General features: G+C 41.3%; 6 protein-coding genes and 1 long non-coding RNA gene across 36 annotated transcripts; 6 read left to right on the top strand and 1 right to left on the bottom strand.

The window, feature by feature from the left end:
• Positions 1–26,789: 26,789 nt before the first annotated feature.
• On the top strand, positions 26,790–28,255 carry LOC131737854 (uncharacterized). Its single transcript, XR_009329437.1, has 3 exons — positions 26,790–26,999; positions 27,573–27,719; positions 28,122–28,255. It is a non-coding gene; the product is annotated as an uncharacterized LOC131737854 (long non-coding RNA).
• A 17,713-nt stretch (positions 28,256–45,968) lies between these two features.
• Positions 45,969–103,905, top strand: LOC117971026 (ribosomal protein S6 kinase alpha-3). Of its 6 annotated transcripts, none has more exons than XM_059028060.1 (23): positions 45,969–46,323; positions 48,873–48,929; positions 69,946–69,990; positions 81,478–81,594; positions 85,069–85,150; positions 86,616–86,696; positions 87,251–87,330; positions 88,422–88,528; positions 89,030–89,067; positions 89,662–89,804; positions 91,179–91,249; positions 91,668–91,756; positions 92,608–92,672; positions 93,151–93,253; positions 94,418–94,542; positions 95,943–96,065; positions 96,558–96,647; positions 98,000–98,158; positions 99,145–99,306; positions 99,509–99,585; positions 100,275–100,392; positions 100,769–100,909; positions 101,981–103,905. In XM_059028060.1, exons 1-23 carry the CDS (start codon positions 46,258–46,260, stop codon positions 102,104–102,106), a joined length of 2,265 nt encoding a protein of 754 aa, XP_058884043.1. In that variant the 5' UTR covers positions 45,969–46,257; the 3' UTR covers positions 102,107–103,905. The 6 variants fall into 6 exon arrangements, with proteins under 6 accessions (XP_058884043.1, XP_058884042.1, XP_058884044.1 ...); XM_059028059.1 differs by having other exon boundaries at positions 45,970–46,323; positions 95,940–96,065; XM_059028061.1 differs by lacking the exon at positions 69,946–69,990 and having other exon boundaries at positions 45,970–46,323; positions 95,940–96,065.
• Positions 103,906–106,461: 2,556 nt separating this feature from the next.
• On the top strand, positions 106,462–111,836 carry LOC117406562 (eukaryotic translation initiation factor 1A, X-chromosomal). The gene is made up of 7 exons (XM_034923943.2): positions 106,462–106,693; positions 108,507–108,590; positions 108,693–108,796; positions 109,486–109,536; positions 110,019–110,100; positions 110,804–110,895; positions 111,282–111,836. The coding sequence occupies exons 1-7, from the start codon at positions 106,678–106,680 to the stop codon at positions 111,285–111,287; spliced, it is 435 nt and encodes a 144-aa protein (XP_034779834.1). The 5' UTR covers positions 106,462–106,677; the 3' UTR covers positions 111,288–111,836.
• Positions 111,837–117,630: 5,794 nt separating this feature from the next.
• On the top strand, positions 117,631–153,365 carry LOC117405718 (MAP7 domain-containing protein 2-like). Of its 13 annotated transcripts, none has more exons than XM_059028044.1 (19): positions 117,631–117,932; positions 125,873–125,998; positions 127,392–127,469; positions 130,904–131,067; positions 137,027–137,132; positions 138,167–138,268; positions 140,526–140,636; positions 142,145–142,264; positions 143,325–143,446; positions 144,001–144,116; positions 144,492–144,724; positions 145,501–145,651; positions 147,029–147,209; positions 147,783–147,887; positions 148,491–148,544; positions 149,103–149,172; positions 149,607–149,790; positions 150,847–151,112; positions 151,265–153,365. In XM_059028044.1, the coding sequence occupies exons 1-18, from the start codon at positions 117,890–117,892 to the stop codon at positions 151,106–151,108; spliced, it is 2,328 nt and encodes a 775-aa protein (XP_058884027.1). In that variant the 5' UTR covers positions 117,631–117,889; the 3' UTR covers positions 151,109–151,112; positions 151,265–153,365. The 13 variants fall into 13 exon arrangements, with proteins under 13 accessions (XP_058884027.1, XP_058884026.1, XP_058884025.1 ...); XM_059028043.1 differs by having other exon boundaries at positions 143,301–143,446; positions 149,106–149,172; XM_059028042.1 differs by having other exon boundaries at positions 143,301–143,446.
• A 595-nt stretch (positions 153,366–153,960) lies between these two features.
• On the bottom strand, positions 153,961–168,656 carry LOC131696545 (BCLAF1 and THRAP3 family member 3-like). 4 transcript variants are annotated; one of them, XM_059028039.1, is made up of 12 exons: positions 168,553–168,656; positions 167,224–167,282; positions 165,425–166,105; positions 164,319–165,077; positions 160,725–160,900; positions 160,076–160,193; positions 159,391–159,457; positions 159,171–159,289; positions 158,258–158,369; positions 157,626–157,730; positions 156,624–156,767; positions 153,961–155,949 (listed from the first exon to the last, which is right to left on the bottom strand). In XM_059028039.1, exons 1-12 carry the CDS (start codon positions 168,592–168,594, stop codon positions 155,935–155,937), a joined length of 2,397 nt encoding a protein of 798 aa, XP_058884022.1. In that variant the 5' UTR covers positions 168,595–168,656; the 3' UTR covers positions 153,961–155,934. The 4 variants fall into 4 exon arrangements, 3 of the variants coding, with proteins under 3 accessions (XP_058884022.1, XP_058884023.1, XP_058884024.1); XM_059028040.1 differs by lacking the exon at positions 168,553–168,656 and adding an exon at positions 168,271–168,403; XM_059028041.1 differs by lacking the exon at positions 168,553–168,656 and adding an exon at positions 167,448–167,501.
• On the top strand, positions 168,602–181,146 carry LOC117407320 (BCLAF1 and THRAP3 family member 3-like). Of its 4 annotated transcripts, none has more exons than XM_059028056.1 (10): positions 168,602–168,669; positions 170,853–170,913; positions 172,017–172,829; positions 173,152–173,832; positions 177,106–177,272; positions 178,572–178,686; positions 179,301–179,367; positions 179,649–179,756; positions 180,241–180,371; positions 180,580–181,146. In XM_059028056.1, coding segments are annotated over exons 2-10 (2,124 nt in total). In that variant the 5' UTR covers positions 168,602–168,669; positions 170,853–170,872; the 3' UTR covers positions 180,581–181,146. The 4 variants fall into 4 exon arrangements, with proteins under 4 accessions (XP_058884039.1, XP_058884040.1, XP_058884038.1 ...); XM_059028057.1 differs by lacking the exon at positions 168,602–168,669 and adding an exon at positions 168,896–169,165 and having other exon boundaries at positions 179,652–179,756; XM_059028055.1 differs by lacking the exon at positions 168,602–168,669 and adding an exon at positions 168,897–169,165.
• A 3,899-nt stretch (positions 181,147–185,045) lies between these two features.
• On the top strand, positions 185,046–259,968 carry LOC117406442 (SH3 domain-containing kinase-binding protein 1-like). Of its 7 annotated transcripts, none has more exons than XM_059028033.1 (18): positions 185,046–185,467; positions 195,810–195,967; positions 226,586–226,709; positions 232,142–232,248; positions 233,819–233,948; positions 235,334–235,539; positions 242,833–242,914; positions 244,269–244,363; positions 246,029–246,130; positions 246,733–246,784; positions 248,857–248,928; positions 250,432–250,588; positions 251,687–251,772; positions 255,187–255,296; positions 256,629–256,769; positions 257,290–257,549; positions 258,552–258,615; positions 259,229–259,968. In XM_059028033.1, the coding sequence occupies exons 1-18, from the start codon at positions 185,464–185,466 to the stop codon at positions 259,268–259,270; spliced, it is 1,992 nt and encodes a 663-aa protein (XP_058884016.1). In that variant the 5' UTR covers positions 185,046–185,463; the 3' UTR covers positions 259,271–259,968. The 7 variants fall into 7 exon arrangements, with proteins under 7 accessions (XP_058884016.1, XP_058884015.1, XP_058884019.1 ...); XM_059028032.1 differs by having other exon boundaries at positions 250,429–250,588; XM_059028036.1 differs by lacking the exon at positions 246,029–246,130 and having other exon boundaries at positions 250,429–250,588.
• The last annotated feature ends 3,927 nt before the right edge of the window (positions 259,969–263,895 follow it).

The following is a 263,895-nucleotide window of genomic DNA, read 5'->3' as shown; positions in this document are numbered from 1 at the left end:
AAAAAGAATGGTGATATTAAGATCCTTGAGATATAAAAGACCATCTACTGTTCTCTCTCCCATTGTCATCACAATGTATCCCGTTACCGTGCATCATGTGATGATGAAAGTATAGTTTTACTTTAGTGCATATGTATTTTTTACATTGCAAAAGTAGTTCTACTGTCTATCAAATCAGATCACTAATTAGAGCTCTAAACTTTTATTAACTGCAAAAAGAATATTAAATGCCAATTCAAGGATACAGTGTTTGAATATACTGGGACGCTGTTTTATTTTGATTTGTGTTCCTATGAGGCCAATTACTGCTATGAAATATAATCAAAACAACTGTGACAGAATAAGACAGTTTCAGGCTGCAAGTATCTTAAATTAACAACTGTGTCAGAATTCTGGAAATAGTGAAAGAAGTCACACTCCTAAATCCATATAGTATAATAAATATCAACATGCACTTACAATTGTATTGACAGCCAGTTTAGTTTTAGTCATTAGAAAAAACTCCCTGTGAACTAACCCGCCCTCCCGTCTCCCCATACATGCACACACACACACACACAGGCACACACACACTCAATACAGTAGGTTTGTAATTAAATAAAAACAATCCTATCAAGAAAATGCAGCTGCGGGGAAGGGATGCTGCACTATACATGTGAAACCTCCTGAGCATAAGGGGTGTATAAGTTAATAAACACAGCCAGGGAGACAATGAAACAGAAATTAAAACATAGGGACCCTAAAACAAAAGAGAACTGTGCACAATAAGAAAGCACAAACCAGTCAGCCAGTGTGCTGAGTCTACTTGAGTTTCCTGGAAGCACAACAGGAGACAACCAGTATCCATTCTCATCAACAAATATTGGTATTGCTTTTATATATATATATTTTAATTGATAGCGGTTTATTACAAACGAGTGACTGTAACACCTGGTTCCCTGTGAGATTCTTCAATTCACATTGAAGTCATTCAAGCTTCTTCCCTACTATTGACCCAAACAAACAGATTGGCAAAGTCTAACATGCTGCTTACTTGGGCACTGTTCCATTGGAGTGCTGAGCGAGTGGTGCTGCACTAGCAAGTGTCTTTCACAGGCGCTCTCCATGGTGCTGAACACGTGACACATACTGTACAGGGTACAGGACTCTCTGGAGCACAGACTACAATGGCCTTTATTTTAGAAGACCTGTGTTGGACCGTTTGATTTTGATTACTGAAAATCTCTTCTACTCGTGCCTGCTTGAGGATATTTATTAATTATTGAATTCTGTAAACTGCCATTGTAAAGCTCTTTCAAATTCTACTGTATGAAAGGCGCTGTACAAATGTAACTGCTTTATCCTTACTGCTTCTAGACAGACAAGCTTTAGACACAAATTATTTGAAGCTTTTTTTATGGGACGGTGCCACTGGGAGCTGCAGGTCAAGTGCAGTGTCGGTAGAGTCTGAGATTTAACCTGCAGTATGAATCCTGACTGCAGTGCAGCGCCAGGGTATTGCCTGCAGAAATTGACACCCTTCAATATTACGGGCATATATTTAAACCAACGTTATTTTTAATTGATTAGTTAGGAGTGCATAGTATTGATTTCACAAATGCACAGAATAATGTTGCATTCCAAGTGCTTTTGGTCTACTGTAAGTGACACTGTTTGCGTCATGGTCACTGAATCAGGAAATCCTGCTGTTTCTACCATTGCTCAGTCAGTGGATACTTTACAATGCCTAAATACATGTTAGAAAGAGCCCTCCAACACAAGCCCTAACAGCTCTTCCAGTCAGGATCCGTGCAGGTAAAGAGCAGGATCCGGCTCACTGGCACTTCTCAAGATCCATGCAGATAAAGAGCAGGATCCGGCATGAATCCGCACTGATAGAATGGGGCATGACGTGAGGAAAGTGCATGAATCCGCACTGATAGAAGGGGCATGACATGAGGAAAGTGCATGAATCAGCACTGATAGAAGGGGCATTATGTGAGGAAAGTGAATGAATCCGCACTAATAGGAGAGGCATGACGTGAGGAAAGTACATGAATCCACACTGATTGGCCTGCCAAACTGATCGAACTGATAAATTGTAAGACACAGGGTCCAAACGATAGCAGCTTTCTGGACTGAGGTGTTTTAGCTGCTGTGGTTTTCACTGTCTTGGAAACTGGGAATGTTTAGCAGAAAATCTAATGGGACAATCTGGTAAGCTACTGGTGTTAACAATGGGGCTGATTGTCAACGCATTCTACTCAAAAGTATAAATTACTGTTTTGTTAAAAGTAAAAAAAAAATATCTAAAATAAACAACCAAACTTACTGAAACTGCCTTTAATAAATACTGGTTGTGTTTATTTCTAGTTTTGTACCTTTATAAGTATTTTGTATACTTTTTAATAAAAGGCTTTGTGAATCAACCCCAGTAGAGGTAACATGCACAGCCCAGTACAGACAGCACCTTTGAACATTAACCCCATTGGTTCTGCTCGTTATAAGTGCTTTTTACACCAATCTGAGTCTACAGAGAGATCAATGTGAAGTGTGCCAGCTAACAGTTCACACTGAAGCAGAAAAAACAAGAATAAAAGATCATTCATCAGTCTTTCCAGGTGGAACATAATACATTACCTTGCTGCGTTAATTAGAGGCAAATATTGTTTCGTTTTGTGTTCTGTAGTGTTGCTTGGCACAAATAAACGAAAATAAATCATTTTCAAACTAACGAGAGACTGGTCCTAGTTGTGTAATGGTTATGAATTCAGGGAAATATGGAATGAATTACTTTGTTATGCTATAAGGACGAGGCCAGGCCATGCTTTAAAATGGTAAGAATATTTACCATTGATTTGTTCCAAATACCACCCACATTGCATTCTACATTGAACGCTATTGTTTAGATACAATGCGTGCCACTAGTATTAACAGAGATAGGCAACTGATGAGATGACCTCCCCTGGAGCCCTCAGACTGATTCACCGATGGTTCATGATGATCTCTGTCAGTGTCGCCTCTATGCCTGGTATTTATATTCTAGTGGGTTCAGATATTATGTGACTACAGTTTGTTTCTGTTATCTTACTAACACAATTAACAGCAGTCAGTAATCTAGATGTGCATTTTAAGCATGTGGACTGAATGTTGAAAAATGTTGCAGATCTAGATGTGCATTTTAAGCATGTGGACTGCATGTTGAAAAATGTTGCAGCTGTAGCTTAGTAAATCAGAAATGACGTTTTTATATAACCAAGCACAAAAATAGAAAACCCTGCATTGCAGTAAAACATTGACAAAGAATTAACAAACATTGTGATTGCTTTTTAATCTTTGCAGGTACAGTACAGCGAACGTTACAGGTACTTCCCTAAAACAGTCCACAGAGAGCAGGAGACAGAGGTTTTGCTGATCTGCAGAACAGCTTGTTAAAAAGTTTAAAAGAAAAATGTCTTTGGAAATGCACCACTCCAGTAAAGTCTATCCCGGCGCTTACCACTTAAAGAGCTGCGGTTTCCCTTTGAGGCACTGCTCAGACATGGAATTCAAAAAAGCAATAACAAGCTTCCCTCTGCATCTTTCTTTCCAGTGACCATCTTTCATTTGTATCGTTTGGTTTTATGTTGAAGCTGTTAAAACCATAACTATAATAAACAGACAGCACCAAAGAGAAGCCTCTAATTAATGGTTTTCTGTCCCAGGAATAGACACATATTTTTACGGTAACACTTTACATGAAGGGTCTCTAATTACTGTGTATTTACAAACTAGTTACTTAGTAAATACATGTGTACTTATACTTAATTACAATGTTATGTACACATGTATTTACCAATTATGTAAATACACAGTAATTAGAGACACAATGTAAAATGATGGTGTGGCCCTTGACTTCCCAACTGCAGTCAGAGTTTTGACTGCTTTAACCAGATAGGCACCCAATAGCATGTCCTTCAGAAACATTGATAAGAGCTTCAATCCATTGCTGGAGGTCTTGCCTACTCCGGGCATGTTACTGTGTCTTTAACTGTATGTATGTTGCAGTGCAGGTACAATGAAGATGTCTGGGTGCTTGTTCATGTCCAATGGTCTACTTCAGAGGGTAATCCAGATGTTAGTGAGTGAGTGCTTCATGGGGAATCGAAACAAAGCTTTGACAGAGAAGTTGACAGCTTTTGACCTGAGGCTGATTCTAATCCAGACGCACAAAGGAATTGCTGGGTAAAGAGGGCATGTCAGCATCCTTAAAATAATAACCAGGTAGTAGCTTCAGCACTCATGGATTACCGTACACACGGCTGGGTGATTTACTAATATCTGAGATTGGAGAGCAGACGTCGGAGAAGAATGCGCTGCCTAACTGCACAATTCAATTTGTTTCCCTTTGATGAGCTCAGGTGTTAATATTATTCAAATGCTTTATGCAAAGCAGTGGCAGGGATTCTGTTTGGTTTTTTTAACGAGGCACGTACAATGACATGCATGCTTTTTGTCCATTTTCAAGTGTATCGATTCATTAAGGAGAGCAGCCGTGTTTGCACAAGTGGTTACAGAGCTGAAGTGTCGCTTTCCTTTCATCTGCCAAAGCCTTGTATTGATTCTGACTGCTTCCCTAACTTACTTGAACACAGCTTATTTAAACAAATTTAACATGGAAGAGTGTTTTGCCTTACAAGACTCGCTTGCAAATGATTCTGCTAACGGGTCTATTTAGCTGGTTGTTTTTGTCTGGGTGGGGAGGGGTTGTGGAAATAGTTCTTTACAAAAATCTATAAGTGTACCTGTTTTGCTCCCCCATCATTGTGAACCTGTAATACATATTTTTAGATCAATCCAGCAAGGCGATTAGAAGTTATCACAAACCTTATAAACTTTCATAGAAACAAACTAACATTGAGCAAGAAAACATACAGGCCACGTACATACATACTCACAGAAGTAATTTCCAAGTTAACTGATAGATATATCATTCCAGGGATCTATTCTTTATTACCTGATAGTATTGTGGATAGTCTGGAATTCCCTTATAAAGTCAACGCTGATTAGGTTTCACTGTAGCAGAAAGAGAGGCAGCTACGAGGGCTAAACTTGCTAAGCATTTAGAAACAGGAACAGAAAGTGATTATTTTGCTCTGGTAGATGGAGAATTGTCATTCTCAGCTCCTCCAGACAATTTAATGAAACCTCTGGAGACTTTGGATGCATCCGAAGTGATTGATCCAGCTTAGGACTGGAGAAGAAATTATACAAAGGTTAGAAAAAAAGGTTTAAATGTTAAACAATGAGGGAAAACTCATATTTTCTTTTCTTACCACCTAAAATAACCCAGGTATGAAGGCGTCTTCAATGCACGGTGTGACTAACCCAAGTACCCAAGGGCAATTGACATAAGAGAGAAGCTGTAGTTCATGTCAGGTGGAGTCACAGAAGTGTCTCCAAGCCCTCTGCTGGACTTGCCTATTAACAGGACAGAGAGATGATGGATACGTTTAGTAGGTTATGGTATTCGATTTGCATCACTGACTGTTTTATTGTAAAATGCTGCTTGTATGTGTGAATGTTTGTTTTCAGTCATTTTCACCTACTCCCTGGCCACTATACCAGCCCTTGCCAGTCACTGTGAAGTCCTAACCTGTTAAATGAAAAGATCCATGGCTTCATGAATTGCTTTAGTAGAACAGCAGGCTTTATTTTATTCTAATACACTTTACAGTTTCCAAGGCCTTGGATAATAAATTCTGAAAAAGGTCTATCGATTTCCCCCTATCGCTTACCTTAATAACAGCCCCAGAGACCGGTGGACCCTGAGTACGCCAGTTAAAAGCATGTGCTTCCAGCTTGCACGCCTTGGGCGCTCCTTAATGAACAATTTAAAATTAGGGTATTGGATTTTTTTTAGATGTGCGCAAATGTTGTTTTATTCATTTTTAAAATTATATGTATTTACCTTAATATATGCATTTAAAATGCCACTTTGTTCGAGATTCATGAGATTCACAATCCAATGCATCCATCGTCTTTTCCATAACAGTCACCAAGCGCTCTTGGCTTGACACTGTTTATTACAAGTAAAAACCTCTATAAGCATTTTTATCAGAGCAAACAAACAAACAAGTGTTTGACATTGATGCAAGAGGTTTTTTTTAATGTGAGTGGCAGGATGCTGATGGGTTGAAACATTCAGTCCGTAAAGGCTTTCGCGAAAGAGTTCACAAAAAACACACTGCTTGACTGAATTACTCGAATTACATTATTTATTTATTTTTTAAACCTCTTTGTCACAAAATAGCCAGAACTGACTGTTGGTGAAGTGCTTTGATCAATAATTTATAAAAAAAAAAAAACAAAAACATATTTCTATTGAATTTATTTCCCACAGGGCTGCATAAAAAACAGTCAGGTCACCTTCAGTATGTGTTGGGACAGCGTGAATGCAGTATATTATAGCATCTGCAGTGTGTGTGACTGACTCATGTCTTTCTGTCTGGGTTGCCGAGCTTCAGGTTTAATAAAAACGTAAATGGCTACTTGCTTGCTTGAATAAGTCCCAAAGCCTTCATCTGTGTGGAAGCAGTGTTACTAAATAACAGCTTCCAAAGTAAAAAAAAAAAAGGTGTGACTAATCTTCAATACTGGGGATCTTTATTATCCACCTCTTACCGCTTTCACAGTTGAGGAAATGTTTTTTCTAAGATACTCTTTACTAGGGACCCAGTGTAACCGGCGACCCTGCGCACCGCAAGCGAGCATCTTAACCGCAAAGCAAAAGAGCCGGACTCGTCTGCATTCGTGGTGTTAGAGCTTTTAACCTCCTCTCATCTCACCGACAGGAGAGAGAATCTGTAATGGCACTGCATCACACAGCACTGCCCCTTACAACAGAGATCATGAGAAAATATTCGGGACCCGTCAGCAGCATCCATTCAGGCCTGCACTGTCCCCTGCACCATGGATCCGAGTGGTAGAGAGCTCCAGGTAAATACTATCAAAGAATGTGAGGATCCATTGGCAGCAGGGAAGGGAGTGGGGAGGCTGCCAGCGCAGCGCTGTCATCTTCTTTGCTGCGGTAAGGCCAGCTAGCCTGATTCGCCTCTGCTGGGGTGTTAAGTCAAGGGATGAATCATCATCTAGTATTAACAATAAGAAAGAGGAATTTCTTTCTCAAGAATGGTGGACAAGGCTGAAGATACCTGCTCCCAAAATGCAGCTATCAACAGACACTCCACTTCTGTTTATTTGAACATTTTATTTAGCACTTCCTGCCCTTCATTGCGCGGCTATGACTAAGCACAGCGACACTGACTGGATTGACATGAGCCGAGCCGTTGCTGTAGCAACAGTGAGCACCAAGCAAGGCTGGAGGCAGGTTGAGGATGATTATCCTGGCATCTTCTGCTACATGTAAAGAATCAGAGATCACCTCTTCAGTATGAATAAAGAGTGTAAGGAAATTCACTAGCCTGCACCTACTGCAAATGGTGATGTGGAGCTGATTGGTACATATTCTGGGCATCCAATATCAAACCCTAGGAATCATTCTGTCATTCTCAGTAACCCTTGTTTTATGTGGGATTGTGGCAGTGTGGCAGGGTGAACGCCCTACCGGTGCACAGGTTTGTGTGTGTGTGTGTGTGTGTGTGTGTGTGTTTGTGTGTGTGTGTGTGTGTGTGTGTGTGTGGGGGGGGGTGTGTTTGTGTGGGTGTGTGTGTATGTGGGTTTGTGTGTGGGTGTGTGGGTGGGTGTGGGTGGGTGTGGGTGGGTGTGTGGGTGTGGGTGAGTGTGTGTGGGTGTGTGGCAAGGTGAAATTTAACTTGCAGCGTTCTATGTCTGAGTCTCTGTTCCTGCAATACCATGTGGGCTAGGAGACAATCGCACCACAGGGATCCTATAAAGAACCAGTCTTATAATAAGACAGGTCTATAGTGCAAATGGGAATTAACAAAAAGGTCAAGCAGACTAAACATGTTCGCTTGTGCCTTCATCAGTTTACTGATTATCAAGTGTACATGGTGGTACCCATTTATTCTACCTTACTAGAAGAGTGTGTTACTGTATGCACTGCTTTGTAGTGTATGTGAAGTACTATGTAATGCCAAATTGTAATGTGTTTGTAATGTCTTCTCATTGCTATCAACAACAATTAATGGAAATACCTTCGAAAACTAATCTGTACGATAATGAATTACCAGCTCTGGCAAAATGTCTGAATTGTCAAAATAGGCAAATTATTGATTGTCTAATTTAATTGATGAATTTAATAAGACGCACAATAATTTTAAATAGTTAGAGAAAATGAACACGTAGCCACAAATGCATGAGACTTCGTAGAAATTGGTTAAGATGCGTAATTAAAGCACAAAGTGGTCCGACAGTGCCTATTGTTTAAATTCTCACACCCAGAGGTTTTTGTGCAGGTAGGTATTTAAAGGATATAATGACAAATCTTGAGGTGTTCTAATACAATTCCACAGTACTGTATAGAGCCATTTTTATAAAAAACGTTGTAATGATTTCTGCTCCAATATGACATCTCACTGTGCTCAGTGAGTCCTGCAACCCAAAGTCAAAAGAAATGCAACCCAAAGTCAAAAGAAATGCAACCCAAAGTCAAAAGAAATCAAGTCGTCTCTGTGGAAACATGTGCTGGCGATGTTCAGTCAAGGGCTATCTCTGAACATTAGCCCGCAGTGCTGATCTCTCAGTTACATAACCCAGCAGTGGGGAGGACATGTCTGCCTCTGGAACCCTGGGACAGCCCTGAATTCCACCCAGCGGAGACAGCGCTCCGGCTTCGTTCCGAGCTGCTGAGAGGCGGGGGAGCAGGTGCACCCTGGGATAGCCCTGAATTCCACCCAGCGGAGACAGCGCTCCAGCTTCGCTCCGAGCTGCTGAGAGGCAGGGGAGCAGGTGCACCCTGGGATAGCCCTGAATTCCACCCAGCGGAGACAGCGCTCCGGCTTCACTCCGAGCTGCTGAGAGGCAGGGGAGCAGGCATAGGGGTTTTCTTCTTAGAAATGTTGTGATCAGTGAGGTTTGATGTGGGATGCCCCTATGAAATACAGAAATATACTTGTGATATTCTATTGTCACTTCTTTTCCACCCTGTATACATGCAGCAGTTATAAACTGAGTTCATTTAATCAGTGTCACAGAAGGCTGAGTTCCCCATCCTCACAAGCAGTCACGCTGGAGTTGGTCTTGTGTGTCAGCTTGGTGATTAGAGAAGAAGGTTGTGTTGTGGCCACACTCCAAGATGGATCTGATGCTTTTAAGCACAGGACATGTACTTAGAAACAAATGTCTTAAAGTCTGTTTGTAACGCTAACATCAATGTCAGAAGCCATATATTGCTATATTAAAAATAAATTCTGCAGGTCACTCTTCAAAGCACACTACATACAGTACAGCATATTCAGAAGCAGATGGGGTACTAGGTACACATTCAGACAGTAAACTAAAGGTGCATTCACACTTGTTTAGTTTGGGCTGATTTTTCTCGAACATGGAAGCATATGTGAATGCTCCAAAAGTCCTTTTCAGAGTTCATTTTAATCAAACCAAACTGTGTCCTTCTCAAGATGGGGTCTCAGTCCGTTTGGGCAAAAGGACTGAGTTTGGTTTGTGTGTTTCAGTGCAATGTGAAAGCACAGGAATGGCGTTCTTTGGAAGTGAACCAAGATATTTTGCACTGAAGTGTGTACAGTATGTGAATACAAAAGGAACTGAGTTATTTTCCTCCAGAGTTTATTTAGTGAACTCAGTTTGATTTGTTTAGAAACTAACCATATGTGAAAAGGCCTTAAACCAGGATTGGAAATAACAAGACTCCCATTGCATAGCAGTTTCACCCATTACAGATTTTAGCCACAGTGAATAGGTAACAAGCTCAGGTGTGTCTTATTAAACTCGTAGTAAAACCAGGCATGGATCAAACTGCTATGCAATAGGAGTCTTATTTCCGTCCCTGCCTAAGCCAATTAATAGAACAAGGGAGGCCTTGGGTTAAAACTACCTTAGTTATGTCAACTACATCTGCCAAGGATATATCCTGCGTGGATATGCTGTACTTTATCTTCTATGTTATGAATTAAACAATCATAAGATCATTTTCTGAATCTTGGGGCCACTCGGTAGGATTGTGCTGCAATTGATTAAAACAAAAATACCACTGCACATGCTGGGGCCCCTGTGCTGAGCTGGAAGGAAAGCACTTTGGCTAATCAGACTTCAGTAAGAAGTGAAATCGCTTTCTAAATGAGTCCATTTGCATGCTAATTGCAGACAGGGGAGTGAAACATCTCATTAGATGCAATGGGATAATGTTGTTTAATGTGCGTTTTCAAATAGTTTTCTTACCAGCTGTGCAATGGAAAGCACCAGATCTGTTTACCCTTGTAAAGTTGCTGCTGCCTATGCAGTTTATGTGTTGGGCATGTTGTAACAGCCCCTATGATATATTGCCATTACTTTCCGGTTTAATTGAAGGAGTGCTATTATTATTATTATTATTATTATTATTATTATTATTATTATTATTATTATTATTAATTTCTTAGCAGACGCCCTTATCCAGGGCGACTTACAATTGTTACAAGATATCACATTATTTTTACATACAATTACCCATTTATACAGTTGGGTTTTACTGGAGCAATCTAGGTAAAGTACCTTGCTCAAGGGTACAACAGCAGTGTCCCCCACCTGAGAGTCCAGAGCCCTAACCACTACTCCACACGGCTGCCCCAAGCATTACAATGCTGTAGGTAATCGAACCGCACTTCATGGCACAGTATGTGTGGTTTTCAGCTTGCCATGCAATCGCTGTGTCTCCCAAGAGTCACTTGATTATGTGAGGTCTGCGATTCCTAGCAAGCAGCGGCTCTTTCATGGTTAAGAATCTGAGCAGAATGTAATGAACAGCACTGCACTGGTAAAGATTTACACTGAATTCATTTATGAGCTTTGAGTCCTTTAATTTGTTAGAAATACGTTTGGTAGTCTCAATTTAGCCCCCGGGGAAATGTGGTCTACTTACTGTACTCTAATTATGCACAAATTGCTCTGGCCAAGAAAAGGATTGGAGTAGCTGCCCCCTCACCCCCTGAAGGCAGGCTGGAGGTATGCCTGTGGGGCGATGTGGGCAAGCGCACGCTGCCCCAGCTTGTGCAAGCCCTACTTAGGGGACCCACAAAGAAGACCTCACTCTCTCTGTGGGCTGCCACTCCAGCATGCTAATGGGCACCAAGGCCTGTCGGAAAAAATATGAAAAATTCTAATCAATAAAATTAAAAGGAGAGAGAAGCACAGGGTGAAGGATGTATGCATTTCAGGAGCTCAATGTAAAAACGGGGTCTCCTGTTGAGCTGGCTTGCTGGTTTCCATAATGGCCTCTGCAGGATGAGGAAGCGAGGACTGCAGAAGGGAGGGGTTGCCAGGGTTGGTGCTGAAGCACTTCCTTCACAAGGGCCTTGAGATCTTTTAATATCCGCAAAACAGATGGCTAATCCGAAGTTATGTACCTGGAGCAGCATGCTGGCACGTTGTTAGATGGAGAGGGTCCATGTTCCATGCCCTCGGGGCAGGAGCAAAACCTGCCTCATGCTTTCCTGGAGGCTGCCGCTGCACCGACACATTCTACAGGGTCTTATCACTCGGCTGGTGTTTGCAGAAAATGAGCAGGAATGTAATAGAGAGAAAATCAGCAAGCAGTTTCTGAATGGAACATTGGACAGGTACCAACTGACAATGAGCAGTTTATCCATTTATTTATGTATGTATGTATGTATTTATTTAAATAATGCATCATTTACAAGGGGGTCCCGGAAAACAATATAAAAAGACAGTGTATAAAAAACAATGACAATGTACAGACCTGTGCAAGTTTATTAGAACACCTCAAGATGTGTAATGTATACCCTTTATATACTTACCTGTGTGAGAATTCCCGTTCTCAGTGAGTAATCAGGGATCTAGAAACAATAGGCACTCGTGTGAAAATGTTGGACCACTTTGTGCTTTAATTAGGCATCTTAAACAACTTCCTAAGTCTCATGCATTTTATCATTTCTGGCTATGTGTTCCTTTCTCTTATTATTTTTAAGTCATTAATTAAATGAGATAATCACTAATTTGGCTATTTTGACAATTTTCCAAGATTTTCAGTCCCAGTGGTTTGATTTCATATGCGCACCAAATCAAAACTACAGAAGCGATGGGGTGTTCTTCTAATAAATGTGCACAGTACTGTACAAGCAACACAATAAAAACATGTGGGGTTCAGTCTTAATGAGCAGCACGCAGAGATCTAAGAATAGTATAAATAAGACATGTATCTCTTTGTTAGCGTGGGCTGGAGGAGCAGCATGGCAGGAGGTTCTAAGCAATTCCAAATACAAGCTTTAAAACCAGAGAAAGAAAGATTCAGTGATCCATGCACGAGAACACTTTTATTTGTCAAAAGCAAGAAGCAAAAAAATAAAAGTTTGGGCACTCCATAAAACTTTATACCAATTGGTCCACTGTTCTTTTGTCATGCAAACATTTGAAAACACCCAGTTGTAAACAGAGTAAAACTTAACTTTTATCATGTGAAATATCAGCAAGAAAAAATAAACAGACCTGACAAGACCTTGAAGCAAACTATCGGTTCTTCTCAGGAATGCTAACCAGACTATGAGAGTTTTCAGCTGGGCAAGACTCTCACTTCCTGGTCTGTGACATCATCACACACGCCCCTCAAGCCTACCCTGTCACAGCAAGACTCTTACTTCCTGGTCTGTGACATCACCGCACACACCACTCAAGCCTACCCTGTCACAGCAAGACTCTTACTTCTTTGAGAAATAAAGTGCATTCTACAGTGATTACATTTAGAAAGTATTTAATACATGTAGATGAATAGAAAGTGGATTTAATAAAAAAAAAATACATTGAAAATAACAAGAAAAAAGGCCTGAGGTCATGAATAAAAGAACAAAGACATAGCAAGTCAGAGAGAAGAAATGACTCGAGTTCAGTATTCAAACAGGCATCTGAGCGATCAGCAGCAGCCCATTTACTCATTCTTTTCACTCTCCTCTCTCTGCAACTCTCTCTAATCCAGATTTGCACAGACTGTAGGAGCTGGTATTTTGGTTGCATTTTCAATTGATGCAACCACTCATTGGGTGGATGCTAACTACATATAACATATAAGAGGTGTTTGTCAGATTCTGTTAGAAACCATTTCTTGTTATGAGCCATTCATTCTAGAAACTGATGTGAGCAGATGTGTGGAGTCCTCTCCAGATGCTAGCCCAGTCCCAGGGGCCTTCAGTCTGCCGCATTAGACTGGATTAACTGCTTATCATAATATCGATTTACAAGACACAGGCAGAGAGCGTCCGCATGGCCCGGAAACATCGGCTCTTTAAGGTGTGATTGGGTTGCTTCCTGTGGGAGTATTAATGAACACACAAGGATATATGTAATCTGTAGAACAAGAGGCTTCTCAGAGGGGAGGCTTCAATCCACAGCAAAGCAACTCGCTTCACATTTTCACTCTTTCCAGTGGTTGAAAAAGAGACCTCTTGCTAGTTGGAAATAAGATTCTGCATATTCTTTTACAGGCTTCAACAGAAATTCTGTACTGGTCCAAACAACAGCAAAGTAACATGGAATTGCCTATCGACTGCACTCCATGGCCGTACTGCCCACCCACGGCCATTGTAACCAATGGCTCTCCCTAAAGCTCTCTAGATTTAAAATTGCATGCAGACCTTGACCTTCTGCTGTGAGTTCTGCTGATGCACAGCTGACTCTGCTCCTGATCAGTCGCTTGATGTAAATACAGTATAATCCTCCTATTGTAAAGGTCTTTGAGGTGATGAAGAGGGATGCTAGGTCAACATCTCTCCGTTACTTCACATCTTGGCAGGTGCTTTTTGAATTGAATACATGCTGTAATAACTGGAATAATAGGGGGGAATATTAGTCGCTTACTAAATATCACGGAATCCTTGTATCAGTGGTGTAGAGGTTAAAAAGAGAAGTGGGTAAAGAAACTTTTTCGGTGCTCATGGTCGGCACAAAGAGATGCAGAGATGCCCTTAGTGGATTACGCGCATGTCAGTTGAGGTGGTCGTGCAGGATTGGAGGGATTAATTGGAAGAGAGTCCGCTCATCATGCAAGGCACCCCGAGTCGCTTTCTATAATAAATATGAGCTGGCTTTAACTCTTGATAAAACCAGGATTTACTTATCACAGGAGAGTAGGAGTGAGTAAACACTGTATTCCTTAAATGAGAAGTAGGTGAATGCCATATTCCCTAAATGAGAAGTGGTTTAGTTTACCCTGTTTACCCTCAACAACGCTGCTGCCTTGTAGGTAGCTGTCCCCTCTTCCCAAAAAATGTTTGCTTGTTAATCTCACAATGGACTAAAAACCTTCTATTATTATTATTATTATTATTATTATTATTATTATTATTATTATTATGATGTAAATAACAAATAAAAAACAAGAAGAAAAAGCACATATACTGTTTTGATGCGTTTCTTATTTTTTGTTTCCTTCTTAGTGTGAAAATGCAACAGTGACTCAGATTTACCATATTAACGATCCCGGGGCTCTCAGGAATAACACGACTCTTTCGGTGCTCTTTGTAATCTTTGTGACGGCAACTGGGAAAAACAATAACAGAAATGTGACTGCGCTGAGAAGAGAGCTGGATGCGACACGGTGGGGGTGCAGCTGGCTAGCGTCAGTCCCCGGGGCGCTGTCAGCGAGTCCTGCGCTCAGAGAAACGAGGTCCTGTCACGCTGCAGACTAGCCAGCTGCAAGCCAGACTCTGAACACAGACGTCAACAACAACGAAACAACAACATCATCATCGATACAACAACAACAACAAAACAACAACAAAACAACGACAACGACAACATCAACAACAGCACCATGTTGTACATGCAGTAGTGTATTTATAGTACATGCCATTGCTTCTGTAGTTTTGATTTGTTGTGCATATGAACGCAAACCACTAGGCCAATTTGTGATTGTCTAATTTCATTGATGACTTTAATAGGCCAGTGGCAGGGTGACAGTCCTGCCGGTGCACAGGTGTGTGTGTGTGTGTGTGTGCGTGTGCGTGTGCGTGTGGGTGCGTGTGGGTGTGTGTGTGGGGGGAATATTGGGTTGGCAGGGAGGGGGTTAAATTCCTCCCTGCAGAAACACGTGGGAAAGTGGCTGGAGCCATAAATTTAATAAGTGAGGATTAATCAGGCTCCAGTCACAGAGTTATATAAAGGGTGTTAAATGGTGTTGGCTTAGAAAGGTGAGAGAGAGTTGATGCTGGATAAGGTTAGTGTGTTAGAGAGGGTGAGGTTAGTGTATGCTGGTGTTAGTGAAGGTGAGGTTAGTGTATGCTGGTGTTAGTGAAGGTGAGGTTAGTGTATGCTGGTGTTAGAGAGGGTGAGGTTAGTGTATGCTGGTGTTAGTGAAGGTGAGGTTAGTGTATGCTGGTGTTAGAGAGGGTGAGGTTAGTGTATGCTGGTGTTAGTGAAGGTGAGGTTAGTGTATGCTGGTGTTAGAGAAGGTGAGGTTGGTGTATGCTGGTGTTAGAGAGGGTGAGGTTAGTGTATGCTGGTGTTAGAGAGGGTGAGGTTAGTGTATGCTGGTGTTAGTGAAGGTGAGGTTAGTGTATGCTGGTGTTAGAGAGGGTGAGGTTAGTGTATGCTGGTGTTAGAGAAGGTGAGGTTAGTGTATGCTGGTGTTAGAGAAGTTGAGGTTAGTGTATGCTGGTGTTAGTGAAGGTGAGGTTAGTGTATGCTGGTGTTAGAGAAGTTGAGGTTAGTGTATGCTGGTGTTAGTGAAGGTGAGGTTAGTGTATGCTGGTGTTAGAGAGGGTGAGGTTAGTGTATGCTGGTGTTAGTGAAGGTGAGGTTAGTGTATGCTGGTGTTAGTGAAGGTGAGGTTAGTGTATGCTGGTGTTAGTGAAGGTGAGGTTAGTGTATGCTGGTGTTAGAGAGGGTGAGGTTAGTGTATGCTGGTGTTAGTGAAGGTGAGGTTAGTGTATGCTGGTGTTAGAGAGGGTGAGGTTAGTGTATGCTGGTGTTAGAGAGGGTGAGGTTAGTGTATGCTGGTGTTAGACAGGGTGAGGTTAGTGTATGCTGGTGTTAGTGAAGGTGAGGTTAGTGTATGTTGGTGTTAGAGAGGGTGAGGTTAGTGTATGCTGGTGTTAGTGAGGGTGAGGTTAGTGTATGCTGGTGTTAGTGAAGGTGAGGTTAGTGTATGCTGGTGTTAGAGAGGGTGAGGTTAGTGTATGCTGGTGTTAGTGAAGGTGAGGTTAGTGTATGCTGGTGTTAGAGAGGGTGAGGTTAGTGTATGCTGGTGTTAGAGAGGATGAGGTTAGTGTATGCTGGTGTTAGTGAAGGTGAGGTTAGTGTATGCTGGTGTTAGTGAAGGTGAGGTTAGTGTATGCTGGTGTTAGAGAGGGTGAGGTTAGTGTATGCTGGTGTTAGTGAAGGTGAGGTTAGTGTATGCTGGTGTTAGAGAAGGTGAGGTTAGTGTATGCTGGTGTTAGAGAGGGTGAGGTTAGTGTATGCTGGTGTTAGAGAAGGTGAGGTTGGTGTATGCTGGTGTTAGAGAGGGTGAGGTTAGTGTATGCTGGTGTTAGAGAGGGTGAGGTTAGTGTATGCTGGTGTTAGTGAAGGTGAGGTTAGTGTATGCTGGTGTTAGTGAAGGTGAGGTTAGTGTATGCTGGTGTTAGTGAAGGTGAGGTTAGTGTATGCTGGTGTTAGAGAGGGTGAGGTTAGTGTATGCTGGTGTTAGAGAGGATGAGGTTAGTGTATGCTGGTGTTAGTGAAGGTGAGGTTAGTGTATGCTGGTGTTAGAGAGGGTGAGGTTAGTGTATGCTGGTGTTAGAGAGGGTGAGGTTAGTGTATGCTGGTGTTAGAGAGGGTGAGGTTAGTGTATGCTGGTGTTAGTGAAGGTGAGGTTAGTGTATGCTGGTGTTAGAGAGGGTGAGGTTAGTGTATGCTGGTGTTAGAGAGGGTGAGGTTAGTGTATGCTGGTGTTAGAGAGGGTGAGGTTAGTGTATGCTGGTGTTAGTGAAGGTGAGGTTAGTGTATGCTGATGTTAGTGAAGGTGAGGTTAGTGTATGCTGGTGTTAGAGAGGGTGAGGTTAGTGTATGCTGGTGTTAGAGAGGATGAGGTTAGTGTATGCTGGTGTTAGTGAAGGTGAGGTTAGTGTATGCTGGTGTTAGAGAGGGTGAGGTTAGTGTATGCTGGTGTTAGACAGGGTGAGGTTAGTGTATGCTGGTGTTAGAGAGGGTGAGGTTAGTGTATGCTGGTGTTAGTGAAGGTGAGGTTAGTGTATGCTGGTGTTAGTGAAGGTGAGGTTAGTGTATGCTGGTGTTAGTGAAGGTGAGGTTAGTGTATGCTGGTGTTAGTGAAGGTGAGGTTAGTGTATGCTGGTGTTAGAGAGGATGAGGTTAGTGTATGCTGGTGTTAGAGAAGGTGAGGTTAGTGTATGCTGGTGTTAGTGAAGGTGAGGTTAGTGTATGCTGGTGTTAGAGAGGGTGAGGTTAGTGTATGCTGGTGTTAGTGAAGGTGAGGTTAGTGTATGCTGGTGTTAGAGAGGGTGAGGTTAGTGTATGCTGGTGTTAGTGAAGGTGAGGTTAGTGTATGCTGGTGTTAGAGAGGATGAGGTTAGTGTATGCTGGTGTTAGTGAAGGTGAGGTTAGTGTATGCTGGTGTTAGAGAGGGTGAGGTTAGTGTATGCTGGTGTTAGAGAGGATGAGGTTAGTGTATGCTGGTGTTAGTGAAGGTGAGGTTAGTGTATGCTGGTGTTAGTGAAGGTGAGGTTAGTGTATGCTGGTGTTAGAGAGGGTGAGGTTAGTGTATGCTGGTGTTAGAGAAGGTGAGGTTAGTGTATGCTGGTGTTAGTGAAGGTGAGGTTAGTGTATGCTGGTGTTAGAGAGGGTGAGGTTAGTGTATGCTGGTGTTAGAGAGGGTGAGGTTAGTGTATGCTGGTGTTAGTGAAGGTGAGGTTAGTGTATGCTGGTGTTAGAGAGGGTGAGGTTAGTGTATGCTGGTGTTAGAGAAGGTGAGGTTAGTGTATGCTGGTGTTAGTGAAGGTGAGGTTAGTGTATGCTGGTGTTAGAGAGGGTGAGGTTAGTGTATGCTGGTGTTAGAGAAGGTGAGGTTAGTGTATGCTGGTGTTAGTGAAGGTGAGGTTAGTGTATGCTGGTGTTAGAGAGGGTGAGGTTAGTGTATGCTGGTGTTAGAGAGGGTGAGGTTAGTGTATGCTGGTGTTAGAGAGGATGAGGTTAGTGTATGCTGGTGTTAGTGAAGGTGAGGTTAGTGTATGCTGGTGTTAGAGAGGGTGAGGTTAGTGTATGCTGGTGTTAGTGAAGGTGAGGTTAGTGTATGCTGGTGTTAGTGAAGGTGAGGTTAGTGTATGCTGGTGTTAGTGAAGGTGAGGTTAGTGTATGCTGGTGTTAGAGAGGGTGAGGTTAGTGTATGCTGGTGTTAGTGAAGGTGAGGTTAGTGTATGCTGGTGTTAGAGAGGGTGAGGTTAGTGTATGCTGGTGTTAGTGAAGGTGAGGTTAGTGTATGCTGGTGTTAGAGAGGGTGAGGTTAGTGTATGCTGGTGTTAGTGAAGGTGAGGTTAGTGTATGCTGGTGTTAGAGAGGGTGAGGTTAGTGTATGCTGGTGTTAGTGAAGGTGAGGTTAGTGTATGCTGGTGTTAGACAGGGTGATGTTAGTGTATGCTGGTGTTAGTGAAGGTGAGGTTAGTGTATGTTGGTGTTAGAGAGGGTGAGGTTAGTGTATGCTGGTGTTAGACAGGGTGATGTTAGTGTATGCTGGTGTTAGTGAAGGTGAGGTTAGTGTATGTTGGTGTTAGAGAGGGTGAGGTTAGTGTATGCTGGTGTTAGACAGGGTGATGTTAGTGTATGCTGGTGTTAGTGAAGGTGAGGTTAGTGTATGTTGGTGTTAGAGAGGGTGAGGTTAGTGTATGCTGGTGTTAGACAGGGTGAGGTTAGTGTATGGTGGTTACTTTGCAGTTTCCCATGCTTTTCCAATGGTTATACTATAGTTTGCCATGTTTTGCTGTGGTTTTTTTTTTTAACATGGTTTACCATACTTCCAGCATGCTTCATTGCACTTGGCTATGCTTTTACTGTGGGAAACCTTTAAAAGGGTAGTAACTCTGACTGTACAAGTGAGCTCATTAAGTGTTTCTGTTCAAAACTTTCTTTTATTGATTTGAATGTTGGTGGTAGTGAGATCCATCACTTTTTAGGTCAAATGAAAAGTCCCCTGTGTGTTATCAAGGCTATGTAGAGACACTGTGGGTTTATACATCCAACTCCTTTACTTGTTTACAGTATATCTCCAACAATCAATACATAAAAACAAAAGTCACTTAAAATTCCATCTCATAAAGAAAGTCTTACAATCCAGCACCTCTTCTAACCTCTGAGACAGAGAGTTCAGTAGCACTTGGAAGCCTTTATACATTGACGAGTGTTCTTTTACAGCAGACAGCAGGCACAGTGCTGTTCTTTTACAGCAGACAGCAGGCACAGTGCTGTTCTTTTACAGCAGGCACAGTGCTGTTCTTTTACAGCAGGCACAGTGCTGTTCTTTTACAGCAGACAGCAGGCACAGTGCTGTTCTTTTACAGCAGGCACAGTGCTGTTCTTTTACAGCAGGCACAGTGCTGTTCTTTTACAGCAGACAGCAGGCACAGTGCTGTTCTTTTACAGCAGGCACAGTGCTGTTCTTTTACAGCAGGCACAGTGCTGTTCTTTTACAGCAGACAGCAGGCACAGTGCTGTTCTTTTACAGCAGACAGCAGGCACAGTGCTGTTCTTTTACAGCAGACAGCAGGCACAGTGCTGTTCTTTTACAGCAGACACAGTGCTGTTCTTTTACAGCAGACAGCAGGCACAGTGCTGTTCTTTTACAGCAGACAGCAGGCACAGTGCAGCACCCAGGTGCATGAGAAACAAAACCCAGAAAGGTCCAGCTTGTTACACATTGGAACAGACTGCTCCATGAAATGTGCACAAGCTCACTCATTTGTGGTATTTTTGTGTCGTTTTCAGCAAAGTTGACTATTTTCTCTTATTGAAATGAGATTCATTGAACTGCACACATCTAGATTCCCTGCTCTGCTATGTTCAGCCCTGTGATTGGTGGAGCAGCCGACATAGAGCATCAGACTGTAAATAACGGCCTGAGTGAAGGGAGTGCTGCTGCAGCTTGATGATGCAACAGCACTCCCTTCACTCAGTCCATTATTTACAATCTGATGCTCTATGAGTGAGTGCGTCCTCAAGCTGAAGATCAAGTCGACCCCACTACACGATCTCATTATTATTCGCTGCTGTTTCTGAGCAGAGATGGCAGGCTGGGAGGAGTAGGCGGACTGCGAATCAAAGCTCGCTGGTGATAAATCACCTCGCCCAGCAGCTCACACCTTTTCTCCTTCATTACATCACATACCAGAATGCATGGGAAGCATTGTTTTCATGTGTGCTGTACTGTGCGGGAGGTCAGTTTGCATCTAGTTGCTAGCAGATAATAAACTAAAACTGCTTAAAATGAAGCCTGACCAAAATACAAGTTAACTCCTATTAGCTTCCATGTTGAGATGTGACACAGTATTAGCCAAATGTTTTCAATTAGACGCTTGTCTTGTGCATCCCTGGGGAAGTAGCAGGGTTACTTATTAAATCCAGAAGACTTATTCAGCTGATGTACTATAAAGCAATTCAGTTAATGATATTCAGAATGATTTGAAAGCTGTTGGGTTAAATTGTATACCTGTAGCGACAATGAAGCTGTATACAATGCATCAAAAACCATGCCTGACCCACGAGGTAGGCTAACTCAGTGTCGACATAACACTGTATTTTGAGTGGCATAAATAAGTAATTAATTAATATGCAATGAACCATTTGCTGAAGTTTAGTTCCATGTTAATAAACAGTCAATAGACATGCCATGCATGTGTGTATCTGTCATTAGACTGTCATTGGAGCTCATATTTCATAGGCATGTTGAGTAGGTTTCTGGAGACTTGGCAGTACCCTGCTTCAGCAAAAAAAGACACTGCTCAAAGATTTCGTTACATCATGCTCTTACTGTAGCTTGGAGACGATGGCAGAAAAATGCAGACTTGGCTGGGTCCTCTATTGTATAGAATTACAGTAGCAGTTATAAAGTGACCTTTTACTTCAAAACAAAGACAAAAATAAAGAAAATACAAAGCAAAAGTCTCTTTCTAAGAGGATAAGTAAGCTATGAGAGGCCATCTGCAAGGTCCTCTCCCCACGAGTTCCTCACTAAGCTGACTGATTTCAGTCAGCCCTGTACTTTTACACAGGATAAATTGCCAGCCAATTACCCAATTTCACCTGGCCACATTCTACACATGTTTTTTGAAGCCTCTCCAATTAGCTCCGTCCTCCCATTCAAGCACACACACATTTCCATGTGTTTGGTTTCCTGCCTGACTATTCGAAGGGAATTACACAGCAGTGTACCTTGAAGGGATGGGTTTTAACCCTATCCTGCCAAAACCACTCACAATATATATACGTGCGTGGATCTTGCCTTGTCACAGCCCTATTTTAATGAGATACTAGCTAGAAACAGCGCAGTACAGCAGTTACATTGTCTATTTGTATTTTATAGTGATAGATTTAGCATTCCAGGGAGCTTCCTCTACCAGTGAGTAAGAGGTGGCTGCACTGAACTGATGGAACCCAGAGCACACGGCATCTTGGGAGATCCCCAGTATATCCTGTTCCTCTTAAACATGAATATAAAATGTACGAAGGGCCAAAGCCTAGCTGGAGAACACAGTGCTGCCTTGATTTGTCACAATTTGTTTGATTGACAGTTAATCCATATTGACAGTAAACTGTCACGTACTGTCCTGTACAGTATAAGGGCCCCTCACTAATACACTGTCTTCAATAGTTGAAGATTTCTTGATGTGTTAGTCAGACTGTGAAGCAAAGTGGGAGCTCTTATGCAATAATCACCTTGTGCTGAAAGAATGGAAGGCAGCCTTCTTATAAGTAAAGGTTGCAAAATGTTTGACCACAGCAGCTCCTGTTTGTAATAAATAGAAGGCTGTGTATGTAGAGTTCTGTTTTTCCTCCTGTTTGTAATATATAAAAGGCTGTGTCTGTAGAGTTCTGGTTTTCCCTGCAGCTGTTTTTCTACAATAATCCCAGCAAGGTGTTATGCAAGCTGCACTATTAATATGCCACTTCGACGTGATGACTTATTTTTTAAAAGCACCGCTGCCCTCACTCACGCTGGCAGAGACAGTTTGACAGTTACAATTTCAATTAGCTATTCAAATGGAAATGGTAATGAAGCAAATCAGATCAACTCCATCGCCGGCTGTGGATATCGAAATAAACAGCAAGTGAACTCTTTGCATCCCAATGGTTCTCAATGGGTTACGGAAATAGTATTAGGACGCTCTGATGGGGGGGGGGGGTCACACTAAGGGATCATCTGTAAAATTGTAATGGAAACTCTTAAAGTTCTATTCATAGAACGCGTAGAGTAATTACGTTTGAACTGACACGTGATTTATTTGTACAATGCACAATCTTGGATTCGTTAAATTTATATTATGAACGAAGCAGTTATTATTAATGATACATTAATTAGCAAATAGGCATGTATTTATATTAATAATCCTGTGTTCATTATAACACGATGGGTTAGATTCTAAAACCAATTTAGTCTAAATCGTCATTTACGTGTAATTTTTATCAAGATATACAAGGAAAAATAAAACACCAATTGCAACGTCAGACTACCCACAAGACCCTAAATGATCTGAATTATTTATTTCCTGTTTCGAAACATTATTGAGGATATTTATACTGTCAGAAACAAAACTGGTGCTAATGATGATTGAATTGAGCCTAAGACCTATTAAGGATGTATTTGTGTTTCGAGTAAGTGATACAGAAGTCCCACACTGCACGTGTTCAGCGCTTTCTTCCTCCTCTGAGAAGCTCGTGCTCTAAATGTGTCTTTAAGGGCAGCAGTACTCTTCAGTGCAGGGTCACGATGGGTTCAGCACGCTCCCTTATTAAGAAGAAAAGTGGAGCAAAATGAAGCTGTTAAAGTAACTCCAGAGCCCGTGAAACCCCTGGAGGTCTATTATTCTGGCAGCGCTTTGAAGTGGAGATTTTTTTTGCAGAAAAGGTTTTATTTTTCCTGCACAGTCTGGGGAGGGTGCTGAGGTAGCAGGTGAAGATCCAAATTCCATCTGCGGTCTATTTTACATTGGAAGTATGTAATTATTATGGAATTTTGTAAAGTTTCTATGAGCGTTAGTACGTATTTAGAACCCAGTGCAGCAGACTCTCAGTCATTATCCAATGATAAAGTCTCTCAGTCTTCCCGAAGTTAAAGTTTGTATTGACAAGTACTGGACAGCTTTAAATGAATTCTATATACGTCTGATTTGATCATTTTAGTGCAACTGTTTTCGGAATTGGACTGTTTGGAGTACAGTGCTGACTCATTCCTTAGAGTATAATACAACCTGTGTAGAAAACGTTTGCTTGAAGCTCTGTCATGTAGTCAGAGATTACAATCATGTTTCCTTCAAGGAGGGGATTGGGTGCGGAAGAAACGAAAGGCACATTTAGAAACATCTGCTCTGACACATCTGTCATTGAAATAACGGCCCTCAAGCAAACTTTCAAGACAGCTGCTGACACGTAAATCAATTGACCATTGTTCTGTGATCAGCTGAAAACCCTTGACCCAGATCTGACACGAACTGCTTTGGTCTCATTAATCACAAGCAGCAAACAAAACAGAACAAAACAAAACAAATTTGAGGTTGATGTTGCAAACAATGGGCACCACGATCCCAGAACTATCACCGCTAGCTGTCGGCTACATGAGTCGTGACATTAGCTGCTTAGAGAGTAAGTAGATTCAAATGTCAATTTAATTCTTTTTCTTTGTGTTTTCAATCATGCAGCGTGATTCTGCGTTACCACCTACTCTCTCTGCCTATGTAAATTTGGCGGACCAATCTGATGCAGACAATCTTGCTGCACACTTGGGTGCTGTTCCAGTACGACATCCAGCGAGTGGTGCTGAAACTGCACTCAATCACAGGCGCTCTCCATGGTGCTGAACAAGCCAAGTGACATCCAATCCAGTCCAGGTTTTTACTCCCATCAGGTTCTAAAATAGTTCATTGAACCTGCTAAGAGGCAAGTAACTAATATGGGACATGGTTGGAATAAAGAGTAGAACAGATCTTGTGGGACAGAACTGATTCTGAGTACCACTGGCATACAGGGCATGCTAGGATCTGCAGGGTGGTAAGCTGATTCTCTGGAGAAGTGGTTCACAACTCTGGCCCTCGAGATCTATTTCATTGGTTGTGATTTATGTGTTGCTTTCCAAATCCACTTTTGTCCATTATTGAAGCGCCTGTGCTGTGTTAATTTAATAGAGCGTTGACAAATGTATCCAGCTGTGCCCAATCATTTCCTAAAATGAAGCATGATTAAATATTTACAACATGGGCCCCCGCGAATGAGACAAGACTGTGAAATAAAAGGAGGTCTGCATTTAGCACGCTGACAAATAGCTTTCCTGAATTGCCATTTGAATGTGGAGCATTACTAATGAACTGTACATGATTAGTCAATGTATTACCATTATATAGATTCATCATGTATTGAGTAACGTGAATAGTTAGGACACAATTCCGTGTAACCAAGGTTAATTGCAGACGCACAGTTTTTATACAGAATTATAGCGCCCTCTTTTGGTAGAATTGGGTCCTAACATTCTACAAGATCTGATTGAAAGCACTTTTTGATTTCTAGATTCTGATACTGATTTATAAAAATAAAATTAAAAAATCCTCAGAAGCATGCATTAATTCATTGGTTGCAATAAAAAAAAATACTAAAAAGAATGCATGAATTCATTGGTTGCAATAAAAAAAATACTAAGAAGAATGCATGAATTCATTGGTTGCTATAAATTCAACAACTAAAAATATTCTTGAGTTTTCAAGTATATACAATACTTGGTAAAGTGGCAAAATACGAGTCTTACTTTGCAGAAAATGCTGTTCTGGTACCAGGTTTGTTTTATTGTTCTAAATGTATAGAAATGTTTAAACTGTTTAAACTGGTATCTGCATTCATTAAAACAGACGTGTCAGTGTACAACATTCTGAATGTGGATTACAAAGCTGCAGGGTGCAGTGGTGTTATTTACATGGTGTTTTCTGATGGTGGCTCGCGATGTTTTAAATTCTTCTCCACTTGAAAGCCTGTGGTTTATTTAAAGGGGTGGTAAAGTTTCCAACACTGGCAGAGACCCCCCCTCCACTCCCTTCCGTACTGCAAGACTACCAAGAGCTATTCTATTATCACGACGTAGTTCTAAAGAGGAAGAAAAACAAGGCTCCACACTCTGCAGTGAATCAGCAGCCACTGGTGAGGGTGAGTACCAGTGAAATGACAATGCATTAACCTACAGCACTCCCACTTCCCACGCTGGTATGTTCAGATGCACTGATTATTTATATATATATTTATCGGTACCATTTCTGTACGTGGATGGAATAAAAAAAATGGTCTGATATTTCATTTATTATCCTATTAAACTGAAAACTAGGGAGTCAACATTTGGTGCTGCCACCTCATTGTAAATTAAACAGATTTCTTTTGTCCCCTTGAATACATTTCTAATGAGTAATACGCTAAGAAAGTAGTGATGTCATTTCCTGTTTTACAGACCCATTGCCAACATTATCTTCATGGCGCCCTTTCTAGATAGGCCCAGTTTTTCTTGTGTCTTTGTCTTTGGGGAATGGAAAATAAGATTCACGCGTGTTATTGTGATTGCAGTCTGTGGTGAAACGCTGTATCATTTTGTGATGCTATTTATGTTTCATGAAACCAGCCTGTCAAAAATCCAGCTGAAAGTTAATGGCTGAACGTCACCATGGGCACGACACTGTGATGTAGAGTCAGTGACATCACATCCTCTATGACATCACTGGCTGGTTAATAGGCTATTTATGATCTCACTCCCTACCCGAGTGCCCTGTGGATTTATCCAGTGTGTTGAGCGGAGTGAACACTGGTCTGTGTTTCACTGGTCTGTGTTTCACTGGTTTGGTTTGTTCCGATTCTCATATGGGAGAGACTTGCAGCAGCGCCAAGCCTGGCAGAGTCCGAAAGACCGCCTGGGGTCCAGAGGGAGAGGAACCAGCCTCTGAAGAAACACCATTATGTTTGCAATTGTTTTGCTACAGGAGAAAGACATGGGTCAAAGAGTTTAACCCACCACAGGACAAAGAATGGACCAAAGTAAAAAATACTAGTTTTACTAGTAAGTGCAGACCCACTACTGTATTATTCAAAAAACAAATTATGTCCATGTGTCTGTCCATCCGTCTGTGTGTCCGTCTGTGTGTCTGTCCGTCCATGTGTCTATCCGTCCTTGTGTCTGTCCGTTCGTCTGTCCATCTCTCTGTCTGTGTGTCTGTCTGTGGCAAGAAATAAATATTTATCTGTAAGATATTGTATATTCTAGTCCTATTTTGTGTGATTAGTAGATACAAGGCGTTCAGTTTATTGGCTGTTGATCATTTACCATTTAAAATCTGTCATAGCAAAAGGCATGATCACCTAGCTGCCAATCACAAAAAAATATGAGGCTACAGTTGTGTTATTGCAAGGCAATACAACTGACAGTGTGCAGGGCTGCTGCTTTGGGAGTTGCAGTATTATGCTCTTGTGATGAATTTATTTCAGGGTCATCGAAGGTGGGACCTCTCAATCCACTGCATGTCCATAAGAACAGGGAGTCGGCCGGGCCAGACCCCATCATAGACTCACAGCTTGCTGATATCCTTCAGTATCAAAAACAATCCTTCAGCTGGGCGATCGCCAGAGAAGAGATCAGTCCGAATGAGCATGAAGAAAGCAACCAGAAACCCAGAGAGGTACAGCAGCCGAGACAAAGGGAGATTCAAAACCTAACAGGACCTGCACAGGTTCTGAAACCCTTTCAAAAAAGAGCCACTCTTATTATGACTAATAATATTACAATGGAGAAATATTGATGATGCAAGTATGCATCTGTAATGGGCAAGTCTCAGTTCACAGGTATGTTCATAGAATAGGATAAGCCCCAGGTGTTCTTTATATAGGTGATGCACTAGAAAGGGTCTTTTAGGATACTTTTAAAAAGGATCAATATCCTACTAAACATGCATCTAAAAATAATTGATTTTTAAAGATACGGTAGATAGATAGATGGATATTTGATGAGCCCAACTGAGCTGTCACATTCCAAATCTGTACAATTTGAAAGACGATAAAAAAAAAAGAAATATCTTTCTAATTGCATATAAAAAGTGAAATCCTGCAGCTGGCAGAATGGCACAAGCTTTCCTACAATAGTTATGTTCAGCACTGACTCTGTCCTGTCATCACCCTGTGATTTTCCCCCGTTGTTCAGTAATGTGAAAAGCGTCTCTGTTTTTTTTTTTTTTTTTTTTTTAATCCACTAACAGGTAAGGAAATCAATCAGGAGAAGGCAAAGGGAAATGAAAAAATGCCCTGTGAAACTACCAGAGAGGCAACAAAGTAACTGTGAAGTGGAGGCTATTCCCTGCAGTGTGGAACGGATCGAGACCCAGTTTCTACGACTACCAGCAAACGTAAACCCTTTATCTTGCTTCGTGTTGCTTCTTACCCTAATATTGACAGGGATGCCTTTCTATTGAAATCATCTGAGCCAAATGACATGCATTATAAATCACGTACTGTATGAGAAATCACTTAAGAATTTGTCTAAATTCCACTTGTGATGTCATCCTGCGCATAGAACCAAAGACAGAATTCTAAAGTAAAAAAAAATAAATCAACAACACCACTTTTAGTAGGATATCTCTTATTATAAAAAAAATCATTTTGCACGCCCCTTATAAAGGTTTACCACAGTAAAAGCAAAGCAAAATGAAATAAAGCATAGGTAAGCATTGTAAAGAATAGAGAGGTATGGTAAAGCGTAATAACCATGGCAAACCACCACCTCCAACCTCTTCTACACCCCCACCCAGCGGGACTGGCAGCCCCCCGGCGCGGTGGTGCCGACGGGCCCCGAGGAGGAGGAGGAGGAGGAGCTCCAGAGCACAGCACCCATCCCGAGGTACAAGGCTGCGGGGGACAGCATCAAGTGTGACAGGCAGAGTCGTCCCGGCAAGCAGAACTAACATATACATTTAAACCATTATGTTTATATTCCTCACTCCGAGCCAAATAAACTTCTGTCTATGCAAAAATATAGATTTTCTAAAGCTTTGTTTTATCAGGGGAGGGTTATGTTAGGGTTATTTACAGATTTATATATATATATATATATATATATATATATATATATATATATATATATATATATATATATATATATACTGTATATATATGGCCTAGGGTCCTAATCTATTGTCCGTGTTTGTTTTGCAAAGGTTACTGCCCAATATCACACGGTATTCTGCAAACCATAAGCCACAAATGTGTCCTGAAATATTTTAGGCCTGGTACAGAGAGCCACACCAAAACAGCAATGCGACCTCCAAGGGAAACCCTTAAACTGTTGTGTCGGGCCTGGTATAGTCTACACTACTATACCTGTCTCAATCACATATACATCATCACGCTGTGGGGATGGGAGACAGGGTCTGGTATAGTCACACTACTATACCTGTCTCAATCAGATATACATCATCACGCTGTGGGGATGGGAGACAGAGTCTGGTATAGTCTACACTACTATACCTGTCTCAATCAGATATACATCATCACACTGTGGGGATGGGAGACAGGGTCTGGTATAGTCACACTACTATACCTGTCTCAATCAGATATACATCATCACGCTGTGGGGATGGGAGACAGAGTCTGGTATAGTCTACACTACTATACCTGTCTCAATCAGATATACATCATCACACTGTGGGGATGGGAGACAGGGTCTGGTATAGTCTACACTACTATACCTGTCTCAATCAGATATACATCATCACACTGTGGGGATGGGAGACAGAGTCTGGTATAGTCTACACTACTATACCTGTCTCAATCAGATATACATCATCACGCTGTGGGGATGGGAGACAGGGTCTGGTATAGTCTACACTACTATACCTGTCTCAATCACATATACATCATCACACTGTGGGGATGGGAGACAGGGTCTGGTATAGTCTACACTACTATACCTGTCTCAATCAGATATACATCATCACACTGTGGGGATGGGAGACAGGGTCTGGTATAGTCTACACTACTATACCTGTCTCAATCACATATACATCATCACGCTGTGGGGATGGGAGACAGGGTCTGGTATAGTCTACACTACTATACCTGTCTCAATCAGATATACATCATCACGCTGTGGGGATGGGAGACAGGGTCTGGTATAGTCTACACTACTATACCTGTCTCAATCACATATACATCATCACGCTGTGGGGATGGGAGACAGGGTCTGGTATAGTCTACACTACTATACCTGTCTCAATCAGATATACATCATCACGCTGTGGGGATGGGAGACAGGGTCTGGTATAGTCTACACTACTATACCTGTCTCAATCACATATACATCATCACGCTGTGGGGATGGGAGACAGGGTCTGGTATAGTCTACACCACTATACCTGTCTCAATCAGATATACATCATCACGCTGTGGGGATGGGAGACAGGGTCTGGTATAGTCTACACTACTATACCTGTCTCAATCAGATATACATCATCACGCTGTGGGGATGGGAGACAGGGTCTGGTATAGTCTACACTACTATACCTGTCTCAATCAGATATACATCATCACGCTGTGGGGATGTGAGACAGAGTCTGGTATAGTCTACACTACTATACCTGTCTCAATCAGATATACATCATCACACTGTGGGGATGGGAGACAGGGTCTGGTATAGTCTACACTACTATACCTGTCTCAATCAGATATACATCATCACGCTGTGGGGATGGGAGACAGGGTCTGGTATAGTCTACACTACTATACCTGTCTCAATCAGATATACATCATCACGCTGTGGGGATGGGAGACAGGGTCTGGTATAGTCTACACTACTATACCTGTCTCAATCAGATATACATCATCACGCTGTGGGGATGGGAGACAGGGTCTGGTATAGTCTACACTACTATACCTGTCTCAATCAGATATACATCATCACGCTGTGGGGATGGGAGACAGGGTCTGGTATAGTCTACACTACTATACCTGTCTCAATCAGATATACATCATCACACTGTGGGGATGGGAGACAGGGTCTGGTATAGTCTACACTACTATACCTGTCTCAATCAGATACACATCATCACGCTGTGGGGATGGGAGACAGGGTCTGGTATAGTCTACACCACTATACCTGTCTCAATCAGATATACATCATCACGCTGTGGGGATGGGAGACAGGGTCTGGTATAGTCTACACTACTATACCTGTCTCAATCAGATATACATCATCACGCTGTGGGGATGGGAGACAGGGTCTGGTATAGTCTACACTACTATACCTGTCTCAATCACATATACATCATCACGCTGTGGGGATGGGAGACAGGGTCTGGTATAGTCTACACTACTATACCTGTCTCAATCAGATATACATCATCACGCTGTGGGGATGGGAGACAGGGTCTGGTATAGTCTACACTACTATACCTGTCTCAATCACATATACATCATCACGCTGTGGGGATGTGAGACAGGGTCTGGTATAGTCTACACTACTATACCTGTCTCAATCAGATATACATCATCACACTGTGGGGATGTGAGACAGAGTCTGGTATAGTCTACACTACTATACCTGTCTCAATCACATATACATCATCACGCTGTGGGGATGGGAGACAGAGTCTGGTATAGTCTACACTACTATACCTGTCTCAATCAGATATACATCATCACACTGTGGGGATGTGAGACAGAGTCTGGTATAGTCTACACTACTATACCTGTCTCAATCAGATATACATCATCACACTGTGGGGATGTGAGACAGAGTCTGGTATAGTCTACACTACTATACCTGTCTCAATCAGATATACATCATCACGCTGTGGGGATGGGAGACAGGGTCTGGTATAGTCTACACTACTATACCTGTCTCAATCACATATACATCATCACGCTGTGGGGATGTGAGACAGGGTCTGGTATAGTCTACACTACTATACCTGTCTCAATCAGATACACATCATCACGCTGTGGGGATGGGAGACAGGGTCTGGTATAGTCTACACTACTATACCTGTCTCAATCACATATACATCATCACGCTGTGGGGATGGGAGACAGGGTCTGGTATATCTGTTGAACCGGGAGTGAAATGGACCTCCAGGCCAACGAATTGCTGGAATTCCTGTAGTGTTTAAAACTGCCACTAGAGGGCGAGGGTAGCTCACAGATTCAGGAGATGCAGCCACAGCAAAAAACCCTCTGTGGAATGTGAAACTCTGAATTTAATCTGTACATGTCATCTTATACAACAAAACAAAACACCCTAAAGAAAACCTACAATAAAAACAATTTATTTGTATCATTTATTTAAATAAATAAATAAATAAATAAATAAATAAATAAATATAACGACTTCCATCATGACTCGATTTCAATTAGACTTCTCTAAAACATTGGCGTCAAACACTAGTGATAAACCAAGCAAGGGTGGAGATAAAACGTAAAGCCCTCGGGCGAACAGAAAACATGCACAGTGGACAGGTTTACCAGGGGCTGGCGGTTTAAAAACAGGAACGCACGGTCTCGGTGCAGAAAGACGGGCCACGCTGGTGCAGAATCTGTTGTTCTTTCGAACACCTGAAACGTTCTTTCTGACCCGTTGCTTGTTCTCGAAATCCTAACCCTAATTAATAAATGTTTCAATTTTAAGCTCAGCATTCAAATGATCTCAACTGGCCCTTGGCTGAAAATCCTGGCCTGTCTTTCTATGCCGAAACCACATGGGTCGTATGTTGGGTCAACAGAAAATGTTGGCTCAATATACTGGGCTAATGTTGATACACAGTGAGAAAACGATGCTGAACGACGGTTCTGACGGAGTGGAGCTGAGCACTGTCGCTGCACACTGGAGTAAGATATGTGGGTTAATTTGGAGTTTCTTTTCTAATTCTGTGATTGCTTTTGGCTGTCTGGTTGATTGCTTTAGTGAATATCTTGTTTGTTACAAATACTAAGTGTATATGAAAAAAGGAATTGTTTATCACAAGACCTAACTAATGGGATTGTCTGCCCCCGTTTGAACTGGAGAGGGAATGGGTTTGCATTATACACGATCCGCCTAACCATTGAAACACAGTTTTTTTTGTTTGTTTTTTTTTTTTTTTTTGGGGGGGGGGGGGGGGGGGGTATTTTGAAGCATAAATAAGTTGTGGATTGATTGTCCACTCACTTTCTCCCAGAGGAGGAGTCGAGAATACTTCCCGTTCGCCCCGGGCCTTGCTGTTGATTGATGTATGTCTCCTTGCTCACAAACGATCAAAGGCAGTTAGAGCTTGGAGCCGGGTCAACACGCACAGGGCGGTCAGTAAGTTTCCCTTTTCCCTTCACCACCAGACACATTTCCACTTGGAAATAGAACATTCTATTTTTAACTTCTATCACTGGCATTTAATATTGGAGCGCTTGCACAGAAACCAATAGATTTTACAGTTGTGACAGCAGCTGGAGGCTCAACAGCAAACACTAAGGCTTGCCAGTAATTTATTGAAAATATACCCCTAGCCTACCAACAGACAACCGTAAAAACATTTATGTGGTTTATAACAGCATTTATATCCTCTGCAGCAAGATAAGTGATCGCAGTGACAGGTGAAGGGATGAAAGACTAGGTTAGGTAATGACCGCTGCAAGGGGTCTGACTGCTGATATAAGCCAAACACACGTTTTTGTGTATAAAGTCATTTTTAAAATGTGTTGATGGGTGTTTCTTTTGACTGGGTGCTTATGTTGCCTGTTTTATCCCTAATGTACTAAATAATGTTTCTGTCCCCTGAACGGGTTTAATATTTCATGCACCAGAATAAACCACACTGAAAATGGGATAAAGCACCACGTTTTCAGAAAGGTAAGACTCGTGGTTCTCCAGCGTTACCAGTCACATTTCAACATTAGTAATTCACTTTGATTACATTATGCTACTCACTATCATCATGTATTACTTTGTATCAGAGGTAATTGCAGGTACTTATCTCATAAATGTCCCACTATATACAGATAATTGTTGCCTGGTTAATCTAAAAAGCATGACCACAGTGTCTTAGAACAAAAAAGACTTTTGATCAAAACATCTGTCTGATTTACATTTTTTCAAAGCATTTACTCAAAGCATTTACTCCAGTCTTTAATTAAAAAAACAAAAAAAACATGTCTATTTGTTTTTACAAAACTGACCCCAAACACACCTGTGTAATATAATTCAGGGTTTCATTGGAACAGTTACGTTGCTTGTTACCCATTTTGTAACACCTTCGTCTTTCAGAAAACAAGAACAGGATTTCTAACTATGGAGTTCCTTATCACCCCTGCTTGCTGTTGTGTGTGTTGCTCACTGGACCTGCGCTACACATAGCACAAGACATCACACACTTGGAAAAGGTATTTTAGGCTGTTTGTGTTACAGCAATCTATTCAGGGTAATAGTACAAGCGCTGGCCTTATACTCCGGGGAAAGAAACCTATTCATCTTATTAAGCGCTTGGTTTCTGAGAAATGACTTCCACACACAGGCACATTGGCACTTGTAAAAACACTGCAGGCGTGTGAAAGCAGAAAGCGTCTGTAGTCTTCTTTACAGTATGAGCTCATTTAGAAGTTTACTTGTTTGCCCTTGTCCTTTCCAACTGGATTAGCTGGGTAAGGCTTGATTCCTGGTAGTATTAGTGTAAAGGAATGGGGTTCAATTGATGACACCTGGCTACCTCTGAAGGACATATTTCAAATCTTGTTCTATTACATTTTATGGTTAACACTTATAAAAGGGATAAAGGCATGGCAAAGTGTATTAAAACATAGTAAAAGCCTGGTAACGCATAGGTATGCATTATAAAGCATACTTAAAAAAGCATGGCAAATCATGGTAAACTATGCTAAATGCATAGTCTAACCATGGGAGAAGCATGGGAAACATGCTCAATGATGTGCTAATTTACTGTGGTAAACCTGTATATGGGACCAGGGTTTCCCCTGGGTTCTAGATTTTTGTAGTCACTAGTGACTAATACTTTCTAAAAACATTAGTCACTCCAGATATTCAGTAGTCACTACTGGTGCACAGCTCAAGTTTTCAAGGGTGTTATGAATCCTGTTTTTATTTTATACCTTAAATCACTGTATTGACCAAAACAATTATTTAATTAAACCATTTTAATAATGCTCTACAGTTTAAATACATTGGTAATTTACAGCTGTAAAGTTTTAGAACATTAAAACTCAAGAACCAGATTTATTTGCCCTGAAAAGCTACATACAGACACAGAATGCATTATGAATTACTTATACCATGTATGTGTTTTTACAATAAAAAGAAAAAAAAAACAGTGTTAGAATATTATATACAACCCATGGAAACAGAGTTTTGCAATAAGGCTGAAACTTTGCTGCTTGTTTTCTTTTTCTGTTATCTGATGCTTGTGAGCTTAGTTTGTTCTTTTTTTTCTGGTGTTCCGAATCCAAGTCTTCATTTTCTACAACGTGTTGTTCTGGTTGTTCTGTTTGTCATTTAAATAAATAAATATCGACTTGCAGGCATGAACGCACACAGGAAATAAAATAAGTTAAAGACTAGGCGTTTAGTTTTTAAAATGTCTTTTTTTGTATCCCAGACAGACTGCAGTAACCGCCCAACTGTTTATATTACATTTGAACAACATGGCTTATTTAAAATGTACATATTTAATATGTAAATTAGCCGTGTGTGCACTGAACGCTCTGTCACAGCACATCAGTCTGGTGTTAGCGATTAAACATTGATTACATGACAAAAGTTTGCAATAGATTGGCAAGTGGTACTAAATAAAATGCGTTGTCTGCCATTTCAGAATTTTTCTCGAGTACCCCCAGGGGTACGTGTACCCCAGTTTGAAAACTGCTAGAAGAAACCACATTACCAACAGATACAGTTTAATAGTAGTAGTATTTAAATGCCGTTGTCCTGACTGGTAAATTCTTCCAGCTTCCCCTTTTATTTTTACAATTTCCATATAAAAACGGCATTTTTATCTTGACATTTTTCATTCTTAGCCACCAAGTAAATATTTTGGACAGTTTTCAAAACAATTGTTGCTTTATTTTTACAACACACGTTAGTGTTGTTGATAATATCCTGATGTAACTATCACTATTTAATCATATCCTGATGTAACTATCACTATTATCTGCTGTATTATTGAATTGTGGCTTGTCACACTTGAACAAAAATTATTGTATTTCTTGCTCTTATTGTATTACTTGTATTGTAACACTTGAATGTATTTGTATTTGCTTGCGATTGTAAGTCGCCCTGGATAAGGGCATCTGCTAAGAAATAAATAATAATAATAATAATAATAATAATAATAATAATAATAATAATAATAATAATAATAATAATAATAATATGATAAACGCGTATATCAGCTTCAGGTTAAACGATGGCCCGTGTTACAGAACACTACAAATAAAATGTCAAATATACACTGTGTATTTCGTTGGTTTTGTGGATTTGCTATGTTTTTAACTTATTTTAATACTGCACATAAAGATATGGTTTTGAAAATGCTACTTACCAAAACCATGCTGCACGTGAACTGTATTACATAAGAATTTCCTTTATTCCGATTCCAGTGGTGTTTTCTCAATGCAAGATGTATTGTAGGCATATATACAGTGCCGTATAAAACCACATACACTGTATATATATATAATTTTATGATGCTCGTTATAGGCCTACTGGCGAAATGATCAAGAGACAATTGGTGCTTAACACATATGGAATAATTTCGGCCCTGAATTTTAGCATTTTTGGTCATAGAAAAGACACATTTCACATATTTTATAACGTTACCGTAGGCTTTTTTTTTTTAGTTTTCGTTTCACAAATCTTCTGCACACAGTATTTTTAAGCACAACTATAATAACCTACATTTCAACAGTCAGTGCCGAAGCTGATTACTTATTCTTCCAGAAGTAATGGTCGGGTGTAACAGGGATACGAGGTTATATTTGCGCAATATGAACCTGAGGCGCTGATTGGCTGTCTGCATTTACGTCACCTACCACGGGATGAGAACGTTGCAGAGTCAATGAATCGCTGAGGCCGAGGCGCTGATCTGATCAGCAGCAGTGACTCTATGGTTTAGCGATTCCTTCTTTTCAAGAAAGAGACATTGTGTGTGACTTTAACAAAAGGGATTTTTTTTATAGTACAAATAGAAACGATTCCACATTTTTGTTTTGTCGTCACTTTCAAAAAACATTCGCAAATTACGAGAGTGACAAGCGACAGCGAAACCCCTAATGGGACCTGCTGATAACAAGCTCTGTTACTGTTTAGTCCTTTCTTGGTTAAAGAGGTCTGTCTGGTGATTCACATTTAGTAGCCTACAATTACTGTTGTTTCTTTTGCTCAGCAATCTCAATGGACAGTTGTATAAGAACCATAATTACAACCAGCTCCTCAGATCCTTACCAGAGAGATGTGCATTGCTTAGTATTTCACTGAGTACCCTTAACCTCACGAATCACAGAACCACTTGTGTCATCTTCTGACAAATGGGCTTCATTAGTAGTACTGTGGCTTTCATACTGGGGTTAAACTTGTTGATCGTAAGGTATGGTCAACCACATGCACATAAAGGATGTATCATTAATTCAACATAGGTGTCAGTTACATGGAAAAACCACAAAACCCTTACCTATATCCGCAGCACATGGAAGAACATCTGGTACAATTCCATGGATATTGTTTAAAATAGTTTGCACAATGAATTGAGCAGTTGTTCAAACGGTTTCTTTTTAAAATACATTTGAGAGTGACTCAAGTATCACGAGGAGGAAACTGACAATCTGGATGACCAGATCCAACCTGTCAGTAAAAGTTTCGTGCACCTCATTGCAAAAATAAGAACGCTAGCATCATTTTTATTTGTGGAACCCTCCCCCCGTTCCTCAAAGGGTTAATACATCATGCAAGCCAGGCTCCGGACAGCCACACTGGTTCATAACTGCAGTACACCTATGTTGCAGGTCCAGGTTCTGTATATGAAACAGGCAGTGTTGTGTGATAGACTGCCTTTACAGAGTGTGACCCATCAGTGGGATTAGAGGAGGTTAAAACCTCCACAGCCTCACCTGCTGTTAAGATGCTCACTTGCAGTGTGCAGGCTTGCTGGTTTGTGTCCAGCTTCCACTCCTGTTACATACACATACTGTTTAGATTGTGTGAGGAATCAGGCATACAGTGTGTCTACTGTGTCCAGGTTTATACATGGAATGGCATGTATGAAATAGACCACAATGAAGGTTTAAAGCAATCAAACTGTATATACCCATATGACCATGTGCCCCATGTGATACCCACTGTGAAGCACTTTGTAACTCACAGCTCCTAGATTCAATCCTGTTGTGCAGGGGTGCTGTCAGTGCACTTATCAGTAACACTGACAGGAGCTAGTCCTTTGCAGTAGCATATTTATGCCCTATGGGATGTTATGAATCAAGCACTACATTCTACATTTTTAGTCACTGTATCCCACTGTAGATTGAATAAGGTTATTGAGCCGTTCGTTATCTGCTGGTCATGTGTACATAAACAAAGGCTTCCCCAATTGCAAATAAGAGTCCTGATTGACATGTCACCGATTAGTGTCCTAGACGCACAGCAGGGTCCTGTAATACCCTTTACGTCAATGAACCCAACAACAATGTATCACACAATATTGATTTGGGTTTTTACAAGCTAGGGTTACCTACGTCACAAATTCCATTTCAGCAGCTTACTCGGTAATAGCCTGTGTTTTGTGACATACACTGAACAATACAGATGGCGTAATGAACAAAGCCTGGTTTATCTTGTCAGGGTTATTGGAGAAAAGTATAGAAGACAGTGATTGCTCTGGAGATCTCTGTGCAGTGTGATGATCTGCAAGAAGCATTCCCATGGAGAGCGGAGTCTCTTCCTTGCTGGAGGTATTGAGCTGATAAAAGCATTTTATTACATTATCTACAGTACAGTATAGGTTTCTAAGTGTAATGCTTGTGTAATGGGATTACGGATTCGGTCCTGTCCCCTGCCGGTTAGAGTCCCGCCGCCGCCCTGTTACACTGCCTTACTATCAGGAAGTCAGGTTGGTTAATGGCAGGAAATAATGTAGATGAAGGGGACAGTGTCACTCTCCAGGTGAAAAGATCAGAGAGGTGCAAGACTAGTAGTACCAGATATCATACAGTATGTATACATGCTCTGCAGAACACGTGCTTCTTTCAAAACTGCACCTTTGAAACCTCTATATATAGTAGTAGTACAGAAAATGGGTTTTAAAAATCAGATACAGAGAAGGTTTAACTAGACTACACGTCATCAGACTTCAGGATTTTTGTGTTGATTAAACATGTTGTATTCTAAGCATCACTTTGACTTTACTTGATTCCACCAAACACTCTCAGTTGCCCTTGCTGTCATATCAAACCCATTAACAGCCTTTAATAGCATACATCAGCTCTAAATCAATAGAGCTGTGCTGTGGAGCTCAACGAGCAGTATATAATTACTAGTACTAATTACTAATATGTTAAGAAGGCACTGTAATGCTAATGTAAATACTACTTTTAAAAGCAGCCTAAGCCTCTGTTTTAATTCTGAGTTAGGTTTTGGATTGAGAAAAACAAATGATTCAGCTTGGTATTGCTCATAGGTCCCCTTCGTTACATGACTAAACGCAGCTGCCTTAGTCTTGGCTTGTACAATAGAACCCCACTGCACAGAGACAGCGGAGTGCAATCGTACTGTGAAATCATTCTCACGCAGTGAACCCACAGAACTGCAAGCACCACTCTGTCATTCTGACACACATTTGAACAGGCTGGGGTAATGATTTTGCTAAATGTAATCTGCTTGGTCCCTGGCTGTGTGAGCTCAGCACTTGTGTAGGTCTGTTGTCATGATTGCAGTGCAGAGATCATGTGCATTAGTACGTGCCTGTCTGAACAGCCTTATTACGTAGACTGTAACTAAAAAGAGGCCGCACTGTGGTAAAAGAGGGGCTAGTGAGAAACGAGTTTAGTTAGTTTAAACAGTTTTAGATTCTCACTGTATGAGTCTTTGTGTTACGTTATGTAAGTAGTGATCATCCCAACAGCCATTGCATAAAATGAACAAGAGCAAAAAACAATGGAGTCTATTTAAATGATCTAAACAGGGATAGCTCTAAATACCAGCCCACTATAACTCTGTATTAATCCAATGTAAAATGTGTAACTGTATGAACCCGACTGTATGTTGGGATTTTTAACACTGTGCAAAAGATTCTAAGTTAATACACAGCAACAGAATGCAGTGCCAGCACAATCCTGACTTTTTACTGAACACCTCAATAGAAAAATCAGGAATGCACCATGGCAGGCAGACCTGAAGGTGATCTTGTCATTAACATATCAGCTGATCCAGCAGATGATATTACTCATCTCTGAATCACCAGCGTCCACAGCAGAGGCTTTCTGTGAAAGACAAACAGGATATGCTTTAGCAGCTTGACCTTCTGCGACACAGTGCCAAGAGCTCCAGTCCTTTCTGCATTGTTATGTATTTAACAAGCTTCAGAAGAATTATATATATATATATATATATATATATATATATATATATATATATATATATATATATATATATACATACATACACACACACACACATCAAGTGTGCACATGTATTAGAACACCCCAGTGCTTGTGTGATGACACATGCACATGCAAGTCATTTAAAACAGTAAGAGAAGAGGAACACACAGCCACACATGGTAAAAGTCATGAAACTTTCTAATTGTTTAAGATGCCAGACTTCTCCGGACAGTAGATGGGTATACCAGGGTCCCACTGTTTTCTGCCAATTCTGAGCTGATGGTACTGCTGGACATCTTCCGATTGCAAAGGGAAGTAAGCATGATGTGTCTTTCATCTGCTGCAGTAAGTTTCCTTGGCCAACCACTGCGTCTATGGTCCTCAACGCTGCCCGTTTCTTTGTGCTTCTTCAAAAGGGCTTGGACAGCACATCTGGAAAGCCCTGTCTGCCTTGAAATTTCTGCCTGGGAGAGACCTTGCTGAGGCAGTATTGTGACAGACTGGCTCGCAGTGGTGACGTCACGGACCAGGAAGTAACTGAAACCAAACAGTGGATGGGCGGTTGAAGCTGAGTGTAATGGCACTCAGCGTATTTATTAATAAACAAAAGATTTAAACAAAACACAAAACAAAAAGGCACAAGGGCCAAACGAATAAACAAACAAGTAAGTGTCGTGCTGGCTACTCCAGCACGTTTTAGCAATTGTTAATTTCTTATTCTCCTTTCTTTCTTTCTTTCTTTCTTTCTTTCTTTCTTTCTTTCTTTCTTTCTTTCTTTCTTTCTTTCTTTCTTTCTTTCTTTCTTTCTTTCTTTCTTTCTTTCTTTCTTTCTTTCTTTCTTTCTTTCTTTCTTTCTTTCTTTCTTTCTTTCTTTCTTTCTTTCTTTCTTTCTCTCTCTCTCGTACTCTCCTCAACTCCACCAAGTGCAGAGAGCTGCAGGTTTATATACTCTGGCCGAGGGATTAACTAGTAGTTAATTATCTTATTATCCCTCGGCCAGAGTCTGCACGCGTTTGGTAAGGATGCATGACTGTCAGCTAGTTAAATAATCAGTAGCTGATCAGCCATGCATCCTCACGGGGTTTTTAAATATATAATAAAAGACGCGGCGCTTTTATCCGCGCCGCAAACAAAAATACAAATAATAATAAATAGGGGCGGGACACTCCGCCACAAGTATAAATACCTTGTGTCTTGTTGCTGTGCTCAGTCTTGCCATGGTGTATGACTTTTGACAGTAAACTGTCTTCAGCAACCTCAAATTGTTAGCTGAGTTTGGCTGTTCCTCACCCAGTTTTATTCCTCCTACACAGCTGTTTCTGTTTCAGTTAATGATTGCGTTTCAACCTACATATTGAATTGATGATCATTAGCACCTGTTTGGTATAATTGTTTAATCATACACCTGACTATATGCCTACAAAATCCCTGACTTTGTGCAAGTGTACCTAGAAGAATTGATGCTGTTTTAAAGGCAAAGGGTGGTCACACCAAATATGGATTTGATTTAGATTTTTCTTCTGTTCACTCACTTTGCATTTAGTTAATTGATAAATATAATCTATTAACATGTCTATTTTTGAAAGCATTCTTACTTTACAGCATTTTTTCACACCTGCCTAAAACTTTTGCACAGTACTGTATATATATATATATATATATATATATATATATATATATATATATATATATATATATATATATGTATATATATATACACACATAGATTTGAAATGTAAATTTAAGATTAAGTTCAACTGTGTAGGAAATGAAAACTGTAACGTCAAAATGTTTGGATTTACGAAAATCCATCTTGTGAATGCGTGCCTGCAGTAGCAAAATTACATAATCCTTACATCCATAATTACCAATCTTCCATCTGAAACAACTAAAAGTGTTTGTCTGTCTTGCTGCTGCACAGTTCTGTGGGGATTCACACACTGAGAATCTAAAGGATTGACAATACTTGAGTTTAGGGATTTGTTATACAATAAATCAATAATGCATCTATAAATGATTTATAAAGGATGTTAGAAACATGTATACTACTACTACTACCACTACTACTACTTTTTATAAGAGTAATTATTTTAGAACGTGACATAAGGCTTTACACTAGCAATGTGTCTTAAAAATGTTATTGTAATAAACTTCTGTTCCCTGTAAAGCAAACCTTCACACATGTAGAGATGTTTCATACATGATCCTTAATTCTTAGCACTAAGGAACTTTACAGAAAGACTGCCTTAAGATATCTAATCAAACAGTCCCACTGTCTTGTACTGAAAAACAAATAAAAACCAACATCGATATACTTATTAGTGCATTGGATTAGTTTACTGGTCTGCAGTTTTGAATGGAGTTATCTTTCCTATACTAACTAGAGCGGTCTGAAGCTTTGAGTGAAGTAAATGAAATGTTAAAGGAGTTAAACTGAAGAGTGACCAGGAGTCACAACTCCCATATCACATGCTTCAACAAAAAGAATGGATAATAAGAATGATGATGATCAGATTGAAGGCTCTTTACATGTAGAGAACCCATTACACTGTCACATCTGAACTGCCTCATCTTTTCATTCCATCTGTAGTGATTGGTGATTTAAACCCAGCGCATCTGAACACTAGAATTGCTTGTCTTGATTTTTCACAGTTCACAGAACTGAATTATTAGATCCAGTTAAAAATGGAAAACAGCTTTAGCTTAGTGTGATGCAATCTGAAATGGTCACATTTTGAACCCTGCTAATCCAGACAGTGATCTATAGCCTCTTAATACTTAATGGCATTTTAATGAATCCCATTCACTATAATTCATGTTAAAGTACTGATTAACTGAAAGAAAAAACTGCAGGGATCTCAGAGGCTGGTACATTAAAACAAATACAACTTTCATGTTTTATGGTGGCATTCAATCATTCAGATGTTCCAGAGGAGCACAATTAATATGAGGGACATAGCGAATGGTAAAACACACTGTAGGCGTGTTTGGGGGGGGTTCCTTCTCGTTTCCACTGCCTGGCACTACAGGGGGTAAAGAAACCCCCCTTAGCCTATTAGACCTACCTGCTGTACTCTTGGACTGTGACTCTGCTACCTAGGCCATTTATTCCACCATTAGTGTTATAACCCACAACTGCTGAGGCAGGAAAGAAGTACAAAGAGCAGTGTTCACTAGGGGAGCCCAAGCATGTTGAACATTGCTGTGTACGGTGTGCGTGTCAGTAACAGCCTGTGTAGAATATGATCATTTTTTGTATCTTTGTCAATGTGCAATTACCTTTCTTTTTTTTTTATTAAGAATGCTAAAACACCCAGAAAAAGGAAAGTAGCAATCTGAATAATTGTCCCTTCCTTTATTATTATTATTATTATTATTATTATTATTATTATTATTTATTTCTTAGCAGACGCCCTTATCCAGGGCGACTTACAAAATATCACAGTACAAAGTATCACATTGCAAAATATCACATTGTAAAGTATCACATTTCAGAGTATCACATTACAGAGTATCGCATTACAGATAAGAGCATTTGTAAGGTACAATAAAATCAGTAGCTAAAGATCAAACTCAAATAAAAGCAAAAAATAGAGAATACAGTAAATAATTACATAAATGGATGAGAATGATTTCAAATAAGAGCAATTACAAAAAACGTGAATACGGATACCTACAAGAGTAAAATCAAATACAAGATACAGGAAGTAGTTATAGTTAAGAGCAGTAGTAGAATGAGGCAAGGTATGGAGCAGTTCACTGCAAGTACAAGCTGATGCAAGTACTGGTACAATTGGGTGCCATATAGTGCAGTGTAGTGGAGAGCTGTGAGGTTTACAGATGCTGTCTGAACAGGTGTGTCTTGAGGAGGCGCCGGAAGGTGGTCAGGGACTGAGCAGTCCTGATATCCGTGGGGAGGTCGTTCCACCACTGAGGGGCGAGGGTGGAGAAGGAGCGGGCTCTGGAAGAGGGAGAGTGGACAAGCCTGACTGCTGCTTCCTGGCAGGGGATTTAGTGTATAGTCTACTTTGTGAGTTCATTCCAGCAGTGCTCAGATCAGGACACAGGAGCTGATGTTGGCATGCAGCATTGCTGTGCTTTCTCCACATCCTTGCAGCAGGTCCCAAACAGCTAAGAGGATTCACACGCTCTGAATCCAAAGAGCAGTGATGTAACCAAACAGGAAGCAAAGCACAGGAATAGTGCTGGCTGCCCACTAATCACACAATCAGTAAATACTGTACACACGTCACAGCTGCTTCTGTCATTGGGAGAAACACTCTACTGAACATTTACTTGCTTTTGTGTTTTTTAACTAACATTCTTTTGGAGTGATATAGGTTGTTTTTATTATTGTAAACCACTTAAATGTAGTGATTGATCTACGGAGTGTGGATATCATACGCTCATTCAGAAATTAAAACAAAGACTTACAGTTCATTGTTAACGTACTCCTTCTACTGGCATTGTTTTATTCATTAATATACATTCTTAAATGAACAAATACAGTTAAAGCTGTACACTTTAAAAACAAGCTTCTGTGTTTATAAGAAACTGAACAGCCTTGACTTGTACATCCGGGATGGAAATAAGACTCCCATTGCATAGCAGTTTGATCCATTCCTGGTTTTACTATAAGTTTAATAAGACACACCTGAGCTTGTTACCTACGGGGCTATAATCAAGCTCATAGTAAAATCTGTAGGAGGCTTACTTCCATCCTTGTACAGCAAGACTAACGGTGGGGATTGTATTGCCCATGTTTCTGCACTCAGACCCCTTACTTACTAAATACCCTGGTATCTCTGAATCATCTCCTCTTTATAAATATACTAAATGTTCTCCTTTTTCTAGGAAAGCAGCACAACTGGGGACGGGGAGTTTGTTGCCAGGTAACTTCACCCAGACTACTTTCTCACTAAATATCTTGGTATCCCTGAATAGAAAATGGTAAGAGAAAAACATGCAAGAGATTTTAATGAACCAATGCTGAGTGACAGGTATGACATGTTCTCTTCATTTTACACTCAAAAACAGGCTCCTGGCTGAGGACTGCCAGGGACAACACTGCATGGAATACTACCAGTCTCGGCAGTCACCACTCAGGAAAATCCTTTTTTGGGTAAAATAGAGAACAAAAGTCATTCAGCATTGTCAGTAAATGAATCATATTTAGGGTACCACTGAACTTGTGACACAGATTGCTCATTAAATCCTTAGCATATCTAGCAGGTGATTATCTATTCAGGGATACCAAGATATTTAGTAAGTGAAGGACATGAGTGAGGAAAGATGGGCAATACAATCCCCACCTCCAACTCCCTGGAACACCCTGCTCCCAGAACATGTATATGTCAACCCAGCTGACATCATTGGTCCCATCTATCAAACATTAAGCTGTCCACTCTGGAAGCTTGCTGGCTGTAACACCCGCATAGTCCTGTGTTAATATCACATGACTTGCTTTATTGTGCTCGACGGCAGTATCTGCTGCCTATCAACAGGTGGCACTACAGTGGTGACCCATTACATTCAATGATACTTCACTTTGTCAGGAAGCTCCTCCCTAACATGCTGCCATTGTTCCGACCACTCCAGGCGTTCTATATAGACCAGGACATTCCTTTCAATACATTGGATATACTAATCACATATAATCTACTGTGATTTAAATTCTATAAACAGAATACTGTATACACTTTCGCTGGCAGTAATTTTAACATTCCCTTTGACATTCCAAGCACTTAATCCAATTACATTAAATGAACTATATGAAAACATGAATACAAATATACTGAATAGTGGGATTTATCTGTTACATGATTTAAGAAACGCAATGTTTCTACAGAAAGTAATTGCCCCGTTGTATCCAAGATAAACTGATAGGCTTTAGGTCAGCTTTGCTTTTTTTATATTTAAAATAAACTGGTCAGCAGGCATTTGCCGCTGAAAATCAATCAAAAGTATATTAACCCACAAAAGTAACCCAGCACCTTGAGGTGTCTTAAAACACTCAACTCGTCCACAACGCCGGCTCACCTGTAGCAGTGACTCCCGGGTCCGCCCCCTCTCTGTGACGTAGCGCCCGCAGCCTCGCTGTGACAGACAGGTAAGCTGAGCTGCGGCGCCATATTGAGAGTAGCGGAAGCAGTGAGCGAGGAAACGCCAGACAGGGGAGAAAGTCGACGGGGCGATTTCAGAACTTGTATTCGCTTTGGATAGTTTCCCCCTTCCGATTCAGCGGGGGCGCCTCCCAGCATAAATACGTTTTTCTCCCAGAATAAGAGTACACTTGCGTTTTGTACATCATTTTATCCTCTTGCAAAGATGCCATTGGCGCAACTACTTGCCGACCCGTGGCAGAAGATGGCTGTGGAGGATTTGGAGAGTGAGGTAAGTTTACGGTGAACTGTTTGTATTCTGTTATCTGAGAAATGACACGAGATTAGGACGCAGAGTAATTTATGTGTCACAGAATTGACACAGGCAGTTTGCCAGTGCGGAAACTGACGTGTTATTGGGGATCACAGTTAGTCGTTCAGTGGATCTTGAATTTGGATGGGTATACGATGTACACAAGTGCGTTGGGGGAAAAAACTTCTGCAAGTAGTGTTTATAACGTGAGAACATTGTTAGAACGGATCACATTTACTGTAAGTATGGTTTCGAACAAGGGCGGGTGTACCCGTTTTAAACTTGTGGTTTTCTCTAAGATTAAGAGGAGGAAGAGGGGAAACCCAGAAGTGTTTCGTGTTAAGTCTTGTTTTTCAGTAGTGTGGTTTTAAAACATTGTAAGGAGCTCGTGTCGCTGGGTTGTTTGGTTGCTTGTGTTAAATATGATCAGTATAGATCAGTAATTAAGGATATCTGACAGTCGTAGCTTTTTTAAATACGATGGTGTTACAGTAATACTGCAGAGCCCACGGTCAGTGTGTCTCTAGCTGTCAGTGAGATTGTTGAACTTCCGGACTAAGTTAATAATAACCGACTCGGTGGTTCTATTCTCCGGTCGCTACAGTCGAAATATCCCGAATCTGAAATAGATTGAGTGGTAAGAGGTACTGTTATATTAATAAATGGTATCGACGGTAACTGACGGGAGCACAGTATTGGTTTCGGAAGAGCTGCGTTGAGTCAGCTTTGCGTGTGCTGCTTTCTCATCCTGACTTACGCGATTCTGTTGCAATTTTCAAGATAGGACAAAGGAAGCAGTCCAAACTGACAACGCTGTCAAGCCACTGCAGTTAGACTACTAATGTGTGCATATAAACACACAGCGGGAAACCGCTTCAAAGAAAGAGGGCTTGACAAAATACCTGTAGTCTTGATTTGTCGAGGTTTTTTTTCTTTTTATTAAATACAAAAAAAAAACTTTCATCATAGGGGTTTATGGTGCTTTTTCAATATGTATTTATTATTTTTTAACTCCTACATTGAGAAATGTCTTTAAAAAGGAACATTGATTAATGTAAAAAAAAGTATACAATTTAAATTGCTATATAGTGAAGAACGTGCTATATAAAGCCTGTATATACCTTTTTTAAAATGCATTTTAATGTATTGTGGCCCAAAATATTGGTTTCTTACTGCAGAAAATCTACACTACAGTAAAATAAATAATATAATATGTAATTCACAGTCGCTTGAAGCAGTAGAGGTGCTGTAATACTCCGTCTTGAACAGAACGGGAGACTAGTGGACCGCAGTAATGAGAAGTTGTTTATCAAGACGGTGTATGAAGATGAAGAAGTCCAGTGTTGTCGTGGGTGTGCATTTGACTGCCCCCCCCCCCATCCTGAAAAACGCCCCTTCAAACAACAACAATAAAAATAATAATTTTAGAGAGAGAGCGCCCGAGCTAACGGTATACATAATACATGAAAAGCTTCCCTTTTTTCTGCAGCTTATTCATATTCAGCATTGGACTGAAGTAATTTCAGCGAGGCAATTTGACAACATTTTCATTTATAATTTAATATATTCTGAGAGATTGTTGCTTAATGAGTATCCTAGCATTGATGCACGTTGACTAACAGCGGGTGGAAACTTCACCCCGTCATTATGGACAATGTGCTTTTAACAAGCACTGTTACTGTTTGTGTTGTGCTGTGTCTGTGTGTGCGTTGCCCTAAGATACAAACAGCAGATGTACAGCACTACCATTTTTTTCCACTTTAGAGGTGACCTTTTCCTAGCTGCCTTCCGAATTCTGACCAGAAATCTAATGGTCAGACTTTCAGCTTGAACACACATTAGTTTTAGTACTTGGGAGAAGGTACTCTGTGATTGGTTTGGTAAGCATTTGCTCTATGCTAATCTCCTGTGCCATCAGCAACTTCAATTTAGAATGGTTTTAAGGCTATATTAAGAGCAGCATTGTTTTTTTGTCTTTCAAAGGCACCCACTACAAGCTCAAGATCAAAACAGTTCTTATGGTAGACAACATTTTTGATACATCGGTTGTATCCAGACTTATTGGTATAGAAATGTCGGGTATACTCCTGTTAGCAGAATCTTTAAACAGTACAGATGCTTTTTATATGCAGTAAACAGCCTCTCTGTGCCATTCTGACATATATGAGGCAGTACTGTATACATGAAAAATGTATGTAGGTACTGTACACTGACTATACAAACTAAAAGAAGCTACTTTCACTTTCCCCATTGGATACATTCACATGCAGAGTCACTGCAGGGATGGAAATAAGTCCCATTGTATAGCAGTTCAATCCGTTCCTGGTTTTATTATGAGTTTAATCAGGCAGTTCTAAAATGACAAAGCACATCTCATTTGCTCATCTCACATTCACTTGTTGCCACAAAGCACAAAAACCATAAACCCAGCTGATTAGCGTGGGTGTTCTTCTGTGTATTGCTGTTTTATGTGCACCATGTGGACTGTTGTGTTTGTTGTCTGTTTGATGTAAGTTTTCTTTTCACAGAATGGGCATCAAATTGTGGACGACTCGATGGGAGAGGATGAAGCCCAAACCACCAGTGTAAGTAGAGAGTCCTGTGCTGGTTTTTACTAGAGGCATTCACGCGTACAGTGAAGCATGGCCAAGTATTCCAACAAACGCTGCTTGAAAAGGGGTTTTGTGGCAGAAATGACCATATGTGTTTGTATTCCTTCACATAACAGAATTTATAAATGACTTTATCAAAAAGATACAATGCAAAGGAACCCAGTGCATGAGTCTTAAGTAAATAACACATGTTCTGCTGTTCAGGAGAGATGTTTATCTCTTTTCTTTAACGGGTAGTTTAGTGGGGTGCCACCAGGATTTGATTTCTTTTTTTACTCCTGAGAGATTTTTTCAAAATTAAAAAAAACTAAATCTGAATATTTGTTTAAATTTTGCAAGAATATACGAACATGAAAAACCCATCTTCGTGTCGGCGCTAAAGGGTTATCTCTTAAGCTTCAGTTTCCATTCCTTCCTTCCTTATTCATTAGAAAGTGTTGTTAACACTTCACCTGTTTACTGCATTACACTGTCCTGTATTTTTATTGTCCATTTCAAGAACTCCTCTGAAACCTGCCTTATAAATACATAGACAGACTAGTTTAATTAGCAAAGTGTAACTTACAACTACAGTTTAGCTGTGCCATCTATACTGTCACAATACCCCTCCCCCCACTGTTTTTTTTTTTATTGATAGTTGTCAGTGTTGGCCAAAAGCTTTTTTATGAATTAAAGTTAGGGGCTTACCTTTACTGGAAGCACAGTTGAATCTATTATATATAACTGGATATTGAAACTTATGATGGCTCTCTGAATAATCTTTGGTGCCACTGTACTGTAAAACACTGTGGGACTCTTCCTATAATCGTTTTTGTGTTCTGAGAAAGAAAAAAAAAAATGGATCCATCAACAAATATAATTTATTGCGTAGCATTGCAATTTAACATGTTTTTGAGAGCAGTCACCAGCTGTAGTTTCTCACTTATGGAGTAAAAATAGCCTTTGAAACACGGAAATGCGTTCTATTGATTTCTTAATCTCTCCTGTAATGGTTTAGCTGCAGGATTGGATTCTCCTTCAGGGGCAGAGCAGCCTGAAACCCCACTGTGATGATGTAGTGAAACGGCTCTAAGTCTAGTGTGAGCTGGAGTCAGATCTCATGAGAGGGAATCTACAGAGACACCCCTAGCAATAAAAAAAACATCATTAATGATGGACTGTTATTTTGTTAAAAGTTGAAACTTAAATGAGAAAGTGGGGGTGTGTGTATTTATACCAACTATAAGCACATTTATTCTTCATTCAAGAACCACTTATTCTTGGACTACAAGCAGCTCTGCAGTGTGTTTGCTGATCCACCATGCTATGCAATCCCTGTATCATGACACATGCCAGTGGCTCACCCCAGCCTGGAGAGCATTAGGACATGTTTTAAAGTGGAAATGTTTTCCCTGTGTAATCAGAGTGGTCTGGGAGAATATAAACATTTACATCCTATTCCAAACAGAGATTATTAACGCAGCAACGTTTATTCCTTCCGATCGGGCAAAGGTTGGTGTGCTTTTTTTTATGTTAATTTATTCATCTCGCTCCTTGCAAACATCCGCCCGCTGGTGTTAATTTGCAATAACGGCAGGTTGACTGAAACTTTGCACTATTATTGTAGTGTCTGCGACGCACATTCACAGCTCTCTAGTGACTGTCAAAGCCAAAATAGCTCTTCGTATGATTCCCCAAAATGTATAGTTGAAGGATTAGAGTTTATGATCACTGTGCATTGAGCTGAACATTCATTTGTAAGTCCCTTGGTATCGTATTACAACTTGCTACATGTAACTTTCACTTTCATGCCATACTTAACCTCTCTCTCTCTCTCTCTCTCTCTCTCTCTCTCTCTCTCTCTCTCTCTCTCTCGGCCCTGTATATCCCACACATTCTCTTACATTGCCAGAGCATGTGCTTTCTATTTAGACCCTGCTGTCCGGTTCATCCTAAAAGATTTCAGCTTGATTGCACTTCAATCTGTTTGTTCCAGCACCTGCTGAATGTACACTGTTCCTTGCAAGCCGTCGCTTGTTAGTGAATGCCCCTAGTCTACATTGCTGCTGGCTGGCTGATTGAATGTTTATCACTGTAGTCAAACCAGACCAGAGTGCTGCTTGCTTGACGAGCTACACAATTTAAAGATGGAGAAAGTATGAGAACAAGGCAGGCTGAAATGTAACAGGAACAGTGTTCAATGTTTTCTGATGCTTTGCTGGCAATGTAGCTGTAACACCAGTGACTAACCTTCACAGTGAGTTGCTCACCAATTAATTTAGAATTTCTTTTATTTGTGATAAAAACGATGCCAACAGGCCAGATCTGAGATCATATCTAACATGATTACATGCTGTTTCCGAGAGCTCTTTTAGGAGTGGAAACAGACAGCAAGGATGTAAATCAAGTTCAATAGTGACAAAGTAACTCAAAGTCCATAATGCATTTACTATGGGATCTTTTTTGCAGTGCAGCTAGCCAGCTGTGGAGTGGGCAAGGCTGGTACACCAGTCTTTCATACAGAAAAATCAGCGGAATCAGAACCACCACCATTTGTTCCGATCAGTTCCTCATGAGCGGCTACTGTGTCAAACACCTGCAGCCCTCTGCCTGTACTCTAAGCACATTGCATGCAAAACTGTGCCTAGGGGGTTTTCACCCTGGTTTCTGTAAAGGAGTTCAATTGCAAAGAGAGCTGAGGGCCTGCTCCTCTGTGACCTAGCCTACAGCAGTCCCCTCTTCACCATGTGGCCTTATTTAAATGTCTGCTAAGGTGAGTAAATTACCGAGCATTATGCAACGAGGGAGTGGATGTTTCATCGAGTCAACTGTAGCTCTGTATAATGCTGAAACCACAGTCCTTGTGTGCTCTTACATATTTAAAAAAGGAGCGAGCAGACTGATGACGACAGCAGCTTATAGCAGTCAAAGAGGTCAGTGTACCCTTGAAATGGGCCCTCTGTGGTTACAGAGCTGGGACAGCGACTCCAGGGATTTTGTTGTGAGGGAAGAATTTAATACGCTTTTTGTTGTTTTTTTACATACACTTTCACAGTACAGTGTTGGAGTCTATATAACATCCCAAAAATAGATTAGTCTCCCATTAGTCTTAGGGAGTTGTGATGTAAGTTTTAACTGTTTGAAAGTAACATTTATTAGCGAGGTGGTCTTTTAAGGAAAACTTTTAATAACCCAACAGAAGTAAATTCATTAGCATTAATAAGATTTCTGATCCTAATATTTTATTACAGTAGCTTACCTTTTTATATTCTCCAAACTAAACTTTCCAACAAAACCAGTTTGAAATCAGATCTGTTCCTGGTTGAGCTGCAGCACACAAGGAGCCAGGCAGTGTTTGTGGGACTCTGGCGTCCAGGAAGAAGTCATGGAATCGGGGGTTGCATTTTGTGGTCAATCGGGGGACTAACTGGTGGCGTCAAAAGCAGTCATAAAGGACAACATTTTCTCTGACGCACAGTGCTGTTCTGGGGGGGTCAGCTTTGAAGCTTTTTGATGCTGTGACACTGTGGGCATTCAGCCACGCACTCCTGCTTACCACCGGGTCAGGCACTCGTGATTCATCTAATAGCAGATCAGGATGGGGGTCCGCTTCTGCCTGTCTGCTGCGCGCATTCTGAATTTTCATAGGATCGGAAAGAGACAGATGTCTGGAGCGGTTTCTCCCAGTGTGGTTCAGCCCGTGCTTGTTGCACACTCTGCAATGCAGCTGCTGTACAGATCAATTGACATCAAAATGTTCAAAACAAACTCAGAAGCTATGTTTCATGGCATCCCGCTGAAATAAATAACAATCAGAAAGATTTATTTATAGATCGCCAGTGTGTGTGTTTGTTCCTTCTGAAAAGGAAAATGCAAGGAGGCTGTGTCCTGTATAGCGCCTAACAGCCTTTCACTGTAATGTACTCAACCATGATGTTCCACTCTGCAAAAGAGCAGCTCCCGCATGTCTGCATCCTTCCTGTTCAAATGCCTGCTATGTAACACGACGCCAAGCTTCAGACTTCTCCCGCACTCAAGTGCAGGAAAAACACATGGGACCCGTTCAGTTTCGATTACTGACCTGATGTGCTTCTCTGCTGGAAGGCTTGGTGTTTGTTTAGCCTTAATCCATAGTATGTTTTTTTCAGGGCCCATTGAGATGCAGTAGACACTACACTGAGATACCCCTTTTTAGACCAAGCTATTTATTTTCTGTTCCAATGCTATAGCTGCTCTGGCCTTTTCTGTTCAGTTACAGTACTAGGTGTGTTCTAATTGGTGTTTTATTGTCTTTGAAGTGGAAAGGCGACAGAAATACACTAGCAGAAACCTGAAGTACCTGTGCTCAAATAAAGCTAATTTCAAGTGCTCCTCACCAGCTGTTCAATCCTGTGTTTTCTCACCTTGGCAAAGGAGCTTTTTATAGTTTCGCTGCCTGGTGGAGGACGATGCTGTTTAATTAGTGCAGTAGTCTAGATCAGCACCTTTTATTAATATTACCATTATTATTACCTTGAGGTCTGGTATCAATAATATAACATAGTGACTTGAGCTTTCTGTTTTAGAGGAAATAGACTTTGGGGCTTTTCTCCCTGTACATTTCTACATTAGCGACGCAGGCTGTTAAAGTTATGTAAACCGTGAACGAAAAAAGAAAGGATTTATTATAGAACACACTTTCTTACACAAGAATTATAAATGCACGGAATAGCCTACCAGGTGAAGTAGTAGGATCTAAAAACACTGAGAACATTAAAAAATAAAAAGACTAGATTCTCTGCTTTTAAATTAGTGTGTGACGAATTACGAGCATCCTGTTACTGCACAGCTGGGGCGGAGCAACATATCAACAAGGCTGGGATGCAGACAGCTTACATGTCTCCTTGATCTCGGATGTGTCCGCTGGGCTTTTCTTTAGTACTGGTTTCAAATGGTTTGATTTATGAATCCTGCAAATTTACTAAACATAACCCTTTAGAACCTTAAGAGAAGGCATTATAATACGATCACTTTGATTAGCTATATGGGGTGGAAGCCCAGTGTTTTGCAAGACTGATTGACAAAAAACCTAAGTTACCGGTAATTCAGAAATACAGGTGTTTCCCAGTCTCATTTGTTAAAAGTTTTATTTACATGGATAAGAGCTTGTCCAAATGCTCTCTGTTAATTTGTTGAATTGTTAATATTAATTGTTAATATTACTCAGCTGATCCAGCTGTTATACACACAGTAGTCTAAATCAATATACAGTACACTAGTTTAAACAGACTTGAATAAAGAAAGTGTGCTGACCAGATTTAAGAAACAAAAACAGATGATGATATTTACCAGACTAACTCCAGCAGAAGGCTGTATTGGTTTTCCATGATTTGATTATTTTTCAGTTTGGGTTTCGCTCCTGGTTTCGGGTTATCCGTTAGCTGCTGTGAGATCAGGAGTAACAGTACCGCAGCTCGGCAGGGCAATCCACAGTTCACCAGCAACCCCTGTGGCTGATAGGGCGCCTGCGGCTCTGCAGTGGAGCCATTCAGATCTGTGTTGTCCTCCGGCACTATAGGTCTGATGGCTTCGCTGTGGATCCGCAATGCTAAAAATGACGGATTGGCAGGAACACATTTTGGAGGACGCGTGTTTCAGCTTACGTTTCCCGAGTCGCCGGGGGGTTGTAGCGGTGAACTGGGATCAATAACACAATTGGCGATTCCAATTTGGGGAGAAAACTGGGGTAAAAATCATTAGATGTGACTAAATAAAAAAATAAAAAAGTACTTTAAGCACTAATCCAAGTACAGTGGGTGCAGATTAGGTATTAATCGCTCTTCACAAAGTGTTCTTCTGCAGAGCTCTGACTACGAGTGAATACCACAAGCCTCTGCAGGGAGCTTTGTTAGGTACTGTGCAATTTAGAGTGCAAGCAAGGGAAGCTTAGTTGCCCTCCTTTAATTTTCAATGTGGAAGAGTTAGAAGCTACCGCAAATCTTTGTGACTGCAGGATGAGAATTGCTTGCAGCTAGCTGTACACGTACACGCTTTTCAGAATCCCATCCAGTTCTGTCACCAGCAAAGCACATGGCAGATGGTATGTAATCTGTGCAGTGCCATCTGGACCTGCTTTTCTGTGTCTTTATAAGCACAGCTTGAACAGGCCATACTGTACAGTATGTAGCTCATCATCTTTACAAAGTGCTGAACTGTCTGAAAAAGCAACAACAACATTCAAATCTCATTTGTGTGCTGCTTAGATTTATTGGGAGGACAAATCTTTGAGTATTCATCATACCCCATGTTTTTCTTTTAATAGAGGCTGTGAGTATTTCTAGAATAGGTCTGGTTTTGGAACTAAAAGCAAAATGTACCATCAAAGAATCTGCAACAAAATAAATAATATGAAATAAATTGCTTGGGTCTAATTGCTAATAACCTGCCTCTATTAAAAGCTTAAATACCCATTAAGGGTAAATATAAAACAAGGTCATTAATGTCTTATAGGAAAACGCAGGTCAATATGGGACCCGGCTGTCTTTGGTCCTGGATAATTAGGGATCATCTTCCACCCCTCACAGTTAAGTGGACTGCTCAATCAATAACACAAAGGAGGTACACATGAGCTTTTAGTAGACTGAGAGGCCACTGCCGTTCGATTGGACTGATCTTTGCTTTTTAATGGCACTAACAAGGGCACGTCTCCAGCATGATGTTGTGCTGCCATGGACGCAAATAGCAGCAGCCCTCATTAATGTGTCAGAGCTGTTTACCTGGCATTGGTACCAAACACAGAGGGGTTCTCCAGATGTGCCAAGGAGGGTTGCGGGTATCAAGTTATTATTATTATTTTTGTTTTTTACACAAATATACGTACCTGTCCTCTATTGGGACCTCTCTACCTGATTCATTTGGCATCTTCCTCAATTAGAGATGTAAATGAGGCTGGTCCTGTAGAGTGATATGTGATCCCTACAGCTCTATAAAGCTGCCATAGTTTACTTAAGCATGCCTGCGGATCATGTTTACCCGACAGTGCTGCATTTTCACCCTGATGGTGATGGCTACTTTCACGCTGATCATCCACCCATCTACCACGCCAGAATTGTGGTTTGAGGAGCATGGTGGAGACTTCAGGCACCTTCCCCGGGCAACCATGTTCAAGCCAGCCCTCAGCAAAACCCTTGTTTGGTAATAACAGAGATATTGAAAGAGGAACTTAACAGCATTTATATTTATTAGGTTTTCCAGTAATAGATGCCAACAGTATAAAATATTGAATGTCAGCAGTATAACGAAGTAGCAGATTCCATGAAGAACAAGCATCACCCTTTCAGAATCTATCAGTGTCTGAACTTGTGCCCTTTAGCTGTCATTTTGTTTTATGTAAGCTGCATTACCAGTGTAGTATCAGTGCTTAGGCTTTCGCTTTCCACAGTCATGGATTGCCTGTGTTATATAAAAAAACCAAAAGAAAAACTTTTCAGATCTAAAGTAAGTGTTAGAACCGGGCTTTACACATTTAGTGTTCAGGGATTTGATCTGTTTTTTTTTATTTTTTATTTTTTATTACTACAGTATATATTTAACTGAATTACTGAAACTGTTTTTTTTTTTTTTGTTTTTTTTTCCACTGATGTACCAAGTCATGTGAATCGGGTATGGTAAAGCGCACATAAATTATCAGACTATTTCCTGTCAGGCAGAACACAAAGCCTTTGTGTTTCAAGAGTGGTCTTATCTGGGGTTTGTAAATGTGTCCATAGCCTAGAGCAGGACAGCTTCACAATTCATCTCAGACTGGAACTTCTAATAAAGACAGGCCACACAATCAGCTCACTGGACCCAAAAGCTTTATTAGTAGGCAGGCTCTGTAGACAGTCCAGAGTATCTCACCATTCTAGAATGCAGACAGACCACACGGAACAGGAAGTGACATAAGTGCGTACGTATAGGCTTAACTGGAGAGAGACAGCGTGAGAGCAGCCCCAGCTTACTTGTATAACAATGGGAAGGGATATGCCCTTGAGATGAAGGAACAATGGCCTGCTCCCTAATACAGAATAATGGGGGAGGTCAGCCATGGTTGTTGCAGGTGGCAGTTGCAAGGTGAGGCAAAACCAACCCCCAGAATATTCCCCCTCCCTAACCCAGAGCACAGAGGCCAATGCAGAGCTCCCTGCAGACTCCCAGCCAAGATCGGCTAATAAGCGTGACCAGGCTTCAGACCGGCAAGCTCCTTGCTCTACATGGAGGTGCCTTTACTGGAGGAGCCACTGGGGCTCGTGAGTTTCCTAAACCAGTAAGCAGCAGAACCTTCTGCACCACTCGTCCCATGTAAACAAAGCCAGGGACTAAAAGCGGATGAGCAGTGCGCTAAAGTTTGGATAGCAAACTAATCCTGCTTAGTCTGTCTTTACTAGAGCCATCTGGTCCTTTCATTCTGCTTCTGCGGTTTTCGTTACAGATTTTAGTAACTGCATGTCTGGAATAAAATACTTTTTTCTTTTTAAAATGTGTTTTTTTTTTTTTTTTTCCCCCAGTATACAAATTGGTGTGTATTAATCAGCCAGTTTTGAAGTGTATTATTATTTTATTAAATACCTTCCCATTGCCCTGAAGTACAATGTAATACAATTAGGTTACATTCAATTTAAATGAAAAGCCATTTTTAATTTTTTTTGTTTTATTTCTACTGTACTGTAAACTGCGTTTTAGTTTAAATCATGGCAAATGTGCCAAAAGAAGAAAAACAGGTGCTTATGTGATAAATGACACCTTTCATTTGTAATTTAGTTTTTAGACCTAAAAACGACCTGTATCTTTATTCAGTGGGTAGCCTACAGTATACAGAAACATGGACACTTCAGTGGTATTACAGCGATAGTTTGGAAGGTCTCCTTTACCTCTGGCAGTTAGCAGAGCAGCACAAGCTGTTGGTGTTGTTTTTATAAAGTCACTGCTGGGATTAAAAATGCTGGGAGTAAAAGTGACTTTGCGTAACCTCCTGAAGCATGCCCATCCTCTCTCTCGCTTGGGCACATCCTCGCAGGGTATTAGGCTCTAAAGAAAGCAATCTCGACCCACGCTGCCTGCGAGGGCAGCCTGTTGTTGTTCTCTCCCCCACAGGGTCCTATAGCCCTGGCAGCCGGCTGACTGGAGGACACGCCTGTGCTTATACAGCACATCCATTATTACAGAACTCCTAGCGCTCTTGAGCTTCCTTCACACGCGTTCTCAATGGATCAGAATCTAGGGGGGGATTCGAGGAAGTGTCTGTCATCTTACACAGGCTACATGTTCAGGTATTTTCAGAATATATAATAATGCCCGATCCTGTGTAAAACGTGCACGATTCAGAAGTGTCGCACACACCTTGGATACTATCCCAGCACACTAGAGATTATAAAACAAGCGTACTGTGCCCTCACATGGAACAAAGAAGTTCTCATAATAGGAGGGGTGCCGATAAGGTGGTAAATTGGACGGAATATTGAAAAAAACGTTTAAAAAAAAAAAATTGAAATAAATGTGTGTTTCAATTTTGTTGCCTTTTTGTTTTGCAAAAAATGTAGGTGGCATTTAAATGTATTTAAGCCTATGAGGGGAACAATTTCACCGCCTTACAGGCAGCCCTCCTTGTGTATGAAAATGGTATGTAATGACAGTGCAGACATTCCTGTATGACACGGATTGTGCTTGTTTTGTAGCTCAGTGCCACTTGTACAGTACTCCATTCTAAATGATCTACCTGGGCTGTGTCATCTGCTCCGGGACGTTTACAGTAAAGTTCACATGACAGACTGTTCTCTCCCTCTGATATTAACTCTAATCCACCCCAGAACGCAGACATTTACTGTGGCATTATTGTTCTGTCAAACAAAGACATCAGACAGTGTGTTCTGGAAAAATTAGCATTTTTATTACGGACTGTAGGGAGATCACAGCGGTACAGGGTCTGGTCTACTGACCAGTATTGCTGCAAATCTGTTGCAACAAATAGAGACATGAAAGAATCGTTCATTTGCGGATACATTACTGTATAGCATTTAGTAATAGTGAAATGCATGCTTATGAAATCAGGCTGTTTTAATATGCTTTTGTTTTCTTGTTATGTATTCTTTGGTTCAGATCCCAAAAGGGCAGCTCTAAATAAGAGCCCATAACATGCTACACATTTGCAGCAAAGTACCTTGAGAGCACAGACTAATAGTCTGTGAATTGCCCCGTTTTTTAAAGTACAGTAATGACCCTGGACTGTATGAAGTGTGGCTTCCTATTGAAGCTGTTCTGCAGGGAGTCTGCTTTCTGGGAGCTGTAGCATTGTTCTTTTGTCTGAAATCTGGTAGGCACCCACACTGTGAATTGAAAGCCTTTTTGTCCTTTCTGTGAATCAATGTTGATTTCTTACCTTGTAAGCCAGACCTGAGCAAGGTCATAATTGTATAGGGCATGCGAATGATTGGTGACGTTAACCATTTCTGATTCGTTATATGTGTGTGTTTTGTTGTTTGTCCATGAAAGGTGACGGCTTAAGCCAATATAAATTAATTGGGTTTTAAGCGCTCTACAGTGTTCTGTACTTTTTGTGACATTTGCTGTTTAGAAATTATATCAAAAGGACTTCAAAGTACCATGCCGATTTACTTTTAAATGCATCTATTTATTTAGAGTTGGCACTACACTTTGAAAACCTGCCTTTTCAGATTCAGATTCAAATGGTTAAATAATGTATTGCAGTACGCTTTGATTTAACATTATAAACATTAAATACATCAGAAAACAGTAATAATATTAATAATGACAGAAAAGCTTGCCTTCAAACACAGTATAGAGCAGGGTGTTATCAAGGTCCGATGAATCAGAATCAGCGAGCAGTACCAGTACCAATTCATGTGCAGTAAACCATGCTTTTCACATAATAAAAAATGCTAGCTATATTTCCTTCTCAATATCATGTATGGGGATACTAATATGTGAACTGCACTTAATGTAAAAGCTAACCCATAGGCTTTTACATTAAGTGCACCCTCTATCCTACCTCCAGCTTTACTTTTTATTCAATGACAGTAATTGCAGAGCTGTAGAATTCGACTGTGGATCTTCCTTTCTGTTCCAGTCCTGGTCGTTAATATTTACCTGAACCTGCTGCAGTGTTGTTTGTAGAGTCTCTAAGGCGTTTTTGAGTGATGTTCAAAAGAGGGCCCTGGGACTAGTATGACATAGCAATTCTATTTCACTGCTTAAATCTTTTAAAGCAATTGCGTTGTGGCTGTCCCTGCTCTGCATTTAAAAAGCTGGAAACTACTGGGGTATTGCATGTTGTCTGAATAGGACTCTCATGAAGATGCATGCTGTACACCGTAGCAGATTCCACTGATTTAGATTCAGTAAATTACCTCTTTCTGTTAGAGCTCAGAGTCTGCTCAAATATTTATTTTGCAGCATCCCTGAAGTGCACCTTGGCTGCTCTTTAATGGGGGTTTCATTGTGGGAATCGTCCGTTCTGAGAGTCTGGTGGTCTCTGTATCCAATTATATGTGAACAGGAGCAATATGTTTCAGAGTGATTTGAATGGTATTGCTGTCAAGCTTTAGTGGTTGAAATATTCTGTTTTATCTCACAGCAACTGTTTTTTTTGTTTTGTGTTTTTTTTCAGTGTTGAATGTTGATTTAGTAGCTGAAAATTCATGAATACAGCTCAGCCTTGAGTTTTTAAAGATAAGCCTGGTCAGATAGCCGCAAGGTTTTTTCCTTGCTTTCAGCGCACTGCAGCTAGGGTCCTGTCTGTAATGAATGCGAGGAAGCTCGTCTCTGCTCTGCAGCATGAGGGTTTCAAGGGTGGCGTTGAGAGCGTAGCTTCAGATTTATCACTTCCTGTTTTGTTTCATGGCCAGTACTCTTCTTCATTGTTTTTTCTGAAGGGCTGCAGGGCTGCGCTGCCGTGTAAAAAGTGCTGTAACACATCTCCGCTAACACTGGCTCTGACAGCTGTTTTCCTGCTGGGATTTAGCTGCTCTTATTTATACATTGCTTCCTCTCTCTCTGCTTGGGCGGCTCAGACCGTGCATGAAAGTCAGGGTGGGAGTACAGGAAGGAAGTGAGGATTTGTGTTTTCTGCATGTCGTACTCGCTTAGAGTCGTGTTCAATGTTTAAACAAAATTCCTAAAGGTTTAACTATTAAAGCTATGCATTTCAGGCATAGAGGTCACATGTAGTGTTTATTCAGTAGTACGCAGGCAGTGTTATTTATTTGATATTTGTCTTTTTCCATATACACAGAAATGCTGCACTCCTGTCGCCTTATAAATATTAATGTTGCTGCTTTTGATGGATTGGTTAGAAAACTCCCTATATATGTAAAACAAATTAAACATTCAGCAAATTAACATCTTAGGAGTCTAAGCCCCTTACACACACAAATACACACCGCTACTGAGCTGTCTCAAAATCATTAAAAAAATGTTTTCAAATACCCATTCACACAGCATAGAACTATTAAGCATACTTGTTAATCTGTATAGTGGTTTGTCTGATTTCAGTATCACTATGATATTAATGAATGAAACAGCCAGTTCAATTTCATACCAGCAGTCTCATTTAGAATTGCATTACTGCTTAGTCATTAGTCAGCAGCTCTGTGGTAATTAAATGTACAGTCATTTGCGAAATTCATTTAATTCCAAGCAATGTAGTCCTGCAGTGTACAATATTTCAAGAAACATCTAGGTAAAAAAAAATCTAAGATTACCCAATTGAACGGTACAGTAAACACTTGCAGAAATATGTACTGTAGGTTATTCAAGTGTGTTAAACTTTTGTTCATTGGTGATTTGTTCAAATTACTCGTGTCAAGAAACATACCAGTAACTGAAGCTTTAACATGTTTTGTGAACAGTTTCCTTAACCTGTTTTACCCAATAAATCACTGCTTCTTACATTGAAGAGTTGAGACACTGCGTAGTCTGAGAGGACTAAAGACAGTTTTGAAACACACTTGGTCATTTTGAATTCTTAGTCATTTAGATTGAATGACTTCTAATAGGATTATGTGTGTTCGGTGGCCACCTTTTAATCATACTTTCTCTTGCACTTCTTGAATGACAGATGGACTCGCTTCGCTGGCGGGCCTAACGTAGCAAAAAACTCCTGTTCATCCTGAACACCTGGCATTTGAACCTGAAGCTACTGTACGTGTAGCTGGATTGTAAAGTACCTCAATCGAGTCAGAAGTCGTTCTCAACCTCAAGCAGTAGTGTTATGCTGTGCAAGCTGCAAGTTACTATCTTCCCTGGATAGGTGCTGCACAATTTTAAACGGTTCGTTTATTCAAACATGTCTTGTCAACCTCAAAACAACATTACCATTGAGGATGTGAGATAGGGTACAGTAGCTATATAACTTACAATGTCAGAATGAACTGAGACTAAATAGAGTTTCTAAGTTTCGAGGTACAGTGCTTGGTCTCAGACACTGTAGTACGGATGACAAAATCACTGTTCATTCTGCCAGAACCCATCTCTCTGTTGAGTGGATTATAATTGGCTGATTTCGTCTTTCTTTTAATTTAGAGGATTATAGATGACAGCGAGTGTCAATAACACTGTTATTCCATCGAGGGGATCTACTTGAAAATTTAAAACGCAAGAGCAAAGTAATTGCTGTAAGGCCTCCAGTATCAAAGTGTTGTAAGACCAATCCTAAAACAATAAGAGGTAGCCATGCAACATTATACGTCATATTGCTACAACAGCAATGGGTGGGTGATATTTCTTTGGGAGCAACCCTCTAGTTGATTACCCTTTAATCAGATTAAGTTAAACTTAAACTGATCACCCCACGCATTGAAATATTGAAAATGCCAGCAGTAGTGCTGTAGGCAGGTGTAGCTTCAGTGATAATGGTGGCAAGACTGATGAAATGATGACCTCACATGTGGCTCCCCCACTCGGAAGTATAAGGTCATTCTTCACTTAGTAAGATACCTCATTTAAGCAGAGTGAAATGCGTACACTATAATGCAATATGGGACACAGCAGGGTGGGAATAAAATGTGACTTTGTCTAGATGATTTGGTTGGTGTGGCTGCATTCACTGACTCAGACTGCTCTGCAGCGTCAATACATTCCTTTTTTTTTTTTTTTTTTTTTGGCCAGTTTGATATGACAGAAAACAAGACAAAAAGCATTTTTCCCCCCCGTCTCTGCACATCTGCTTTGGCTTCCTGTCCAGATTGCCTATCATCTGTGCAAGTGCCTCTGTATCCAACTTCCCCCTCCTGTTACCACAGGAAAGGGAGCAGCCCATCCCAGCTCAGCCCAGTAATACCCCTCCCCATAGCCCCCGGGAATGGACTCCAGATTCTTTTGCAGGAAGTTTTCTAATCAGCAGAATAGCTGGTGGCTGAAGGATCTTCTAGGGTTTGTCCTTCCTCTTGGGATCCGGAGCAGGCAGGCAGGCAGGCAGGCAGACCGCACTCCGCACCCGGCCATGGTGTCTCTCAGCCATGTTTAAGTTGTGGGGCCTCCTCGTTCGCAATGGAAGGTTATGGGTAAGAAGGCTTTTGTTTCATTTAAAAAAGAAAACAAAAAGAAAGAAGGAAATTAAGTAGTTATGTTTGACTCCATTACTTTTCTTTACAAAGCTGTTAGACTTATTTTATTTTATTTATTTATTTATTTATTTATTTTCAAACTAACATGGTTGCCATGAAACTTCACTATTGCTCCATATCGCTCTCCAGCGCATCACACATCTGAGCCCGGTGTTTTGTTCTGCTGAAATGATTTTGTTTGGAGAATTCATTGAAGTCTGACTCTGTAGTTCAACAACGTTTCAGCTGTGTTTCTTACTATAGAATTTAACAGTTTTTACTATGTACAGCAGAAAGGAAAATCATTGAGTCAGAAAGGTACCTCTGGGTGAATTACATTACTTTAATACTGGAGTGCTTTTCTCCAGATCTGTACAATTGGGTTTTTTTTCCAATATGATTGCATGTTCTGATTGTAAGAATAGCTATAATGTGGATTATTTTATAATGAAACAGCATTACCTGAAGAAGAGACTTTTTGAGTCTTGAAAGCCAGTGATTTTATAACAAAGTTAATCTAATAAACAGCATCAACTCTTTAAATATGTTATCACTGTTATATTGATTTAACACAGCAAATACAAATGTCTTTCAGCTAATTCCTATAGTCTTCTGAACATTAATGTTGCTGCTTTTGATTGATTGGTTACAGAAATTCCCTGCATGTAAAAGTTTAGGAAGTGATACGGAATCGAACATCCCTACTCCTCACGTACTGGAGTGCTTGGCGAGTGTACTTCACATTTTGCTGTTGGAGCCTCCTAACTTTGTGCAGTGCAGTCTGAGAGTTTGCAGCAATCTTTTTCTTGTAAGTTTGGGCATCTGGGTGGCAGTCAGTCTCTATCGATTTTGTTTTGTTTTGTTTTCTCTTGAAAACAACCTAAACTGAAAAGCCTCCTTAAACCTGCAAATGGGCCTGGATTCAGTATTGGAGCAAAGACTGTCCAGGCTGCCTTTGGTGATGTAGAATCACAGAAGATTGGGGTGTTGTACTGGATGTGCTCTGGAAAGCAGTGCAGATTTAAAATGAATGCCCCCTGCAGCACGCAGTCAGAGCAGTGTTTCTCTGATGTGCCCCCCAGCAGAGCTCCAGCAGTCCCCCGGCAGACCCTCGTAGTCTGCCTTGCAATCGCGTTGGTAACAGGGACTGCTTTGCTGTTTGTTTTCAGCTCTTTTCATTGTTGTTATCATGGTTTGTGCTTGCATTCTGATTCCTCCTACAGCTTCCTTTTTATGTTATAGTAACTTCTATTACAAAACCCTAATGTCTGCGTCGGTCACGCTGGCTTGCTGATTACTTGAGCTTTCAGGCAGTTCAGCTCTGCACTTCTGGCTTGCATCTCAAATCTGCTTCCAGATGCGATTCATGTGGGCTGCTATTGGACAGCCGTGCAGGTGCTTGCACTGGCTCTGATTGGTTGATGATTGTGACCACTTCTTCATTCTGCTGTGCGGTCCTGCTCCTGCTCCTGCTCCTGCTCCTGCTCCTGAGACTTGCATTGTCAGGAAATGTTAAGAAAGAAAGTTTAAAAGAGTGGTCACCAAATACAGGATTGTGACATGGAAACCACTGCCTGTAGACACCGCTTTCACTGTAATCTGACCAATCGAACCCAAGTCTGAAATGCTTCTACAGTACCTTTTTATAATTAGAAATGTGTTAGAAATTGAAACACTCATTTAAGCTTTGGACTGTTTGGCAGTAAAGAAGCTAGCTACTGTAGCTACACATGGGGTGTATTGTACAGAAGAGCTCTCTTGTTTTGATCTTTGTACAGCGCTCTGGGTGGCCATGGCATGAATATTGTATACTATAGCTATTATTAGTAGTAGTAGTATTTGTAGTAGTGTTAGTATTTGTAGTAGTATTAGTATTATTAGTATTTGTAGTAGTATTTTTAGTAGTATTAGTATGTGTAGTAGTAGTATTGTGGTTTGCACATTTACAGCACTTCTGTTGGTACCCAGTGCTCATTCCAGACAGTGTGCTCGACTAACCTGGCCTCAGGATTGAACCCATACTCTTCCCTATTTAAGAATGACAGCCCCTGTCCTGCATTCACCACCAGACCATGCGGACTCTGGTTTACTGTAACAGCTGCTGTTGAGCACTGGCCTGCCTTTCCATCGCTCCACTGTGAGTCTGTACTGTACTGCAGATCAGTTTATTTCCATCACTCCACTGTGAGTCTGTACTGTACTGCAGATCAGTTTATTTCCATCGCTCCACTGTGAGTCTGTACTGTACTGCAGATCAGTTTATTTCCATCGCTCCACTGTGAGTCTGTACTGTACTGCAGATCAGTTTATTTCCATCGCTCCACTGTGAGTCTGTACTGTACTGCAGATCAGTTTATTTCCATCGCTTCACTGTGAGCCTGTACTGTACAACATGTACTGCAGATCAGTTTATTTTTCCAAATGACAGCCTATGTGTTTATGAAATGAAGTGAGAATAAACAGTGAGATTGTTTTGCATGACTGTTCATGCAACCCCCTTATGTCAGCAAACCTTTAATGTCTACATAATTCACGGCCGGTGTGTGATTACTGCAATCCCTGTCTGTACCAACCTGGTCTCACTAGAAAAGCGTCGACTCAGTAGCGCAGTTTGTCTTCTAATTTACATTCCTGTGAGCACACATTCTTGCTGCTACCCACAATGCATCACGGCTGAATGTTTTCAAAACGTATATTCCAATTGTTGCATTTATATCGATTTATTTATTTGATTTACAACAACCAATATGTTTGCTTTTAAACCATTTTAATTCCGTACATGGGCTTGTTGTACTAGTGCTAAAATATACACTGCCTTTTTTCTTTATACATTTACACGAAACCTTGCTTAATATAATTGTAGGCGTGTCAGCACTGTACTTGCATCCAGAGCACGTCTGCCAATGAAAATAAAAATACAGGTAACAACAAAACAGTATTCGGTTCAACAGAGACAGTCAGAAGCTTAAACACATTTAAGTGAAGTGCTCTGTGTTTCTGCGTAGTTTGAAATTTGAATGTGCCGCCCCTGCTTGCTCTGCGACGCTCAGCCAATAGGCAGGGACGGGATGTTGAAGAGAATTGTGGGATATGTGGGATCGAGTCATAGAAGCAAAGGATTATTTCAACGTTTTAAAACGACGTATCCCACAATTCTTTTTGAAAACATCAAGGTATAAATGCAACAATTGGTGCATTGTGGGTAGCGGCAAGAATGCGTGCTTACAGGAACGTAAATTGGAAGACAAATTGTGCTACTGAGTCGATGCTTTTCTAGTGAGACCAGGTTGGTCTGTACATAGCAGAGTTTAGGACCCAGGGGAGTCCTGTGGCAGGCATGTGTTCAGTGCGCGAGGCAAGTTCACGTACTGAGCCATGCAAGTTGAGATTCAGTTTACAAAAGCTCCCGTATTTTGTGAACTCAATGTTGACAGGTATGCCTGTAATGCAGCTGGTGAAACTTGTTTTTATAATGCTACAGTATTCACGCATGCATACTTCCAATGACACTCCTTTTTAAAATGTTAAAGTTGAATTCTCATGCCTTGAAGGTTTCCAGGCTTTCCAGGTTTTTTGTTGTTTTTTGTTGAGCTGAAATTGGCACTTGTAGTGCGACAGCGCTGTTTCTTGTCCTGTTAAGAGACAGGTTTCAAGCCCTAAAGTCACAATATCCACTCGGCTCCTCTGAAAAAATAAACCACAAGGAGCTTTATAAGCCAACTCAAAAAATACAATTTCTAATTTTCAGTTCTATTTATAGTTGTGTGTTTGTCGCTTCGGTTCTTTAGCAAAGTAAAGATGGTTCCAGTGTCTGTTTACCATGCACTGCGTACTGTACACTGAAATATCATCTGTAACAACACTACTGGACACAAACATTGTTTTCAAACGCTGTTACCTTTTTCAACTCCTGAAATGTTCTAGTATAATTAGTAATCGGTTTATATTCATCGGTAATGTGACAAAAAAAAACCCTAAGATATCAATGCCTTATTTTCAACTGAATCTTGATCCAGTATCTGCATGCCTCTGGTGGTGTTTGGCATCCGGTAAAGACCAGTTCCATTAAACAGCTTCAGTGTTTGGATATGGGACCATATTGGAACAGCGTGGAGCGTGTTACTGCGCTTGTATGAGGACCTCCCCCATTCTACCAAAGTGATGTAGTTATGAAGTGAATCAGGCAGAGTGCTTCTAAAGGGTCAGAGTCTGTTTGGTACGGTGACATATTTGCACAGGTTAAAACGCTTGTTACAGTAGCAAATGAGATTGCTCCCTCTTTTCTTACCATTTTATAAAACTTTCCTATTCAAATGCTGCTTGATACAGTACTATCTTATCTAAAGCCCATAGCCACCAGTGTTCAGTATTTGAATATGTGCTTTGAATGCATGTTCTCCTGCTTTAGAGACGTTGAGATGTTTTGATCCCTGACAATTTACAGGACTTGACCCTGACAATGAATTCTCAGACAACACAACTATGGCTAACCTTTCTACTGTAAAAGTCACGTCCAAAACCTCACGTTAAAAACGGTATAGTTCAGTTTCAGCCTGACTTGTGACTGTGAGGTGCCAGTATTTGATTAATGTTGAATGTATTGCAGTGATCTCAATTCCCCACGGTGACAGTGCAGATGTGTAAGGCCTGAGTGTGCATTATTGATGTACAGTATAGTCCAGTAGCAACTGTAAGTGCTGTTCAGACAGATACATGTTATATATGCAGCATACAGAGCGTCCTTCGGGGTGGAGCTGCAGCACAGTGGAACTGCTCTCCATGCAGCTCCTCACAAATGGTGCATTGTTACATCAGGACTGACGCTGCTCTGTATGATTTCACACAGCGTGCTGGAGCTCAGGAGCAAACAGAAAAAAAACACACAGTAAAGATCATGTTGATGTGGAGTACAGCGTGCCTACAGAATGAGAGATCATGGCATTGGGGTCTGGACTTTCAGATATGTTCTCATTAGTCATGAATTGATCCTAGATTCCTCACACTGTGTGCTCAAAGACCGCAGGTGTGAAGAACGGTGGGATTGGGAGGGTCAGGGTCTCAGAAATGGACTAGGGATGGACATTTTCCGTATGTATTTTAGACTGGAATTTAGAGCCAGTGAAAGAAATAAGGATGTATTTGAGATGTATTTATATTAATGAGTTGGGCTGCAGTGGTTGGCGTTGTTATTGGGTTTGTTTAGACCGTTTATATTTGCTGCAATACAAGATGATTGTACGATTAGTTGGCGGGGGGGTGGGTGGTTGCTCGGAGAAGCATCGGTTTCCCAAGAATTATTTGCTAACCCATCATTTTAAAGCCCATACAGTAACTGCCATTAAGCTTTTTGAAGGGACTCTTGAGTGGCTAGAGTGGACAGTCTACTGCAGTTCATAATAACTGTCAAAGTAGTAACTGGGGGCTTGAAGAATAACATTGACCTTTTCATATGTGTTGTCTTTCACCATTGCAATAGGTCAATGCCAGTTCTAAATCAGAGACTCAAAGAGTACAAGCAAGAAACACAGTAAATCAAGCCCTGTGCTTTTATGAAGTATGTAGTTCAGCATACTGAAGCTGTAAATACTTTTTTTGACAGCCCTCCAGATAAAATCTAAAATAAATTCCAACAGCAGCCTTCCCTGCTGGTTCTGTGGTGATGCATTGCTCCAAGGCCGGCATGCCCCAAAAGGAGCAAGGACTCCTTACTGGAAAAGAACAGCTGATCCTTTTCTGATCAGTTATTTCAGCGGCACGGTCATGCCTGGTTCCCGGGGTCCTTGGACAATTCCCATACGCTGTTCTGTATTTACTTGCCATGGCTTTAGCAGCTGGTGCAAGGTGACAGATACTGAACAGAGCAGGTAGAGCACAGGAACAGATACTGGCTTTAGATCATTCACAGCCAGCATGGGTCTGATTTGAAACCAGAGCTCCACTTCCCAGCACTGCGCCGCCCAGTCCCACCCGACTTCCAATCTGTTATGACGGGAAATGAAGCAGACTGTCTGTTTCCTCACTCCCTGAACTTGCAAAGAAATACTGCCGGGGATGTGCTGGGAATGCTGGGGATGTGCAGATAAAGTTTTGGTTTAAGTAATCGTACATCTAGGCATTCAAGTGTGTTTTATATTTATATATAATTATATGCTATAGAGAGTTTATCATACTTGTAAATAGTTTGTCTGAATTGTTACAGTAAGTGTAGATAAACCAGGGACAATTTGGAAACCCGTTTAGACTGTTGCAGTAATTAGTGGATACTCTGTTTGACAATAGAAGTATTGACACATGTTCACAAGAAGAGCGAATACAGTGTATTATTTGAAATGGTTTACTGTAGTGAATGATTGCTGCATTGGTCTACTTTGCCACTGCCTATAATATAATGTGTGTCTCTCTCTCTCTCTTCGTTTGTGTCTTTGTTTCTGTAGAGACATCATGCTCAGGACATTGGAAGCATGGAAGAGTTTGTAGTGGTCAGTTTTACATTTTCTTTTCACACTTCCTTTTCATCTTTCCAAGCCCCTTCCTGAGCCTAAAGAGACTACCCTCCTAGAGGCTGATGGGTAGCAATACTGACTAACCACAGTGCTATCATACATCAGTTACTAAGTTTTAATGTAGGTCTGTCTTCCTTTAAGCAGTGCAGCCCCACATGTACAGTACTGTAGGGAATAATTGCAGAGGGTCTGTGATTTGATTCCTTCAGAACGTTTTGCAAGCACACCTTTAAAAAGTGTTTTCACTTTGCATTTCATTACATTACAGTAAGTCATGCAGCATTAACCGGTGTCCAGAGTTTAAGTATGACTTTTAAGGAGATTGTGAAATTTTAACCAGTTTCATATCCTGTAATGAGATTGAGAACTTAAGATCATAAGGAAGCACACAGTGTTAAAATTACACCGGAACTGTGTTTGCTTGAGGTCAGCGTAAACTCTTCTATTTTGAGATCTTGAAAAAGGGAAAGAACTGTAACCAGCATGTACAGTAAGAAGGGAACCAGAAAAGGGTTCTGCAGAATAAAGCGGTACAGTGTGTGTGTGGGGGGGGGGGTGTGTGGTGAGGTGGGGGCAGGCATCCTGAGAGCTGCTTTGACTTGTGGGAAAAGGAGGGTGGTGGTTATTGAATTTATTTGGTGTTTTTAAAATATTTTTAACCGGAAAAATGTTTTGGAAGTTTTGTCCTGTAATAGAAAGTCGACTTCCTCCCAGCCCTCACGTTGAGTATCTGAACAATTGGTGTGCCCTGAAGAATTCAGAATCCAGAATGCAGATATAAATAAAGCTGACGTATTAAAATATAAATAAAACTGACTTATTTAAAAAAAAAAAAAAAAAAGAAAGAAAGAAAAGAAACTAAAATTCATGGGAAATTGAACTATAAATCCTTTTTTAACCAATGACATTATTTTTGGATTACGCAGTGAGCTGATTAACTTTGTTGTGACACGGGAGCACTTTGTTTTTGTTCACAAAGCCCATGTGTTTGTGTTTTTTTGTGACTCGTATTTGTACTGTGCACACTGCACGTGTAGATGCAGTTCATCTGCATAATAACAACATGCTGTCCACTGCCAGGAAGTGACTTTTATAGGATACTGTTTAAGCTGCAAACCACAAAGACTTTGAATTCTGTAATGTTTTCCAGTCGTCATAATACACTGACTCACAGACAGCCTATTATAAGATTTAGCTACAGAAGAGTGATGTGCTTAATGTACTTAAGTGGATCGGTAGGCAGACAGATCCAGATAGATGGGAATTAAATAAAACTGCTCGGGCACATTCATCAGAACAGTATTGAACTCTTTGAGTTTTAGTGGACATCTATCCTTCCTGTGGCATTTTGTTTCATTACACCAAGCGAAGAGCGTAGGGGTTGGGGTGGGAGATTGAAATGGGCCAGTGCAGGAGATTTTAATCCCAGTTTGGCTCACTCTAAGCTTCAGGAGAGTAGTGACCTCCTTGGCCTAGAAGCATCACTGTACTGTACTGCACTGTACTGTACTGTACTGTAGCTGGGTAGAGCAGGAAAGCAACAAACTGTAAAGAGAGTTTCCTGCAGGTTTGGTTGTATTGTCAGTAAAATGTCTATTAAGAAAAGAAAAGAAGCCGTCCTCTCAGTTTTGATTATACCGTAGTTTATTTCTTTCTTTTTTTTTGTTTTGTTCTTGTATTACATTGCCGGCACGCTCCTGCAGCATCACACAGCTTTGCTTTTCGAATGTCTGTGCTAATGCACTGTACGAGTTCCTGCTGGAGCTGTAATCTCGCTGGAAAACGTTTAGTTGCTACAGAAACATCTTCAAAACAACATGACTCTCAGATGGTCAAAGGGCAAATGAAGTTCTGCGTGTCGCTGCAAGAATTCACACTGTCAGCAGTTTCCTCTTGTATTTCCTTCAGGTTTTGGAGCTGTGTCCAGTGTGACCCCCAGAAACTTGACTAACAGTTCTGACTTTGATTGTAATAAAATACAGAATCTTTTGCAGACCAGCACACACGAGGAAACTTTTTTTCACTTGATCATTCATCAGATGCTAGTGTGAAAGCGGTGCTTTATGTATTAGGGGTGGGAAAGAAAGTACTTTAGTACTAAAAATGTACTAAATGTACTAAATGTACTAAAAGTACTACTTGAATGCTTGCCAGGATGTGTTGGTTGTAACCAGCACATTCTGGCAATTGCTTGGAGTTGTGTTTATAAGTAATGTATTAAGGATTTTTGTTCGAAACAATGATTTTATTTCAGCTAGTCCCTAGTAAGTATATAGATAATGCATCAAAACAATTACAGTGTGCTTCATTTTGTATGGCGCATCTTCCCTAGTAGAAGATGGTCGTTCTGGTTATACCTCTTGTTTTTGTTCAGCAGCATGTCATGTTGACTTTCCTTTTCCTAATCCTGGTTGTTTCTTTTCCGTTTCTTGATATGCTCTCAGCCTCCTGCAGTCAGTGTTAAATCACTGACACAGGAAGCGGAATGCCAGCCCTAATGCGCCTCAAATGGCACATCTTCCCATTTCACTGTAACCTCGGAGAGGCCACTGGGAATTGTTGAACACCCTGGGGCGTGATCTTTTGAACCAGTGCAGTTTTTCCAAATGGGTAACCTGCTATTAGCTAATGAACTTGAAAAATACATGTACAGTGCAGAAAACTCATGTGTGACTGTAGTAGATTATACAGTATATGTCTGTTACAAAAAAAACCAAGGAAGGTTTCTGCAGAGGGTATTGTACTATATGCAATAGTCACTACCCCAAAAGCAATGCTGATGACCCTAATATACAGCATAGAAATAAATGCAGCAGTTGCTGTTCTATCCGTGTGCAGTGAATCTGTAAACCCTATCAGTCTGCTCTGTCTTTCTGCAGAAGTGCTCTAGGTTTTCCCAGTTTCAAACCCTGGAGTTACAGTATGCCTGTCTGTTCAGTCATTCAGAGACAGGAGTTTGGGAACGCTGGCTTGTGAGGGATCATGCCCAGGCTAGATGGGGGATCCGGTTTAGCGCTGTGTTCAGTATTCTGTATTCATAAGCAGCTTACTACAGTAGTTACAATGCACTTCAAAAACATAGTGTGTGTAACTGTGTCTGTAGATGATCGCTCTTTGAAGACTTTTATTGTAATTGACTAGAGCAGAGCCATATTCGCAGTATTTCAATAGCAGACTTTGCGGAGATAGTGTTCGGTTTGTATTGACTGTGGTTCATCCGATGGACTGAAATCTCTCGAAAGCCTGACTTGGTTTTGAATCCTCCCACTCTGCCCTTGTCATCTTGTTCTTGTCGAGTCCCTGAATTATTTTGATGTCAGCATCGTAATTCCCTGAGATTACAGACAGATGTACATTAGACTGATGGATTCTGTAGACAAACACATAACCTAATATGGAGCTAACAACATTGCTTCTGCGTACTGGAACTCCTTTGGCCTCGTATTCTTGAATTTTATTTCATGATTTACCTAAATTCCAGTCAGTTGCAGTTCCTTGTGGTTTTAACCCTTTGCGGTCCATTTATTCAGCGCGTCGGGTCCAATTTATTTTCACACGCGCAGTTTATTTTAGACGCGGTGTTTAAAAGTATTTTTCACAGTAAAACAGGTTTAAAAGGCACTGCATATCAACAGGACACTCAGTACTGCATCTCCAGCCCAGCCCCACCCCTTGTTCGCTGTATTTTTCACATACCTCTTCATAGTAGATGATCTCCTGATCACTCGTTTTATCACCAAACTCCTCAATAATGCGAACCAAGTCATTATTTTATTACTATAACATCTCAAAAAATCTCTGCAAATGTCTGTGATATTCTTTGAGTGCTGGATGCAGAAGTAGCTATCTTGTTTGTTTATGTCCGTGTTATCTCTGTGGTGCTGGGTCTATCTGTATTCCTCAGATACGCCCCTTTTTTTTCGGCTTCTCTCGGCTCCTATCGGTCTCACTCTGCCATTAAATGGTTTTCTCGGCTTTTTCCGGAGAAAACAACTAGAGACCTGTTTTTTACGTCTTTTTGATGATGTCGGACAGGGTCTGACATTGGACCGGAAAGGGAAAATAATAATGTAAGACCAGGTCCGACACAGGACCGTAAAGGGTTCATCTTGTTACAAAGAGTAACTGGAGTGATATTGAACCGATCGCCCCATGCTTATATCTTGATAACACAGAGTCTGCACAGTCCTGCTGCTGCTGGCTGTCAGCAAAGCCAGGGCTCGACACTAAGCACTGTCTTCCTGCCCCGTTCGGACAGGCTGCATTCACTGAGGGCTGGTAAAACCTTGCTTAACTTGCCCACTTTGCAGGTATAAAGTTAATGTCAAACCCTGGAAGTATTTAAAGCAATTTCCATTAAGTAGTTGAATCAGATAATCATAGGCATTGCCTGTTTACTGAATTTATCTGAAAGCTAGTTAGACAGAATTAGGGGTTGGAAAGAATAATAATATAACATGGAGCAACAGAACTAGAGTGACACAGAATTTTGAAAGTGTATTGCAAGCATCACAGAAACTAAGAGGCATGTTAAATCTGTTTACTCTTGCGGTACTATAAATATTAGTGGCTGTTGGATCCTCTTACAATTAGAGCTGGTAAGTGTGTTTATAGAAAATGATTTCTATATATATAAAGTGATGGCAGCCCTGTGTTTGCCATACCTCCCAGCCTTCACTGGGAAAACGCATTGAAAGGTGGTTTCAGCAGCTGGTCACCAGGGAGAATCTTTTAATCTCTTCCTGACATTGCCAGTGACGCTGGATTTAAATCAAATCACCTGCTACAGTAAACTGGGCTCGAATTCCTGCTCGATTCACTACAGGCTTAATGACAAGAGACGCTCCGGCACAGCGGTATTGAGGTCGAGAAGCACCCCTCAATCCGTTTCAAAAAACAACACACCATTTCTAAATCCAGTCAGTCAATTTGAAGTTACGTAGTTATGGATAACAAAATCACCTTTGGCAGAGTAATTTCTATCTGTCTGCAACAGAGATTGAAGAGCAAGAAGAGAGTTTGCAGGGGAGCATGCGTGAGTAAAGGATCAAGGCTGCTGAAGTGTTCGAGTTTCGTGTTCCACTGCGCAGATCAGGCTTGGTCTTGTTTTCTTTGTTTAATGCAGCACCGTTTTTTTTTTTTTTTTTTACTGTGACACGTCTGCTTAATTGTCCAGCAAGTAAATTGCATTGTACGTGCAAAGATTGTAGGCTGTATTGGTAATGTATCTGCACCGTGATAGGATGATTAAATACTGTGTTGATTTGAGAAAGGGAAGGGGCTATAACAATGCCGATCTTTACCCTGATACAGCATGTCTTCATGACAAAGCTGAACTATCTAGAATGAAACATTTTCATAAATACATGTGATTTTTGTATTTGTGGAGGTGGAACATTATTCCTGTTCTACACTGTAATGCTTGGGGAACAGTTGTTGTTAACATTGTGGTGTTGATTTATCATTCCTTCACACCCCACCTATTGCTATAATGTACATTCTTTCCACAAGCCCTTGAGAGTCAGAGAGTATCTGGGGATAGCAGGAGGGACCTGTTTGACTGTCACTTTGGATTTGTCTCTTGCATTGTTAGACGCACGTAGCAGTGGATGCAGGTCATGGTAATCTACTTTCTTTTTCATGTTGCTGATGCCTCTAATTTTGTATTTGTACAAAAGCATACAATCGGTCATTTACATTTGGGTGCGCAATTTTTGGTTGGTAGAATTAAAAAAATTAAAAGTCTTGGTTGCGTGCTGCAAAACAACAAAAATAATATGAATCAAAATAGCAATTTGAAGATTCATTTTCATTCAGTAAAACCAAAATCTTTTTTTGTAGTGGGTTGGTAGCAAAATATGGTTTCTACAAACTACTTTGTGTGTGTGTGTTTGTGCATGCGTGAATGCATGCGTGCGTGCATGCATGTTCAAAAGCAGTGTGCTGTGCCAATAGAACTCTCTGTGCTGTCCTTTTACTCACCCGGCCAGCCAGGAAGGGATTTCAGCCTGTACTGTACTAATGAATTGATATTTGTCCAGCTCCACTTGTAAAGTAGATAGTGCCCTCAATATCAGAGCGAGCCCTTGATGGGAGACTGGGCTCTTTGCCTGCATTCCACAATGGATCATCCCACGCAGTACAAAGAGCGCTCCGTGATTTGCTTTGTTTTGTTTCTTATATAAAAGATCTGTATGACGCAGCTCTGTCTTAGAGACCCTTTCTCAAACCTTACAAGTGCCCATTGACCCTACCCCACTCACTGCACTTTTCAGTGTGGTAGATAACAATGTTCCCCTATCTAGGCTGCAGTCAGACACTGTGGCCTTTGCAACCCTTCTGGCTAGACTCCTGATTTTGTTTGGATGGAAGCAAGCTGCCCCACCCTCTTATGTTCATTGGATCAGGGATCAGGGATCTTATGCATTCCCTCAAATTGGAAAAAAATCAAGTTCACACAAAGGGGATGTACTGGAAAATTTTACAAAGCATGGCAACCCTTTCCTTCCCATGTTGAAAAAGAAACCACGTACGATTTCGCTCTGTCTCCTTCTCCTTCTCAGCCGATCACATGACAGGTTTCACTGATTATCCCAGGATGGGGGGATGCAGGAGCAGGGCAGGGTGTCTCTTTCAGAGGCACCGTCTGCACAGGAAAAGAGAAAACAAAACGCAATGAGCTTGTTCTGACGTCTACTTTGTGATAGATTGCATACTGAAAAACAAAAAGTACAGAAAATAAAACTACTGTACATTCTTCCATAGTTCAGTCATCCCGCCAGGCCAGTTTATCAGAAAGCTATTTATTTGCATTCCCCAGTACCCAATAGATTTTAAACTGTTGTCTCACTCTGGGAGCCAAACAGACCTGCTAGTACTTGCAGCTGTAGGTGGTTATAACTGTGGTTTGGTCCCACTGCTGCATGGAGCACCTCCGATACACTGTTTTTGTTTTTCATCGGGTCCTTCTGTATTGTTTTGCATATGTCAGAAAACATTGCGTGTTAAGACAAACTTGTCAGCTCTTTTATTGTTATCTCTTTTCCCTTCTGATAAGACCGCTTCCACCCCTTCCCCTAATGCTGGAACGAAGGGCTTGTGTGCTGCTAAAAATGTGTTTCAGGAAAGTAAACTTACTTCAGAACCATACAATATATATTTTCTTATAATTGTTGTATCATTGTTTTTTTTTTTAACTGTGGAATGTTTGGATTTCCTTACAGCAGTTCAGTGTCCAGGTTCTCAGTTGCCCTAGCTTGTAATTAGAATTGGTATTCCTACTGTAGAAGATCGAGGAAGTGTAGGAGCTGTAAAACATGTAAGATTTCAGAAGCCATGTGCAGTATGCAGATGTCAGGAGTGCTGCTCTTAACGTTGGGTCGGTATTTGCGTTGTTGACGCTTTTTCAAGCAATGCATTTCAAGTACCTGAGTCATACGACTTCATTAACAATCCCAATAACCCTACAGGTCTATAGTTTGGGTACAGGCATCATAGACCAACAGCATTACAGCTTTTATAAAAGTAAATGTTACAGTTATGTATTCTGTAGTAAATAGTTATACAACTGATAAATATTATTTTTGATATGGGTTTTGACTGTGAATTAAAAAAAAAAAAAACCTTCAGTCAGTTTGACATTTCCTCTGAAAGCCATTAACTGAAGGTCATTTATTAGTATTTTTTTCCACATTCCTGCATTTTTTATAAATGCCACCGAGCCGCTTGGCTCGTCTCATCAAGGCTGCTGTTGTGAGCGCCTCACTGTCTGTGTGTGATTGCATCTTTCTGTCTGTCTGCTTGTCTGTACTTGTGTGCTCGTATGTGTGAGCCTGTGTGTGTGTGTGTGGTGTGTTCACAGGCATGCAATCAAAGATCGTTCTCCAGGCGCGCGTGGAGGCTGTCACTGCACTGTATTATTACACTGGCACAGAGGGTTTGCTATTCCATAAGAATCCAACCAATATCCATTACAGCATTCAACATTTGTACCCGCAGTGCTGTAGAGCAGGGCGCCCTATTGGAGCCCAGTAAACAGCAGACCAAGCAGAGATGCTGCACTGTAGTGTTGAGTGCATCCTAATTATAGGGAAGAAATCTTTAGAAATGTACACAGTACACCCATAAATGTATCAAAAGGTTTTAAGTTTAGTTCTACATTAACATAATTTGACCATTGTCATAGTCCAATTTCTAAGGTGCTTTGGACTGTTGATGGATGGACAACGACACCTGTGCCTTCTGCCAGTTCTGTTGTCAATTCAACGCTTGTCTTCTTTCTATCTAAGGATATTGTCTTCAAATAGTGCTTATCCTTGTTAGACAGCCCTGGGTTTGTCAATTACAGACGATGTTTCTCTGTACGTGTTGATTATGCTTCTGATACCACACCTTGAAAATCGAGTGATGCGAGCTATTTCACTCAATGTTTTTCCTTCTTTATGCAAGTCAAGGTTGTTATAACAGTAGAAAACACTAGTGGAGGCTTTGAGTAAATTGTTGATGCTCATAATGCATCAGAGTTGAAAAATGCAACATGTCTAAGACTTTTGCACAGCAGTGTGTGTGTGTGTGTATATATGTATATATATATATATATATATATATATATATAATATATATATATATATATATATATATATATATATATATATATACACATACACACACACACACAGTGGATGTATGATGATCCTCTTTCTACTTGCAACTGATACTGTAGCTCAAGGTATCTTGCAGCAAATTGCCCCATCGTCCCTTGTCCCTGTTTTCCAACACCCTTTTAAATTAAGTGAATGCTGCTGTAAACCATTCATCACTAGCAAAATACAGTTGTGTGCCTACAGTACATAGACACGTATTCTCATACAAACCTCTTGAGAGGCACTCGCTGTAACTAGAACAGTGTTTAATTTTTCAAGGTGGTTCATGGAGGAGGTGTACTGTAATTCAGCTGTCCTTTTGAACGCTATCCCTGGGATCGGACTGCCCTTTGACGGCTGCCTTTTAATTGAATTAACATGAACTGTGCTCCTGCAGTGCATGCAACAGGATTAGTCACTGGAGCGCGTGAATCAGGACTGCCGTCTGCTTCACTTCTCAAAGCGCTTTCCTCTTCAGGCCTGTACTTTGGGTTTCTCTGCTGTGCCGTACATAACCTGTCATGATACCTGTCCAGTGCCTGGAGTAAGTGGACCATTTGGCAGCTCTTCAAAAAAAGGATGTTTGCCTTACTGGCAGAATGCAAACAGCATGAACTATCTATAGGATTAAAAAGAATGGACAGGAGCATTGCAGCGGCCCCTATGTGCTCATCGTGTGGAATACAGGTATTGTTCTTTGCAAAACAGGACCGAGAGAGAAAGCTGCATGCATCGCTTTGAAACTGTGTCCCTTTTTAATCTCTCATTCTTTTAGTGTTGAGAGAGCTTATACCTCAGTGTTGTGAATTTAAAAGAGGACCAACAGTGAATTTGCTGAATTAGCTTCATTGGTAAAACTGGTTATTGTATAGAAAATTCTTTTTTCTCAAATGTAGACCTGATTGAATTGTACCTTATACCTTTCTATTTCATGTAATGTGGAGCAGACAATATGTTTGAAGGCACACAGTGCAGTGACTTTGCAACAGTATTAGTTGTTTTCTTCTTTCTGGCTGAAATTGATATTCCAGTGCAAGTGATTCATAATGTACTGTACTGTGTAGAGTTCCAGGACTGTACATTGTGCAAAAGCTATTTCTGGCTGGTCTGTTTCTATCCGTTTTTGCAGAACCGTTTGGAGCGCAAATCATTCAAGTACTGTATATAAGATGTCAGCTACGCATTTCCAAATGCCAAATCAGCTGATGCATCTTAAACGCTGGAAATAATGCTTGCTCCAGCAAGGAGTGCTGGGTTTCATAGTCTGTATCTTTTCATTTTACTGCATTCAGTAATAGTTACAAAAAAAGCTACTGTAGGAGCAGAGACATGTTTCACCCTCCTGAGGAAAATGCTTTCCCCTTAGAAATAATCTCTGTTTACAATAACACATGTTGTCACTGACCGGGCAGGGTGAATCATACAGTGTAATATAGCCCAGTGCATCGGAAATGCTTTTTCACTGCTTGCTGCTGTACAGCCCTTTTCTCTCATGTGGAATTTAAATGACTAAATGTCAAGGAGAGATGTACTTTAATCGCTGCTTCAGGGTTAGGGTGTACCGTTTAGTCTTCTACAAGGGTATTCAAAATAAATCAATAAATACACACCTGTAGTCAAAATAAAGAACTGTAGTTCAGGGATGGAAATACTTTGTTTTACTATGAGTTTAACAAGACACACCTGAGCTTGTTACCTGTACACTGTGGCTAATCAAGCTCATATTAAAAACCTGGAATGGGTGAAACTGCTATGCAATAGGAGCCTTATCTCCGTCCCTGACATGTGTAATGTCGATCTATTTACTTATGTGTTTATTTATTTTAGTAGGTTTTGTTTTCGAATCTCATAGGGTCGGTACTTTTCACAGATGCTGATTAGCACTAATCTCAGTCTATGATGTCTAAAGTAATAGCTCGGTAGATGAATGCTAATCAGGGTCTGGTAATACTGCCAGGTGTAAAGAAATAATCGGCTTAGAGAAAACATACAAATGCAATCAACATGCTGTATATTGAAAACCAACTGACTTTATAGCAGAGTCAAAAAATGTCAACTCCGATTTTAAATTCAAGGTACACACAGTACTTTTACTATTGGATCCCATTATTTAAATATCATTCTGAATTTACTGTAGGATAAATAGTTGGGGGAAAAACAGTACAGCAATCTGACAAAGGTGAGGCTTGTAAAGAGTTAACAAGTGAAACTGGCATGAAGAGCACTTTTCTTAGTCACCACCTCTCCACTCCTACCTGATGATGCTGGTGTGAGGGCAGCAAGGCGATTGTGTGGGAGCTGTCATACGCACATCCTCCTCCTGCCTGCTGAACACTTCACACTCCCTACACCCTCAGTGCACTCACACTGCACCAGGGCGCAGGTCACTTCCTGTTTTTCAATTCCAGCTTCTTTTTAAAATCAATTCCCAATTACAAGAAATTGGAATTGATATGTTAGAGACAATAATTGTGATTCAACTGCTTAGCCAGTTTAATTGTAACAGTGACTTCAATTAAAGTAATTTGTTGCCATTGTCAAGGGGTGTGTGTGTGTGTGTGTGTGTGTGTGTGTACTGTATACGATTTGGTGAATGATCTGTCACTAACTAAAATAACGTAGCCCCGCTGTTTTGTTATTTAAAGGTAATTTCATGGGATACTGAGTTTATTTTCAGTTTTGTCTACTGTAGTCCTCATTTTTTACTTTGTTTCAGGTCAAGATTATGCAGATATATCTGGAAGTATTTAAACCTTCGATCACCATGTTCCTCGCAACACTGAGTCTAAAACTTTTTTTTCTTCTTTTCTTCCATGCCCAGGATGAAGGGAATATGAAAGAAATTACAATCACGCACCACGTGAAAGAGGGCCACGAGAAAGGGGATCCACGGCAGTTTGAGTTGCGCAAGGTCCTGGGTCAGGGCTCCTTTGGGAAGGTAGGTCTGTCTGCAGATGCACCGGGACAGTTTCGAGCTGTTTTAGGGTGTGTGTGTCAGGCTGACATGGGAAGGTACCCCCCCTGCAAAGTGTGAGACCCCACATTCCAGTAATGTTTATAAATCTCGAAGCCAATCAAAACAGCAGATTTCAGAACATTCCAGTACATCTTACTGTCGTATCATGCATGGCGTCGAAGTCAAGTCTAACAGACCGTGGAGGAAGTATTGCCCCCAAACAATTACAAATGAAATTGTTTAAACCTCTGTAAATACCAGAGCTTGCGGGCTGGTTAGCACATTTTCTGTGACAGCAGGGTAGAGAGCACTGCGCACAACCAGGCAGGTTATCAAGAGGCTGGTCTGATAACAGAGGGGTTCAGATAATTGGGGTTCAGGTCATTGTGGTTTCACTGAACAAAAATAAATGGTGAAAACACTGAGTGTGGAATTCTTTTAAAACAACTCCTGCACCTTCCCTGGCACAGTTCTGCAAACCAGACAGCGGAATCCCTTTGTTAATTTGCTAGGTTGTATCAAATTATAGTTAGTACGACTCTGAACTGTGCTGGTTTGGTATGCAGTAACTCTCTTCTAAAACCCCAGTCCTGTTGTCTCTGATTGTCTGGCACAGGCTTAAAGAACCTGCTGTCCTCCTGTTGTCGAGCTTCATTGAGTCAAAGATGATCTCAGGGCCAGGCAGATTTACTGCTTTTTGGCAGTGAAAGCAAAGCTTCAGATTCCAAGACAGACGGTGTAATCTGTGTTCAACATGACAAAGTGCCACAAGAACAGAAGACTTTTAGACTGATAATATACAGCTATGGCCGTACGTTTTGCATCATCCTATAGAATTAACTAATTTTGCTTCATAAAGTCGAATGCAACCTGCTGAATAATGTTACGTTAACGTGTTGAATTACACACCGCTTTGTAGTTTTCCATATACTTAACAAAAAAAACGAACAATCTAACATGAAATACTGAACTACTGTTATGGCTTCCGGTAGACTTTTCAATTTCATTTTGTAGTTTATTTGATTACATGATGTTAAATAAAAGATCTAAATTAGGTGTGTGTGTGTATATATATGTATATGTATATGTATGTATGTATATATATATATATATATATACAGTGCCTTGCGAAAGTATTCGGCCCCCTTGAACTTTGCGACCTTTTGCCACATTTCAGGCTTCAAACATAAAGATATGAAACTGTAATTTTTTGTGAAGAATCAACAACAAGTGGGACACAATCATGAAGTGGAACGAAATTTATTGGATATTTCAAACTTTTTTAACAAATAAAAAACTGAAAAATTGGGCGTGCAAAATTATTCAGCCCCTTTACTTTCAGTGCAGCAAACTCTCTCCAGAAGTTCAGTGAGGATCTCTGAATGATCCAATGTTGACCTAAATGACTAATGATGATAAATAGAATCCACCTGTGTGTAATCAAGTCTCCGTATAAATGCACCTGCACTGTGATAGTCTCAGAGGTCCGTTTAAAGCGCAGAGAGCATCATGAAGAACAAAGAACACACCAGGCAGGTCCGAGATACTGTTGTGGAGAAGTTTAAAGCCGGATTTGGATACAAAAAGATTTCCCAAGCTTTAAACATCCCAAGGAGCACTGTGCAAGTGATAATATTGAAATGGAAGGAGTATCAGACCACTGCAAATCTACCAAGACCTGGCCGTCCCTCTAAACTTTCAGCTCATACAAGGAGAAGACTGATCAGAGATGCAGCCAAGAGGCCCATGATCACTCTGGATGAACTGCAGAGATCTACAGCTGAGGTGGGAGACTCTGTCCATAGGACAACAATCAGTCGTATACTGCACAAATCTGGCCTTTATGGAAGAGTGGCAAGAAGAAAGCCATTTCTTAAAGATATCCATAAAAAGTGTCGTTTACAGTTTGCCACAAGCCACCTGGGAGACGCACCAAACATGTGGAAGAAGGTGCTCTGGTCAGATGAAACCAAAATCGAACTTTTTGGCAACAATGCAAAACGTTATGTTTGGCGTAAAAGCAACACAGCTCATCACCCTGAACACACCATCCCCACTGTCAAACATGGTGGTGGCAGCATCATGGTTTGGGCCTGCTTTTCTTCAGCAGGGACAGGGAAGATGGTTAAAATTGATGGGAAGATGGATGGAGCCAAATACAGGACCATTCTGGAAGAAAACCTGATGGAGTCTGCAAAAGACCTGAGACTGGGACGGAGATTTGTCTTCCAACAAGACAATGATCCAAAACATAAAGCAAAATCTACAATGGAATGGTTCACAAATAAACATATCCAGGTGTTAGAATGGCCAAGTCAAAGTCCAGACCTGAATCCAATCGAGAATCTGTGGAAAGAACTGAAAACTGCTGTTCACAAATGCTCTCCATCCAACCTCACTGAGCTCGAGCTGTTTTGCAAGGAGGAATGGGCAAAAATTTCAGTCTCTCGATGTGCAAAACTGATAGAGACATACCCCAAGCGACTTACAGCTGTAATCGCAGCAAAAGGTGGCGCTACAAAGTATTAACTTAAGGGGGCTGAATAATTTTGCACGCCCAATTTTTCAGTTTTTTATTTGTTAAAAAAGTTTGAAATATCCAATACATTTCGTTCCACTTCATGATTGTGTCCCACTTGTTGTTGATTCTTCACAAAAAATTACAGTTTCATATCTTTATGTTTGAAGCCTGAAATGTGGCAAAAGGTCGCAAAGTTCAAGGGGGCCGAATACTTTCGCAAGGCACTGTATATATATATATATATATATATATATATATATATATATATATATATATAGATATAGATATATATAGATATATATAGATATATAGATATAGATATATATAGATATATATAACAATAACAAGTCGTTGTCATGCCGTCAGAAATCTATAAATACCTCCAATGTTTTGATTCAAACACAGGCTCCCTTGAGAAAGATATGTACAACATATCGAAACGTTGGGCAGCTGGCTCTTTGAGCTAAAGTGTATATAATCTCAATCCAGGTTACCAGATGGAAGCAAGTTAAAAAATAATTTAAAAAAAAACCAAAAAAAAAACCCCACTTCGGGCAAGTTGGAGGAAGAAAATAAGGAAAACGCTGTTTCTTTTTGTAGAAAATATATTAAACGCAAAGACTGGAAACGAATGGAGAGATGTAACCATTAAACCACAAAACACAATTTCTCTTAGTTTGATTTGAACATAATACAAAACAACCATACATTTATATTCTATTATTTCATGTTAGATTTTATTTTGGAGGGGGGTGCGTATTTATAGTTTTCCTGCTCCACTGTTACACTGGTCCTGTGTCAGACTCTCTCATGTGGTCTTCTAGAAGATATGTGGTACCAGGAAGAAGGAAATGGAGACCTTCTTTATGCAAAGCCACAAGTGTCCCTTGCATCTGTTCTCTTTACATAACCCATTACATCATTCTTCCCCACAGGTGTTTCTGGTGAGAAAGGTTACAGGACCAGATGCGGGGCAGCTGTATGCAATGAAGGTGCTTAAAAAGGCTACTCTAAAAGGTAACCCTTAAATCCAGCGTTTTTACACAGATACGTAGCCTTCTAGGATAACTATATGATTATTCTTTATCCAGCACTCTTAACTTTGGAACTGACAAACAGGCTAGGTAATTTCTGGATATAATCAGACACGTCATCCCTTAATTCACTTTGTATGTTTGCTTGTCACGTCAACTGTGACCTCCACGGTAGTAGCAGATGAGCATTGTTCAGTTTTGAGCCAGACTTGTGTGGATTCTGATGAAATTGCTACCCAAATTGAGCCAGTACAGTGTATTGTAATGGTTCTATTAAACTGAGCCAGTACTGCCAGGTATAATAGGAAGTCTCAGTGGATTTTCTGTGCGGTGAATGATGTTCTACAAAGTGGAATGAACCAATTTTTTTTTTTTTGTCATTTTAAATGGAACATGTAAATGGTGTTCATGCACAACATTGCCTTGCTGTGTCGAATGGTCCCTGACATTTTCACCATTATTATTATTATTATTATTATTATGGTTTATGATGACTAAGAGCTTTTTTGCAGCACTGCTGGTGATGATTGTTGTTCACAGTGATTCAATTCTTGTTCTGAAGAACAGTGAGTCAGATATAACCGCACAGAAAAAGGGTGACCTTCTGTTCATGTTGAAATTATTATAATTTTTTGGTCTAAATAAAGTATGCTTTTGTCCGGTAAACTATGCTTTCTCAACCTTGGTATCACATGGCTACCACAGCCACTCCACCAGGCTTGTCTATTTTTGTATTCTGACATCATTTCCTGAGGGACTCAAATACACTAGGAGAGCTAGTGGCCTTAACAAGTATCTTCTTGAACTCTGAAGCCCCCAGTAAAGTTAAAACTGACTCAGCTAGAAACTTCTAGCTTCTTTTCTCCTTGGGAAGCCAGGGTTCAAACCCATCTGTGTGTTGCAATTCTCCCGTTCTGAGGACCCTGTTTCAAGATCACATGGCACCTGTCAAGGAAAAGCAGGATGCATTTCTCTCGCTTGGCTACGCATACTCTGGCTTCTGCTTGTACTTGTATTCTCGTTAAAGCAAATAGCCAGTTTTTTTTTTTTTTTTTTTTTTTTTAATACCTGGTTCCAGTTCCGTCGAAAAAGAGTGCTTTCACTCTGTATGATCTACTGCACCCTCTTCAAATTGATTCTGGCTTCGTATTGTCTTCCGATCCAGATCACTTCATTGTACAGAAGCCCTGTCGCTGGCGTACTGAAAGAGAAACTGCAGGGTTTTGTTGTAGAGATTTTCTAGTGGGAGTCAAGGAGGACACTGTGCTGTAGAACTATTGAAATCACTCTGTCGAAGGGAAAAGGTGACGCAGGAATGTGGTTTGTCTATAATGAAATCTTAAATGGGGTAGAAAACCAGTTATTGACTTGACAGACAGGTGTGTGTATAAATAATGCCGAAAGACATTGAACTTTAAAATATTCCTGCATTCGCTTTTTCATTTCAGTTCGAGATCGTGTTCGGACAAAAATGGAGCGTGATATACTGGTGGAAGTGAATCATCCTTTCATTGTAAAACTACACTATGGTTAGTATTATGTGGTCATGTATTTTGACAGTGTACCCTGTTAAAATAATTGATAAAATAGATATATAGTACTATTCAGTACTTGTGTTAACTTTATACTCTGTTTGTGTAGAAATGATTGAACAAATGACAATCAAAGAACTTTGTCCCCTCCTGGATCATTTTTGCCTTGCAGGTTTTTAAACTAGCTCCCTATCTTGTCCTGGGTTTCACAACCTCCCTTGTTTGAGTATATTATTAAAATGACTGGGTGCCAGGAGTTTGAACAGTCAAACCGTGCAGAGTTAACTGATCGCACTGCCCGTCACAGCAGGATTATCTGTAGGGTTACTACTAGGAGTTGTTCATACAGCAACTGAATAAGGGAGGAACAAACGATTTAGCATCAAACTCCTGGCTCCTGATCATTTCAGTAATAGACTTAATTGAAGGTAGTTCTTAAACCGTGCACTGGGTGCAGGCTGGTGTAAACAATGCATTGCCTTTTAATTGCTGTTACTCTTTTTGCTTCTTAGGATTACTTCAGTTTTTAATGACTTATTTTTCTTTTGAAGCTTTTCAGACTGAAGGAAAGCTCTATCTCATCCTGGACTTCCTCAGAGGGGGAGACTTGTTTACGCGATTATCCAAAGAGGTAAAAAAAGAACAATCTTAATAACGTTTCTGGCTGTGACTTCTTCTTTTTTTAAAGTCTTCTAATGCTATTCAGGTTCTCTGCCCTGTATTCCTTTTCCCTGTATTATAAAAATCTGCTTCAATAAAGATGTGAAACAAGCACCAATTCCCCAGAGGCTGAACACAAGACAGCAGCGAGATTAAGCGTTCAGGAATTAACCAAGACCAGGAGGTATGGAAATCTTATTAAATGCAGTCGGCTTTAAATTTATCTTGGCTGATTGCAAACTGAGCCAAGAATAAATCCTTCAGGCTTCCATGACGACACCATAGTCACATGTGCTCCAGGAGGCTACAGACTGAGTGACATTGCAACCCACAGTGCTGATATAATCAACATCAAGGAAGTGGGCATTATCATAACGTACTAGCAGCATCACATCTACTGAAAAAGTACTTTCCTTGCAAATCATGTGGATTTCACACATTGTGTGCAAGTTGTGCAGAGTGTAATTTTGTGCTTTCCTTTTTAAAGAAAATGTATTTGTATTATTTCATGATGGCATACTGTGACGTTGATCCCACTGTGCACATTTTATGCGCAAGCTGCATTCAGAGTGTTTCATGTTGTGTGTCTTGTGAATAGCGGCATACATGTCTTATTTCCATGCTTTCTCTTCTTAGCCTCGGACAAGCCTCCTGTTTGTTTAGTGATAAAATGTAGAACTAGTTTGGATTGTTATTATCCTTGTATTATTTCTGGCAAGACAGTACTTCCCCTTTAAAAGTAAATCCAAAATGCTGGGCAAACTGATTTTCATTTTCTATCATCAGTATTTTAACAGAGTGACATCTCTCTTACTTCATGTGTTGATTTGGGGACAGCTTATACTTTTTACAATAGCTTGTACACCAGGGATGTTAATAAGGCTATGCAATGTGAGTCTTATTTCTGTTCCTTGTAGCTACACATATTTCTCTAATGAGCACCCAGTCCTATGTGTTCTTTTCTTCTCGATTCCACATGGAGGTGTCGAGGGCCCTTCTCTATTGCATTGTGCTGCAGCTGGGTCTTGTTTAATAACTTGTGGGTTTTTCCTCCTCTGAAAGGTCATGTTCACTGAGGAAGACGTCAAATACTACCTTGCTGAGCTGGCACTAGCGTTAGATCATCTGCACAGCCTTGGAATTATCTACAGAGATCTCAAACCAGAAAAGTAAGACAGCTTGAATAAATACCTGTACTCCTGGGGAGCTCTGTCGTCAATCAATCAATCAATCACTCTCAATCAATCAGTCACTCAATCAATTATTCATTTATATTCAGTATTTCAAGGCCCACGGCCCTTAATGCAAATACATAATGTATAACCTCCATACAGTATACTCTGTAGTGCATTAAAAGTATTTCTTATGTTGTATAATAAATCAGTATTTATTTTGGGATGTCTCTTAAAAAATGTTTCTGTATCGTACCGCCATGAAATTAATGTATTTTGTTTTAAAACTTAAATATCTTAAAAATAAAGTAAACTGTCTTAAATTGATTTGTAACCCATATTTTATTTTCAAGATGCATTTCTTCTTTGGTCCTACAATATAGAACTGGCTTATGTGTGTGTGTGTGTGTGCGCGTGTGTGTGTGTGTGTGTGTGTGTGTGTGTGTGTGTCTTGAGATTTCCAGGGTCTCTAACCAATACTGTTGATATCTTTTTCAGTATACTGCTTGATGAAGAAGGACATATAAAATTAACAGGTATGTAAGATTAGAGAATATTAACAGATATTAACATAGCCTCAAGCTAGGTGGCTTGCAAATGAAAGACTGTTAATTTAAAAACATAAGTGATTATAAAAAAAAATGGCAAAAAGTGCAGTGTATACCTAGAGTAGATATATACCTGCTAGTAGCTATATATACCTGCTAGTAGCTATATATACCTGCTAGTAGAGATATATACCTGCTAGTAGAGATATATACCTGCTAGTAGATATAGATGTTTTAATATTTAGAGTTGTGCAATTATAGTATTACGGTCATGTGTGTGTGTGTGTGTGTGTGTGTGTGTGTGTGTGTGTGTGGTGTTAGATATCTTAGTGTTTATCTAATTCATCTGTAATGGATCTCCTCCTAGCGGCTGATGAGTTAATAATACTGACATCAGCCTAAGACCCGTACTTGCCTCTCCTCTGCAGAGCTTAGTCTTTAGTGTGGTTTGAGGCTCACGCCCGTCCCTCGCCTTTCCATTCAGTTCAGTGGGCTGAGACGCTGATTCATTACATAACCAGAGCATTAAACAATCCAGTTGATGAGACGCATAACTCCAGTTTATTCTGTGTTTGTTTTCAGACTTCGGGTTGAGTAAAGAGTCTATTGACCACGAGAAGAAGGCCTATTCGTTCTGCGGCACTGTGGAGTACATGGCTCCAGAGGTGGTGAACCGGCGAGGACACTCTCAGAGCGCAGACTGGTGGTCCTTCGGAGTCCTCATGGTGATTGTGCATGCACTGAACTAGAACAATGCATCGCGCTCTGACACGATCGGGATAGGCTTCATGTGTGCATTGTGCATACACTGAACTAGAACAATGCATCGAACTCTGACACGATCGGGATAGGCTTCATGTGTGCATTGTGCATACACTGAACAAGAACAATGCATCACGCTCCGACACGATCGGGATAGGCTTCATGTGTGCATTGTGCATACACTGAACTAGAACAATGCATCGCGCTCTGACACGATCGGGATAGGCTTCATGTGTGCATTGTGCATACACTGAACTAGAACAATGCATCGCGCTCTGACACGATTGGGATAGGCTTCATGTGTGCATTGTGCATACACTGAACAAGAACAATGCATCGCGCTCACACGATCGGGATAGGCTTCATGTGTGCATTGTGCATACACTGAACTAGAACAATGCATCGCGCTCTGACACGATCGGGATAGGCTTCATGTGTGCATTGTGCATACACTGAACTAGAACAATGCATCGCGCTCTGACACGATCGGGATAGGCTTCATGTGTGCATTGTGCATACACTGAACTAGAACAATGCATCGCACTCTGACACGATCGGGATAGGCTTCATGTGTGCATTGTGCATACACTGAACTAGAACAATGCATCGCGCTCTGACACGATTGGGATAGGCTTCATGTGTGCATTGTGCATACACTGAACTAGAACAATGCATCGCGCTCTGACACGATCGGGATAGGCTTCATGTGTGCATTGTGCATACACTGAACAAGAACAATGCATCACGCTCCGACACGATCGGGATAGGCTTCATGTGTGCATTGTGCATACACTGAACTAGAACAATGCATCGCACTCTGACACGATCGGGATAGGCTTCATGTGTGCATTGTGCATACACTGAACTAGAACAATGCATCGCGCTCTGACACGATTGGGATAGGCTTCATGTGTGCATTGTGCATACACTGAACAAGAACAATGCATCACGCTCTGACACGATCGGGATAGGCTTCATGTGTGCATTGTGCGTACACTGAACTAGAACAATGCATCGCGCTCTGACACGATCGGGATAGGCTTCATGTGTGCATTGTGCATACACTGAACAAGAACAATGCATCGCGCTCTGACACGATTGGGATAGGCTTCATGTGTGCATTGTGCATACACTGAACTAGAACAATGCATCGCGCTCTGACACTATCGTCCTTTAAGACAGTTGTCGCAGTATTTGTATCATTTTGGTTAGAATTCAAATAACTTAAATTGAAGGAATTCTTCAAGGATGCTTTAGATGCTTGCTATACTGTTCAGGGCACTGCCCGTTCTTAGCCATGGTGCAATGTTTAACTAGTGCTTCTGATATGTTTCCAGTTTGAGATGCTCACGGGTACATTGCCATTCCAAGGGAAAGACAGAAAGGAGACCATGACTATGATTCTCAAGTAAGTAGGCAATGTTTTTAAACAGCATCTGGTTTAATGAATGATCTGATCTCATTTTAAATGGTCACCAAAAAAAATAAGAAATAGTACTCTACAGTCTACAGTTTTCTTAAAACAATCTGCAGTACAGTGTGAAGCCCAGTGTACTGTTTCTATGAATGCTGTCACCTATTTTCTCAAGTAGTTATTTGCTGCACCTGAAAGGATAGCGTCCAACAGGTAGTATTTTGCAGGTGCGTAGACCACCAGTAGTTCACAAATTGTAAACATGTACTAATCCATACACTCTGCTCAGCACTGAGGATGCTCTTGAGCTGCCCGACATGTTTGCACCTTTTCACTCCTGCCCTGTTTGTCTTGCACTTTTGATCCAGCTGTCTTGTCCTCTACTACCAGCGTCATGTTCTTCTCATTGCAGGGCGAAGCTTGGCATGCCACAGTTTTTGAGTTCAGAGGCACAGAGTCTGCTCCGAATGCTCTTCAAGCGAAACCCTGCAAACAGGCTAGGTACCGCACCATAATGATAAAACCTCCTTTCATAAGCATGTTCTGTAGCAGTACTGGAGCATGTACTGTAGCGATTGAGCAAGGGAGTTTGTAAAAAGAAGCACATTAATATGGGCAATCTGTGTGGTGGTCCTGCAGAACAAATCCTGAGGACTGGCAGATGTACGCATTGCAGAAACGTTTTCAATATAGCTTTGACTTTACTGTAAGTCTATCTTGTAAGCTGGCCGTCATTCAGTCAAGGCCACAAGTGGTGGAAAATCAAATTGAAGTAGTATTACAGGATTAATTGTGCATACTGATCGAAGCAGAGTCTGCAATAGTGCTGCATGGGCAGATTATTAGGCTTGAGCTCTCCACAGAAATCGGGTGCAGACAATCAGGTGAGGGTCATTGGTGTTGATCGGGCTAATTCACCATTCCAAGTGAAACAAGCAAAGAGACAGCTGCTTGGATTTGTGATGACTGCTGCTTTTCTTAGATTCTGTGGAGAACAGCACTCCACACAAAACAAGCAGCTGTTTCACTTAAAATGGTAAATCAACCCAATCAACACCATTGACCCTCACCTGTGGAGAGCCCTTTCAAATAACCGGTCTGTGCACCGCTAAAAATAAAGAATCATACAGAAAAAAACACATAATAGGGTAGTCAGCAGGTAAGAAATTACATTTTAGGAAAATGTGTGATGAGATAAAGTTTCCCTTTGAAGTTCAGCAAGGGGTTTTACCAGAAACAAGATTAAAAAAAAAAAAGAGAGCGCTTAGAGGAAGTAGCTTCAAGTAGTTTCATTTCCCTGTCCCATTACCTTGTTATGATGCTTTGCAAATGTTCTCTGTGCAATTACACAGGCGCTGGGACGGATGGAGTGGAAGAAATTAAGAGACATCAATTCTTCTCCACTATAGACTGGAACGTAAGTGCTTTCTAATGTCAATTTGAGGCCTTGGGCAGGGTTTTATCTCTCTGGTGCTGAAAGCGGGGACAGTGGATATTTGTATGCATTCCGCTTTCCTTGGAATTCACTCCCCATCCACAATGCTCAAAACAAGCACAGGCAGCTGTGTGTAGAAATGTGTTCTGTTGAGCGCATGGCAAGGACAGAGATCTGGGAGGGGGAGGGCTTGCATTGCAGCAGGATCGGCTGGAGCAGGGTACTTGTTGTTTTCATAGGTCTGTGGTGCTGCATGCTTCTGTTGTTTTGCTTGCTCTTATTGTGGCCGCACATTCATATAATTTCTTCAAGGATAGAATCAAAAGTTTCTAGGAGATTTGAGTCAACAACCTAAAATCCCATTGTGTATTTCACATATTTCTCAGCTGTGTGATCTCTGTATATAATATTGTCCTTTTATATGAATTATTGAATTTGTTTGTGTGTTTTTGTGTTTTAGAAATTGTTCAGAAGAGAACTTCATCCCCCTTTTAAGCCAGCTACAAGCAGACCAGACGACACATTTTATTTTGATCCAGAATTCACAGCAAAAACCCCAAAAGGTACGAAAGCAAGTGGTTGGCTTTTTGTATGGTGTGTTTTTTTTTTTTTTAATAGGGATTTTTTATGGAAATGTAGTTTAATATGTAGAACCTGTCTCATCCGATCCTGTAAGATTCGATACCCTCTATTAACCAATGGCATAACTCCAGTAATTCACACATGCTGCTACCAAGTGAGCGGTGCTGATGGAAACTGATCAATGCACGTTTTATTATGGGTCTAGAACAGTACGTTCAGCTCTTAGCAGGACAGAATAGATACAAAAAAAGAGACAGTGCATTTGGGAATTCAGTTTCACTTTTTACATGCTGTCACTTCACGTAGCTACCCATTTTAACCATGTTAAATAAAACAAGAAAGCAAGGGATTCATAGAATTACCGTACCTTTTTATTATTATTATTATTATTTATTTCTTAGCAGATGCCGTTATCCAGGGCGACTTACAATTGTTACAAGATATCACATTATTTTTTTACATAAAATTACATTATTTTTTACACATTATTTTTACATACAATCACCCATTTATACAGTTGGGATTTTACTGGAGCAATCTAAGTGAAGTACCTTGCTCAAGGGTACAGCAGCAGTGTCCCCCAGCTGGGATTGAACCCACGACCCTCCAGTCAAGAGTCCAGAGCCCTAACCACTACTCCACACTGCTGAAACAAGATTTTTTTTTGCCGACCTCCAAAACCAATTTGTGTTTGTGTGCACGCTTGCCAAATCCTGTATTACAGTGCCTTGTTCTGCAATAATTCTCACAGATTTTCATTTGTGTAGTATAAGTGAAGTACCATGCTTTGGTGTTTGACACACCTGAAGTACCTGACATTGTTCATATGTAATGCCTAGATGTTAATAAAGCAACTACAATGTCCCTCTGAGATATATGTATATGTATGTGTATAATGTATGATATTTTTACATATCTGATGGACTGCTGGAACCAACTAAATCGGATATGACAGGTTCTTCTGCAATAGTTCCAACCGCTTAAAGGACCATGCAAATTCCATCAACACCTGCAGGTTTATCCAGGCTTATACAATGGTATAATTGCTACATTTAAAGGCTGCTGTTATGCCATGTGAATGTGAAGTGGTTTAGAGCTCAATTTGCATTTCTTAGATTTTATTTTTTTTTCTTCTTCATTTCCAGATTCCCCGGGTATTCCCCCCAGTGCTAATGCGCACCAGTTGTTTCGTGGGTTCAGTTTTGTTGCCATTACCTCAGAGGAAGAAAACCAACCAATGCAGACCACAAACGTGAACTCCATTGCACAGGTAAGCAAAACTGGTCTGTGTCCCCCAAGCTGGGAGAGGCTGCCTTTACAAACACACTGGGGCTAATCATACTCAGAACTGCTTCAGTGTTTCAGTGACTGACTGTGCTGTTGCGTGCAAACTCTCTGAGCTGTGGTGTCCCAGTTCCTGTGCAGAGTTGCTTTTGTCTTGGGAGCATTCACGTAAATCAACCAGTGTCCATAGACTAACAGACTGAAGATTTTTCCACTGACCCTGTAATTGAAATATTGGGGGAAAAAATGGACTGCTGTTGGATGTTTTTCTCAGCATTTCCCATTGCTTTTGCACCGGCGTATCATATTGGCATATGATTAGACAGTTCTGTACAGGGAGAGTTGTTACTAGTGTTCTCTGCAATCATAACTATCAAATCATTTTGGCATGCTTTGATGATCCTGCTGTAACATGAATAATATACTACTTTCCTGAAATGTTATTTACCATTCACTCCCATCTGTTCCTTGCTGTTCTCCCATTCTCCATCAATTGTACTAATGCGTTGACGTCACTGTAGTGTTCAAGAGTGACAGAGAAGTCGGATTTTACCTGTTTTAAATCTCTCTGTGAATTTATGTTTGAATCTCCTAAAATGATGCTGATTGCCAGTTTTTGTCATTGTAATTCACAGAGATCCTCAACTCCTTTTGTAACCATGTGAGGCTCTTGTATCTCAGCTTCCCTTTAGGAAATATGCCTTGCTTCTCTGTCCCTGGTTTGACATTACTAGATCCCAGGAGGGTAACAATGCCCCTTGTGTAGACTGATCGATTGATTGATTGGTTGTGTTAGCTGTGTGCTATCTCTGAGTACAGATAGTCTGAACTAGTAATGTGTTTGGAAGTATGAAAGTGAAGTGGTGTATTGCAGCGGTGTCCTTGGCCAGTGCTTTCATTCTAGGACCTTGTCAAACCACGTATTTACTGTTTCAATCACAGTCCTGAGATATGTCCCAGCTCTTTGCTGTTTATTGGAGCTGAATTAGAATAGGCTTAAAAAGCACACTGATTTTTGAAGGATTTGTTCCAGTAGAGTTAATTAAGAAATAAATACATGAAAATCGGTTCTGCCCAGCAACAATATATTTCTGTTTCACAATATACGGTACATGAGAGCTGTGTCGTGGAGCAGTGCTCAAACAGCCCTTCTTTTTCTTTGTTACCTTTACATGAGGAAGTTGGACAGGCAACAGGGACAGCATGTTGTGGACAAACAGCATTGTTTAAATCTGTTCAGACTTTACTTAGACCTGTACTGTATCAGCTGACAGATACATTAAGAAAGATGAATGTTTCAAACTTTCATGACTTGCTACAATAGAGAATTCCTGTCATTTGCTGAGGGTTTTCTAAGCTCGGTATGTTTTGTGTTGCATTCAGCAGCTGCAAAGAAACAACATGCAGTTCACGGACGGGTACGATGTGAAGGAAGACATTGGCGTGGGCTCCTACTCCATCTGCAAGCGCTGTGTCAACAAGACTTCCAACATGGAATATGCAGTGAAGGTAAAGACTCAACTAAAGGGGCAACGAGGATCTGCTTTTACTTCCTGTTGCTGTCTGGCTTGGTATATTTACAGGTGTAATAATACATTATACAGTATCTGAACAGGTGAGTATGGGTTTTGTAGTACAGCGACTGAGATTAGTACCCAGTGCATTAGCTGTAAAGTAAAGCAAAGATCCTGCTCACTGGCTTTCCTGTGCTGTCTGAAGTGGCTTTAATAGCTTTAACTCCTGACTGTAATTGTGTCAACGTTTTAAAAGGATTACTGTAGCATCTTTCACCAGGTAGTAATTCATATGCACAACAAGGATGGGCTCTTTGCTTTTGTATTTTTGTCCAGTCTCCTCTTGATTTGAGTCTATGATAACCTGTACACACAGCAGTTTAACTTCACAGCCAGTACCCCATTTCAATTCAAAGGAATCTTTTTAGTTTTCTTGGTGAAACGGCGGCGTTCTTAATCTTGTTTCAATTAACTTTCTTTCTTGTAGATCATTAATAAGAGCAAGAGGGACCCTTCAGAGGAGATCGAGATCTTGCTGCGATACGGACAGCATCCCAATATCATCACTCTCAAGGACGTAAGTGCGTATTTCATTGCACGCGTTTCATTAGGAAGGACGAGGGTCAACAGACAGAAGTGCTGGCAGCAAATCCGCATTGTTTTAACAAGTCACGCGATAAAACGCAATGCATTGGATTACAGTTCAAGTTCTAATCTTAAGAGCTTGTTTAAACTAAATCTTTCTGTTCATTTTATCTGCACACCGCGATGATGGGAAAAAGCAACTGCAGCCTTTTAATAATAAAAGTGATTTGGTAACTTTAAGACCTGTATCTGCTATCCCCAATGACTGAAGCTAATTTCAGGAGCTAAAAAGTCCCCTACCACTGCTTATCAACTAAAGCCGATTTTACCTTGTGTCTAGACCTGCGAGTAAGTCAATTTCTGCAAAGGAACACGGGGTGAATGTTAAGACGGCAGGAAAGAATGAACCTAGTAATGAAGTTTGCGGAGCTGAGATAATAACGTTACACTGGCTGACTAGTGAATTGAAACACTGCCGGCGGACAGAGGAAGGCTCATTTGTTTTATTGTGCAGTACACTGTGCTCCCTCTCACAGTGGCATTAAGGCTACTGGCTTTCATTGAAAAACTGGACCCTGCGGAACATTTTGAAATGAGTTCCCTGATGTGAGATTCACATCTCCTGGCATTGCAAGTAAATCCTTGACATTTGAGTTAATTAAAAGCACTTTGTACTGTGATTCCCGGGGAGCTGACTGTGACTTTTCATATTAGCTGCAAACAACAGAGTTGTAGCCAATGTGTTATCTTAAAGCGCCCAGAATGGTTTTAGAGATGCAAGGCACGGATTTGTCAGAATGAGTTGTCTCTCCACAAGCTAATTCAGCAGGCTGAAAAAAACAAGCTTTTAATTATACATAAACTCAGCTATCTCAAAGGTATAGAAACACTTCAGGGTTGATTTGATCAACGTATACCCTGCCAGGGTAAGCCACAGTACCAGGGAATCAGTCTGGATTGCATTAAGCACTTATTTTAGGGGCATTCCCAGGATCACCACAGATAGGTGGTTAATATAATCCAGGGTAATGCCCCAGTGCTAGAGAATCAACCCCTTAGTTAGTTTTAAAGCTAAACACCAAGGCCATTGTGACCTATGTGTGGTTTTACTTCTTTTTTTTATATGGACATGTTATAATTTAGCATTGTTAATGTTCACGAGCGCATACTGAGATTGCATGAACAAAAAGCTAATTAGGTGCCTCTGCTTTGCATTCAGTGACATTGGTGGAATGCGTACTAGCAATTGCCATTCCCACACTCGTGTTGAATTTAACAACTATAACAACATCGCATTTGTATTTTAAAGCTATTTACTGTTCTTTTTAAATCTCTTGTTGCCAGGTTTATGATGACGGGAAGGTTGTGTACCTGGTGACGGAGCTCATGAAAGGAGGGGAACTTCTAGACAAGATTCTCAGGCAGAAGTTCTTTTCTGAGAGAGAAGCCAGCGCTGTCCTGTACACCATTTCAAAAACCGTGGAGTACCTTCATATACAGGGGGTACGTTTCTGTCCTTATGAACCATCCCTAACTTCAGAGTGCTCTGTCAGAAACCTAAAGGAAAAAATATAAAAACTAAAGTAGACAAAAGTGCCTTCTTCAGTGAACTGTCCCTTCTAGTTTTTCTTTAAACGCATGTGTATATAAATGCACTCATTCTCATAAACCAGCGGAGTTGAAAGGGTTAAGATTTTGTTAACGGTTTCTGAGCTTTAGGGGGAGTTTTAATCTAAAGAGGTGAAAGTGCAAACCTGCAGCACTCCCCTGTGGGTGTAGCAGAGGGACCTGTTGTTAAACTGGTTTCATTTATGAAGGCCTGCTTCAGACACATCCTCCTCACTCTGATAATGAAACAATGTGTTCCAGCAGCTGAACAGCTCAGTACCAGCATTCCTTTCTGTCGGCTCCAAATCTACAGAGGGAGGCCTAGGGGAGGAAAGAGGGTTGTTTTGACTACCAGGATAATTCTAACGGTTGCTTTAATCATGAGTTTGCCAGAGGAAATTGGGGAATCAAAGAGACGAAACACATGGTCAGGCCAGGTCGCCAGGAAGTAAGAGAGCAAGGTGGTCCGAGTCCCAGGGGAACATGGAGATGAAGAGCGGCCGTTTAGAACTCACAAAAAAAAACTGAATAAATAAAGCATCAAGTGTGGTGATAATTCTGGGAAAGCGAGGAGAAATGGTTCATGACTTTTTGGGATTAACTTCTACTGTACTATTCCACAAGAAACAAACTAACCTAGATGGAGCACGCATCCCCACATCAGTCAAGGGTTTGTTTTGTGATTATTTTAAACCAGCACCTGATTTAACTGCATTTTAATATTTTATCCAGATTGGTTACTGAGTACATCTTGGTTTATTTCTGTACATCTTCTCTCTGCACTCCCCAGCTGTGCACTGGTTCATTACTGAATGAATAGCGGCTGATTTAAGTGACTGATTCACTGAGTGGTATCTGCTTATTCAATTCCCTCCCTGTAGGTAGTGCACAGAGACCTGAAGCCCAGCAACATTCTTTACATGGATGAATCGGGGAATCCAGAATCCATTCGAATTTGTGACTTCGGCTTTGCAAAGCAGCTGCGGGCGGAGAACGGTCTGCTAATGACTCCCTGCTATACAGCCAACTTTGTGGCTCCAGAGGTAACATGTCATGTCTGTGAAGTTACAGTCTCGCGCGTTTGATGTATTAGCACAGCAGCAGTAATACTGGGAACGAGATGAGATTGAGTTTTACAGACTGGTTAGGTGCAGATGGTATATCATTATTAGACCTGGGTTACTGTATTATCACAAGTGGGGTACTGATAATAGCCTTCCGATTTTTATGTTTTTGTTTCTGCAGGTTTTAAAGAAACAAGGATATGATGCTGCGTGCGACATCTGGAGCCTGGGTGTGCTGCTCTACACGATGATCACAGGGTAGGTTTGTACCTTGACAGCTTCTTTCTCTGGTGTGCAGGATTGCTAGAGAATGAGAAGGCAGCAGAAGAGTGCCAGAGCTGTTCAGCACCATGGCTGAGTAGACAGCTATTGGGAGAAACATGCATCAGAGATTGAAGTTGATTCTATAGCACAACAACATTTTATAAAGCAACTCCTTAAATAACCCTCTTTCTGAGATCCCATCTGGTACTTTTAGGATGTGCCAGTTAGAAAGATGACTCTGTGTCTCTTGTGCAATCAATGTAGGCAGGAACCAAGCTGTAAAACATGGTGAGTCAAACGCAAGAGCTTGCCTTTTAAAATGTCAAGCCTCCGATCCATTTATTTACATACCATTTTTTATCTTGGAGGCTTGTAGAGCATTTGCTAATAGTTTCAGTAATCTATGCCAATCCGAATTTCGATTTAGTCTCTTGAAACGCAATTTGATCTTCCCTTATTTATAAACCATGAATATTAGCGAAGCATCAATCGTGCAGGTGGTGCTTAAGAAATCCAAAAGTGCTTTTTTGATAATTTCTTGGTCAGGCGTGCCTAGGTGGGTCATGAACAGAAGGTCTTCTCCAGCTGCAGGATAGGGTAGCCAGCAGCAATCAGTGTCCCAGAACTTGCTGGAGGGTTATTGTGTATGCTGTCTGATTGTTCTCGGTTTCTGTTGCATTTAGATTCACCCCGTTTGCTAATGGCCCTGAAGATACCCCAGAAGAGATTCTGGCTCGAATAGGCAGTGGCAAGTTTTCTCTCACCGGAGGCTATTGGAACTCTGTGTCCAACGAGGCAAAGGTAACCAAGTGTGGTCTTTGGGCAAATGCGTTTTCTAACAAAAAAAAATCACTTTGTATTCATTCACACAACAGAATCAACAAGGAATCCAATGCAGGCCTGAAATAATAAAAAAAAAAAAAGCATTCTACTGGACACAAGAGTATTACTTTCTTTTCATTAATGGGTAATTAGATGTGCTAGCAGGTTTACTTTACCCACAAGAGATTTTATTTTTACTGTAATATGATACAAATTATATTTTGTTTCCAGTTATTTCAAAATTTAAAGAATATTAGGATTTTGATAGGAATAAATATTAAACAAAATCGAGGATTAAAACCTCTGGTTTGTCCCAGCGCTTTTGGATAGCAGTGCTATTTGTTTTGTTGCCCAGGATCTGGTATCCAGGATGCTTCACGTTGACCCTCACCAGAGACTGACAGCAGCGCAGGTTCTGCGTCACCCCTGGATAGTGCACAGGGACCGGCTGCCTCAGTACCAGCTCAACAGGCAAGACGCGCCGCACTTGGTAAAGGTAAGGCTTCCAATTCGTACTCCTTGTATGGGGTGGGAGAATGCATGGATTTGCATTCTGTGGGGTATATTCAGTTGGTTTTTCATTTACTATCTTTGGGTCTTATCCTAATTTTCACGTTTGACTTTGTTCCTGCTGTAACTCGCACCATTCACACCTCTGCAAGGTTAACATCTGCTATGTGCAAAACCTGCACACGCACATTCCTCTTAATGCCGCCATTAACTGATCATTCACACTGTATCAGCAATGAGAATGTCAATCAAAACTCAGTTCAACACTTCAGACACAGGGAAAGAGCTCCAGTGCAAAGATCTCGGGAGGGTCTGAGCTCCAGTGCAAAGATCTCGGGAGGGTCTGAGCTCCAGTGCAAAGATCTCGGGAGGGTCTGAGCTCCAGTGCAAAGATCTGGGAGGGTCTGAGCTCCAGTGCAAAGATCTGGGAGGGTCTGAGCTCCAGTGCAAAGATCTCTGGAGGGTCTGAGCTCCAGTGCAAAGATCTGGGAGGGTCTGAGCTCCAGTGCAAAGATCTCGGGAGGGTCTGAGCTCCAGTGCAAAGATCTCTGGAGGGTCTGAGCTCCAGTGCAAAGTTTGCCCCCAGGAAATGTTTGATATTAATATACAGTAAAGTACAAATTTGCTAAAAGCAGTTTGCGGTTTTGATTCTCTCTCTCCACCCTCTTAAGGGTTTCAGTAATGCTGCTCCGGTCGTGATGTTGGAATCACTCCCTGGGTTTTCATGGATGCACGATATCTTCTGTTTTAATTGCACTTTCCTGCAGTTTCTCTGTTGTCGGTGAATATTTTCGATGTTGTCGATATTTTCTCATGCCACTCCAGGTTTAACATTTGTAACTGCTGTTTTGTTCACTTTGACACTTTGTTAAAACATGGATGGAACAAATACCTACCCCTGCAATTGAAACAGGCATTGTGCTCATCAACTCGGGGCTGTGTGCTGCACTGCCGTTACAGATTGTGACTCTTTAGCATCGTGGTTAAGGCGCTCGCTTGCGGGTTCGTGCATGTGGTCGTACCTTGTGTTTGATCGGTATTTTGTTTTTTTTATCAGGGTGCCATGGCTGCTACGTACTCCGCTCTGAACCGCAACCCCATGTCCCCGATGCTCGAGTCAGTGGGCTGCTCTACCCTGGCCCAGCGGAGAGGGATGAAGAAGCTCACCTCCACCGCCCTGTGAAAACACTGCCGCCTCCCAGGATGGCAAGAGCGAATCTCGGGGAGCGAGAGCCGTCAGCCTGTCCTGGCTGGGACAACTGCAACCCCGCTGCTGCTGCTGTTGCTGCTGCTGGGCTCTATGATATGAAACAAAAAAGGAGTTGCTTGAAGTTTCCAAAGCACGGAGTATGTGTGGAAGGAATTGACTCTTATCACAAAGAAAGGTTCACTCTCGCTGTCTCGGATTTCATCTAGCTTGTACAATCATTGTAAAGCATCCTGCCTCGCCGAGGGGGGGGGATGCACTGTATAGTCTTGCAAAAGTTTTTAAAAATTTTTACAATGCACACTCAGAAATATATACATACAATGTATATACATATACGGATATATATATGTATTTATTAAACCTTTTTATTTAGAGCTTAAATTTGGTGTTGCTTTGCTTTAATATACGAGTTGTAGTGGAAAAATATCACGTGGAGGGCATTATTATCCACTGTAGGTCTTCTCCAAAGGGCTCATGGTTTTCCACTCCTACTGTGTACAGCGTCCCAGCTTTCTTATGAACTGTTTTCAAGCTGTTGAGTTTCAGATTCAAACTCTGTGTTCTCATCAGAATTTATTAATGTTTGTAATATCCATTTTAGTTTTTTTAGTTTTTTTTCTGAGAGAATTTACCCACAGTTCAGTCATTCTGTGTTTTTGTATTGTTGTTGTTATTGTATTATTATTTAGGGCTGTCAGAGCTGCAGATCAGATTTGTAGCTCTAGATCAGGGGATATATGATGATGATGAGTCTGTTTGTCCACAGTTTGGGTCAGAACAGTTAACTTGAGTAACACTGTATTGTTCTGTTAAATAGCTTGTAATAATATAACTGGTCTACATTTATAGATGAACAATAAGTGTGTTTAGACCCTTATAAAGTTTCCCAGAGTAAAAGCATTGCAGAGTGTGATAAAGCACAGTGAAAGTATAGTAATGCATAGGTAAACATTGTAAAGCCCAGAACAGTATGGTAAACCATATAAAAAAAGAAACATGGCAAACTCTGGTAAGTGCAAAGTGTAACCATGGGAAAAGCATGGGAACACTGCAATATGACCGTGCAAGTTTACTGTGGTAACCTTTTATAAAGGGAAATCTAAACTTGTGAACAAGTGTGGATGAAGAGACTCCAGGTTAGATATATAAATGATAGATCCTGTTACTGTTGTGTTTTTTTGTGCCATTGATCCATTTTCAATATGGAGTTTCGGAGTTGTGTTTTTATGCAGTAGCCTGTTTTGCGCTGTTCCATCCTCCGTTTATTCATTGTGTTTCATAGCAGCGCATTCTCTCTTATTTAAGTGAAACATTAAATACAGCTTTTGAAATGTGCCTGTTGAAATGTCCATTGAATGTATTATAAGCAACAAAAAATATGTATATAAATTCACACTGTGGGGTGATGGGTGGTGGTCTTAAGCATGCCATTGTTCTAGTATTAAACAGAAAGCAGCATACTGAACTGCACGGGACGAGTATTCAAATGGAAGACAGTGATCATGCACAAGGGGAATAGGGAATTCCTAGCCTGATGCTCAGTCATCTCGCTACTTTTTCTCTGTTCTGGTAAAGTTTTGTAAAAGCTTTCATTTTTGTGGTATTTGCATAATGATGAATGGGGTCAGATTGCAGTAATAATTAAATAAATAAATAAAAAAGAACAGTGTACATTTATTTAGCTTTATCCTGTAGTTGATGATTATTACATTATAGTGATGTCATTATTAAAAAAGAAAAAAAAAAAGTGGTCAGTCAGATTTTTAAGAAAAGCACATTTGAATATTTTGATACACTTGTATAGACTCAGACTTTCTATCAGGTTCCTCGGCATGGCTTACAACTTGTGCTGGCTCTCTCCTCTGTCCAGGGGAGATCTTTGACATGAGCAACATGACTAAAGCACAAGTTAAACAGGAGACTGTGTTGGAAAATAATCAGAAATAAAACCATCATTGTGCTTATTCTAGAAACGAACTGTGCTTTACTTCAGGCCCTGGTCCTGTCTTCAGATTGCACAGCATTAGGAAATCTCCCTTGAGCTTAAATCTCAAATGACTGGACAGGGTTTTAGTTATCTGTTTGTTTTTTGTTTTATTTTAGTTGTGTGTTTTTTTGTAATCCTGATGAAAAAAAGTATGTAAAATAAACGTTTCAAAAGTATAAAAACCCGCCTGTCTTATGTTTTTATTTGACGGCTGCTTTTTAATGCATCAACCAAAGAAAAAGAGAAATCCTGAACCTGAGATTCTACCAAGCAGCCCATATGAGCACACACAACCCTCCTGAGATAGAGACACTATTATTATCTGTGTGTTTCTCAGTGGACTGGACACAGGCAGTGTAGAGTACAGCACACACGGGTCTATTTCACTCATCTCAAGGATTCACAGATATTTAGTAAATTCCGTCTCCCAGTTTCAGCCACAGCAGCAGATTGTGTTAAAGGGTTGATGGTCATCTGGTTGACAGAAGCTTCCTTGACCAGAGTTGCGTGGCGTGCTGGTGATCATGAGGAATTGTAGGCTAATCTAGGTAACATGCGTTGTTCTCAACTTGCTTTTACTCTGGTCCTATCTGAAATAGTGTATTGGGCTAGCTTTTACGTAGACCTAAAATGAGCACAGGTTAAAGGAATTCAATCTCTTTATAATGAAGCGATATCATGGAGTCCTGGGATTAGCCCAATGGCCATGCAGTTCTGAAGATTTTCTTTTCTCCCCAGACCTAAGCAATGGAAGTGACCAATCTACTGAACTCTTTAGACCCGCTGCTTCATAGATCAGTAGGGTGTTTTGTAATGTCAACCCCTGAGTGAAGTGATATAAATTAACCAAGATACCATGTTCACAAAGTAATTTTTCAATTGTCACTCATCGGAGTAAGGAAGCGCTGCTGCGGCGACACCTGCTGGTGAAATTCAGCACTGCATGCTACAGAGCTGGAGGTTGGAGGAATGAAGGATTACTAACCAATGTTTAAAAACTATGCATATGAAATTATAAAGAACCCACAGGACCGCACCTTGACTTCAGCATGAGGCTGTCTGTAGTGAAAACAATACAAAATACAACTTTACTATAAATAATTATAAACATGTAGCAATTTATTTTCATGGCAATTATTAGAAGTGAAGATATTTACGTCCAGTATGTGGAGAGCAGCATAACAGCAGGAGCGCCACTTCTGTATCGGTCTGTCCTTCCTTTCCCTGGCTGTTGTACGGTGTGTGCGTGTTTGGCATGTGCTACTTACTGTACGAGTTGACTGCTGTTGCTTTGTTTCCGTGATTGAAATAAGTCACTACTATCACTCAGCACACCTGAAACAAGATAGCGGTTTGTTTGCCTGAGAACATGCGAGCTTAACTAGCTTGAAACACTATAACGAATTGAAGTACTTGACTGAATGACCCGAGAAACGATTAAAACACTGTGAGCACTAGTTTGTGAAAAGCTTTTTTTTCCCCTTTATAATAAGTTGAATCTAAAACTGGGTGTCTTTGTATACAATGCAATTTACTTAATGTGTTGGGAATCGGAGACCTTCTCTGTGGAAGTCCAGAGTTGCACGTGTGAATAACGTTGATTCACGCATTTGTCTTTTAGAGTTTCTTATTTGAAGTTTTAAGTTTTTCTTAACTTTACTTTCATATAACTTAACTGTCCTAGTTGGCGACTAAAACACAAAAACAAAACGCGTAAGAATTGCTTACAAAAACCTGTCGAACAAATTGTTTTGGTTTAAAATAAAATAAAATAAATAAAACAGGATAACTTAATATGTGCTTGCGGTGGGGGGAGAGCTTGATTTGAAGTCTTTGAAATCTGAAAAGCAGTTGAAAAATGTAACCCTAGCCAGTGTACATCACTGAAACCTGGACCAGATGAGACCGGTCTGATAGAGTGGTGAGGGTCTGGAATGGGTTACCTAGCCATGTTGCTGAAGCTGAATCCTTGGGATCCTTTAAGACCCGCCCTGACGAGGTTTTCAGTTCAAACATCTGCTAGGAACCGGACCAGTACTGATGGTCCGAGCTGCCTTCTCTCGTTCGTAAATGTTATGTTCTTAAATTCCCACCAATTCCATAGACTTTACACTAGGAGGTGCTGTGGTGCAGCTTGGACGAGTCACAGGAAAGCATGTATTGGTTTGTCCAGCAGATTACAGCACCAAAGAGGCGTGTATAGATATCCAAATACAGTGACTTAACGTGGACAAAAACACCGTGTTACAAAACAAGTCTCGTAATAAAGTTCACCAGTGAGGCATGTCATCATCACGTGTGCGGTCTCTCGGTGTTTCGTTAGACAGTATAAATAAAGTTTTTGCTTGTTTCTTTTGCGCATGCGTTACTGGGTCGGTGAGGAGGAGTCATTTCCTGCGGCGACGCTGAGGAAGAAGCGAGGTTGATTGAAAGGAGAGAAAGAGAATCCCGCTTTATACCCACATACACAGTAACCATTGCTGTCAGCTACCTGCAACACTAAAACCGCGCCACAGCGAAGACCCCGACAGGACTTGCCGTGCTCTTCCGTACTGACATGCCGAAGAATAAAGGTACGGGCCCCGCCGGTGTGGAGCTGGGGGCTGGAGTCGAAGCGGGGCCGGCGAGCGGGCTGTGTTTCACGCAGCTGTGCCGAGCAATGTGGGAGAGAACGCGATCCTTATCTGGGCTTTTTACAGCTCAGTTTCTCTTTATACTAGTGAAGCGACGGCATCACACACGCCTGTACATCTTGAGTGAACTAGGTTGTGTCTGTATTTAGTTCAATTAAAACCGTTGTTCTGAGTAATTCTGCGTTAATAGTAATACTACACAACAGTACTACTAGCGAAAGCTAAATCGTGCCGCCCTAAAGGTGCGAGAATAACGCACGACTAGGTTTGTGTAAATCTTGTATGTTATTTGGAAGTTGTTTGAAACGTTAGTCGCTTTGTTCGGTGTTTCTCTAGCATCAAACGTGTAGGTCCTTGATACTGTTTCTAATGTATTGCACTCATACGGTCGGTTGCTGGTCGGCTAGGCCCCTAGGCTTATGGTGCAGTTGGTTTACTTAACGTCTTGTAAGTTACTGTATTTCACCACCAAATGCAGGCGAAATGGTCTTTATATACTTAACCTTGAGGTTTGTTTAAATGGAAAATACGATTCCGATTGTCAGGATTAAAATGTCTTAATGGAGCCAGCTAGTTCAAGGCCATGATGTCTGGCAGTATGTAGTCGTAGTAGTGAACACTAGTTTGTAGGAGGAGTAGGACCTTATTTAAATATTTTTTTTCTGACGATATAACACAACTTATTTTGTTGGTGGTGGGGTTGATAAATATCTAAACTCGGTGGTCAGCAGGTTTTAATACTGTTCCAGTGAAACTTTCAGTTGTGAGTGTAGGGTTTTTTAAAATCTTTTTTTCTGGTGTCTATCTGTGTATTCTGTCTCCAAATATGCCTCCAGTGTTCTAACCTGTTGCTTCTCCAAAGCTTTCTCCAATTCTAATAATGCAGCCCACAGCGCTAAACACCCATCTATACACACCCTGTGTGACAGAACTGTCAAACTTGTGTGTTAAATCCTTATTTATCTTTTGAACTAAGTTTGTGATGGGCACTATGGAAGGGTTCAGCTTATACGTGAGTGCTGGGACCTGAGAACTTTAGTAATGCTTCTCAAAAAGAAAAAAAACTGGACTGGATAAATCCCTTCAAACTACTTGGTGTATTAGAGCAGGATATAAATAAATAATCGCTGACTTAACGTTAGAAAATCAATTAGATGATTTAGGAGACACAGCAACCAAGAATAATAGCATAGAGGAGTAATGATGTATTAAACAAACCGGTTCACTCACAAGTGATAACTGAACCTGACTCTTGTGTTGAGTCGAATATCTGGTTCAATAGCTTTTTAAACGACTGGGAAGAAATGTGTTGTAACAATAGGGTTTACAAAGCAACAGTAACACGTTCCTCTGAGGTTCCAGTTCAGGGGATTGATTGCACAAGTTACTTGTAACTGTTGCTTAGTCCTGCTTATGAAATTTGACTTCTCTGTGCATTTCATTGTAATCCTTGTTTGGAAACAAAATAAATATCCAAACAATATTAAACAAAGCACAGTGTGGTTGTCCTTGACGTATGAACAGCCTTACAAGGAAAACCTCCTCCTAGTGGTGTATGAGAGAGTAAGAGTGGCAGGTATGTCTGTGGACTGTTTATATATAATAATGAAACCTGGTCAATTCTGACCCAAGAACCTTTTGCATATGGTCCAGCTAATGTAGCTTCTGTATACAGATACATCGTTGTTCAGATTCACTTTATTGTAGCCCATGCCAATTTTTAAACTCTTTTCCTCTTCCTCTTCCATTCAAGGAAAGGGAGGTAAAAATCGGCGACGTGGTAAGAATGAGAACGAATCAGAAAAGAGAGAACTGGTGTTCAAAGAAGATGGGCAAGGTGAGTTACCAGCAGAAACGTGTTGCAAGGTTTAATTGTGGGGTTTACACTTTTCTTTTCCTTGTAGACTGGCACCAATTCTGTGTTTGTGTTTCTCCCCAGAATATGCTCAGGTGATCAAGATGCTGGGTAATGGGAGGCTGGAAGCAATGTGTTTTGATGGTGTGAAGAGGCTGTGCCACATCAGAGGAAAACTAAGAAAAAAGGTTGGCTTGTGTTGATACCCTGTTGGATACATCTGTAAAGCATAATGCCAAGTACTGCATCGTACTGTACAGGAAATACCAAAAGCATCTGGTTCATTTAACCATGTTGCTCCAGCTAGAACTTTATTGTACTTCAAGAATTCATAAAAAAAAGTTCTTATGCAAATGTTAAGTTGCTTATTGTTTGTCTGCCTGATGCAATGTGTATTAAAGTTATGTTCACATGCTGGTACACAACTCGCCAGCTGGTGCTGTCTAGCAGAATTGGAACTGCTCAGTGTTTTGAGTTGCATTGTAGTCACACCCACCGGACAAGGAGCATTAATCCCTGGGTGTTTAATTATACACCACCCTCTTGGCTTGTCACAGTTGTCAGGGTGCTATGTAGATAAGTTTTATACTGAGGGTCACAGTACATGGGGGCTGGGGGGGGGGGGATGTGCCCAAAGTAATTGCTACTGTAATACATTGTTCATTGGGTCTGATGAGTAATCAACACCTAAAGACAACTGATTATTTTCTGGCAGTTGCATTTGAAAGTCTGTTTTAAAAGGGGAACCAAATCTGGGACTGCAATAAGAACCAACTGTTATACCAATTAGTTAAATATGCATGCTGCTCAACCAGAAACATTTTGCATGCTTTGTCAAATTTAATTCTTTGATAACTTAATGTCTTTAATTGTACAGGTTTGGATAAACACATCAGATATTATATTGGTCGGATTGAGAGATTATCAGGTAACTCTTTGTTTTACTTTTGTAGAGACCCGTGCTTTCTGCAATCGGATTATAAGATACTGATGTATACCAGTCTATGCTTTTTTTTTTTTTTTTTTTTTTTTTTAATAAAACGATAGCATTGTAGCTGAATCAGAATAACACAAATCTAAGTGAAAACTGCAAAGAACAAATAGAAATATTACAGCTCTTCCTACCAGGACCTGTGTTAATTTAATTGACTACCTGGGTTCAGTAAACATGGACTGGAATAGATTAAAGCCCAAGAGTGCTGCTGCAATATTGTTTGAGTGCTGCAGTAACTCCAGTTTCTTGCAGGGCCATCTCCAGTAACATCAGTACATTTTAAAAACATCTATTTTTGTATCCTACTGTATTGAATCAGTCTGTCATTAGTACTGAACATAGCTTTCCCACTATTGATTTGGGCAGAGTCTTAGACCTTGCTGAGTAATGCATTCAGTGTACATTGTTTTCTCTAGGACAACAAAGCTGATGTCATTCTAAAGTACAATGCAGATGAAGCCCGAAGCTTGAAAGCATACGGTGAACTTCCAGAACATGGTGAGTTCTTTTTGTTTGGCATTTCCCTTTTATAAGCCATGCTTATGCAGTTTCTTATTGGATGATCTCATGCAACCCTGAATCAGCCAGTGATGCGTGCACAATAAAGCACAGGGATGTAACCTGAAGTGTCTGTGTGTCTTGTATCACTTTACAATACAATGTTTGAAGCCTGGTATCTGAATAGAATTGTAGTCCAGTGGTACTCACTTGTAACAGATTGAAGGAGTCACAGTTCAGGATTCTGTAATTAACTGAGCAGTCCAGAGGCTTGTTCCGACCAGGTCTTACTGTTTCATTGAACTTCTGTATTGAATTCAGTAATAACGGGCCAAAACCTATTACCACTGCTATGCAGTATCCTTAATATATGTTTATGATTTGTGCCATTAAAAGTACTAGAGTAAGGGTATCCAAAGCTGGCCCTTCCACTCCTGGTCTTTGTTCCAACCCTGTTCTAAACTGTTTAATTGAGCCAATTGAACCTCCATCCAGACCCTGAAGTAGTTCATTGGTTCATTGTTCCTGTTAACCCTGGAGTGGAATGGCCCTCCAGGACTGTGATTGGACACTCTGGTAGTAGAGGAAATCCTTGCTTTACAGCTTGACACTTTCTGATGTCCTTGGGTGGAACTGAACATTTGCTCTATGGCAGTAATAGTCCCTTTTGTAATGTGGTGGGTTTGCTTTTTCCCTACTCCAGCTAAAATCAATGAAACAGACACGTTTGGACCTGGTGATGATGATGAAATTCAGTTTGATGATATTGGGGATGATGATGAAGATATCGATGATGTAAGTATAAACAGCTTGAACCTCAGGGGCGCTGATAAACATTGCTCCCACTGAATTGCATATTAACGGAGAGTCATAGATGTATCATTAACTTGGGTCCATGCTGTAATGTTGCCATTGCACCCAATCGTCCTTATCGGCCATAAACTCACGTAAAATATTGCTTGCATATGAGGTGCCCATGTAATTTTTATCAAAGCACCTGCCTGGTCTTTCTTGAGTACACAAAGAATACAAACAGTGACTGACCACACCACACTCTCCGTGTGCAAGGGAATGCCATCAGGTCATGGCTACATATCGCAAAGGACGACACAGAAATTTATACACTTCAATAATGATTTATGCAGTACTTTTAATGTCTTAATTTTTTTTTCCTTCCACAGATCTAAGTTGGACTGTTTATCCCATTGTCTTACAAGTGTGATTCTGCACTTGCTGTGGGATTACAAGCAAGGACTGTCTCTCAGCAAAGCAACCTGAATCAGGATCAGTTTCCTACACATAGTAACACAATAATAAAAAAAAAAAATGCTGTGGATGGTTTTATGTACATCAATTCATTTTCAGCATTTGTTTTAATGCATTTGTATTTCTCTCAATAGAATTTGAATTTAGGAGAGATATATATTAAAACAAAAACACGTAGAAGTGTCTGAATTTACAATAAAAAGTCAAACACTTGTTTTTCAGATTTATAGTTTTATTTTTTTGTAAAGTATCTGTGCTTCAAAGCATTTTATCCAATTATTTTGTTTTAGTTATAAAAAAAAAAGTGACTGTAGGATCTTCCTATTGTCCATGCTGCGAGGGCTTCACCATCTTGCCCATAGATTTGATCTTTGCAATGACAGCTAGTCACCGCTGGATGGTTTCGCCCCACCACCTTGAATTTCTTTTGAGCAATGCCCTTCAATAAAATCGATATGAACCGTTTTTAACTACATGTGGATCTTTGTATTTGTTATGTTGCAGGTACCAATATCTCAAGAATTTAGATTTTTTGAAAGGTTCAGGAATCTGTTACACCAGTGTTTTGTAGTGCAGTGAAATGGCTGACTAACATGAAGTCAATTTTACCAATTTGAAATGGTTTCTCTGGCTGTTGTGTAGAATTCTTAACGTTTGTGACTCTTGAGGCGTTGATAAGTGACCAATGTCATTTTTCTTCCTAATTTGACCAATGGAACGCTTCGATTTCTGTTTGATCATACATAAAGCATCAGTAAAAGTACAGTGCTGTATTTAAGGAGCCACATGTGTTTTACACAGGGGCATCACTAGGTGGTGCTGTTGGTAAACAAGATTGCAAAACTCAAGAAATGTGATACTGTGTTGGTTGTGCGAGTGCAATTCAGATATCTTGGAAAAATACAATTTTAGAATTAAAATCGGTTTATATATTTTTGTATTAAAGTATATTTAGTAAAAGGGAATTCACACAATCTTGATCTTGTCTGAGATTTTGTGTGGTCAGATTACCAGGATGCATAAAAAGGGTATATCAATGAAACCTCCCTATATACAGACTGGTTGTTGAAGGAGCGTTCACAACTGATTTCACAGACCCCAATTAGCACTAGTCTCGGACTATCTTGCCTAAAATAACATTAGGTAGTCCAAGATCCGCGCTGATCGGGGACTGAAACCAGTACTCTGTGTTTGTTTAAAACTTTGTGATGCCCAAATATTAATTTATAGCTTCTATTTAAATTACATTATTACCAGTAGATATGTGCATTCAAGTTTGAATCCCTAATTAATGACTTGCTCCTCAGTAAATACAGTTCCTTTTTATTTATGCTTTACAGTTTCCAGTATTAATAAATATATATATATATATATATATATATATATTTTTTTTTTTTCAAAATGGGTAAAAACAAAGTGATTGGGCTACTGTAACTTTTTTCAATTTTTATATTTTGCATAAAATGTATTTGTGAGTTTCTCTTCGGTATTACACATTTAAACAATGTTTGGAAACAGACATTTCAATAGAATGATATGCATGTTTATATTCAGATGTGTCATTTATGAGGAATTTATTAGCAAGTCTACACATTACTTTTTAGTGCTCAGTTTCTTAGAGGATCAACATTCATGCTGCTCCTACTGCAAATAATTCAGCTTTCTGTCTGCATCCTTATTTACTAACTGCTATATAAAAGTGTGCAGAAGATAAACATCCTCAGTATTTCAAGTTCCGTAGCCTCAACAGACATAAAGATTTAGGCTCCTGTCATAATGTTGTTTGGTGTGTCCTGGCTGATCTAGTTGAATAAAGTTCAGTTCAAAATTGCATGATAAATAAATATCTATAGGTCCTTAAAACACTGCAGCTGAAGTGTTAATTAATGAAAAAGGAAAAATAACTTTCTGTCGTGCTTATACACCCTAAACAATACAGTTTATATAGAGACAGTTCTTGTTTAAGAGCCAGCTTGTTCATGTTAAAATTGTAGTGTCTTGTACCAATGTTGTACTACATGCATATGATAAGGTGTTTTATGTAAACCATTAAATATTATACAGCATAATCTTTATTTTCTTTTTTTGTAAAACAGTACAGTAAAACAATGCTCTAATTTATACATGTGTAAGCATTAGAGCTATGTATAGTTACTAAATACAGCTGCTTATTTAATGTCATGTACTCCTTTGGGGAAGGAAGGGGGTTTGTTATGGTTTGTACCAAATATCCTTGTTTCTTGTTCTGGTCCACTGAAAAAGATTGAATTGAAATCAATGTCTGCTCTTGACATTAATGATTCCCATTAATGATTCCCACTGAACTCCTCCACAGAAGAGAAGGGCATCTGGGTGAGTTTCCAACACAGCCTGGCCTGGCTGAATAACCTCGGATCTCTACCCTGTTGGGTTACATAACCCTGCATATAGTACCATGTTCTCCAGGTACATGGAAGCGGTTTGTTCGTCTGAACTGTCTTTCTGTTTGGCATTTTAGGGTTGGTCTAGAGAACCCGCTGGTCCAGTTGTGATGAAACTTGTCAGTAAATTCTGTAGTTTGGGGCCTTAGAAAACGGGAGCAGAACATCCCCACTGAAATATGTTACACCAGTGGATCGATCTGAATTGTGCTTGGATATGCTTTGGAGAGTCCTGAAACACAGTATTGTCAGTGAACTCTCTTCTTTAATAACCTCCGTTCCTTGTTTTGCATGTGAAGTTATACAAGACCTCTGGATTCTGGAGCCAGTGTACCAGAGATTAATCCCAACAGCAATATCATAAGAGAATGGAAACCAAGCCACGTTCCTACTGCTGCCAAAGAGCTGACAAGGAACCGGCAAGCAGTGATGGGTCGAATGCCATCCTCTTGTTTGTAACTTATCTTATGTAGCAAAAGACAACTTAAGACTTAATGCAAGCCCCTCAAATATATTGGTTGTGTATTTCTGGTCTGGTAACTTTATTGGTAGCAGGAGAGCAACACGATTAAGTCCAGGATTGAAGGGTATGTCATATGAAGATAGACTGAAAGAGCTGAATCTGTATAGCCTAGAAAGGAGGAGAGTCAGAGGTGACTTAATAGAGGTATTTAAAATTGTCAAGGAGTGTAACAAAGTAACTGCTGAGAATTATTTGAATGAAGGTGAGCCATTGGAACAGGCTGCCAGACAGAGTTGCTGAAGTAGAGACTACCGAATCCTTCAAGAATAGACTGGATGCTGTCATGAACAATACTGTATAACCCTAATGTGACCACAATAAGACCTTTAGCTAGCCGTCTGGTGGAAGGGTGGTCCGTTTAGCCATGGATTCCCAGAGGTTTCATTTCCCCTACTAACCAGGTTACAGACCACGCTAGCACCAAAGTGAGTGAGCATAGGTGGGTCGAATGGCCTTCCCTCGTTCAGGAATTTCTTTAGTTCTTATGTTCTATTTGTTCTTTTCTGAAAAAAATGGACTAATGACGTGTGTAACAGGGCGGAGGCTGGGCGTGTACCGGCAACCCCGCACACAGGCGAGCGTCTTAACCAAAAGATCCAGGCTCGTCTGCATTTGTGGTTCCAGAGCTTTTAACCTCATCTCATCTCACTGACAAGGGACACAATCCGTCATGGCACTGCATCACACAACACTGCATGTTACAGTGCTAATGACATGCTAATGGTCAAGAGCTTTGAGAGACTGGCCCTTTATCATTCAGGAGGGAAAGGACAGACAATATGTGCTCCACAGAAATACACTGTTAATCCCAACACTGCAGCCCTAACATTTAAAAACAGCTGTGCTAATAGAGTTAAAAAGCAGTCAATAGACCAGCCACTGTTTCTATCATTAACACAGACCCCTTTGTGGCAGTTTTAGGGGATACCCCTTGGCAACTGGTACATATCTTTAATTCATAATCTGGATACATTCATAACCTCAAACTTCAAACAAAGACAAACAGCTTGGGCAATATAATTACAGTAAACATGAATTTGAATGGGTTGAGGCAAGTTTGGGGTAGAAAAGATATCAGCACTTGCCCTGCCACCTGTGAAAAGCATTTCTTTCATGTGGGGAGTGAGCTGTGATTTCCGTTTCTTTCTTAAAACAGCAACACAGCTCAAGAGAACAAGCCTGGGCGATTAGGAGCCTCCATCGCAGGCATTCAGACAAGTGCAGCATGACTGGGGTGCGGGGTCATTTGTTCCCCACTTTCATTTATTTTATTTCTGTCACTGGTGCCTCATTGAATTGGGATGCACTGTGTTCCACCCAGGTCTGTGCTCTGTTATTCCAGCAGGGCCTCTCACTGGTGCTACATTGAATTGGGATGCACTGTGTTCCACCCAGGTCTGCGCTCTGTTATTCCAGCAGGGCCTCTCACTGGTGCTACATTGAATTGGGATGCACTGTGTTCCACCCAGGTCTGTGCTCTGTTATTCCAGCAGGGCCTCTCACTGGTGCAGCATTGAATTGGGATGCACTGTGTTCTACCCAGGTCTGCGCTCTGTTATTCCAGCAGGGCCTCTCACTGGTGCTACATTGAATTGGGATGCACTGTGTTCTACCCAGGTCTGTGCTCTGTTATTCCACAGCAGTACTGCTGGTATAAAGAGATTACAAAGCTTATATAACCACGCACGCACTCTTCTACTTAATGGAAAAAGCAGTGGCTTTAGGCTAAATGAAATTCTGCATTTTATTTTACTTAGTGTGTTTATACAAATAGCGTCGTGAGGTACACTGAAGGTTTTGTAGTTCCTTCTGGGGGAATCTGCAGCTGACCTGCCATAAAGGATGCTAATTCAATGTGATCTTACTTTCTCTTTTACTGTTTCCCAGAACATCCAGTGACTGGGAAGTATGCTATTTAGCATTTCCATTGAACAAAACAAAACAAAAAAACAGATTGTGGTCAAGGGGGTATGCTATTTCTATCAGCCCTCTATCTCTAATGCACAATAAGCTCAAGATATTGAGTTGAAGGAACTTGGTGCCCTTTTTGCCCGTGTGTAGAGGGGTTTGGTGCTCTAGACGCCGATCTGTTTTGTGGGGAAAGGGCAATAGCGGTCTTACATTTTATTATAACAGAGCAGCACAATACATTTCAGGCAATAGGTGGCGCTGTGGTACTGCATGCCAGAAGGAACAGAAAATGTACAAGGATATCCGCATCAGCAAAATAACAAATATTAATAATTATCAATAAGTGTACATATGTGAAAGGATACACGCAGGGCATACACTGGATTACCTTGGGCTGTATTCATAAAGAACTCGCCTCCAAAGAATGCATAGGACCCTATCGGTGACCCAGGTTTAAATGAGACTCCATTCCAGTTCAGTACTGGTAAAGGTTAAACTCGATTCTGCCCAGACTGATTTAACAGCCTCGGATTATTATCATACAAGCAAGTCCACCGCTGCTGCTGCACGCAACACGTAGTCACCACTGATCATATGTGTGACTGCTTTGAGATCAGAGGAGTGTCAGAAGGAGCTCCTTGTCCTTCAGGCTATTTGTTTGAATGTTTTCAGTGGTGTGTTTACTCCTTGCAGCTACATGCAGGGTAATTACAGCTGCTCAAACGCGTGTTAAAACAATGTGTTCTCAATACAACTGAGGCAGAACGCTGGTTACCAGTGCCTCTCAATTAGTGGCACGCTCTGCATTGTGATCCTGCCTATTCATCACAGCAGGACATTATAAAATAGCAGTCATCAATCGGCCAGATAAAAAATAAAATACTTTTAACACTTTTTTTGCCCTCAGACAGAAACCCCCTACGACATAGTATGTTCCCAGTTAATATATGAATACAGATTAAAATTAAATTAAATTAAAACAACAACAACATAAGAATGGAAATGCATGGGGGTCTATTTAGTTAAATATGTATTACTTATTACATGTTTTGGAATACATTTTGGGTCACTCATCGTCAAAACGTTTAATTTTATAACATCAATAGATAGACATATAGACATGTTCACTCAATTTCACAAATGCGTTTAATGTATTCCGCTGTTTTTTTTTCTTCAAAATTCACACAGACACCAGCGTCACAAAATATCTTTTTAATTTGCCAAAATTTAAGTTAAGTTTATCTACTAAATAGCACAATCCCGTTTTAAAATAATAATAATAATAATAATAATAATAATAATAATAATAATAATAATAATAAACGCATGATACACGACTGCTGAAATCTGATGCGTATCGTCTATCGCCTCTATTATTATAATCCACCTTAAACTACCTCTAGTACTCCCCACAGAACTGCGCTAGCAGTCCGCAGCCTGTGAGCTTTTATGCTGAGTGAGGGTCAGGCAGTGAAAGGTTTTTTTTTGTTTGTTTCCATTCACATTGCCTGCGCTGTTTTGATATTGCTGGTTTTGATGATGATGATGATGATGAAGACGGGAGCGAGGCATCTCACTAAGGTTTAAATTTTGGGTAAATTGTGCGGCAGCTGGAGGAGACATTGCGCGTGTGCACATAGAGAAGGGGACTATACACAGGAGCAGGAAGATGGCGGAATGCGCAATAGAAACAGCTGGGGAAAGCAGACCAGGTAAGGCTCTAATTAAGCAAGTCGGTCTAAACTGGGAACAGTGGTCGCAGACGCTGTTGGTCTGTTTAGTGGGCGATGGTGGACAGACTGGAGAATGCCCAGGTTTGATTGTCTCTGCTCAGTAACCTACAGTAGCCATTAAATAAGAATCGCAGAAGGATAGCTGTCAAGGTGGTCGCAGTGGAATTCCATCATCAGCATTCAGGTGTGCGGTGGATTTTAAATATTAAAATTTAAAGGAGACTGGACAGCCGCGCAGCCGAGTGAGACGTCGTCGGATTTTCTTTAGGTTTTGGAAATGGAAAGGAAGCTTACGGATTAATATTATTGTTATTGCGAACGACACATAATACACAGATAAGCTAATAGAAATACAAAATCCGCACTACGTATGCTTGCATTAATATGATTTTTTTCTTCTTCTGAATGAATTGAATCAGTTGGATTTTGTTGTTTTGTTTTAGTAAGCAGGATATGTGAAGTACTGCATGCAAGCCATGCAGTACTTCACATAATATAATAAAGATATTTGCAGAAAAATAGGAAGCACGGACTTCATCTCAAAGCCGTGTTTGTTTGCCTTTTAAATGTAACACGTTTAAATTTGATAAACGAGCACATTTTATAGTGTAGGCTTCTACTTGGAAGGAACCCTTTTGAAGTTGTATCTTTGTGTGCAGTTGTACAGTGTAGCTTGAATGGTGTGTGAATATTGTATGTATGGAGATGTGAACAGAAATGAATCTAATATACATTTGTGTAGTTCTTTTTTTAAGAATAGTCTTTATTGGTACAGGAGGATATGGGCAAGTTGCTGTACACCACAAGGACGCGCTTAGTTTTCCATTGTCAAACATGTGCAGTTTTTACAGTAAGACTTGGGCAGTCAGTGTAAGGTCTTTACACATACATGTTGTGTGTATCTTAAATAATAGTTTAAACGTTTAGGGAATTAACATAATCATTCAGTCAAGTTTTGAGTAGGAATCAATGGTGACACTCGCTGCTCAGGTTTGTGTTGAAATTTAATTTTCAGTTGAACATCATTTGACTTTATGTATTAAAGTTTGAGCAGGAGAATGTCACTGAAATGATCCGTCTTGTAGTGGAGGTTGTCCTGTCGGCGCTTCCTAGAATCGGAGGAATTGCCTGCAGAGCCTGTTATCAGTCAGTGTCGGTATATACCGTGAAAGAAGCATTCATTTTCAGTACCTTGCACAAAATGAGATCAAGTGCCAACGGGGGCCAAACAATTTCTGAACCAATATGAATTTCATATTTTGTTTACTAAAACCTATTGACTTTTACCCCGCGTAATGAGGGTCGGCATTTCAAGAGCTGTTTTATTGCTGATTGTCAACATTAATTATTTGTGCAGTAAAGCGGGATAAAAGGCCAGGCTGTCGATTGGTGATAACAGCAGCAGCACTGAACTTGGTACTGTGTGACGTCATCCCCCCTGATCTATCTCAGAGATTCTCACAAGAGATGTTCTGGTTTACCGGTTGGGGTCATTATCCACTTCAGTGCTACATAACGAGTGACCAAATACCTGTCTAAAATAACGAGAAAACAGAGAAGCTTCTTTTAATGATCAGCCACACTTTGAATTTAAATATACCAGGAACAGTAAGCATGCACATTTACAGTATGCAGATTCTGTTCTTTTGCACACTTTTTAAAGCATTCCTTCTAGTTACAGTATATGGAATAAATGTGTATTTGGCAAAGGGGCAGGGGAACAATTAAAACAATTACTTTTTGTTTCATATATATATATATATATATATATATATATATATATATAAAACAATTGGTAAACTGAAGGCTTCTGCCTTTTTCAGATAGCATGGTAGAAATATCCAGGTAGTGATGTGTGCATACTGGTATATGTATTGCACAGGAGGGGGAGTAGTGCAATTGTAGCTCCCACTACCCTTCTTGGCATTTTGTAGATGTAAGTAAAGCTGTGGGAAGCCTTTCTGTGCATTTGGCATTTTTAAAATGTGCTGAAATGTGATTTAATCAGGAGAACATAATGCAATACTACAGAAGATTTATTAACACGCTGCCTTGATTTGCTGGACATTTTCACTGAGTGCTGATCGATCTGATCCATCTGTTTCCAGCTTGCCAGATGAATTCTGTAATAAATGCAGTACTTTGCAATGCATGTTTACCTCCCCACCCATCTGAAGAGTGTGCATCCCTAGCCTAGGTGATGGTGTGATTGTGTAGAAGAGACTGCGAGTCGCACAGGAGAAGGATGTGTTTTAAGAGGCTGTTTAGCGTGGAAAAACTTGATTGCAGGAATGGTGCATTTGATACATTTCATTAAGTGTTAAGAATAATTAATACATAAAATAAAATTTAAAAAAAAAACAGCTGAAAAAGGGTTTCTCTTGCCCCTGTAACACAACCAGAGACTCTCTCCTGAACTGCATTTCAGCAGTAAATTGTGATCTGGATGTTATAAAGTACTCTAGCGGTAGTTCTGGTCTCACATTGATCCGAAGTGCGTTCTGAGTTCCGGTCTCACATTGATCTGAAGTGCGTTCTGAGTTCCGGTCTCACATTGATCTGAAGTGCGTTCTGAGTTCCGGTCTCACATTGATCTGAAGTGCGTTCTGAGTTCTAGTCTCACATTGATCTGAAGTGCGTTCTGGGTTCCGGTCTCACATTGATCTGAAGTGTTCTGAGTTCCGGTCTCACATTGATCTGAAGTGTTCTGAGTTCCGGTCTCGCATTGATCTGTAGTGTGTTCTGGGCTCCTCTTGAAGTGAGTGTCGAATGAATAAATTATTCATTTGATAATGACGAGTAGGAAATTATCTTGCTGAACCTTGCTAAGTGCTTCACAGTTTGTTTAATGAAGCCACTCTCGTGGTTTAGAATATAGCTAGTAGAAGAGGTTTGCTTGGCATTTTTGGCCAATATATTTAATAGTTTGCCTTCTGTTTTATAGTAACAGAACTATTTGCATTTGATTTGCAGTATATTTGATTAAAGGGAGTGGAGACCTCTCCCTGGTAAAGATTATTGGTTTGTAAATGTTTAACGAGATAAACATGAACCTTGTTCTTTAATCAAGCTGCTGCAGTTTTTGCAACATGCTGCTTCTCAATACTGCTGAATGTTTAAAGAGATAGTTGATGTGGTTTGTGTCTGAAAACCAAACTGAATGACAAAAAGATAAGTTGGTATCCTCTGAGAGCAACTGCACAGAATAAAAAGATCTAGCTTTGTTGATTTTATAGCAATATCACCTTTATTAGGAGTACCCAGGGTTGGGGTTATTTCCTTTTTAAAATCAATTCCCAATTCCAATCCCATCAAAGGAATTCCTGTGCAGGACTTGGAATTAGAATCTGAATTGATTAAAAGGGAATTAGGATTGGAATTGGAATCTAACCCTGCATGTACCCTACAGTACAAGAAACAAATTTTGAAGGGTTACATTTGTATCCCCTTTGAAAGTTTCTCCGGAGATTTAAGTGTGTGGTGTTGAAAATGATATATGGTGAAAGCTCTGCTTTGTTGTATATCCAGTCAGGGATAGTCAGAGGCAGGCTTTTGCCTGAGAAGAGGAATGTGAAAGCAGGTCAGTACTGTGTGGACAGGGCAAGACTGTCATTGATGTGATCATACAGAACGTAGTCTCTTTTCTTATCCTCTGTCATTGATGTGATCATACAGAACGTAGTCTCTTTTCTTATCCCCTATCGTTGATGTGATCATACAGAACGTAGTCTCTTATCCCCTGTCGTTGATGTGATCATACAGAACGTAGTCTCTTTTCTTATCCCCTGTCGTTGATGTGATCATACAGAACGTAGTCTCTTTTCTTATCCTCTGTCGTTGATGTGATCATACAGAACGTAGTCTCTTTTCTTATCCCCTGTCGTTGATGTGATCATACAGAACGTAGTCTCTTTTCTTATCCCCTGTCGTTGATGTGATCATACAGAACGTAGTCTCTTTTCTTATCCCCTGTCTTTGATGTGATCATACAGAACGTAGTCTCTTTTTTTATCCCCTGTCGTTGATGTGATCATACAGAACGTAGTCTCTTTTCTTATCCCCTGTCGGGTGATACAGTGGAGCTGAGCATGCTTGCATGTGTTACACTTCTTCAGTTTTGCAAACATCTAGTAACCCACTTGTACAATTGTGATGAAACTTGCTCAGGGCTTTCTTGAGCACGAGTTATCAAATATGTTATAATCTCAAGGAGGGTGTTTGACTGTTTGTCTCGCGGTCCATGTGTCAGTGTTGCATTTACCAAAATAATTGAGAAAACCCAGAGGATATTGGCAAAGCACCTCCGAATCCATCAAACACTGAAACACTATGAGAAATGGGCTTATGAACGGATTAAATATACGCATGGATTGTCCTTGCCTTGAGATACATAGTGTCTCGACGCATCTTCCCGCCTATGGGATATTTGCACACAGCTCTTCTGTCTTTTATATAAAGCAGGTTTTTGTTCCTGCACCTCGGCCGCACTCTTCTTCAGCTGCTGAGATTACTCCTTGCAGGCAGGGAGTTTTCAATCACAAAGAATCTGTCCTCTTGTCAGGTTGAATTGTACCTCTGCACAGCCGACTTCATTATCCTGATCGTGTGCATGTGCTGTACTGTAGTGCAGTCCGGTGTGCTGGCTGGTTTCATTTGAAATCTTGACCTCGCAGGATATTTTATACTAAGATAAGGTTGGGACCTCGGTTTGGTTTTAAACATGAAGCGTGTCAACACACATCTAAGTTCAAGTTTCTTTTAAGTAATGAAATGGCATTGTAATCAGTGGGTAGCGTGTCTATGTGTAATGGTATTCCTTTAACAATAGCTATTCATTGGCCAGCTGTGCGCTGCATAGCCCTGTTTACCTAAGGTTGAGACTCTTAAAGTTATTCTGCATCAGGCTGCTGAAGTCGTGAGAATCTCTGAGTTGACCGTAGCATGTCAGTATGGCAGAAAAAAAAAGACATTTAAATCAAGGGTGACCAAAGCTGTCCCTCCCACTCCTGGTCTTTGTTCCAACCCTGTTCTAAATTGTTTAATTGAACCGATTAAACCTCCACCCAGACCCTGCCGTCGTTCACGATCTCATTCTACCTGTTATACCTGGAGTGGACACCCCTGGTTTAAATATAAGTGTTTTGAAGAGACTGTTTTACTGTTTGAGATGTTTTTAGTTTGCAGAGTAGTATCACAATCCCATGATAAATTTCGGTTTGCAGCATTTTTGCTGCAAGATGTAGGCGTGAGGTTTCAGGAGAACAGTATTTTAATATTACAGTTGCATTACATGTAGCACTGGACACTAGGTTTGGAGACTGCATACCCAGTATCGTACTGGTATATGATTCTGCTCTTCTTCTTCTTGTAACTGGAGTCAGTGAGACATTCTTTGATGTGCACAGATGAGTAGAACTGAAGAGTTTGGCAGCCAGGTTGATTTAAAATCATCTGGTGGGTGTGTGGAGAACAACCTAACCAGCAGATTTAACCAGAGGGTAAGATAACTGAATACCAGGAGCAGTGGATGACTTTCATCCAGACTGTGCGCAGAGGGGCTGGTAAGAAGTAATATCTGCCAGTATTGTTTGCCCGAGTTGATTTGGGTGTGACTGCACTTCACTGGCTGTATGCGAGGAATGCAGCCGAACCAGACTCTAATAACTGCTCCAGTCCTTGATGTGCACGTGACACATGTCTGGAGTTTATTTCCTCGGGGTGAGAGAACACACAGCCCACAATAAAGGGAAAATGAAAGTCTCTCCTGTTGTCAGTGAAGCTCAGAGTGTGCCGCATCAAGCCTGAGGATGAGTGTGTGTTTCTAGCATTCCAATAACTGCACTGCTCACCGCCTTTCAAAACACATGCCTGCTGCTGCTACTGCAAAAAAAAACAACAACTGGGACTGTCTTTAAACAAGCACAAAATCTAATTTAAAACTAGAATGTGAAACATGCAATCTCTCTCACATCGATATTCTAGACGATGCATGCTGCTGAACCAGTTTAATCACATTGTGGTGATGCAGTACCATCACTTAGAGTAATGTAGTCAAATGGATTGGCTTCAGCTCTTCATAATGAGTGGAGAATGTGTTTGGAGGGTGGGGGAGATGCAGGCCAATGGGTCATTTTACAGTGGCGTGTAATCTCTGCTCTTTGTTTTCAGTTGCATTGAGCTTTACTGCTTTGTGAATTTTTTTCTTCTCTCCTGTTGCGGGTGCATATCCCCTCCGCCGGGGATACAGTAGAGGTATGTCTGGCACACTTGTCAAGGCATAATTTAAGACCTCAGCTGCATCTCCGTTTGAACTATTCCAGCTTTTAGAGTGAGTTTAATTTGATACCCCGCACACCTGTTGTATAGGTAATGCACCATTGACCTGCAATGGCTCAAATTGCTACTCCATGGGTAACCATAAATATGACTTTAGAGTTCTCCAAATGTCTAATAGAACCGCTCCTCCCACTGTGGTGAAACTTAGTAAACTTTAACTGTCTAGGTATGAAGGAATTGTACATTTCTATATAGATACTCTGTGCCTTCATTAATACATTTGTATACAAAAGCAACAAATTGCTCGCCTCCAATTGAAAATCAGATGAAGTTTATTGATCACACTGCACTGCACAGCACATGCACTTTATAATGGCAAGTTTTTCTGATTGGTTGCAGAGATTCTTAATAGTTTTAACGTGTTTAATCGTAAAGTTTCAACGGAAATGAACATCTCTGCTTGTCGAACCCACAGCGCCCCCCTCGTCTCATTTAGTAGAAATCCACTACAGTCTGATATAATCTTGTGCTGCTAAATGTTCTCTGGATTATCACTGCTGCTCAATCCAGAGTCATTTAAACCCTTTCTCTGTGCTTGAAATCCTACAGCTAAGCAGCATCTTCCACACTGAAACTGGCAGGGAGAGAGGGAGCAGTATCCGGTGGCATTCTGTGGATTAGCTGGGGATGAACCCAGGATTTGCTGTGCAAACTAATAACAAACACTTCATATCTAAAGGGCAAGGGAGAAGCGGAAATAGATTTTATTTTAATTAACAAATGCTGTTGGTTCATTGAAACCAGGTCTGGTGGATTTATTAAGGATTTTTCTTTTTTTTGCAAGGAATTTAGTTATATGAGATGGTGTTGTTGAAAATGTGTGACAGGCACTGAATATAGGGTTTGGTTGGTTTATTCAACAACTGTTTTGGTTCAACCTATATTTTACAGAAAACAGAAATGTACTCTGTGTTGTTGACTGAGGGTCTGGTATCGGTCAGCTACTGGATGAGTTTATATGGACCCAATGGCCTCCTCTCATTCTGAGTTTAATTAAGGTTCTTATATAATACTTTCAAAGGGATTTAAGAGGGTGAAGTTTTGCTTTTAAACATTGCAACGTCAGCCCCTAAGCAGTGATTTACTTGTTTAAGTCAGTCTGCTGCGAGTCAACAGGGATTGCATTGTGAGATGCTTTGGAATCCATGGCTTGGGTAAACATACAGTAACATTTTCAATAGAGACAGCTTAATTTAACAAACAGCTAGCTGCATGATATATTTTCTGTGTTGCTGTGTGATTTTTTTATCTCTAACATGTATTTGTGTTCGTTTGAGTCTTGCAAAGCGCCGAATCCATGCAAAGATGCTTTGGGACTTTGAGCCGCCACTAGAGCTTCCCAGCATCTTCAGCAGACAGACAGACAGACAGACAGACAGTCCTGGTGCTGGATATGCAGAGTGCAGGTCTATAACTGGAGTTACTTTTGCATCTCTTTCTGACCCTGGAGCTCATGCATGCCAATGGCTTGCAGTCTGCCAGGGGTTCCGTGTTTCAGAAACAAAGTCTTTGTGTCAAACAAAAATGCAGAGCTTGTGTCTGGATTTCCACCTACCTCTTCTTCTTTCTTTTCCTTGCTGCAGAAGTGATGGTGCAACCCAGAGTAGAGGAGAGAAAGCTCCAGATGAACGGCCATGCCTCCCCGGTGCGTCTACCTGCCAACGGCAGCACCAGCAGCAGCAGCAGCAGCAGCCCTGCTGATAAACCAAGTGCGTTCCAGCAAACTGCCTTCTTAAAACCAAAGGGATCTGGTTGGAGATTTTGGCTTTGATTTGCTTGCAAGCTTTGCACTGTTGGTTTGGTTTGCTCTTTCTTTTTTTTCTATTAAATCAACAAAAGGAACTGATATATAAACCTTGTGAACATCTTCAGGTCAGAACTTTGTAGGCGTCTGTCTGTATGTCAGACTTCTTTACATACAGTGGATGACGGCCGTGGTGATGTCACTGATGGTTCTGATTTTCTGTGCTCACCCTGGGTATTGGGTGTATTTAACTGACATGCTTGCTTAATTTATTAAGCTCCAGAAACGGTGCTGTAACGTATTTAACATGTTTGTTTTATTTAATCATGCATGTCTCCTGCACTTATATAAATAATTAAATGAAGGGGAATTTTCAACACAGATTAACAAGGGAAAGTGGAATATACAGGTTATTACACAGTGTATGGTGCATAATAAACACATGCACAAGTCTCATTGTCAGAGTGAATCTGCTTGTGATTGAGACATTGTTGGCAGCTGAGAGCCCTCTGGGTTGCATGTTACTGTCTGTTGGTAATCTCAGACCAGGCAGCCTGGCCCTGGCGAATCCCACTTTGTCTCGTTCAGTGATGGCACAACATGAAGGCATTCCCAGTGACAGGGAGGGCATGACCAGCAAGGGAAAGCTGCTATGAGAGAGGTTCAATCGACAATGACTGTGCCACTGTGTGACCCGTCCTTCTTTCCCTGTTTAACACAGCTATTCAATTAAACCTCCCCAACACAGCACATTAACAGAGACTAGAAGTTATATATACAGCTGTGGCCAAAAGTGTTGCATGCCCTAGAATCTTCGGATTGGGACATAATAAAAATAAAACAACTATATGAACAAAATTTCAGTCTTTTATTTAACATCAGATAATCCAAGAAACTACAAAATGATATCGCAGAAATCTAAGAGAAGCCATAATAGTAGTACAGTATTTCATGTTAGATTTCGAAATGTCACATTTTTCTGTGTCAGTTTTTCATTAAGTATATGGGAAAACTAGTGTGTAATTCAATATGTTAACGTAACATTCAGCAGGTTTCATTCGACCTTATGGAGCAAAAATTGTTAAATCTATAGGGCGATGCAACACTTCTGCCCAAAGCTGTACATTACAGATGCTGTACATTATGGTGCAACCATCATGGGAAGTCATAGTCTTGTTTTAAGAAACGGTTACTTTTTTCCAGAGGACGGACAATGACACTGGATATTTTTATTGATAAACTTCCCTTTGTTTTTGTTTCAATGTGTTTGTTTTATTGTTAGTGGTTCAATGCTTACACAGTTTCTGCTGAGATGTTCGCCCACATGTATTTTTTTGTTTTATCATTTTCTTTTTCAGCTTTAGAAGGATTTTTAAAAACAGATGACAGGATGCGGTTAGCCAAAGAAAGAAGAGAAGAGCGGGAAAAAACTCTTGGTAATTCTTTTTTTTAAATGCGTGTGTGAAATATTTGAAGAGGTTTGCATGTGGCACACAATCCACCAGTAGCCTCTAGCATGAAGGACAGCCTGATGCTTCAGTGAAGTCTCGTTCGTTTAACCACATTTCATGTAATGTTGTTAAGCTAACAGAAGTATTGACATAAGAGCTCCCTCTAGTGGTCAATTCCAAGTACAAGATGTTGCTTGTTGTTATTATTATTATTATTATTATTATTATTATTATTATTATTATTATTTGTTTATTTAGCAGCCGCCTTTATCCAAGGCGACATACAGAGACTCGGGTGTGTGAACTATGCATCAGCTGCAGAGTCACTTACAACTACGTCTCACCCGAAAGACGGAGCACAAGGAGGTTAAGTGACTTGCTCAGGGTCACACAATGAGTCAGTGGCTGAGCCGGGATTTGAACCGGGGACCTTCTGGTTACAAGCCCTTTTCTTTAACCACTGGACCACACAGCCTCCTCCACATGTCTATGGAAGGGAACATGCTGTTCGAAAACTACCTTAATACAAAAATGCATAATTCCAGACTTTTTTTCAAATACTATTTAAATAGGTCTTGGATTGCTGTATTCCTGCATACAATTGTGCAGCTAATTGATATTCAGCTGCCCACTGTAAATACAGTAGTATTGTATAGAAGTAGGATTGATGCTAGGGATGGAAATGAGAGCATGATGAGAGCACATCCACCCATTCCATGTGTTACTTCAAGCTTGATGAGCCACGGTGTACAGGTAACAAGCGCAGGTGTGTTTTATTAAACCCATAGGAAAACCAAGAATGGATCTAACTGCTATGCAATAGGAGTCTTATTTCTGTCCCTGATTGGTGCACAGGAAAGTGATTCAGATAAACAAACAATGCAGCTAAACATCTTGAGGGTGGTGTAGCATCATTATGAGAAGCAGCTAAACATCTTGAGGGTGGTGTAGCATCATTATGAGAAGCAGTTTGGTCCCATTATTTCATGTTTGTAATACCATGTGACTCAAATGCACAGTGACATGGAAGGCTCTATTTTCACTGCAATACAATACTGTAATATTTGTGTACCAGCTTTTGCAAAGGCATTAGATTGAACTTATTTATTTCTGTAAAGAATGTCCTCTCTTAATGGCAAAATGCAGACCCCGTCGTCTTGTTCCCAAACCTAATTGCTGTTGTCAGCACAGTCCGGGTTTGTGATGTGAGGCAAGCAGACTGCTGCCGTCTTCAAATGCAAACAGAATAATTAGACGTGCTGGAATCCTCGAGGGGTCTTCCACTGGACTCTGCAGCAGCTTCATCCACACTGATGGGGGAAGGGGAGAATGAGCAGCCTGTAGGAAATGCAGTGGTGTTTAACCTGATCTTTTAAAATGAAGACTGTATCCGTAAAGTCTCACCTTGGGGAATAATGTACATACCTGTTTGCAAGGGAGAGACAAATGGTTGGTTTGCTGTGTTTTTAATCCTTGGTGTTCATTGATTTGAATGCTCAATTTATTGCATAACAGTATTTCCAGAGCACCCCCCAGTTTTTCCCAGTGCAGTAATATGGAGAACTGTTTCACTCAACTCATTTCCACTTTGAGACGGATTCCTTATTTCACGGTATCTTTTCATTCCCTGCACATTAGTAATAGTGTCCGGAACCCTCATGCATTCATGTACCACATGTACATGAATGCATGAACCACACTGCTTGCTGTGTGACCAAATGTGAATTTGCTTTTGGTCGTTCAATATGCCTCGCACGTGTGTATGTAAGAAAAATAAGAGGTCATGTAACCTTGCAGACAGCAGAGTAATGGATGGCAGAGTCGAGCGCTTGACATTGCGAAACTGAACTCCAGCAATCCTTCAAGCATTCCTCACGGACGGGCAGGGGGCTTTCCGCTTGACGGACCTTCATCAGTACAAGTTTATCAGAGCTGATTCAGTTCCTTGAAGCCGTGTGTGAGTCTGGACCAGTTACAGAGTTTCCTAAATTGAAGCTGATGCGTTAAATTTAGCTCTCGAAATAATCAAGTTTGGCCCAAAATGTAGCAGGATAATGGCCGAGCTGAAGGATGAATTGAGGTGCTGTCAGTGTTTGCTACGCCCGAGCAAGGTTATAAACGCCAGAATCTGAAAACTGCTTCTGAGCTGCTTTGCTCGCGTGCCTTCGTTTCTGCATGAACTAAAAACCTTTTTTTTCCCCCCTGGAGGAAATCTATAAAACATATAAGCCTTGGTAAGTACAGTAAATCACTCCAGTATTGGATATTGGTTATTTGCTGCTCAGTAAGAAGCACGCTTGACCTCAAAGGGTCAAAAGGTCATTTGTTCTGTCCACATTAAATAAAGCCACAGTCCAGTGCGATTCACTGCCATTTTAGGATCTGTGTGGCATTGGCCAGGAAGAGGTGTTTTATAGACCTTCATCAACACGTCTGTAAATCAAATGAGCATCTTCATTCCAAATGTCATCCTGATAATAAAGTGCCATGCCCTCCTCCAATCGGAATGCTTCCCCCTTTACACCTTTTAACACAGGTTTCCTGTAGCGGATCAGATTAACTGGGGAACACTCCACTCCACATGTATCTACAGTGTATTCACTCACACACATGCCTTGTGTAAGTATACACACCCTCTCTCAAACTCACCCATGCACATCTTGCCTGTATAAATTGTGTAGGGTGGAGATCTGACAGCCTCTGGACGTGCTGCTTTTTGCTCATTCTCTTTGGGTGTTCCTGATTGAACCTGATTAGTCAGTTTACGGTGATGATGAGCTGTGTTCTCAAGCATAGACTAAGTTAGAAAAAAATGCATTGTCTTTGCACTGTGTTTCTTAGTTTTTTCCTTTCACCAGTCTCTTTTTATAGTGCCTGTCTTGGTGTATGGCCATAGTACATAGGACTGCCTTGTTCAAGTTAAACGCGATTTGAAAACATTTACATTATCAATAATGATGATATTTACACATTGTGCATTCAGACAGATTCTGAACTGATTACACTTATTACAGGAGCTATCCCGACAGTCAGTCACTGCCCTTTGCTCCCACACTGGCTTTCACTCGCTGTGTTTATTTCTTGCCCTAAAGTACTTGGCGTTCAGAGATGGCAATGAGGCTACCATTGCATAGCAGTTTGATCCATTCCTGGTTTTACTTTGAGTTTTTAATATGACACACCTGAGCTTGTTACCTATATACTGGTGCTACTGAAGCTCATAGTAAAACCTGGAATGGGTGAAAGTGCTTTGCAGTAGGAGTCTTATTCCCATCCCTGGAGTTGTTTTCTGAATTGCAGGCTGTTACTCATGGCAGCGTAACCAGCAACCCGTGAGATTCTCTGCCTGTCGCTGGGGCCCATCTTTCTTTTGCAATCCCCGCCCTGGTGGTGAACTTCACCCTGTGTTTGTGTCCCAGTGGCCCGGGAACAGCAGATCCAGCAGAAGGAGAAGCGAGCGCAGCTGCAGTACGAGAGGCAGATGGAGGAGCGCTGGCGCAGGCTGGAGGAGCAGAGGCAGAAGGAGGAGCTGCGTAGGGCTGCGGTCGAGGAGAAGAGGAGGCAGAGGCTTGAGGAGGAGAAGGTGAGTAGAGGAGCTCTCTGCCAGGACAGCAAAGGGTTCATGAAAATGTTACCAGCACATTGTACTCGCAGCTGCAGGGCGTGCTGTTCTCAAGAGAGGAGGTTTTACTCCTCAAGATCAGGAACAGGGAATGGAGACCTTGTGCAATGAAGAATAAAACACGGCTGACAAAGGTAGGTTAGGCAAAGCAAGGTTTAGCTTCACATCTCAAGTTGTGCAAGACTAATGTAGGATAGAGAAGGCACTGGAGAGTGCATCCGAGACGCATACCACCAGATCTTTACTGGATTGTCTCTGTGTGTGTAGTGGAGACGCTGGTTCAGGGTGACTGGTCCAGATCTTTACTGGAGTGTCTCTGTGTGTGTGTATACTGGAAACGCTGGTTCTGCTTCACCTGCCCTGGCTGTACAGAGATCAATAACAACCGGTAGCAGGAAGCAGATTCACGTCTCACGGACTGGTCGTGATTGATACAGTTCCTAACCACCGATGACAGAAGATTGTGATGCCAGCCTACTAGCCCTGTCCTCTGCACATCAGCAAGCACAAGCAGGTCTATTTGTAATGTGTGGATCATTTTCATACCAACACCATCTCCACACAAACCTACACTGTTGCATCCTTAGTGTGTTAGTTTAGTTTATGAAGGCTGGCTTAACTGTTCAGGGAGGCATTATCACCAAGCCCTGTGTGCGCTGGCATGATTTGCCTTGTTTAATTGATGAGAGCAGTACAGTGTAGTCAAATTGTAGGTGAGGGACAGCTCAAGCTAGCATACAGTTGTAACAGGCAGCATGGTAAATAATAACATGTCAGTAATATAGGTAGTTGCCTGTGTGGGAGGGTTATTGGGGTTTTCAATATGTTAATATTGATACATCATGCCATGTTAGCTACTATAGGTCTTTTGCGTATTTCTTTTTTGTTATGTCATGTTGCTAAAGGGTGTATATCCGCTAGCGGGAGATATTGTTGACTGCTCCAGTGTGTAAACTCCAGTTTGCTTCAGTAAACTAGATGTTCTGTACAATTCTGTCTGTCCTGTGGTTATCAGACAGTCTTCTGCCACCTAGAGGTCTCTAATAGGTACTGTAGGTGATGCACTAACCCCTATACACATACAGCTTATGCAATGCTTTTTTTTCCTACAAGTTTAAAAATAAGATTTATGGGAAATAAAGCGAAATCTGACTGGTTTCACAGACGCCGGTTTGCACTAAGCTTAGAGTACCGAATTTTACCTTTGGTAAGTACAGTAGTCCAAGAGGAGTGCTTGTGGGGGGTGGGGGGGAAACCAGTGGATTACTACTTTGCAATTGCAAATGAAATGACTCTAATTAACTCTGAACATGTATTTCAGTTTAGAATATACCATGCATGCTCTACACACTTTGTTGTGTGTGTTTTTAAAAAAAAATAGATTTAAAACATGCTGTATGGAAACTGACTGCTCCTTTTACTCTCTCCACGCTCCTCCCACACGTGCAGAATGAATGATTTAACTCAGTCCTGAGGGGTGAGTGAAAGCAGGGGATTACTGGGGCCGTGTGCCTCGAAACCCTTTGAAGAACTGAAGCACATCAGAGTGACTGCGGCCTCTCAGTCTGGTATAGACAGCCAGGGCCCAGTAGAGAGCGGCTGGACACACTGCAGTGAGAGATTAGCATGTGATTGGAGAGCCTTGATGTGCAGGGCCTGTGTTTGCTGGGCTTGTCAATAGTGACGCAAGCCCTCCAGACCTCACTGGAAATTAGATTTGAATCTCCCGAGAGCTTCCTGGTTAAATAAAGAAAGTGAAGGATTTCTAAATAGATTCACAGTATAAAATCTGAGGAAACCCGGATCAAGAGGTTAGTCTGTTTTAATTTCTGTTTTAAATGGAAAAACTACCATGAGAAGCCATCCATTAGAGTGCTGTTTAAATTACACTACAGCATTAATGCGTGTGTGTTGAGGAACATTTTGAATAAATATTGAATAAACTACCTCATATTCTACTGTATAAACACTACAGCTGACCTCTATTTGATATGAATTTCATCAGGGGGACAAACAAAACACAAATATTCATGTTGACACAATTAGAGGAGTCATTTTATTGAAGTGCCATGCACAAGGAGGTACATGTAACCACATCATTCCTGTTGTACACCGCTGCGCTGTGAGCCGTATTTTGCGCTCCTTATTTTGCTTTTCACCCTCGGATCCCTGACTAAGTCACTGATTTACTGTGTTCTTCTGCAGGAGTTGCTGAAGTTTTTTTTGTTTATTCCAATTTAGATGAGCTTCATTTCATGCTACTGCGAAATGAGCTTCATTTCATGCTACTGCGAAACAATCTGATTGCTCTGAAAGATTGTGATTGGGTAGAAAATGCAATAATTGGGAGAGAAATTAAGATGCAAATGTTTTTCCCCCAGCAAGAACTCCTTTCAAGACGCATGCTAATAGTCCACTGCACCTGTTTAGAGGAGTACTGCAAAGTGCACTGTGCTCTTTGGGTTAGCGTGCTTGCTTTTACATTCGTTCAGTTATTCATTGGTTTGCTTGTGCAGTCTCCCTGGGGCGCTCTGGTCTCTGATTGATGTCTGGTGTCCCGTGGCTCTGAGGGGCTGGGTCCTCCGTGTGGGTTTCCAGGAATGCTCAGTCCATAGGCGTGTAGAAAAGAATACTGACCCTGGAGCTGAACTGCAAGCATTTATAATCCCTGCATTGTGATTGGCAAGGTGCACCCTGTATGAGCAGGAACAGCAACAGAGCTTGCCAGAGAACGCACGCACACACACTCTCTCTGACCCACGCACACACAGACATGCACGCACGCACACACACTCTCTCTGACTCACGCACACACAGACATGCACGCACGCACACACACTCTCTGTGACCCACGCACACACAGACATGCACGCACGCACACACACTCTCTCTGACCCACGCACTCTCCGAGATGCACGCACAGACATGCACGCACGCACGCACGCAGACACACTCCATCTCACACACGCACACACAAACATGCATGCACTCACACTCTGACACACGCACACACAAACATGCATGCACACACACTGACGCACGCACAGACATGCACGCACACACACTCTGACACGCACACACAAACATGCATGCACACACACTCTCTCTGACACACGCACACACACTGACACATGCACAAGGATGTTAAATGGGGAGGAAATGCAATATTAATAAAGTGTAGATAGTATAAAGTGTAAGTCCTACTGATTTTCACTGAGGAAAAGGAAGCGTGATTATACCCGGGTTTATGCACTTCTCACTTGTCTAGGAGTGGCACCAAGACTTTGATTGACGCTTTATTAAGGCATGACCTATAGGGACATTATTAATGTATTGCATGATATCTGAGTTGTTGTAATCCAGATATTGTATATCCTGTGCCTGGTGCCATTCCAGTGACACTGTGTTAATTAACGTATTCAGTCCTGTGGACCTTGCTTTGTTGCTCTTCTCCCCATGCAGACTTTTAGCGAATGCCTCTTCCTCGAAACCGGTTTGATCGTTACATTTTCTTTTTCTTTCTCTAGAGATGTGGTCCCTGCGTTTTTGTTTTTGATCACAAGCCAGAGGGAATGCAGTGACACATTTAAAAAAACAAAAAGGTTATAGTAGTCTTGGTATTCTGTGTGTTACAATGCTGAGTTCATGCTCTATAGCTGCTCAGAGTTCATTTTAATGTTATGCACATATGGGTTTCAACAGTGACCCTAGGGACATATTCATATTGCACCTCAGTGTTCCCTGTGGCCTTTTCTGGGACAGTACCAAATTTCTGCTCTCTACCTCGGCTATATAAGCCACTGCACTATATTTGTCACTAAACCTCTGTCTAAAAGCTATCACAAAGTCTTATATTTTCAACGAGTAACAACCCTTGTTTTAGCAAATTTAAATAGAAACCTGGCCTGGTAAATATAAAGCATGGCTCTACCTATTGACTGAAATTGACAATGATGCATTGGGTCACAAGGGGTTGTGAGAACTCAAAACAAGCACAAGCAAGCAGGGCAGTTAAAGGTTAAACTAAGACTATAGATCTGAAGGAAAAAAAACAGAATATTGGACCGTCTTCACAAAGCTTTAACTTGTTTAAAGAATGGAAAACCTGTTCTAGAAAAGTTTCATGCATACTACACTATTTGCTAACTTCAACTACACTCGGTGTATCAACCTAGATAGGGATATACATATAATTACACGCCTTATCTGTCTCCTAATTGAAATCAAATGAACACGCTCGAAGTTCTGGACAAAGTGATGGTTTGTACCTCAGAATCCCGGCTGCAAAGCTTCTCAGAGCCTTCTTTAACTACAGTCCCTGAGCGCTGGGGATTGTGCATGCAGACAGAGTGCTTCTTAAATCTGCCAGCCCTGGCTGCGTGGGGAGCTGCTGCTGCTGCTGCTGTAATCTGTCGCAGTGCCTGGCTGCAGGCAGCAGGGCTGGTGCAGGATGTCCTGGCTCTGGTGCTGGGACTGGCAGTACTCACCCTGGATACTGTTTCTAGTTGTCTCTCAAAGATATGTATTTGCATTGCAGTTGATTGAATGCCAGTGAGGGCTGGTGTCCGTGCGATGGAAACCAGGTCAGATTCAAGATGAATATTTTAAATCCTGGTTAAAACTAAAACCTGGGTTGTTGGCTGTTTTCTCAGGACTGGAGTTTCTGGCAGTATCTGTGCTTAGTCATTTGGATCAATGGGATGTGTTTCTTGTAACACCCAGCTCATCATATTAAGTGGTTACCTCGAGTCTACAGTAACAGAGCCTGTTCCCTGCTGTTCACAGCTCAAGGTGTCCACTTTGGCAGTCTGTGATTCAATACGCACCGACACCCTCGCTCTGCGTCACGGAGTGCACTTTGACAGTCTGTGATTCAATACGCACCGACACCCTCGCTCTGCGTCACGGAGTGCACTTTGACAGTCTGTGATTCAATACGCACAGACACCCTCGGAGTGCACTTTGCTGCAGTGCAACTGTAAACAGCAGTGTGGGTGTGCATCTATAGGGTACAATCAAGCTATATTAATTTCAGTCTGTTAATTGCAATTTACTTCCTAGAAATCTTCAGTATAGACATGCTGAAATACTTTGAGATACGTATGAATTGTGAATCAGTAAAACTTTGCAATATTCTATTTATTATAATAATAATAATAATAATAAATAAAAATAATAATAATAATAATAATAATAATAATAATAATAATAATAATAATAATAATAATAATAATAATGAATGTTATTTTCAGAATCGCAGCACCCGAGTTCAAAGCAGTGACTGTGCTTGAGCTTGCCCTTGCTGTTGCTATGCAGATGATATTTTGAGAAAGACTGTAAAGGTACAATTATACAATTGATGCAGCTAAATGTGACCTAAAACTACAGTAGTGCATGGTGGGGGTAGAGGGGGTCATCCATTCCCCTCCCCTCTTCCATAAACCAGATTTTCGGTTCTAAAAACAAAACCCCTCCCTTTTGGAATCTGGTGGTGAGGGGGTTAATGCTGGATGAGCATTATTCCCAGACAAATGAAGTCAGCGCCACAGTGACAGCTACACCACTGGGAACAGATGCTGTCCAGTGATGCAACCTGTGTCATTTACATAGCCTTTTTACTGCCTGCAGAACGCAGGGTGCTTGATTGTGTGGGGCGTGTGCGTGAGTGTGTGTCTGAGAGGGCTAGCTCACAGTTTGCACAAGGTACTACATCCTCTCTGCGCTGTGTACAGTACATTGCTGGGCAGGGCATCTTCAGAGCTGTCTGCCTCCCTGCCTTTCTACCTGCTAGCTGCTGTTTTCATTCCAGAAAGGGAGCAGGAAGGCAGTATCAATGCAGCCAGCCTCTTTGTCCCCGGGTGGACGGGATGGATCAGTAAGAGAGTTTCTTTTCTTCCCTGTCTTTGAACGGAACGAGCAGGAGCGGCTGGAGGCTATGATGCGCCGGTCCCTGGAGCGTAGTCAGCAGCTGGAGCAGAGACCCAAGCGCTGGTCCTGGGGTGGAGGCAACGGGGGAGTCAAAGAGGGTGAGTGACGGAGAGGCCTGAGAGAGAGAGAGAGAGAGAGAGAGAGAGAGAGAGAGAGGCTGCCTGCATTGCAGATCAGTGAAAAAGACAGGCCTTCAGTTTATTTAAAAGAAAAATAATATATATATATATATATATATATATATATATATATATATATATATATATAAAGACAAAGGATTTTTTTATTCTGCACAAAAAGGCAGTAGGCATTGTTTACAACAAGCATGTTTGCATGGATGGGTCACATTGGGTTTTGTTGCTGCGTTGTTTGTAATGTACTCTGCTTTGGAATAGAATGCCCATGACATTTACAAATGGAATCCTGTTTATATACAGAGCTAATAATGGGAATGTTATTATTATGACACGTAATTGGTTTCTTCTTGAAAATGTGCGTGTGTCACTGAAGAGGCTCACGTTAAACACGATTGAGAAGCTGCTTTAGAAATTAGACATTTTGATTTGAAACGTAGGTTGGTATTGTCATAAGTGACGTGCCTAGCTGTGGGTGCCCCGCCCCATATCACTAAATCAATACATCCAGTTGCTGATTACACTGCAGGGGTGCTCGTCCCTCACTGTGTGGAAGCCTGTTCTAAGAATGGGATTGTTTCCTGATCTGTTAAGATTCTAACAGAACCTGCTTCAGTATTATGATCAATAAGGAGTAAGGAGTTGACATTTATACTATAGCTGTATAGAATTGAAAGCATAATTTTAATGCAGTTCGTAAAATGCTATGAACAAACAAAAAGAAGATGTACGTAAAATATATATCTGATGTCTATAAAGAAAAATGCTGATTCTGTTAACAAAGGAAGCATTTTCAATGTAAGGGTGTGTGGTTTGAATCCTGCAATTTCCAGTGAAATGAATGAAATAATTAACATGCAAGTAGGTTCTCCCGATTTTTTTTTTTGTTTTTTTTGCTGGTGTTCTTTTATTCCTCCTTGCAGCAAAGCCTCCCTCCGCGCTCTATCCTGTGTAATGCTGTTCCTGTCCTCTCCTTGCTCTGGTTCCCTGCTGTGTAGGTGACTCTGAAACCCCCCCACCTCCTCCTCTAGGTCTGCCCTCCAGCAGCCTCCTCCCTCCAGACCCTGTGATCTCTGCAGCTGGGGCCCAGGCCCACAATGGTATTTGGACACGTCGCAGTACCATGATGTCTGTGTGTTGACTGTCCCAGCCACTACTTACCCACCAAGCCAAGCCATTGTAACTCTGCTCTCTGAACCAGCTACACCTCCTCCACCCTGCCCGCCCGCCTCTGTCTCCCACATGCTCTCTCCTGTCCGTGTCACGCTCCTCTCTGAACCAGCTCCACCTCCTCCTCCACCCCGCCTCTGTCTCCCACATGCTCTCTCCTGTCCGTGTCACGCTCCTCTCTGAACCAGCTCCACCTCCTCCTCCACCCCGCCTCTGTCTCCCACATGCTCTCTCCCCTGTCCGTGTCACGCTCCTCTCTGAACCAGCTCCACCTCCTCCTCCACCCCGCCTCTGTCTCCCACATGCTCTCTCCCCTGTCCGTGTCACGCTCCTCTCTGAACCAGCTCCACCTCCTCCTCCACCCCGCCTCTGTCTCCCACATGCTCTCTCTCCTGTCCGTGTCACGCTCCTCTCTGAACCAGCTCCACCTCCTCCTCCACCCCGCCTCTGTCTCCCACATGCTCTCTCCCCTGACCGTGTCACGCTCCTCTCTGAACCAGCTCCACCTCCTCCTCCACCCCGCCTCTGTCTCCCACATGCTCTCTCCCCTGTCCGTGTCACGCTCCTCTCTGAACCAGCTCCACCTCCTCCTCCACCCCGCCTCTGTCTCCCACATGCTCTCTCCCCTGTCCGTGTCACGCTCCTCTCTGAACCAGCTCCACCTCCTCCTCCACCCCACCTCTGTCTCCCACGTGCTCTCTCCCCTGACCGTGTCACGCTCCTCTCTGAACCAGCTCCACCTCCTCCTCCACCCCGCCTCTTGTCTCCCACATGCTCTCTCCTGTCCGTGTCACGCTCCTCTCTGAACCAGCTCCACCTCCTCCTCCACCCCACCTCTGTCTCCCACGTGCTCTCTCCCCTGTCTGTGTCACGCTCCTCTCTGTGTCCCTGCGGTGCTAGCCCTGCTCTGTAATAATGTAGCACTGCAGTGCTAGGATGCAGGCCTTCCTTTTCCATCTCACTCGTGTTTTAAAAAACACAGCTGTCATGAAAGTGTTCAAAGATTTTGCATGGATTTCTGTTTACATTGATCCTCATCTGTTTATTTAATTCCAGACAAAGTCCAGACAAAACGGAGTCCCTGTACTAATTGCTGTGTTTTGATGATGATATTTGTTTTTAATTCCGCTATATTATACTGATACAAGCTTGTACTGAAGGTGAAGGTGTTTCCCAGGCCTGCCTCACTAAAACAAAGCGACACACGTCCGCAGGCTGCTAATCCCTGCTCTAGGGCTTGTTTTTCACTCCTCAATAGCTGTCCTGCGTTATACCGCCTGATTTTGAGCATTACGGACCGCCAGTACTTTAGCATCCTGCTCCAGAGTCATTCGTTTTGAAATGTGCAACCAAACCTAAAAAAATACAGAAATATCTTGGGCGGTACGTGTAGTTTGTTAATTAAACTGGTTCCAAGCATTGACATAAAAAAAAGAAAAAAAAAGAAAAACAATGCAAACAAAAGACTCGGTAGCAAGGGCCTGTTTAGTTTTAGACTTGCATAAGGTTAAATATATGCAGCATCACTGTGGCTGGATATTTAGCACATTAGTTCAAGCTGCAGGATAAAGTGTATGTAACCTACACTATTGAATAACATGCGCTTCACACTAGTGGGTTATGCTCAACCTTGTACCTTTTTTCGGCTGTGCTTTTAAAGATCTGCTCTGGTTTGTTTGTGGAGCACCAGTGGGTGTACGTGAATGTCTCCCTGTAGATACGAGCTTCAGCAGCGGCTATTCCTTTGAAATGCAAAGTCATCTTAACTGTTCTCTTTAATGCTCTGTATACTCCTCTACTGTATATTCACCGGCACATATACCTGCAGGGAAAGTGATAGGATCGGGAGTCAGAGGGTCTGTTTTGGAGACTGTGTGCTGGAGTAGCCAATTATAAAAGCAAAGCAAATATGACTAAGTACATGTGAAAGCAAGCCAGTGTGCAGCCTGTGTATGTAACTATAACCATCATGACGAACTTAGCAATGTTGAAATCAGGACTGGGGTAGCAGATCATTTAAGGCCGGTGTAAAATGTGTTACTCAGTCATTTTCTCAGAAGACTGTCTCCACGCAGAGTTGAATGTGTCTTATTCGTCGTGATTGAGAATCTGAGGGTTAGTTTTGTCTGGTCTTTCCTGCTTCCCTCCTTCCCGAATGTAAACTATCCTTCATGCATTTCTCTGCAGCGACTGACAAACGTTCAGCTTCCACCATGAATCTGCCCAAGCATTTGGAGTCGCCAATCAGTAAGCGCCTGTCCCACTCCTCCGCGACAATTACCCATTCTCCTGACAGAGGCAAGTGACGCCCCAGTGTGTCTGTCTGTCTGTCTGTCTGTCTGTGTCTTGTCTGTCTGTGTGTGTGTCTGTCTTTGTGTGTGTGTGTCTGTCTGTCTTTCTGTCTGTGTGGCCCACAGTCATGCTCTTTTCCCACTAGCTCCTAGATTTGTGCTAACCTTTTGTATCCAACAGATATTTTTTGCTGTTGTATCTAACCCTGCTGCTTAAATCCTGTTGAGAATATAATAACCTTGTAACGATTTGCCTGCTGGAATTTGAAGGATCTTTTAATATTTTTTTCAATTCCAGTCCCGTCTATATCGGCACCAGACCTTGTGATGTCCATACAATATTAAAACGTTTTTAAATGAACTGGGGGTTCAGATTTGGCAACAGATTAGGCTTGAAATACAATCGCAAGTAGCTTAATAAATGAGACCGCCCTGTTTTCATTTTAGGAAATGCAACGGTTTACTGAAAAAGGGACTTCTTTCTTTGTTACCTTGAATTATTTAACAGTATGGCTGTCTCCTAGCTTGAACACTTAGACTGCTGTGAGAATAGTGGGTTTGTGTTCTTGCTGTGGCTCGATAATGAAGGCAGTTTATACATGGTTCTGTTGGAGTCAGATTGGCCGTGCTGGTCAATAGATACGAGAGCTACAAGAAAGGCTTCCTTTGTGATGCCTGTTATATTTCAATTGGATCAGCTAAATATGGAACCCACATAAGCAGTTCTGTTTATCTTTGTTAAAGATACAAATTATTGATATGTGTTAGTCTGGCACAACTGTCTTCTCTCCAAAGAGATCTGTGGGACTGAATGGCAGACTTCTCCTTGGTGTTCCTTCTGTAGCTATCTAGGTCTGTCCTGAACTACCTCGTTGATGGACTATAGATAGATAGATAGATAGATATAACAGTACTTTATTGATTAGCTGTATTTTTAGCTATGCTATTTACCAGGAGGGGTAGAATATACAGCAGATATAATATTTAATATTGTACGCAATTGATAACCGTTTGTAAGTAATTTTCTGCCTCCCTTGACGCAGTCCTGTTGGGATGTCTTTCCTTGCATGCTGTCTCTTCTTCATCTGAACCGCCAGCACTTCTGTTTGGAAGCACCAGCTGTTTATGAGCGTATGTCTTCCAGCTAATTCATAATGAAATAATAATAGAGTATTGGTTCATTTTGAAAATGAAAAATCAGCACTAACATAGATGCCAATACTGATGAGATAGAAGGACGCTGGTTATTGTTTTCGAATTTTGGACTTCATATTGGATTGCAATGCTATAGGGAATCCATTCAGGTTTTGATTCAATGTGAAGACAGGTAGTATTGTTTCCATGGAAGTATTCTGTTTGTTTTCTTTTTATCATTCCAGCTATTGCTTCTAAGTTCATTTTATGTGAATTTTTTTTTTTTTCGGTTTCATTACGGCAGTTTATTTGATCTGTTTTTTGTTTGTGTATTTCATTTGATTTTATTTCTGTGTTTTTTAATTTGCTCTCATCACACAGCTCATCGCTTGCACCTTAGCCCTTTGGAAAACCTACTTGTTAAGCGTCTCTTGACCCCGACGCAGTCTTCGTTAGCCAGGTGCAGAAGTACCACGGCTCTGTATTGTGCAGAGCACTCAGGTAAAGAACAGCCAGGAGAAGGTTATGAAGAACATTGTCCTGGTACTCGTGGCTGTTCTACTGGTCAGCTTGCAAAGAAAACACAACAGCAGATGAGGCGCATTACAAATAACACTAATAAAACATGTCTGTACTAAATGAGTGCATTAGCCTTGCTCTTAGTCCACAATTCATCTACCTGCTATAGCTGAGGTTAGAGAGAGAGATATGTTCATTACATCAGCAGAGCCAATGTCATTTATTTCCATTGGTAATTGAATCAAAATAAATATTGATTTTGTTCCATTGACTTATTCCTATTAAACTCTGGTTTCCGTCTTGTTTTCTTACCAGCTGAGACTGAATTGGGGCAGCTTATTGTGTGCAGAATGGTATATTACAGTTAACATATTGTATCAAATTAATTGTAAATGTTAAAGACCGGTGATGATGGTTTTTTTTTTTGTGAATTTATATATTTTCTCTAACAAAACTGGTGCCTAAAATTGCATGACCAGAAATAGTCCACAAAGATATGCAAGGTTATTTCAGTGCTTCGTAGTCTGATACTGACACTGTATGCACTGTACCCTAACATCGCTAAAATAGGTGACTGGGCCTATACTTGAGTGCATGCTGTTTATTTGTGAAAACGCAGTTACTTCTCAGCTTTCATATGTAACCCCACAGCCGAAGGTGAGTGTGGATGCAGAAGGTGGGGATATGAGCATGCTTTACTATACACCAGCATTGTGACATTGATAGAAACCTGTATTTAAGCCTTGTAATTCAATTTCAAATAGTGGTTATACAGTACAGAACAGCCAGACTAAATACATAGCTACCTAAACAGCGCATTGAGGCATCATGCCTTTGGTGTGCAGTGGCATTGCAGAGAATTTGAAAACGCTTCACGACGGATTGCTGTTGGAGTTTGGCTAACTAGAGGTTTATTTTCTATTTTTTTTCTGCTTCCCTGTAACTCTTCTTCTTTGCCTTGCTGCTGCTGTTTTGTGTTGTGGTTATTCCATCTCTTTCTGAACTCTGAACTCTCTAGCGTTGCATGTCTGTCCTCGTGTAGCTCCGTCCAGCCCGCTCAAGTCTCCCTACAAAGCCTCGCCCAGCCGGAAGAAGAACGCCTCCACCTCCCCCAAGTCTCCCGAGGAGTCTGGAGGGGCAGCATCAGCTCCTGACATGCTGAAGGTGAGGACCCTCCTCAAACAGCAGGAGCTCACTGAGATCAGGGGCTCCTCCCAGGAGGGTTCCAGCAGGGTTCCAACAGGGTAGATTTGCAGAAATCTCACAAGCAGAGCAATTCTACTGACAAAGAATCCTATTGTTATATTATATATATATAAAAAATCAACAGCTAGTGTTGCAGATCTAGCACTGAGGGATGCGCAGAGCACTGTCACACCTCCTATAGCTCTGTCCAACTTGAGCTCTAAATACTGCACAGTTGGGGGTTAGCATTGTCGACCCCTCAGATTATCAGTGGAGGGAGATTTGACCTAACATGTAAAATTCCTGGATTACCAGACAATCCTCTGACCTAGCTCACTGGAAAGAAATGGCACTTAAAAATTATCGTGTTCTTGCAGCATTTTTATCCTGAAACTAAACCTAATATATACAGTATATTTATATATGTACACACACGCCCATATAGAGGTGATGTAGATGGCAGGGTCAGTGCTGTGTGTGTGAGAGAGAGAGAGAGGAGTGATTATCCTGATCTAGCACTCTTGCTGCTCTAGACTGAGAAGCTGAAGAAGGAAAAGAGACTCACCTCCCCTGTGCTGGCCTCTCCACTCCACAGACCAGAGTCACCTGCCACTGTATCCAAGAGGTCGTCTTCACCGGCAACACCCAAGTAAGTGATATTACCAGTTAAGCATCTAATAATGACATTGTTACTGAGTGTATGTGACCCTGGGGGGTGGGCACTTAACACGGTTCTACCCATGCCCACCCGAGCCCATGTGAATTTTACAAAACTCTTGGGGCCACAATCACTGTGCATTTATCAGGGGTGCGCTGAAGACCTGGCTCTGGGGTTCAAAGGATTCGAAGCGGGAATGTGGCATTCACTTCCTGTGCCCAGCTCCCAAGCACTGCGAGAGTCCACTGCCTCTCCTACTGCTGGGGTCCAGTGGAGTCCAGAGTCCCCAGGGGCTGGGTTCTGTCCCAGTTGATTCAGGAGGTTTCTAATGCTGTGTTCTGGAACGGCTGGCATTGTGTTTTTCAGGTCTGTTTCAAAGACCCGCGCCCACTCTCCCAGCACTGTGAAACAGTACCCCCCCTCTCCCATGAAGCAGCGCGCCTCCGTGAGCACGCACCCAGAGAGCGCCAAGAAGAAGGCAGAGCGAGAGAAAGGGGATGGAGCAGCAGCCCAGGACAGACGGGCCGAGGAGGCCAGAGGCACAGAGAAACCTGACAGAAAAATGACAAAGTCTGAGAGCAGCGACATCGGCGCCAGTGGTAGGTGGAGACGCACTTACTGTGCTGGATTGACTGACGGGAACATTTCTATTCTGGTGGCTAGAGGAACGTAGAAATGTCATTTGTTTGACAGATTTACACAGATTTTACAAGTTTTTAGATAAGCATAAAAAAATGCTGTAAGAAAAATAAATACAAAACGGGAATCGCAAACCTTTGTTTGTATTACAGCTACAGCATTCTTTTGTACTTTGGATGAAAATAAAATCTTTACAAATTGATAATATTTTCCAGAAATTGCCTCTAGCCATCATCACTGATTTTAATGCCTATAGCCATCATCACTAATCCTATTTCTCTTAATCTCCCTTTACCTGGCTTTGAACCCTGTTTTGAGCCTGTCTGGGGAATCCTAACTGCCAGGCACTGAACAGCCATGCTCATTCCATTCCAATCACATGACAATGTGACCTTTCAGCCGCCTCTATTTTTATTGACCGAGAGTAGGTGGGACTGGCGGAGTTGAAAGGCTGTATTGTCACATGAGTGGAATGCAAAGACCCTAAAATAGTAAGGGTGATATTATATAAAAAAAATAAAATAAAAAAAAATTTAAATAATTTTTGAAGCTGCTTACTGTTTTTAAAATGCCATGGAGACAAGTTTGAAATGATGGCATTAAACCATCTGTGTTGAAGGAAACTAAACCAGGCCTGTTTAACCTCTTGCTGTACACTCTGCTAAGTTATTCATTGTGTACTGAACCGTGTGAGGCCTTGTTTTTAAACTGCCTCTGTGTATCTGTCTCGTCACAGAGGCTTCTCCAGTTACCCCCACTGGGAAAACCATCGCTGGGACCACAGACGCAGAGGAAGCCAGCAAGCTGCTGGCCGAGCGGAGACGCCAGGCTCGCCTTCAGAAAGAACGAGAGGAGCAGGAGAAACGGGAGCAGGAGGAGGCAGAGAGGTAGGCTGTGTCTGTCTGTGTTTCTTGATAGCCAAGTACAGCCAAGTGCTAATGAGATGGCCATTTCCACTTTGGTCACACCTGTTTGTTTTTTTTATTTCAGTTTTTAGAAATTTTAAAAAGGTTTGTGTGAACTCTATGGAGTTTGAGAAGTTGCCCTGCCAAAACAGATAGGAAAGGCACATATATATACAGGCATATACAGGCAGTGACCTGAAGGGGCTATATAACGACAGCCTTTTGGTTTTATAGAGTGCCTTTTAAAGCCAAAGAGCCCCTTTGAGCTTCACATAATACATAAATAAATAAATAAATACAGTTCAATCAGGGGGGGCACGACGCCTGCTCCTTGTGTTTCCCTAGTACGGCACGCTGTGACACGCCCGTATTCACAAAGCTTTACCCCAGCAGTTATTTAAAGACATTAAACACACATTTTCTTTTAAAGACATCTGTTTCAAAAGAATGGTCATAAAACATACCTAAAATAAAACGTTCTTTTTAAATAAGTGAGTTCAAGCTTTGTGAACTGTTTAATTGTATAGCGGTACATTTTATGTTTTTAATTGTTTTATCTCAAAGTAAAGGAGTACTCAGTAGTACTTGTAGCCAGACACACACGCAGACGCACACACAGCCGCACGCACACTGTATTGTATATTCTGCTGTGGCTTGCAGGGTCAGTGCCTTTGTGTAAATTGCTGAGCACTCTGGTATCCAATAGTAACAGCATTATTCTGAGTGCACAATTAGGCTGATTGAACAATTTGATAGGTCTATTAACGAGCATTTTGACCCTCAAATCAAGGGTCTGTTTCGTTCTGTTTTTATTTTTCTGTCTAATTGGTTAAGTACAAGCGATTGCACTTCAGCACTGTAATTAAGTGCAAGCTGCTGTAATTGAACAGTCTGGTTAGCTCTGGTTAGCTGTTGAAGTGTTACTGAGCTCTGAACAAACCCCCTGTGCTGCTCTTCACTCATTTGCAGTGTTACTGAGCTCTGAACAAACCCCCTGTCTGTGCTGCTCTTCATTCATTGACGTGTTACTGGGTGACGCTGCTGCTTCACCCTTGTGTCTCTGTGTGTGACGCTGCTGCTTCACCCTCGTGTCTCTGTGTGATGCTGCTGCTTCACCCTAGTGTCTCTGCTCTGTGTGTGACGCTGCTGCTTCACCCTCATGTCTGCTCTGTGTGTGAAGCTGCTGCTTCACCCTTGTGTCTCTGTGTGTGAAGCTGCTGCTTCACCCTCGTGTCTGCTCTGTGTGTGACGCTGCTGCTTCACCCTCGTGTCTGCTCTGTGTGTGACGCTGCTGCTTCACCCTTGTGTCTCTGCTCTGTGTGTGACGCTGCTGCTTCACCCTGATGTCTCTGTGTGCAGGGTGAAGGCAGAGGAGCTGCGCAGGAAGATGGCGGAGGAGCGAGCGCGGCAGGAGGAAGCGGCTCGCCAGGCCGAGGAGGAGCGGAGGCGGGAGGAGGAGAGGAGACAGAAGAGGGAGGAGGAGGAGAGACTGAGAAGGGAGCAGCAGGACAGGGAGATGCAGGCTCAGCTGGAGAGAGAGGCCAGTAACGCAGCTTGAGAAACGCATTTTGTTTGTGTTTGCATGCGCTGTACAGTGTAACTATGAAAGTTACAGGGTTTGCCTTCCCTCAAACAGAACATTGATGCTGCAGTAGTGTCTTATGGCAATACAGAGTTTGGAATAAGATTTCATGCACCCAGTACAAAATTCAGGTTGTGATTTTTTGTTCTTGTAGTTCTGAGACACGTGTTCAGTGGCAAAAATGTAATTGTTTCGTATTTGTTCACATAACCAAATTTATTAATGACTGTTTCTTTATGCAAAGGAAACCAATGCATATATTCTACAGTACAAGAGAGTGTTTCTCTCCTTTCTTTACTAGGTATTTGGATGGGGCACTGGGTTTACTTATTTACTTAGTCTATATGCTACTTGGTATACTTTTCTTTTGTAGCTAGTACAAAATTGAACAGCTATAAAAAAAACTTTAAAAAAAAACTGTGTCTCTTGGAATGTGCCGTTCCAGAGCAGGTGTCTTAAGTCCTGTAGGTACCCTGGCAGTGTGTGGGAGGTCTCCTGTATTGAACTCTGCTCTCGTTCCCCTCCCTGCAGAGGGAAGAGGCTGAGCTGAAGGCCCAGGAGGCAGCCGAGCGTTTCCGGCAGGAGAGAGAGCAGCTCAAGCTGCAGGTGGAGCAGGAGAGGCTGCAGAGGAAGAAGGTGAAAAGCAGAGTTCAGCAACTCCACTTCATCAACATGCCTTTTCTAGAAAGAGTTAATGGAATGTTCAGTTTTGCATTTTGTGCCGTGGCTTTCGAGAAGGCTGATTCAGTGCTGCCTGGCAATACTCCCACACCTTGCAGTAAGCAAGCTGGCAGAAAACACGTCCTGACCTGAGCCAAGAAACTGATACAACAATCTGAAACGATCAGTTTAAAGGCTGGACACAAAAGGAATGCCTTATAATAGTATCTGTGTGTCCTGCAGCTTCGATTCTCCCAATTCATTAATAAACCCTCCACTGAGAGGATAATTGTCATGTTAACACTTTCAAATAATGGCCGCATATAAGTAATGAATTTCGGCTGAATCCCTCAGGAACAACACCTGAATCTCTTCTGCACTTCCTCAGAGTTCTGAAGTCATTCAAGTGTATTTAATTACTCGTGTTTTCTCCATTTCTTTTAACACATGATGTAGCTCACATGTATAACGCATGCATTCAGGGGATTGAGAGAAGTGCTCATTCATGCAGGAATTGTCGCATTGTCATTTGTGAAGTACAGTTTCTCACTGGAATATTTATTCCCCTTCCACTTTCAGAGGATCGAAGAGATTATGAAGAGAACAAGAAAGAGTGACATTTGCGACACAAAGGTAAACATCTCCAAAAAGAGAAACTGTGCTTTTTTAACCCTTAAATGGTGGGTGGGGTAGAATTGCGTAACTCATGAGGTGGGGTTCATATGACCCCATATATGAATTGATCACTATCAATAGACACAGGTTTCATGGAACCATCTGCAAACCCTTTTACATAAGCTCTGACAGTAAGCACATAGTTTTGAATTGAATCGGTTTCTTCATAGCAAACGCCTTTTCACGTGTCCTACATGAAAACTCAGTGGTCTTGTCTGCACCCTGTGAACAGACATGGGTTTGTCTCTCATGCCTCTAAATCTGAAAAATGACAGCAAGCAAGATGCGCTCTGTGCCACTTTGACAGCATGCAGAATGACAGTTAAAGCAAGGCATGTACAGCATGCTTTGTAAGAGTCGAGTAGCTTGAAGGTGTAAAAGGGGTGGGCAGTAAGCTCAGCCTAATAAAACAAGGCACATACTGAGACATAGCCCTGGGGTCCAATAGACCCCACCTCCCCACTGTAGTATGAGCAATGGAGATGTGACATCCTCTCTTTTGATTCCTGCGTTCAGCAGAAGACTGAAGAGCAGCCGGCTGTGGAACTCCTCAAACCGGTCCAGACTGTGATCCCTGAAGAGCAAGGTATGCCATCCAAGGCTGCTGGGTTGAGACTAGGCCTGCGTGGTACAACTCTCTTCCTGTGGGTGTGGCGGCTCATTCTGCCAGCCTCGTCGGCGTGTACCTTTCTGAAAGCTCCCGGCATCTTGTGCCCTTCCTGAAATACTGCAGACTTGCTGTGATACCCAAGTGTTGTTACTAAATTACTAAGCAAGCAACACCTACAGTGTGATGGTTTTGTTTGTGGCTGGCTGATGGGTTACAGATATATACTGAAACTTTTAAAGGGATACTTTTTATTGTAATTCTGTGTTTCTGTAGAATTTCTTGATGGCTGTATCTGCTTAGGTTATTTATTTACCAGTGTGGTGGTTTTTAGGAATTTGTAATTTCTGATTTAAGCAGCTCTACAGATATTAAGTGCTGTGCATAATAAACGCTGTTGTGTTTAAATCCAGTCAATGGACAGATCACGAGCGAGGAGCAGAAGACTTCAGAGGAATGTGTCTTGGAAACCTCTTATTCTAAAATGACTTTCAAAGAACTGAACCCAGTCCCTCCTCTGATTAACCTTAACCCCATCGTGGTGAAATCTCCAAGCCTCTACGATTGCACCGACGAGGTCCAGTCCATGGATGTCAGGTAAGGACAGACAGAGGGGTGATGCTGCAGCCTACCTATCACACCATGCCAACACAGATACAGACACAGCACTGCAGCTTATGGAAGAGTCCAGGACATGCAAGTACCTTTGCTTAGACAACCTACAGCCAATTAGAAATGAGGGTATACTGTGATTCTGGAGTGTCTATTCACTGCCTGTGTAAACGGCTATGACCGCATTATTTCCCTGTTTTACAGAAATATTCCATCAAACGTATTTTCTCTTGCACTGCTGTGTTCCAGTTGGTTATGTACAGTCACTTATTTTAGTTATCTAAACTGGCAGTATTTGGAGCCATCGCACTATTTAGGTCTCAAGGTGGTGGTGGTGGTGGTGAATACATTAGGTTGCAACAGGATTTGTGCTAGCCACACAGCACCATGTATTATTATTATTATTATTTGTTTATTTAGCAGACGCCTTTATCCAAGGCGACTTACAGAGACTAGGGAGTGTGAACTATGCATCAGCTGCAGAGTCACTTACAATTACGTCTCACCCGAAAGACAGAGCACAAGGAGGTTAAGCGACTTGCTCAGGGTCACACAATGAGTCAGTGGCTGAGGTGGGATTTGAACCGGGGACCTCCTGGTTACAAACCCTTTTCTTTAACCACTGGACCACACAGCCTCCCATGTAGTGGGCCACACTGCAGTACCTGCTAAAGACCATTTAAAAAGAAATAATCCCTCAAATAGCAGGCCGCCTATTGACATGTCTGCAAGTATTTATAAACACCTTTCTTATTCCTCTCGGCTAAAAGCCGTTCCTTTTACTGGTGATTGGCTACACAACTCAACCAAGGTTTTTCATTGGCTGAGTGGGGCACTTCCCTTGTGCAGTTCTACAAAGGAGGAGTAAAAAGGAAAATCTGAGGGATCTGCCAAACTATGGTATTTGTCTCCCAGCACCTTTTAAAGTCTCCTTTTTAAACTTTAAGAAGTGCTTCCAGGAATAGGAAAGGCAGTTCTAAAGGAAAGTCCAGTCTGACTTCCGTGTCTCCTGTAATCTAGTCAGAACTTTGTTCCCTCCAGCCCCGTGTCCAAGGAGGAGCTGATCTCAATCCCAGAGTTCTCTCCCATCAATGAGATCCATCACATCGGGATGAGCAACGCCAAGGCCATCGAGGACCTGCTGGACCTCACCGGACACATGGCATACCCCATGACCACCAGCGAGACCCTGGCTCTAGGGGACCTCAATAAGAACCTCATCGAAGGCTTCTGCAGTTCAGGGCAGGACAGCCAGCTCATCGAATCCTTAGCACAGTCCATCGACAAAGCCTCTCTCCAATAGCCAGGTACTGTGCGCCCAGCCGTTTTGAAATGTACAAACCTACAGCTATGGCTGAAAGTTGTCTCAATCCAAAAATTCCAGGTGATGTGAAATCTGCTATATTAGTTCAGACGATGGCACTGAACTCATTTATTTTTTTCCCCCCTGTGTTTTCAGAGTTCCTGAGCACTTGCACCATGCTGCTTCAGGCAGACCTCCAAGCTGTGGCGTAGTCTGAAGGCCGTGTCATCTAAAGAAGCTTCCTCCCCTCCCTTCTGTGCTCCTCATACACTGCAGCAGAGAGCCATTGCTGAATGTACGTTTTATTTTCCTCTGAAACGGTGCCCTGCTGAACGTGCTAATGTGGGTGGAGCTCCTGAATAATGGGACTGCGATTGATTGCTCTGATTCAGGGATGCCTGCTTGTGCAGTGGGGACTCTGGGACTAGAAGAATCACCTTGTTTTAAAAACATCTCATCAATTAACTCACTTCACTGTGGCTTTTAACATTTTGTATTTTTTTTGTCATGTGGATTTTATTTCTTCCAAGTATTTTAGCGAGCATGTGACGTTTTTATATTTATTTTCTAAAGAAAAAAAACAAGTGTGTTAGAAGCGTTCTGATTGTGTGCCTGTTTTTACAATGTGTTGGATAGTTTTGTTTTTTTGTGCGTGTGCAATAGTGAAGAGTCGACGTGACGGAGACACTTTATAAAAACACTGCTGGGGGTTTAGCCTCTTAACAGCAGAAGATTATTCCATAGAGATGTAAATTTAGAGTCCGTCAGGAATGACTGTATATTAGATTACCTGACAGCCAGAATCGGTTCTTGCAGCATTGGCGTTTACTTATAATACTTGCCCACCACTAAATGCATCCTAACTCGCCTCATTCCTGCTCTGCAGTACAGCTGTAGCACTAAACAGTTTTTCCTGGACTGTCTTTAAAGAGTACATTAACAGAAGCATTGTCAATGAGGCTGGCATGCACCCCTCCTTCCGCAGTCATCTTGATCCTTCATTAGCTAATGTGTTACGGGAGTCTCTTGATCACTTCCACTTTAATATTTTTGGCTGACTGAGGCATAGCGATGGCCAGACAGTTCTCATTTAAACAGCGATAAAGAAGCAAAACAGAAAACGACTGTTTTAACACCAGATTGGAGACCGCACCAGTATTTGCGTGTTCGTTAAATATGTTTAATTGCTTGCTCAACAGCCATTTGCTGTTCTCCTCTGAAGCCAATGAGCCATGCGTTGGCCAGCCCCAGCCCCAGCCCCAGCCCACAACCATTACCTAATAATGATGCTGTAGTGGAACTGTGCTGAATAAAGGGGGGGGGGGGAGAATGCATCGCTCCACGGGCGCGTGCCCAGCAGGCTGGTGTGATCCATGCGTTTCTGCCATACATAGTTTAGACCCACATCTTCCGACATTAAGCTTAACTACAACAAGTGCTTGTCGTCCTGTGTGGTGTTGGGTATATTAAAGGGAAGAACTCCGCTCAAAACGGTTCTACATTCACAATTGATACAGTATAAAGCTACGTATGGTTAGATATTGTCAAATGCATTACCTATATAGCTGTATTTTTGACACTGCTTTCTAGAAAGGCACCGATTTTCACCATCCTTAAAGACGCTAAACTTAGAAAACTAGACCTGTACCCATTGCTTTGCTTCAGTGGGACAGACTTGCGGAGTGTAGCATGTGTGCTCTATACTATGCTGTATTTCAGGTCACCTGAGTTTCCTATTTTTTCTATGTAGTTACAGTCCTAGTCATATGAGGAATTACATTTTCTCTTTCTGTTTTAAATGTGCAATGCTTATTCGACAATATTTCCAAAGTGGTTAAGGTCTACCAGAGATACAAGATGGCAGGTAAAGAAGTACTTGGAATATTTCAATGTTAGCTTCAGCTTCTTAATTCAGCCTGAGCATTAATTAAACACGTGTTATGAATTTGTGGCGTGCGTGTCAGAATATGTGTGCGTGTTTTTTTTTTTTTTTTTTTTTCATGTAATTTAAAAAATATGGCCTACCAGTTCAAACAAAACCAGTTTACTTGAAGTGTGGTGTGATGCTGGGGTCTTCCAAACGTGGCTTTCTAACACGAGAACGTTTCACGAAGAGGTTGTGGTGACGTCGTTCTGTATCTGCAAAATGCAATACGTTGCAATTTGTGTTAGTGTAATTATTGTAAACATGGTGCGTATTACCCTTGCATGAAATCTGCAGCATGTGCACATAATAAAGCAATCCTCCTTTAAAGTGGCTCTTGTGGGTTTACATTTTTTTGTAACTTAAGTCCAGGTGGGATTCTGTAAGTGTGTATGTTTTAGAGATAAGGGACACATATACATATATATATAAAGATTTCAAATGCAAAATGACAGAAATCCCACCCTACTCATGCTTGCTCAGAGACGTCTGGTAAAATAAAAAGGTAAAGTATGCTTCTAACTTTATTAAACATGCCAAATAAAAAGTAACGGTGGTAAATGCATTGTAGATAAAGCCCTGAAAATACCTTTGTTTCCCAGCATACATAATCAACGTATCCTATTCAGTCAACAGTAATATCACTGAGGTTGTCAGCTGCTTTGACAGATCAGTCCTGTCTAGTCAGAACCTGCTGTGGGTTAAAGCTCAATCTTTAATTTTATTATTTATTTTTCTTTTCATTGATCAATACAGGTTTCTCTCTGTAGAAGTCAGAGGGAACGCCGGCAGTGGATCTAGCATTTTTGTGGCCCCATAATTTTCAGAACAGTGGTTCAAGTGGATTAAAATGTATTCAATTATTTTGGTTTATATCCTTCTAGTGTTACTGTATAAAACTGGTTAAAAAAAAATCAGGACAAGCACAGTTTGTAACTCCCACTTTATTGGATTGCTTCAACCCCACCCCCACATATCATCTGTTCTGCAAAAGCACTTCAAGTAGAATGCTGAAGTCTTAAGATTCTTCATTTACTTCCATTCTTTGCAAAACATCTTGCAAAATGATTTCAATGCAGGCTAAAAAACATCTGCTATTAGGCTGTAGACAGCTAGAGCATACAAAACAACATGTTGCCTATAAGCTTTTAGCTTATTTGGGCACAAACAAGAATAACAAATGGTTTAAACATATGCATAGCAAAGATCTTTCATTACAGTCAAAAGATAGAAAACTGCAAATGTGACATTTTACTAATGCATGAACATGGGGCGAAAAATTCTTAAATATAACCGGTATAAATAAAAATGCAGACACAAGGTAATGACGGAGATGCAATCGGCCTTTTTTGTGAAAGTCAAATAGTTCACTGCAGCATTAGGCAAATTTAAAGACTACAACACCCAAATGCAGATTGCATTGTGTTGTAAAGACCTCGATAGATCTGGCACAATGTATTCTAGACACCCCTTTCAACACGTACAGACATTCCATAGAGTTTCTGTCCCTGTACTGGGATGAACAACATGCACATGGTTCAAGAGAAGTCCTAAAGGCTCTGGAAGCCCTGCTCTTTGTGGATGCTGGGCTGCCCTTCCCTTGGTCCCTGTGTTACGCTGCAGAGCACGTGTTTCTTCCACCCATGCCCTGAAACATCTTGAAATCTACATTGCTTTCCTGTGCACATAAGACAACGCTCGGCTTTATTCAGAAACAGTTGCGTGGCAGTGCTCGCTCACAGTACGTGTGCATTCTCAATATGAGAAACCATTAACTTGCCCCATCTGAGAGAACCTACACCGAGTGTGGTTTCATTTCCAAGGAAAAAGTTATTTTAACTATTCATCAGTATCAGAGGTACCACGTCCATGGAAAAATGAGACACCATGACCTGCATTCACAGCATAGACAGACTTGCAGAATGCAATCTAATTCAGCTGATAACTCAGTGTAGCCAGCGATAGCCCAGCCACTAAGGCATGAAGTAAATTCACTACCTTGCTGCTACATTTCTGAAGAGCCTTCATAAACCAACCAATCACAAGCCAGAATACACGAAAAAGTAGGTCACCATGAACCAGACTATTTTGCTAAGGAATTCCCACACTAACAAAGTTTAAAAAAAATTAAAATAAAAAACCCACTGTACTGCAGTGAACGTAGTGTTTAATGTACATTGCCTGCCCTCTCACTACAGAAGCAAAATCCCACTTTTCACACATTAATGCATGACATTTTAAACAATTTTCTTGGGACCCATGGGTAACCTCTACAGACACCCAGGGTTCCCTAGACTCCAGTTTAAGAACCACTGCCCTACGGTAACTCAATTTACACATGCTACAGAATGTGTAAGCAAATCGACGGTCAAGCCTGTGTGCTACACTATGTGCCACCAAAGCACATGTAAAATCCAACAGAACAAACTTCAATAGCGAAACATCTTCCTGATTACAAACCCATCAGGCAAATACTGCATCCAGTAAAAACATAACACACTCACACACGGAAACAGAAAACTAACTGCTTACACAGAACAAAAGTGTTTTCTTTGAGAACGTGTTTTTTGAGTTCCATATAGAGTTCATTAGAAATAAACCAGGAGGCTTTTGAAGTTGCATCTATGAATTATCTCCACATCCCCTCCCATACATACAGAAAAACAGGAACAAGTTCAATTTCAAATGTCTTTGTTATCTCTGTTTTCAATACCCCTTCAACAGGACCGCTGACATGCACTCAGGATGGTTCCGCTTGTTCAAAGTCCCTGAACACGAACTTTCACAACACACAGGCCTGAGTGTAACTGTTAAAGACTCAATCCATTAATACATCTTGCTCAGATTTTTTTTTTTTTTTCAAGATAATGGTTTTACCACTTGAAGACTTCAAATCAGTAGGTTAACCGATTGGTCCCTGAAAAAAACAAAAGGTTTTGTTATTCATGGAAGTCACTAATTCAGACAACACCATCAATGTTTGTACATGCCTTTTTATAAGGAAAATAAGCTTGTATGTTGATTGATTTTTGTATGAAACAGATAATAAACTCAACAACAAAAGAAATTCTAACACGTCTGGCATTGCAGATCCTCAAGTCCGGATCTGGTAGTTTGCATCTTTTCTTTCTGATGCATGTGTAATTCTTTAAGACAAGGTTATCATTCTCAGTTGACATTCTTCAAGATATTTGCACAGGTTCTATATGCAAAAAGGGCAATGACTGTTAAATGTAAAAAACTACTCAGAATTCAGGGATGGCAATAAGGCTCCCATTGCATAGCAGTTTGACCCATTCCTGGTTTTACTACCAGTTTAATAAGACACACCTGAGCTTGTTACCTGTACGGCATACTGGGGCTAATCAAGCTTATAGTAAAACCTGGAATGGGTGAAACTGCTAAGCAATAAAGAGTCTTAATTCCATCCCTGAAAATTCCTTTGTTTATCAGTTATGTTAATAATCACTAATGTGATTTCAAAGCACCCAATATGAGGACTTTCCTGAAAAACGATGTGTTTAAAAAGCTGGTAAACAGTCAAAATGAAAGCAGCCCAGTGTGTAAAATGGACAGAGTGGCTCCTCTTACCATCTCGCTCCTGTTGATCCTGTAGCCGATGCCCCTGTAGCCTGGCCCATTCTGACGGATGCTTTGCAGGCGCCTGTACTTGGACTGTATGCTCAAACCTGCCTGGACAAAACCAGGTTTCTGCTGATGTGGAAGTCTGTTACCCTGTTATAACAAATCAGTTGTGAACAGGTCTGATGTTTTCATTTTATTTTAACTTTTGTTTAATCAGGAAGCCCTACTGAGATCTCATTTACAAGAAAGACCAGACCAAGGCAGCACTCCAGCATGAAATCATTCTCAAAAAATAAGATCCTTTTGGACATAATCTCTTGAGCAACTCGGTAATAAAATACCATTATGATACAACATTATTATACAACATTATTATTCTTTTTTTACTAAAACAAACACAGGTTATAACACTTGCACACACTTTTTGATGACAGCCACTATATTCCAGCACTTGTATGTAATGAGATCGACTTTCTCTAAGCGATAGCTTTTGATTACAAGAATGTGTCCACATTGCTACTGTACAAACCTGCTGATAAACAAAGCTGTATAGCTCAATAAACAATATCATCACTAGTCCTGGCTGCAGTACTGCAGTATTCCACAGGGGGCTCTCTCTTTCTATACAATATCATAACTAGTCCTATCTGCAGTATTCCACGGGGGGGGGGGGGGGGGGCTCTCTCTATATATACAATATCATTACCAGGGATCCTAGGAATCAGTTTGCTGTGGAAGAACACAGATTTTCTATGTTGTTGGAGAATTTGTTTGTTTGTTTGATAACTAAATCAATACACTTGTCATATATAATCATCAACACAGGCAATGTTCCCTTGTCTGAAGGGGGTCCTGGTTTCAGAATGAGGGGAGAAACGTTTCTCTTCGTTTCTTTGCAGCGGTCCTGGAGTCCTCCTCCTTCCAGGTTACACTGAGCACTGAGCCTTGTTATGAAAGCAGACTCTGTTGGTCTGCCAGCTCCTCCTCTCATTCATTCAGATACTGTACCCGCAAAGACCCTCTGATGGGCCTGAAGCTTCCTGGGTTCCCCTCGAATGGCTTCTTCCGAACAAAAGGAGGTTTTGTGGTGGGGCCCTCCGGGTGAAAACCGCCCTGCCAAGACATGAATACAAATCCTTTAATCAGAACAGAACTAAGGGACGCTCGCAGCAAACACATCCTCAGCCATGGATAGGAAACAAAACGCTCCTGAAAAACCTCCTCAGGCAAATCTGGAAAACATGTGGTACCTTTATTAATTAGTCTGCCAAACTAATAATAATAATAATAATAATAATAATAATAATAATAATTTATCTTTTTGTGATTTTAATAATTAGGTGGAAAGAACATAAAAGGTACATTACAACAAACAATTCATCGCTAATTAAATAATCAATTATCAGATCTGTATCTGGATTTAACATGCGGCAAATGCATGTTAAAAAAAAAATAAAAAATTTTTACTGCAACTTGCAGACCAAGTCCATAATTGTTTTCATGATATGCTGGTTTTGAAGAAAACAAGAGCGACTTTAGATTCACTCAGATTTCACGTGCTGCAATGCGCTGGGGTGATCTGTCGCCGATCAACATTTCTGTACCACAAACTATAAAAGAATCCCCTCGACCCAACATACCAGGACTGGAGACCTGTCTGAATATCTCTCCGGGGAGAGCTCAAACTGGTTCGGTTCTGGGAAGAAGTTTTCTTCTTGAATTCTTCTTGTAAAACCAGCGCCATTCTGGTTTCTGTAGGAATAATAATAAATAATAATAATAATAATAATAATAATAATAATAATGATGATGATTTCAGACCCCAGACAACATAACAGTTACCACCCACGTATTTCCCTAAAATAACCAATTCTTCTGTTCATATTTGTAAGTATATACACATCTAAACGCTGATGACTGGAAAACTGTACTGCATGATGAAGCTTCTAATAGTTAATAAACTTGCCTAACCATGCCCAAAATGCTCACATGAAATGCACAAAGAGTAATTTGTGACTTCATTTGTGTGCCAATTACCCACGAATGGGACATTAAGCTAGCAGAGGCAGAAGTAGTTTTACTATTTCTAAATTCAGCTTCATTGAGTGGATGATATTGGGCATCTTGTGTAACTGGGATGCTGATCACATGATTTGAAATAAAAGATCACAATTATGGTCATATACTTTTATTTTTTTAATCATGTCTCAATCTTAAAACTCTACGTGATGCAAAACTTTTAGCCATAGCTATGCATGTATCACTGCTGCTAAGAAAGCCAACAGACACACTATAATCAAAACCATTAAAAAATGCAAGCGTGGAATCAAGGCCTACAGTACAGCTCCTGAAACAGTGGAGTGTAACAATGAGAAGTAACCACAGAGCACAGCCTGTAACCTCCAGTGCAGCCCTGCTGCTTGAATTACCTTCCAGAGAAATGCCTGTGCTCCGGGACGCACTCTCACACGCGCTCATCGATATCCAGCTGCCTCTGTTATAACCACAGAGCACAGCCTGTAACCTCCAGTGCAGCCCTGCTGCTTGAATTACCTTCCAGAGAAATGCCTGTGATCCGGGACGCGCTCATCGATATCCAGCTGCCTCTCTTTCCTTCTCCTCTCAATATCGTGCCGGAGATCGTTCGGGTCATCGATTACTCTGGAGCACGTCTGTGTGCGACACAAAGAAACAAGCAAGGCACATTCAAAAGACCTGGAAAGGCCAGACAGAATACAGGGAACAGGAATTTAAAAGCCTAGGCATACGAAACCTGCAAGGGTCCAATCCTCTTGTTCATCCTGTTCTTCTGGAGGTCCGACAGGGATAAATCAATGCGTCTGTGAAAGGGGAATTTATTTGAGTTTTTATTAAAAAAATAAAAAAACACTCACACGTCAGGAATGGAAATAAGACTCCCATTGCATAGCAGTTTGATCCATTCCTGGTTTTACTATGAGTTTAAGAAGATGCACCTGAGCTTGTTCCCTATACACTGGGGCTAATCAAACTCGTATTAAAACCTGGAACAGGTGAAACTGCTATGCAATAGGAGTCATATTCCCATCCCTGAATGGGAATCACAAAAAGAAGATCCTTCATAAAACACTTGTTTCAAATCAACATTACTGATGATGTCAGGGTTCATTTGAAATCACAAGGAAAGCTTCTGGGCCACACGTGCACCTCAGCTGTGTTAAAGTGATTTCATCTGTTTTGAACTTCCATTAGCTGCATAGGTCTCAAATACCAAATATGGAGAGGCAGCATTTCTGTAGCAAAGTGACTTGAGGCACATATTTCAATAACGCGTGTGTCAGGACCAGCTTGTTAGAAAATTCAATACCGTAAAAGAAGAAAAAGCCAAGAGGTTTTTTTTTCCCCTGAAATTGTTTCTAAAAGGTCATTCATAGCATTACATTAGCCAAGCTTGTTTCAAGGTGCTGCAAGTGAAGTACCTGTTTATCTCCGGGCCCGAGTGCTGTTTCCCTCCCTCTGGCATGGCAGTGCGAGCGTCGTGTATATTTGAAAAGCGGTCGTTTAAAGTTAGACCTTCATTACTCTTGAAGTAGCTTTCTGTGGTGAGGAAAAGACACCAGCAACAGGAATGAAACGACTCAGAACAGAAGTGAGGTGGGTAGTTAGGTGAGTGTTCTTTATTGAAGCATCAGTCATTTACTGCAAGTGGCAAAGCCTCAGAAACTGACTGCACAGTTAACAGGTTTAATGAGGTTGAAATGATGAACATAGAGTTGGCTCAAAACAAGTACATTCTTCCAAAAGGAGATTGACTTTTACACAGCATTTTGGGCACTTCTAAACAGGATCAAACAGGACACTCATCAAATCACTAGAAATACTTAATAAAAAAGAACAGTAACTGATTAACTGAAAACTTACAATTTTAACAACGATTCAGATAGCATGGTACAAACGGCTGGGTAAACTGATGTTGTTGTTGTTATAAACTAAGAACCTTAATTCAGTCTCATCAGATGCAACTCTCCCTTTCTACTATATTGAACATTAGAGAGACTATAAAATGCTTTGTTCATTTTCAGGAGGAATCGTTTTCAAATACAGACAAAAAAATGACTATGAACCCACCTTTAACCTGGTGCACCAGCGTGATGATATCCTGGGCAAAGCCTCCCGTTTGGGGGCTACGCAGCGCTCGTCCTGAAGAGCCTGTGTGCTTCAACACGGAGTGGAACTCTGAACCTTTTCTACTGACAGCAACCAAATCCTGGCACAGCTGCCGGTCTGTGGAGTGGCGTGCAGGGCTGCAAGAAGAACAAAGCATGGGAAATCAGCACCAACAACAGCTTTTCATTAGACGTTACATATAAAAGTACTGCAATAATAGGGATACAAATGCTTTGCTGTGCTGTGCTGCGTTATACTGATGAAGGCACTGAGCCGAAACACACGTCTTAATTCACTGCTTTTAGTTTTAAAATACCCGGCAAATCACATATATATATTCTAATTAATTATTATGACAGATAAAAAAAACAGCCTTACCTGGATGACGATGCCTTCAGTAATTTGGAAAGTGTGGTTATTTATGTGATATATTTGACAAATGATGTCACTAGAATATAGTTCAATCTTCAGTAATCTAACCCTTTTATGTGTACCATAAATGGTTTGTGTAACTGCAATTGCAAGGGCTTGCAAGCCAGCCTTGCATTGAAAGGCAACTTGTAACTGAACACCAGGGGAGCGAAGCACACTTTTAAAAAGCATATAAACAGGTGCAATTAGACTAGACTCATAGAATAACCCACCACCGGTGTGCACAGCAATGTAAAACCCCAAGCACTTGTTCTGGAGCAAAACAAAAACACACCTGTGGATCTATGATACTGTACCTAAAAAAAAAAGTCATGCAAAACAAAACCTAATACAGTAGCTAAAAATGTGAAAGGAAACACGCAGCAGACAATCTAATGCATATGAACTCCGCTGACCTGACCCACAGCACTCTCTCTGATTAAAGTATTAGACCATCTTAACACAGATCTTTTTCAAGGGCTGAAGTACGCCTCTAAAGCTGAGGGAACACAACGCCACTTTTTTCAGGTACAGTGGCTTGAAACCTGGTTCAAGGAGACTGGGAGATCTAGTGTGAGGCAACTTTGCTGTATTGAAATCCAAGTCTCCCCTGGTGTGCCGTGCAAGCGGCCTGAAACCAAGTTCGTGTTCACCCAGCTTAAACATGTATGGTGGAATACTGAAGCTACGTTACAGCCCTGATACAGTGTAAGAAATATCAGCGGGGTGAAGGTATATTAGAGGCTGGTAAAAGCTCATGCTATCATTCAGATGTAAAGCACCTCCTTTTGAAATGTGTTTGATTTCTTTACTCCAGATGCATAGTTCCATGTGAAGAAATGTCTTTCCGGATACAATGTTAATACATTGTTCACGTTCAGTAATTCCATATATGCAAGAGTTCAAAGCTGCATTCTCCCCTTGCTTGAGGATGATCCAGTGATGATACCAATGCTCTTTTGACACATGCACACTTGGAATAGCTGTGCATTGTGTTTGCATGATTTTTATTTCCCACTTGTGTAACCAAGAATTGTCCAGGATTAATCCAGGAGATCTGGCATGCATCTGTATGAATGGCTTCAGAAATTCATGGTCACAATCCCAAGATCCCAGTGCTTTGCCAATTATTTGCAATGGTCTTTTTTTAGTATTTGCCATTGAAAGCTTTAGCCACTTGCATCTTTCTTTAGGGGTTATCTGTTTTGTGTGCAGCCTGGAACACTGTACAATAGCTGGTGACTTTGGTTTCTCGTCATCTTTATGTTGACTCCTGGTCTCTTCTCGACCGAAATTAAATTTCACAGTGCAGTTCAGAACACACACACGGAGGTTATCCATAGTGGCTGTACAAATCTGGCTTAGCCTTTCAAGTTCAACTCTACATTCCACATCCACACGTAGCTCTCAAAATTACAATGGGCTGTGCATGTAAGGTGAAAAACCATATTGTGGACCTGGTATTTTACTTGCATATGCAGGACCTACTCAGTCACTTGTCTACCAGTCTTAATGTTTCAGAAGGCCATGACAGACTTTTGTTTTCAATCTAAAGGTACAATATACCGGCCCTTTTCGTCGCTGTCACACAGAATGGAGCACTTTAAATGAAGCTGTTGGCTTTCAATAACATTATAGGTGACAAACTGAGCACAGCTTAGCTGGATCAGTCCAAATCAACAGGCATATTTAGTCAAATCTGCTTTGCTGCTCCTGCAGTCTTCACAATTTCAATTACAGAATGATTCACCAGACAGTAGCTCCCAGAATCAGAAGAGCGTTTTTTTGTTTCACATACACGCTGTTCTGCAGCAGTGGTTTCTCTTTTACACAATACAGCCTCTGCCTGTAATGCACTCCCTGGTACTGTAGCTTCCTTTGCTTAAAATGTCCATCATCAGAACGGTTTGCTTAGAGTGATGCACTGGTGGTAAAACTGGTATTTTGGAGAACGCACCACACTGGATGCCAAATTTAACTCCAAGCTGTATGTAGTGAATGTTATTTGTGTTTGTTATTTTCTTCTACATTGCCTCTTATTGTCCACCCTTTCACCACTCAGATTTTGCTGCTGCAGGCAAACTGGATTAACACAGGAGCTGTTCGTGCAAGTAATACAGAGAATTGTCTTTTGCTTTCTTATTTCTTGAGTGTCACAAATACTGTTAAAATAAGTTCATTGTTACGATTCGGTTCCCTGAGCTTTGCACCACTTGACTGTAGAGCATGGCCATCGCTGACCTCGGTCCCGTGAACACACACAAGTTTGACTTGATCGCCTCTTCCTCTCCAGAAAAAGTCATATTATAAAGAGCAAGGTAAACACAGAATGCAGTCTGGAAAACAATCATTTTAATATTTTTTTTTATGAAGTTCTTTTTAAGTTCCACTTAAAACCGTCCTGTCAAATGAATGCTGACCCTCTGACGCTGTAAGTGAAGCATGACAAGACATCCAGCTGTTTTTTCTTATTCTCCACCATTTCCATGTGCAGTATTTTAACCTTCACTTTGTAAAGGAACTAGAAACCCCTTCAGGAGACTGCCGATCCAAATCCTTGCGCAGTACAGTGGGCAGAGTTTCGTGGCGTTTAGCACTGCAAGTCTTAATGATTCTGCTGTTTCCATTGTGGAGATCATCTCCCAGTAGACCTTGTTACTATCCCAAGAAAATTACACTTCCATGATTTACCTGTGTATGACAGACCACTGAAGAGAGGGATGTGTGCGTTTCATTTAAACTGGCTCCACATGTAGTTTCCATTGGTTTAATAGAGCAACTCCTCCATCCTCCTGAATTACTATGATTCTGACAACAGCTTAAAGGTTAATTATCGCCATTCCACTCCATTTTGTAGTTGATAGATATGCTTTACTTTGTACCACAGTTAATGTCCATTTTGTGGAGTCTGTAAGCATGCCCCCTCGCCAAAAAAAAAAAAAATGTTTTCTTCACAGTGAAACATGTTCTTTAATAATGATAATAAAAAATAAAAATAAAAAATCGCAGGAAGACATTATTCCAAATTGATGCACCTTTTAGCATCGTCTTCATCAGCCGATCTGAACTTCCGTTTACTGGAAACATGGAAAAGCAGCATGAACTTTTGAACCAGCCTCACAACAGAGCATCTAGATACCTTACCTGCACTTGGTCATTGAACGCTTCATGTCCACTTTGATGGTCAGCGTCTCTCCCCTGCTGCTCTCATGGCTGTCAGAAGGCACATATGGCTTCTGTGGGCCAGGGGATTTTAAATCCCCCTGCCGGAAGGTCTTCTCTTGCAAGTCTGTTCTGCGGTGCATGTTTAAAGAATTAAAATCGCTGAATTTTCTTTCTCTTCTCTCCTGCTCGGGGAGTGGGGGTCTCAGGTCCACGTCTTTTTTGTGGACTTTGTGGACAGGGTTATCGTTAAACTTCTTTGTGTTGCCACGGCGCGTTGGAGACGCCTTCCGTTCTCGGTCCACCGCTGGCCTCGTCTTGCCGCTGTTGAAGCGACCGTCCTCGGCGTGGTGCATTGGGGACACTCGGCTTTCTGGGTCCCCGGGCAGTCTCATCTTACCACTTCTGAAGCCATTCCCTCCATCACTCTGCGAAGGGACCACGTAACCACCCCCTTCTCTGCTTGGGAAACTTCTGGGCTTCACATATTTGTCTTGTGAAGTTTCTCGCTGATGCTTGTGGCCGTACTCAAATGCTACCATCGCAGGTGACTTATCTTCACAGTATGGCACATGACGCCCATGTGCAAAGTCTCCGGGTCCCTCTTTGGGATATGGAGCGGAGGAGCGGTCTGGTTTCCATTTGGGACTCCTGCGCGGTTCCCGTTCCTCACAGCGTTCCGTATCTCGCGCTCTTTCTGCCGAGCGGCTGTGCTTTCTGAAACCTCGTTCCGCAGGATACCTGTGTTGACAGAAAGCAGTTTACACGTGTACGACACAGAGAAGACAGTGAGATTTTATTACAGTGTATGCTTGCAATACAGCTGTTAAGCGCTACAGGAAGTGCAGCTTTTTATCTTGGCAAAAGACAATGCAACTTTCAGCAATAAAACTTGATATTTTTTCTAGATCACGCAGGACCATAAGATAAACTAATTTTTAAAGTGGGTCTCCTACATGCTTTACACCACCGGATAATTACCCACTTGTTACATTACATAATTCCAAAGCTCTGCAAACTTCACATTCTCAACAACAATAAAAGATGTATCACTCTGGCTGACGCTTAGCCCTTTTACATGACTTTACCCAGGCTGAACAGCTTGGTTCCTGTTCCTCTCTTCATAGGGGCTCCTTCTGTGATACTCTTCAAAGCCTCTTCGAGGAGGAGAAACTGAATACCTCTCTTCCCGTGCAAAATCTTTCCCTTCCTGCCAGTTTTCTCCCCGTGCTGGGCGACTGAAAGGCTTCCCTCTATTGATCTCTCTCCTGGGGCTCTTGCTCCTGGCCAGTCTGTGCTCCTGGAAGCGTATCCTCTCATACTCCCTCGGGGGGCCCTCTTCTGGGTACCTGGGAGGAGCGGGGCGGCCTCTGTCTCTTTCTTGTCCTGGAGAGGGGTACACAGGAGGAGGAGCAGGGCGACCCCTTACCCTTTCTTGTTCTGGAGAGGGGTATCTTCTTTGGGTTGTGGGTCCACGGAAAGGCTCTGGGGATGGAGGTCTCCTGTGTGTGGTGGGTCCATGGAAGCCTTCAGATTGGGTTCTTCTTGCATCTGGCCCAGGGGGCCTGTGATCAAAATATTTTTGCCGGGTGTCATCTTGCTGGGACACTCTGGAGCTACCTTGTCTGAAGTCTTTATCCTTTGGTCCTTTCCATTGTTCGTGCTTTCCAGGGCCTTTCTTACAGTCCTCAAAGTCATCACCATAGTGCTTGACAAAAGGCCTCTCTACATAGCACTCTGGGCTTCTTCTAAACGAAGGTGAAATAGACCTGTTTTAGGAAAGTGAAAAGTGATAAATGAATACATCTTGAGTTTATGAACCCTGCTGTAACACTTCCAGCTTCATTTCTTATAGAAAATATGCGTAACCTTTGTGAGGACAACCCCCAGGAATAAGAACTAGCAAAGTGAGTCTTTTGGAATAAAAAGGAAGCATCAACTAACTGCAATATCCAAGGAACACAAGGGAATGTTTATTTATTGAAATGTTCAGAATGCACTGTCTGGAATGCTTGGATCCTATTAGCACTATCATTGCAATTCATGTTTTTAGCTAAACGCTCATTGCAGACATTCTTTCCATAGAAGGTTGAGTCTACTAGACACACCTTGCCTCCAGTTTGACTTTAATCTTGAAGTGGAGATTTTCAAACCAAAGTTGCAGACCACATCAACTTTTGAAGTAATAGATGGAAAAAATGTGTTTTAAAATAATTATTTCATTTATGATTAACGATTAATCTGAGTCCTTGTCCACACAAAGGTTAGAAAGCCATACATGTTAAAATACATTAGCTGGACCAGATCCTTTTGACACAGTTTGACTGGTACTGCTAAACTTGTTCTCAAATCAGAAAGTTGTACACAGAATAAATACACACCCATTAACTATGAAAACCTGTATTTATATTTAATATTTTGCAATTAGAAGATGTAGTTTTCTTCATGGTACGTACATCATTTAATTTTTAGTTCAAATATATCCTTTTCAATGCAAGTTAGCTGGTGTTTTGTGATATACTGTGCAAGGGTTATGTCCAGCTGACTGAGAGCGGCAATGGTTAATTGCCCACAGATGTTGTATCATGTATGACACAATGCTCTGTGATCCTCTGTAACATACTGTGTTTACATACTCAGAATTTCTTCTAATACATCATGTATTCCCAATCAGATCTTTCATTTTAGGTTTGGTACCAGCAACTACATAAATGTATCATCTCTGCATTCAAAAAATAATTAGACATTACTTAAAACAATTAAAAAATAATAATAATTTAGCAGAAGTGCAGAATTACTCAGTAACCCAAACCCACATTTACATTGCTGCCCCTATGCCATCCTACATAGAAATGTATGTAAAGAAAGTCATGCATTAAACAATTACCTGTATTTATATCGGGGAGATCTTGATCGTGGTCTTGACATCTTTTGATGCTTGCTTGCCTAGGAAATAACAAGAAAAGGAAAAATAGCATCACTGTGGAAACTATTTGATATTTACTGCAGACGGACCAGACATCCACAGCACATTACTGTCTATATTGTGGTATTATTTCATATTGATTTCATGTATCAATACTCTTTTTTTTTTTAAAAACCACTCCTTACCTTTTAGCTGGCTACTGTACTGTACATCTTCCATTCTTGCTTGCAGGCCTGTGGTTTTTACAATGTATGATCTATCATTTTATAAAGGATCTACATTTGTGTCTTTTTTGCTTTCTGATCTTGGGAAATCCTGTGATATTGTGACCTTTCAACTCTGCTCACTCCACCTGCTTCAATTCTCCACCATAAAAACATCTCAATATTAACTCTGACCCATTCATAATGATTGCACCGTGAAAAGTAAAGAAAGGGATATAAAATAAACACACACATAACTGGCACTTGGAACTCTGTTTAATCCTGTACTAAACACACGTTCCTATAAATATTTCTGCTTTCAAATATATGAGGCTTTAAAATCAATGATGTTAGCTCTTAAAAGCGATAGCATCATTAATCATGACTATCATCTGTGCTTTGTACGGGATACAGACAAGGGAAAACGACTGTTTCAGGAAACGTTAACTTTGCGTCTTTGGACAAAAATGTATTATATTTTCTGATTTATTTTTCTTATAAAACCATCATACAAAAAAAAAAAAAAAATAAAACCCTGCACTTTTTAAACGTTATGTCCTCACCGTCTTACTAATTTGACATTACGGTTGCAATAACATGGCAACTAATGTGTTAAAGACGTGCTCTGCTGAGTACCGTACTGTGTCCACAAACACATTCCTCTGCAGTAACCCCAGCTGCCTCCCTGCGTCAATGGGACGGTAAACAGATGCACTGTTAAGGATTAATAAAGTCACCTTTCTTTATTTAATGCCATCATTTCCCAGGTTTCACTCTTAACACTGCCACAAAGCATTACGCTTACCCCTTTTTTGTTTCGCCTTTTGGTCCTCCAAAAATACCAGTTTTTCAGTGCACGGGGAGCTTGCAGTACCAGGAATGGCGCTTGTGTTTAGTGCAGTCCAGTTTGGTAAACGACACAGTACCAGGTAGAGTACACAAAATGGTGTGTTCAATATTAATTACACAGGGGTTACATCAAATCAATCCGGGCGTATGCTTTCACATCAGTGCGCGTCGCATATACTATCACAAGCGCAACAGAGAATCAGCTGTTAAATCTATTTCAATGAAAATAAATTCTTACTGAGCAAAACACAAGAAGCTTCGGGTCACCATGAAGTAGCATCAATAATGTCACCTAGGAAGTGCTTGTCCCTGTTTCTCCCGTGATGGCAGCGCCTCTACCGGCCGGCGGTCTCTGGTTAGTCTCAAACAAACCGCTTTCAAATGCATTCAAAAATGGACTGTGTTTATTCACATTCGATAGGGGCAAGTTATCACACTGCTAGACATTTTAAACGCGGTAGTACTTAGCTTATTGTAGAAATGTATATTGTGTGTTTGGTGAGGGTCTGGAATTAATTTAAAACCACTGTGAGTCGCAGGTCAAGGTGCACCAACAACTTCCGGAAATGTTTCTATGTATGTGAACTGTTTGGTGTGTAAGTTAGAGGTTTACTTTAAAATGTATGTGAAATTACGTGTTTGGAAATTATTTTGGGTTTACAGGATATGTAGTAAACATTAAATCATACGCGTCGAATCTTGTGGTGTTTTACATTTATGCTTTGACTTTAACCCGTTTCGTAAGAAGATTAATTACACGTGTGGTTCCGGTTGATGAGTCTGTCTTGCCAGCTGCAACGCAAGCTACTCACTGTACTGAATATCTCAGACAAGTTTCAAAGCAAAACAAGGTAGGTGTGCTTTTCTCTTGAAACATTTTGTTTATGAAAACACTATGAAGGAAATATTATGCTTATGTTAACGCAAAGCAGTCGTTTCGAGTTGAAGCGCCGTGTTAGTCTTGTTGTCTGGTTCTTTTGGTGTTGCTGGTCGCGGTGTTAACACCGGGATTACACTTCCAAACGTCTTAATGCTTGTCAATATCTGAACCGCTTCAGCCTCGATGATTAATGGCGCCCAGACAGTCAAGACTTTTGATTTATGCATATCTGATGGTGAACAACAAGCTGACGAAGGGAAGGGGAGGTCATTTTGTTTTCTTTTTTCAATGGTGATAGTTTTGTATTTATAAGTTTGAGCGCCTGCCCATTGCATTCAGAGACCTTGAGAAATTGAAACCACGCAGTTCATGAGTGTAGACTTCTTATATTTAGCTGCTGGAAAAAATCCAAACTGTGTGATACAGATTAAACTGGGTGAAAGTGCTATGTGATAGGAGTACTATTTCCATCCTTGTACTATGGGAGAAACCAAACCCAAGACCACGCAGAATGACCATAGCACGTTGTATGGGAAATGTGTAACAATAAAAAATACATTTGAAGCTAATTGTTCTATATTTTTTAAAAAATAAATAAAAGTATTTGTTTGTGATGGAAAGTAAGTCTAGCAATCTGCAGAATCAGGCTTTGCAAAGTGACATTGTACTGCCCATGAACGGACAGCTGCATGCTCAGAACAGTTGAAATGAGTGCGTGTGTTGCACTTGTAATGCCAGGGCGTGCTGTGAAGAAATACTATTAAAACAGAAGAGAAAAGGGAATTGGATGTTCTTATCTGTTATGTTATCATCTGCCCAGTAGGTGGTAGACTTGCAACACTAGATTGAAATGTTGGCAAAGTCTTGGTCCTAAATATTGAAAACCATATATGGAGATGCCCAATTTAAATATATAATTAACTTACGTTTTTGCATAAATGTTTTGGGATTTTGGCACATCTTCAAAGTGATTTGTTGTCTTCCCTATTTGCACATCACTGTGTTCTCCTGCTACTATTGCACATCCAACAGTAGGAGGTGATAATATGTATAAATAAAACTAAAACTCAGAAATTAATAGGACTTGTACAGAAATAAATAAATAAATAAATAAATAAAGCATTTTGGACATGTGCATTGAGTGAATAACTGATTCAGGATTGGGATTCCAGCTGACTGCTGTTGCCTTCTGATCATCATTCATGCTGGCAGTGTGCATTAGTGGGCAGGAGAGTGCAACTCAATATACCATCTCATCCACGTTATACCCTTGGGCTACTTGTAACTTGCTTTCAACTGCACGGTTTAGCCAGGAATCCACGTATACACACTTTAGACAGGGACTGGTCCTATTCTTGAGTGGTGGGGGAAACCATATAATCCACTGGGTATATCTTAGTTAAAGTCTGTTTAAATGAATACAAAATAAATCTCCTATTATGGCTAATTTAACAGTCTGTAACAGTTTCGTGCATATCAAGCTTTAAATGAACTGCCAGTAAGTTTAAAATATATATATATATATTTTTGTGCAGCCTTCTCTTCTTGTGTTGTACTTGAAGAGGCAGTAAACCATTCTAGATATCTAAGTTTGTTTTGTGTTTTATTATCTGTTGGAACACTGGTGCATTGTATTGTATTTTTTTTCTCTCCCATAGCTTGGCACACAACATAAAGGATGTCAAGACCACGATCTCGATCACCGAGGCACAAGTACCGGTACAGTACGATTCAATCTGGATTTCTTATGGTGTTTCTTTTTTATTTATTCCCAAGCTGTGCAAGCTCAGTCTGTTTCCTGCTTCCGAGTGAGAGATTATTCACTTATGCATTTGGACTAGAGGTGTTTACTTCTGTTTTAAACTTTAGGATTCAACATGTTTTTAACTCTTTAAACTTTCACAGAATGGAAATGTTTGTAACCAGTCAGAGAAGCCATCACAGGAAGCCCCCCCCCCACCAATCACTTTTTATAAATTACTGCAACACCTGTGTATTTAATTGTAAAAGATAAAGGCTTTGAATAAATATTGGCTGTCAAATACATTGGACTGCACTGTGCATTTACTATGTAAACACTAAGGCCAACACCTATATTTGTCCAGAATATCTTTGACAACTGCTGAACGCTTCAACAGAATCCTAAATTAACACATGGTTATGTTAAACTCTACACAATTAACACGCCTGTTTTGTACTGCTCCTTGAGCAACAAAAAAGTGCACCTGGCGTGGGTTTAAAAGTAGAGTTAAGGTCCTGTGTGGTCTGTGAGCATTAAAGAGACTGTGTGACACTACATCATAGCACAAACTCTTTCAGCTGACTGAGAGGTAACCGCATTGCCATATGTTCCCAGTTCTGTATAGCCACAGAGCCTCTTTGGACATCTATTTAACCTGAAGAGCATGCCTTGAAATTGATCTGGTATAAACATCAATGTATTTACCAGGATAGATACCTCTTTGAGTGGCCTGGTGACAGTGACAAAGCATGCATACAGTAAACGTGTTCATTCGAGCGACAGTGGAAAGAAATTATTGCATAAATGGCTTAAATGATTCAGGCTATATATTTTTGAACTTCAGTATAGAAAGACAATAGGTCAGATGTGTAAAGGCGTTTACTCCAAACTCCAATTTGCACTTTTTTTTTTTTTTGAAAGGAACATTAATGGAGCTGAAATATCTTGATAAATCAGGGTCAGTGTGCTTAAGTGTGAAAATGTAGCTTTTAGACATTCCTGCCATATATATTGTTTTGTGTAATCCCTTCAGTTGAATTGTAAAGCATTAACCTGTTTCCTTTTCCTTTTTTTGAAACAGGTCAGTTTCATCATCTTATGAAAGGAGTGAAGAACGACTCAACGACAGGCCTTTTGTCGACCGCAGCGATGATTTGGGGGAGTACAAGAAGGGCCCTGAAAAACAAGCAAGATGGAGCGGACCGAAGGATGAAGGCTATGGACAGAACTCCTCAAGAATGCCCCCCAACAATTTCGCCTACAAAAAGAAAATCAATTTCAGACCTCCTATCCTAGGTGGTAGGAAAACTAATTCAGAATCTTTCCGCGATTCTCCCGGCCAACGGCAAAATCCTTTCCCAGTAGACCTCCAAGGATCCACCGCCCAACGAAGACGTACTTTCCCAGGAACTTTCCGTGGGCCCATCACACATAGGAGACCTCCATCCCCAGTGCATTTCCATGAACCCACCACACACAGGAGACCTCCATCCCCAGAGCCTTTCCGTGGACCCACAACCCAAAGAAGATACCCCTCTCCGGAACAAGAGAGGGTAAGGGGTCGCCCTGCTCCTCCTCCTGTGTACCCCTCTCCAGGACAAGAAAGAGACAGAGGCCGCCCCGCTCCTCCCAGGTACCCAGAAGAGGGCCCCCCGAGGGAGTATGAGAGGATACGCTTCCAGGAGCACAGACTGGCCAGGAGCAAGAGCCCAAGGAGAGAGATCAATAGAGGGAAGCCTTTCAGTCGCCCAGCACGGGGAGAAAACTGGCAGGAAGGGAAAGATTTTGCACGGGAAGAGAGGTATTCAGTCTCTCCTCCTCGAAGAGGCTTTGAAGAGTATCACAGAAGGAGCCCCTATGAAGAGAGGAACAGGAACCAAGCTGTTCAGCCTGGGTAAAGTCATGTTAAAGGGCTAAGCGTCGGCCAGAGTGATAAGTCTTTCACTGTTGCGAATGTAAAGTTTGCAGAGCTGTTCTAGCTGTGGAATTGTGTATGTTACCACTTGTTTAGGATGTGGTTTAATTTTTTTTTTTACTAGCCGACAGTTTCCTGCCTATCCTAAGAAGGGCTGGCATATATGGAAAGGCATTGGGCGAAAAAAATTAAAATGACAACGCTGCACTGTAAGCAGTACTTAACTGCAAGCATACACTGTAATACAATCTCACTGTCTTCTCTGTGTCGTACACGTGTAAACTGCTTTCTGTCAACACAGGTATCCTGCGGAACGAGGTTTCAGAAAGCACAGCCGCTCGGCAGAAAGAGCTCGAGATACGGAACGCTATGAGGAACGGGATCCGCGCAGGAGTCCCAAATGGAAACAGGACCGCTCCTACGCTCCCTATCCCAAAGAGGGACCCAGACAACACCCCAGGCAGGGGGCAGGTTGTCCAGTTGACAGAGGACACTACCAAGAGGACAAGCCACCAGCGTTGCAGATGGCATTTGAGTACAGCCACAAACATTCGAGAGGGGTACTGCCACAAACTCACGAGAAGCCCAAAAGCAGAGAAAAGGAAGGCCAGGTGGTAACCTCCAAGAGTAAAGAGGAGAATCTCTTCAGAGGAGGGATGAAGACGAGACCGCTGTTTGACAGACGACCGAAGCCGGCCCTCTTGAATCATGCAAGCAACACGAAGAAGCTCTTCAAGAACCCTTCCAAGATTGAGAAAGATGAGGACCTTAGATCCCCAATTGCCAAGCAGAGAAGACCGAACAAACTGAGAAGCAATTCAGATTCTTCTCGGATGCAGCCAGGAAAATCCATGGAAGACAGTAGCCTGAAAAGAGCAGAGTTCAAGCAATCGGGTCCACAGAAGCCCTACATACCAGACAACAGCAGAGGGGAGACGCTGACTATCAAAGTGGACATGAAGCGACCAATGACCAAGTACAGGTATGGTATCTACATTTATTTCCTGTTATGAGGCTGGTTCAAAAGTTCATGCTTACTCCTCATTTTCCAAAAAAAGGAGACCTTGGCTCTGCAAAGAAACAAATGTATGTCAACTCTGAGTATGCAAACTGTATGTCTGCGGAGCCTGCCTTTTGGGAACAATTCATATGTAGAAAAAAAGAATGGTGGCATTTTAATAATGTGAATTCCATCAAATTCCACTTTTCATTACTTTCAACAGCAGGGTTCTGTGCACGGTAATGTTTTTGAAAAAAAAAAAAAAAGTCCAGTAGCGTTTTAGTGTAAATATTTAATGTGTGAAAGAAATGTAAGAGACAAGCCTTACAGCGTTTTCCATAAATGTCTGAGCACAGCAAAATGAAGTGAAATGGAGTACCCCACCCTCCACTAGAGCTTCAGAATGTCGGATTACTTCTAAGATGATTCAGTCATCTGGGTTTTGGTGGACGACTCAACTATAAGGAAACAAAAGTTCATGAAAGCAATGGATACATGTATTTTGAGTGGGAGCAATACTTTTTCATCCTGGGATTGGATTTTCCTTGCCTTGGGACAGCTTTGGTTCAGTTTCAGAATACAGTAAAGCTGTTTTAAATACCAAACAGTGGAACCAGCCTGTTGAGGGATATTTCCTTATGACTAATACGGATTGCCACGTAAGCACGCCTCTTGCGTTCTCCACAGAGTTCAGTTTGGACACGACTGCTTTCTAAAGAATCTGCTTCAATGAAACCATATGAGAACCAAGGCTGACGGTGCGTGATGTTTATGAACGGCAGTCGGAACGTGGTGTTGTGCTGTGCTACAGGAGTTCATCTGTTTGCACCAAAGCATAATACCGACAAAGGACCAGGCCATATCCGCCCAAATCCTTTTTATAGCAAAATCTGCATCTATACTGGTGCCCAGCCAATTGAAAGATGTGTGTGACGTTTTGGATGCCGGGACTGAATTGAAACTGGAGGTTTCATTTAAAAAAAAAAAAAAATCACAATGAGGCCCCTCTCTGCTTGTGATTTATTGGCCTGGATGTCACAGATCGGATATTGGGTTTGCCTGGTATCGTCTGGGGACTCTGTCTTATTGGAGGCCTGAGGCACAGCAAAGGGTATTTGACCAGGAGGATTACAGTCCTGATGGGCATGATCAACCAGCATCAAAACAACCCAGTCTGTGCATACTCTGTTGTGCAATAACAATGTGGGAAAGTTTGCGGGATGAGTTGGAGCATGATGTGCACAACTCCGTGTGTGCTGCGAGAGCCTTTCTGGGAGCAATGGGTCAAGCCTTCCCAGCCCTGTTGACAACTATGATCTTGTGACATGAGCAGAAACAAAGAAGTAGTCTCCTCCTCTCTGCAGAAAATGCTGAGAAAACCAAAATGCGGTTAACACTGCTCTGAGTTTGACTCGCACCCGATGTGGATGTTTATCTGCAAGCAGTCACTCTGCTTATCCAGCAACCGGGTCGTTCTTTCTGCTGATGAAAAACCAAATGGCTCATCATGATGATTTGATCAAAGATAGGCACTGAAAAAGTCTGAGTGCTTTACCACTGACCGACACTTCGGACAGCAGCATGTGTTTTTTTATTGTGGCTCTTGTTGATGTATGCTCCAAAGTGCAGCCATGTATTTACCTATTTACTTTACTACACATACACATTGCTGGAAACAAGTATATGCAATTCACCAGTGATCAAAACCTATGGCAAATGCACACCTGCTTCAAAACGTGGTTGGATTGCAGTGCTGTGAAGGATAAATAAACCCCCTGCAAAGTCATTTGCAACTGACCGAAAAATAGAAAGCCACTCTTGACTCAAGGAAGCGCTCCATACAGGGAACTAAAAGTTGACACGCCACAAAGTGGTGTCAACTGATTTTGAAACCAATTCAACCAATTATAAATGAACAGCTTCAGCAAATGTGTTAAGAGGGGCATATTGATGACATGTAATTATCTGATATTTAAAAGTCTTTGGAATCTCATACTTCAAACTGGTTATCTCAATCTTGATTGGCATTTAAGTACCAGTTACCTCGACATCTGCAAATGAAAGAGTTCTGAAAGATTTTGCAACTGGATATGCACGGATAACTCTATGTCCTTGTGACGAGACCTCATATTTGGATGCAGTAGCTTTATTTATGAGTAAAACGCAGGAGATCTGAGTCTAATGTGATCTTTCACCTCAGCTGAGTAATAGAAAGGAAGTTTCCAGGACTACCAAAATGATTGCCACACAGCACTGGATTCTTAATGGCTTGTGTGTGTTTGTGTGTGTGTGTGTGTGTGTGTGTTAATTTTTTTAAAAGGACTTCACAAAGTTGTTTGGGTACCTATTTAAAGATCAGTAAGCAAACACAGTTTTTAATGGGACACCCCACCTCGCTCCAGGTGAATAAACCCCTACCAAAGTCTCTGGAGATGCACAGGAACCAACTTGCAGTACAATAACCTGCAGAAGTCTGCTCAAGTTCAGACAAGACTGCAGAGTATCATTTATTGCACTGTGCAATTTCTAAATGCACCATGAAGAGGAAACTGTAAAAAAAGTATGTCGACCAGCGGTTACTTTAAAACAACAAGCCTGAAAACACTCTTAACCATCCTGTAGATGTAAAGGTCAGTGCAGGAAGAGACTTCTCTACAGAACTGGACCCAAGCATTGAAGCTTATTATCATGTGGGATGTGTCTGCTACAGCTGAGGGAAGGTGTGAGCATTTGTATACCAGCCTCATATGTTTTATATCTTTAATGCACAGATATTTCAATAGAGTTATTTATGTGTAATCATTAATAATAGGGCATATTGATGAAGACTTTTCTTTTTATTTGTGTTGTAGATATTGTCCAATGTTTTAAATCTGTTGAGAAAGCTTTCATTAATACCTTGTTTAATTAAGCTAAACAGTCTTTAAAAGGTTAGGAGTTGGTTTATCAGCTGGATTCATAATGATAAAAATCTCTGTCAAATAAGACCATATCAAGTGACAGAAGACAGCATTGTCCAGGTAAGACTCTATATGTTGTACTTTAAAGAATCCTCTATTTGTTCTTGTCATTTTTTTTGCATTCCTGTATTTTGTTTGTTTTTAGTAGTTTTGTCAGGTATCATAATCCCTAAAAGGCTAGTTTTGAGTAATCTTCTGAAGCAGGAGGGAAGTAAAGGTAGAATCCTGCCCTTTGTAATTGTGCCTCTTGACTCTTGAGCAGTAGTTGTTATCCCGGGCCCTGTTCTTCTTGTAGCCTCACCTGCCATTCCGATAGGCAGCTGTCCCAGGATTTGGTTGCTGTCGGCCAAAGAGGTTTGGCCTTCCATCCCGCGGCGAAGCACTCTGGCTCTTCCGAACGAATGGTCCGTAACTCCCAAACAGGTGATTTTGCCCAGGAAATCATCACTTTAGTACACCAAGGTTGGTTACGTGTGTGTGTGTGTGTGTGTGATTATTATTTTTTTTTTAAAACATTTTTTATTTGTCTGCAGCATGCTGCTAAAATAACCCAGGCATAACACCAATGAACTATTTAGTAAATCGTACCACTTTCACAGTGCCGATTGCTGTATGCTTCTCCGACTGTTTATGGGAATCCTGTAGTTGACTGTGGCTGTCATTATGGAACAGTCAATTTTAATGTGCGACTCTTGGGAGACACAGTGATTTTGGAAAGGAATTTACCAAACCTGCTGGGAGATGGAACTCTAAAGAAGCCACTTGCAACTCCTATGACAGATGGGCAAATCTGACCCTTCCTGACCAGGTCTTTGTTATGACCATGTTCTTAATTGTTTAATTGAACCAATTCAACCTCCATTCAGCTCCTAAAGCAGGTGACTACTTCATTATACCAGTTAATCCTGGTGTAAAATGACCCTCCAGGACCAGACTTTCCCATGCCTGTCCTCCTCCGTTACATGACTCCCATTAATCGGGCAACAAAAAAACCAGATGCAAAGCGTGAAGCTAAAAACAGTTCCTCAAGTACAGGTTTCTCATGGACTGTGACTGTGTGTGTGTGTGTGTGTGTGTGTGTGTGTGTGTGTGTGTGTGTGTGTGTGTGTGTGTGTGTGTCTCACTCGATCATTCATCCTTAACCATGACACGCTTGAGTGGCTATGACTGAAGCATATGCACTTAATCACCTAATTAGTGAGACAGTTGATTGGACATTGGATATGGAGTGATTTCAGCTGTTGAATTGCAAGCTTGAATAAAAGCAATAAAGAAAATCACAGAAAAAAAAACAATATGCAAAGTCTGTCAAGAGAGCAGCGCCTTCGTGCAATCGGCATGTTGGAGGCTGGACTAGGGCAGCGTACTGTGGCTCGCCGGTCTTGGGTGCTCACAGCCAGCAGTTTCATACCTGGCAAGATGGTATAACCAGACGCACTCTGTCAGTGACAGGTCACGAACTGGGAGACCAAGAGTCACAACACCTGCCCAAGATCGACGGATCATTTTGCAGCATCTTTGTGATGTCAGTTGTTAATCAGCACAATAAAAAGTCACTGCAGCTGCTCTCAAGCAATGTTTGTCATTTTTCAATCGCATCTAGTGAATTTTATCCAAATGGTGATGGTACAGTTATTTTGAAGTGACGTTTTGGTTTTTGCACATAAAAACAACAGTTATTTGTATGGTTTAACAGCCATGCTGACCATAATGAATAGCATGTTTGCTGCTTCTTTTTATTACTTATTTTTGTCTCTTCAGACTCTTACTTTATGGGTGGAAATGTAACTTTAAACGACCGCTTCTCAAAACTTCAGGACTCCCGTACTGTGATTCCAGGTGGAGCGAGATTTCATCCGGGTCTAAAAATTTCCAGGTAAGCACTGTCACGTCATTCTCTTTGAACAGTACCAGTACTTCCCCTTCAGTGCTGCACAAACCGATCATTCGGTTATTGGGATTACGCTCTCCGCAGAAATCAGGCGCTGACAGTCAGGTGAGGGTCACTGCTGTTGACTAGGCTGATGTACCATTCCAAGTGAAACGAGTGAAGAAACAGCTGCTTGGGTTTGTGATGACTTCTGCTTTTCTTACTCTGGAGAACAGCGATCATCACAAACCCAAGCAGCTGTTTCTTCACTAGTTGTACTTGGAATGGTAAATTAGCCCGATCAACAGCAGTGACCCTCGCCTTTGGAGAGCTTGATCTGAATAATCAAATAATGGCCAGCCAGAGAGATGAATGTAATCAACAAAGCATTTAGGCATGAAAATACATTGCAATGGGCATAAAATGCAAATAACACTATATTAACATGCAGATACATGACGACCTTTTTTTTTTCCAAAAAATCTAAGGACATTGGGGACCCATTGTGTGTAATACTTACAGAAGAACGTCTTCATTGTTTGCTTTTTTTTTTATGAAGCGAGTAACTGCATCTTTTATTTAATTTGTGGTCATTTGTACTGTTAATTTTTTTTTTTAAGACAAATTGATATACCTCTGTCAGAGATGAAGAAGTTAAAACCGAACAAGAAGACTGGACCTTCACAGGTACGTTTTTATAATTTTTTGACTTGATTTAAGAAGATGCAGCGAACTGAAATGATCCCACAACAACTTGACTGACTTGATGATTTTATAATATTAATATGGTCTCATGAGAGGTGCAACTGCTGAATCAAGTACTTGTAGTACGGACATGTGTTCTTGTTTAATAACAAAGGCTGGGATGACGCCGCGGTAAAGGTGTTGCTGTAGTAAATTAGCAAGAATATTTGTTTGCATGCTTTTGTTTTAAGTTAAATCATTTCTTTTTTTGATTTTTATAAAAGCAGGTCAGCGTTCATCCCAGAAGTTTATCTATAAAACCTCCCTTTGTTCGGAAGAGACCATTCGAGGACAAGACTGAAAACGGCAAACCCATAAAAAAGCCTTTCAAGGTGACGTTTGTCCTCATTAGACATCGGTTTGTTTGTTCAATGGTCCCATCTTCCAGTCTCACTTCTGTTCATTGCAAACCTCTCATCCGGGTTTGAACTTGGAGCCCAGATTCCAATGAATGGAAGCGGAGGGAACACAAAGCCCACTCTATGGCTTTGAACTTGGTTTCAGGCTAGGTTTCAGGCCACTGCATGGCACCCCAGGGGAGACTCGGGGTTTGATACAGCAAACTTTCCTCCAACTAGGTCTCCTGGAACCAGGTTTCAAGCCATTGTTACTTTAAAAAAAAAAAAAAAAAAAAAAAAAAAAAAAAGTGTGGCTTCTTGTTAACTCTGCTTAAGTTACGTGATTTCTGTTTCCCACACTGTAGATCTGTCATGAAAACCACATTTGTATATAATGTTGTACTGAGATGTATTGGTTTGTTTGTTTACACTAGTGGCAGGGAATGTGTGTATCATAAATCTCATTTAATTTCATCAGGCTAACTTTCCACTCCAACCGCCGGTGCAGCAGAAACCTGTGTTTCTCAGGAGCATACAGTCCAAGTACAGGAATTTACAAAGCATTCGCCAAAAGGGACCTACCTTCAGAGGCACCGGGTATAGAAGATGGTAAGAATGAGTTTGTTTGTTGTTCCTGTGTGGGTGGATGAGCCTGGTGACCGATGTAGTGTGGAGGCGCCTGTATCTACACTTCTATTTTGAGAACTGCTTCCTCGTCTACAAATGTTTTAAAGATGGGGGCTTGTCATGCGTTGACTAGTGTGTTGTCAGAGCGACAAGATGTCTTGGATTAAACTTTTTTTTTTTTTCCCTACAGAAGAGAAACAGACTTCTTGAAGATGAAAACAACACTACTGAAAGTCTGAAGGGGCCCCAGTAGCACATTTCTGTGAAGGCGCATTAATGGAAAGAGGCTATTTAACTTTGCTGTCTGGACTGTTATTTGTTTTTTGTTTTAATTGTATTCATGTTTTTGTTCTGTACTATTACGGCCTGAAGGATGTCTTTCCTCTTCTGATCACATTGTTTTAACGTCCACATAATGAAACGGCCAGCTTGCCTTCCCTCCATTGTGGTGATTTTTCATTTTCCAGACCTCCCCACACTCTTGGGGGAGGCAGGGAGTGGGGGAGGCACTCAGAGGTGATATCAGTGTTAGCAAGAGTCTATTGTAGTGTCGATCCGAGCCAAAACAGAATGTAAATAAGAACATTTATACAGCAGTAATGCTAAAAGAAACAGTGATCAGGGAAGTCGATATTTCTTCAGAACAAAAAAAAGTTTATCATATGTTTGAGATTTTATTTAGTATGACTAAATATTTTATGACCTGAGTGTTATAGATGAAATAAGAACTGCCAATAAAGAGATTTCTTTACAAAAAGCTGTCTGGTTGTTTTAAACCGTATCCTGCACAAGGAGCAGGACTGTATGGACAGTAACATCATAAAAAAACAGACTGCTGGTTTGCAGTTCAGTTTAGTTCAGTATAGACGTTTTGTCCTTGGTGCAGATCAGAAAAGCAGCTGACCTGTTTGACCCAGTGGGGTTTGCTCCAAGTCCCGGCACGCTTTCCAGCTGAGCCTGTCCATTTGGAAGAAATTCAAATCAAATTGCTTTCAATAAAAACCAGCTAATCAATAGATAATAAAAAATAGATTACTCCTCATCAGAGCGTAACTGGGAGCAGCAAGGCCTGTAAATGGCTAATGAATGCATCTAATACAGCTGTAATAGCGGTGTTTGCTGGCCCAGGGTTCATGTTCCATTACACTGGTTTGGCACATATGGTAAGGCTTGATAAAGTGCCAAGGTAAAGACGATTATCATTCAAGGAAAGTAGCAGGGTTAAGGCTGACACACACCAGACGTGATGGGATTTTTTCATTGGGCGACTGGATCCTTTCGCAGTGACATGACCATACACACCTGAAGGGACACAGGAGATGCAACAGATTTGAAAACCGCCAGATCTATAAAAGAGAACTATGATCAAGATGGTACATCTTCAACATGACGTGGAAATTATGACGTATTTCAACAATAAATCATACATACCAGGCTTATCCAGCGCCTTCGAAATGGACTCCCATATATTATCTTTCAAATCTGTAGCTTTTTAATTGTGATGATCTTTGTCATATAACTCGGTATTTTTTCACAGGCAAGCAATATTTTTTTCCTCTCATTTTGGATACTGCTTTACCCTGCTGGACCATGTGCACTGTTCTCTGATTGGTCAATTCCTAGTTGTCACGACAAATCGCAAAAAAATAGGATTTAAGGCTTCTACACATCGGACGGGCTGCGACAAGCGAATGCGTCGCACGTGATGCTGAAGCGATGCGAAAAAAAAAGGATTGGTGTCTGTTTTTGCCGCGCGACAGCTAGGGAACTGACCAATGAGGAACACCTTCCCTTGCACGCCTCCAGTAAACAATGGCAGAAAAAAAGATCATTCTTGCAGCATCTACATACCTGGAGCTGTACAATAAAAGACACACAATTATAAAGACACGGCAATGAGGGAGAACATCTGGCAGTCAGAGCTGCTGTGTATGCTTCGTTTACCTTTACTGAAATAAGTATTCTGAAAAGCTATTATGTTTTATACATTTTTATCAGCTGTATGTCTGGCCCGCCTGTCGCCACGGGTGTGAAAGGCAGTATCGCAGTGAAATTACTATTTTATCGCAGGACAAATCGCATCGCGCCCGCTGTGTGGAGACCTTGAATCCTATTTATTTTGTGTCACCTGTGGCGTGAAAGATACTTATCAGAAGTATAGGTTGTATTCGTTTTGTCGCATCGCTGCACATTTTTTTCTTGGCAGCGGCCTTTAGTTACATGTCACGGTGCTGTGACTAACTGAATAATGGTTTCTGAATTTCAGATTTTTTTTGTGCTCTGCTGTTCCAGGCCCCTGGGCTGTTGTTTTGAAGCCTGTGGAAAAGCATTCGGTTGTCTTTGGTTAAGTGCAATTTGGAGTAGCGCTGGACAACAGGCAAGCCCCATGCGTGTCTTCAGACTGCAACATGGGGACAGAGATCGTGTGAGGCTGGCCTTGTTTATTCCCTTAGGTCACAGTGAGTGTTTGCATCTGTCAGTGTAATGCAGGCTGTTGATTTTTTTATAGGGCCCTTTTTAACCCAGCTCGTCTCCCATATATTTACTGTGACACGGATACGAGCAGCAGCGCAGCCCAGTAACATGAATTGCATCTTGCAACCAGACGATACAGATAATACCCCTACACGGCATAGCAGAAGGAACGCGAAGAAACCAGGTGAACACCAAACCTGCAACCGTTCTGTATTAGTACTGAGTTGCCAATATTATAGACTGGTGTATTACCTTGTCATTTTATTGTGATTTGTTTTCTCTAAAACAGCACTGCTATCATCAAAGCTCTCATAATACAATATGATAAAGGGTGCAAGCATTTTAATCCGATAGGACATTCATATATTATGCAGATTATAGTTTTGTTTTTTTAAAATGACTCATTTTTTAGACCCTTGTCTATTTGTTCTGAAGTTCCATTAGCCTTGCCTGGCAGGCACTTGCAGGTCTCGCATGCAGGTTTGAATGAAACTGGATGTTATAAGATGCGTTTCTTTTTTCATTAACTTTTCTGGTACCATACTAAGTTAAAGAAAGCTCTGGGTTTGCGTGCCTTACTTTCAGGTAGTCCTGTTAAACTTGAACTTCCTTGTTCTTTTTGTTGTTTCACACCTGGAGAGTGCAGTTCTCTCCGCCTCATCCAATGCTCCTATTACTGTCATTAACTAACCAGCTAACTGGCATTAATTATCCCAAATGTTTTTCACAACCAAAAGGAAAAAAAAACATTAAACTGGAATACAATATTTATGATCCCAACAGGATGCTCCACAACATTAATGACAATACAGATTACAGAGCATGCGAGATATTTAATGTGTAACACCAACAGAGGCTTTGAAAAGGGATATCAAAGGGAAATGCATGTCATCTTTATTAGGAGATGTCAACCCGATTGGACTGGGCGTCACCCTGGTGTGGGGCATGTTCTCTGGATGCCCTGGGTCCCTTGATCGGAAGACCGAACGACTGTGTGATTTGCTTAAGCATCTTTGAGGGTAAAGCCCACCCAGCAATGCTGCATTTTGCATGTACCCTGATGCCCATGGCTTCTTTCAAAACGACAAAGCACACATCGACCGTGCTAGAACTGTGAGCGAATGCTTTAAGGAGTGTAACAGAGACTTCCTCAGGGGTCTTCCATGTCCTCCACAATCCCTAACATCGCGAGCCGATGGAGCATGTCTGGGATGAGCTTGAACAGCACATTTGCCATCGTGATCCTCTGTCTATCTCTCAGCACTGATTGCTTGAAATACTAATAACTGAATAGATTGACATCCCTCGACACACCTTCCAGCACCTGGTGAAGTATACATACCACGTCGCGTCAAAGCATCGTGTCGATCTGAATGGACATGTGGTACTTTGCATTGTCCAGAAGAGGGCGCCAGAGAGCCCTGACTGCAGGGGGAGCAGAAAGCAACTTCAAACCCAAATCTCTGAAAGGAGGAATTCACAACCAGACTGGATAAAGAAAAGCAAACACAGTGCAGTACACTTTTAAATAACCACTTTACTGCGCTGTGTTTATTTTGTAATAGCTGATCTAATTGTTCTAACCTGAATGAATGCCTTTTCCATCTGAAAATGTTGTAGGTGGATATATTATTATTATTATTTATTTCTTAGCAGACGCCCTTATCCAGGGCGACTTACAATTGTTACAAGATATCACATTATACATTATACAGATATCACATTATTTTTACATACAATTACCCATTTATACAGTTGGGTTTTCACTGGAGCAATCTAGGTAAAGTACCTTGCTCAAGGGTACAACAGTAGTGTCCCCCACTGGGGACTGAACCCACAACCCTCCGGTCAAGAGTCCAGAGCTCTAACCACTACTCGGAGAAGTGCTGGCTGCTGCTGCTGGACTGCGTTAGACAGCTAGTTAAACAATCCTGAGCGCTTTAAATACTGGAGTGAGAAAGAGTTAAAATAACAATATTACTAATTAAAGACAACTTTTACTATTAGCCAAGGATCTATACAACAACAGGCTTGGAGAGCATGCTGCGTTTTACTTGAATAGATACATACAAATACAATTCAAAATGCATCGGCATTTACAGCCGTGCAGCGGATACATAGCGACATTCAGCTGACACATTACTGTACACTGCAGCTGTACAGAAATCTCGGCTAAAGGCTGCTATTTTCTCGCGAGAGAGTGTTGGCTGGGCTCGCTCAGCTGTCTCCAGCATCAGCAGCTGAAGGAAGGGAGGGAGGAAGAGAGAGGGTTAGTTTATATACCGTAAAAAACACAGCAGCGGCGTTAATACGCATCTGCCTGTAGCCGAGTACAATATATTAGCGTTTTACAAGCAAAATACAGTACCAAGATAATCTGCAACGAGTGCATGAGCAGGGCTCTGCACAGCGTAATACAAACCCTGCAGTTTCTTTTCCAGAAAGCTTGCTAGTTAAAATATCGCAATCATTTATTTAAAGACGGAAGACTGCACTCGGAACATTTTTGTTTGCTTTTATTTATTTATTTATTTATTTACATTTTTTAATAATAAATAAAAACAAGTTTCGATCTGCACGACTATAAAGTACAACATAAATGGGTAAGTACTGTTTATGTTTCTTTTTTTAATTTTCGTTTTGTTGTGAAAACGACGTTGTCTTTGCTTATTTCCAAATGTTGAAATTTGAAACTGAACTTTGTGGTAACCTGCTTGATCCAAATCTGTGTTTTGACGATTCTCAATAACTATTGTGCTTTTCTGAAAAGTACCCTCGGGTCTCGCTGGAAAGGTAATGCACGCCGGATAAAAGTGTAACTTGCACAACGAAGGGAGTCTAGCTAGCAGTACAGTACAGGTTAATTGTTATCGCGCTGTGTCATTCATATTCCAGCCTGCGTTTGACGTACTCACATTTTTTTTCAGGCTTTGTAAACTAATCTTCAGAAGCCCGTGATGAATTCAAGATGTTGACACGTTTGCTGTTTTTCTGCTACTGCTAGTCCTGAAATGTGTGCGTGTATGCAGACCGTTATCTGGTCTCTCGCGTTATAATTACCAGTATTTCAAATTGCGCAACAAGACTTAATGATTTAATGCGACGTGTCGTTTTTAATAGGTTAATAAATGCATACTCTGCTTTGGCGTATGCAACTAGTTTTTTTTTGCCGAGTTTTAGTGTAACACTAGCAGGCAGGAAATGAAGGGCCCGTTTTTTTTTTACTGTAGGGGTGATGCATGCCCCTACCGCATAATTTGTTTTCTTAAAAGATTGGAAAAATAATATTATACTGTGTATTGCACGTACAGTGCACCTCAGTGTCCATATTTAATATTCAAAGTTTAATAAAGAATGTTTACAATGCAGGAATGCAAGTTTGGATTTTACCTAGATTTACCCATACCCCGAGTTCGTACGGAATTACAGTGCGTGAACACACTATCCAGGTTCTTGTAACTGATTGATTGATTCTCGTGGACATATTTTCCTTACTGCTATACATCCCGTGGTAGTAACACAGGAGCATGCTAATTGTGCTGTTTGTAATTTGCAATATCCATACTGATTTCCAAAGTCCGTCGCCGCCCCGCTTTGTTTCGTTCATTTTGCACGCTCGTGTGTGTAAATAAGATTTATCTTCAGCGTAATAATATAACGCGTTGGAGAATGCAAAAAACAAACAAAAAAATCTGGATCGTGACATCATTACATAGTGAATAATTAGTGTTTTCTGCGCCTGTAGTGAATTGCACACTGAACGTTCAGAGGTTGCAGAAGAGTGTATCACAGTGTGATTAAACATGTCATTGGTAATCAACTTGTTCACGCTACTGATAGCTCTAATTGTAAATGTGGAGCCGTGACGGAGGGTGTGTGTTACTGGCATGCTTGGTGATATCATTATTTGTTAGTAGACTTGGGTGGAGTGAGTCCTACTCTTTGTCTAATACTTATCTCAATTTAGCTAATTTCCAGAATAGCAGTGCAGTAGGTGAGTAGTCATTAGCTTTGCAAAGCTTATAATTGCAGTAGCTCTGTCAAGTTTGCCATGCAGTCTGCCATCCTAAAGTACGTTCTGCCAGTCACCTTATCTGGTGCCCTGAATGGAACAGTCCTGTCTGTGCCTTCCATGCAATGGGCACGGTGGCAAAACCGGACTTTGTGTGTGTTGATGAGTAGAAAGCGAAAATGATCCATGTGCCAGTGTATTTATCTGGGAGACCAGCCTGCCATGGGGTGCAGGAGTGTGGATGGCATCTCCTGCAGAAAGCTGGTGAAACAGAAGCATCAGGACATGGAAAGAGCAGTGCGCACAGCCTAGACACGGTGACGCAAATCGGGATCTTCTTGACAGGCTTTCAAATGTTCTCCGTTGGAATGTGAAATACAGGACTTGAGTCTGAGCTTGTTACTGTGTACTGCAGTGGCTGTAGTCACTGAGCGACTGCGCTCGGCTAGCCCCGGGGGCTTTGAATGCTTTTACAAGTCATCTGATTCTGAACTTAATGGCTTTCTATTGTTGCCGGTGCATTTGAGAGCTACAGTATGGTAACCTGCAGTGTGTGAAGTTTAACAGAATAGCAGTGCTGCACTGCTCCGCTCATGTCTGAGAGCTTCTTCTTTACCTATACCCCCTGATGGCTTCACTTCACTATCTTGTATTGCCAACAATGCATTGAAACCTAATTCCTCCAGGGGAAAATAAGTCACTTCCCTACATTTAAGTGTGAAACAGCTTCCTGTTTTAAGTGATCATCTGAGGCACGCATAATTAACGCTATGGCATTCAATAACTAAATGTGAAGATGGGAATTGCTGTAGATGTACTGGGATATACTGTACACAGTTCTGTGAATGTGTTAAAAGTGCTTTATAGTACTCTGTAGAATATAATCACAGCCCGGTTCTCACCCGCAATGACATTCTTTTCAGTGCTTTACTCCAAACAGCCTTGAAAATTGTCTTTTTGTTTTGACGTTGGTACAATGCCTTTCGATGTTGCTACAGCAGGAACTAGAACTGACGTCGCTAGGAAGTATTAGACTGCTGTTGTGCAGCAGTTACATATTAAAAATGAACACGAAACTGTTGCCATAAAGTAGCACATTTTGTGGAAGGTTATTTAAAAAAAGAATGCGTGTGGGGTTGCACTGAGTGGAGTGCAGGGCAGGCTTTGCCTCTGCTGGGGTCTGCACTGGACAGGGATGCACTGAGCATTTAGAATGACTGCAGGGAAGCATCAGTCCTGGCTTACCCTTGTATAATGAGCGCCTCTTGTATACTGTCCTATCAGAAACACCACAGTTGTATAGAACACACAACCTGCGCAGCACACACACGTTCTTCTAGTATATGCTGAGAATTACGCTAAGAGGCGGACCTGAATATGGCTGCCCTATATAGTTCCCCCTTTATTATAATAACCGTTCGCCCTTATTTCTCATAATAAAAGCTCTGCAACGTGTAATAAAGCATAGGCAAGCATTGTAAAGCTCAGAGAGGTACGGTAATGCAAATTTAAAAACATGGCATTGCAATGTTAAAACTATAATAAATTCATAAACCAGTGGAAAACTGTGAAATTACAGTGCAAAAAAACTTGAATAACGGAGAACCCACTGGGTTAATTGACTTGTAGTCTTTAACTGCAGAGCTGCACTGCTGTGCGCTCTCAATTCCTTCCCTAGTCAACGGAGCTGCCAGACCTCTGTTCCCGCTGTTATTTTAGGTAAAGTGGTTAACCTTTTTAGATCATGCCTTTTTTGACCCAGAAGGGTTGTACTTGACGTTGTCGTACTTTTCTCTGTACTCTTCTTCCTTCTGTGTTGTGTGGTCATATTATAATGTTGTTGTTTTTTTTAATATATTCACAAAATGTTCTTGCGCATACAGCTGTCGTGGTTGGTTCTAGATTGCATGGTTTACCATTGCAGCAGCAGTACTGTAGTAAAGTGTTACAGGGCAGCAGTGCTGTCCACAGTGGTCTGCCGTACTGTAAGTAGATATTTGTTTTGAAACACCAGCTCTAAGTAGACCTCAGGTGGTGGATTAAAAGTCCTACCTGGAGTCTGATAAACTTCTTTTTCTGTCCACCCCATTAAGGGGGAGACAGACTTTCTGTTATTTCACAGTGATCACCAGTTGTTTAAAACTATTTATAGTATATACTGTGTAGGTACAGTGTGATCCCACATCCCCACTTGTCTGATGACAGCAGTAGTTCAAATATGCAAGCTGAGCTCATCGGTGAATAATTTAGAAAGTTACAGACTAAATAAAAATAGAAATACATGATGAGTTTAAATGCTTAAACCCGTTGTTTCAAAAATAGTATTTTTATTGAGAGGTATTTGAGACGTGTGCTGTACAGTGCAGTGTGTTCATTTGAAATCTACTTGCAGACTTTCTTTAAACGAGTAGACCAGCGGCCTCTACGATGCAGTGCTTATCTCCCTTTCATCTCTGAGTGTGATAGAGTACAGTATGAGGTTGACAGACTGAGCTGCACAGTGCCTCTGCGTGCCCTGCTTGAAGAGAGACGGGCTGCAGCACACTGTACTGTATAACAGTGCCTCTCCGTGCCCTGCTTCAAGAGAGACGGGCTGGAGCACACTGTACTGTATAACAGTGCCTCTGCGTGCCCTGCTTCAAGAGAGACGGGCTGGAGCACAATGTACTGTATAACAGTGCCTCTGCGTGCCCTGCTTCAAGAGAGATGGGCTGGAGCACACTGTACTGTATAACAGTGCCTCTGCGTGCCCTGCTTCAAGAGAGACGGGCTGGGGCACACTGCACTGTATAACAGTGCCTCTGTGTGCCCTGCTTCAAGAGAGACGGGCTGGAGCACACTGTACTGTATAACAGTGCCTCTGCGTGCCCTGCTTCAAGAGAGACGGGCTGGAGCACACTGTACTGTATAACAGTGCCTCTGCGTGCCCTGCTTCAAGAGAGACGGGCTGGATTGTACCTGATTGAAGCACACTATACTGTATAAAGTCTGGTGAGAAGCTCTTGTCTGTTCTGAAGTTAGTCTCTGAAGCCCCTTCCTGTTTTTTCCAGTTGATTAAAAAAAACAAACATATCTGCTAGATCACATTGCTGCACTAGGCCAAGCAATTGCATTTAATCAGAATTGCAATCTAGTGTAATTAGATGCCACTGATAGTGTACAGTAGATGTCCACACTCTTGAAGTTCAGTTACATTACTTTGCATGCTTCAAAGCAGCAGGTTACAGATGCACCGTGGACTCTGCTCACAAACTCATGGGCTGTTTAACACTTTCATGCATGAAATATTGAAAATAACTGAAAAAAAGTAGTATTGGACACACAATAAATATATATTACATTGAACATTTTTTCAGTCTTTTTTCCATTGCTTTATATGGGGAAAACATGAATATAACTTTTTAATATTCGGTATATGTTCACAGTTTATCCTATATACACATTAGGGCGGTACACAATAACACGTCAGTAATTTATTTGAAATGTGTGTGTGTGTTTCAGTATATTTGAGGCAGTCGATTGCTGCACAGTGCTGCATGTTGTTGCTGTGTGCAGTCCTGTCAAGGTTGCTGACCCTGTCATAGCTGACATCATTACAGAATCACTAGAGGAAGACCTTTGAGACAGAGCTGCCGCTGGTGACTGCTGCCCCTGCTCCTGCAGCCGGGCTCTCTGTTGGTAAATGTCAGCTTCCTCATCAGTCTGAGAGTTTATTAAGCTGTGTCTACAGCTCCTGCCCCAGCCACTCCACCTCACTGCAGTTCCCCACAGCGGGGGGATTCCACTGGCAACTACATTCTATTGAAACAAAACAAGGATGGCAATAAGACTCCCATTGCTTAGCAGTTTGATCCATTTCTGGTTTTACTATGAGTTTAATAATGACCTTATTACCTGTACGCTTTGGCAAATCCAGCTTGCAGTAAAACCTGGAAGAGGCAAAACCGCTATGCAGTAGGAGACTTATTTCCATCCAGGCTAAATTAAAATGATTGGATTCAAATATTGAATAAATGAATAAGAAGCTTCCTTTCAAGTTTAAAATCAGGGTAGAGCACCTCCTCTTTATGTGAATTCCATGTGTATTTATTTTAGATAGTGTTCCTTCTGCACCTATTGTTTTCTTTACCTTTTGATCAGTCTGGTGCCCGTTTCGTTTATTTAAAAAATGTTTTTTATATGATCTTAATAGCAGAGTAAAACGCTTTCCGATGCCAGTATCTTCTTGTTTGACCTTTCTGTTCCTTTAGAAGCTGTTTGCTGTCACTGGTCATGTCTTCTATTGCTTCAGTGTTGAAATGGAATCAATTCTTTTGCTAGGGAAAGTGAAAAACAAACACTTTTTTTTTTTTTTTTTTTTACTGTGTATAGCATTGAAGCTATACAAGATCGATGTTTGAAATTCATTTTTTATACAGTGGTGATATTTCCCAGAGCCATGTTCTGTCTGGCCTGCAGTATCTCTTCAGAACCACTAGACCCAGTGATATGAAACCCTGCACATACGCTATTGCAGATGCTGTGAAAGTAGGTGACTGCAGGTACTTTTTACAGGCATGTCATTCAACAACAGCAGTTTCATCTTTAACTAATGAGTAACCAGGCTCAGTCTCTGAGAGCTTTTTAACATGCTGAGTGCCTGTTCTTGTGTGCTGAGCAGTAAGGGTGTAGTGATACGTTAATGTCACGATACAATAAGTATTGCGATATGTAGGTCCTCTTACGATATGTACAGTATCACGATACATATCAGGGTCCAGACTGACTGCTTGTATGTTGCATAATGAGTTCAAATGATCATTTAACCAGGGCTTGAATTTCATTTTTGTGTGCTGGGGGGGATTTCCCCCCGATGCTGCAGCCAATGGGGGGGATTCCAAAATTTTAGGGGGGAATGGCAAAAGAAAAAGCACTTTTGCATATAAAAAAAACGATATATATTTTACTGCATCATCATTCACACTGGTGTTGCTTTAATATAAAATGTTGCTTTCAGGAGACCTACAGTTGTTCATCACTGTGACAGAGCACTGTCCATTGCTTTTGCCATTGCCTGATGAGAAGATGGCTAAAAAAAACTAAAAAAAACCAAAAAAAAACGCCATTGAACCTCAATATGAAATGAACATGTGAGGGGAGCTGAGCTTCTAAGCTTTCCAACGATACCGCCCCTTAGTCTAGCTGCTACAATGACGGAGCAATAGACTCAAAACGAAACCTACGCTGTGAACTCTGTCACATGATGAGAGGCTTAACTTCAGGCGATCGTAGTTCCGGCTAGGAGTACCGCATACACACACGGAATACGTCTGTGGAAAGCCCTGAGTCTGATCTTTTAAATAAGCCACAGTAGGTGGCTTTTATGATGCCTGAGTAATATGTGCGTAACCTTCAGTGCGCTGGTGCCCCAAAATGAATGGGGCTGAGTTTAAAGACTTAAAGCAAAAGTCATTGCTTGCAAAACAACACCTTGATAGACTTAATATCGTATTTTTTTTCCAAAACTGTTTACTTACTGCAGTGTACTGAGTTTCTATAATCCTTAAAGATAGCGGCCGAGAGTCACGTACTGAAAGTTGCAGATATGCGGCTGTATTTTTTTTTTCATGGTAAAACAATGGACAATAATAAACCTTTCAATGATCAATTATCTGCAAAAGATTATCATTTGAATCACTATTACGTGTATCTTAACAATTGTTTTACTGTACAACAGGCAGCAAAACATAAATCAAATGAAAGTAGTTCAGTATTTTGTGTACTGCACAAACTAATGCATTATTAATCTAGTGTAGTAGTTCAAAATTTACACATTACTGTGTGTCCATGTTTTGTTTTTTTTAAAGGAATTTGCATTGTAGTTGGCCTGAAAATTCTGCAGCTCAGACAGTTTTGTACCACTTACTGCCGTTCAGCCAAGCTAACACATGAAAAATGAAGACTGAATTATACCAGAATTTTCGGGCTGTGATCAGTGATCACGTGTGTTCGAGGCCTAGCGAGGGGTGCGTATGGGTATCCCCCTGTTTAACATCATATAATCAAAGAAACTACAAAATAATATCGCAAAAGTCTACCGCAAGCCTTAATAGTAGTACAGTATTTTATGCTAGATTTCGAAGTGTCACGTTTTTCCATTGTTGTCAGTTTTTCTTGAAGTATATGGAAAACTACAACGCGCTATATAATTCAGTATGTTAACATAACATTAATCAGCAGGTTTCATTCGACTTTGTGAAGCAAAATGTGTTCATTCTATAGGGGGATGCAAAACCTTGTTCTCCTGGACCAAAAGGAGACTCCAAACCAGGGAACACAGTGAAGGAGGAAAGGAGACAAAAGTCCTTTCCTGAGGGTAGAAATAATAATGTTTCCTGTATCCTGAGACACAATAAACTGACACTGGTGTTACAACTCCTGCAGCTGTTGAGCAATACAGTACATTGCCTCTGATTTCAGGAAACCCGAAACCCTTCATCCTGGTCTGAACTTGGTCTCTTTACAGTATTGATTTATTTCGTGAATGTGTTTTAGCTTATCACTGGACTCTGTACACTCTCAAACAGCGTGGTATAGACTGCAGTTTTTCAACCCTGTAAAATGGGGTCCCCATCATCTCAACAGTGTTTTTGTGTATCGCGTTCTGTCCTTTGTTTGGTTTAGCCACAGTATGTGATCGGTACAGGGAGACCAGGAAGTATGAAGATTATCTCAGATTCTCTGTAGGTTTGAAAAATATATATATTTACAATAAAACTGCAAAACATCTCTGAAGAGGGGATGCTCTCCCTAATAACAAAAAGAATGTAAAGTGTACACACATTATAAAGTAGATGCACTAGTATATTATGTGTTTTTTTTAAGTCCATGAATGTCCTATTGTATTGCACATGTGTAAACCATACTTGCATTTCTGTATTGGCAGTTGTGTGTGGCTGTGTACTGTACCATCTTGTACATCAGAAGCCCAGTGGTGCTGGGAGGTGTCAGGGCAGTGTTGCTTCCCCCACCCCCTCCTTTGCTATCCATCTGTTTTCATTGCTGGTCATTTCTATATATGTCTTTGGGGTGTAGCCTGTAGCCTTGTGTATTGTGTATGTGAAAATGGCGGCTCTGTCCACAACCGCTGTATTTAAAATATATCTAGTTTTTGTTTGAATGTTTACTTTGGCCACCGTGCCGGTTTATTTTGTTCCTGTGTTTTGTTTATTGTTCTTTAGTTGTGATTAATTTGCGCATTTGCGTTTTTAAACCTGCAGCTTTTGCGTGTTTGAGTATCTTCCTGGTTAATACAGCCTGACCAGTGATGTCATCCTGTTCACACACATTTATCCATTAATCATATAGACTTGCTGAGTGGATTTCTACTAAACTTTATGGTTCTATCTTAAAATTATAGTTTTCTTTTTTAAACAGGTAGATAGCTTGCTGGCTAGCAGCATGCTAAGTGCCAGCAGTGCTTTGTGAACCCGAGGCCAGAGTAAATACACAAACAAAGAGAGAAACAAGGGAAGGTTGAAAACCAAAACATTGTGTTCAGTACTGCTCTTCACTGTCCTATGAAACAGTTCTGGGCAGATCCATCACAGTAGATGCATACATGGAAAGCACAGAAACTCCTCCTTGACTCCCTACTCCTGTGGTCCTGGTATGTGGAAGCAGCACAGATTCTGTGCCTCTGTGTGCATTAAAGCCATGGGAGTCACGGGAACAGTCATTTCTAGAGATGCCAGCAAGAACAATCTCTGCCACTAACTGCAGTGGGAAATAACCCTGACAATGTTTAGTGACCAGTGGGCTTGTTTTCTAATAGGTGAAGTACTGCATAGCTTCTGCAAGGCAACACTATTTCCTTCTAAACACGGCCTAGAATTTATAAAACAGCAGCAGCAGACGCTGATCAGGGAGCTGGTCGAAGTGGAGGGGTTGTAGAGTCTTGTAGAGCTCTCTACTGAATATTTCTTTTAATGAAGCTGATGCAGATCGCGTGGGAGTATAGCGTCTGTGACAGTTAAGCAGTGTGTTTTCAGGAACTCATGCTGAGAAGACATTGATGATGAAAGTATTTCCATCAAAAGCAGAGTTAATGTTCTTTCCAGCAGTATGTTTTTGCACTGCGATGTAGACCTGTGTGCTCCTTTTACTGTCACCACAAAAACAAAAATGGAGAGGTCTTTTATATGACAGCTGTAATATATGATGCTGAAAAAGATGTTTATCCAGAGACAATGGTGTGCACTGTGCAGTAACATTGCTCTGCAAGCAGTCCCCAGGTGATTAATGGTCAATATCAAAACAATTGTATGTGTCTTAATGAAAGACATTGCACAAGAGGCTTGCCACAAATGGTCCTTGTGGAAGTGTAACAAACAAAATAAAGTAATGCTACTTGCTTTTTAATGATCCCAACAGTGGCAAATCTAAATCTAAATCACTCTGCTGGCATTTTCTTCCAGGGGTGAGATATCCAATAATAATGTTTATCTGACACATCAAAAAAACATATTGTGAACATTAATTAACTGAAACAATGTGGTTAATTCTCTATCGTCCTCGTCCTGAGACTAGGTTTGCCAAGAGAAAACGAAACTGGGCTGTGAAACTCGTTATTAGCTTTTCATGAGACCACGAAAACATATAAAATATGAGACTCAATATTAGGGATCCCGAAATATTACACGTTCAGTATTCTGAGTGTCTGTACCCGAGGGCTCTCTGGCTGACGGTAGCGCCGGCAATTTCAAATGAAAAAATGAGAAAGTACGTGAGAATGAACCAAATTCAGGAACAATCCGAAATAAGGGAAAGCGAGGGCGCACTCTCCAGTGAAATAAAGAGCCTGTTTGTGAATGGGAGGGCAGTGTTTGGTTCTGCCTGTAAGAGACCCTGCTGTGTAACTCGAGGTGACCCTGGGTTTCTTCTCCCTCCCCCAGTGGAAGCGATAGTGGAGTTTGACTACAAAGCTCAGCATGACGATGAGCTGACCATCACTGTGGGCGACATCATCACGAACATCAAGAAGGACGATGGAGGCTGGTGGGAAGGAGAGACCAACGGCAAGAGGGGGCTGTTTCCAGACAACTTCGTGAGGGTAAGTTGAATTGCACTGTTACAGGGTTAGGGGAGAGCATACGTCTGTGTCGGGGAATACCAGGGCCAGAGCGGGGTCACAATTATAATCCTGCAATCCCTCATTAATTCAAACTACAGTGTTTTGCCACATCTGCATAATTGTAATTGCAATTGTAATTAAATCTTATTGATTGATTGATTACAGTTCAGTTACGCATTTATTTGTGATTCAGTCATTTAGCTGGGTTATTTAGAATGAACAGTTAACATGTTAATGTGTGGAGTTGATTTATGTTACCATAGTGTAATTATAATTCTAATTGACCCCAGGTTTGATCGGCACAAGTAGAAGTGACGGGACGGAGCCAAGTGTTGATATAACCCGTCTACACGCTGGCAGTGCTAGAGCTATTATATACTGCTTTTTAAGGTATATACAAGTACAAAATAATCTATAGCTATTATTATTGTCTATTCACAACCAATGTTGTATTAGTCCATTGTTATATGTATTGAGGAGGGCAAAGCTTGATCAAGAGTATACTGTTAAGTGGATGAGGTTGGTGGCCGGCTGTGATGTCACGCTTTAAACTGACTTTGTAGTTTAATGGAGTTCCGAGAAGTGCCCCAGGTATATATATATATGTAGATAGATAGATATTTTTTTAAAGCCAGTGACATCAGACTGTACCAGTATTTAGAATAAAGCCTGGTAAAAACTCAATATGGTGCCGCTGATGTGACCCAGCAGGCAGAACATGCGCTCTGATTGGCTGGAAGATCCTCAGCCGCCTATAATAAAGTACCGGATTCTGACGAAATTAGGTATGGGCGAAATAACAGACATTATTGCAGAGTGAGTGTTTTTAGCATCAGGTCGATAGATTAAGTTTACAATGAGGCATGCTTAAAGGGTAGAGCACAGCACACAGTCATGATAAAGAATCAAGAAGTGACTGCTGCAGTATGTCCACTGTTTTGTCATTTCAAATATTTTCACAAAACAAACATTAAACTTTAAAGCTGCTGGGGCTCCCGAGCGGCGCATCTGGTAAAGGCGCTCTGCGTGGAGTGCAGTATGCGCTCTATAGCCTGGACATCGCCGGTTCGAGTCCAGGCTATTCCACAGCTGACCGTGGACGGGAGCTCCCAGGGGGCGGCGCACAATTGGCCGAGCGAGGGGGGGAGGGTTTAGGTCGGCCAGGGTGTCCTTGGCTCACTGCGCACCAGCGACCCCTGTAGTCTGGCCGGGCGCCTGCGGGCTTCTCTGAAAGCTGCGTTGTCCTCCGATGCTGTAGCTCTTGGGTGGCTGCATGGTGAGTCCGCAGTGTGAAAAAAAGCAGTCGGCTGACGGCACACGCTTCGGAGGACAGCGTGTGTTCGTCTTCGCCCTCCCGAGTCAGCGCAGGGGTGGTAGCGGTGAGCTGAGGCTAAAAAAAAATAATTGGCCATTCCAAACTGGAAGAAAATAATAAAAATAATTGACAAAGACTAAATTTAAAAAAGAAAAAAAAAAAAAAACCTTTAAAGCTGCAGCGTTCTGTGTAAAACCACATGAAAAACCACATGTGTAAGTGAAAAACACTAAAATAAAAGTCGCTACATTCCAAAAATATATAAACGTGAAAATTTCCGACCACTGAAATAGAGGGCTTTACATAATCTCTGCAAGTAAGAAATTAACATGAACATCCAAAGTAGCACTATAGCATTACAATGTTCAATACAAAAAATGGTGCCTGAGTTGCAAGCTCCTGCAGTGTCTATACATTTTTATGGATTGTAGCGTATCAGGAAAGTGCAATCATTTAGACTGAGGAGTCTGTATCATCTGATCCGAAACCACCAAACCGCTCCACGTCTTCGTTATCTGAACCGAAGATAACCCTGCCCCAGAATTATTCAATACACACAGCAACTACTTCTAGGCAGTTTTTTCTATTCATGTGAGTCATTAAAAACACGGAAATTAATGGTGAAATTGTGACTTTCAGCTAAAAGTTGGGGTGAGGTGATTTGTTCAAACTGGGGTGTTGACTCAGCAGAATCCGGTATATTAATAGATGTACAGTAGACCAGCAAATTCGCTTGTGACCAAGCCAGACGTTTGCTGTTGAAATCTGGCAGAAAATAAACTTTGACCTGGGTTCCAGTTCAACAAACTCTGTTGTAATTCAGCAAGTGTGAGAGTGCCATCCTTGTTCATGTTCTGTGTGTCTTGCAGTGTGCACAGAATGCTGTCCTCTTTTGTTGAAACAATTTAATTTTTTTCTACTGATCTCAGCACATTGCATCACAATGACTCATGATTGTTCTGAGGCGAACTGTTTGGTACATTTTGCAGCTCGGACTGTTTTGTATTTGGGCTCCAGTATTGCTAGACTGGCACAGGTTTTTAGATGCAGGCTGTTCGTTGTTTCAGTGTACGGGGGGGGGGGGGGGAGGGAGGGGGGGTTGTGTTCTCTGCTTCTCTGTTGTCTTACAGCATGTGGGCGCCAAACCTTACATGAAGGAACAATGGAACTGCTGACCGTGAGTTTTGAACATGATAATATAGTGTTAGTGGCATACTACCAGAACACCTGGAGAGTCCATCCCTGAGGTGTGGAGTAGCCAATCATGAGGGACGAAATGAAATGGAAACTCTGCAATGGGATGAAACACACAAGCCGAGGAAAGTGTATTCAACGAAGCTGAGTGAACATGATGCCAATATATATGTAAACAAAAATTAGAAACTGGTGCTAAAAATAATGACATCACTGTTTCCAAAACTACAAACAGGTTTTGTTTTTAAGTACTTCAAGTATGGAAATGTCATTTGGTCCGTGCAGAAGTCTGCTGCTGAGCTTGATTTGCAGTGAGCAGGAAATTGTGGTAAACAAGACTCTTGTGCTTCTTCTTCTGCAAGCTGACTGGTATAACATTTACCAAACACCAGAGGGTAGGAACAAACTCGTAGCCGAAGCAAAGCCGAGAAGCAATGTGTTTGTTTTGTGGTGTGTGTTCTGTAGTCTAAAGGCAGGCCATGCTGCAACAACGATGGCCTGCTTCTCAGCAGCAGCCAGAGCTCTAATTGGCGTGAGGAAGCACAAGCTGCTAGTAGGTCCACTAGGTAAGTGCCTGCATGCTACTGTATCGAAGGATCCTTTTGAAATGAAAAGCTATTCACTATAACTCGTCTTATCACTATAACTCGCATACTCAAAAGATGTGCCCTACTTTGGGAAAGGCTAAAAGAAACTTCAAAATTAAAGCCAAACATTTTTCAAGTTCATAGCACTCCAAAACTGTGTTTATGAGTTTCTGTTTATTTATAGGGTAGTTTTTGTTAAGGCTTCTCAAATAATAGTCTGGACAAAATTTTGAGAATCTTTGGAAGCACTTTGCATGACCATGCTTGTAATTACATTGTAATAACAGGATGATTACCAATGGCTGCTTGCTCTTATACGATAGCTACTGTGTTATTACATAGGAATGGCCACACCCATTAAATTACATGGTAACACAGACCATTGCCATGTAATTACACTAACATTCCTCCATTAGTTACTACATCAGTGCATAAATAATCTGCAGTTACCCAGTTATTACAATGGATTTACATAGCTATGCATTCCCAGTAATCAAACCTTTAGCAGCAATTCAAACCTTCTTTCAGAAATCCAGTAACAAGAAGTATCTAAAAAGCTAGGCAGTAACCCCAGAGTGTGGTTGAAGATGTGAGATGTTGTGTTCTACCAAACGGCCTGACCGCACAGACTTCACAATGTATGCTGTTCCTGTGAGAGCTTTTCATTTACTGGCAAAGGGCAGCTTCTGCAATACAGATCAATGTGCCTGCTAAAATACCGCTATCTTACGCCATCTATGAGCCTACAGTAACTACTTGTACTGTATGCAGGAAAAACAGCAGCCGCAGTGCATAGAATCTAAAAGCCTTTACAAAGACACCCCATCCACTCCAACTGTTACTGTGGCAGTGCTGTATGTAAAGCCCTGCTCACTCCCAAATAAAAAGCGCTGGAAAAAGGAAGGTTCTGCTTTGTACCAGACACTATAGAAACTTTGGTGATAGGACCAAAGCCAGCTTACTCGCTTTCTCAAGACAATTATAGCATTGCTTAGTGTTTGGTTAATCGTCTGTTTCTTGCTTACAAAAAAAACAATTACAACAGACTTCCACTAGACCCGAGAGCATCTATGTATCCCTGGTGTTGTTCCTGTTGTAGAGAGATATGCATCGTTTAGTTTTTAAAGGGCAAACAGGAAGCAGCTTCTTGTCTCTGTACTGTAGACGATGAGTAGAGCCCTGTGTTTTTCGCAAATACGAAATAACACAAAATAACGCGAAATGTAACATATAAAACAAAATAAAACAAAATGCAAATATTAAAAGAAATAACATCATCAGTGTGACATTTTTAAATTGTGACGTTTATACAGAAAATACTTTAAATAAATACTTGCAGTCGTAGTTGTCAAGGCTCAGCCGTTACCATAGACGCGGTCTGAAGGGAAACGGACGCTCTGACTAGCACTTGAACAGATGTATTATTTGAAGCGAGTCGTTTGGGAATTAAAATTGTGATGGAAGAGAAGACGTGTGTTTCTAAAATGCCTAAACCGCACATAACAATTAAACAACGCTGCATAGAATTTGAGCATGAGGGGATGTATGCAGCTGACATTGACAAAATAATGATGTGCAGATTTTGCAACTGTCGGCTGGAATGGGAGTGGAAGGATGCCATCGTTAACATGAATCATTAGCTGTTTGTTGCTTTTGGGGAAGATATGGCTTGTTTGCATGTACAGTATTTTGCATTAGTATGCTAATATTTAGTTTTATTTCAAGTGGTGCAAACTTTGCACTGGAGCAAATGCCGCTTTGGTTTTGAATAGATTTGAATGAACGAATCTGCTTTGCTTAGTGTTTAAATACTGAGAAACCCAAGCTTGTTGTATACTGCTTCAGTGCAATGGGGTTGAAATACAAATCCTATGTTTGTTTGTTTTTGTTTTTTTTAATGGGTAGATTGATGTATGTGCAATTATTATGACAGCCCCACAATAGTAGGGCAGTGTAAATATATATATTTTTATTTAATCTTATTTTATTTCTATAGAGGGCATGGGCAGTATTTACTGTAAATAGGCAGTTGATTATAAAGAGTGGGGGACTGTACGTTACTGTTACTGCCGCTAATGAGAAATAATGGTAACTAAATTATTTCTGTGTGCGAGGTCTGTTTGTTAAAATGTTTTTTTTTTTTTAAATCGGATAATGTTTAATAAAAAATATGTATGTAGTTAAAACATGATGTATATTATACTATTCTTGATCTATTTGAGTATTAATGTGTATCTGTAATAAAACAACATTTGTGAAAAATAAAACGAAAAATTATAAAAATAAAAACAATTTCACGGGGCTCTGTATGTATTGCATTGTGTCATCACAGTTACTGTTTCATTTCTCTTGTCATTTTCTCAGTCTAACTCCAAGTGCTACAGTGGGTGTTCGCAAAACAAACGCCTGTCTTTAGGACTTGTGATTTCGGAAGTGCAGAGCAACGTGTGATGGATTTAGAAATCGCAACTCCCAACCTATAAATGTGGAAAGATGCAAGCTGTTTGCAAACCAAAGTGTTTTAATAGAGGGTGTCTCTGTCAGGCACATTCTCTATAATTAGCGGTTTGGGTTTTTTTGTTTTGAATGAGGCTGTTGGGTTTTGCAGATCTACAAAAACAAAATGAATTTGGTTTGGATCAATCTAAATAGAATGCACCAGCAGTTAACAGCAAGTAGTAAATATTTTCATTAATAGTGGCTAAAAATAGTTTGATTTATTTTTACTGCATGTTGAATACATGTTGACCTTTTATTATCAGTGAGGGAAAAAAAAAGACTTCTATTGCACCCATTCCAGGTTTTACTACGAGCTTGATTAGCCACAGTGTATAGGTAACAAGCTCAGGTGAGTCTGAGTTAACTCATAGTGAACCCAGGATTGGATCAAACTGCTATGCAATGGGAGCCTTATTTCCATCCCTGATTTATTGCCGCATTTTAAACATTTTGATCTTCGTAATATATTCAATTTAAACACTTTATGCAGTAGAAGTTGTTATGGAAGTGCATTTCACCATAATGTGTCTTTTTAGTTAACAAGTTAACAAAGCAAGTACTATCCCAGCATCTTCGGGGCAGTCTTTGAGCAAGCCTGAGCAAAGTGGAATTTCAGTAATGTGGCCAATGTCAAAATCATCATCCGTGGTGTGCACGGGTCATCTCTTCCCCTTCGAAAAAAAACAAGAATGTGTCAAATTGTTCAGCGTGTCTTTAACAACATCTGTTTCAGAGGGAAGACGAGTGATCTTTTTTTTTTTTCATTGCTTAAAGACCCCGAAAAACAGGCCAGTGATTTTTATGCCTAACATGCCTAATATCCTTGAGCACAGAAACAGTATTTAGTGATAATCATTTGAGAACATATATAAAAAACCTAATATTCTGCAAATCAAGAGGATGTAAAGTATTCCTTGAAGCAGCTACTGTTAAAGGGTACAGGTGTGCAGAGCATTTCTCTTCAGTGATAGACTGCTGTGTCTATTTACTATCTGTGAGTTTCTTTAATAGCCTAATGCTACAACATGTCATGGCCTATCGGGGAGTACAGCGAAAAAGGTGCTTACAGAGCAAATAAAGAACTGAATAGAAAATAGGAGTAACAGTAATAGAAAACAGACCCTGGGGTCCAGGGGAAACTGCAGCAGGCGCGGACGGACCTGTAACATTCATCCATCTGTACTTGGTGAATGCTTTCTGTTAACCAAGAGATCCTGCGGGCTGTGCTGTGTGCAGCGCCTGTTTGAATAAATGAAGCAGCTGAGCATGTGTGCTCTTAAAGTGACACAGGATACACTGCAGGGTGCAGGAGCTGTGATCTTGCTATGTTTAGACCATGAAGCATAACCACTGTTTTTTTTTTTAAAACTCCTAAGAAAAGAAAGGGAGGTAGAGATGCAAGAGGTGCCTGGTCGTCAAGCGGAGGAGAATTGAAAAGGAAGTTTGATCTGATGAACGCGTGTTAACCCCTTCAGGCACACGAAGAACTGAACTCAAAGGTATCACGAGGAGGAAACTGACCATTTGGACGACCAGATCCAACCTAAACCCGGTTTGGTGCACCTCATTGCAAGAATAAGAAAGTTAGCGTCATTTCTGTTTGTGGGACACATCTGTCCCTTGTACCTCAAAGGGTTAAGGCAGTGCTTCCTGCATTGTTTCAGTGTTCCATGGAGTGTTGGGTACAGTATATTGTCCCATTGTTCAATAAGCACAATACATGTGCAGAATCTTGGATGGATTTCCTTAAGCGGATCTACAGATAGAACTGAACAGGCCAGGGGATGAAGGATTCAGCACAACACGATGTTCTAACCACAGTGTTCAGGTCACAGAACTTACGGTACCCTCCGTTTTCTCTTTGTCTAGAAGATCATGCAGTTCAAGCGAATCTGCTTAAACTGCTGCTTGTTACAAACTGATAGCAATCACGCGGCGCCTAAGTTACTCAAATGTAAAAAGTTGCCTACTTTTGTCCTAGCGATCCCCGAGCAGCTGGCCTAGTAAAGACACGGCTGCGTGGGGTACAGGGCGAGTCGTGCAGTGTTTTTTTTAAAGGTTTGTAATCGCTGTGGGTTTGGTACCTGGATACTGTTAGATCCTGTGTTGTAGTCAGACACAGGATAAGGCAGACGGAACCCTGCTGTTTAGTTAATGGCACAGGGAACAGGAAATAGTGGTCAAATTAGAATGAGCTGATGCGCAATACACAGTGTAAACACTCCGAACACTCCCTAAAGAAAACTGCAATGTACTTCTGCAGGCATCCATTTCCCCTGATCAATCAGAAATTCCAGGTTTCCCAGCCATTGGCTGGCTGCCCCCGTCCGCTGCTCCTCTCCCGGTTGGGTTTACTGTATACCCTGGTAGGATCAGTCTCATCCCTGCTTGTGTACAGCAGAGGGACTGTTGAACTGCCCCAATATCAAATCGTACTGTGTTTTGTATTTGCTCTTATAAGGACTGAAGTCATTGTATTTTGTATCTTGCTCTTAATTGTACTGTAATTCTTGATATTTATTTTAGTATACAACTGTAAGTTGCCCTGGGTAAGGGCGTCTGCTAATAATAATAATAATAATAATAATAATAATAATCAATAATAATAATAATAATAATAATAAAAATAAAATGCAGGGATAGTGAACCAGGGATGATCTCTAGGTGTTGAAACTGGACTACTGGAAAGTGGTTAAGAAGTGGCGATATAACAAAGCCTCTATCTTGCAGATTTATATTCATAAGGAAGTGAAGGATTTATTTCTACAGCAGCTGTACTTGATATATCCTAAAGTGGTGTGATTGCATTGCAAGCATAGGAGCTGTTAGTATTTCACTGAGAGCCGCTTCACATCCCTTTTTATGCTTTCTTTCCATAAAAAAAGTGCAGTGGTAGCTAGCTGAAGCCTTATCGCTTTTTGTCTTTCACACTGAAGCATGCATTCGAATTCATGAAAAGGGGACTGAAGTTTGAAGCTGGGCCCAGGTTTATTGTTTAATTCTGTAAACTCTGTGTTGCTCTGAGAAAAAGCTGCACACTCCGGCCTCAATGACTCGCATGTCGTTTCAAACAGCATCCCTTATCTCATGTGCAGCTGCTTCGTTAGCTTCCTGAAGGCAGATTGTCTAACAAAGAACTCTCATTGCAGAAACAATCCCCTGGAGGGAGTGTGTGGAGACTGTGGAGGGATTCCTGATCTCTGGCTCATTGGTGACTGGGAAAGTGGATGACCGATTTCAAGGAGTTTGGAAAACCAGCACTTGCTGTACTGTACTGTACTGTACTCTATAGCTTTAAGTCAGTTTACTGCCGACCCATAAAGGCAATTACTGTAATGTTTGAAAATTCATTGCAGAAAAACGTGCATTGTATCAAATTCTAGTTTTGTTGTATTGAGGATTTCGTGGTTTAGTGTATGTTGAATTTGAATAATCTTTTTCATAATAGTGGAGTCTTGCTTTAGCAGCCACTGGCACAGCATCTTGAGGATAATCCAAGTGCAGCACCACGTGGCTTACAAAAGATACAATATTATGCTTTGTATGAGTTATGGCTGGGGGGAGGACCACTGGAATGCTAAAGCACTGCAGCATATGTGTAGCCTAACTGCTTTAAAAAAAACCTACTGCAGTGGAGAAAATGAAAGAGGGTATAATAAGAACTGAAGACCTTCAGGCATGAATACTAGTAAGTGGATGCTTCTGATTTTTCTTTGGCAAAAAAAAACAACAAACAAGAAGATCAGGTGCCAGTAGGGGGCACTGTAGCGTGGTGAGGTGACAGTCACAAACGATTTTAATGTCCCCGACCTGAGGGAGCGCCAAGACCAGTGCACCACTCCATGTGGGATCCCCAAGACCAGTGCACCACTCCATGTGGGATCCCCAGCCCAGATCAGCAACTGAGCTTAGCCAGGACTTGAACCCGCACTCCATGGCTGCACGACTCTGGTGTCTGCAAAAGCAGTTATGCACAGGATTTGAAGAAGAACAGTATTTTCTCTTTCCTTATTTCAGGTAACATATTACACAGTAGCTTCTTGTTTTTTGAGTTAAATATACAGAACTTTACTGCCGAAACAAAGACGTGACTTGGCAATGGGTAAATTGGTTATTAAGCGGAGGATTTGGATGTGGTGCTGGTATAAACTGTGTAGATGGATTTTGGAGCGCAGAGTTTTGCATGCTCGAAGATGAAGGCTCCTGCTTTGTCTTTGAATTAGAAATGCAAGCCCTACAGACTGTTTTGTTTACACGTTGATGCATGAGTCTGTCTTATCTAAAGAAAGACTGCATTTCAAAGCTACTGGTCCTCGTGATTGAGCTGTACTGTAAATGGTTTACTAGCTGCTGAGAAGGTGCAGATTATTCTGTAGCTGAGCTGCTGTATGATCAACTAAAGCCACGTCCCCCTTTCACCCTGAGGATTTAGATCTCAGTCAGAAAAGGGAACAGGGTGCAGGGTCACCACACAAGCAAAACAAACTCTGCACTTCTTGCCAACCTAAAACTGCTTCTCATAAAAACCTCCAACTGGAGCATGCCAGCACTTGAATGGCAAAGAATAAAAGTGATTCGGACAGTCGTTTCCTGTTCTGCGCTTCTCAGAAATCAAACACAGGAAGCTGTTCCCCCTTCAAACGGGATCATTCAAATGTTCATCTGTTAAACGTTAGTTTTTTCCTAAACGTTTACTGTTGTCAAAGAAATGCCTGTCTGATTTAGAGGTCAGATTACACAGTAGGATGCGTGAATCTCTTCCATATACACATCAGTGTTGTATGCATGTAGTGTCACCCGCATCAGTGTTGTACGCATGTAGTCTCATCCGCATCCGTGTTGTATGCATGTAGTGTCACCCGCATCAGTGTTGTACGCATGTAGTCTCATCCGCATTACTGTTGCAGTGCATCATAAAAAAGCAATAGCACTCTACGGAGGGTTTCTCCTGATGGCTTTTTAATTGCTTAGAAACATTCCCAACATGTTAATGTTTAAACATGTTTAATATTAAAGTTTAATCAGGTTCTGACATCCCTAGCCAGGATAAGTCTTATCATTCAAGTGGTCTTATTAATCTAAACAGCATCTCATATACTGCCACCCACACTAATAGCAGAAGCTGCAATAGACCCTTGTAATAGTTTACCACAGTAAAAGTGCATGGTCATTTTGCAGTGTTCCCATGGTTATACTGTGCATTTACCATAGATTACTATGGTTTGCCGTATTTATCTTTAAATACATTTTACCATACCCCTTTGGGCTTTACCATGCTTTCACTATGCTCCATTACACATTGCTACTGTAGGCTTTTACTATGGGGAACTTTTATAAGGGGAAATACAGTAAAGTATCACATTACAGAGTATCACATTACAGATAAGAGCAGTTGAAAGGTACAATAAAATCAGTAGCAAAAGATCAAATTCAAATAATTCCATGTAAGAGCGGGTTCGACTAAGAGCAGTTAAACAGTGGTGGAGTGTTGATACAGATGTGTACAGTATTCTATTCTAAACAGCACGACACTCTTCAAACAATGATCCTTATATTTAAGGTCCTTTTAAACGTCCTTAGAAAGGTGAGAAAAGGGCCCTGCTTGCATGCCAGTACGTTCCTATAATACTTTATTTTTCATCACAACAACATTTCTACACACTGTAGATACAGTGTGCAGCTCGGTATGCATTTCTACACACTGTAGATACAGTGTGCAGCTCGGTGTGCATTTCTACACACTGTAGATACAGTGTGCAGCTCGGTGTGCATTTCTACACACTGTAGATACAGTGTGCAGCTCGGTGTGCATTTCTACACACTGTAGATACAGTGTGCAGCTCGGTGTGCATTTCTACACACTGTAGATACAGTGTGCAGCTCGGTGTGCATTTCTACACACTGTAGATACAGTGTGCAGCTCGGTATGCATTTTTGTTTTTGCCCTTTTATGGAGTTATGCAAACGAGCCGGCCTGCTCATAAAGCATCGCTCTTGAATGAATAGCTTCAGAAGAAAAGCTGTCGAGGGTGCTTGCAAACATGTTTCCTCAGCAGCTGCTACAGTAGGTCTATAAAATTAGACGTTGCTTTTCAAGTGTCTTGCTTGATGATCATCTGAAGAGGGGACAGTCTGTCTCCATCTGTTCAGAACTGCCCCTCGTCTGTGTCTCTCTGTTTGTGGGCCTGTCAGCCTCGTCTGCTGTTTCCATGGAAACATGGGTGCATGCTTAAAGGGGTATCCTGCATTAAAAGGGGCTGGGCACAGTAGTAAGAATGGGGCTGTTGTACTACTGTACTTGAATACCAGAATGCCAGGGCTAGTTGCTCTGGATTCTCTTAATAAAATAAGCCCTGTGGCACTTTTGTATTATGCTACTGCACCAAAGACACAGGAATTGTACTTGACCTTATAGGTTGTTCATAATGGTATCACGATGAGTTATATCTGCACTGCAGCCCCTTAGCATTTTGAGCACCGTGCTCCAAAGAGGATCACAGAGTCTGGACTAGACCTGCAAAGATCGGCGGCTATCAGATCCACTCCGTCATTTCAATAACAGACGTGAAATCTGATTGAACCAAAGCCCGCACATTTACGAGCTTGTTGTGCAAGGTACTGTACTGTAAGAAATGTATGTGACTTTTAAAATAATATTTGTTGTTTGTTAAATTAGGATATGGAAACTGGATCTGGTGTGCATTGGCCTTTTAATGTGTCTCTTAACCTGACAGAACAACTCCCAGGACAGATTTTCTCTCGTATTTTGCTCAGAACTCTACTGTTAAACCCCCTTATGTCACCAAACCTTCAATGTCTGCAAAAGTCATGGCTGATGTGTGGTTACTGCAAACCCTGTCTGTACCTAGCAGGGTTTAGGACCCAGGGGAGCCCTGTGGCAGGCATGCGTTCAGTGCACAAGGCAAGTTCACATACTTAGCCACGCACCTGCAGCCGCCCCCCCCCCCCCCCCCCCGCCGTCGAAGCTCTACAGGAAAAAAGGTATCCCTGATTGCACCACCACAACCCCCAATCCACCATCACAGTACAAGAAAGGAGCACATTGGATAGCTGAAGGTGGAAGGATGTGGTTATAATAAGGGTGGTGCACATTGTCGCAAAACCATGCAGGGTGCAGCAAGTGACTGGAGAAAGCCGCTGACCTGGTAGGCTGCCTCAGTGATTGTGTTACTGTTAGCAGACACTAATCTACTGTCCGCCTGGGAATAAATGAACACGATGTCTGTCCCGCAGCACGTAGGCTTGCTCCTTTTTGACGTTTATTTGACAAGGGCTCATAAAACACAGTGATAGATGTAATAAACCATACAGCCTGTTACGGGTCTCTGATTTGAGTGGGGCGGTGATACTGGTATCCAAAATGAAAAATAGAAAAGCATCAGGTATGATTGACAGCCGTTTCATTTGCTGTGATTTTGCGTAGCTTGGATATCTCCAAGCTAAGGAATTTGGTCAGAAGAAAAGAATCGACTGAAAATATTGCATTGAGTAGGAAAGCCTCTGCAGACCTTTGCACAATTAATAGGTTTCATGATGTTTCAATAAAGAACCTGAGTGGGCTCAAAAATAAATATTTTCTAAAAGATGAGTGTTTTATTAGAATATTTTGGGAACCTCTGAAAAATAAATGTTGAAAAGGAGCAACCCTACACACATCACACATCATTTGCAACAGTTGTCATTTGAGGTTGGTTTGCAGACACAGTCTAGAGAGGGCTGCAGCAGTCGCAAAGTGCAAACACAAAGCATTACTGGGTTAAACATTGTGCACGCTTTTCTGTAGGGTATGCCGGAAGCAGCAGGTTAGCGATAGATTCGTGCAAAAAAATAAAATAGGGTTCGTTTCTAAACTAACCAAACTGAGTTCACTGAGAAATAAACTGTGGAGGAAAAGAACTCTGTGCACTGAAACAAACTCAGTCCAAACTCAGACGGACTGAGATTTCACTTCCGCAAGGAATATTTCTGTTTATTCTATGTAGTCATGTTTTTGTTGATTGAGACACAGCATGAGCCGATTGCAGCAGGGATGAAGAAACATTCGCTCCAATCAGCATTTGGGCCGACAGTTCAATGCAGAGAAGCTTGGATGGAAGTGTCTGTAACAAGCTGCTTCCGGGGCATTGATACTCTCGCTGAGTATTTGCTTCTGTCACCCAGGTCGACCCTGCCTCTTCAAAAGCAGTGCGAAATCGCATAGCCAACCCGCATGACACCAGGTCCAGACCCGGGTAGGGATCGGCCCGGGCAGAGCATGCCAGTGTGAAAGGGGCTTTAGATGAGACAATGAACAACGCTGCTCAGTTCCCATTCTCTTTTAAACAATTCCAATTCCTTTACGACATCGGCTTTATTGAGCAAACCTGTACACAACCACACATACGTGGGTTCAGCTACTGATCCCTGGATTCAAGCTGCTTGCACGACCGTCCGTGTTTCCTGTCTGGAGATTTGCTTTGTCCTTGGACTTCCTTGTTGTATTGCCTATTGTACTGTTTGAATCCCCTCCTGCCTGTGATCGTGTCTGTACGCGGTGGGGTGGAGGTACTGTAGCAGCAGAACGCAGCTCAGCATTGGCATCTCATCTTCTGTCCGGCAGGATGCGTGAGAGAGTCTGGGGAGGGCTGCGGTAACCATGGCGATTTTAATTCCACTGGGCAGATAGCCAGTCTGCCCCTAAATTACTCAAACTGGCATAACTACTGTACTTGAGCGAGTCAAACCCTGCCTGTGCTTTAACCCCTGACCTGTCAAATTAAAGAAGCCCATTCATCTGGCTCAGACATGGATTATATATTGAAATGAACACTGTACATCAGGACCAACGCTTTGGAAAGCCACCATAATACAGTAGTAGGCACTCTAGATTGCAATAATACAGTAATTTATTCTACAGTGCACAGTGCTGAAATGGGATTTAAGGATTTCTACTTGGGATTAAATCAGACTTTTTTAGATAAGATGTATGCTGTTACTCTATACATTTGCTACTGTCTTGCTTATTTTGTTAATAGGTTCATTGGTCTTTCTTTAAAAAGTTCAGGGTTGCAGAGTTTAAGGTTGTAGAAAAATCCCATGCTGCAGACCACCGGAAAGAGGAACTGGTACTACAGCTTTATTTATAGCACTGCATAGTACGAAAATAACATGAATCGACAAAGAGCTGATGTTTTGAGATGGAGCAGAAATGTCACTTTAAGACAATGCTATTGATTATTGGACAGCCTCTATTATAAAACAGTTCAGTTTGCTCTGTTAATCAGGAGGCATTGCAGTCCAGGGATGTGCACAGTGCAGTGTACACAGTCTTGTGTGGAACCCTTATAAAAGTTTCCCATAGTAAAAGCATAGCAAAGTGTAATTAAGCACAGTGACAGCATGGTAAAGCATAGGCAAGCATGGTAAAAAAAAAGTAGAAAGAAGCATCACAAACCATTGCAAACTATGATAAATAAGCTACATTGCATAACCATAGGAAAACTGTGAAATTACCATGCAAATTTACTGTGGTAATCTTTCTATAAAGGCTGTGCCATGGAATCTGCTTATTAACGAAATCCAGTCCTTCTCAGCAGCAATGCCAGTTCCAGTGCAAACAACACAGAACAAGCATACAATACAGGGCAGGTCTATCTGTAGAGTGAGAGACTGAGAGAGGGCTGAAACTGCAAGGCAGCCCTGGAACAGCAGGTCTGTCTGCAGAGTGAGAGACACACTGCATCCCTCTACTGCAACTCAACACATTTTGATGTGAGACAGACTGCATCCCTCTACTGCAACTCAACACATTCTGCTGTGGGACACACTGCATCCCTCTAATGAAACTAAACACATTCTGATGTGGGACACACTGCATCCCTCTAATGAAACTCAACACATTCTGCTGTGGGACACGCTGCATCCTTCTAATGAAACTCAACACATTCTGCTGTGGAACAGGCTGCATCCCTCTCATGAAACTCTCAACACATTCTGCTGTGGGACAGGCTGCATCCCTCTAATGAATCTCAATGAAACTTGAAGCTGGGGGAGCAAGTGTGGTTTTTATAAAACCTAAGTAATTTTAAAATATTCTCTCAAAAGGAACAACTAAAGCTTTCAGGGCTTCCCTTTTGAGAAGCTCGCAGAGGAGAGGAGATTTGAATTTCCGTTTTTCACTTTTCACAGGTGTTTCCTGTAGAACCACTGTGAACCAAAATGTTGATTTTAATCTTTGACATCTTCTGTAGTAAGTCTCTGCTTTTGTAGCATTGAAATGTGTTTTTTAAATTATTCGTGTCCCTCCATTGATGCTGTCATTTTTTTAACCCATAACTTACTTAATACTGTTCCAGAAGCCAATTTCCAGGAGTTCAAATGAACAGATCCTCACCCTAGTCGTTTTGCATTCAAATCTTAATGAAAAACAATAAAAGGACAACTGCGAAGTACAAACAACACAATAAAAACATGTGCGGTTCAAACTTCATCAGCAGCACACAGAGGTCAAAGATTTCTGAGATCAGAGATCAAGGAACAGAATAAATAAGACCAGTAGCTCTTTGTTAATGCGGACTGAAGGAGAAGCATTGGCAGGAGGTTCTGTGCAACTCCCAAATACGATCTTTAAATCCAGAGCAAGCAGTCGTACTTGTGCGTGAAGAGGAGGTGATTATCTATTCAGGGATACCAAGATATTTAGTAAGCAAACAAACGGAGAGGAGAACATGTTCTACCTCAGTTCTGTATTTATTAATCTGTCCCAATACTAGTTGTGTGCATTAAATAACTCCAGCTGTGGGCAAGTTATCCAGGTCTCTCACTGCAGTAAACTTCACTGGATTGTGTGCACTTCCTGTAGGCACCGGATTACACTGATGACGAATCCACAAAGAAGCAGTACAATGTAGGGTCCGGCTGCATTGAAACTACGTTGCTAGCAGTGCTCCCGTCAAGTAAGCAGTGCAGAATGCATTTAATAGGGTTCCAGTAATAACACAGCAAATGAATAACACGCTGAACAAAGGTTCATATGAGTTTAGCTTAAATGTTTAGCAAATGGCTTTAAACTTGACAGTGCTTACTGCACGCATACTGTATACTGCAGCCGTACTGTTCACAAGATGTTGTCTTCACATTTACATCTGGAATCTTTGTCTCCAGGACTATTTGCAGAAGTGTGCTGCTTGCATTTTCTCCAGGGGCGAGATTGTCTGTGCTCCTCATGATCAGGTTTACACTGCTGCCCCCAGCTACTGAACACAAGCAAATCGAATCCCTGGATTAATGCTTGCACAACGATCAGGGCGGATTGGTATTTCGCTGCAGGAAGTTAAACAGCATGTCTCTGCTTATTGGAATGGTCTTTCTGGGGTGCAGGCAGGCCAGGCTGGCTCCTGCACAATGGGACTTTGTGTCTGCCTTTAATTTGTGAGTAGCTCTGGCACTGTGCTGTCTGTGTATCCGTATCCCCTGCTGGATGCCAGTGGGATTAACCTGTGATGATGATGGCTATTGGTACAGTACCAGAAGCTGCTACCGTACTGCAGCGTTTATTTTTAACTTAAAGTTTACCATACAACCGATTCTTCATGCATGTTGGCTCAGCGTTGTTCATTTTAAGAATAGCTGGGTATTTTCTAGTATTGCTCAATTCTGCATTTTTAGCAGTTAATAAAAACACTTGCTTGTCTTTTTTCTGATTCAGTTCTTTAACCTGTCACCACGGCTCTTCATACAGTTTAGTCCTGAATAGCACAGCCCTCTCATTCCACCGTACCTGTACGGAATCCACCTGCCAGGGACATTACACGGTTATCTTGCCATTCCTCAGCTTTAATTAAAAATGGGAACACATCCCCCTGTTACAGTGTGGGTAACGTGAGACACACAGAGGGTTTGTATCTGAAATGCCGCTCAGGCGTCCAGGTTTTATTAATTACAAGTATTGCAGACAGTTGCAGTGGTTGGTGTCTGCCACTAGGGTACGGGCAATAGTAGCCCTAGTGCGGGAGGCAATATATACAAGTGTACATGACTGCCAAAATGCAAATCAAAACACTGAACAAAAACAACTCGAAAATAAAAGGTGGCCAAGCTCAGGCCAAACGCTACTCTCACTAAAAGGGAGGTCCCGCTTCAGAAACCTTCTCCCTGCATAAACTACATAAACTTTGCTAGGATTACTAATCCCCTAAAGTAATCCCTACCTGTGCTCTTAAGGACCCCAGTTACACCTGCAGTGGTCCTTGGCTCACCCTGGTTCCATACTCAGACGTGAGAGTTCTCCTTCACCTCCAGGCTTGCAAAGCACAGACCAAACAAAAGAAGAACAAAGAAACTGGCTTTTCAGCCTCTTTTTAAAGGCAGATGACCAGGGTTAATCGATTGATTTGTTCAATTCACCCCTGACCACCTGCTGCACATTCATTTTAATTAGGCCAGCAGGGAGGTCTAACCTCCCAGCCCTGCCGTCCAATTAAACAAATGAAACACATTATCATTTACAAACGTTCCACATTTTTATCTTTAGAAAATCAAAACACATCCCGCCAAACCACGTTCATAATTAAACACAACTAGATTTTACAGGGGCAGACCTCACCCCTGCCACAGCTACAAACAAACAATTAATTACATACATTGTACTGTGTTTCAGTTGGGGTTTTTATTGTGTGCTGGTAAATCTATTCCTAAACATCACCTCAGTAAACCTGTTCTATATAATCGGTGTTACTGGAGGACTTGTAACACAATTCCTGGACATACTGCAAGCTTTAGCTCCTAAACCGTGAGTCACAGCGCTTCAGATGCGTTGCACCGATAAATAAACCCTAAACGACAGCCAATACAAACATCTCCAAATACAACATTGCCTGCCAACTTCTTTCCAAGGTTAGCACAGGCTGGGTTTTTTTTCGATCAGACAGCAAAACTAGAATGAAAACTATAATAACATTTATAAAATAGTATATATTTTTTTTTATTAGAACACAGCTCCATGTTGACTGATTGTTCACGGTACAGTTTATAATTCCTGTAGAACACACCAGAGGAGCATACTGAATATTACTGTAGAAACAACACAATTAAAATACATCTAAAATAAAAAAAAAGGTAGAGGGTCTATGTGGCTTCAAAGTGTTACCGTACAGTGTGCTAGACACAGACCGGTTTTATTTGACCTAATCCACTACCTGACCACAAGAAAACCACCCAGTGTTGTCTGTTAAACTCATTAAAAACCTGTGGCTTTTTTTTATATTGAAGGTGAAATAAAGAGGATGTTCAAAATGAAATCATTCTCTCACCTACAGTAAGTATAATTCATGTTATTTGGTTTCCAGCTCATATTGTTTTTGTTTTTCATTATGTCATTGAAACTTTTGCATCATCAGTGTGGAAGTAAAGGTGAGAGAGTGAGATTCATGAATTAGTCTCGCCTTCAGCACCTGTTTGAGCTTCTCTGTAATGAAAACAAACCCACATACTCAATAGGGGTGTAATGATACGAGACATGATGTGATATGCAGGTTACCATACGATATGTTTCACGGTACATGAGTACGTGAGGGTCCTGATTGGCTGCTTGCATGATGCATAATAAGATCAAATGGTCATTTAATGATGGGCCATTTCGTTAAAAGACAAACCTTTAATAAAACCTCCATACCAGTTATAAAACACACTTCTACTTCATTCAAGAACCACTGGGAGATCTACAGTGAGCTCTGCTGTGCTTTTGGTCTTGTATCACGATACGTATTTGTATTACGATGTGATACATCATGTAAAGAAAGGATCACGATTCATTGATATACAATGAATTGTTGAACCCCTAATACTCAATGCACCTTGTTGGCAGCAGCCGTTTCCTCGACTAGCCCATCACAACGCAATTGTCTAGCTGCGTATACCAAATTCATCACTGGTAATGATTATGCTAAAGATAAGTCCTTTCAAGTCTCCCACTGAAGATTGGCAAAGTGTATCTTTAATGGGTTACTTACTGTCAGCGAGAAACTCTATCCGTACTGGCTGTAAAGCATACAGAGTATTTGATGCGTCTCTCCACCCTTCCTGTTGTGTTGCTGTGCTAAAGATTTCAACGAGAACTAAAAGCAAACCGAGCAAATGTAATGGCAGTGGACCAGGATTATTCAGATGAAACATTTACATGTCTGTGAGTGGAGTCTGCAGCTATTTTAGGTGCGAGAGAGCCTCAGCTGCTTCATTCTTAAAGTGCATAAACTGATGAAAAATGCAGCTGTGAGAAAGCCTTACTGTACTTTTCAGGGTGTCTAATGGAATGGGCTTTGGGGAGCTAGGCTCTAAGAGCTGTCTTCCGTCACTGTTTACAACAGGGCAAAAAAAGAGAACTGGTGTTTTCCTTCTCTTAATAAGCACCCTCACTTGATTGAAGTCTTTCAACAGCAACAGCACTTCAGGGTTTGACTGCACCTTTGCCAGCCTGCTATTTCGTTCTAGGGACCTCTAGATGGCTCAATCAATTGGTTTTGTGACAGCCTTTCACAGCCTGTTGATAACTCACATCAGTGGAGAGCTCAGTAAGAGAATATAGAGGCTGTTCTGTACTGCAGGCAGTGAGGAGAAATTGCTAAAAAGAAGCACACTGGGGGTTTCTGAAACCCTTGTGCGAAGGCAGATAGATTTGAGGTGGCTGAGGTTCTATAGAAGTACAGAGATAGAAATAAGACTCCTATTGCATAGCAGGTTCACCCATTCCGGGTTTTGATACGATCTTGAACAGCCCCACTGCGTAGGCACTGTAACAAGCTCAGGTGTATCTTATTAAACTCCTAGTAAAATTAGGAATGCATCAAACTGCTCTACAGTAGGAATCTTATTCCCATCCCTGAAGCAGCACTGGTCCTGGATCGTAGCATATGGATTGTTGTGGAGTGTCTTCTTGCCCAGCTTTGTAACCTGTGAAGAAATGTACCTTACCTTGACACTATTACCTCTGAAGCTCTGTTGTCATGGGAACCCTGCACGTGCTGGATTCGTTGTGTTCCATTTACCCTGGAGGATTGTGGATCTGTTGGTGGCTGGCCTGTTGGTTTGCAGTGTATTACCTTGTGTGACAAAACACTTATTTGGCCTGATTTGTGTAAAAGGTTGATTACTGTTTAGACTTTAGAACAATCTTGCACATTTTTAAATATGACTTTTGCTTTTATTTTCCATGTTACATTGATTATAATGGTTTGAGACGTATGGTTTGGCAGGAGAGTCTCCCCTTGTGTCCAGACAGCCCACAGCCAGCTTTGCCTCTGCAGCTGTACTGTAGATAACACAGCATTCATTTTGTAAGGGACCATATGGTCATGTTTTCTATGATGTTGTTATTTATTTTGCTACAATAGTAGCCTTGAAGCCACTTTCATTATGCAGTCTGCTGCCTGTGCTGGTGAGAGTGAAGAACACGCTGTTGGCTGTGTGCTGTATCTCATATAAAAGCCATTTTGTGATTTTCCTCATGGCTATGCTGTGCATTTACCTACTTTACTATGGTTTGCCATGTTTTTTAACATGCTTTACCATCCGGGCCGCCACCTCTGAGGTACACAAAACTGGGACCTCTGGACAGAAGAGGGTTGTTAAAAGTGTAAACTCTCTTTAGAAATCCTCTATTCATCCAATAGGAAACATTGATAATATTACTACAGTATAGTATTGACAACCAATTCACATTGCACGTCTGTTGCAGTAATATTGTATCTTGATGTATCTAACTTGTGCTCAGTTTATGGATTATGGATACCAGATTAATCCAGAGAAAGGGACAGGTGGCAAACCTATATACCATACAGGCACCTCACTGGGTGTTACAGGCCTTACCTATGCTTTACCATGCTGTCACTATCCTTTATCACTTTTTGCCATGCTTTTACTATGGTTAGCTTTTGTAAGTGGTATTTGAACTGTATGCTTTTTGAAATCCATTCACATTTAAATTCTTGACAGCCAAGGTTGTATTTTTTTTTTATTTATTTATTTATTTTTTTTAAATTTAGTCATTGCCAATTTTTTTACCCTGGTTTCCCTCCCCAATTTTGTATGCCCAATTATTATCTGTATCCTCGGCTCGCCGCTCACAACCCCCCCACCAACTCGGGGAACGGCGGCTGGAACACACGTCCTCCGAAACGTGCTCCTGCTAATCCGTCATTTTTCACACTGCAGATCCACAGCGAGGCCACCAGACCTATAGTCCCGGAGGACAACACAGATCTGGCGGCTCCACTGCAGAACCACAGGCGCCCTATCGGCCACAGGGGTCACTGATGCGCGGTGAACCGTGGATTCCCCTGCCGACCTAAGCCCTCCCTACCCGGGCGGCGTTCGGCCAATTGTGCGCCACCCCCTAGGAACCCCCAGTCACGGTCGGCTGTGCCATAGCCTGGATCTCCAGGCTATAGGGCGCATCCTGCACTCCACACGGAGCGCCTTTACTGGATGCGCCACTCGGGAGCCCCCAGGTTGTATTCTTTTAATTGAAGATTCATTATTCAAAAGGCAGGTGGACTTAAATAGTGTCAGCTTTAATAACACAATTTGCTTCTCTGATCTCGGGAGGCACACAAAGGCACTTTTACTCATGAAAGATTAAGCTGAATAACCGAGGGACGCACTTAAAACCAAATCCCTTCATGGAGTCGGTGCAAGCCATCCGTATTCATTATACTGCATCTGAAAAGACGGCACTATCGCATTAACGCAGTCAAAGACCAGAGAAGGAAGGCTTGGGGCTCTTTAGTGTTCTATATTGTCAGGCAGGAGTTGAAACATGTTCTATGTTGTCATACAACTGTAGCAGTGCTGTACTGCATGCATTCATGCGCAGTGTGTGAAATATTCAAGACCCACTCGATAACAGCAAACCTGGAGAACTTTGCATTCAGGTACTGGCTGAGGCTTGAGACCTTTTAAAAGATGTTGTCTCCCGGAGCTGTGCAAGTCCTTTTAGCTTGGTTTTGAAGCCTCAGCTGTTTCAATTTGTAAGTTCGTCCTTTATTATACAGGCTCGAGGCAGCGATTTCATTATTATGCAGAAGCTGTGCAACTGCATGACAAGAACGGACCCTGGAGTATGAAATAAATACAGAGTCATTTATACTGAAGCCAAGCAATTTCTTTGTGTTGTGCAAACAGTGGTGTCCTTGTCTACATACCGCGGTGTGGTGTACAGTAAGGGCTTGGCAGTATACAGCTATGACCAAAGGTTTTGCATCTGTAGAATTAACTCATTTTACTTCATAAAGTTGAATGAAACCTGCTGAATAATGTTACCTTAACATATTGAATTACATACCGCTTAACATATACTTAACGAAAAACTGACGAAAATTGAAAAAGGTTACATTTTGAAATCTAACATTACTACTATTATGGTTCCTTTTAAGCAATATCATTTTGTAGTTTCTTTGATTACATGATGTTAAATAAAAGATCTAAATGATTTTCATAGACTTTTTTTTTTTTTTAAATTAGGTCTCAGTCCTAAAATTCTAGGTGATGCAGAACCTTTGGCCACAGCTGTAGAACATGGTTGGTTGTGGTCTGAGGGACAGATTTGTGGTCTCTGGTTCCCATGGTGATATTGTATTCCGGTCTGCTTCGGTTGCTGGTGCTGTATGTGTTCCTCTAATGGATATCATTGTTTGAGTTACATCAGAGAACCATCGAACCCTTTGTTGCTAATCATGACACTGCACAGTCTTCCAGCATATTCACATGCATGTAAAATTAAAGACGTTTGTCTGTTTTCAGCCCATGTTTGTGCAGTTTAGGAAACAGAGGATTTGGTCGCCATAATAAGATTGTTGGGTTATCGTAACCTGACAAAAAAGAATTAAAGAATTAACTCTGAGCAATACTTTAATATCAGCAGAAATCAGGACACCACTGGAAATTAAGTGGAAATATGCTTAGGGCAGAGGGTAGGAAACACTCCTTCAGACAGAGTGGTGAGGGCATGGAATGGGTTACCTAGTCATGTCATTGATGCTGAGTCCCTGGGATCCTTAAAGACCCAACTTGACGAAGTTTTGAGGTCAATCAGCTGTTAGGAGTCAGACGAGCTTACAGTAGATGGGTGGAATTGCCTTCTCGTTGGTAAATGTTGTTATTTCCTTATGTTCTTATGTTCTTATGTTGTTATGTTCTTCTGTTTGGGGTTTCATGTTTTGAAAAATGAATCTAAAGGATAAGAAAATGTCTGTTCAGATTGTTTGTATGAGACAATAAACATTGTACAGTATACACAATACTGTAGTCTCTCAACTCCTGCTAATACATTGTATGTGGGGACCCCCCCACCCCCCTCCGAAAGAAATGCGCACCCTGTTAGGAGTTTCCTGGGTGGAGCTCCAGTGCATTCTGTCAATCGCTTCACAAATGAATTGACTACATTGCTGCTAAGTAACGTTTTGAAGATGAGCTAGTAATGAATATGCATCAGTGCTGAGAGAATGCTTTTGTTCATCCCAACTACAGTGCTGTATTCTCACCTGCTTGCTAATTCCACCGCACAGGAGTCTGTTTCAGGAGCAGTGCCGATATAACACTCAGCCCTCCGTGCAGAGCAGGGTTCAGTAAACGGGCGGGGTTTGTTATGAACTCAACAGCAATCCTTCAGATTGAGACTCGACAGTACTGTAAAGTACCTGGGAGACTGCAAACTAATTAAAAGCATGCTGTCTGCAGGGATCTTCAGACCACATACAGTGAGCACTTACACAATCCGAATGAACGGCAGCCTGCTGTCACAGTGATATTGTTATTAAATTAGGAATTATTTCATAGCCTATTAAAAAAACAGATTGATTGCCGTTTAGCATAAATCCACCTGGTACAGATTACACAGTCTTCTATTTAGAAACCTGTTTATAGATGGATATGCTGTAGATCACTGAGTCATTGGCCATGTTCTTGCTCTTGATTTGCATATTAAATCTGTTCTGATCGTGAAAGCGACTCCAATCTGTAGAGCTTGTGCACATTCTGCCCCACTGCGTTTTAAAGTCTCATTTTATTGATTATAATAGTTTGTGATAATTGATATGAAATCTTTTGTAGCTCTTGTGTTGTGTGCAGAGTTAATGAAATGTCCTTGTTCCCATTTAGCCTCAGCTATGCATGACAGCTATACAATGCAGTTCCTTTTTAAAATCAATTCCCAATTCCCTTTTAATCAATTCCAGGACATCATTGATCAAAATTGGAATTAGTAGTTTTTTCTTAAAATGAGCTTCTCACAGTGGCAACAGATTACTTAATTGAAGTCTGTGGCAGCGTGCCCCACCTGTGTGTATTTCATGTTTATCTGTTGTATGTAGTGTGTTATTGTTGGTGTATGTATAGGTGCACAGGATATAATGGGGCTATGTAGCACGAGATTGCACAATCACTCCACGTGCAGATTAAAGTGAGTATTCGCGTGGAAGCATGGGGAGCACAATTAGTTCAGATGTACCGAGATTCCAATTGAATGATTGATTAGCACTCGAGTCTCGGTACACCTGCATAAAGAGAGTCAGTTTCACTCACTCATTGTTGGGTATTGGAAATGGAATTGGAATTAACCTCTGCCCAGACCCTAAGTCCTATCCTCTAGAACTGATGAACACACGGCCCGGCTGCATTTTTATATTGCCGTGCATGGAGATCTGAAGGGAAAATGTTCCCTGCTTCACAGAATCCGTGCTTCCAGCCATCCGTCTGACTGGGAGAGATTAGAGACAGACGCTTCAGATCTGTACAGTGTGCTGAGCATGCTCGGAGCACAGGGGGAATCAGTTATCCAATAATAACCATGCTTTGTACTGCTGGGATTATGTAGATTAGAGAAGTGCTATTTGTTCTCTGTCTGTGTTGAACTGCACACTGCCTGTTTTCAATACTGTGGGTCAGTGCTAGCTTGATGTGGTACACAATTGGGCTCTGTGCTTTGATTTGCCCTGCCTGTGACCTTGTAGGAATATTTTCCTAAGCTTGTGAATTTACCGTAGCACATACCTTGCTTTACCGTACTCCTCTGTGCTTTGTTCTGTAGCATGCTTCCACTGTGCTTTATTTTTTACATTTACATCAGTAACTCTTCAGACCCTAGCCTTCTGTTTTCCCAAGTGTGTACTGTGAACACAACATTTGCTAGGAAATGCAATTCCCGATTAATTGATTATTGATTCTCCTGGTGCCCTCTTTGGCACCTCACTTCTTAATATATAATATTACCACTGTCATTTTTTATGGTTATATATATTATGCATGCATGATAGTTTCCAATGGTTTTGCCATGCTTTTTATATGCTTTACCACATGCCTCTGTGTTTTCAAACCTCACCTATGCGTTCCCATGCTTTCACTGTGCTTTATTACACTTTGCAGGGCTTTTGCTGTGCTAATCTTTTATAAGGATAGACACCGGGTGTGAGTTCTATATTGTAGTTCAATAAAGGTTGACTTGTTCAGTTCTCTTCTGTGTTTAAGCATCTGTTTGACTCTCACATACAGTACTGAAGGACTTTTCACTTTCTTTTTTTATAGCCACCAGTAGTAAGAGTCTTATGCAAGCCTCTCTGTATTTTTAACACAGATGTATTTTTGAATGTAAAATGGTTTTGCAGAGCAATGCTAAAAGCCAAGGTCCCAAGGAAATTAAAGAGCAGAATTCAACAGAATAAAAAAAAAAAACCCTCTCACAATGGAAGCTCAGTTTACAGTGTACAGTAGCTGATTATAATCTTATTCCGGTAGTTTTGTGTGTTTCTGTGCAGCGGTCTGTACAGTATATGAAAAGCACTGTTGCTTGCAGGGTTCCCAGCGTACGGTATTTTAATCATGACTCTGCTGTGAATAGGATGCCAATGTGCGGTACTGTCAAGTAATGCTATACTGACCGTATCATCCATTTTACTCATCTACCGTATTGAAGAGCTTTCTGGGGAAAATAAACCGCTGCTCTCCTTCACAATTACAACCTCAACACATTAATCAACACCATTATAACGCAGGGGGATTCAAGGGGGTTTTAATCGAATAGTTGAGACCAGACTAGTTACTGTATTACCATGCTAGTGCATTACCACTCTATACACTTTGATTATCAGGTTGCTGCTACTGGCTTTCCAGTGTTCAGTAGCGTGAGAATCGACTGCTGCTTGAACTTTACAAAGGCATGTATTGTACAGACTAAATGCCCAAGGACAGAAAAAAAACAAGAAGCCCTTTTGAGTTGGGTAGGTTTTTTAGAACCACAAATGTATTCCCCACTCGATTTGATGTGTATATAAAAAAATATATATATAAATACAGTCCTGTATTCTGTAGAGCGATGTATGCCTGTACTGTACTATACTATAGCTAGGATATGCACAACCCAGAGTACCGGTAGAGCTAAGGTAAAGTAAAGTGTGAAGTCTAAACACTACAGGAGGTTCTGTAGCATTTTAGAGGTTGCCTTATACCAGCTACATTTTCCGAATATTTAATTTCTTAAATCCTGTTCTATTATCTGTGCTCCCTATCGTTCTCAATATTAGTAGACCCCAGTGTCTTATACTCCTTGTAACAACGGCTAGCGCCAAAACCCAGCACCAGAAGGCAGTGGCACTCTTTCTGTGAAATTATGTTAAATCATTAGAAGCAGGAAATAAGCCTCCTATTGCACAGCAGTTTCACCCATTCTAGGTTTTAACAAGAGCTTGATCAGCCACAGTGTACTGTATAGGTACAGTTACATGCTCAGGTGTGTCTTATTAAATTCCTAGTAAAACCGGGAATAAATCAAACTGCTGTGCAATGGGAGTCTCATTTCCATGCCTGAAACGGTTTCAAAAGAGCCTTACAAATTGTTCCTGCAGACATTCCTGGGGAAGACATCAGTCTTGTATATTTATGTATAAATTCCGTCTGGCTCGGTGATTATCTCTTCTGCGTGGGAAATCAATAAATCTGTCTGTCCAGCTATTTGTTTGCCTTGCTTGAACGATGGTTCATTTTAGCTGCTGAGAGTTTCGACCTGCCAGCTAGTAAATGAGTTTGAAAGCCCAGGGAACGCAGCGAGCAGCGTGTAACACAGACATGTCAATACCCGGCCGGAGGTGCACTGGCAGGTGAAACGTCTGAATCAATTTATATCCATCGCAATCCAGTGCTTGTGTTGCATCCATTCCCATAAATAACATTGCACAGCAAACTGCAGCTGTAAGAGGAGCCGTGTCGAATCTACCTGTATACTCGCTCGCGCACGCGCACACACGCACACACACACACGCACACACACACACACACACGCACGCACGCACGCACGCACGCACGCACGCACGCACGCACGCACACACACACACGCGCGTGCACACACTTTTCTCATTTAATCAAAGAGATAAAAGAAGACCATAAGCACAAGGGCTGCAGCTTTCTAAACCCTTTGGAAAGATCTTCTTTTTGAAGGCAGCAGTTACCTGGATATTAACATGCCTGTTGCTGTGTTTGATGAATGTACAGTACGCTCTCATTGCTCTGGATACCCTAGGAAGTCCTTGATTTATCTCACTTGGATGGATGTCCTGGTTAAGCACGTTTAATTAGTAATAATAATAATAATAATAATAATAATAATAATAATAATAAAGCAGAGCTATGGTACAGTATCTGTAGCCCCTGAACTAATGCACACTGCTTTTTAAGAACATGTCATGGCGCTCCGATAGGGGGATTACAGCGAAGCCTCTTTACACGCTCTCTCGGGAGAGTTCCAGAGCTCCAGTTATTACGGGCTTGTGTGTTTATTATAAAGTGGGATCAATGCAGAGCTTTTGGAAGTGCCAGGGTGAAATCCAGCATTTCTTGTTTAAACGTTTATTCAGCTGTTAAAGGATTGTATCTCCAGTGTAATTAGAAATGTGCACATGAAGTATGGATGTTTTTATACAGTAGTAGTTGTGTAAGGTTAATGGTATTATTCAGTGCAGTATTTATTCATAGGCTTTTCCATATACACATAAGGGTTGTACACATTAATATTGTAGTCATTTATTTTAAACTCTGTCGGAGTGCTGTTGGCTGTTAGTATTGGCTACCAGCATTCCAAACATGTGAAAGTTGAAACATGTTTAATCTTTAAGGTAAAACTTTCAGGAGAGTAAACGTAATGTAACAGCCCGACTGCACGCTGCACCCATGACACCCATGCTTCTTTTTATCTGGACAGAACTCAACTCGCTGCAGACGTGGAAGCTTTTTACACAGTGATTTTCTACTGTAGTTCTGGAAACTAACTAACTAACTTCTACGGAAAGAGAACAGACCAGTAAATATCGCAAGAACAATCTGCGTCTGGAGTTCATTTTCTACTGGGCCTGTACTGCACTTTCTATTAGTTGGCTATGGAACAGTAGGACACAACCAAAGGATTTACATAAACCACCTATTGTATTGTGTTTGTTACTTCTCTAAAATGCCCTAATGGAATTTCTGCATTTGAATAAGTCAGGTAACAAGTAGCAGAATAGTGTTATTATTACAGTAAGTGCCAGCTGCTATCCTGGCCTGCATCAGACATGCATGTAAAAGCAAGACCTCGTACCTTTTTAAAGATGTGCTAAAGCAAAACAAAAAAACTACATGGCTTAGGGTTTCTGTTCCTGTTTAAACACTTTGGTATTTTTACCCCTGCTTGCTTTCTCACTTTGTGTATTGGCTTTTTGCTACAGTGCATGGTGCGTGACTAGCACAGACACTCTTTATTTAAAAGCCAATGTGTTTTGCAGCTCTGCATGCTTTTAGTCGCCTCTGATTACGAAGTAGAAATACTCGGGGGAGAGGGAGTTTGGAAATGAATGTCACGCAAGCACTGAAATATACTAATTGAAAACTGGAATTCAGAGCGGAGTGATAATGATTGGAAGGTCAGACAAGGCAGGGTTCCAGTTGCAGCAAGGGTAATAAAACTGAAGTGCAGCAGTCATGTTTAGTTTAATCCTGGTTGACTGACTCGGTTCTTTCAGTTTATATTGCTGTAGATGCTACAGTATCAGACCTTGTTGGCTCTCCAGTTTGTTTCAGCTGCCTCCTTCCTTAAAAGCCCTCTTGCAGCTCTGTCACTCTGCAAACTAAACAGACGTGCTGCTGCTGTAATTAGCCGGGGGGAGGAGGAGGGAGTCATGCGTTACACTTCGCTGTAGCTATAGGAAATGTTGTTTTTTTCACGCTAATAATATTTATAGCTTCTAGAAAGCTCAGTGTTGACTAATATTTAAAAAAAATATAATAATAATTTGAACATGCATAGAAATAAATAAATAAATACTCCTTTTCAAGGAGGAAACAGGTGCAGTTTGGCTTTTAAAGAGTGGATTTTCAATTTGGGAATCCTCTGGCATCAGTCCTCCAAACAGACACATTTCACATATTCTTTTACTCAAGTCAAAAACATCACAGAGCGCCCACATGTTCTCTTGTTATTCTTGTGCGTCACAAGGAAGTACTGGACATTTATTGCATTTGTCAGGAGAAATGAGCTCTCTCTCCCCCCTTCGTTATTCAAACACAAAAACAAACGGGAACACTGAGATTGTTCCGCAACGCCACGTCTTTGCTGTGGCATTCCCATAGTAGATCAACTTAATCACTTCCCGGACCGTCCCATAGCGGTGTAGGCTTAGCTTAATCCCGATCAAAGCCAGCCTCTATTCGAAGGTCTAGTTGTTATACTGCAAGGGTTTCTGAGGCTTAGAAGTGAGCTATTTTCTGACAGGGCTGATCAGCTGGAACGCGGAGCGACCCGTCCGCCTGTCTGATCTTTCCAGGAACACGTCCCAGTCACTGGCAGGCCAGTGTTTCTTCAGGTGTGATGCTGCACGGAAAACAACATTCTTTAGAAGTTGCAGCGCAGTAGTTACGAGCTAATAATAACCCAGCTTCATCTTTTGACTTTGTCTTATTTGTATCTTCATTATTCTATGTATTTTGTGACAGGAAATAAAAAAGGATGTCAAGAAAGAAAGCCAAGCGGAGAAGCAAGTGGAGAAGCCGGGGGCTGAGCTCTCCAATGGAAGCTCCTCTATGACGACCTACGCCAGCCTGCGGAAGCACAAGGAAGGTACAGCCACTTACTTTGCCTTCAGCCTGACTGTGGTGTTGTTTACAGCTCACAGCAGCAGCACAGCGTATTACTAGTGTGTACTAACAGTACCGCAGTTATTGCAGAGATTCTGTTTTGTGGAACGGAGATGTTGAATGCTCTTTCATGGTTTCATTTCCTGCATGGTAGAGAATTTAGAAAGGAGCAAGTAAACCAACCCTCGGGGCTTCCGGGTATGAGTGAGCTGAACCTGCTTATCCTAGCAAGTAGAAGGCTTAGGGGAGACTTGAAATCCTAAAAGGGTTCAACAAAGTAAATCCCAGTCCCGGTTTCAATCTGAACACAGAGACCAGGACCAGAGGACACAAGATGAGTAGAGAGACAGGGTGAGGGCGCTAAGCGCTGAAAGGGTTAAGCATTTAAACTCTAAATGAGTAAGATTCCTGTGCTGTACAGCAGTAAACAGGCCAGAACAGCCTCCCAGCTGTGGGAGGGAAATGGTTAACTGCTGTACAGTAGCTGTACTAATCTGAGTGCGACAGGCTCCCACACTGCTGCAGCTCTAAGGACAGGCCTCTCATTAACAAGCATCCAGAACACACCTGGTGTCCTCACTTTGTGACCCTGTTCAAATGGCTCGTCATCCCCGGACACAAATACAGACCCTTCTGTAAAATCCCAACGACTGGTCTTAATATCAGATACTGGCTCCGTATCTGGCCTCATTCGCATGCCTTCCCTGATTTCTGTTCAGCGGAGTAATTAAGAACATCTCTTAAAAGCAATCAAAGCTTCTTTTAACTACAGGAGAAAGCACTTTGAGATTGCACTCTTGACAATAAGCTGCGCTGGTAAGCTGGTGACTTCACAAAGCCACTGGTTAATAGGACTGGCACCAGCGATCCCAGGAGTGGAATGGGACACAGTGCAGCCTGTTACTCTGGATTTGAATATGGGAGTCCTGGTGTTTACCTGCACATGTTTAAACCTCTCTGGGGGACGGACGCAACACTTTAGTGTTTTACTTATTTAGAACCTGTTAGCCGATTGTCATGAAACTTGCTCAGGACATTTTTTAGCACTAGTAGAGTTCTCAGAATCTGGAAATAAAAAGATATACCTTTCAGCGGCCTACCTTCCAAGGAATTGGGATTTTAATTGATATTTTAGAGACCTAATAATTGTTGTGATTGTTCAGCTGCTTTCGTTTGAAGCCATTTTCATTGACTAACAGCGACTTCCATTTAAGTAATTTGTTGCCACTGTGAGAAGCTCATTTTAACAGAATACTGCTGTATTGCAATTTTGATCAATGATGTGTTGGATTAAAAGGAAAATAGAATGAATGTGGGGTTTCTTCCATCCCCTTGGAGCAGCTGCTTTCAACTCTGAGAAAGTAAACAAAAAGGAGAATGCAGTCCAGTACATGCACTAAGAATACAGTCCAGCACATGCACTAAGAATACAGTCCAGCACATGCACTGTGAAGAATACAGTCCAGCACATGCACTGTGAAGAATACAGTCCAGCACATGCACTGTGAAGAATACAGTCCAGCACATGCACTGTGAAGAATACAGTCCAGCACATGCACTGTGAAGAATACAGTCCAGCACATGCACTGTGAAGAATACAGTCCAGCACATGCACTGTGAAGAATACAGACCAGCACATGCACTGTGAAGAATACAGTCCAGCACATGCACTGTGAAGAATACAGTCCAGCACATGCACTGTGAAGAATACAGTCCAGCACATGCACTGTGAAGAATACAGTCCAGCACATGCACTGTGAAGAATAGACCAGCACATGCACTGTGAAGAATACAGTCCAGCACATGCACTGTGAAGAATACAGTCCAGCACATGCACTGTGAAGGTAGAGTGATTCACGCTAACTCGCACCACCACCACACTGCTTTCCTGCAGCTTTCACTCTGTCTTCATTGTACTTTTACGCTACTCTCCTCCCCACTCTAATGCTTTGTGGTCAAGGAAAGCAACTGCAGCAGCAGAGAACCTTTATGACAGCAACCGTCAGCAACAGATACATGTCAACACAGATATACGTTATACATTTATAAAGCAGTGCTCTGCATTTTGCACATATTTTAAGGATGTAATTATTAATTTAAACAAAAATAAATAAATCTCTTTTCATCACTAAATCACGACAGGTTATTAAAAATGCAAGTAATAAATCCATTCATTAAATCTCTTGCACAAGGGAGTACATGAGTCGATATTTCTGACCTGTTTCCACAGTGAGGATGCTGACGTGGCAGTTTAGTACCGCATGTAATCAATTGTCTAATGAAATCGGCTTGGTGAAATGCATCTATGTATGTATGCATCAGCATCAGGAGTATGCTAAATTACTGCCATTGCTACTGTGTGTCCTTATTTATGCAGCTTTCTCCATTCTATTCCGATCAACTGAGAAGATAAGTAGAATTGTTTAGCAATTACTATAAAAAGAATCTAGTTATGAAATGTTTTCCATTGCAATGCTATATATGTGTGTGTGTTATTGTGAGGGATTTGCAAAAGGACTGCACTTGGATCTCAATGTGCTGTTAATGTTCTCTTTCTGCTGTGAGTTCTTAGTAATTGTTGGATACACTAATAAAACACTGAATGATTTGTTGAAAATATTTTATAGAAGATGCTGTTAGTGTCAGATTTCCATTACAGCAGCATCCATATGGCACTTAAAAGCACATTTTCTGCCTGGAGACATCATGCTAATGTGCGGTTAAGCCCTTTAATGATAAAAATGTGAACTCAATTTCCACAGGGTAACAGGAAAGCTCACTCTGGCATGGCAAGCTGCTGAATTAAATGCAGGAAAGGAGCGCCCTCTGTTGGAGAGAGATGAAAATGCTCAGGACTGAGAACCCTGTAAACAAAGTCAAAACCTAAAGCAAGCGAAACGGTGCAAATGCTGTTAAATTTGAGAGTTTTAAATGTGGGTCATCTCTGCTATAGGGGTACAAAACCAGTGTGTCAAATGTACCACACATGCATGATCTAAAACGTTCATGAGCAAATCTGAATGATCTCTCAATTAAAGAGAAATGCATTTAAACTGGTATCTTTTTTTAAACTGAGACCGTTTATCTTGTGTCAGAACCAGGTTTTATCGTGTGCTGCATCCATAACTAGAAGAAAAAAAAAACATTTGATCTGCAGAAACAATGTATGCATTTTGTTTTCTTACTGATCATTGTATATTTTAATCCAATGTTCGGTCATTTATGAGAAGTTGTTTTCTTAATAAGCATCTGTTTGCATTTTGGTCAAGCACAGAGGATACACAGAGAATGCCCCATGCTGTATAGAACACTGAGATACTACCTCAACCTTGTATGGTAGGCAATCTGAATAGGATGGATTCACCAGTTACACTTAAAGCAATGCAGTGGCCTGCCTTGTTAACGATCTAGGAGTACAGCACTGCGGGAGCATGTGGTGTTACAAACAGCTGCTGCCACCAGGCATTCCCAGCAGTCCGGGGAGAGGAAGGGTTCAGCCGAGCTGACACATTGGAGCTGTTTCATGTGACGACCACTCAGCTTTCCACTCCTCTGCAGTGCCCCTGCAGTGGTCTTGAGATCAGGGCACCTCCAGCCAGCTGACAGCCTGCCTGCTGCATGTCCTCCTCGGGCTCTCTTGTCTGTCAGGGACGGTGGCGCTGATAGCCAGGGTCGGGGGCAATTCCTGGTTTCAATTCCAATTCCATTTCCAATTTCCTTTTAATCAATTCCAACACGCCATTGATCAACATTGCAATTAGCAGTATTCTGTTAAAATGTGGCAACACATTACTTCATTTGAAATCACTGTCAGTCAATGAAATGGGTATCAAATGAAAGCACTTGAACAAACACAACAATTCCTTCAAAGGAAAGTGGAATTGGAATTGATATTTTAGAGACATGATAGTTGCTGTGTTTGTTCAAGTGCTTTCATTTGAAGCCAATGGAATTGACTAACAGTGTGCCAAGGTTCCACTACAGTCACAGTTAGTCAATTGCACAGTCACAATTGTAACTGACCGCCGGTCTGGTTCAGTTGACTAACTTAGGACCTGGTTGGGAAAAATACCTGGAGTGGCTCTTGAGGAGCGGATTGGGAACCACGGGTTATCAAAAGACAAAGTGAGCCCAGAGGAGCTAATTCCAAACACGCTTTTTAAGTTTAAAAGGTATTGGAGATTGGTGTGCTTTGCAACGTTCCACTTATTGGCAGGTGAATCCAAGCAGAACCTTGCTGTAAATACAACATCATCTCTCGCTGCACTAGACATGTAAACTCATTCCTGGCTGCCAGAGATTTCAGAATGGGTTTACTGTTCAGCACCATACTGTAAGATGGCACGGTATGCTGGCAAGTAATTATAATATATATATATATATATATATATATAAAGGTTTAATATATATATTAATATACTATGAAGTGCAATATAAATCTACAGTTTATGATCTTGTTAAATCTGTTTCCCCTCTGCTACAAAACAAGCCCTGCAATTCAAAGACTTTAACTGTCAAATACATGCAAATCGATCAGACCATTGCCATTGTAATGTGGGGTAGCAGCAGGAAAGGCCATCTCTTCAGTAGTCTCAATATTTTTGTCTCCGCAGTAGACACACACACAGAGGGGATTGTGGCTTTTAAAGCAATTGTAGGTAACAAAATAATTCCATAAATCCTAGCCACTTTACACTCCCATTATCTACATGCTTCTCAGATGTACAGAAACACCGGTTACAGCACACATGCATTTTCATTTTGAAACAGAGTATCTGGTACTAACTGAGTTTCCTTTAAGCAATTCCTGGGCTGTCTGTTAGCACTTGTTCACCCTGGGCTGTGTCACCTCAGCACTCTCTTCAGGGTCAACGCATGCCAGTCAGTAGGGGAAGCAGCCGGAGAAGGGACAATTACACTCTGATGAAACAATCACAAAGCATGGCTTCCAAACAGAGGTGTCTTTAACCTAGTGTAGCACCGGCTATCATGGTCTACAATGAAAATACATGTTTGCTATAACATGTGTTTCTTTCAGAACTGCACATTTGAGACCTATGTAATGAATAGATGTGCATGCAGGAGAAGTTTTATGGAGCTGTTTTGTTAGCTACACTTACTTCCACTGCCTGCAGCCTGTGCTGCCTGCACCAGGAAGCATGTGTTTGTGATTTTGCACTCTGTGAAAGTGCGTAGCTAATGCAAACCAGCATGTTGGCTGAAGGGCAGCGGGTGGAGCTTGGTGTATCTGATAAGCCCATCTCTGGGAAAGTTTAAAAATAAGTGTGAGAGACTCTAGTCTTTGCGATGTAAAAGGAATGCTGCTTTTTTGTTTTTAGTACTGACCTGTTTTTCCTTTTATTTATTTTGCATTAAGCAGAGATCAGCGATTTTTTTTCTTTCTTTTTTTAAAAGGAGAGAAAATTAGGAAAAAAAGATGCAAAGCGGCTTTCAGCTACGCCCCTCAAAATGATGATGAGCTGGAGCTGAAGGTTGGAGATATCATTGAAGTTTCCCGGGAGGTAAGTGCCAGCTGACAGCTGGGAGCTGCATTCTCTCCACTCTAGGTAGATCACTGTTCCTTTGTGAGGCTGTAAGGTTAAACTTGGCGTGGAGGGCTGGGCTGTTTGTAATTGCAGATGTGGTGTGGGGTTACAGTGTTTTGAAATGTAAGGAAGATGTCAGTCTGGATTCTAAAGCTCTCAATGGCATGACTAATCAGTGTGTAACTATATGAGTCACGAGGAGACAGGGACTTGCCAGGGACTTGCTCAGGGTTACTTAATAAAATACTGTTTGTAGAAAACCGAGATTTGAAACTGTGGGCTCTATTCACAGCTTTAATTTGCGCAGTATCGAAAGAAGAAGTCTGTTTTTATTAATAATGCGCAGTTTGATATTTTAGGCTGTTGGCTTATTCAACAACACTCTTGAACAGTTTCCTGAATTTTCAATACAAATACATTATTTAATTAAATCACTCACTAGGGACCTATGCCTCCTTGATCGAAGCTCCTACCGCTAAGCGACTCCGTCTTCAGTGAAACAGTTGTCTGAAAATGTTTTTTTTTTTACTGATGTGTGTGCAGCATAGCTGATGCTGCTAACAACAAATGACTGCCTTCCGTTTCTGTACCTGTTGACAGTGTTATGGCAGGTCTTTCCTCAACAACAGAAGAAGTTAGCTTGCTTCATTTAGCACAGATAATAATAATGTGCTGTCTTTATATCAGGTTGACACCATTCCTATGCTTGTTTCTTTGACCTTTTTAAAGGGATCGTTTTGCCTCCTGCATGCATATTGATGTGCTTGTTAGGCGTTTAATCATGCACAGCCTATATTATTAATTGAATTCATTCCGCTAGTGCAAAAAGTGTTATAAAACCATTTTTGAAAGTCACTTTTGTAGTATAACTGAATACATACAGCACTCATGAATGAACATGACTGGCCTGACTGCCAGGGTTGGGGGCAATTCCTGTCTTTCGATTCCAATTCCTTAGAAGGAATTGGAATTCATATTTTAGAGACATTAATAATTCCTGTGATTTATTCAACTGCTTTCATTTAAAGCCAGTTTAATTGGCTACAGTGACTTCAATTTAAGTAATTTGTTGCCACTGTGAGAAGCTCGTTATAACCAGAATACTGCAAATTGCAATTTGGATCAGTGGAATTGATTAAAAGAGAATGGGAATGTGAATTGGAATTGTGAATTGATTCTAAAAAGGAATTGGAATTAAAAAACTGGGATTGACCCCGACCCTGCCGACTGCAAAGCTAGTGGGATCTTGCTAAACTGAACAAGCAAAAACTGGACTTTACTTGGGGTCAGCAAGCAGTCTCCTAATCAAATATTGGTTAGGTACAGTAATAATGGATATTGGGCATGGACAAAACTTTATTATTCAGATGCAAGACGCAACATTGCAAACACTACTGAAAACATGCGTGGTCGTACCATTAATAACAGCTTTAACTGAGGATATACCGTGAATGTGTTTTAAAAAGTGAAACAGTAATAAACTCGGGATCTCCAGTCGAGAGAAGAGGGAGAGACAGCCCGACTGTTATTTTTCCTCTTTCTGTAGGTTGAGGAAGGCTGGTGGGAAGGGACACTGAACGGGAAGACCGGGATATTTCCCTCCAACTTCATTAAGGAACTTCCTGTAGAGCCAGAGGACACCGCTGCCACACAGGAGGAAAAGAGCACAAGAACAAGTGGGTGTGACAAAAACACAAAACACAACGCTCCCAACCCTGCCAGGGAGAGGCTCGCCAGAGCGGCCTGGGGCTTCTGATCCTGGTTACCATAGCAGTGACACAGGAGGCTGAAATCTCATAAACCACAATCATTGATTAAAACACAAAACACAACGCTCCCAACCCTGCCAGGGAGAGGCTCGCCAGAGCGGCCTGGGGCTTCTGATCCTGGTTACCATAGCAGTGACACAGGAGGCTGAAATCTCATAAACCACAATCATTGATTAAAACACAAAACACAACGCTCCCAACCCTGCCAGGGAGAGGCTCGCCAGAGCGGCCTGGGGCTTCTGATCCTGGTTACCATAGCAGTGACACAGGAGGCTGAAATCTCATAAACCACAATCATTGATTAAAACACAAAACACAACGCTCCCAACCCTGCCAGGGAGAGGCTCGCCAGAGCGGCCTGGGGCTTCTGATCCTGGTTACCATAGCAGTGACACAGGAGGCTGAAATCTCATAAACCACAATCATTGATTAAATGAGTTTTGATCGGCCAGGGCTAAGGGTTTCCTTTTAGAAACTGCTTAAAAAGAGAAAACAGCTGTTAGTGGCAGTTTGAAGCTGTGTTTCCGGGCTCATTGGAGGGCCTGCCACAGACACTAATTGTGTTTGGACTTCAAAGAAAGAGGTTGTGCTCTCGTGCCACGAAGTGTTTGGATTTAATTTAACAAAAGTGTTCAGATTTTATTTATGTAAAAAAACAGTCCTTAAAAAAACATTCTTTAAAATAGTCCATGAAGTTTTGTGAATAGGGACCAATGCCACATATTAAGTGAGGTGGAAAGTGTCTGGAAACTTAATCCTGATATAGGTAACCAGGGCACACGCAGTCTTGCAGATATTTGTTTAGTTTGTATAAAATCCATTTTATCGGATGACTTTCTTTTTTACGACAAGTGATACTGTAGCAAGATTTAAATGACCATGTTGGTAATTGCTAATGAAACACATGGAGAAATAGAAACAGCAACAGCAGCAGCTTAGACCTCAAAAAAAAGAAAAGAAAAAAATAATGAGGAAGAGAAAGACAAATCCCTCCCTGGAGGCTTCGGGGGCAGAACACCAGAAACCAGTTTCTTTATTTACCCTCGGAAGAAGCTGAAACACCAGTCTTAAACATGCACAAGTGGAACAGGCACCATGGTAGGAGAGAGACCTCCAGATGCTGTTTAGTGTGTAGACTATACAGCATACAAATAGCTGCAGAAGAGGCCAGTTTTGTCCCTAAATTGAACTCCAGAGTCGAGTTGTGCTCAGTCTGGCCGGCTGCACAGTCTCTCTCCTCACTGCCAGGGCTTCGTTAATCAGCTTCCTGCTCCTCTTCTTCCTCCCTGCAGATATAAAGGACAGCACGGGCTCGGAGAGCGACGGAGGGGACTCCTGCAGCACCAAGTCCGACGGGGGAAGCGTCACGTCCGCGTCCGAGATCCAGCCCAAGAAGGTGAAAGGAATCGGCTTCGGGGATATCTTCAAAGACAAGGCCATCAAACTGAGACCCAGGTCGATGGACGTGGACAGTGAACTGGGGACCCCCTCGGAAAAGGTAGCAGCAGCGCTATACAGTTATGAGTTAGCATTGTACAGCAAACCTGGGGTCAACTGGAATTACAAGTACGATCACACAAGAATTGTTAGCTGACATTGCAATTACAGTTGCAATGCTGTTTTATTCAATTACAATTACAGTTACAATGCTGTTTTATTCAATTACAATTACAATGCTGTTTTATTCAATTACAGTTACAGTTGCAATGCTGTTTTATTCAATTACAATTACAGTTGCAATGCTGTTTTATTCAATTATAATTACAGTTACAATGCTGTTTTATTCAATTACAATTACAGTTACAATTATGCTGCAGTAATTACAATTGTAAAGTAACATAAACAACTGCACACATTCACATGTTTACTCATGTATTCTAAATAACCAAGCATTAATAAATCACAGCTACAAGTACAGAAACATACTATATAACAAATGGGATGACCAAAAGTGGTTGAAAATACAGAAATAATGATCAGATGACAAATCATTGCGTAATTGAACTGTAATCGATCAGTGATATGGTACAGTTATAATTCCGCAGGTGTGTTGAGGTTCAACTGCAATTACAACAGCATTGCAATTGCAGTTCATTACGGATTACACAATTACAATTCTAATTGACCCCGGTCTGCTGTACAGTAATGTGTCAGTGTGCCACAGTTAGGTGGCATTTATTTATCATATGCTGGATTATTGATCGCCAGGGCTTTATTTTTCAAACCTCAAATAAACATTCATTAGTGTCCAATTTTGGAGCCTCACACAATATTATATGATATTGCTCATGCATGCTCCAGTTGTATTTTAAGGCTTTTGTGAAGAATCACCACATTTTTTTTGCTTCTTGCTTTGAATAGTCTTCTCAGTGCATCGGCTACAGCATTTGATTAGGAAACGGTTTTCTGAGTGTAGTTGTGTTTTTCTTTTGTGCCTGTGAGTGGGTGTACAGTATGTCACTGACCTAGACTAAGGAGGGATCACCAGTCATGTTCACATGTCCTGTGAGCAACAAGCAGCCTGAAATGAGGGAGCAAGCTCTGCTTTCCCCGGGCGGATATCTTATTGTGTGTTCAGGGTTTTGTAATGCAGTATTATTGAAATGCTCTCGCAGGGTGGATATCTTATTGTGTGTTCAGGGTTTTGTAATGCAGTATTATTGAAATGCTCTCGCAGGGTGGATATCTTATTGTGTGTTCAGGGTTTTGTAATGCAGTATTATTGAAATGCTCTCGCAGGGTGGATATCTTATTGTGGGTTCAGGGTTTTGTAATGCAGTATTATTGAAATGCTCTCGCAGGGTGGATATCTTATTGTGTGTTCAGGGTTTTGTAATGCAATATTATTGAAATGCTCTCGCAGGGTGGATATCTTATTGTGTGTTCAGGGTTTTGTAATGCAGTATTATTGAAATGCTCTCGTAGGGTGGATATCTTATTGTGTGTTCAGGGTTTTGTAATGCAGTATTATTGAAATGCTCTCGCAGGGTGGATATCTTATTGTGTGTTCAGGGTTTTGTAATGCAGTATTATTGAAATGCTCTCGCAGGGTGGATATCTTATTGTGTGTTCAGGGTTTTGTAATGCAGTATTATTGAAATGCTCACGCAGGGTGGATATCTTATTGTGTGTTCAGGGTTTTGTAATGCAGTATTATTGAAATGCTCACGCAGGGTGGATATCTTATTGTGTGTTCAGGGTTTTGTAATGCAGTATTATTGAAATGCTCACGCAGGGTGGATATCTTATTGTGTGTTCAGGGTTTTGTAATGCAGTATTATTGAAATGGTCAGTCATTTTTCTGATTTGCTTTGGCATCTCTCCTCCCCCTTTAGCCTCTGTGTTTCCTGATCCACGTGCAGGTTGTCAGTTTCCTGGCTGACTGGAGGGCTGGAATATCCAGAGCAGTTCTCCTGTTTGCGCCCTGCTGGTGGGAGCTCTCTATGGGTTTTGTTAATGATGATCTCACATGTTTTTTGGAGATTTAAAAGCTGCTGAATCTTGGAGCCGAGTTCCAGCCAAGCTAGTCTCTTCCTGGACCAGTAGGAGTCACTAGAGTGGGACGAGGTGAACTATCCTCAGTCCAGTTTCCCCCCTAACCCGACAGGAGCATAGAGACCCAACTGTTTCATAATTGTTTATCAGGGAGTTCAACTTTTCTTTGAGGAAATACAGCTTTTATTTTTAGGAAATAAACTCTGCAGTAATGCTACTACTTCCAAAGTTGCAATTAAAAATATATATACAGTTCCTTTTTTAGCCAGGGGTTGTATTCGTTTTATTTTGTAACATCCTGAAGGGTAGTTTTGTTTCGGTTTTATATTTCTGTGCAGACATGAGAAGTCTGTCCTGTAAATCAGTTTGCTGTTCTGAGGACAGAGGAAGTTGTGCAACTGGTAATCAGGAGGCAGGACGTCTTTGCCAAGAGTTTTCATACAAGGCATTTTTATTCTTTGGAATAATATTTGTTGTGCATTTTGGCAAGCCTCCAGTACAAAAGTGCATGATACAAAGAAATGTGTGGGGGTGTGTCCCGTTTATATTAAGGCTGTAAAGTTTAAACATTTAAATTCATCATGAAAAAACTGCTCTCTCCCACTAACTATAAATGATCTTCTTCCTAAGACCTTTAGTTAATGCGCTCCTAATTTGTAAAGAAACCCTTTGAAGCCGATTCGGAAGTGAAATGAGTCCGGCGTTCTCGGTTTCAGGCGTTGTGATGACTGCAGACAGGAAGCAGAGGGTCAGTGGCCGGAGCGCTGCCATGAAGTGCAGAGTCTGGGGCTGCATGTGGGGGTGTTCAAGCTCCATGGCAGGCTTACTGTGTGTCCACATCCATTTAACCAAATGGGGGCTTTGGGTAAAATAAGGCCAGAGTGGACAGCCAGAACCCCAACCTGCCTATTAGTACAGTAATCCTTCTCCTAGACCACAATTGCCCTCCCTCCATCACTCCTACCCTCGCTCAGAGAAGATGATTAGTGAAGCAATGTCATTAGAGATGCATCGATAAATTGATTATTGATCACCAATGCTTATATGTTGCGAGCCTCAATTAAACATTAATTGATCAGTAATTCAGCTTGGTGCCCTCTGGAGCCTCATGCAGCTAGCTACCCAGTAACACGTGCTTCCCTCGCATGTTGCCAGACTGAAGCTCCTTTTTATTAGTTTTGTGATGAGATATTGAAGAATCAGAATAAAGAATAGTAAGGTTTTTCCAATGCACGTATTATATTACTACATATAGTAATATGCACATGCTTATTTTTCAGTTGTATTTTGTGGAGAGTACACTTTTTTGTTTTTTTTGCATACAGAATAAGAAATGTTCATGCATATGGCTGTTGCAACTGTGTGTGAAACTTGAGATCTGCTTTTTGGCCCTGAAGGTGCTGATTGTGCACACTGCTCCCAGCCAAATCACAAGAGAAATACAAGTGTGTAACACTACTAGCTTGGTTTCAGTAAACACTTTTGTAACCCATGTCACACTAAACCAAAATGCAAGGAATGTTGTGCCTTTCTGGTAATAACTCGGAACTAAGCTTTCAGAAAAGAAGTCTGTAACTTTTAGATTCTGCGCTGTTTCATTAGGATCTCCATGTAGGGGTAGCAACAAATGTTTGTCAATCAGAATTCTTAAGCAAAACTTATAAGAAATTCAGTCAAGTAGACAAACGTTTCGTCTAGTGCTGCTTTCAGTGTACAAATTAAAAACAAACACAAAATGCTGGTCTACTTGACTTGAGTTTTGTATAATTGTATGGATTTGTTAAAGGTGTTTTTTGCAAATGTTCACTGTCTTGCACCACATTATGTACCTGTAACAACTTGGTGCACAAGCAGTCGATAAGAAAGTGATGATTTTTTTGTTGTTGTTTAAGCTCGAAAGTTGCACAGTGACCTGCAGATGAATGTTCTAAGAACACGGTGACACAGACAGTTCTGAGGCGGAGTTCCAATCCTAAAAGAATGCGTTGTGAAATGCTGAAACCCTTCTTACAGAAGCGGATCGTGCCGTTTAAATCCTAGTAAAGAAATGATGGACCTTTTAATATTTGTTGTTTATATATCCGGTCGCATGCTGCTTTGAAAGGAAAAGCTGGCATCTCCAGTGTGTTTGTAGCTCCAAGGGCAAAATGAGCTTTGTCAGCATGTAGCGTGAACATGGAAAACCACAGAAACATCATAAAATGCTGTACCACGCTGTAAAGATAGCCCATTAAAGCTTAGGTGTAATTCTGAAAGGAACGACAATTCTGCAGACGGTGCACTTTGAGAAGGGGCCGCACAGAAAATCGTTCTGCCCTTAGAGAGTAACTAACACCCGTTTGTAATGAACTGATTACCCAAGAAACACATGAGCTAATATGAGCTCTCGCCCTGGCAGTGCATCAAGCACAAGCAGAGGGTAGAGCTGCATGTTATATGATGTCATGAGATACAAACAAGCCCAAAAGACACAGTCAGTAATTGTTTTCTCCTAAGTATGCAACAATAACAGCTTGTGCAAACCATTTACATTTCATGTACTGTATTACCCTATAGTCACATACTGTATAAAGTTGTTTATAAAACAGGGTCATTCCATGAAAATACAATGTTTTTAACTTTGGGTAAGTCCTCATTATCAGAATACTAGCAAGTCAAAACTTTTTGATCAAACTTCTAGACTCCTCGCCATAAAAAGCATGGGATTGTGTGTAAGAGTTTGCTGTAGAGAGATGTGATGATCATGTTTTCCAAGTGGACCAGCACCTGGAGTGAGATAGTTGTATAGCTCTGAGTGGAGAATAAGTGGGAGTTTGAATGATGTGGTCAGTGAACTATAGAATATAGAAGGTAATGTCAAGTGGAAATGACTGAGTGTACGAAAGAGAAGTTCAAAGACTTGGTTCCCACAAATGTATTATATCAAGCTTTGGCAAGGGAATAGATATGTTCTGACCTATATTTAACCCATAGTATACATTGTAAGGTGATGACTGGGTGAGAAGCATAGTGGCCTGTTTGATGGAAATTGGTTTGTGGCCAATTTCATAAGAACAGATAAAAGAGAGTAGTTCAGGGGCCCATTGTATTTTAAACGATATGTTTTCTGTGTAAATAGAAAGGTAGTTATAGGCAACACCGAGCTGCGATTCCAACATCTCCAGATCTCCTATCCACCCCCTGAAGGAGTTGCCTGTTTGGTGCTTGTGAGTGCCTTACATAACTCAGTGTAACGGAAGTTTAAGACGTGTACGTTTATGCTTTGGAATCACAGAAATGTAATCTGGTTAAGTTTCAGTTATGAGTCAATCGAGTCTTACACTTTATTGCTAATCCTTGATAATGCCAATAATAGAATGAATGTTGTAATTATAAGAGTTTGAACCACAGCCCTGCACTGGTACCCCTGGCTTATCAGCGTACTGTTCTGATGGAGTGGCGGAATAGTAGTTTTTTGAGAGCGCTTTAGTGGAAATCCTGAATACTAACTCATCCCAATAACTGTAGCAGGGGGAAAAAAGTTCCTCAGCTGTTTTCATTAATGCAACGTTTACATTTTTGTAATGTGTACTGTACAGTATTTTCTATGAGGGCTTGTCTTCACAAAAGATAAACACTGGAGATGAATGCATTGCTTATGTGTGGATTCCATGGGGAGTGGTCAGTGGATGTCAGGGCCAGTGTCCTGGGAGGGGAAAACCTCTGACATTTCTTCCAAAAATAACTTGGTCTCCTAAGTAATAAACAAATGGCAGCTTTGTTTTCCACTTGAGCCGTGTGGCTCTCAGTGTGACTCTCTGCTCGGCCCAGCCTCCGAGCAATTTTTTTCTCTCTTTCACTTTGCTTGTCGATTTAAGGGGAAGTTGAGGAGGCGGTTGTGAAGGCTCTGGCTGAATGTTTTAAGACACAGGAGAAGTAAAACTTGGCCTAACGGAAGACAAGGTCATGTTTTAAAACGTCATGGTTTGTGTAAGAGTTTTCAACGAGCTGTTGCATTTCGAACGCTGCAGTCAAGCGAGTCGTATCGTTTAGGGGAACTCAGAAGGGAGTCTTAAACAAATTGAGACTGCAAAGGTTGAATGAATTCGGTGAGTTTGGATGCAGCTGTAAAACATGGAAGTGATCTTATGTTGTCCTGGCGTCTGTTTAGCTTGGCGTTTTCCTGTTTCCCTGCTGTGTATCATTCCACACATGGTTTCAATTGAGGTTCTCCATGTGTTTGGAAATACATTGCATGAAACCTGCACTAGTTTTTATGTACGGGTAAAAACAAAAACAAAAAAACTTATTAAAAGTTTCAAAGCTGTGAATTCTGCTGAAATGCAAGCAACTTATTTGTTGCATTTGAATCATCAGCTTTGCATAGCTTGAAGCCTGGTGCTAGACAATGATTGTATTTAAGTGCTCCCAGGCTGTGTACAGTCTAGTTGACGTCCTGGCTTGTGTCTGTGATGTCAGAGGGGCAGACGCTTGCTGTTCCTGGGTTCTGCAGTCCCTCATGTACAGGGGGAGATCTGGGTGCTCCATCGTAGAAGGCAGGACTACAGACAAGTTGATGAATTAAGAACATGCAACAGGTTTGATCTTGTTTTTTTTAAAATGATGTTTAAGCTGGGGGTAAAGGCACACCACTGGTATTAGGTGCTTGTTTAATACCTGCTTGTTTGCTTGCTAGCTAGTGTAGTTGTTATCCGGAAAGTTTTACTAGAGATCTTTAGTGAAGCTGGTAACTATGTGCTTTAGTGAAGTTGTATGCTTCACTCATTGTATTGCAAAAAAAAAAAAAAAACATTTTGCAAAGGTGCAATCAGAAACCAATTTCCTAATTGAATATCAGACAGGTAATAGACATCAGTAATCAATGTTTAATCAAAAACTAAAAATAAACTTCAGGAAAGCCTTCAAACACAACTGAAAACTTGCATGTGCTTGTAATATAAAGTATTTACGTGAGGCTCAGAATAGGGCACCAGAAATAATTGATTATTCGATTACTTGTTGCATCTCTATCATCATGCTCAAGAAAAAGAACATAAATGTGTTAAAGTAGAATACTTGTTTGTCATGACAGATTGCCAAGCAGTTGGTCTGGATTGTAATATTCTGTAGCCCTTGAGTACTGGGACTGCTACATCTTAGTTCAGATGCAGGTTCCACGAGTGCAGGATTTAAACGGGACAGGAGAAGAATGGCTTGTATGTTTGCAGTTTTCTCCTCCTTGAGTGGTTCTTATTGGTTGTTATTTCTGTTCATTTGTTTTCCACTATTTTATTTATTTATTTTTTTTATTGGACAGTCAACGGCAAGGAAGGTCCCCTCCTCCGCTGGACCCCAGGAGCCTGTGAAAGCAGACTCTGACAGCAGAGCCAAAGCGACGGGTAAGTGCACAGTGCAGCTGTGTGTTTAATCACCCTGCCTGACTCCTCTCTTCATTCACGAGCAATTGAGCCCCAAGCACACGCAGCTGAGAGATGTAGGCAAAGTATTTCAATACAAGTTCAACGGTTTATTTGTTTTACTGTCCCCGAGCCTTTTAATGATACTTGCAATCTCTCTCAGATTTACACTGGTTCTGATTGCAATTGTTTTTCTTATATTTTGTTTTCCGATGCTTTCACCTGATTTCAGAAGCTGCTGTTCTAGTGGCCTGTCATAGATGTATGAACTGTAAGTGTCTCTATAAAGGTAAGAGCCAACGCCATCTCGTCAACAGCTGTGTTACCAGCAAAAACGTGATCATTAATGCCTGTTGAATGGATAGCGCAGGCTCTTACTTCTATAAAGACACTTCAGCTGATCTAGACTGGTTTACATACCTCTGTCATACCCAACTGAAACAGAGGAGCAGCTCCTGAGCTGAGGGCAAAGCACCTTACATACATCTATCATACCCAACTGGAACAGAGGAGCAGCTCCTGAGCTGAGAGCAGAGCACCTTACATACGTCTATCATACCCAACTGGAACAGAGGAGCAGCTCCTGAGCTGAGGGCAAAGCACCTTACATACGTCTATCATACCCAACTGGAACAGAGGAGCAGCTCCTGAGCTGAGGGCAAAGCACCTTACATACGTCTATCATACCCAACTGGAACAGAGGAGCAGCTCCTGAGCTGAGGGCAAAGCGCCTTAAAAGAAAATATCAAAAAGCTTTACGACAATAAACCTCCTTGATTGAAAACATTATAAAAGGGTAAGGAGGCATTAAAAAAAAAAAAAAAAACTTGATGCTCCATACTGTTTAATAGCATATCGGTGAGATTCAGTAGGACTCACCATGGCCTTTTTCAATATTAGTGATGCCCTCTCCCTGTATGGAATCAGAAATGTGTTCTCCCCACCCCCAGCCTTGTTGTTCGTGGTCCACTTCCAGTTTTCCTGTTCCTGTTTTGGTGATGGTGTTGTTCCAGTTTAGCTGCACATTTGAGTTATCCACCAGAACTGTATTTATGTGTTTTATTTTGTGTGTAAATCCGTTAGGTGACCTTCGTCCTGTTGTAACGTTGTAATTATGCGTTTAAAATAACATTATACGGGTAGTTAAGGCTTTGTGGAAAGGGGGTATAATGCATGGATGTACGCTGCATTTAACTGTGAATACAGCAGCAAGCACACATGCAATATGCTTCTTCAAAGGGTGTCTGTACATTAAGTTGGGGTTCCATTTGTGTTTGGTAGATAAGTCCTCCAGTGTACTTGTTTTAATGATGCTAACGGCTGTGTTTCTCTTTAGCAAAGGAATATTGCAAAGTAACATTCCCATATGAAGCACAAAACGAAGACGAGTTGACAATCAAAGAAGGGGATGTTGTTGCTATCATCAGTAAGGTGAGCTCAGTGTGTGATGTGGGCGTGTACTAGAATCCTAGTTTGCATGATGCTGACACCAGCAATCTGCTGTTTTTCAGTTGCATTTTTAAGTGTGGTTTGGTTTGCTCAGAGAATTCAATACCTTGATTAGGATTGGGGTTGCAGTACTGGATAGCAGGTGGATTGAGGCTTGGTTTGTTGCCCAGCCGCCATTGTTTACAATACAAACCAGGTCACCTTAGTTCAACTGCAAGGGAAGTAAACTTGAAACCTATAAAACCTGAAACAAACACACATGCATTGTGACTCAAGCACATTAAACATTTGGTTGTTATTGAAATCTGTTAACTGTCCCATGACTAATGTGTTCCGTCACTTTGCAGAAATGAATAATACATAGCAATTCAATTCTTACTTTATAGCATGCATTCGATTACTGAGAAGTAGCCATTTACTTCAATACATGTTTCACTTCATAGTAAAGTGAAACAAACCTGCTTTAAACACTGTTGGAAAGTGTTCCAAACAAGTGTTGTTATTAATGGACCAACTAAATGCTTTCAATGTGCCAATTTCTACTTCAGTGGCGTTGTAATGAAAACAGAAAAACAAACAGTTACTTGTTGCTCCTCATAAAGTGTGTTTTGACGGTAAAACTCATTAAGAACAGATGGAAATGCGGTGGAACATTCATGGCTGCCAGTGTAATGTGTTCCAGTTTGGTTTGGGATGATCAGGTTGTGTGATCGCTGTTTGTTTTCGGAGCCACCCACCCAGTAGTAGTTTCCGCCTTCAATTCAGCCACACCTAGTAACCGTCACCAGAGGAGAGTGCAGCTAGTGCAAAGTTTACATGAGATGCTGGAGCTGTTCTTATTCAAGCCGGGCTCAGAAACATGTGCTGCCACATCAAGGATTTATTCATCCCAGTAATCAAAGTTAAACTTTACAGCATAATCATTATCATTAGACACAATAATGAGGCCACGAGGTATTAGCAGAAATTAAGCAACGGTGGCAGTTTCTGACAGAAACAACGGACACGGCGTCGGAGGATCTGGATGCTTCTCAGATGAACCTCTAAAATACATTTGCTGGCCTAGGGTCAGAGGGGTCTTGGTTAGGGTTACCATGTGACTCCAGTGTACACTAGGACAGTTTGGGACAGTTCAGGCTTTTCAACTCGCACCCCAGTGCATTCTGGTAAGTGTAGTCCTGCTGTGAAAGGTACCTGAGACAGGTAAAACGTACCAGAATGCATTGCGATTTGAGTTGAAAAGGTTGAACTGGCCCAAGCTGTCCTAGTGTACACGGAGTCGTATGGTAACCCTAATCTTGGTTTGCTTCTTTGAGAAGCTCTTTAACTTCCTGTGACTCTTCTAAAGCGTTTCCTGTTCAAGCGGCTGTGTCTCATCCATTTCCTCTGCTTGTCTTCTCTTGCTGTAACGTTCCTGTGACTGTTTGCTCTGATTGGACCCAACAGGACTCCTGTCATCCTCAGGGCAGTAGCCAAACGTTTCACTCCACTTTTCTCCCAGCCATTCCGGGAGTGTTTGTAGTGTTGAGGTTCTGTGCAGATGATCTGTTTGGCACGCTAGTGAACTGACACCTCGTGCCCTCTTGTATTCCAATGCACCACTCCTCCATTCACCATGAATGCCTCCCGTTGCTGTGTGTTCTGCAGGACTGTGCCGACGCAGGCTGGTGGAGAGGGGAGTTAGGGAGCCGGCGGGGAGTGTTTCCTGATAACTTTGTGAAGCTGCTCCCCCCGGATGTTGAAAAAGAGGTGAGTTCTGCATCAAAACGTGCCGGGTATCAATAAACCGCTTTTCTTTTAAAAGCAGATCTAAGTGTTGAATGAATTGTTATTAAGTGTCTCACTGCTGGGAGTCTTATCTAGTGGATTAACCCAGTGATTCACTCATTACAACAATTAGTCAGTTTAATACTAATGCTTTATTAAACTTCGATATCAGCTTGCAATACGAAAAAGGAATTAATGCACATAGATACCAATCTCAGAGTGTGACAGTCTTCTCTTCTTCCTCTGGTCTAACAACAGAGCTCTAAACAAGCCTCTTTATACCTAACCTGTGGTGACATCATTCTTCAACGATTCTTTCTTTTTGTACCTGTTCTCCAGCACAGCTTGGTATCCTCTCATACCTTCTCTCTCTCTCTCTCTCTCTCGGTCACTTCTAATGTTCTTTGATAAACAGACTCCCAGTCCATGCATTTGACACACACACCCTGCTAATAAGTTATATTTCTGGTAATACACAGCTGTGTGCTCGACGGAGCTGGCACGTACTGCTATAAAGAAGCTATTCATTTATTCTCATTTTATGTGTGATTGTTAAACTGTATGCGTTTCTCTTGCCTATGTAGAGACCGAAGAAGCCACCCCCTCCTGCAGCTCCTACTGGTAGACAGACTCCAGGTAAATGTCTTTCATTGTCACCTGCAATTAATAACACAGCTGGGCATAGCTGTCAAGGGCTTGCTGAAGCAACACAGCTTGCTGTTGCTTCTTCTTGCAGCCTGCACCACATGTGTAGATACTGTATCTCTTGAACATCGTGACAGTTTTTTTTTTTTTTTGTAACTGGGTGTGACCGGGTAGAGTTATCAATGAGACCAGAAAGCTGCAGTTTAATTGCTCATGTGCATTTTATTCACAATACAAACAACCACCAAACATGACACAGCACAGCACAGCACAGCACAGCACAGCACCATACCGTCACCATCACTAATCCTAACATTAACACCCGTGATCACACTTTTTTATACACCTGTGGCCTAATTAATCATTTATTCAATTTACGGCTCCAGCCAAATTCCCACGTGTTTTTGCAGGGAGGAATTTAACCCCCTCCCTGCCATCCCAATACCCCCCCCCCACACACACCCACACACACACACACAGACAGACACACACGTACACAGACACACACACCCACCCACACAGACACACACACACACACGTACACAGACACACACACACACACACACACACACAGACACAGACACATACAGACAGACAGACAGACGCATACACACACACAGACACAGACAGACACACACATAGACACACACACACATTACACCGCCTTGGCACACTGGGTAATAGCTTCCATTTTACTCATACTGTTTAAAACAAACCCCTTCCTTCCATAGCCTTCTGTGTAGGGTTCTAGTCGAATAGAAAAGTGGCAGTTGACCTCAGAGCTGCAGAAACAGGAAGAGGTGTGAATGCTATGCAGGAGGTTGCGAATGCTTGAATGCAGTTACGTCATTCTACAAATTCACAGCTTTGGTTTCAAGTAAAAGCATGCACTGGAATTGGCTGGAATGAACCCTTGTGCTTCTCCTGCCATGTCTTTGCATTGTTTTCACTGTTTCGAGTAGCTCTGAACTCTACTGACCACTTCAGTTCACCAGGCAGTACACCTTGTTTCTGTCATTTCTATTTGAATCAAATTCCCTTTGTAACAGCGCTGGGACAAACACACTAAGATATAAGATCTTAGATATACAGGGCTGGTGCTGTGGTTGGAGTTGTTTGTCTCGCTACTTCACTGCTCTGCTTGTCTGCTCTTCTGCTGCGTTGACAGCAACACGCCTTGATAACATTCAGACCCGAGCGCTTGCCAATTAAATTGCACCTCTTCTCTCATTAACTGGGACTCCTTCAGTGGGCCAATGAACATGTGCATCTCCATGCATACTGAACATGCTGCAGAGTCCATTGTGTAAACATGGGCTGGTGTGCTGGGGATCACCACCAGGGACATGATGAGTACTCTAGAGTACTGGAGTGGAATGAATTCACAATGCTGTTTGTATGGGAACTTACTGATCGGTTCATCATTGTCATTCACTTATGCAGGTTCACTGAGATATATGTACTGGATCTACTTGTATTACTCTTGATGTACTTCCATCAGTTCTCTTGCTACATATTGAGTTCTACCTGTCTTGATAACCCATTTCTGTTTTCCTATATTAACATTATATACATGCGTTGCTGTTGTGTGTATCTATTTCAATGCTCAAGTTTCTTTCTGCCCTGAAGACCAGTTTACAGGATTGATGACTACCTGTCCGCATTTCTTCTGTCTCATCATTTTCCTGCCAATAAACTACATTTTAATCAAATAGACGTCTGTCTCTTACCCAGTAACACATGACCCCCTGCTTGCCACTAATCCGAATGTGAACGGTCGTCAAGGCTTTGTTCTCGCTCCTGTCGTTTTATCAAGGCATGAGGTTGCGTTACCGACACTAACACTGGATAACCCTAACCATGTACTCACAGTGTACTAAACTGATTTGAACACCTCTGACAGACACTGGATAACCCTAACCATGTACTCACAGTGTACTAAACTGATTTGAACACCTCTGACAGACACTAGATAACCCTAACCATGTACTCACAGTGTACTAAACTGATTTGAACACCTGTGACAGACACTGTGTATAATGCCGTTGTACCGACTCTCGTAGAGAAAAAGCCAGAAGTTAAAAAGGCACCACCAGAAAGACCGGAGTCTCTTCCAAGCAAAGTAGAGGAGAAAGGTATGACGTGAATGATGTTTAAACTCTTTAAGTGTGCACTGTGTCTATACACACAGACACACACACACAGACACACACACACACACAGACACACACGCAGACAGACACACACACGGACAGACACACACACAGACAGACACACATACATACAGACATACAGACAGACGCAGACAGACACACAGACAGACACACTCAGACACACCAATACAAAACTGAAATGCTCTTCCTGTTTTATATAAAACCTCCTCAGACGAGCTCTCAGTTTGATTGTGTTTTACTTCCCTGGCTTACATTCCTGCCACAGTTGATAATGAAAGGGGAATGGTTTAGTCTAGCTGTTGTTGTTATTGCTGTGGCTGCTCAGTAGCTGATGGCAGGCATGCTGTGTTACTGCCAATATAAGAGCATGCAGGTGCAGGAAACAGCCTGCTTCAATACTGGTGGATGTACACTATATTAATATACAGGATATATGCATTGTACAGATTATGATCAGGGCAAAGAAAGTGAGCATGTACAGTATATTTTGTTATTTCTGTTCTTCTCATCCCTGTTGCGGATGTATATAGTGGAGGCAACATTAACAGAGTTTTACATATCCTGGGAACTTCTTTTCCATTTGTGGTGAGACTTGTTTGGAACATTCTTTAGTTCTGGAGAGCATCAGAATCTGCGGGTAAGGAGATGCCTGACCATCTGTCCTTATGTACTTACTGTATATACATGTCACACTTGCGTATATCTGCAGAACCACATAGCAAATGATCTGTGTCTATAAGGAGGAACCTCTCGTTCTGTCTGTCTATAGATAGGTACTGTATGACACGCTTGCGTTTTTAATTGTACATAGTGTGGACGTAGGTCATGGTCTTTTAGAATACTGATAGCTCTGTTTTTCTATATCCTGTTTGTTTAGTGCACGCACATATAGAGGGTCCTCATAATTACACACAGTTTCTGAAAGGTTCAAAATGTTTGTATAAAATGGGGAGTTTATCGGAGCATTGTAGAGTGTGACAGACAGACTGATGGATGGACAGACGGACATGATCAGCACGTAAGGGCCCCCATTTTTTAAAGAGAACCTTCAAAATAAAAATGATCGTGCACAGAGCTGCATGCACTTGCATTATACAGTAGCACAGTACATAGGATCTCTTGAGCTTCTCAGAAGTTAAATTCCCCTCTTAAAGCCTTGTTCTTACTGTGATGCTGTACCATTCCCCGATTCTGGGCTGTGCCCATGAATAACACTATTCACTCTGCTTATTCCTCTTGGATTTCATTCATTGGTTCCCTTCATTATGACATCAGTTCAGAATATTGAACTTGTTGCACAGTTGCTGCCATGTGGATTTTCTTGTTGGAGTATTTCCAAATTATTTTGAAAAAAAAACACATCATTTACTGGCCGCTAAAATTTGTGTTCTTATTTGTTGTTAAAAAGCACATGATTGCAATTTTGCACTTCCTTTTTTTCATTTTTTCCGTTTATATTAGAAGATAAGCAAGACAAGGATGTGAAAGACTTATCGAAGCCCACCTTGCCAGCCATCCCTCCAAAGAAACCTCTGCCTCCCAAAAGCAACTCCCTGAGCAGACCGACCTCCTTCCCCCCCAAGAGACCCGAGCGGCCAGTGGGGCCGGTGCCAAACATCAGGTAGGCTCAGCAAGGCAGAGCGGCACAGCCAGTGAGACTCCACCAGCCTTCAACATAGCTTGGTGTTCAAGCATTAAGTGGAGAGCCATCTTCACACAGAGAGTGGGGCGGGTATGGAATGGGTTACCTAGCCATGGTGTTCATACTGAATCACTGAGATCATTTTTGAGATCAGTCAGCTACTTGGAACCAGACGAGCACTGATGGGCCAAGTGACCTCCTCTCGTTCGTACATTGTCTTATGTTCTTGCAGAACAGACAAGTGTGTAGTCATTTTTAAAAAGTCATTTTAAATAATAAGTTAGATATTACTTTTATTTGGCTTTAGTAGTTCTTTGCTTATAAAGCCTAGGTTTATCATGTATTTTTTTTTTATTCTGCAGTGTTTAGTTTGTAATTATTTCATCTGGGTAATATTGCACTGGGAGGTGTTAAAAGAAATGTGCTTGTGTTGACCCATGCGTAATTTACTGGACACACTTCCAAAATGTTTTGCGCTCACCCTGTGCACAACAAGCATGACTGAGAGCAGCTGGGAGTTACATCCCTAGTACAGCGTGTGCCTCCAGTATACTACACCCGAAAGAATACCATAGTATGCTGTGTAGTATAGCCTACAAAACCTGCTTTTAACACGCAGGAATTCCTCTGAAGTTTATAGCAGGCTGTGTGTAAAATGCTCTGTAATATTAGTGTTTTATGATACACTTGGTGTCCTTGGTGTGATTTCACTTTAGACCAGGCTTGTTTAGTATTCCTGGTCCAGTTTCACAGCAGAGATACAGTACTGCTTCTCTAGCATGCTATTTAAGGCACTGAGTTGGACAGCTGCAGGAATTGCTCATTTGTCCTGGGACGAAAAAAAAAAAGTACTTGATTAACAGCAAAAGCGACAACAGCAGGTTTGCAACGAAGGAATGGCTTTTGTCAGCTGTGAAACCCAATAGCTGCCCGACGTGAAAGTGCAGTCTCTCTGGCCACTCTAGATAGCAGACACACGCTGTTCAGTGTTTATACATCCAGCAGCGGCACTGCCATGCGTTGAGAGAACCTTTTTTCTTCTCAGGTTTTGATTTTGCTGTTGCTGTTTCTTTGCAGGTGTGAGAGCCCGAAGTCCGAAGCAGGAAGTGGTACGTTAGCAAGCACCCCGGAGAGGGACTCCGCTGAGAAATCGAATGACATTGGTGAGAGAACTCTGTAGGACAATTAAAAATAACCTGCTTAGAATTGATGCCAGTGCCTGCCACTTACAGAGTGCTATTTGGATTTCAGCAGCAGGATTTGGGGAATAGGGAGTGAAATACTAAGCTATTTCTTAAGCATGTTTGAAACTGCTGCAAGATGCACAGTACAGTAGCAACGAGAGCTTGCACACAACACTGCTTTATTATGCATGGCTTGCTATTTTCATTTAGCGTGGTTTATTGAGAACTACAGTGCTTGGGATTTAAAAATAGGGCTTGATAAGGCAAATGTCTGTGGGTTTTTAATGTCTTCAATGGGCTGATGAGTTCCTCAGTCCTGTCCTTTGTTGGCTTGTGGTTTTACCATCTGGCACAACCACTCCTCCACTTGAGAGAGCTGAGGTCCTGCCACCAGGAGTCCTGTTACTACTCAGATTAGAAACTCCAGGTCTCGTTACAATCACATCTCTCTGTGGTTTATCACTCTGAGCTGCTAAAAACATGACATTTAATACTGCACAAGCTCTGGATAAGCAAGCCAAGCAAGATCACTTTGGGATGTGTTTGGTTTGAGCTGCCTTTACTTTGTTCGATGGTGTCTTCAGGTAGTTTTTGTGTGTGTATATGTGTGTGTGTGTGTGTGTGTGTGTGTGTGTGTGTGTAAACTGCTCTCTGCACAGTTATGGTACAAACATGTTATTTGAAATGGATTGATTCACCACCTTAATTATAAAATATCTGGCCTGAAAATGGTTTCCACTGGTAGCTTGGATTTCAATAGACAGATATTTTTACTGTAGTGCAAAGTTTTTTTTACTGAATGGAATAATGTTGATATTGTCTAAAGATTTCTTGAATTGGTAATGCTTTATTTCAATTGACAACTTCGGAAAGACTACTTGCTCAGAATCTTTCAGAGTCATTTTGAAAACTGACCTCACCTGCAATAGAAGTATTCATATGACAACCTTCAGTATATTCAGGGGTTTATTTGTGGTCGATCGCACCAGATCCCAGGTCCGGTATCTTTTTAAATTTGAGAATTAAAACAGTTTTCAAATGCAGCTACTGAAACCAACAATAAGACACGAAACTCTGATCCACTAAAGCATTTGAAGCATACGTGGGAGCTGCTGTAAATCAAGGTCAGGACAAATAGGTCTGGAAACAAAAATGCAATCCCTCTTCCTTAATGATCAGATCCAGTACCTTACTGTTTACAGATGAACCCCTGAATATATATAATATAGAATAATACATTGGCTGCACTGAATTTCAAGCAAATAAATTGCATTATTTTACATGGAATTCACAGTGTTACACTATACATTAGTGTGCAAATCAAATGTATTAGAACATCTCAATAGTTGTCATTTACATCCTTTATATACCTACCTGCATGAAAACCTCTGGGTGTGAGAATTTCAATCTCCTGTCAGTAATCAGTGATATAGAAACAATAGGCACTCATGTATGAAAATGTTAGACCACTTTGTGCTTTAATTAGGCATCTTAAACAACTTATAAAAGCAATGGGGTGTTCCAATAAATGTGCCCACTACTGTTTATGGACAGAGAACGTCCTATTGCATGGTTTAATTTAATGTATGGGTGAAGATGCAATGCTAAGTAATACCCATGTAATATACTTTAGTAAGACGCAGGGTCGCTGCATATCCTCTTGCTATTACAGTAACTCATGTATTCTTCACTCCTGTGCTGGTCTGTTGTTTCAGTCATCATACTTACCCAGCGAGTCCGAGGAGGAACATAACCTTTTTATTCTTTTGTCATTGCTTTCAGGCTTTGCTTTCTTTTCCTTTCAATTCATCTCTCGTCAGTCTCCTAACTCTGTGTTCTCTTTGCCATGGGTAGCTACACCTCGGCCCTCACCGCTGGTAAGGCTGCAGGCTTGACACTGCATGCTCATTGTGGTTCTTACTCTGTTCAATGCATGTGCCTTCAGGTGCCTTGTGTCTCTTCACATCTCTGTCTGCGGTGTACTGAGTGCATGCTGAAGCATTTCATTCATTATTATAATGTGTGTGTGTGTGTGTATCGCCTGTCCTGACACAAGCGAAACGCAGTAGAGTATGTGCAATTGATTTTACTGCACATGCAGTACAGGGGCAGGCAATGGAAGTAGATAGTGTTTGTTGTGGTCGATTTTCTGCTGATTTATTTATTTATTGGAACATTGTTTTTTTGCTCGAATTTCCCCTTTTTTCTATATTTTTTTTATTAAGGAATGATTTTTGAAAGAGTGCATTAATAACACCCTCTTAAGCTGAGGGGACATGAAGCCGCGTTGTGGCTTGGAACATGGTTTGGAGACTACGTTTCAGGCCACTGCACAAAGTTGCCTCAAACTAGTTCTCCAGGAACCAGGTTTCACGCCTGAAAAAGTGGCTTTGATTTCCCTCAGCTTTAAGTTCAACAGCGCTTTGAAAATGAGAATGAACTTGTAATCCACTCTTAAACAGTTGAAAGGGCTTTCGTAAACGGCACGTGTCAGTTAATGAGCCCTCAACATGCAGGTTCTGTACTGTATCAGGTGAAGGGGATTTGCAGTTGATTGTTCCTGTGATACAATTGGACGGAAATGCTACAAGTGTGTGATCTGCAGCAACTTTTGAAGAACATAATAAAATAAAATAAAAACTCCCTATTGAATTATTTGGTCTCATCCTGAACTAATCTGTTCTCGTAAATAGTGATTACTGGGCCAGTTAATTAAGGTCTGTAGCATTGAAAATGTGTCCCTATGTCTGCTAGATGGTGCTGTTGTGTTGCAGTTCTGTATGCGGTTCCCACATGCTGCTGCAGAAATCCATGTCTCGTAGCTGGTGTCTGCACAGTACATGCTGTAGGTGCTGCAGTGACCGGCCGGCAGTGTTTCAATGAAGCAGCAAACATTTTCTCCTTCTTTCTTTCTCTTTCTGTATTTTTTGCCTAACTGATGATGCGTTTGTGTTCCTAACGAGCCCCTTATCATATGCTTTCTTCCTTCATTTCTGACCAACAGGGAATCAGCCAGTAGACTTCAGGGCTTGCTGCAGGATTCTCAAAGCGTTTTACTCCAAAATTATACCACATTTTATGTCTCTTTTTTATAAATAAAGAAAAAAAAATATGCAATTCTGAAACTAATAGAAACCATGTATGATTACTTGCAAGCCCTGATGTGGTCAGTTGTATTGGGTGCATTGTACCCGTTTTAGAAAAATCTTGCTGATAAAGATTTGGCTTAAAGAGCTTTGAGAATCTAGCCCGTGGTGTATACTGATTTTTCTATGAAAAGAAGAGGACTTAAAATATTGTACTGTATCAGGTAACTGCGGTATCTTGGTGCAGTTTGTAATGTGGGTGACTCGCTCATGCTGTTAAAATGAATGTTTTACGTATATTTTTAAGATATCGAAGATTTCGACACGGTAGTACCGACTTCTGAGAAGCTCTGCCACCCGACCACCACCAGACCCAGAGTCACAGACAGACGGCCTCGCTCTCAGATCTTCACTTCTGTAAGCATCTCTGGGTCCTTCCCTTTCACAAGCCCTCACTACTGACTGCCTAGAGCAGGGCTGTGCAGCAGAGAGCTCTTGAGCCGTATAGAGATCACTGAGCTCCAAGGGGCGAAGGATCCCATTCAGCAGTGTTCAGGAGTTTGCATAGACTGCAAGCTAGACTTGGTATGAAGGAATACAGTTAAAACGCATCAAAGTGAATGTGAAGTACACTAAGTTTTTCTGTAACAACGTTTGTTTAAGTGATAGTATCCCTCATATAAGTGTCCCATAGTAAAAACATTGCAAAGTGTAATGAAGCATAGCGAAAACAAGGCAAAGAATAAGGTAAGCATTGTCAAGAATAGCAAGGTATGGTAAAGCATATTATTAAACATGGCAAACCAGGGTGCACTATGGGAAATACCTAGAACAGTATAACCATAGGAAAAGCATGGGGCAAAACTGCAAAAATACAGCGGTAAACTTATGACAGCATTAGCATGTAGACTCAATTAGAACTTAAAAGTGAACACACAAAGGAGACCAAATCCATTACAGAAAAAAAAAACCAAACGTCTTCCACAGCTCAAGGGCGAAAGCTTATTCCCACATTGTCATAGTATTGCTCTGAGGCACCACAAAGTCCCGTGATCCACCCTCAAGGTCACACAGCGTGTCTTGGCTGGGATTCACACCCAGTCTCTGCTGGCTGCCAGCCTGCTGTTGAAGCTGCCCCTCCCCTCTCCTCCCCTTCCTGCTCCTCCCCTCCCCTCTCTGGTATGTTTGGGTTGGAAGGTCTTGTGTTTGATCTCCTTCCAGGACTGCATGCCTGATCTGAGCAGGGGCTCCCTGTGCAGGAGGGTGTGATTCCTCATATACGGCTGCACAGACCCTACAGGGTCCACAGTGAGCTGGCAGCTGAGAAAAGAGATGTGCTGCCAGCCATGCAATGACATTAAGACCCCGCATGTGCACTGTATGCTCCTTTTCCTGCTGGCTTTAAGGTGACTGGAGGAGGGGATGGAATCAGATCCCTAGCCACACTGTTGATGCTGACTCGCTGGGAACCTTTAAGACACAACTTGACAGAGTTTTGAGATCAACCAGCTTCTAGGAACCGGACGAACATTGATGTGCCGAATGGCATCCTCTCGTTCGTAAATTATTCTTATGTTATCCATGCTGTAACAGGCTAGGTTTGGGAAGTAAGATTCAAGTTTAAAAGTCAAGTAGACAAATGTGTATTTGGTAAGACCTTGCCTCAGTATCTGTGTACCCTTCCTGTTCCTTTGTTTGCATGCAGTGTTCTTTTATTGTAATTCTAAAAAGCTGACTTTCTGTTTGCAGTCCTCGCTTTCCAGTTCAGATTTAGCAGATTCTCCACCTCCGGAAGAAGACAAGCATGAGAAGGACAGAGGGAGAGAAGGGCAGGATTCTCCCTCCCTGAAACGACACGAAGCAGGAAAGAGAGCCCCAAGGCCTATCCAGGTATTGCTACTAAGCTGGGATGCATTTCTTTTTACTTCCTTTAAAAGCCTTTGAGAATCAGGAACGGTGCTGTAGAGGCAGGGCTGGAGACTCAAGCCCTGGATTCAAACACCACATGGTCAGTTACGCTTTACAGAAATACTAACCTAGGATAAATATCACAGTTTTCTGGTTGAGTTAACTTTTCAATACTACTGGAGCAATTTTGAGTCACTTACATTATCTTTTCAATACTACTAGAGCGCTCTGCAGTGTTGAGTGGAGTTCTCTTTCCTATACTGCTAGAGCACTATGCAGTGTTGAGTGGAGTTCTCTTTCCTATACTGCTAGTGCTCTGCAGTGTTGAGTGGAGTTCTCTTTCCTATACTGCTAGAGCGTTATGCAGTGGTGAGTGGAGTTTATATCTAAAGGGTCGTATTCACAAAGCTTTAACTCATGAGTCATTTGAGCATCCCTGTTTCCTGAACAGCGAGTGTTTCTCAGGTACCGAACCTCACTGTTTATAATGCTCCGTCTCCAGGGAGCCGATCTGAAAGCCGGATTGCCCCCGAAGCCGGCAGCGCCAGTGCCAGCCCTGTCTTCCAGCGGAGGTGGTAACCAGTCAGCCCTGCACCCAGGGGGGGCGGCCACAGGACACAGACCCAATTCCCCTTCCCACGTAGGCCACGAAGCAAAGCCAAAGAACGACCGAGCCAGCCATAGCCAGCAACCCTTGGAGGAGCTGCGGTCACAGGTGATGGACCTGCGGACCATCATTGACCTCATGAAGAGCCAGCACAAGTGAGTACAGGGGCTTCAATTCAGAGACATCACAAGTGAGTACAGGGGCTTCAATTCAGAGCCATCACAAGTGAGTACAGGGGCTTCAATTCAGAGCCAGCTCAAGTGAGTACAGGGGCTTCAATTCAGAGCCATCACAAGTGAGTACAGGAGCTTCAATTCAGAGACATCACAAGTGAGTACAGGGGCTTCAATTCAGAGCCATCACAAGTGAGTACAGGGACTTCAATTCAGAGACATCACAAGTGAGTACAGGGGCTTCAATTCAGAGACATCACAAGTGAGTACAGGGGCTTCAATTCAGAGCCATCACAAGTGAGTACAGGGACTTCAATTCAGAGCCATCACAAGTGAGTACAGGGGCTTCAATTCAGAGCCATCACAAGTGAGTACAGGGACTTCAATTCAGAGACATCACAAGTGAGTACAGGGGCTTCAATTCAGAGCCATCACAAGTGAGTACAGGAGCTTCAATTCAGAGCCAGCACAAGTGAGTACAGGGGCTTCAATTCAGAGCCAGCACAAGTGAGTACAGGGGCTTCAATTCAGAGCCATCACAAGTGAGTACAGGGACTTCAATTCAGAGCACTCCAGTGAAAGAGTTTTTTACTGGCCCCATAATTAATTCAGAATGTTATTCATTTGCTTGGTTAATACCGGAACTGTTTATTTGAGTACATTCATGTGTTGCTTACTACACAGGGAGCAATGTGGAGTAAAATAGATTTTCCAGAGCTTCCAGTAATCTTAAAGTGTGCTTCTCACTGCATCACTAGAAGTAGACTGACTTGAAATCCATGGGATTTCTTGTAGCCCATTTCTTCCTTTCACTCACGAACTGCAAATTGCACAAAAAGAACTTGATATACAGTATCCCAGTTCTAAAGGTGAAACCAATATCCAAAATCTAAAAAAAGACATTGCGAAGAATACGAGTACTGCCAGCTTTGGTCTTGATAAAGGGAAATGGTTTTTAATTCTTTCTTTTTGCCTGTTTCCTAGGAAAGAGATTAGACAGTTAATAAATGAACTGGATGAAGAAAAGAAAATCCGTTTATCCTTACAGGTATGTGAGCGTCACTCCGGCACAGCAGACACTAAGAAATCCCAATTCGGAATGTTTTTTTTATTAGGCTAGCAGTGATTGGTGACAGTGTTCTGCAATGCAGCGATCCGGTTGGCTAGAAAGAAATCACTGCATATAATCCCTGCCAGGCCAGCTGGTTCAATAAAAGAATGGGTTGGTCCTGTCCTGAGTTCTCTGCTGTTCTTGAAGTATTCTCTAGGGTTAACATAAGAGAAGGGTACATTTCTTATAAGAACAGTGATACCAGCTGGAAGCAGACCTGGGGTCAATCACAATTGTAACTGGGCAATTCGTAATTGGAGTTGAACCTTGGCACACCTGCGGAAATTGTAATTGTAATTCTACCATGTAATTGATCGTTTGCAGTTCAATTACACATTTATTTGTCATTCGATCGTTATTTTTGTATTAGCAACTGCTTTTGGTGACCCCATTTGTTTGAAAAAAAAAAAAAGATTCTGTAGCATGTTTCAGTGTTTGTACCTGTAATCGTAATTGCAGTAATTGCAGTGCTGCTGTGATTGTAACTGTAATTGTGATAGAGCCCAGGTCTGGCTGTAAGATAACGCTGCTTCTTTTCTCTCCTTTTCAGATGGAAGTAGAACACATAAAGAAATTCCTTCATTCGAAATGAGCGCTCGAGCAGCAGAACCAGCGCTCGCTCACCTTACGAGTCTTGCAGTTCTGCCACAGCCAAATTTAGTTTTGTGACAAAAAAAAAAAACACAACAACTTTTTTTTGTAAACTTTCCCTTGTTGTCCTTTTTATATAAGAAAAAAAAAGATGAAATCTAATTTTTTTTAAATGCATGAGACGAACTGTAGCCGATGGGGAAGTTGCTGAGCGATGCCTCCTCTGTATGCCCAGCCCTCGCTCTCTAGCGGAGGGGTCATTGTGCACGGCTGGTGAATGAAATGACAGGCTGCTCTGCCCATCCTGGTACTATTTTGATTATATTTTTCATTTAAAAAAAAAATGTATTTCACAATATAAGTTTACAAGTTATATCATGTGCTTTACCACTTTTGTGGGGGAATATTTGTGCTTTTTTGTGGTTGCAAGTGATTCCTGTGCTCTGGGGTTTCATAGCGACGACGGCATTGGCTCCCGGGTCCCGGGTCCCAGTCTGGGTTCACATACATGGTTTGCCAGTGTGACATTGACACTTACTGTTCAAGTGTTGAGATTGTTTCAAAGTTGAAGGAGACCTGTGTGTTTTCTAACTTGGTTTGTTCTTTTGCAAAATATTCTCTATATACCTTTTTATATTTCAATGTTCTAAATACTATTATGTGTGGACATTTTTATTAAAAAGCAAAGATATGAACACATTTCTATAATGTTCAATACTGTATATTCAGTGCATGAATAATTCCTTACTGGGGTGTGTGAGCGAGTGCGTGCGTGTGTGTACTCTTTTATAGTGCTTGCTGGGTTAAAAAAAGACCCCACAAACACTGACAGTACCTACACTATGAGGACACCAGCCACGTCTCTGTAATGTTTAAGCAGATATTTTTTTATATAGAAATGCAGCAGTATTTCCTTTAGCCCCTGTAACTTTCATGATTGTAAAGCTAAAGAGGACGCCACACTGCTACAGAGATGATTTGTCCCCCACTTCCTGTAGACAGCCGACATGTCCATAAAAGAGATGCTGGGGATGGTTTGATGTGTTTATCCCCATGTCGTAGCCCATTAACCAACTGGAGTGGCCCTCCCAAAGTATTGAGCACCCTTTTAGACACAATCTCCAGTTTGCTGTCTGAACCACATAATTGCAGAGCGCTCCTGTTTGATTAAAAAAGCTTTTATGTAGGTAGTGCTGGTCCTTGTATTTACACTGGGAAACCAGAGTTCCAGACAGGAAGTAAGACAATTGCTATTGTGAAATGAATATTCCCAACAACACATAATACACAGGAGACAATGGTATTTATGTATTTGATTTATGCATTTTATGTTATGCACTAAAGTAGACGGTTTGAGACATGATATTTTGTTTACAAGAGTGTTATTAAAAGCTGTTAGACGTATCACGAGGCCCGATTCACTAAGCATTCATACCAGGGCTGCACCTGCACCAGGGCTTTGTTCAAATAGGAACACAAACAGGTGGGGTTGCAGAATTGAAACTAGCTCATTTTGGGGTTTAACCCAAGTTTAAAAGCCTCGGTATGCCAGCACAGCAGTAAAACTGTCACCGCCCCGGATGAGAGGAAAATACTCTTCCAGTCGGCTTTGGAAACACTCAGTGTGGAAGTCAATTGCCATTGATTGGTACTCAATTGTAAAGGTGAGGGAAGGACAGCCTTTCTTGTTTTAAAATCAACACGGTAGTGAATGGATATATTGAATAGCTGCCGATTTAAATACTTCTTAAAGACAACTCCGAGCATGAGCAGCGAGTTTGTGCACACCCCGACTATTCAGCTGATCTAAGTGGAGGCCGATCTAAATAATCCATTGAAAGAAAACTAGCATCAGCAAGACCAAGTCTCTTCTGGTGTATTTTTGTCTTCAAAAGTAATTCAGATGATCGCAGTGTTCCTAATTTAACATTGAAACGCAGTGGCAGTGTTTCATTGAATAGACCTCCCTGAGGAGGTCGCTGTTTGCCTTGATTTGTAATAGTCCAGGTTTGCTTTTCCCTTTTTAGAACTCAAATTCAGCTCTTTAGTAACCCTTGAGTACATTGTGCTCCACTGTGTGTAACGCGGGAGTGACTGCTTGTTTTGTGTGTGTTTGTTTGTTGTTTGTCCACTAGAGGTCTCCCCCCAGCAGTGTGCTGAAGAGGTTTGCCGCTGCGCTCCAGTACAGTAATTACATGGAAGCGATCGCATTGTGTCATCACCCTAAATCATTTTAAATGTCATAAGTCACTTCAGGAACATTATGGGCATCTGCTACCGTGTCCTGTTCAAGGTTCACACAGCATAGAGCTTACTTAACAGCGTCCTCTATAGGTTAAACATATACAGCTAACCCTGTGTCTCGTGATACAAGAGAAAATAACCTCCTTCCTCCCCCAAACTCTTATACCAGAGGAAGCTGGGTCAACTGTACATATTTACTAATCATAAATCATGCTTAAGAAAATACATTAAAAAAGCACACAGTAGATTAGCATCCTCACCAGGGTTTAAACACGTCTACCATAAACAATTCCTTTCTTGTATTACATGTGTAATCTGCTGCCCGAGCCTTGACTCGTACTGTGTATGCAGAGCACATTACACCAGTCTTGAGAAGCCTTCATTGGCTGCCTGTTTCGTTTTGGATTGACTAAGATCTTGTTGTTGACCTGTATAAGATCTTCATGGGCTAGCTCCTCAGACATGCTGTCTGAATACGATCCAACCTGTTCTCTACTGCAGGACTACTGACCATCCTGACGGCTCAGCTCAGAACTGTGGGAGGTGGGGAGTGCATTCAGGACTGTGAGAGGTGGGGAGGGCATTCAGGACTGTGAGAGGTGGGGAGCGCATTCAGAACTGTGAGAGGTGGGGAGGGCATTCAGGACTGGGAGAGGTGGGGAGGGCATTCAGGACTGTGGGAGGTGAGGAGGGCATTCAGGACTGTGGGAGGTGGGGAGGGCATTCAGGTACCGCGCTCCCAAACTATGGAATTCTCTGCCAAAACATGTCAGGGACTCTATTGGTGCCAATTTTAAAATCTACATTAAAACATGTAGGTTGTGAGGACCAACATCGTACTTGATTATCTTTTGGGTACAATATGGATCTGAACACGAAAAACACACAATGCTATAATTAATATTTTCTCAGTAAATGGTATGACAGTAACAAATTCTGAAACTACACTATACTTACAATATGTTAAAAGCCAAAAATGTAATGGTGTTGTATGTGTTCTATTTCATTCTTTTGATCTCTAGTTCTTTCAACAGGGGTAGGTATGTTAAGTTAAACAAAAACACTTTTCTAAAGCAGTATCTTGAAACCCTCAGGGTGGTTTCTACAAGATCCTCACTCCAAATAATCATTTCAGGAAGGAACAATTCGCCAAATAAAGTTACCAAAACAGAAAGAAAAAACCCAGACATTAATCTAGTGGCTTGCAGTTTTGCATTTTTACTAGTTTGAGAACTGTAATTTTTTTTGTTTCTTTGCCAACTTTCAAAATAAGATTGTGCCGATGACAATGATTTTTGTCTTATTTGCAGCTTGTGAGATTGCGAAGTGTCTTTAAACAAAATAAACACTGGCTAACGAATGACCTGATCCCATGAGGTCACAGTATCGATGAAGGGTTAATTACAGCGCACATTATTTTCAATAGCAGCCCCCACACATGGCGAGATCAGTTGCTAAGTGATTCGTTTTTTACATAGCAGTCGGCTGCAGTTTATTACCTTTATTGGTAATTAAGGGTTTGTAAATAAGTGTTCTCTGGAAGTTTATTATAAAAGATAAAAGCAAGAGGAATGGAAATGCAACAATTAAGAGCACAAACACAAGCAAGCAGTACCATGGCTGCCAAAGAACGACGGTGCAGTGTGTGCATGCAATCAGTTTAGTGAAGTAATAAATGAACTTCTCAGTACCTATTAGGCATCTGCTGCCTGGATCAGTCCACCGGCTTCACTTGCTTAACCTCTGCTATTTGCACCGGGAGTTCTCTCTTCTATTGACAAATACAAGGGCATGCCATTAAAATGACATAATGAAGCACTGCAATTAGCTGTTTGCATGGTTGAGCTGGGCTGGGGCTTTTAGCTGTAATAACCCCCCTCCCTCCCTCCCTCCTCTCCTCCACAGTCTCTGGAATTCAGTTCCCAGGGAGATCAGGGATGCAGATGCAGCCAGCAGCTTTTTAAATCTAATTCAGATCTGGCCTTTTAGACCAGTTCCATTAATATTACAGGACAAGGTCACCTACCAAGTAACAGGGCAAAGAGGGTCACCAGCCAGTCACCTTTGATGAGATCATCTCCAGAATCTGACCAGCATCCCCTTGTACTGTACAATGGGTCATCTCTCTGTGTCATTTTAAAAACTTTACAGCATAGGGACGGATTTCAGGATGTGGTAAAACTACGAAGGCTGTTCACCGGGTTCAATTCATTAAACGTGACCCATAGCAAAGGTAGGCAGGAGGATGCTACAGTATTTGAAACACTTGCCATTCCTGAATTAACACTCAATTATGAAATCTGTGCCTCTTGCATAAACAATCCCGGCATGTTTCCTCAAAGCTCGCTGCATGGTTTTTGAATATGTTACTGAGATGCAGTA

This window comes from Acipenser ruthenus, chromosome 8 (genome assembly GCF_902713425.1).
Source record: "Acipenser ruthenus chromosome 8, fAciRut3.2 maternal haplotype, whole genome shotgun sequence".
Taxonomy (NCBI): Eukaryota; Metazoa; Chordata; class Actinopteri; order Acipenseriformes; family Acipenseridae; genus Acipenser; species Acipenser ruthenus.
This window is presented reverse-complemented; position numbering and strand designations above follow the sequence as displayed.

Excerpts from the sequence above, each read along its gene's own strand:
- LOC131696545 (XM_059028039.1), bottom strand. The coding sequence starts at position 168,594 with ATGCTACTTCATGGTGACCCGAAGCTTCTTGTGTTTTGCTCA. Across the intron at positions 165,078-165,424 it reads AACCAAGCTGTTCAGCCTGG|GTATCCTGCGGAACGAGGTT; the intron begins GTAAAGTCATGT and ends CTGTCAACACAG. Across the intron at positions 157,731-158,257 it reads CAGACAGGTCTCCAGTCCTG|GGCGGTTTTCACCCGGAGGG; the intron begins GTATGTTGGGTC and ends ATGTCTTGGCAG.
- LOC117971026 (XM_059028059.1), top strand. The coding sequence starts at position 46,258 with ATGCCATTGGCGCAACTACTTGCCGACCCGTGGCAGAAGATGGCTGTG. Across the intron at positions 98,159-99,144 it reads AGTACCTTCATATACAGGGG|GTAGTGCACAGAGACCTGAA; the intron begins GTACGTTTCTGT and ends CCCTCCCTGTAG. Across the intron at positions 100,910-101,980 it reads ACGCGCCGCACTTGGTAAAG|GGTGCCATGGCTGCTACGTA; the intron begins GTAAGGCTTCCA and ends TTTTTTTATCAG.
- LOC117407320 (XM_059028056.1), top strand. The coding sequence starts at position 170,873 with ATGTCAAGACCACGATCTCGATCACCGAGGCACAAGTACCG. Across the intron at positions 172,830-173,151 it reads AACCAAGCTGTTCAGCCTGG|GTATCCTGCGGAACGAGGTT; the intron begins GTAAAGTCATGT and ends CTGTCAACACAG. Across the intron at positions 177,273-178,571 it reads CATCACTTTAGTACACCAAG|ACTCTTACTTTATGGGTGGA; the intron begins GTTGGTTACGTG and ends TTGTCTCTTCAG.
- LOC117405718 (XM_059028042.1), top strand. The coding sequence starts at position 117,890 with ATGGCGGAATGCGCAATAGAAACAGCTGGGGAAAGCAGACCAG. Across the intron at positions 125,999-127,391 it reads CAGCCCTGCTGATAAACCAA|CTTTAGAAGGATTTTTAAAA; the intron begins GTGCGTTCCAGC and ends TTTCTTTTTCAG. Across the intron at positions 147,888-148,490 it reads AGAGGCTGCAGAGGAAGAAG|AGGATCGAAGAGATTATGAA; the intron begins GTGAAAAGCAGA and ends TTCCACTTTCAG.
- LOC117406562 (XM_034923943.2), top strand. Across the intron at positions 108,591-108,692 it reads GTTCAAAGAAGATGGGCAAG|AATATGCTCAGGTGATCAAG; the intron begins GTGAGTTACCAG and ends GTTTCTCCCCAG. Across the intron at positions 110,101-110,803 it reads CGGTGAACTTCCAGAACATG|CTAAAATCAATGAAACAGAC; the intron begins GTGAGTTCTTTT and ends TCCCTACTCCAG.
- LOC117406442 (XM_059028032.1), top strand. Across the intron at positions 246,785-248,856 it reads TACTGGTAGACAGACTCCAG|AGAAAAAGCCAGAAGTTAAA; the intron begins GTAAATGTCTTT and ends CGACTCTCGTAG. Across the intron at positions 258,616-259,228 it reads AAATCCGTTTATCCTTACAG|ATGGAAGTAGAACACATAAA; the intron begins GTATGTGAGCGT and ends TCTCCTTTTCAG.